The sequence below is a fragment of the Anabrus simplex genome, chromosome 1 (genome assembly GCF_040414725.1).
Source record: "Anabrus simplex isolate iqAnaSimp1 chromosome 1, ASM4041472v1, whole genome shotgun sequence".
NCBI classification, from domain to species: domain Eukaryota; kingdom Metazoa; phylum Arthropoda; class Insecta; order Orthoptera; family Tettigoniidae; genus Anabrus; species Anabrus simplex.
The window spans coordinates 441,242,160-441,461,261 of record NC_090265.1 but is presented as its reverse complement, the minus strand read 5'-3'; the positions used below and the strand labels follow the sequence as shown (position 1 = coordinate 441,461,261).

General features: G+C 38.5%; 1 protein-coding gene across 2 annotated transcripts; it reads right to left on the bottom strand.

The window, feature by feature from the left end:
• Window positions 1–5,889: 5,889 nt before the first annotated feature.
• Zip102B (Zinc/iron regulated transporter-related protein 102B) lies at window positions 5,890–172,861 on the bottom strand. Of its 2 annotated transcripts, XR_010858473.2 has the most exons (8): window positions 172,682–172,861; window positions 172,479–172,590; window positions 153,115–153,267; window positions 118,374–118,436; window positions 87,105–87,190; window positions 60,016–60,150; window positions 35,742–36,059; window positions 5,890–7,527 (listed from the first exon to the last, which is right to left on the bottom strand). XR_010858473.2 is itself a non-coding variant. In XM_067135183.2 (7 exons), the coding sequence occupies exons 1-7, from the start codon at window positions 172,775–172,777 to the stop codon at window positions 35,814–35,816; spliced, it is 891 nt and encodes a 296-aa protein (XP_066991284.2). In that variant the 5' UTR covers window positions 172,778–172,861; the 3' UTR covers window positions 35,020–35,813. The 2 variants fall into 2 exon arrangements, 1 of the variants encoding a protein (XP_066991284.2); XM_067135183.2 differs by lacking the exon at window positions 5,890–7,527 and having other exon boundaries at window positions 35,020–36,059.
• Window positions 172,862–219,102: the final 46,241 nt, after the last annotated feature.

The window sequence follows — 219,102 nt, the reverse complement described above, 5'->3', positions numbered from 1 at the left end:
CAAAATTTCCACAAAGCATTCTCTCCATCTTTCTAGCTGTTCCTTTTGTGTGACAGTAATCTCTCATCTTTAGCTTTCACTGGTTTGTCAGATATACATACATACATACATACATATCTTTATTACCCACCCTAGAATACACCATCGGCTTTACAGGTAATAAAGACAGACAGAGCGAAACCCAAAAACAAAAAGAACAAACAAACAAACACTAGGCACTACATCTCTCCTAAAACTACTTAGCTAAATTATATACCTCTAAATCTACTCAGTGTCCTCCCACACGCACGCGGATAGCTGGCAAACGTGCAGGAAGCACCGCACTACAAATTACCCTATTTCCCTATTCCCCTATTCCTACCAACCACCTAAAAAAAAAAAAAAAAAAAAAAATTATATAGTAGACCGGTCTCTGCGTCAGCCCTGGTATGGAATACATGCCCACCAACCCGTTGATCGCAGGGACCAGCCTCGCCACGTGAGAACTGATCTTATTTCTCACCTACACCTGCTGACAATGTATTCCTTACCTACCATGTGTGCCAAGCCAGCTTGGCGGAAACCAGACCCATCACATGGCTTGTCACACACTTCCGCTATATACGTCACACCTTCTCTGTTCATTGTCAGCTCACTACCTTCCCTCTTCTTTTTCTTTTCTTGCCGTGCAGACATGCTAAAGCCTAGCTTCTTTGGGTTGGGTCAAGCCCCAACCCCTCCCTCTTCCCTTAATACGCCACCTTCTCCTCTCTCGCACTATTCCCGCCCACTACATCTCACCTTCTTGAACTTAAGACTTAAACATCAACAATTTTTTTTTTTTTTTTTTTTTTTTTTCACTTACACACAAACAGACAGTTTCCATTCCAAGTCCATCAGTTCACTCAGTCTTCACAATCTATAACACCACACTTGCCTCAAACTGTTAGACTTAATTTTTATACTTCCAACATTTTCTCCTTAACTACTGTCCCCCTTAATCTATCTAAATTACTATTACACATTAAACTTAATACATAAACATCAAGAATCCCTCAATTTTATACCCTTCATCAAGGCATCTACACGATTTTTTTTTTTTTTAACCTACTTTCATAATTTCCATACTGCCAACATTTTTTCCTTAACTACATTCCCACTTAATCTATCTCAATTCTATCACATATACCTTCTTTATACTTCCTCCTCACAAACAATCCTTTTTTTTTTTTTTTCACTCCTCATTTACACACCAACAGACAGTACTCCATTCCAAGTCCATTAGTTCACTCAGTCAACTCGCTTTTTTTTTTTTACTAAGCTTTACACTACCCTCAAACCTACTCAACCTCCCCTTTTCTCAACGCTTACCTAATTTTCTCAGGCTTTCCCTTTGCCCCAGGCGGATCACCTTTCCACAGGGCAAGGTGCTCTCCCCCTTTCCCCTAACACTACAGCCCCCTCTTCTGATATCATGATTACCATGATACCCTTCCCGCATTTGCTCAGGGCGGATATCCATTCCTCTGAGCAGAATGCCTTCCCCCTTTCTCCCTCAGCACGAACCACATTATCTGCACAACCCCTATTACTCCCTCAATTTCTTTATAAATATAGCTCTGGCCACATTTAAGAATTTCGTTATATTCGTTCCTTTCTCCCACTCTCTACATAACCAAGATGTTATCTTATAGCTTTCCCCTACCATATGCAGCTCCTTCTTACTTAGTAGTTTGATCTTTATCTCCGCCAAAGGTCGGCATTGATTAAAAATATGCAGGTCCTCCCACTTCTCTCCACATAACACACATCTATCCCTATTCTCACTACCTACCCATCCCCTATTCCTCGGAACACCCAATAACCACCAATACAAACCTCTCTTATCCCTTCTACCCTCAAACTCCGTTTTCGGGTTTATTACTTCCACCAATTTATTTAATACTGATAAAGAGACTCTCTCTACATTCCCCTATTAAGCTCTGTCTTTCAATATCTAGTAGTCTTCCCTTTATCCTTTCCCATACCCATTTATTCCTACCATCCCCCCAGACCTCTCCATATACCCCCAATCCAATCTTTTGTAACCATTTTTTGCACTTATTCACCCAGTAACCTTCATTCGTCATACCTTTCTGAAAATTAAACGTTTCTTGTACTAACGCCCCACCCTTCCCTTCCTCCAATCTAATCCAGTACTTGAACACCCTCTTAGCTATTTCAACCTCTATCGATTCTTTACAGACTAATCTGGCCCCGGCATTGGCTGTACAATTCGGTAGGTCCATCATGATCTTGCTAAATTTCGCCACCACCTGGTTTAGTTCACTCCTGTCTTCCTCCATTCCCCATACTTCAACCCCAAATAGCATTTTGCCCATTACCAGTGATTTAAACACCGTTTTCTGAATTTTGTATTTAACTTCTGGAAATTTCTTTTCTAATACCCCTACTACCGCAAGCGCTCCTCTTCCTTTAAGTTTTGCCTTCTTAAACTGATTTTTCCAAGAAGCATTCTTACTAATTCCACCTAGGTACTCCATTTTTCCCCCTGGTTTAATTTCTTCCTGCTCCAGCCTCCAAACTTCCTTATTCTTTCTCCCACCCCTTTTCCTACACACCAATATCTGAGTCTTTCTTACATTTACTCTGAGAGACCATTTCCTAGTATATTCAACTACCTTGTCCAACCCTTTTTGCAAGCCATTTTCCGTCAAAGCCAAAATCAATAGGTCATCCGCGAATAGCAACCCCGGCACCTCCATTTTCCCTACCCAAGGGCAATGCCATGCGTCTCCACCATGACCCTCTAAAATATTATTTATAAATAATATAAATAATATCGGGGATAGCTTACATCCCTGTATCAGCCCGCTTTTCGATTCAAAACACTTACTCAACCTTCCATCCTGCAATTTAATCATCACAAACACTTCCTCATAAATAGTTTCAATTGCCACCCTCATTTTTTTCGACATTCCAACCTCTCCTAATCTCAAAAATAGCGCCTCCCTACTGACCGTATCAAAGGCTTTTTCTAAGTCAATCGCTGCTATAAATAATTTACGCCCTGCTATCCTCACATACTTTGTAATCAAAGTGTCCAGAATCCAAACATTATCAACTGTATTACATCCTTTCCTAAATCCATTTTGGAACTCAGATATCCTACCGTACTGTTCCGCCCAATTTGTTATCCTATTCGCCAAAACCCCTGTGTACACCTTTGACAGCGAGTCTAGGAGTGTAATTCCTCTATAGTTGTTTGGATCACTACTAGCTCCTTTATTTTTATAAATAGGGCATAATACCCCCATCCTCCATTCTCTAGGAAATTTCCCCGTTTCCAGCAACCTATTAAAGAATTTCACAATCCCTCTCAACATCGGTTCATTTGCCCCTACCTCTTTCCATACACTATTGGAAATACCATTCACACCTCCTGCGGCCTTGGGTCTAGCATTTTTTAATACTGTAATTACCTCCTGCCTTGTTATCTCCCCATCCAATATTGTAATGCCTACTTCCAGTTCCCTTCCAATTTGTGACTTGTCTATTTCTCTACCCAATTTCCTCTCCCCTTCTAAAAGCCTTTTAAAATGCCTAACCCACTCGTTTTCTCCTATTTTATCCCCCTTCCCCTCCGGTTTCGTTCTTCTGATCTTGTTTATTGACTCCCAAATCCTCTCAAATTTCTTCTCTCTACAATATATATTTATTTTTTCAGCTTCCGCCTCCTTCCATCCTCTTTTCTTCTCATTCAATACCTCTTTATATTCCCTTCTCAATTTACAATATTCCTTCCTTTTTTCTTGCATACCCTCTTTCCTAAACTCCGCTAGGGCTCTCATTACAACCTCACGTTTTCTCCTACAGTCTTCATCAAACCATCCATTCATTTTATTCTTTTTTCCCCTCTACCCTTCTCCTCACTTTCTTCCCCACCCTCCACACAGGGAGTTCAATTAATTTTAACACGTTATCCATATCATTCCCTTCTACCGCCCTTTCAATTCCTACCCTTAATATATCTCCCTCCTCTTTCAAATGCCGCCTTAATTTCTCTTTAGTATTATCATCCCATACATACTTCCATCCTCCATTCCTATACCTCTCATTACTTTCCTCCATCTTTCCCTTCTCATCAGCAACCAAAGTTCTCAATTTTATTTTGATAGGCATATGTTCTGTCAACCCATATTCTAACACCTCAAAACTTATTATTCTCCTTAACGCTATCTCTGAGCTTATTCCTATGTCCACCACACACCCTCCATTTGTTGTAATATACGTCAAATCACCCACACTATCCCCCTTCATCCACCCATTTAAAATAAATAAATGTTCTAGAGCACATAACTCTAATAACCTTTCTCCATAACTATTTACAACATTATCCTTACTCTTCCTTTGCAGTATCTCGTCTACTTTTACTTCTTTCCCGTATACCGGTACTCTATTGCTCACTCTCGCATTCCAATCCCCCAATAAAATCATCCCATCTTCTACATACATTCCTTTAATTGTGTTTATTTCTTCAATCAGTTCGTCAAAAAAATGTTTATTTGCATACACTGAATCGCTCGGATGGTTATAAAGCAGTGCCAGACAAATTGCTTCCGCTGCCCCCTTCCCCATTTTTACTCTCAACCACACTACCCCTTCTACCCTAGTCTGTAACGTCTCCACTCATTCAGCTATCTCATTTCTTATTAAAACTACTATGCCCCCTGGGTTTCGGCCCCTCTTCCCTATTTTTTTCCTTAACACGTTAACTACTCTATAACCGTCCCATGTAATTTCAACCCCCTTCCCTAACCACGTCTGTACTAGAGCAATAATCTCAAAATCTTTCACTAAATCCACAATTTCCTTATTCCCTAATTTCCCCATCAACCCCTCAATATTCAGCATCCCTATCACCATATCTAGTTATTTATTTCCTCCCCCTCCCTCCCTATACTTCTGCATTTCACCACTTCCCCCCTTACTTCTCGTGATTCTTCCTTTTGGCTCCACCCCATCCCTCTCTTTCTTCTCACCCCCATCCTTCCCCTTTTCCGTGCCAGAGCCTTTTTTCCCACCCCATAGATCTTTTAAACTTAAGGATCTCGCCTTATTTAACGCCTGCTTTCTCTCCAGGTTTATTTCTGCATTATTCCTATTTGGGGAGGTTAAGTCACTACCCTGACTCCTTTCCCTTCCCGTCACCTCTTCACTACCTGTATCCACTTCACTTCGGTCTAGTGTCCTACTTGTTGATTCACTCCTTCCTGGGCTGTTCTATTGTCAGATATAGAAAACTTTCCTGTTAATCTCTTGGTAATGTGGTAAAGGGTCCTGCTAACATTGTTTTGTGCTACCGTCTCTGCTTGTGTTGCAAGATTATTGATAAATGCTCGTTTGTCATGTTGAAATCTCCTCTTCACTATTTTGTTAAGTTGATTGAAGTCTGTTCTAACTTGTATCAATCACAAGGACAAGAAAAATGGGACACACTGCAAATCATTCACTTCCATCTGTACCTGAGAATGTGATTGACATTTCTCCCCCACTAACCCTGGGGGAAAAAAAGAATATAACAGCTTCAACGATTAAATGTTCATTTCTTGATATTTTTAAACTCCATTGAAATTGAAATTGTATTCCGGATCCAAATGGTCACCCTCATTGGAGGACGGATGATTTATTTCTTTAATAAATCTCTCTCTCTCTAACACCCAACAGGTACTTACCAATCAAGGCCCATTTCAAAAACACCCAGAAGAAAAGGAGAAAGATTGCTTGCTTCGGCATTGAACCACTCAGATAACGAAAGAAAACTCATGTTTCAATCAAATAAAATTTTAATTGAAGAACGAAAAACTTAATTATGAAACCCAAAATGAACATCGTCCCATCTAAGAAAATAATAAGTAACAGAAAATAACACAGATTGAAGAAATAGTACGGATTGAAAATATTAACTTAATAACAGAAAATTACACGGATTGAAAACACTAAGTCCATTACAAGAAATAATATGGGCCCCTTACTAAACTTATTTAAATAGATTAAAATAAAAGTTTTTAAACCTTGGAAAAAACCAGTGAAAATTATTGACAAGGTGAGGCTTCACAGGAGCATAGAATTCTAGCCCAGTTAATAAATAAAATAAATCACGAGGGCTCAAATAATTTCAAAAATTGAAATTACAAACGAAAACAGGGAAGAAACAGAAACTGAGACTTTGAAAGGAGCAGGGAAGTGTTTCGCCAGAAACCAAAATTCATAAATAAATGTAGGTCGCACAACCAACCAGGCTACCATTACACACAAAAAACAACTGTTTCCATAGCAATGAATACACACGCCAGCAAATGACAAATCATGAGCCAAGGCCACAACAAAGGTCAGAAACATAAGATAATCAACAGAAAATCAATCCACCCAAAGCATAAAATACTAGAAAATAGAGGAAGGATGGATTTAAAGAACAAATAACCAAAAGGTCCTAGAATTATATGCCTCTGCAGAACCTCACATAGCTTGAACCACTGTGTATGAAAAACATTTAGAATTTACATGATCAATTTAAGTTCTTTAACGGGTGAAAAATGATTGCTAGAAAAATTAAGATATTCTCCATTTCATAGCATTTACATGTCTATCAATTGGGTATTTTCTTGAAGTAATCACACGACCTTCGGTATTACCTTTTTAAAATAAAATTATTACTTTCACAAGCTCCACGTGAAGAGAGTTAATTTCAAGACACTTATCACACAAATTTTCTTGTAGTTCCATAATCACAGGATATAAACTGGCAAATGCTGAAGTCACTTACTTGGGTGAACCAGACACTCAGCCATGATGAGTCAGATCCTCAAATACTTACATATGAGTTCGGTTTCCCAGGTCACAATTAACTCAAAAACATTTTTCTAGTAGGACAATGCAGAAGAAAAGAACAAGACGAGTTTAAAACCCGTATTTCAAGACCCTCATCCAGGATCTATACTCCAATATGAAGCCAACACCTTGAGAGTCCAACAAACACAACCGCACGTCATGACTTCCACTCGCATTGTGTCCTCACTAAAAATGGCGAGGCTCACTCCTCCAGGATGTGGCTGCGCTCCCATTGGTTGAAGAGCAGTGGGGGAGGGGCGACTTATTTGGGTAGCTAGCGGAAGATCGCAGCACTTATCAGAAGGGAAATGAAACAGTCCACACAATACTAGTATGCAAGAATCCAATGAGATTGCCTAGAGTCCACAATAAGAAATATAAAGTTCGATGAGTATCTCAGTCACTTACTAGTACGAGGGAAACCACACACCTAGGCGTATTAAATGATAAAAATTCCTACGGCGAGATTTCCAATTCAAAATAGGTTCTCCGGGGAGGTTTTTCTAAAAATTCCATTACTCCATAACAGTCAAGAAATGGATACTATCCAAATAGCTTAAAAGGGAAAATTCCTTAACATCCTTGAAAACTAATACATACAGTACATCTAGATCTACACTCTTTTCCCACATGCCTTACAATAGAGTCCGCCATGACCTGAAATGACAAAAACAACGTATTATTTAACAAATAATAAAAATCAGCTCCCATCTACAAACTAACAAATTCCCTACAACACGATCTACACAAGCAACGTCATTCCCTCCAACCGCCTCCACTTCTCCTTCATTGTCGGTTCCCCTTGTCAGCAATAGCTTAAGGCAAACACAAGTTCGCACTCATTTAGACGATCACTTTACTTAATAGTGTCAACATCGACGGCTTGTTGACGGAACACGAGTCTGTCAATTAATTTTAGTTTGTTTTTCATCTCCTGTTTTCTCTTTTCTTTTTTAGACCCAATTTCAACAAGAGCTAATTTATAAATTTCTACTTTTAAATATCAGGTTCTGTATTGACATCAATGAAAAAAATACTTTATATTTTATAAGAACGCAAGATCGCACAGATTACATCTTTTAGTACCTTTCAACTGTCAGTCAGGCTAGAATCTGTTCATTATATATGTGTGTCTCTTCAGTGAATTTTTGACGAAGTTTTAATCTGAGAACATTTCAAACAAACTAACAACTATACCGTTCTACAGAGTGATGTATCTACTTGTAACTTGTACAAGAAACATTTTAATTTGTATATCCTGTTTTTAATGTGTCATTGCCATGTAATTAAAATATGATGACCACAAGAAGGCCGAAGCATGTTCTAGTTTAGGCATGACTTTTTAAATTATTGATTAGTAGATATTAAGTATTGAAGAGGTGGAACTTTCATGAAAGTTCTTCTCAAGATCAATTTTTGAATATCTACTTAATTCCTGTGTAATACTCTACCATGGTTCACTTTCCTCTACACTCTTTTCCCACATGCCTTACAATAGAGTCCGCCATGACCTGAACCTCAACCTCACCCACCTCCATATCCCATCCCATTCCTTTCTGGTCTCCCTTATCTTTCCTAATGGCTGCAGAACTTTCTACCCCCACCCTTTCCTCCTTCTCGTGAGCTTATTCCACCTCCTCCTTCCTATCCTCTACTCAATGTTGTCTTTCCTCTTACTCGTCCCCTCTTCTGTAACACTTGCTTGTTCCCTTCTCTCTGCATTTCTACCAGCAGTGACTCATACACATTCAACTTATAATTTATTTATTTTTTTTGCTATTGCTTAAATGTCTCCAAACAAGGGCCGAGGCAGACAGGGATTTGTACGTAGATGAAAGAAACAGAGCAAAACAAATAGTTGTTGATTCCAAAAAGAAGTCATGGGAAGATTTTGGTAATAACCTGGAAAGGCTAGGTCAAGCAGCAGGGAAACCTTTCTGGACAGTAATAAAGAATCTTAGGAAGGGAGGGGAAAAAGGAAATGAACAGTGTTTTGAGTAATTCAGGTGAACTCGTAATAGATCCCAGGGAATCACTGGAGAGGTGGAGGGAATATTTTGAACATCTTCTCAATGTAAAAGGAAATCATCCTGGTAGTGTTGGAAACAGCCAAGCTCATAGGGAGGAGGAAAATGATGTTGGTGACATTATGCTTGAGGAAGTGGTAGGATGGTAAGAAAACTCTATTGTCATAAGGCAGCAGGAATAGATGAAATTAGACCTGAAATGGTGAAGTATAGTGGGAAGGCAGGGATGAAATGGCTTCATAGAGTAGTAAAATTAGCATGGAGTGTTGGTAAGGTACCTTCAGAGTGGACAAAAGCAGTAATTGCACCTATCTATAAGCAAGGAAACAGGAAGGATTGCAACAATTATCGAGGTATCTCATTGACTAGTATACCAGGCAAAGTATTCACTGGCATCTTGGAAGGGAGGGTGCGATCAATCGTTGAGAGGAAGTTGGATGAAAACCAGTGTGGTTTCAGACCACAGAGAGGCTGTCAGGATCAGATTTTCAGTATGCGCCAGGTAATTGAAAAATGCTATGAGAGGAATAGGCAGTTGTGTTTATGTTTCGTAGATCTAGAGAAAGCATATGACAGGGTACTGAGGGAAAAGATGTTCACTATACTGGGGGACTATGGAATTAAAGGTAGATTATTAAAATTAATCAAAGGCATTTATGTTGACAATTGGGTTTCAGTGAGAATTGATGGTAGAATGAGTTCTTGGTTCAGGGTACTTACAGGGGTTAGAAAAGGCTGTAATCTTTCACCTTTGCTGTTCATAGTTTACATGGATCATCTGCTGAAAGGTATAAAATGGCAGGGAGGGATTCAGTTAGGTGGAAATGTAGTAAGCAGTTTGGCCTATGCTGACGACTTGGTCTTAATGGCAGACTGTGCCGAAAGCCTGCTGTCTAATATCTTGGAACTTGAAAATAGGTGCAATGAGTATGGTATGAAAATTAGCCTCTCGAAGACTAAATTGATGTCAGTAGATAAGAAATTCAACAGAATTGAATGTCAGATTGGTGATACAAAGCTAGAACAGGTCGATAATTTCAAGTATTTAGGTTGTGTGTTCTCCCAGGATGGTAATATAGTAAGCGAGATTGAATCAAGGTGTAGTAAAGCTAATGCAGTGAGCTCGCAGTTGCGATCAGCAGTATTCTGTAAGAAGGAAGTCAGCTCCCAGACGAAACTATCTTTACATCGGTCTGTTTTCAGACCAACATTGCTTTAGGGGAGTGAAAGCTGGGCGGACTCAGGATATCTTATTCATAAGTTAGAAGTAACAGACATGAAAGTAGCAAGAATGATTGCTGGTACAAACAGGTGGGAACAATGGCAGGAGGGTACTCGGAATGAGGAGATAAGGGCTAATTTAGGAATGAACTCTATGGATGAAGCTGTACGCATAAACCGGCTTCGGTGGTGGGGTCATATGAGACGAATGGAGGAGGATAGGTTACCTAGGAGAATAATGGACTCTGCTATGGAGGGTAAGAGAAGTAGAGGTAGACCAAGACAACGATGGTTCGACTCGGTTTCTAACGATTTAAAGATAAGAGGTATGGAACTAAATGAGGCCACAACACTAGTTGCAAATAGAGGATTGTGGCGCCGTTTAGTAAATTCTCAGTGGCTTGCAGACTGAACGCTGAAAGGCACAACAGTCTATAATGGTAATGTATGTATGTTGCTATTTGCTTTATGTTGCACCGACACAGATATGTCTTATGGCGACGATGGGACAGGAAAGGCTTAGGAATGGGAAGGAAGCGGCCGTGGCCTTAATTAAGGTACAGCCCCAGCATTTGCCTGGTGTGAAAATAGGGAACAACGGAAAACCATCTTAAGGGCTGCCGACAGTGGGGATTGAACCCACACTATCTCCCGGATGTGAGCTCACAGCTGCGCCCCCAACTCGCCTGTTGTCATTGTTTTGATCCCATATTGGCATTAACTCAACTAAGGTTGAAAGAAGAAACCCACCTTCCAATACTTAATGTTGTTGTTGTTGGTTTTTTTTTTTTTTACATTGCACCGACACAGATAGGTCTTATGGCGACGGGGGGACAGGATAGGGCTAGGAGTGGGAAGAAAGCGGCCGTGGCCTTAAGTAAGGTACAGCCCCAGCATTTGCCTGGTGTGAAAATGGGAAACCACGGAAAACCATTTTCAGGGCTGACTTAATGTTTTTATACCTAGTCCATGAAATTACAAACATAATTCAGCTGTAAGTCTAACTACTTAATTAAAAGGTTAGTACATGTTTTGTTCTGAAAGTATGGAAAATCTTCAGCTAAAAATTGCAAATGCAAAAATTAGCACTTATAATTAAAAACAGTGATGTTAAAAATGAGGTTAGAAGGTTAGAAATTTTTATGTATTGCTAAAACACACAAAATATGTCTATATTCATGTCCATGAGAAAATATACATGCATGAGTAAGACTTGTTTGTACAAAATGATCTTTCTTCAAAAAGTAAGCTGGAACTATTACTATTGTTTCCTTATAACTTGAAACTGTCACTGGTGGACTTAAAATTTGAGGAAATTTTTAAGTTTTTTTTTTACGAGGACTGGGGAAACTCTTGAGAAACCAAAGTTGAAGTTTACACAGGACCTAACTTCAGCTATTGTTTCTCAAGGAGTTTCCCAGGTCCTCGTAAAAAAAAAAAAATTCTTCAAATTTTAAGTCCATCAATGTCATGTTATGAAAAGATTTTATATAAAGTTACAACAGTAATAGCTCCAACTTACTTTTTGAAAAAAGATCACTTTGTACAGACACGTCTAAGTAATGGATGTAGATTTTCTCATGGACCTGAGCACCAACATATTTTGTGTGTTTTAGCATAACATATAAACATTTCCAACCTCATTCTTACCATCAGTGTTTTTAATTGTAAGTGCTAATTTTCATATATGCATTTTTTAACTGAATGTGTTCCATACTTTAGGAACGAAACATGTACTAACCTTTTAATTTAGTTGTTAAGACTTTAAGCTGGATAATCATAAGTATGAAGTCTACGGCCAGTTCACCTGTAGTGAACGCCTCTCATTATTTAACCAGAAAATACAAGACCAAAAACATCAAATGGGCTCACTTTCAACAGGGTGCTAAAACAAGTTTACTTAGAATATCAAAAGAAATAGAATTCTGAAATACCGCGGAAAAACTAGAAAAAGCTACAGACGAAATAACTCATGCCATAATAAAAATTTCTGAAGCAAATCTAGCAAAAATCTCTCAGAAACCTCCTAAAAATTTCTGGTGGAACGAAGAGCTAACAGTCATGAGTAAACGCGTTCTTGCTTGTCACAGACGTTACAAACGAAGTCGTTGTCCTCTTCTCCGACAGCGATACGAAGAAATATATCTGGTAGTTAAGGAAGAGTACAAGAATTTGATAATAAGAAGGAAATCAGAAAAATGGAAAGAATTCTGCTCACTGCATACGAAATGTAATCCTTGGGGAGTTGTTTACAAATTAACAAGAAAACCTGAAAACTTGAATAATACTATTTGCTCAATTGAATCAGACACCGGTTTTACAAAATCATTCTCCGACACTGCTGATGTTCTTATCAACTCTTTCTTCTCCGAAGAAGATGACGATACAGAAACGCAAAAGGCCATTAGATTATTTTGCTCTCTCCCTCCTAATACTGCAGATGATGTGCTTTTCACCCGCTAAGAAGTTGAACGAATAATACTCTCACAAAATGACAAGAAAGCACCAGGCTGGGATGGACTATCAGCAAACATTATAAAAAATATCCACTTGTATTTTCCTTCCCTGTTTGTCACCCTTTTTAATAAGTGCTTGGTGTTCAGCTTCTTCCCTACATCTTGGAAAATTGCAATTGTTAAAATAATCCCTAAAGGCATTATTTCAAGAATGTTTACTGCCAAATCTTTCAGACCTATTTGCCTCCTTCCAGTTCTGGGGAAGATTTTTGAGAAGTTAATAATCGATCGGGTCATGTACCACTTATATAGCAACAATCATTTAAGTCAATGCCAGTACGGATTTACTCCACAAAAATCGACAGAAGATGCTGTTCTTAGTGTAGTAGAATGGGCTGAGACCGTTTTCTCCATGCAAGAAGTAGCTATCCTAACATCACTGGATATCTCCAGTGCATTCGATAATGCCTGGTGGCCAAAAGTTCTAACTCAATTGAAAAAAAAGCTCTGTCCCAAAAATTTATATAAATTAATACAATCTTATTTCCAAAATCGGAAAGTTAAACTTCAAGTCGGATCAGCAGTTTCTTCATAGATCCTGAAAAGGGGTTGCCCACAAGGATCTAGTTGTAGTCCTGGTTTTTGGAACATTTTATACGATGACCTAACTTTACGTCTTCCGGTTGGTTGTAAAGTTATGGCCTACGCTGATGACGCCCTTCTTTTAATTAAAGCAGATAATGTGCAGGATCTGAGAGTAAGAGCAAATTTGTCTCTTGACATTTTTTTTACATGGGGTTGTGATAATAAATTACAATTTAATCCCCAGAAAACGAAGACCATGCTTGTTACAAGGAGAAGGAAACTAAGAAAGCCTAAAATTAAAATGAATGGACAAAATATCACTATGGAAAATCATATTCTTTATCTAGGAGTTGTACTTGACAAGAAGTTAACCTTCAGGGCCCATTTCAACAAACTACAACAGAAAGGCAGTAAGTTTATGCAAGGTTTAGCTATTGCCTGCAGACCTTCTTGGGGACTAAATTCATAGGTACTAAGAATTATTTATGATACAGCGTTTGTACCTCTGATATTGTAGTGTGTTTCTTCTTTTCGAATTACACTTGAGAAGAAATGGGCTCAGCATAAATTGATGCAAATTCAGAGAGGATTTGCCCTTCGTATTTACCGTGCTTACCGCACCACCTCTACTGATGCAGCTCTTCTTATTGCAGGCATTGAGCCACTATTTCTGACAGCGATAGCAAAAGCTGAACTCACTTTTTTGAAGAAAAACGAAGTGTCACCTATGCCCATTCTGAATACCACTCTAGAGCAACCTTGACATTTTCTACAGGCTGATTACCCAAGTCTCTTCAAAAACTTTATTTATGAAAATTGTTCAATTACCCATGACTGCTTTATTTACACAGATGGATCTCACATATCAAGCACAGATAAACAGGACAGAGTTGGATGTGCCTTCGTTGTTCATGAAAACGATTCTGAGGTGTTCTCATCCCAGTACGAACTCTCTTCCACATGCTCTATTTTCCAGGCTGAACTGTGGGCGATTAAGTCTGCGATCGAATGGTGCAAATCTAACAATAAGAAATGTCAGTTATTAAGTGATTTGCAAGCTGCGCTGAATGCGATAAATAATAAATATAATCTGAATCCAATAGCTGTAGCTTTAGAACCACAAGTCAACAAAGTCTGCACATCTGTTTTGACTGGATTCACGGCCATTGTGGAATGTTTGGAAATGAGAAAGCTGATCTTCTGGCGAAAGCAGCGGCTGCATCTAATTTGGAAATTTCTTATGACAAAACGTCACCTAGCTATGCTAAAAAAATCATAAAGAAGCACGTAATCCATCAATGGAACAACATTTGGACTTCGTCCACTAGAGGCCAAGTCACCAGAGAAATATTCTTCCCTGATGTTTTCAACCGCCTGCAAAGTAACGTGTTGGTGCCAAGCTTTGAAATCACTCAATTTTTGACTGGTCACGGCAAATTTGGTTATTATTTTCATCGATTCAGAATCAATCGTCCTGATGGCTACGTGTGTGCTTGTGGATCCTCACAAACCGTGGACCACCTACTATTTGAATGTGCTGCATTTGAAAGAAGAAGGCATGACGTGAACTCTCATTTGAATTATTGCAACATTGCATTATCAAAACCCCTGTACCATTTGTTTAAGAAGCCGTGCAGTTACAAATATTTTATTAACTTCATCCACTCCATTTTCCATCGATTAGATACATGAATTCATTTTCATTGTAAAAGTGAATATGTATTTTAACTACAACCCTGGTATACTATGTAAAATAGGGTTCCAAACTGCTTTGGATATTTAATAATAATGTGTGTATTCATGAACTAGCTATAAAAACATTAAGTATTGGAAGTTCGGATTCTTTCAACCTTAGTTCATACAGATTCCTCACAATACCTCTCCCCCTGACTAGATCGCTTAGCCCTCAATTTCCTTCCACTTGAAACATTAGCCCACCTGTCTTCCACAACTTTTCTCCTTTCCTCTTGTCTACATACCATACCTTGTACATTGTTTGAGAAAGACCTACTTTCATTCTTGTTCTCCATTAGAAGAATAAAATGCAATCAATTATTGGGATTATTGTTAGGCACTAGACAGTTTTAATTTCTGCTCGTAGGAGGATTCATCTGTCTACATGTTAATATTGATGCTTTCACGGCCTGTAAATGTTTCACCTTGTTCTCTTGACACAGCATAAGCCCAAAAGCCTGCATCATGTCTACAATCTGTCTACATAATTAGTTTAAGCTATATTTCTGTAGTTGAGAGCTCAGTTCAGCCAAGCAGTACATACCACATGGCAAACAATGTGGATAGGGACAGGTTCTAAAAAACCTTTTGAGAGAGCTATCCACGTTTGGATACTGTGTTTGTCTCTAAAAATATCAGGATCCATCTTATAATTCCAATCACTGGTTATCAGTGTTGTCTAGTTCTTCTACACTTTGTCATTCCTCATTCTTCAATCTTCTCATTTATAGGCATTATGCTGTTCTTGGACTTTCATCATACTCTATTCACATTTACTATCTGACCTCTCTTGCTCAACTCTTGTTCCTCTCAATACCCAACAAAGTTAGATTTGAACGTTCTAGGAAGTTTTATTTGGAGATTATTTAAAAAAAACTTTTAATAAGAAGCGCTTCAAACATTCAAGGTGGGAATTGTTAATTCCGGTACCTGCCACGAGTTCAATGAGGAATATGACTGGTTCAAACCCCTACCATACAGACATACAGCACTTACAAGCTATAATAATTTTAGGAGCAATATTAGAATGCATATATTTTGGCACAGAAATTGACATAAAATGTTAATTTACAGTGGTTAGTTCTGAGCAAAGAAATATTTTGTTGGAGATAACAGTTCTAAGAATGGATCAAATTTCAAAATTCAGTACCTGTCACTTTTGACAATGACAATGAAAGAGCTCCTCTCCTCGGGTTAATGGCATGAGCGCAGGAAGAGCCGAGAACAGCTGACTTCTAACAGTTTGTGGTCTAAATACTAGATGGCGATATGCAGAGTTAAGGTGCAAGCAAAGCCACAGCAATGTACCTGGCTGAGTATATTATGTTTACACAATATACTCATACAGTTTGTTCGTCGTTCATTGTTTATGCTGTATTCCTAAAAAAGCCTTTATGTTGACCTAGAGTATTTCTGTGTGTACAGGTAGTAGTCAAAGGAGTATTTAGTTATCACTGTCGAAGTAACCACCTATAACTGATTGAAATTAATAATTAAATATATTTACTTAGCACATGGTGTTTGTACACAAAATAACTTATTTTGTTTCCTCAACAAAATTTAGTGCACTGAACAGAACTAGGCACAATAAAATTGTTAAAAGTTTAAATTCCGGGCAAGTTGGCCGTGCGGTTAGGAACGTGTGGCTGTGAGCTTGCATCCGGGAGATAGTGGGTTCGAATCCCACTGCCAGCAGCCCTGAAGATGGTTTTCCGTGGTTTCCCATTTTCACACCAGGCAAATGCTAGGGCGTACCTTAATTAAGGCCACGGCCGCTTTCTTCCAACTCCTAGGCCTTTCCTATCCCATCATCACCATAAGACCTATCTGTGTCTGTGCGACGTAAAGCCACTAGCAAAAAAAAGTTTAAATCTGTTTAGATACGCACCCCTTCACTAGTTGTAACCAAGAGCCATGCAAGCAGCCGCTAGGCTGTACCTTCTGTCAGAGTGCATACCCTGCTCCTTTATCTGGAATGCTGCTCATTGTGCCAAATTGAGCCCACCTTTGGACTAGACCGTCAGCATTCATCAGCGACCAATCATCACTTGTGCCTTAAGTTTAGTCTTAATTTTTCAACTAAGATTTTTATAGAGGTTTGAAACTGTAGCTTTCTTATAGGGTTGTCATCAGTATAGATTTCCGAGACAAAATTACTGAAAAACGATAAAAAGTCATGTTCAATTGTATAAGATTAATTAATATTAAATAAAAGTTAATATTCTTGCAGCCATTCAATACTATTACAATACTTCTTATTTATTTTGGTTTAAAGAGTGAAGAGAATACTGAAACTTTTGAATCATTTTTAAAATAGACTAATTACAGTAACTTCAAAGAAATTTAAATTTACAAGTTCAATTCCCATCTGAACTTTGAAGAACATCTCGAAATTGAAGCAATTTACAAATCTCAATTTTAGTATAGAAGGTGAGAGAGAAACTTCTATATAAATAAAATAAAGTTTTATCTGTACTTTGATCAGAATTCTAAAAACTTGGTTATTTGTGTATTGGCAATGTCAAGAATAAGATGCCGCACAAATGGATTTGGCCCTGTTTTACAGTGAATGTATTCACTAATGCATGTTTCTGTGGTCATTTGTAATGTGGTGTGTTACATGAATATATATGAAGAGGAATGTGTTAGAACAAACACACAAGTCATAGGAATTAACCAAACATGATTAAAATCCCCAACCTGCCGGGAATCGAGCCCAGAGCCCTCTGAATTAAGGGCTTCAATGTTGACATTCAGCTAACAAGCCAGACAATAAGTAGGAAATATATTTTCCATCATGTCTGTACTTACACACATCCTGAGAAAATGACTAAACAGAATTTAGTGAAAATCTGTATTTAACATCAGGGGGATAAATCTCTATTTATGCTGGACTAGCAAGATACCCGTGCTTCGCTACGGTATTATACTGAAATTTAGAATTGAATGCTTATTGTTTTATATATAATCCTCCGAAATTCACGATCTGACCTGTTTTCTGAGAGAATACACCAAAATTCGCGATCTGTCTCGTTTTCTAAAAGATTACGGCAAGTTTCCTCCCATTTTTCAATCTTTCTTTCCAGCAATCGATTTTGTACTTCCTGGGCTAGGTCCAGGTATTCCACCCGGTCAGTTGGGTCCCTAAATCTTTACCATCTTTTCCTATAAGTATTTTTAATATGGATAAAATCCTTGAGGAGATCCAGCGTGGTGTCGTCTTGAGTGCCTTGGCGATACTGAACCCGCGGCCGGACTGTATTCTTAGTCATTACCCGTCCAGGACCCGTTTCCAACACGGACCGCACATTTGACGATGGTCCAGAACATTATTATTATTATTATTATTATTATTATTAGATGTTCCCGACCCCACAGCAAGATGCAAGACCGCTACTTGGTGGTAAACTACATCTGCTGCCATTCTTGACAATGTGACCAGCACACCATTGTCGCGCATAGGCAAGTGTGCGGGATTTGTGGCGATACGAATGACATACTTCCGTGCATTATTGACCTTATTATAGAGGTGAACAATAGAGGTCAATCTCATTCCTATCGTTTATTTCAAATGTGTTTAAATTTTTATTTATATGCCAGGAGAATCTACTGTAATCTAAGAAGGTTCTCCAAAGGAAAAGATGGCTCTTGAAAACGAACCCAAGAAAGATTAAAAATGATCCGTTTATGATTAGAATAAGTACATCGAAAATCTACAGCCTGTTTCCAGTCATTCGATAGGGTCAGGAATGGAATGAATAAAGCCCCATCTAGCGGCGACAATAGGAATTATGCCAGCTGCCGAAGCACTCCTCTGGTGCAATGATCGATGAATGACAAATTAAATGAAATCTTGGACAGTGTTGCTGGAATGAATGACGACGGAAAACCGGAGGAACCGGAGAAAAACCTGTCCCGCCTCCGTTTTGTCCAGCACGAATGTCACATGGAGTGACCGGGATTTGAACCACAGAACCTAGCTGTGAGAGGCCGGCACGCTGCCGCCTGAGCAATGGAGGATCCTTATAAGTACATTATGAACAGTAAAATCAATTGGACTCACCTCCTTTTACACCCCACCGCCGTTAAGTTTATTTACCCACCTCCCAAAAAATATTTAAAAGAAGGCGTGTTTCTTTATGTTTAAAGGAGATTCTAAACCCCAATGTTCACATCTATTACCTTCAGTTTTGAGATATAAGTATCCCCATAAAAATAATTAACTTTTTTTCACTTCCTTTCACACTCCTCCCCCCCCCCCCCCAAGTGAATTTTCCGGCAAAAAAAACTTGTTTCTTTAATAGTAAAGGATCTTCTAAATAGCAATTATCATGACGAACTTCTTCAGTTTTTGTGTGTCCTAATGAAAGGAATTCAACTCCTTTTCATCCCCCCCCCCTCCGCCAAGATGGTTTCCCCCCAAAATGTGTTTTTGTTTTTAAAGGAGATCCAAATACCAATTTTCACATCCATAACAACTTTAGTTTTTATTAGATGTATGTATTCTCATACATTTAAGTCAATTTTTCAATTCTTTCACCCCTCCCCCCTCATTGGATTTTCCGAGAATACATGTTTCTTTACTTTTAAAGCAGATTCCAAATATCAAATTTTACGTCTGTAAAATCTTCATTTTTGAGATATCAGTAGCCTAATTAAAAGAATTCAACACCATTTTCAGTCACTTTTACCCCTCCACCCAAGTGGTATTTCCGAAAACTAAAAATAAACGTTTCTTGATTTTTAAGAGATAAAAAAATAACATTTTTCACTTCTGTAACATGTTAAGTGTTTTGGGATATACTGTAGAAATTCTCATTTTAAAATTTCATCCCTTCTTAGTTCCCCTTAAGTGGAGTTTCCAAAAACAAATCACCTATGTTTCTTTACATTTACAGGACATTCCAAACACACACTTTTTACCTCTGTAACATTTTACGTTTCACAGATATTCTGTAAATATATTCTTTCAAAAAATTCACCCAAATTTGTCACTCCTGTTTAACCGCCATTAATTGGATTTTACAAAAACAAAAAAAAAGAGTGTCTCTTTATTTTTAAAGGAGATCCTACATACAAATTTTCAGTTCTGTAATATCTTCAGTTTCTGAGATATATGTATCCTCATTAAAGGCATTCAACCCATTTTTTACCCCTTTTCACCCCTCCTAATGGGATTTTCCGAAAACAAAAAAATACGTGTTTCTTTATTTTTAAATACCAATACCAATTTTTACATCTATAAAAGTTTTGAGGTATAGATACACTCATTTTAAAAATTCACCCCCTTTTCACCCCCCCCCCCATTAACTGGATTTTCCAAAAACAAAAAAATACGTGTCTCTCTATTTTTAAAGGAGATCCTACATACAAATTTTCAGTTCTGTAATATTTTCAGGTTCTGAAATATAAGTAGCGTCATTAAAGGCATTCAACCCCTTTTTCACCCTTCCTATTGGGATTTTCAGAAAACAAAAAAAATACGTGTTGCTTTATTTTTAATGAAGATTCTAAATATAAATTTTTACATCTGTAAACTTCAAAAGTTTTGAGATATAGATGCACTCATTTTAAAAATTCACCCCCCTTTTCACCCTCCCATTAATTGGACTTTCCAAAAACAAAAAATTACTTGTTATTTTTAAGAGAGATCAAAAGTACCAATTTTCAGGTCTGTAATATTTTCAGGTTCTGAAATATAAATAGCCTTATTAAAGGCATTCAACCCCTTTTTCACCCGTTTCCACCCTTCCTATTGGGATTTTCCAAAAACAAAAAAATACGTGTTTATTTTTAAAGGAGATTCTAAATACCAATGTTTACATCTATAAACTTTAAAAGTTTTGAGATATAGGTACACTCATTTTAAAAATTCACCCCCATTAATTGGATTTTCAAAAAAAAAAAAAAAAAAAAAAAAAGTTTCTTTATTTTTGAAGGAGATCCCAAACACCAATTTTCAGGTCTGTAATATCTTCAGAGATATAAGTATCCTCATTAAAGGCATTCAACCCATTTTTCACCCCTCTTATTGGGATTTTCCAAAAACAAAAAAAATGTGTGTTTATTTTTAATGAAGATTCTAAATACCAACTTTTACATCTGTAAACTTCAAAAGTTTTGAGATATAGATGCACTCATTTTAAAAATTCACCCCCCTTTTCACCCTCCCATTAATTGGATTTTCCAAAAACAAAATGTGTGTGTATTTTTAAGAGAGATCAAAAGTACCAATTTTCAGGTCTGTAGTATCTTTAGTTTCTGAGATAATTACCAGTATCCTGATTAAAGGCATTCAACCCCTTTTTCACCCCTCCTATTGGGATTTTCCGAAAACAAAAAAATATGTGTTTCCTTATTTTTAAAGATGATTCTAAATACCAATTTTTACAACTGTAAACTTTTAAAGTTTTGAGATATAGATACACTCATTTTAAAATTTCACCCCCCGTTTTCACCCCCTTAGCGACGGTTTATCCAAAAATCCTCTCTTAGCGAGCACGTACATCTTAATATAAATGTATCCCCAAAGTTTCATTTCTTTATGTCCAGTAGTTTGGGCTCGGCGATGATGAATCAGTCAGTCAGTCAGGACAAGTTATTTTATATATATAAATGACACAGTAGTTTATGGGAAGGTCTAAAAGATATCTCCATTATTACTGGTCCTATTGATCAATACTACACAACAAAAGTTGTAGAACATTACATTTCCAATCATGCCCAGTACAAATTCATCCTACGATGAATAACAGAAATATTTATGATTCTTTCTTTCTTCCTGAATCGTGAATGTTAATCTCATCAAAGAATCCTTTGTAACGAGAGGAAGAATAGTAAATTCTGATCTTCCATGCCTTAACACAATGTTTATCATAGTGAAAAGGTTACCGCCCCGATACTTAATGTATTGTACACTGAGCGGCACGAAAAATCAACACTCAATAAAGGATGTGTAATTATTGTGTAAATATCTATTTAATCAAAGTGAAGCATTTCAACCAATTTTTTAAGACGGGGTATGTTACTAGCATTGCTTTGCAAGCAAACAATGAAGTGTTGATTGTTTATTGCACTAGCCTCAATTGATTTTTCCCGTGCAAACTGGAAAACACATCGCTGGATGTGAGCCAATAATGTTTTCCTGCTCTTGTAGTACTTGTTGTACCTTTAATTGTTCCCCTTTCAATCACATGTGTTTATAGGATCTTTTTGTGATTGTCTTAATCAGCTTTCTGAAGTAAACATGCCGTTAAGCTCTGAACAACCTGCAAAAGCTGTTGCTTTGGTAGAAGATGGTCTTAGCATGCATTGTGTTGCAAAAGTGTTGAGGACTACTCCTTCCACGATTTTCAGAACCGTACAAAGGTACAGGGAAACTGGAGGCTTTGCAAGGAGACCAGGATCAGGCCTGAGAAGAGCAACATCAGAGAGAGATGACCACTTCTTACAACTTCAAGTTCTCCGCAACCGTCACACTACCACCGTTGAAGCACAAAACTGACTCCACCAAGTTCGAAGGGTCAATATTAGTGAGAAAACCGTTTGAAGAAGATTGAAAGAAGCCAATCCTAAGTCCAAAAGTCCTGCTACAGGTCCGTAACTCAGAGAGCATCGCACAGCTCAACTGTTTTGCAAGAGAACATCTTGGCTGGACAGTACAACAACGGAATCAAGTATTGTTCATCGATGAGTCGCAATTTGGCCTCCAATCACTTGACAGAAGAGAGTATCTGGAGAAGGCCAAGGGTAAGGTATTCCCCTTGCACATTCTCATTCAGCATGCCTTTTCAGGGTGGTTCTGTGATGGTGTGGGCAGGAATCAATACAGCTGCAAGGACGGATTTGGTCTTCGTGGAGAATGGGAGTCTTACCACACATCGTTATGTGGGGGAAATCCTTCTGGAGCATGTTATGCCTTTCGCTCCATTTACTGGTGATTATTTTACACTAATGCAGCACGCCCACATGTTGCGAGAATTGTGCAAGAGTTTTGGATGAAACAGGGATTCGTGCTATGGCTTGGCCTGCTCAAAGCCCTACGGAATGCCCTGCTGGAAGAATGGGAGACGATTCCTCAACAGGACATTACCGCAACCGCATTAATCAGGAGCACGCCTGAAAGGTTGAATGCTGCCATTGGTGCAAGAGGTGGCAATACACGCTTTTGAAGATGCGAACAGAGGTCCCCGAGATAGTCTCCAAGATCTGTGAAGTGAAAGTGTGAAGTGTATAACATCAAAACAGAAGTGCATTACTTTCGTGAGCTTACTCAATATTTCCTTGAAATGTGCATCTCTAGCTTAATTTGTTCAATTTGTTTATAATAGTGTTTTCTTTTCATTCTTAGACACTTAGATGGGACTGTACCACAATATTCTATCATAAGATAGTGCATTAGTGTCATAAAAGTGTCAAATTTAAAATAAAATTCAGTTTTGAAAGAAACTGAAGTGTTGCGTTTTTCATGCTGCTCAGTGTATGTTCTAAAGCAGGCCATGAGCAAACATCTTTACAATGCATGATTTACGGGAAATACCTCGCTGAGTGGAACAACCACTGTGAATATTGGCAGAAAGGAGCTGAGAAATTAAATAACATTCTTTTTTATCTTTTCATTCATCTGGATCATATATATTCTCAACACACTTGAGTGTCCCAACTTCTATTAAAGAATCATCAGATATTTCAAGTATTTGGGTAACTTCTTTTTGAAGTGTGTAAAGCAATAAATTTGTTAAAAATGTTTCTACATTTGCATACAGTCCTACTACCTTTTATTGAATGCATATTCAAGGTAAAGCAAAATATTTAGAACAATGAAGGAAACTAACTGAAACAGAAAAAAAGATGCACGCATTTTTACATTCCATTTTCTGAAGGTAGTACAGTACATTTGTTTTTTGCTTGTGGTTTTACGTTGCACTGACACAGATAGGTCTTATGGCGAAGATGGGATAGGAAAGGCCTACGAGTTGGAAGCGGCCGTGGCCTTAATTAAGGTACAGCCCCAGCACTTGCCTGGTGTGAAAATGGTAAACCATGGAAAACCATCTTCAGGGCTGCCAACAGTGGGATTCGAACCCACTATCTCCCGGATGCAAGCTCACTCACAGCCACGCGCTCCTAACCGCACGGCCAACTCGCCCGGTTGTACAGTACATTACCTTCAGTAAGTACAAACTGAACTAGATGATGACAATGATGGTGGTGACGATATACCCAGTTCTGCTTTCAATAAAAGTTGGCAACGTAAATATCTCAACAAATATGTACTATTAATTTAAAACAACTTGACATTTTATTATTTTCTTCTTTCAGATACAATTATTTTTAAAAAAATTCTGGACAGAATCTTACGAAAACCAAAATTTATTTCCATCAAACAGAACCATTCACTATAAAATTCTGTATATACAAAACATTTAAAAACTGATATTCCTTTTTCATATAGACCACACACACTGCACATATACTGTACTTTACATACATAACATTCAACATACAACTCTGAGAGCAAGTGGAAAGTGAGTGCAGAAGATAAATGCATTGCTGGATTTATTTCACATAATTTCATGATATGACAGGATGCCTTACCTAATCTCACAGACTTCACCGACACAGAGTTTACTGAAATGATAAACTGACATTGCAATTCAATTTTGTTCTGATCATAAATGTACAATAAACAACTCAGAGATGATGGGACTAAACACTAAAATATGGTATTACATTTAAGTTCCTCAAAATAGGAAAAATATTCAATACAATGATATATGCCAATAAATATTGCTGCTTGGGAAATATTCTGAAAATAAACTGATCACTGAAAAAAAAAAAAAGAAGTGGATCACTTAGAAATTAGCTTTTCTCATGAAATAAACATATTTTATAAAGCGATTGTATCTCTGTTGTATATAAAATGAAGTTTAGGAAAGACTAAACTAAAATTAATTTGTATTTACCTATGTATTCAATGAAAATATCTGTTTTGATCAAAGTTCCATATCAAAATTAACATCCAATTAAAAGAAAAGAAAAATCAGAACATTACAAACACAATTATACAATTACACAATACATTATAGGTTCTGGATGGTGTAATCTATGTTGTTACCCTCATAGTACTGAAAGGACCCATCAGGATATTGAGACACCATCTACTTTTCACCTCATTAATGCACCCACTGCATCGCAAACCACAGATATAATTTTTGGAATAAATAAAGATAGATAGATAGATTGATAAATAGATAGATAGATAAATACATTTTACATTAATAAACAAATAAATACGCAAGTCCTTAAAAGCCCAAAGCATGGTTAGATCTCCCAAAAGCTCAGCTGTCAAACAGTCTAGCATCACTCGTTAGGTGAACAAGGGAAATGGGTGAAATAGTTTCCTGTTGTTTTCCTTGCAGAGTCAGCTGGAGCAATTACATATCAGTCTGTCAAGCCCACAGAAATGTTCATATCAACCGACCCAACAAGTGACTCTTTCACACCATTCGTAACAGGGACTGGCTGCATAAAGAATGGTATTTAAGTATTAGCATTGCAGGTAGCTCAGTCACTTGCACACTGCCAAAACCAAGGGTGATATAGAGACAAGTCAATGAAAGTAATAAACTTGTTCTAGCTCACACCAGACCTAGAACACTAAGTACCATGTCTCACTAGAAATGGCTTTGGGCTTATAAATAAATTAATATGGTCACTTCCATTACTGTTGCAACTTTTTTGCATGTTGCTGTAACGGTTCAAATCCCGTTACAAGATAATATGTATATTATTATTATTATTATTATTATTATTATGTCCGTATTATTATTTTATCTGTGAGATTACTATTATTTTGTTATAATTCTTATTCAATTCAATTTTACAATGCTTGTCGCTTGCAGGATTGTACTTAGATGTATGCATATATACGTGTGTGTAAAATAACACTCAATACATGTACAGTGAGAATTGTTATATATCAGATGTTGGATATGACGTTATATTTTGCACTACTGGCGATTCTGCCAAGTCATCGCCACGTCATGGCTACGTCATCGTATTTAGTTAGCACTGAGCTCACTTTCTTTGAGAAACCCAGCGAGCCGGCGGCGGTTTCACAACTATATGTAATATTTGCCGCGTTGTGGGAGTATGTCATTGTTATTTCTGGAGATTATGTAGCTGTGTCAACCAACGTCTATAAAAGGTGGGTGCATATTGTAGCGTCAGTCATTATTTAAACGGAAGCTGAACAGTGAAGAAGTCTACTAGATGAAGAGGCCTCAGTCGGTCAGTCAACGAGTGTGAACGAGAGATGGAGAAGACTCAGTGAGCCATTAATTATTGGTCATTGAGAGAGTGAGGACAAAGTTGGTCACTCACTTAGTTGAAGACACGGACGCAAGGGCTTACCATGGAGTCAGAGAGGGCTACCACCTGCCATGAGGTAATACCATATTGACTTACAAAGAAGTCAGATGATATGGAGAAGAAGCAGTCACAAGGATGTATCACCAAGTTAGGCGTGACACATCTACAGTAAACACCAGATCAAAGGAATACGTCGTAATTACACTAAAAGTGTTGAAGGTACAGTCAAGTGAATCAGTGAGGGGAAATATTTCGTATAAATTGTTAAATGTTGCATTATAAATTTTGCTATTTGTTTTATGTTGCACTGACAAATATTATGGTGACTATGAGATAGGACAGGGCTAGTACTGGGGAGAAAATGACCATGGCCTTAATTAAGGAACAGCTCCAGCATTACCTCTATGTTGCAAGATATTCAGCACACAGGATACCATCTGTTGGGTTATTCAGATGACTGTTCCAGCACCCCAAAGGACAGATTGTGGTAAATTGGGGTTCTGCCAATGGCTTGTACAATGATGCAGTAACAATCCATTATTGACAGCAAATACTTTGTTCATGGATGAGACAGGGTTCACAAAAGATGGTATTGTGAATTTCCATAATCAACTTGTGTGAGCTGTTGAAAATCTTTATGCAGTTGAAGAAGCAAGGCATCAGCAGCACCCATTATCAATCAACAGATGGGCAGGTATTCATGATCAACAGATTAATAGGACACACAGCATGAAAAGAGCTGGTTATGACTTTCTAGTAAACATAGTGTGTATCTTTCTGGAGATGTCATGCCAGCAAAGGCTACAGATATGGTTCAAACACAACGGTGCACAGGCCCATTTTGTCCGTGATATGTCTGAACACGTAACGCTGACATTTCAGGAATTCTGGATTGATCAAGGAGACCTCACACCCAGGTCCGTTCATTCTCCAGACCCAAATCCCTTACGCTTTCAGGAATGGGGAGACATGAAGTTCTTGGTACATGCAAACCCCATCAGAATGGTGCAGAAACTCCAAAAACGCTTGTCAAGACATTTATGGCCAGCCAGACATGTTTTAAAGAGAGCGTGCATTTCCCTACATCGTAGGGCAGAACGATGCATTATCATGAATGAAGCACATTGTGCACTTCCTATAAAAAGTGTTCATATCTTCATATAACTATAATGCCCGAAGGAGTCGTTCTGACTCCTCACAACTTTTATTCATTTTAATGGTTTGACAGAAACTTAAGTAAATTGACAGTCGTGAAATTTCAAAGACTTTTTTTTCCTTTCAAATTTACCTTCAATGCCCAAGAGAGTTATTTTGACTGCTCATATGCAGTGTTAATTTCGTGAGGCCAGTCTTCCTATTATCTTTTCTTATTCAGACATCATCTAGTATTTCTCCTAATACTGCTAGGCGTAAGTTTTTGACTCCGAGTTGTATCAGCCTGCAAAAGCCGCTCCTTTCCCCTATATTTCCTTCTTACAGCATGCAGTTTTGGTATCCTGTTGTTTCATACGAAAGTACTCACTAGCAAGTGTAGGATAGACTTCCTGATGCAAGCAAGGTGCAGTGTCCTACACACGGGCAATTTTACAAGACTTTCTGAAGGATTCCTCAGAGTGCAGTATGGATGAAGATTATGATTCACACAATTATTTTGTCACACTGGATGGTGGATGGTAGCCATAGATTTCTTTATAAGGGGAAAAGTTCAGAAAATAATTCTTGGAGACTTTCCCTGAAGAAGTTATCCGGAGAGGTTGCTTATCCTTTCATTACGCCTAGAAAAGAATGTAATTATTTTAACCATAATGGTCAACTAATTAGGTCCGGATTGACTTCAACTTAATCATAGATTTATATATTTAACATATTTAATCCACTTTGTCAATACATTTCATTTCATTGTCACTAACATTTGCACATATTTTAAGAAACTTCAATTGCTCTCTTATTCAGCAGTATAAATTACCAAAATATTCTTGGACTTTTTACATACCGGTATATGTACCACAAATCCCTAACCTTGCCCCATTTACATAATTTTAGATATGGTATCCATAAAACTATTGAAATTATTTTGATTAAATTATCAAAAACTTTAACTGTTTCTCTTTATGAGATCAAACATCCACTCGATTCTTGTATTCTCATTAACCTTACAAAGTTTATAAAGAAATAAAATATGTCAAAATGTTAAAAACTAAAAGTTTTCTTGTCACAACCATTTATTTACCGACTTACAACTTAATTAAAATCCAATATTAAAATTCATAAACAAAAATATATAATAAAATAGTTAAATGACTTAGTATTTACAGTATATAATTCAATAAAGGTGTGTCGAAAACATTAATTAATAATGGCTCTTTCTGTCTTGAACAATCTCCTTTACTTTCTAGTCCTCGATCTCTCTATGGATCAAACTGATATGCAGAAAGAATACGTCAGCTGGAAATTGCATTCCTTGCAAAAAGTCATTATGCGGTCCATGTACAGCTAAAGTACAATGAAAATGCAAGAAACGTGGACAAGATAAGGAGTACAAATAACTATGAAACAAATTCTTTAAATAAGCATAAAGCAATACTATTTGGTTATATATTTGAATTTTGTTGAGGACACTAAATTAATATCTGAAAGTGCAGTATTACTTAAGGTGGCACTGTTCTGAAGATTGTGCGATTTTATTGTAAAACTTGTGATCCCAAATTTACCTATATTAAAAATAAATTAATACAGCAATAGAAATTCTTGTATACTGAAAAAAAAAAGTCCAATATTTCGAGTTCTCACAAAAGAGAGCACACAGGAAAATACCAGTAATGATATGTTACAAAATTAACTAAACATCGTTAAAGTAACAAATGTACATTAAGAGCTGCATAAAAATACCATATTTTATTTAGTAATTATTCACGATTAAAAATGACTCCATGCGGATCTCCGAGTGTGGTCGCTCTTGCCACGTATTCTAGTGATATACATGTGTTATAAGACCCAAGTTTATTACATATTTGTAACACCTCTCAAAATATTACAGACTTCTATTTTAACACCCTGAATGTAACCTGATTGAGCTCATCAGATTCTTAAGTCAATTGCATCCTACTGCACATATCTTGGATGGCTGCCTGAGATTAACTTAACAAATATGAAAGACTGAAACAGATGGGCTGCATGACAGCAAGATTAACAAAACTGTTGAAAAATGCAGCAATGCTTCTGCCAGATTTAAGACTAAAACGATGCTTACCAATGCTGCGTTACATGGTGCAATTAAATTAAATTTATTAAGAGCCTATGACACAGCAAATATTTTTTATAAAGCAGTGAGCTTATCTGACCCTGTAGAAACTGTTCAGTTTGCAACAAATCAAGACCTTAAAAAAAAGTTCCAATCTGAGCAAGAGTGGAATTATCATAGGTATGAAAAATTTGCAAAGGATGATGAAAATCAAATTGAACAGTGGAGTAAATGTGGACATTATTTCAATGTTAACCAGGATGACCGTGAATTATGATCATTTTGCACAATGCATTCTTGAATTTTTATGGATACCACATGCAAATTGCTGCATTATTTAATTTTTACTGATACCTCAAGCGAATTGAAAAATGCAGTGTGCAAAATCAGCATAATTCTTAGTTATCCTAGTTGACTGTGAACATCTTTCCTAGTTTTTTCAAATAGGCATCAAGGTCTTATGGCACACACTGTAAATCTTTTTCTACAGATTTATTTTTAAAATTAAGATGTCCTTTTTTTCAGCTATCTTCTAATATATGAATATATACGTAATTTTTGAATTGAAAGTATTCTGATACTAAATTGTTTTTTAAAAACATTGATTTTCCTATTTTACAACACCACTTTTTGAGTTCTCAAGTCACTGAAAATTTCCAATATCCACTATTAGATACTACTTATAATTGTACATTTTGGAGAGTATTATTCCACATGTACACATATATTACTCTTTCTCGATCTCATCATTCTTGCTTAAAACAATGAACAGTCTGTTTCCAGGAAGAAAAATATTTCATACATCTTGGTGTTGCTTGATTTATTTTTTCAACACCAGAAGGCTTACACCGTTGATCTTTGCCTCCGGTGCTACAGTGAAAGTCCAGCCTGAGAGATTTTTCTCTCTTTGCTTTTCTCTTTGTTTTGCTCTTCCTTGTACTTTGATTTTTCATCACTCAATCACAATTGCATAGCCACAACATTTATTCATTAATTTTAACCAATTTAAAAGTAAAAACAAAATTAGTGTAAAAATAATCGAAGTATAGGATGGTGTCTTGAAAAAATATTTAATCAAATACCAAGAAATAACTTCACTGGCCTAGTGAGCAAATCCTAATTTCTTTTAACTTCCTTCATTGACGATCATACAGAAAATATATATGCAGCAATGAATCGAATTATAGGTGTTGCCACCTGTAGTGAATGCTATACTTATGCATGTGTTATTTACTGTAGATGCATCAAGAATTCACAGGTTTACAGAAATTGTAAATTAAACTATAATACAGGGAGTGTGTTTAATATGCAAACAAGCCAGACATTCAACTATAGATTGGAATATAAGTAAATTACAAATAAGCAATCAGATTATTTTTAAGGGCAAAGTTCATAATTATTATACATATCCCATTTTCTGAGCATAATATATGGAATTTAAATTATATCTAAATAGAAAGAAAGAAAGAAAGAAAGAAAGAAAGAAAGAAAGAAAGAAAGAAACATTCCTGAAAAATGCAATTAATTATGATACAGTATGTGCATTAGCTGGGTGAAACAAGATGAGCTCAGCCTGCCACTACAGTGTGATCTCCTTCCTTTCTCTGTAATATTTGGAAGATCTTAATTAAATGAATAAACAAACAGTTTCTATTTTAAGAAAGCTATGCACAATTTGAAAATAATATTGCTTGCCCACCAACTGTTAAAGTTGAAAAATATCTTTGTATTATACTCCAACGAAGTCCACAGGACAACAATTATGTTTCTCCAAATCCAAGATGTTGTTTTCCCCTCAGAATTTCATGGTGAAAAATCTAGGGTCCTCTTGCATTCATGACCAAACAGTACTGAGCACCACTGGCAGCCACCATGGCAACCACGTTGCTTTCCTTCACCCATAACTAAAGCCAACGTTTGGCGTTGGTGTAAAGACAAAGATCACTAAAATAATGCACTCTCTACAAGATATTCAGTTGCCCACAACAAGGATGCTTTAACCCATTCGTGTCACATGACTAGCTGTGGACGTGTGCAGTGTTTTGGCGCAGGAATCAAATAACAAGCTCAGCTCGCAATGGCGCAATTCCTTGCTTATCTTCGTATATTAGATTTCCTTGGCAATATAATTTCTAACACACATTGTAGGGAACTAGAGGCATGTACTGTTGGTAAACAATGCTGTCTGTATTCTGTGTGACACTGGAATTGTTGAATAACAGTTTATTTTCATCATTATTCAGCACGCAGTAGAAGTGGTTTTGCAGTAATGTCGACAGATTGAAAACACTTATGGACATTGTTTTAGATGGTGATTATGGCAATAATGATGTTTTGGAAAATAAATCAGAGTTCTAGGATAGTGATGGCAACAGTGAAAGTTACTGAAGTGAGCAGAATATTGAAGTGAGAGAGAAAGGTTCTTCCACACATGCATGGCCGGTGACACAAAAGAACCATAGTGATATACGAAATTGGAGGGAAAAAATGATAATCTTGCTATATGTATACATTTCGTGGATACAGCGGTGTTTTGGAAATACTTACAATAAATGTATAGTTTCCCCACTGTCTGAAATTGCAATGTTTTTAGAGTATACGGATCCACTCTTTTTGACATTATTTCAAATGAAATGAAGAATGGGTAAGACATAACCTTCAATGGCATGAATGCAAAATTTGAGTGAATTATCTGCATTAGTTTTTATTTCATGCACATTTTTGTGTGACAGGTACACACCAACTACGGGCGGGCAAATAAAATCTGATTTCACAGTCAGCAATGCGGCCATTTATTGTGACTTGAATGGGTTAAAGAAGTCGAAGATAAAATTGTTGGGTATGTGTGCGAGAAATGCAAGGAGATAACAGCCATAACATGAGATGTGATACAAATGCAGTATCAGATGCTTGAAATGAAAATGATTATGGACGCAGGTAGAATTTACATGACATTTATGTTTGTGTATATTTTGTTCCTCAAACTAAATTTGTAATTTGTTATAAGATTATGATTTTACAAAGCACTTTTTAAGCCTGATTTAATTTTTTGATAGAAAAAGTGGGGGTTGTCCTGCATTCAGGGTCACCTTGGATTCAGAGAAATGTGGTAAATATGACAAGACATTCAAACATTGGTTGCAATTGCGGTGTCTTGAAAACCAGTAAGAGAATTAAAGAACTGATATTAACTCTACAAATAATTTCACCATATAATCAGTTGTAGCTGTAACTACTAAATTGTTAACCCAATAATAAATGCACAAATTCAAGATTAGAAGCTGCAAGGTGGTACCTTTGTTGATTACAGGAAGGTCTATGACTCCATGGACAAACAAACCCTTATTAAATTCTTGAGAAACTAGTACGAGACAACCACCCCAAGACTCATTCTACAAACTCTGACACACATTCTGAGGTTAAATTCAGAGGCAAGATCTTGGAAAACAGGGGTCAGATAAACTGATGGACTTTCCTCACTCTTCTTCAAGTTAGAAAAGTTGAGAGAATGGCACAAAGAACTGGTCAATTTGGGTGTCAAGAGTAGAGTCTACCTGGGTCACAAGAGAGAAGAGCTGAAAGAAGATTGTCTGGCTCCAAAGGCCACAGGAGAAAACCAAGTATTTTACAAACATCAAAGAGGCTAGTGGGAGATGTGAGTGTGATATCAAGTGAGTAGAGAAATTTAAGTACCTTGGGGACTGGATTAAACCTAACTTGTCAGAGAAAGAAGTCCTCTCCATAAGTTAACAAACTGGAATTGGTCTATAGAATGACTCAAAACACCTACAAGTTATGCCTGTCATGTAATCTGAAGCTGAAACACTACACAACAGTCATCTGTCCAGAAGCCCTGAATAACATGGAGTGTCTATCACTAAAGAGAAAGAAAAGGCTTGATTAAGAAACTGGAATTCAGAGAGAGAATTCTTAGGAAGTTCCTAGGTCCGGTACTGTAAGGTGAGGAATATCGGAGACGTCACTATGTTACAGCTCTACTCCCAAGCAGACAAGCTTTCTCACTGTGCCAGGAAAAGGAGGGTAGGCTTTCTATGGTCATACAACACGACTGTCTTCCAACAGACTGACCTAATGCCTGTTCACCTTCTGGTGAAACAAGAAAGTCTGTAACACCTGGCTGACGGAGACTGAGGACATAAGAAATGGGGCTGACAGACTTACAAAACAGACAGATCCAGACGAAAGTCCAGGTTTTTCAGTAAAAACCACTGAAGAAGATAGGTACCTCCTGGTTGAAAGAAAGAATGGAGATACAATGGGAGAAGATGTGACAATATTTGGTAAAGATCAAAGTCTAATAGTTGAAGTATGGTCTCAAATAGACCTATCAGAAGAAGTAGTAGTACAGATTCAATAATTACAATGCTAGGGCTTTGATAAACTGTTTAAGTCACTTCATAACTTATACACAGTTAAATACATTACAAATTAAGGTATATAAGGTCACAGATTTTTGAAAAAAATGTATGCTCTTTTGATCTGTTTACTGCACACAAATCCCCAGCAAATTCCTGCCAGCATCATCATGTCAATGTATACAGTTTTCAGCTACTGAATTGACTATTATTTAAAGATGGATGTTACTGTAAGCTTCATCTACTTAAATGATCAAATATAATTCCAGAATTTGTTCCAACAATATGTGCTAGCAGTTTCAACCAAATGTTCCCTATACTGTAGAATCTCCAGACTCTCCAACTCTCTTTTACTGTCATATCTTAAAGAGTAATAATGAGACAACCAACATCACCACCAAATAACATGAAAACATTTGTTTAAAACTAAAATATAAATTTCTTAAAATATTATTAGGAATAAAATATCACTTCCTATGTAAATTCTGTAATAAAGTAAAATTTTAGTCATTTGTAAAATAATGTCAATATGGCAATCAAGTTTATCTTCCACATTTAAGAAGTAAGAGAAATGTGACTTGACAAAAACCTCAACAACTGAGGATAGGGCATTAATTTAATATTCAACATACAAATTTTTATAGAAAGGAACTCTCTCACAATCTTCTAAGCACACTATTTTACAGGATGTTTGTCACTACAAGCACTCACTTTCCAAGCTCACCACACTTATATACACTGACAGTCTTGATATGAACATGATCTACTGCTTCAAGTTTCCACCCACACCACTTTATAGTTTGTATCACCATTTACCTCACAGTTACTATCTTACTTTCTGCAACAAAGATCAAACTTAAAATAAACATCACTGAAAGACAGGAAATACAATAACTCTAAAAAGAGACTAACACATGTAAATATATGTACGGTCCTGGTCTGTTAATATCCATCTATTCTTTTCTGAAATTACCACTATTATCGGTAAATGGCGGCATCAATATCAAGCATTGGGGAGGGGAAGAAATCCCATATAAGAGTAGGAATTGTGGATTTTATAGGTTGATATAAGCTACTTAGGTAAATGAGATAACAGAACATTTCTTTCCTTCATCAATACCAATATTCAAGCTTAAGCTCTCTTTTACTTACTTCCACAATAACTACACGTATTAAAATTCCAATAATACATACAATGAAATGAAGTACTTCAGTTTACGACATATCGCAAAATGCCTTAAGAAGTCTCTTTTGATTCCTAAAATTTGAAAATAATGAGCTAATACTTCTATCATCATCATTATTGTTCATAAAAATGTTCAGTAAAGATTTCTGTTTCACAACAAATATGATTAGTAGAGATAAGGAAATATCTGCTTCAGGAAATCAATATCAAAATCTAAGAAATTTCATGTGAATAATTTTTTTAACATTTTTCTTCATAAAAAATTGTATTTCTTTCTCAATGCTTGATAAGTCATCCTACAATAAAATGTACAACACCTTAAGTACATTTTGTAGAGTTATCAAATAAAACTCATTACAAAATATGGAGAGACTGGACCATTAAGAATAAGCAGGCCAACACCTTACTTTAGATCAAAACGGCATATATCATAAGTTTAAAAATAGTCATTATGAATCATGTAGCACTGAAACAAGGTAAAAGTTGTTTTATCACTAAAACCTTTATCCTCTGCAAATGCTATCTACTGAAGTTTCTTTCCTTAATTAACAAACTTGAAAGTTGGGGAGGAGTTCCACAAACTCCTATCAATACTTATTTTAACTGACTGACTGACGAACTGAGTGGGGCATTAACATCTACATTATCAGCCTCCTCCATAGTAGCACTCACCATTCTATGAGGTACCAGCAATATTCTGGGTAGAAACCTTAAAGCAGTCATTTAGCATAACATTCAGACAACTCAATGATGGTGCCCAACAGTCAATAAGAGAGGAAGCAGAGTTCCGAGTATCAAGGAAAAGAGTTCACAGGGTCGAAGTCCCTTACGCTCTGCAACATCCCCACTCAAGGGTGCACCGTGACTGTGTCCGATCCTCGAGGTCAACTCTGGCAGAACATGGACAGTAGCAACGTACAAAAAAGTGCCCGCACTAAACAACATTGCAATTCCAGTTGCATTGATTGTAGATAAAGTCTCCTTCCCTTCCTGTAAACAGAACAATACTACTTTTACTACCTAGGAAGTGCTGAAGCAAACTAAAGAGAACAGCAACTGAAACACAGTCATTACATTAATAACAGCTCTTTACACACAGTGAAGTGAAATGCATTAATCAGTAGTTCTACTCAAATGTCAACGTCATCAGCACTTTGTGCACGCTGATGGCTCTGTAACGAGGCGGAGGAGCTGGTAGGGGTTAGGGCACTCTTGTCCTTGGGGTGGGAAACTACCTCTAAGGTGGATGAACCAATTATGGTCAAAGGCATAGAAAGTCCTCAACGGCAAACTGGGCATACGAACACTCAATAATAACTGTAATGGCCGGGAAGGCAGATGCAGGCTGCAGCAGACTTTGATCCTCTAGTCATTGTAGTATCTATACCACTGGGTAAGGATGCGAGTCTGTCTAGGATCGTGTGACTGTTGATGTGCAGCACATTCCCACGTTAAAAGATATCATGCACAGGCGTCTCCCGAAGATTCATACCAGTGTAAGAAGTCCTGTGGCAATCAGGAAGTTGGACGGGGGCAGGATTGTGTAGTCTGGAAGCTCCTAGTGACAAACCGGCAAGTACACGACACGTGTGTGATCGCAGCCTTACTTGAGTAATTATCTGCAGCAGGCTTTTTGCTCGCTATGTCATGCTGATCATGAATAGTTGTGTTAGCCTTGAGCAGACCCCTTGGCAATATTCCACAGGAGTAGGCTATGTGGCGACACCCTCTTCCTACATCATCATCATCATCATCATCATCATCATCATCATCATCATCTTCTTCCTCCTCCTACTCTTGCTCAAACAGGTCTCACAGGTTATCCATAAATCGTGCTTCGCATAACACTCTATGGACTGTTTCATCGCGAGCACCATTTTGTGTTGCATTCACCTGGTCACTAAACACGTCTGCTCCTCTCACTCACTCACACAAGTCCTGCAGCGATTGGGGAGTTGCGACAAGGACAGGACTGGGTAGTCTGGAAACTCCTAGTGACAAACCGGCATGTAGGCGATGAGTGTGTGATCGTCATCTTATTTGAGGAGAGGCTGTAAAGCAATTCGTGTGCTGCATTCGTGACTGAACTGGCCTATTCAGGATCCACTCTGCTCACCCCAAATGGGGAGGGGGGCTGAAAAATGTGCCTAGTCAGCCTAAATGCAACCCTACTGGGAAGCCGTGCCCAGAAGGAACACCAAATGCAGTCGAAAGAAGCTACATACAAATTTTGGAATTTGGAACATACGCACTCTAATGGACTATGAAACAGATAATCGACCAGAATGAAAAACTGCAATCCCTCATCCCTCTGCCCCACCATAGCCGTACTCCCCAGCTTTAGCTCCTCCTCTTTCCTCTTCCCCTCCTCTCACTCTCCCTTTCTCTCCGCTACTCAGCCTCCATTATTGCTCTCTACATTACCCCAGCTCCTCTCCTTTCAACAACTGTGCCATCACGCTGCTCAAGGTGAGTTCGCCGCTTTTCCCTTATCTTTCTTTGGCTATGTATATTTAAATTCATGCCTAATTTGGCTTGAAATCTTTTTGTTAGGTCTCCACGTTTCCATACTGAACTGGGAATCGTGACGTTGATTCTAATTATGATCTTCACAGGACCACATTGTTGGCTTCAATACCACCTGAATTAAGCCTGTTAATTACCGCAACTTAAGAGAACAAGGTTTATTCTTTCCACTGATAACATATGTTACCATATGATCTATGTACCTCAAGCTGGACTATTCTCTTGTTTATCAAGACTCAACAACTGGGATACCTTCTCAAAATTTTTATATTTTACAGTCAGACGCACCTCATCATTTCAACTGGTTATAATCTAACAGTGACTTTAAAGGTGCTGTCATGTGTTTTAGATGGTCATACACACCATACCCTCATAATTTTAAAGTTACATTTAAAATTTGCCTTAGTAGGTGCATTTAAGTCTTGTATATAGATACACCTTATGTTCGACAAGCCTCAAGCTGGACTATTTTCTCGTGTATCATACCTTAACAATTGTGTTACCTTCTCTGATTTGCTTTCATTGTTTTAACTTGTTACAATTTAACTTTTAACATTAGTCCTTGTATTTGCTGTCATGTGTTTTATATTTTAACTAGTCATAGTTTAACATTTGTCTTGTAGGTGCTATCATGTGTTATATATTGCTATTTGATAAGTTGTATTTTGCTCAATTGATTCGTTGGCTGATGACGACGTGCAATGAGCATCAAAACTAGTACCAATCTTCTTTGAACGTTATGTGATATACGCTCACATCAATAAATATTCATTGTATTGAAAAGGTGGACCTTTAACCATTTTCATTTTACTGTAAACTGCAATTGTGTCCCGTGAACTGAGAAGCTCCTAGTGACAAACAGACATGTACGTGACAAGTGTGATCACAGTCTTACTTGAGTAATTATCTGCATCTAAAGTTTAAAACTTCATGGCCGTTCCGTATTGAACTGAGAATCACAAAAGTAATTTAATATAATGGAATCCACCTTTTCAATACATACAAAACTGTTGCACATAAATTATATTACAACATTTTTATTATTATAAAGGTACCGTTTCGACATGTTTTCAATGTCATCATCAGCCTTGCGTAAAACCAAGCAAGAGAATAAATTCACATATAGCAACAATACACACATACTAGGTAAAACTCTTATAATGACACATTTAAAATAGTTCATATAAAATATCTGAGGGTTGCTACGCGTTGGTGGCGTAATAGTCTTGTATTGTTTCGGTACATGAGTTGAGGCACTTTCTGTAAAGTTGTGCTTTGGTATGATAAAACTTTATGAACAAGTTAAAATCTTGAAAAGTATCTTATTCATAGAGAAATACAGCACTGAAGAATAATCTGAACACTGTTGGTGGCATGGTCTTCTTTGATATATCACTTAACTTGACACCTAATTTTCTAAGAAGCAATAAAAAGAAACATCGGACTTCACCTCAAACCATCAAAACTCAAAACAAAACAAACAAAATATGGTTAAGAGACGAAATTAAATTCTTGTACAGGAAGAAATATTTTTTGAATCAGAAATTATACGACACTCACCTCGCAGCGACTAAACTACTTTCAAACGCACAATGGACACTATTCTATCAAGAAGTACAGAACAAATTATTCTACGAACTAGCCAAAAAACAGTCAAATTTGGAGAATAAACTCAACAGGCTAAAAAACTGCCAACTACATAACCAACAAACTAGAAACTCCAATACTAACACGTTCGATCGTACGCAGTTTCATCCAGCTGTTGTAAATCTATCTAACACGCCCTTAAGTGAAAGTGAACACTTAACTTTATCAAAGGACCGAAACACAACTGGCCAAACTTGAACAGCCTCAACATAGCCGCTACTATGATCACAGAATCAGAGCTAGCCATCAGCAAAATGCCGGAAGACACGCAAAATGAGGTTAGAACCGATGTTAAAAGGAAACTGACTGATATCCTCCACAATTTAACCAACCCCGCAAATAACCTCAATAATAAAGAAAAAATTGCTGAACAAAAGCGCATATACGCCCTCAAGAAGAAAATTAAAGACAACGAACTCATCGTAACCAAAGCTGACAAAGGCAATGCAACAGTTATCATGGATAAAAAAGTATATATTGAAAAAACAAAAAACTTTTTCACAGACAGCTCATTTTCCATAATCAAAAAAGACCCCACCCAAAAAATTCAAAAAACTACTTAAACAAACTCTTAAAAACACTTCATTTTTATTTACCGAACAGGAAAAATCCACACTCATACATATGAACCCAGGACTCCCCACTGCTAAAGCTCTTCCCAAAATTCATAAAACCGGAATTCCCATCCGGCCAATTATCAACTATAGACCGAGCCCCTTATACAGAATATCACAATTCATCCAATGTTTCTTAAGAAAAAATTATCAATTCTTATCCAAAAAGAATATTAAAAACACATCTGAGCTAGTAGAAAAATTAAACAAGTTCAATTTGCAACCGGATCACTCCATCCACTCTTTCGATATTGTAAACATGTACCCAAGCATACAAGTATCAAAATTAATTCCGATAATTATAAACAATTTAAACAAAAACAGCCACTTAAGCAAACTAGAGATACAAGACTTTATCACAATATTAAAACTTATCATCGACAATAACTTCTTCACTTTTGACAATGTCATATATCAACAAAATGGTTTGGCAATGGGGTCACCGGCCTCAGGTATCTTAGCAGAAATATACCTGGACTTCCTCGAATACACCAAAATTGACAACGAATTCGAAAACATTCTCTTTTGGGCCAGATATGTCGACGATGTCTTTGTAATCATGAATGAGAAATCAATTAACGCACCCACCACCCTCTTAAGACTCAACAATATTGATCCTCATATCAAATTCACACTAGAATCCGAATCAAATCAAAAAATCAACTTTCTAGATTTAACCATCACTAGAAACTCAGATTCTTTCAGTTATAAAATTTTCAGAAAACCCACTCAAACAGCCTCCACCATTCGCCAAGATTCAGTGCACCCCCAGTCCCACAAACGAGCCACATACAACAGCCTAGTTCACCGAGCCTTCAGCATACCTATGTCCAATAAAGATCTAAAAAACAAACTCAACACAATCCGCGGAATCGCAAAATTCAACGGCTTCAGCAATCATTTTATAGAAAGGATAATCAATAAACACAAACATCGCCCAAAAACTACCCTCAAAAAAGAAATAACCAAACCTCTAACATTTTCCACCTTCACGTTCAACAATGATATCTACAAGTTAACCAACATCTTTAAGAAACAAGACGTTAAAATAGCCTTCAAAACCAACAATAAGAACATGAATGTTTTATACAATACTTCACACATCAACAAGACCAGCAGTTTTTTAAAATCAGGAGTTTATAGGATCAAATGTACCACCTGTAAAAAAACCTACATCGGGCAAACCGGGAGAAACTTCATTATCAGATACCACGAGCACACTAACGCAATAAAATACAAGTTTTCAGCCATCGGCCAACACATGCAAGATTATAACCATAATTTCACCAATATTGAACAAGACATGGACATCCTCGTATTAGCAAACAAGGGCCCTTTACTGAACATAATGGAAAATTACTACATACACCTAGACCAATACTTTAATGCCAGTCACAATCTCAATGAAATCTCAGAGAAACCCAACATACTCTTCGATCTATTTATCACTTTCCTCAGAAACAATAATGCAGCCAATCTAAACTCAATCCTAAATTTAATCAAAGGTACTTTTCCAAGACAATTACACTTTCTCCCACACCCTTCAGCCCCACCTTAAGCCCTCTTCCTAAGCCATATTTCATTTCAATACAAGAACTTACTGATTTCCATGATTATAATTTTTACAACACCCCATTTATACTTTATTCTTTGTTAAAAACCTCTTAGTATGTATATTCCTTGTATTATTAACTATTACCATAACATCTCATTTCACTTGTTATTCTTTAAAATAACAATGTCTTAGGATTTCGCCACAAATGATCTTTGCTCCAATACGGCTGATGATGACCCCTAGATGGGTCGAAACTAGTACCGTATAATTTGTAATTTTGTGAATATATTGTAGTATTGAAAAGGTAGAAACGTTTACGTTATTATTATTATTACTTATATATTATGGTCTTCTTATCTTAAAGTTTTACTATGTGCGTCGGAAGGTGGTTTTTAGTGTACATGTAGGTCCTAGAGGTAGTACTAGTAGTTCTATCGTCTAGTATTACCAAAGTATCATCGACGTATCTAGACCAAAATAGAATATTAGGAAAAGTGTCATCGTTGTCAATTATTGTATGTTCTAAGAAATCTAGATATATTTCTGTTAAGATCCTCGAAGCCGGTGACCCCATTGCCAGTCCATCCTGTTGATATATGATGCTGTTAAAGATAAAGAAGTTATTATTGACTAGCAGAAGTACCCGTTCTTCGTACGGGTTATCAGAAACTGGCTTTAGTTACTCATACTATCGGCGTGACTGACTTCATTAGATATTTATATCACTGGTGTATTTACTTAAGTATGTAGAAATTATTTGTCATGTTTGGAATTATAGTGTGTCGTCTTCTTTTCTTATGGGGCCTCTAAATATTAGTTCCTAATTAGCGTCGACCTCTAAGATCTTTTGCTACCATGTTTTTCCTTCACTCCTACCTAGATATACCTGCTCCCTTCACAAAGCTGCAGGTTTAGTGTAAGTATACCTCCGCTAGATAGTACCACAAATATAAATATTATTGAATGTATTTGTTTGATCCGACATAACTATTACAAATGATCAAGGAAATACGCGATGCATAAAAGAAACTACTATAATTATCGAGAATTATAATTCTCAGGGCTTGTCAGTCATGTCGCACATCATATAATGAATCTGAGTATAAATGTTTCATGGTTATAATGAACGTAAAAGTGGACCAAAATATCGGCACTAATAACATCAGTGATCCTACTACTCCATGATTGATAGAAAATAGTTTAAACTATAGGTAACAGACTCCGCAAAATGCTGAAACCTAAGCCAGTACGTAAAAACGGAGGTCCGTCGGCAACCGCTGGTCGCTGTACTACGGAGATCTCTGGGGCTATTATTTTTATACTTCACTCCCTGTCCATCCCCGCCCAAAGGAGTGCTATGAGCGTCTTACACAACAATTTATATTTTCCAGATAGTAAGTCATATATGTATCAATTTTGGTTGGCAGCTATGCCCAAACGTACATGCAAAATCTAGCTGATATAGAATCCTGGAGCTGACGTTGCCATGGTTACGGCCGTTCGTTTATTTATCCGATTCCTAGAGCAGGGGTAGTGTGGTTCCAATATCTCCATAATGGTTGGTTTTAGGGCCTTATAACATGGTTTTCGGGCCCAAAGGGTTTACCGAGTTTTGTTCTTTGCGTCAAGGGGCTTAAAATGAGCTTTGTCTCGTCCTTGTACGACAAATTCGATTTCGCCTAGTTTACCCTATTATTTTAATATTTTTATATCTCCCCCCGTCGCCCCCCGCTCGACTTGTTTTGAAAATAAAATACAGCCCATATTACTCACTGGAAATGTAGCTTTCTATAGGTGTAATTTTTAAAATAGGTTCAATAGTTTTTGAGTCTATCCGTTACAAACAAATATACAAATTTTTCCTCTATATTAGTATAGAAGTATAGATTACATCTCGCGCGGTTACCATCAGGAAAGGCATCCAGCCGTAAAACAGGGTCAAATCCACATTTGCGACACAGTTCGCACCCGCAATCCCACAGGTGTGGGTAAAGCGATAGAAGAAGAAGAAGATACTCATTTTAAAAATTCACCCGCTTTCTTATTCTTTTCATCCCCTTAAGCGGATTTTCCAAAAAGAGTGTGTTCATTTTAAAGGTGATTCCAAGTACCAATTTTAAAGTCTGTAACATCTTCATTTTTTGAGATATATGTATCCTCGTATAAATAATTCAACTCCTTCCTCACTTCTTTTCACCCCCCCCCCCCCCCCTTAAGTGGATTATCTGAAAACGAATATTTGTGATCTTTTATTTTTAAAGGGGATTCCAAATATCAATTTTCATGTCTGTAACATGTTAGGTTTTTGTGATTTATTGTAGATAATTTCGCTGCTGTAGAATTCTGGAGCTGACGTTGCCATGGTTACGGCAGTTCATTACTTTATCCGATTCCTAGAGCAGGGGTAATGTGGTGCCAATATCTCCGTAACGGTTGGTTTTAGGGCCTTAAAACAGGGTTTTCGGGCCCTTAGGGCTTATCGAGTTTTGTTCTTTGCGTCAAGAGGATTAAATTCAGCTTTGTCTCGTCCTTATACGACAAATTCAATATTTTGCCTATATTAGCCTATTATTTTTATATCTCTCCCCCCCCGTGCCCCCCACCTCGAATTGTTTTGAAAATAAAATACAGCCCATGTTACTTACTGGCAATGTAGCTTTCTATAGGTGAAGTAATTTTTAAAATCGGTTCAGTAGTTTTTGAGCCTATTCGTTACAAACAAATAAATTTTTCCTCTTTAATATTAGTATAGATTATTGATTACTAATTTCAGGCCCTTCATGAAGTATTGGATCTCAAGTTTGCTTAGGGAACTGTGTGTATTTAGATTTCTTTCAATGATGGAACTAATTTTTTGGTGTTAATACTTGGATAGATATTAGTAATGTCGAACGAGTGGATGGAATAATGGGGTTGTATTTCAAAGTTATCTAATTTCTTGACCAGCTCTATAGTGTTTTTTACAGATTTATTTGACAAAAATCTGTAGTTGTTCTTTAAGAATATCTGAATGAACTGAGAAAGTTTATGAAGTGGGCTAGGCCTATAGTTAATAACTGGGCAGATTGGGTCACCGGCCTTGTGGATCTTAGGGAATGCTTTGGCAGTGAGCAGACCCGGATTCATGTTGTAAAGTTTTGCTTTTTCCTGATCAGTGAAAAGAAACTAGGAGTTTTTTAGGGTTTGTTTTAAATGACGTTGGATTTGCTGGGTAGGATCTTTCTTCACTATAGAAAGGGAACCATTATTTAAAAAGTCTTTTGTTTTATTTATGTACTAGTCTTTGTCCATAATGATGGTCATGTTCCCTTTGTCCACTTTAGTGATGATGAGGCTATTATCCTTGACTTTCTTTTTAAGCTTAAGGATCTGTTCCCATTCAACGCAAATTCACAGACGTGGAGCGCATGCATGATACATGCAATAGTAATATTGAGCAGAATGCGAAAACGAATTCGAGGCTTGATATCACTCAACAAATTATGGAGGATATGTTAAAAGAGGAAGAACAACTGGAAATCGCCAGGGGCCTGTTGAAAAGTATTCTTGCAATTCGGCAGAAAAATATGAAGATGGAAATTCAGTAAGGTTTAAAGAAATTGGAGGAAGCCCTAGATGCGGGATCTATGCACAGAAAAGCTTGGAAAGCAACTACAGCATTAATGCAAAAGGATTTTTCCATTCAAGAGAGGGTAGAACAGAGCACCATAAACAGAAACGTAGAACAGGATAAATGGGAAGTAGCGTTATCCAAGCAGAAGAAGAAGAAGAAGAAGAAGAAGAAGAAGAAGAAGAAGAAAAAGAAGAGAGAACAGAGGCAGAAGACAGATGAAGATGAAGGTACTCAACCTGAACCAGTACCGGTATCCGAAACTATTAAAAAGAACGAGCAACGGAAACGTTCAACTATAAGAAGCCGCTACTTATTAAACCTATGAATGGCAAGACTTTTGCAGATGTTGTGAAGGATACCCGCAGCAAGGTGAAGCCGGAAGACAGTGGCGCTGGTATTAGATCGATCAGGAAAACTATATCTGGAGCGGTCCTTCTTGAATTTAATAAGGCCACGGAAAAGGAGAACAGAAAATTTTAATAAATCACTTAAAGGTGCTCTAGGACATGATGGTGAAGTGAAGGTTTTGACGCGTAGAACTACATTGGAAATTCGGGATATGGACAGTGCCACCACCATTTCCGACGTAGAGGAAGCTGTAAGACGAGAATTAGAAAATCTTCATCAAGAATTGAAGGTCTCAATCACAAATCCGATCAGCAGGGGACAAAAACTCGCCATTGTGGAGATAGAAGATAGCGAGGCACGAAAGCTGTTAGACATAGGCAAAATTAAAGTAGGCTGGCTATACTGCAGAGTAAGACGGTGGGCTGTAGTTCCTGATGTCTGTCATATGGGCATCAAGCACGAAACTGTAAAGGACTGGACAGAAGTAACCCTGTTTTAAGTGCGGGGAAGCTGGTCACAAGGCAGTAGGATGCAAAACGAATCCACGATGCATAATTTGCACAGATATGGGCGTTGAAGAGTCAAAACGACATCATGCTCTTGGCTCAGGCAAGTGTATTGTGTTTCGTGAAGCACTAGAAAAGGCCAAAAAGCAGTGGTGAATGGTACAGATCCTCCAAGCCAATATACATAGGAGTCTAACTGCCAATGATTTATTGACGCAGATGACCTATGAGATAGGAGCAGACATCTTGATTCTTAGTGAACAATATCAAGACAGAGATCAACCAGGCTGGTTTTCAGACAATCTAGGGACAGCTGCGATATGGGTACCAGACCTTGGAAAATATTCAGTTATAAATCAAGGATGCGGGGATGGGTTTGTCTGGGTCCAAGTTGAGAAGGTAATTTTTGTCAGCTGTTATTTTACCCCGAATGAGGCTATTTCTGACTTCCAGATAAAACTAGATGGGCTTGAAGATACTCTGCAAGGGATGAACACTAACCTAGTTGTTGCTGGTGATTTTAATGCTCAAGCAGTTGAATGGAACATGCCTCAAACAGATTCTAGAGGGTGGCGTACAATGGAGATGGCCGCCAGATTGGAATTAATGGTTATCAACGCATCAATGACCAGAATCAAACAACGGAGAGGCAAGCGTCCAGCATATTGGTGGAATGAAGAAATTGCGTAAGCTGAGGAAACAATGCCTGTGACTCAGACGAAGGACACAAAGAGCACGACATAACGATGAAGCTCTCTCAGTAGAGTATAAGACTATGAAGAAAAGACTGCAAAATACAATTAAAAAGAGTAAAGCCAACAAGTGGTGGGAAATGTCTCAGAAAGTGGATGAAAATCCATGGGGATTAGGGTATAAAATCGTTATGAAGAAATTCGGGATGCTACCCAGCCCTATCACGGATCCACGCACCATGGAAGAAATAGTACACACACAACATTCCCTGATCATGCAGGGAAGATTGATGATGAGGCTGAGAAAGAACTAGATAATGTACCACCTTTTACAACTGAAGAATTGATAACAGCAATTAATTCTCTTAGAAATAAGAAAGCCCCTGGACCAGATGGTATTCCAGCGGAAGTACTAAAGGTGGCAGTCGAATTATGTCCTCAACTGCTGTTGAGAATGTATAATCATTGTTTGAAAGTGGGAATTTTTAGCTTTTGTTGGAAGATAGCTAGATTGGTTCTGATCAGTAAAGGGAAAACTGGGGGTTACAGACCTCTATGTATGCTGGACACTGCCGGGAAAGGTTTAGAGAAGCTACTACAACCGAGAAAACTAGCAGCAGTCCGATTAGCTGGCGACCTATCTGACCAACAACATGGATTTCGCAGAGGTCACTCAACGCTAGATGCTGTAAAGGAAGTGGTGAAGACAGCAGAACGAGCTAAAATGGGTAATCATTACTCTAGAAAGGCTGACGCTTCTTGTGACTCTAGATGCTATAAATGCTTTCAACTCGGCAAGATGGAGAGATATTTTGGAAGCTCTACAAGAAACTTTCAAGCTACCAAAATATCTCATGTATATACTGCGAGACTATTTGAAAGACCGTACATTGTTATACAACATGGAAGATGGTCAGAGAAGAAAACGGCCCACAGCTGGTGCAGCGCAAAGCTCAATTCTTGGATCACACCTTTGGAATATCATATATGATGGTTTGTTACGGCTGGAGATGCCAGAAGATGTAAAACTTGTGGGTTATGCTGATGATGTGGCTGCTCTGATAGTAACCCGTAACCTAGAGCTGACTCAATTTAAATTGAATCAGGTGATGCGACATCTTAAAGAATGGATGATAAATCACAAGTTAGAACCTGCAGATCATAAAATGGAAATTGTCCTCCTGACGAGGAAAAGGATTAATACTGTTGTACCGATGCAGATCGGGCAGATAGCCATCAAAACAACTAGGAGCACAAAATATCTTTGTGTAACGCTTGATACTAAGCTTACATATTGAGACCACATCCAACGGGTAACAGATAAGGCAGCGAAAACCATGACTGCACAGAGTAGACTCATAGGAAATATCAAGGGGCCGAAATCTAGTAAAATGCGGCTTCTCATGTCAGCTGTCCAATCGAAGCTGAAGAAATTAAAGAGGTAATTAACAATCTGATAAAATAATAAAGCTAGTGGAGAAGACTATAACAGCTGAACTTTTGAAATGGTCTCAATCAAAAATCGTTGAAGAGCTGCAGTTAATCTTTGAAGATATTTGGAGAACAGAGAAGATTCCAGAAGAATGGAAAGTGGCTCTAATACACTCAATGCATAAAAAAGGGGACTAACAAACGGTTGATAACTATAGAAGCAGCTCTCTTTTTCAAATTGCATCCAAGGTATTATCAAAAATATTGCCGAGTAGAGTAGAACCATCACTTGACAAGCAACTGGGTAAGTATCAAGCTAGATTTTGAAAAGGTAGATCTTGTTCAGAACAAATATTTAACTTAAAATCCATAATTCGCCATAGGATATTGAATTCATGATGATGATGATGATTGTTTAAAGGAGCCTAACATCTAGGTCATCGGCCCCTAATGATACGAAATGGAATGACAAATTAAAAATCCAAAATTCTCCAGTGACCAGAATTCAAAACATGAGGACGAAGAATGAATGGTGGAGATGAATTTAAAACAACAAGTGGACGCGACCCGCAATGCCTTACATTCACAGAAACTGACGTAAAACAATAGTATTACTGACCAAGGGACTGCTGCTATAGCATAACAATGAATCAATGATGCTTGCAGTCTAAAGGGGGTCCAAAATCCAAGTTATCGGCCCCTCATAACTGTACTTATCGCTAGGAAAGTAGAACCATGGTATTTGTCATGTTGCGGTACTAATCAAAAGTAGCAGAGACTCGCGGTATTCCACACATTATGGTACTACTCACAGGTTATGAAATTCGACATATACTACAGACCTATGGTTTTTCTCACATTTCGGAGCCATTTACAGACAACGCAACCCTACGGCGTTCATCACATAAGAGTACTAACCACAGGGACCTGCACTATCCCGTGGTGTTCCTCATATACTGGGTACTAATCATAGGCACAGCAGAACCATGGTAGCTATCATCCCATGGTCCTGCTCATATGGTGGTACTAATTAAAGGTGTACAAATTGTACTTCAGGCTTGCCTGCCCCAAGCTGCTCTGCAACAAGCAAAGCAGCTTAGCTTGAGCGTCAGCGAAGCAAGAGTGCACGCGTACTGAGCGCGCTAGTCATAGCAAACCAAAACCTGGGTTTCTCTAAGCCTGACAGGTTGCCTGGGAACCGTTCGGACTGCCGGACTTGACAAGAGTGAACGTGAAGTTTGCTATCGATGCGACGTGAATGTGTCGTTATATGTTAGTGTAGCTACGTTTTGCGTCCAGTGCAGCTCTGTTGTAGTTAGAAAAATCAACAAATCAATCGTAAAGGAAGTCGAAGGAAAAAGAAGTGGTGAATTTATTCTAGTAGTAAAGCAGGGCTTAAGTCTATTATGGGAAAAATTTTCACGTGTTTATGAACAGGTATCAAATAAGCCAGTAGGTTACTCGCAATGCAATTTTTGCAAAAAGCTACTCAGCACCCATTCAGGGACCTCAAGTATGTTGCGACATGTCTGCAAATTTGATCCAAATTTTCCACAGTCTGAAAATATTTTGAAAGAGGACAAGGACTTGGTGACTGATAAGTGCGTGGAAATGTGCGCCAAGGACTTGAGACCGTTTACAACTATTGAGGGTGAAGGAGTTTAAAATTTAGGGCAACTGCTGATAGAAATGGGCAAAAAGTATGGCTCAGTGGATATAAAAAATGTTATACTCTCTCGAGTCACAGTTGCTAGGAAGGTACAAACTTTCGCGGACAAAGTGCGCAGTAAAACGCTTCCTGATATAGTACGTGCTATTAAATTTTGTATCTGTGCGTGTACCACTGACCTGTGGACAGATGAGCACAAGGGTGTGCACTATATGTCTGTCACAATGCACTATATAAATACAGATTGATCTCTCAATAAGTATGTATTAATGTGTTCGGCCTTCCCTGACTGTCTAGAAACTGGTGAAACTATTCGCAGATCGAAGATGGAAGATCGTTTGAAAGGACATGGCGTTTCTCATGAAGATATTTGCAAAATTACATTTGTAACAGGCCAGGGAAGCAATATTGTTAAGGCTCTCAGCATATACAAGCATCTTCCACGCATGGCTCATATTTCGGTATTAATACGGTCTTGAAGCATGTTCTGAGTGAACCCTTTTTGAAAGAAAGTGTTCCTAATGTGTTAGCTGTTATCCATTCAGTGAAATCTCCAGTTTCGTACTTTAGAAGATGAAGCCTATGTGTGAGGTTACAATCATCTTCGAAACCATATGTTTCCACTCGATGGAACAGTTATTTTGGTATGCTGCAATCAGTTCACTCCCAGATAGATGCTGTGAGAACTATTTTAGAGAAGGAGGATGCCTCTGATAAAATGCTCAGTTATGATCAGGACATTACTGGCCTGCTTATAACATTTCTTAGGCCATTTAAGGAAGCCACAATAGATCTTGAGGGTGATGAGGAGCCGACTTTACATCTGGTCCTTCCATGGTTTTATGCCTTAAAAACCCATTGTACTCCACAGGATGACGAACAGCTACTATTTCATCTTTTAAATTTTAATGTGAGTCTCCTGATATTCAAATGTAAAAATGTTTTCATACTAAACGAATTTTCATAACTTGAAGCTTTTGAAACAAACTGGTGGTGTCTTCCTGGAGCAGAAAATGGAAGTCACTATGTTACACAAAATTGCAACACTTTTGGTGCCTAAATATCGCACATTAAAGAAACTAAATGCAGGAGAACAAATGTCTGTTTTCGAGGCAGCTCGACAAATGTGTGCTGAAGGTAAGGTTCTCTGGTTATTTCTTCATTATTATTATTATTATTATTATTATTATTATACCTATGCAAATTAGATATTCTTAATATTCTGTTATTAGCATAAAATATCAATAACTTGGGCAGATATATTTTCAGAGCAGGTACCCAAACAAAATAGACAATAAGTCCCATCTCCTTCAAATGAAGAAAATTCAGTGCAACGTAAGAAAACAAAATTTGACGATTGGACAGAAAATTCGCCAATGATACATGATGAGGTCAGTAGGCACTTGCAAGAAAGGTTTATTAGTGACGAAAATATACTACGGTGGTGGAAAAATAATTCGCCTGTGTAGCGAGTCTCTCCAGCGAGAGGGTCTTCAGCTGTTCGGGAAATTTAATCAGCGAAAAACGTTCCCGCCTTCATGCACAAAGACGTAATGACCTCATAGGGCCGGTTTAATCAACATGGGTTAAACCTTAACCCCGAGTTACACAGTTTTAACTCTGAGTTTGACTGTTCATTCCGTTTCATCAAGGAGGGTTATTTTTAACTATAGATTAAGACCGGAGTTAAGTTAACCCCTCCTTTCACCTGGGTTAAACTGTTTATTCGAGGTTAAAAGCAAAATGGCGACCGTAAATCATGCATTTGATGCAGAGTTGCTTTATTTAGATTTGTTAAACGATGTTCCTAACAGAAATAGGCCTGTAATAAGAAGGAAAGACTTTGAAAATCTATCTGAGGAACAATTTCTGAAGAGATAGACTTCAAAAACCGTCATCAGTAAATTCGTCAATGAAGTTCGCGAGAGGTTAGAATACACAGCTGATCGAAACAAACTTGGGCGTGCGAACTAAACTAGAAACTACATTGACCGTAATAGTAGCAACAGCGGTATTACACAATATTACTGTGGAGACCCGAGATGAACTTCCCCACAGGATTTGACTCTGCATCAGTATCTCACAGGAAGGAGAAGGAATAGGAATGTTGGAATTGAGAATGACATCATTCTTCACATTGATAACGACAGCACTACAGTGGCATTTGGGAATGCAACTGCACAACACCACTTCAATAGTACACCTATGAACAATATACTGTGTATTACGTAGTCGTTATACAGAAATGCACTTTGAAATTAAACTGTATATTCACTTTCGTGTGTGTTATTGCTGTGAAGGTGTGCCAACTTTCAAAACACAACTCTTGGCACAGAGAAGCTAAAATTTTTATAGAACTGTTTTAGTTGTTTCGTAGATCGCACTGTAACGTGGGCAATATTATTAAATTCCCCTGTTATTCTTTCCCATGTATTCTCCTTTTCTTTTAATTTTATACCGTCAATCTTCTTGCATTCTGTAATACTTCGGTACTCGGTGGCTAATTCAATAAGTAATGATTTTTCTAAAGCAGAAAAATTCGTGACACTATTTCTCTTCTGCACTTCTTCCATTTTTCGTTCAAGATCACGAAAGAATAATATCTACCACGGATCCGAGGAAGAAAACGAAATACCGCGCAAGAAATGAACAAAAGAACCACGCAAGAAGTGTGTTCATAATTTCTGATTTTTAGTCACTGCCTCCTTGATTATTAGGGCAGCTGTTTCCTGCGAGGGTTAACGCGGTGTTAGTTAACCCTCTGTCGAAATAGCTTGGTGAAACGTGTGACTTGTAAGAATGAGTTAAAATATTAACCCTAAGTTAACAAACCCAGGGTTAGAGTATATTTAACCCACGTTGATGAAACCGGGCCATAGTAATACACACAAGCGATAATGTGTCCATGCATTAAATATTGGTATGCATTGTGCACAGTATGAGGCGACCACAAACTAAGAGAGCAAGTGGTAAAATTACACTTCTAAACTGATTAATTGTATAGTTATTTCTTTTGGTTTTGTGGGGAAGGGGTTCCTAAATTATTAAATGTATTTAAAAAAGTTACCTATAAAATTATTTTTCTAAATATATTTACGACCTGTACCTACATTATGTATATCTTTGTTTCTAATTTTCTCGAATAATAAATAATGCATTATATTTATGGTCATAGTTCCATCAACAGTCATTATGTTTATTTAAATATTCAAATATTTTGTTCAAAGAACCTACTTTTTATTAAGTAACTATGTTTGACAGAGAGAAATATTATTTGTTAATTAGTTACAAAAGACCTCTGAATTACGAAATACATTTAAACACAACTTTGTAATGATTAACATAATACTAAATAACCATATAAAATAATATTTGTGTTGACGAATCCTATATAAATTCTGGCATGTAACAACCCCTTTCCTGCCTGCATTCACGTGAGTCTCATATCAACACAATGAACGAGCAAACATCAATTAACACAGCAGGAAGAAGAAAGCAAGCAAGCTAACCTGTAGCCCGCCCAAGTTGGGCTGAGCTTGACCTGGTCAGGGGTGCAACAGCCTGCCTGTACTGTTGTTTACGTGCGGCTAGCTTGCTTGCCTGGAGAGCAGGCAAGCATGGGCAAGTTAAATGCGGAGTTTGTACACCTCTAGTACTAATCACAGGTATTCAAAAAGCCGACCGCACGATGCTCCTGTGTGCTACTAATCACAAACCTATTTGGTACCTAATATAGTGGTACTATGCGCAAGTAAAAGCGACCCATGATGTTCTCCGCGTGGTGGTACTAATCACAAGTAGTTTCATGGTTGCAAGAAATTCATCCCTTGGTCGCCCCTTTTAGTCGCCTCTTACGACAGGCAGGGGATACCGTGAGTGTATTTTTCGTCTGCGTCCCCCACCCACAGGGGGTTGTGTGTTTGGTCCGCAAGAGGTATTTTATTTCCCTCAAGTCCGCCGGCAAGCCGGTTAGGACCCCCCTATCCGCCACCTGGGACGCGCCACATGTATCACCTCTCCCCCTGCTACACCAGCGTAGTAGGTTCGTGGATATTGAATTCAAAAGACATTGTTATGACTTTTGTAGATTTTAAAAAGGCCTTTGACTCGGTTGGTAGAGAAACCATAAATAAAACAATTCATGAATTTGGAGTGGAAACTAAATTGGCAAACCCAATACATGAAACACTTAATGACACAATTTCAAAGGTGAAATTTATGGGTGAGATATCAAAACTTATTATGATAAATACAGCGGTAAGACAAGGTGATGGTCTGTCACCCCTTCTATTCAACTGTGTTCTAGAGAAAATGGTAAGAATTTGGAATGTAAAGCTTAAAAAACATAACATTTTGACAGTAACTTTGGGGAGAAAAATAAAGGCATTGAAATAAATTGCATAGCATTTGCAGACGCTTTTGCTATATTACCAGAAAACTTAACAAGTGCAACAACACAAATCAATCTCTTGGAAGAAATAGCCAACAAGACAGGTTTGAGAATCACTGCAGAAAAAACAAATTTATTACAAACATCAAGAACGCTCCAAAATTTTTGGCAGCAGATATTGGTCCAGTGGAAAGAGTAACAAAATTCAAATTTCTGGTAGAAATAATTCAAGAAAATGGTTTAGACAAATCTGCAGTAGATGAAAAGGTACACAAGATGGAAAGAGGATATGGTATCACCAAGTATTTTTATAACAAAAAGTATCTATCTAAAAATCTTAAGGCACTACACTACAGTAGTGGAACCAGAATGCCTATATGCAAGTGAATGCCTGGTAATAAACTAAAGATTAGATAAAATTCAGGTACTCGAAAGGAGAATCATGAGAAAAATCTTAGGCCCTGTGAAAACAACAGAAGTATGGAAATTAAGATCTAACTGGTGAAATATACAGGAACATACAAAACATAACAGAAACCATAAGAAAAAAGGAGATTGCAATTTTTTGGACATATTTACAGAATGGATGATTCCAGATTAACAATAAGGATTTTCAAGTACCTTTTGGACAAAAAATCAACAACTAGCTGGGTTCAAGAAGTAAAGAAAGATTTAGAAAGAAATAATATAAAAGAAGAAACTACGAACAGAGAGATTTTTAGAAAGAGGGTAGTAAGTATGGAAGGATTCTGAGGAAGTCTGAACAAGAAACTTGGTGTGAAGTGGTCCGAGGACAGAAAGAAACAGCATAGTGAAAGGATGAAAGAATATTGGAAGGAACAGAACAGAAAACAACAAAGTATGAAGAACTGAATTGAAACTGGCATGTGGTCCTTGGAAGGCCTTATCAGAAAGAAGAAATTTTTAAAAAATGTATAAATAATCCCATAATGAAATTAAATATGCTATATCCAGTCATTATCTGAAGAAGGAGAATCTTCACTAACGGTAGTTCAATGGTTATGTCTCCAGCGAGGTCAGCTACCTTAACCTATAGCTGCAGTGCTGTTACACCAACTAGACATTTCCATCTTGTGGCACCAATCGCTGCTTAGGAATCACGCAGAGAGAGCAGACTAAAGAATATCTCCAGCCTCATTCACTGTTTTAGTTCCTGTGTTGTAAGTTGTGCTATGGGTTACATTTGTGTCTGTGGTAATAGTTGTACTGTGAGTTACAGCAGAATACGTTCATTATGGCTGCTAAACATAAGAATCTGATTCTTCAACAAAAGAACATCAGTGATGTTGAAAGGGATAGCCAAGTACCTTTGTCTCAGATGGCAAAAAATTATGACCCTCTACACTGTTTGGCATCATGAAACAGAAGGAAGCAATTCTGTCCTCGGAAGTGGAGTGCGGTTCTGGGGCAAAAATACGGAAGAATATTTGTTCTTCGCAGAACGAGGAACCTGAAAACATTTTAATGAAATGGTTTGAGGGGAAAAAGGAGTGAGAACGCTCCAACTGATGGGAACATACTTAAACAAAAAGCTTGAGAAGTCGCACTTAAGCTGGGTTTGGTCTATTTCCATGCTTCTAATGGCCAGCTTGATCGTTTTAAAAACAGCACAATCTTTCATTCCAAAACCTGTGTGGCGAGAGAGTGGAAGTTAACGACGATACAGTTGTGTACCGGAAAAAGAATATGGTACCTCGACTTCTTGAAGGATACAATGCTACGGATATTTCTAACGCCAATGAAATGGGAGTGTTTTACAATTTGCTTTCCTCCAAGACATATGCTGTTCGCGGAGAAAAATGCCCCGAAAGCAAGAAAAGTAATGAAAGACCGACAGTGTTACTATGTATTAACAGTGACGAGAATGATAAATTACCCCCACTAATAATTGGAAAATTTAAGAATCCAAGATGCTTCAAGAAAGCCCTCCCATGTAAATATGATGTTAACAAAAGTGCAAGGATGACAATGGAGATATTTCTAAAATGTTTATAAAGCTTGGATGCTAAGATGGGATCGACAGGAAATAAAATAGTGCTTGTGATGGATGTCCAGCTCATCCTTCCGATACATTTTTCCTGCGGAATATCAAAGTGGTTTTCTTTCCTCCTAACTGCACCAGTCACTTGCAGCCTTTGGACCTTGGCATTATTATGTGAAAGTGAAGAACAGGAAGGCCCTAGTTCAAAGAGCTACTTCTTTCCTCGAAAGAAATTAAACGAAATTGAATACACTCCAAGCTATGCATAAATTTGTAGCAGCATGGCAACTAGTCACAACGGACACTATTCAAAACTGCTTTGGCCATCCAGGTTTTTGTGCCATTTCAGAAGTTTTTAATGAAGATGACACTACTGATGACATTAGGGAAGATTGGGGGGGAGGGGGGGGGGGGGGTTGTATCAAAGGAATCTAGTGCCACAACATTCGAAGAATTTGTTACTTGTGATGATATCCTAACCTCAGCAACAGAGATGAATGTTGGAGACCTTTGTGATGATACAAGAAGAAGACGAAGACGAAGAAGAAGAAGAAGAAACTTTTGGGGCAGCAGTGGCAGGACTGGATATTGTCAGCCAGTACTTCTCCTCCTTCAACGTTGATGAAGACCTCAAACAGTCTCAACCAAACTGACAGAAAACTTCTTTCTGTGGGACGCCTGGGCAAGAGGAAGCAAACTACTGTACTGGACTATTTCAAACAGTGAAGGTTAATACGCTTAGTCTCACTGTTTTCATGGTCTACTTTTCACAAATCACTTTAAATCATTTTAGGCCTCTGTTCCTTAAATTTAAAATTGCAAGTCAGCAGTACCTATTTCTCTTTTCCTTGCTGCAGGTTGTTCCCAATGGTCCACTAAGGAATTTTTTTCATCTGCTGTTTTGTAAATATTTTCTGTTATTCTTGTGTTCATTTCAGTTTTTAGTATTAATATGTTCATTTATTATTTCTTGACATTACATTAGTTAAAGACAAATGTATTATTATTTCTTGGGATATATAGCCTATTTTCTATGAACCCCCTTTTTTAAGGAAGAAATATCAAATCCTCCTGAGATTATTCAAGTGATATGGAACCCTGCAGTAACCGACCTGCCTTGGCAGGGGTAGGAGTGATCACCCAATGCTTTTTCTGGCTGGTGTGCTTCACGATCACAATGGCTTCCCTTTGTAGTCAGGTGTGATAAAGACACTGTAGTTGATAGTACCTTGGTTCTGCTGCCTGCTAGCGGCGAGTGTTTGACGACTGATCACTTACCTGTATTTCCCAGCTAGCTGTGTCAGTGGAGCTCCTTCAGTTGAGTGACAATGCTGCGTTTCCTTGTTCCTATGTACATACTATATGACCACAGCTGCATGGGGGCTTGTAGAGACAGTGGTGTATGGATGGTGCTTATCTTTAGCAGACCTTTCTAATTCCCCCTCCCCCTCCTTTTTGTCAGCCTATATATGGATTTTACTCCACGGTATTCTAGTGGCCTCCCTGTTCTGTCAGTTATTTTCCCAATACACGGCAGAAAGGCTTTAGCTGCTGGCCGTTCGTCTTATTTCTCCCTGGTTGCTGGATGCCTGGGATGGAGTACTTGCTGTATATCTTTATGGTTGTACTGTTTGTTAGCTCATAGGGCCCTACTGAGGTGACTGAGCTCCTTGTTTAAATGTCATGGAGCGACCCTGACCATCACCATGGACACACAGAAGTGCAGCACACTGCAGCCTGCGCTGTATATTGAAGCGGAATTGTGATACCGCACCATTCCATTGATAGCTTCATAGCAGTCGAAGACAGCGGAACAACTGAAACTGGTTTCAATAAATTAATTGTTTAACATTTAATCATTGAATTTCAATACGGTCAAAATGAAAGTAATCACTTGTAAACAACTGAAAATGCCGAAACCAGTTTCCAGTGAAACGTCAGGATTACTATACATTCTTGGATCATGGCCTACAAGCCTGAAAAAGACAAGTATATACGAGGATTGGGGTAAAAGTCACGGCAACTACTTTTTTTCCTGTAGAAATATGAACGGATCATAAACGTATATATGTCGTGTGGAAGTTCTGAAGGTAACGCAGCGAGGGCTGTGAAATCAGTCGGTGAGTGTCGTGCGAGATGGAAGTACTCCGTGTTGAGCAGCGCGCTTACATCAAAATAGCCGTTCTCCGAGGGAGAAATGCGATGGAATGTTACAGTGAATTAGTGGAAGCCCTTGGGAATAATGCCCTACCATAACGTACAGTAGCATGGTGGGTACGAAAGTTTCAGCAAGGACGTGTGTGTCAACCAGTGATGAGCAACGTTCGGGACGACCCGTCAGTGTGCGGACCAGCATGGCACGTGCCGTCATCGAGCAGCTCCTGGAAGAAGACGGACGATGGACGCTACTGGAGTAAGAGAGGGCAAGTAGCATCGAGAAACGCACCGCCGACAGAATATTGCGTAATGAACTGCAACTGCGCAAAATCGCATCGCGGTGGGTACCACATGCACTGACGGAAGTTCAAAGGTGGGTGCGCTACGCAATATGCTCCGACCATCTTGTACGCTGGCAACAGGACAGCGATCAATTCTTGTCATGAATAACCGCCATCGATGAATTTTGGTCCAGGGATACGAACAAGAACTGAAACGTCAGTCCGCGGAGTGGCGACATGCTGGATCACCAAGGAGGCACAAGGTCTGTCAGAATCCTTCCCCAGTCAAATTGATGGTGATAATCGCGTATGACGTCAGGGGTGTCACTGTTTGCCACTCTGTTTCACATGGCAGTACAGTGACCGCACAGTAGTACAGGGACTTCCTGGTGCGACAGGTACGACGTGGCATTCGCAAGAAATGTCTGGATCTTGTGGACAATGCAATAATCCTGCACGCCAATGCAAAACCACATAAAGCAGAGTGTGTAGAGCATCTACTGCAACGTTGGGGATGGGAAGAATTGTAGCACCCACCGTACTCTCCTGACATTTCGCCCTGTGACTTTGACCTCATTGAAAAGATTAAGGAACTACTACGTGGTAGGCGGTTTGCAACACGAGAGGACATTGCTTACGCTGTGCGCCAACAGGTGACCCGATTCACACATGGTGCAGCAAATGCTGAGGCAGATGGTATTCAGCGCCTTGCACATCACTGGCAGCGTGTGGTGTCAGTAGCAGGGGACTACTTTGAGGGTCTTTAGGCCCAGGTTTGTCATGTCAACTTTATTTGTACTGTGTTGTCATTCTTTTGCATTGGGAAGGCCATATTGCCCTGTATACTACCGTAATAAATTAGTGTGTTACAATATTTCAGTGCCATTCATTGTCCACACATGTAGTTAACACCTTGTCCTTTCGTCTGTATGTGTCACATTTTCCAACCGGACTGGTATCTTCAAGAAAAAAAATAGTTGCCATGACTTTTGCCCCAACCCTCGTACCATAGTTTTCAGGCTGATTCCCTACCTTGCAACTGCTCTCATATATGTAACAGACTAATGATTTTGTCATCTGAAACAAATACTTCCCTGCACAATATATTCAAGAGCATATTAATAATTTGGTTAAAATACTAATTTCCTTCAGAGTTTACTACATTAACTTTGTTAGTGGAGTAATTTCCTATAGTTGAAGATGAATGGCAAGGTCTATTTTGGGTGAATAGAAACTGGAGCTAGAGAATGGGAGGCAAATACTGGACCAATATATAGAAATTTGCAAAATACATGTTACACATCTCTTCCTATCATCAAATTAACACAATTCTTAAACTATGCATCCACTTATGTAAGATGTTTGGAAATTTCTGTAGCACTGGCTTAAATGAGATTAACTCTAAACAACTGCACCTCATAAAATAATACCTGTTATTTGCAAAGGAACATGCAAAATTTCAATATAGAAAAGAATGATAACACTGATCAAACAAAATTCTGGGAATGTTCTTACCTGACCAATACAGAAGTATGTGACAAGGGCAAGAAGTGGGGCTGAGACTGAAAATGCCATCAACTGGCGCCTGATGCTATTCCGATCCAATCCCTCGTGCATGAGGAATGTCACCAGACCAAAAGCTGCAGGAGCCTTTAAAAATGAAAAGGAGTACTTCTTTAAAAGGGAAAAGCATTTCAAAAGGAAGAATAATATTACAAATGTTTTAAAGAGAGAAAATATTTCCTTGTTTTTCTTTCTGATAAGCCAACTTGATTTCCTCCCCCATGGCAGAAAACATCCTACCATTAATTATTATCCATTAGAAACCATCAGTCTTATTGAAACTTCTTTTAAGACTGCCGATTCCATATTCTAAAACCACAAAGAGAAATCCACATAAACAACACAGAAACACTTGGGCTTCGCTAGAGAACAGTCTTAACTTTGGTACATGGAAGTACTGTGGGTCACTGTCACTTTCGATTTCAAAGGGGAATTTTGAGTTCAAGTCACTTTACCACAATAAATCTGTCTAACTCCATGAGTCTAGATATTTTAATCTTAACCCTTAGCACTCGCGTAGCAGGCCATGCCCGACAACGAGAATATCCTGCGTAGATCCTATGTCGGGCAATGCCCGACATGATTTTCTTCCCTATATAACTCCTTTGTCGGATAACACATGCATGAATTACAGGTACAGTAAGCTACTGCCATCTTTCGACGACAATTTCAAACCATGTATAGCTATAATCTCTCTGAAATCAGGCTCTGTGGGCATTCTTTGAAGACCACGCAAGTTTGAGAAAATTATGCTAAATGGCAGTGCTGGTACCTCTACTAATGGCTGGAGGGAATACCGTGCCACGGACTTGAACTTCAAAAAAACCCCATTCACAGGTACATCAGGTTATAAAACCGCAAGGGACTAAACCTAAGAGTGAACTTGACCTTTTCCAATTATTCATGACTGATGAGTTATTGTAGGAAATTGTGCGCGAGACTAACCGGTATGCTAGTGTAACCATTCAAAAGGTTTACACCCCTCAGACGTGTCTATTTGGAGGTTGTGGACAGATGTTACTCTTCCTGAATTCAAAGCATTTGTAAGCATAATCCTAAATATGGCAATGGACAGTAAACCTGAATTAAAACGCGAGACTGTTTTTCTGCAATACTTGTAGGAAAAAGCCTGGATTACATCCCAGTGAGTGCTTTGAGAAGATTCATACAATGCACAATTATACTTACATCATATTTATTTCGTTTGCTTTAGTTGATTTTTATAAATATGCAGTCCATATGTTGGTGCTGTCTCTTATCCCTTTGCGAGCAGATTCTTAAATGGAGCTGGAGAGGCAGGAGTGTTCAGAAAAAAAGGAGGGCTAGAGGTTAAACTGTTAATTCCCTTGATTCAGAGAATGGGCGATTCTGCTGCCCCCAGCATTGCTGCAACTCACGCACTTTACACAACGCTATCCTCCATCATATCAAAAAGCAGTTTCCCATATATAGGGTTGCCTGACATCTGTATTGTGTATGTACAGTTTGTATTTTAAGGGCAGTATCCACGTACGTATCGTGTTAAGTAATTAACGTTATGGACATGCTTATTGGAACTTAAATTTTCTATGAATAAACTACTGTAGTCAGTTTATGTCTCTAAAAGGCATATCAACATTTATTGCATTTCAAGATGTATTTGGACATTGATTTTGTTTCATTCTGCTCGCATAAGGCTTTCCTCTGCATCTGGTGTTCCTCTACTCTAGTATCATTTGTGAGCGGCTCATCTGTTGTGGCTTCTGAGGGACGCATGTGACTTATTGTGGGCTCTCATGCCATCTGATAATGAAAAAGCTTACTCGTCCCTAGTATGAGATAGCACGAACACTACCGCTAGAGTGCATGTAATTCGCCCGTTTCAAATGTTCCTGTATACGCTTTCTTGAAGTGGTGATTGTCTGTCGTTGGACTCTGTGGAGAGTAAACATGTCTAGTAATGTCTCGGCCGCCGACTGTAAAAATGAAGCTCAGACCGGCAGGAGTTGGTTAAGACTTGCTCTAACATCCCTGTGAGGGATAGTGTTAACAAAAATGTAGGATCTACACAATTATCTTATGTAAAATTAATATTTGTTTATAAGCAGTGTGGTTTGCCGGTGCATGTGGGCTGCACATTTTTCCTGTGATTGTTGCAAAATTATGATTTTGTGTTCCTCTCTCTGTGACGCTGTTTGAGCGCCAATCTGTTGGATTTAAAATTTCTATGTGAATTAATGTGGGCTGAGATTCGAAATTTATTCCACTTACCTAAATTTTTGGTTTCTGCCTTATTCTCTTTTTGCTTGTTTATCCTTGATTTCCTTGAATTATTTGTTTTGAGCTTGGGTTTAACTATTATTTTATACATGTATATTTTTGGGAGATGCTATTCATCGCCCTCGTACATTTTGTTTTTTATCTTTTCTTCCTTCACCGTTTAGGTTTTGTTCATTATTAATTCCTTATTTTGGGACCATAACTTGCCTCGTTTTGTTTACATGAACTCTGTAATCACCAGCTGCTGCTTCTTAAGATTATTATTATTATTATTATTATTATTATTAATTTCTCTAGGATGCTAAAACTTTATCTTCAATAATGTTTAATTAACTAATTTTTATTATTGTTATCATTCAAGACATAATTACTGTGAATATTTCAAAATAATATTCTTTAATCTACTGGGGGATCTTAACTATTAAACATTGTCATTCTACATTATATTTTTAACACACATTAGTACTAGTACAACTCTGAGAAGGGGGATATTTTCTTTAATAAGTGTAATTACATGGGGATTTACCGTGGTTCTAGTGCAGTGCTTCACGTGTGTAATTTCTTTCTTTGATCTTGCATTGTTGTGATTCCCACTCTCCATGTTGCTTGCATGCGTGGTTCTCGGTTTAGTTCCCTGAATTTTTTTTCTCTCGTGGGGACGCTGATTTGTTTTTGTTTTTCTTGGGCATTATTGGTGTTAATGCTCAGTGATATGGATGGATTGCTGAGTTTGGTACTTGGATAAATACTATTCATTTCTGCATCCATGTGATATTATGTGCCTGTTTATTGATCTTTCTAATTTATATTTTGTGTGTTTGTTTTATTGATCTGTGATTGATCTTTCTTGGTCGGTTTTCTTGAGTTTATTTTCAGGGTAGTCCTTACCCTCTTATTTTATTGTGCTGTTTCATTTGATCTATGTTTAACATTATTTTTCTCGTGTGTTTATCCCTCCACTGGGAACTACGATAAATTTTTACGTTGATTCACCCAAGATAATATTTTTTTGGAGACTTAAAATAATGAAATCACCATAATATTCTTTAAACAAATTAATCCTTGATTACTGTGATTTGAACTTAGTATGTTAGTGCACCAATTTTTTATTTACTAAACCTTTATTCATCAAATTTTACTTACCTACTTCATTAAACACATTTCATTTACTGAATTATTCCTCATATTCCCACAAAATTAAAATTCTTGTATACATAATTCTAAATTAATTATTAATTTTAATTTTAAAATGTACATGTGTATCATTCAGTAATTAACTCTTGCATTTCCCCGGTGGCCCTGTTCCTTTTTTTATGTGGGTGTGTTTCAGCTCTCTTCCCAATGGAATCTTTTCTTGCTGGATAAGTTTATTTTTGGGTTTGGTACATGTTCTCATATTCTGTTTGTTTACCCTCTCCGTCCTTTCTCGTAATCCCTATGGCATTTGGTGAGCATAGCGCCATGGCTGAAGTTTGGGGTTACGATGCAATCGTACTTTGTAAAAATGACGGTTGAAAGGCCACAACTCTGTGTTTTGTATATCACTATCATTATCAGCCATATTCAATCGTTTTTACGATGTGGCCTCTAAGTCCGAAGCAAGGTAGGTTTTCATGAGGTCTCTCCATCTGGGACGGTCCTCAGCGATGTTCTGCCAATTGATCCCAGTAATCTTCCGGATGTCTTTATCCCATCTGTCCGGTGGTCTTCCCCTTGGTCTGAGATGATCTTTCGGACACCACTCAAGCACAAGCTTTGTCCACCTACCATCAGTTCTCCGAGCAACATGGCCTGCCCACTGCCATTTTAGGGTAAATACCCTTTCTAAAATGTCACTGACCTTTGTGACTGACCTGATGTAATCTGCTCTCTTCCTGTCTTTCTTCATCAAGCCTAGCATGAACCGTTCCATAGCTCTTTGGGTTGTTCTGAGTTTTTGCTTAACAAACTCGCTCAATGTCCAGGTTTCACAACCTTAAGTCAGTACGGGGAGAACACTCTGGTCAATGACTATCTTCTTTAGGTGGGGTGGCATGTTGGATTTGAAGATTGAAGAATTTCTTCCGTAGGCTTGCCATCCTAGTTTGATACGTCGGAAGATTTCCGGTCTTAAGTCCCCTTTCATGTTTACAAGTTGCCCAAGATAGACAAATTCATTGACCTGTTGTAATGTGGTGTTTCCCACATGCAGCTTTCCTGCTGGGGCCCATTTGTTAAGCATCACTTTGGTTTTAGAAAGGTTCATAGATAGTCCCACTTTTTGACAGGCTGAGACAAGATCTTGTATTAGAGTTTGTAGTTCATCGATGTCGTTGGCCAAAAGTGTAATGTCGTCTACAAACCTTAAATTGTTCAGCCTTTTCCCCATTGATTTTGATTCCTGTGCTTTGCCAGTTGATTTTTGACATGGCCATTTCTAATACGGCTGAGAACAGCTTGGGAGATATGAAGTCCCCTTGCTTAACACCTCTTTGAATGGGAAAATCCGTGGTTGGCACATTGATGTTCACGAAGGCTGAAGAGGTTTCGTAGATATGCTGGAGAACTCTTATGTAGGCAGCATCGACGCCGTGTTCAGCTAAGGCTTGCATAACAGCAGCGTGGCTCACCGAGTCAAAAGCCTTTTCGAAGTCCACAAAGGCTAGACAGAGCGGCATTTGATATTCATTACTTCTGCTGATAACTTCACGAAGGGTGAGTATATGGTCGATTGTTCCAAAACCTCGGCGGAAACCTGCTTGTTCAATTGGTTGGGCAAAATCAAGCGTTGAACTGATTCTATTTGTCAGTACCTTGGTGTAAACCTTGTAAAGGACAGAAAGCAAGCTAATAGGACGATAGTTTCTGATGTCATGTATGTTCCCTTTTTTGTGCAGGAGAATTATCATTGCTCTGTTCCAAGATGGAGGGATGAATGCATTGTGTAGACAAGACGTGAATATTTTTGCCAAATGGCTTAAAGTTTCATCACCAGCAAGTTTGAGAAAGCTAACTGAAAGGTTATCGCTACCTGCGACTGATTCTTTTTTCATACTGTTTATAGCATGTCTGATCTCAGATGGGAGAACTTCCGGGACTTGGGAAATGTTGGATAAGTCAGGCAAGGACAGGTTATCATCAGCCTTCTCGTACAACTTGCTATAAAAGTTCCTGATGAACTCAAGAAGTTCTTCCCTATCAGTAATTCGTCCATTGTCCCCATCTAATGCAATTAATTGCTTCTTCCCGATCTGTAGCTTCCTTTTAGCAGATTTCAAACTTGTTTTTCCAGATAAGCAAGTTCTCAGAGTATCTTCGTTGAATTTCTTTAAGTCGGCTTTAATTCTCTTTCTTATGGTTTTGCACAGCTCAGAGTACTGTATTTTGTCACAGTCAGACTGAATTTTCATTTCTCTCCTCCTCTTTAGCAGGTTCCTGGTATCGTCACTGAGTTTCTTATCACAAGTGTTATACTTTTTCAACCCTCCAATTACTTCAGCCGTATCCATTAGCATTTTTGCCAGATTTTCACCAGTTGTGTCATGTAGGCTTTGTTGAAGGGCTTGATGGAATTTCTCTTTATTTTCTTCTAGATGTTTAAGATTTATTTGTTTCTTTTTCTCCTGCACTAGTTTAAGTCGATGTTCCCTAGTGTTTAACTCTGCTCTAGCCCTTACTAGTCGGTGGTCACTACCAGTATTGAATCTGTTGAGGACTGATACATCTTTAATAATTTGAGGGATGTTACAGAGGACAAAATCGATCTCATTGGTGAATTCAAAATTGGGACTTCTCCATGTCCATTTATGCCCTGGGTGTTTCTTAAAGAATGTGTTCATTATACGCATGTTGGTGTACTCGGCAAACTGGACCAATCTCTCCCCTCTCTCATTTCTCTCGTCTATCCCATAGTTTCCAATAACAGTTTCACCAGTCTTACAGGTTCCAACCTTCGCATTGAAGTCACCCATTACTATTTGAAAGTGACGGTCACTCCCCTTCTCACAGGTTTCATGTAGACTCTCATAAAAGAATTCTAACTCCTCGTCTGAGTGGCTTGATGTGAGCGCATACGCTTGCACAATGTGCATTTCGTATCTCTTCGAGAGTTTTAGAACTAATCGCGCAATTCTACTTGAAGTACCTTCTAATACAGAGATCTTGTTTACGAGATGTCGGTTGATTAGGAATCCTACTCCATTAAGCCCTCCTTCTGGTTCACCACAGTAATAGAATAAATTACCAGAATTCAAAGGTAACACCCTTCTCCTTTACGGCGTACTTCAGATAGACCGATTACGCTCCAGTTGATCTTTCCAAGTTCATCTTCGAGCTCTTCTAATCTGTCATTGCTTAATAGAGAACGACAGTTGTTCGTGCAGAGCTGGTAGGTTTGGATTTTTCCTGTGGTTGTTTCTCTTTCACGGGACATCAAAGTAGCACCCACCCGGAGATCCGATTGTGGGGCTATTTTACCGCCGGAATGTAGGAATTTCACCTTAATGTCACTCATTGTCTTTTGACTTAAAGGATGTGAAGCATAATCACCACGCCTGCTTCATTGACGGATTGGTGATCCTCCCGCACTGATAGGCTCGCCGACCCAGCTTCCCGCTGGGATTGGTTACTCGAACCTTCCGCTGGGTTGCTCAGCTTAACGGGGACACCTCTTGTAGGTTATGTGCTTGGAGTTGGAGTGTGAGAGGCTAGAGGACTCAAACTTGCCGAGTCCTTATGTTATTGTTGCAAGATGGATTACAACGACGCATCATACTCTACTAGTCTGTACTGTCGAGGCTTTAAAAAGGGAAAAGTAGTGCGTGTTACGCTATAATTATTGCTATTGTAGATATATACATAGAGAAGATGTGGTGGGACTGGGTTGGAGAAGAAGAGGACATACTTTTTAAGAATAAAGTTGCAGAGCCTGAGGATTTACAGTGTCTGTTTTTTTGGGATACATCAGGATACAGGAGAGAGGTCAAAAAGATTACTTAGTTTCAATTTCAGTTACTGGATGGCATCATAATATGCACTATGAAGACTGTCACAATGTTTTTAACATGAAAGTACATAATTTTTTAATTTTGTTCTACTTTGGCAAATATTGAGATATTCTGTAAAACAGTATTCTAATAACTTTGCAATGTGTTCACTATGCCTCTTGTCTTTGCTTCGCTACCCAAGCTACGCCAGGCCAAAGCGTATTTATAATAATTGGTGTGTGTGTGTGTGTGCTTGCGCGCGCGCGTGTGTGTAGATAAGGTTTCTTCTTGTTGTTGGTTGTCAAAGAGGAGATATGTCTTCTCAACTGAGTTAGAAAAGGAATATACAATTCTAAAGAGAAATAAAAATAATGAAAGTGGGAACGAAGATGAGGTTATCCGCACCGTTTGAAATTCACAATTTTCAATTGCATTTGGTGGCCATAGAAACATTAATAAGCCCATGGGAACTCGGAAGCAGTGCACAGCTGTTAAAAGCTTATAGTGTAAGCAAGTCGGTGGATATACTTTTTAAGAATAAAGTTACAGAACCTGAGGATTTACAGTGAAATTCATGCCATAAACCTTAAATTATTTGATGAAGTAGTGATTGTCAATCTTGTGCTGAACATGCAAGTGGCTACAAACATAATTAATTTGGAGAGAATTTAGATATTATTTACTGTCTTCCAGGTACTTCATAGCCATACCTCACAAGTAATAATAATAATAATAATAATAATAATAATAATAATAATAATAATAATAATAATAATAATAATAATAATAATAATAATTCAAGCTCGATATTGGCATCATTTACCCATGGGTTAAAGAATACTGTTTTCAAGTTATATCAGTCTATTACACTTGTGTCAAGGTCAGTAGGGTATTGCACCCCCCTGGCCGCAATGCATGCCCTTACGTGCTTCGGAATGGTCTCAAACAGTCTTTGGATCCTCTCCTGAGGCAAGTTCTTCCACAGTTGTTGCAGCTGTCTCTCCAGATATTGCAGGTTAGTACTGGAATGGAGTCCCTTTCCAATGCATCCCACACATGTTCAATGATGGAGAGGTCCGGGGATCTTGCTGGCCACTGGAGGACCTCAACATGCCCTAGGCAGTCCATAGACACAAGTGCTGTGTGTGGACATGCATCATCTTGTTGGAACACTGTCTCACGGTGCTGAGCTATAAGGGGTAGGACGTGCCGACGCAGAATGTCAGCGACATATCGCTATGTCGTCAAAGCCTGTCGAAGCACTATTAGAGGTGACCTGAATGTATACCCTATGGCTCCCCACAACATGCCAGGGATTATGCCTGTGTCTCTTTCCACAATATGGGCAGGATCTGCCCTGTGCCCTCAATGCCGCCAAACCCACACACGATGGTCATCGGAGGTTATGGAGAAGCCGGACTCATCACTGAAAATGATGCAATGCCAGTCATCTTCTGTCCATGCATCCCGGGCAAGGCACCACTCCAAACGCAGGCGCTGGAGTTCTGGTGTCAATGGCAACCAGCGCATGAGGCAGTAGGACCCCAATCTGGCGGATGCGAGTCAACGAGACACTGTGCGGAACCTCGCAGGATGTTGTAGAGTCTCCAGTACATGTTCGCGAATAGCAGGTGATGAAGTTATGGGATCCCGCAATGCTTGGCGCACCATACGATGGACCTCCCTCGGGGTGGTGTTCTTGATTGACCTCAACCTGCACAACAGGATTAGGTGCCCTCATGTACCCATTGAGTCCAATATCAGGCCACTGGGACATCTAAATGGCCCACATGCCTGGCAATTACACGATATGACCGACCAGCCTCGTGCGGTCCCACCATGTGGCCTCTATCAAATAATGTCAATTGGTGGATAGGCTGTCTAACGAGTCTGTGAGGCATCACGGGTGCTTCGTACTGTACGTAGTCCTCTTAGCATGTCTTGCTTAACTGTCTGACTCACAGCAGTTGACTGGTAGAAACTTAAACAGGATGGTGTCATCACGAATGCACTCTGGTGGGCGTTTTACACATTACAGATCCTTGTAATCATTTACTCACACATCAATGGTGTACATGTATACCGAAATGGGATAATACTGGACCACTCCTTCTGGGTGCTTAACGTTTTTTGTCAGGCAGCGTGGATTCCAGATGAATAATGGTCGTGTGAACAGTCATAACTCTAGCTACTGGTGTGCAGAAAATCCTAATGGTGTTTATGAAATCCCTTATTATGTCTGGCTCCATGGCTAAATGGTTAGCATGCTGGCCTTTGGTCAAAGGGGTCCCGGGTTTGATTCCCGGCAGGGTCGGGAATTTTAACCATAATTGGTTAATTCCGCTGGCTCGGGGGCTGGGTGTATGTGTCGTCTTCATCATCATTTCATCATCACGACGCAAAGGTCGCCTACGGGCGTCAAATCAAGAAACCTGCATCTGGCGAGCCGAAGTCCTTGGACACATCCCGGCACTAAAAGCCATACGCCTTTTCATTTGATGTCCTTCATTATGATAGGAAGATTGGTGTTTGGTGTGCTGTTTTAGTGCAAGACGAATAATTGGGCTAAGATGACATTTTGACACCGTTCTTTCATCCAACTGAGGTGAATTCAGAATACTCGTATGCAGATTTCTAGGATTTCATCTAAGAAAGAAAAAAAACTCTTTTTAAAGCAGGTACATTCATTAGAAGTATGTTGATGTAAAAGTAGAACTTGAATCTTAATTGATACAATGAGTGGTAAAATAAATTTATCAAATTAGCCTACCAATGTAAAATATACAGGGTCTCTCTTATAAACTCAGACCGAATGCACGGTGCTCATACTCTGCACTACAGCAACTGCCTCAGTCGAACCTATGTTGTGTGCGGCCACCTTGCTTTAAGAGTGTATACAATCTTATATAAAATCTTACCTTATAAAAGATATTGTGTCATCCTTCCTGGGTTATACAGGCATTGTATCTGGTAACCACATTCTGGCTGATACAAGTGAGTTCTACCACAGTAATGTTTCTGATTTCCTGCGTAATGTTTTCGTTCAGTTCCTCCAATGTGTGAAGATATGTTCAATACATTTTTTCTTTCAGTTTACCCCACAAGTAAAAATCCCACACCATTAAATCTGGAGAACAAGAGGGAAATAGTCCAGCACTGACCACTATGTCTGCAAACACTTGTGAGATTGTAAGAAGGGAATCTTCTGCTGTATGAGCAGGGGCTGAATCTTGTTGAAACCAACCATGCTATTTTCTTCTTCCGTTAACTGATGGAAGAATGGCATCAAAATGTCATCTTGGTACCTCTATGCATTTACTGTCTAAAAAAAAAAAGGCCCAATTATTCATCTTGCATTAACAGCACACCAAACACCAATCTTCCTATCATAACGAGGGACTTCATGAACACCATTAGCATTTTCTGCACACCAATAGTGAGAGTTATGACTGTTCACACAACTATTAACATGAAACTAGAACTTTTACATACAAAAATACGGTGTTGCAATGATAACTGTCTCACCAGGTTAACAGCTGAGATTCAGACTGGTGACTCATGCCTGTCAGGTTGAACATGTGCAGGCTGCTTGCAAGGTCAAGAACTATGCGCGCACCTCCCATACCAGAGCTACCGTAGTGCAGAGTACAAACACCGTGCGTTCAGTCTGGGTTTATATGAGAGATCCTGTATTATTGTTATGAAATTAGTTTTAAATTCGCTGGTTGTCTCTTCATGTATAGCATTGTTACAACGTTAATTAGATAGTAATAAACCATTTATGATTTTCCTAAAAACAATTTGCCAGAATTTGGGAAATATAAACATGACCACACGTTGGGTCCAGAATTCTGGAAACCCTACCCATACATGGAGGGTTTACCTCACAAGAGCCACATTAGGCTAGCAATAGCCAGATATCATCATCATCATCATCATCATCATCATCCTTGCTCTTCTTTACTTCTCTTAATATGTTACAAAAGGGGCCAACAGTGAGAAACTTTTCATCATGTTTTTATCTTCATTTTTACAATTTGCTGTATTTCACACCAATAAAGTAAAATAATAATAATTAAAATATATAATAATATACAGTATCCTCATAATAACTCTGAGTCTTCTATGTGCCAATAACTGACTTCAATTTTACATAACGTCAACTCTGAACAGCTATGGCACAAGTTGTATGCATTTCTTCCTTAAAATTTTCGTCAGACAATGAGGCAATGAAGGCTCTGTGAATTAAGCTAAGAAAAGGCCGCTCTTTTCTTGGCTCCAGGATGAAGCGAATAATATTTAATGTTGTTAACAGTCTGTGTAGGTTTCTTGAATATGTCGAATAACCTATCTGCATTGGCAATCTTAAGGCCTTACCACAGTTCGATCAATGACTAAGCTTTTCAAGTGGAATTAATTGCAAGTTGCCACTATGTTGTTTTATTGATACAGTACATTTCTGAAATCACTACCTTTTTTAAAAAACATTCACTTTCACTTTTTATTTCTCTTAATTTTTTCATAGAAGTTCTATTTAGATCTATTCAGAATATCGTTTAAAACACTGCAGTCAGCATTTTTCTTCAGGGTTCTTCTACAATCCACACTATCAATTTTGTTAATTAAAGTCAACAACTGTCAATACGTATCACAATGAAATTTGTAATGATCCACACCATCAAAGATATCAAAGAGTGAAAATAGATTTCCTAATTTATAAGATGAATAATACCAGTACCAAAGTTAATTTTCTGCAGGTAGCTGCTAAAATCATCAAACGCTCCCCAAAAAACATTCTAACGGCTACCCGAAGACACACCCAATAGCACGCTGTACTCTGCCCTAAGATATAAAAGGCACAGTCTTTTCAGAGTTACATAGGAAGCTCATCTCCAGAAAATTTGTGCATGTAATATTCTTTGCAGAACTAGAAACATCTGTATTTAAAAAATACACAATCTAACAAGTGAATCTACACGCTGTTTACAGGTTCTTAACATTACCTACAGTAGTAGAGATAATGATCTCTATAATCCATGGAAAAACCGCCCTGAACTCAGGAATCAGGAACTAGCAGCACAGTACTCCTTACACCAGACTGAACTCTGTGTGGAGTGTTATGACGAATATCCCTCTCCCAACAATGGATTTGTAATCACGGACTATCATACAGTGAATGGCGAGAAACGGGAAAACGGGATGGCCTAGGGAGCGGTGATAAGGGAACAGGGAAGTGGAAATCAAGTAGGGATGACATAAAATGGTTAGTGTTGAACTGTAGAAGTACTGTAAAGAAAGGAATAGAATTAAGTAAATTAATAGATATATATTTACCAGATATTGTAATAGGAGTTGAATCATGGCTGAGAAATGATATAATGTAAGCAGAAATTTTCTCACAGAACTGGAGTGGGTATCGTAGAGATAGGATAGGAATGGTGGGAGGGGGAGTATTCATTCTCGTGAAAGAATAATTTGTAAGCTACGAAAAAGTTAAAGATGAGAAACATGAAATTCTAGGTGTAAGGCTCATTTCTAAAGATAGCAGGCAACTTGATATATTTGAAGTGTATAGACCGGGAAAGGGTAACACTGACATGGATTCAGAATTATTTGATAAAATAATCAGCTATGTGGGAAAGGATATGGAAAGGAATGTGATTGTAGCGGGAGATCTGAATTTACCAGATGTCAATTGGGAAGGAAATGCGAACGACAGGAAGCATGACTAACAAATGGCAAATACGTTAATATGGGAAGGACAGGTGATTCAGAAAGTGATGGAACCAACCAGAGGGAAAAATATCCTGGTTGTGGTGCTGGTAAAACCAGATGAACTCTATAGAGAAACTGAAGTAATAGATGGTATTAGTGATCATGAAGCTGTTTTTGTTGTAGTTAAAAATAAATGTGATAGAAAGGAAGGTCTTAAAAGAAGGACTATTAGGCAGTACCATATGGTTGATAAAGCAGGTATGAGGCAGTTTCTAAAAAGTAACTATGATCAGTGGAAAACGGCAAATAAAAATTTAAACAGACTCTCGGATGGTTTTAAAGCAACTGCTGAGGAATGTGAAAACAGGTTTGTACCTTTAAGGGTGGTAAGGAATGGTAAAGACCCACCTTATTATAATAGAAAAATAAAGAGACTAAGAAGGATGTACAGACTGGAAAGAAATAGAGTTAGAAATGGTTATGGAAGTAAGGAGAGATTGAAGGAAGTTACTAGGAAATTGAATCTAGCAAAGATGTCAGCTAAGTTAACATAACGGCAAGCATAATTGGCGCTCATACAAAATTTAGTGAAAAATGGAAGGGTACGTATAGGTATTTTAAGGCAGAAACAGGTTCCAAGAAGGACATTCCAGGAATAATTAATGAACAAGGGGAGTGTGTATGTGAGGATCTTCAAAAGGCAGAAGTATTCAGTCAGCAGTATGTAAAGACTGTTGGTTACAAGGATAATGTCCAAATAGAGGAGGAGACTAAGGCTAAAGAAGTATTAAAATTTACATATGATAATGACATTTACAATAAGATACAAAAGTTGAAAACTAGAAAAGCAGCTGGAATTGATAACATTTCTGGGGATAAACTAAAGACAATGGGTTGGGATATAGTACCATATCTGAAGTACTTACTTGATTATTGTTTGGTCGGAGGAGCTATACCAGATGAATGAAGAGTTGCTATAGTAGCCCCTGTGTATAAAGGAAAGGGTGATAGACATAAAGCTGAAAATTACAGGCCAGTAAGTTTGACATGCATTGTATGTAAGTTTGGGAAGGCATTCTTTCTGATTATATTAGACATGTTTGTGAAATTAATAACTGGTTCGATAGAAGGCAGCTCGGTTTTAGCAAAGGTTATTCCACTGAAGCTCAACTTGTAGGATTCCAGCATGATATAGCAGATATCTTGGATTAGGAGGTGAAATGGACTGTATCGCGATTGACCTGTCTAAAGTATTTGATGGGGTGGAACATAGACTACTGGCAAAAATGAGTGCGATTGGACTAAACAAAAGAGTGAATGAATGGGTTGGTATGATCTCAGAGAATTAGAGTAGACAAAGCTTTATCTGACCCTGTAATAATTAAGAGGGGAATTCCTCAAGGCAGTATTATTGGACCTTTATGTTTTCTTATATATATATCAATGATATGAGTAAAGAAGTGGAATCAGGGGTAAGGCTTTTTGCGGATGATGTTATTCTCTATAGAGTAATAAATACGTTACAAGGTTGTGAGCAACTGCAACGTGACCTCAAAAATGTTGTGAAATGGACAGCAGGAAATGGTATGTTGATAAACGGGGTTAAAAGTCAGGTTGTGAGTTTCACAAATAGGAAAAGTCCTCTCAGTTTTAATTACTGTGTTGATGGGGTGAAAGTTCCTTTTGGGGATCATTGTAAGTATCTAAGTGTTAATATAAGGAAAGGTCTTCACTGAGGTAATCACATAAATGAGATTGTAAATAAAGGGTACAGATCTCTGCACATGGTTATGAGGGTGGTTAGGGCTTGTAGAAAGGATGTAAAGGAGAGGGCATATAAGTCTCTGGTAAGACCCCAACTAGAGTATGGTTCCAGTGTATGGGACCCTCACCAGGATTACCCGATTCAAGAACTGGAAAAAATCCAAAGAAAAGCAGCTCGATTTGTTCTGGGTGATTTCTGACAAAAGAGTAGTGTTACAAAAATGTTGCAAAGTTTGGGCTGGGAAGAACTGAGAGAAAGAAGAAGAGCTGCTCGACTGAGTGGTATGTAATACCAATATAAATGGTCCGTTATTGGACATTATAAATTTCCAGCTAACTCATTCCTGGTTGCCAGCGTTTCGCCCCCATGTGCTAGGTTGGGCTTTTCAGTTTGTACCTAGCACACCTACCAAGACGCATGGCAAGTGCATAGCGTGGAGGCCACTGCGTAGGCTACTTGAAGCCACCGGCAGTGCCACTGCACTATGAGAGACTGTCTCACTACCAAAAATTGATGCCTGCTTGGCCATCAGGTGATATATATGTTGATTCCCATAGGGAATCTGAAATATTTGTCCCGAATGAGTAAATTTATAATACCAATATAAATGGGGATCAACATACATATATATATCAACATATATATCATCTGATGGCCAAGCAGGCATCAATTTTTGGTAGTGAGACAAAGTCTCTCATAGTGCATTGGTACTGCCGGTGGCTTCAAGTAGCCTATGCAGTGGCCTCCACAGTATGCACCTGCCATGCGTCTTGGTAGGTGTGCTAGGAACCAACTGACGAGCTCAACCTAGCACACGGGGGTGAAACCCTGGCAACCAGGAATGAGTTAGCTGGAAAATTTATTATGTCCAATAACGGATCATTTATATTGGTATTATAAATTTACTCATTCGGGACAAATATTTCAGATTCCCTATGGGGATCAACATATATATCATAAGTGGTATGTTCCGAGCTGTCAGCGGAGAGATGGCGTGGAATGACATTAGTAGATGAATAAGTTTGAGTGGCGTTTATAAAAGTAGGAAAGATCACAATATGAAGATAAAGTTGGAATTCAAGAGAACAAACTGGGGCAAATATTCATTTATAGGAAGGGGAGTTAGGGATTGGAATCTTACCGAGGGAGATGTTCAATAAATTTCCAATTTCTTTGAAATCATTTAGGAAAAGGCTTGGAAAACAACAGATAGGGAATCTGCCACCTGGGCGACTGTCCTAAATGCTTATCAGTATTGATTGAGATGAAATCAAAATGACATGAACAATTTTTGCTGTACAGACTATTCCAGGCAGGATCCAAGACAGTAACCTCTGTTGCAGATGTGTCAGGGAGAGAAGTATTGACACACATTCTAGGTTCATGGCCCTATGGTGAAGTAATGAGGAACTTGCATCACCATAAAATAAGTTGATTGCAGAAGAGCTCTGAAAGAACAACTAACATACATGAAGATGTTCATGGTATATCCTTGACTGGCAACATGTAGTGAATCAACATGATAACCTACAGAAATAACAAGGAAGGGTTCATTATTGATCCTACTGTGTGATTCAAGCACCATACAGGGGAGCTGGAAGAAGTATATCTCAAGAAAAAGAACATCCATGAGCTGACAATGGCTTTCTACAAGCAGAAGTACCAGCTTGACAAAATCAAAGGTATTGGATTGATGTTTGGAGCATGTGGTACCATTCCAGATTTATAAAACATACAATTTTTCCCCCTTAAAAGAATATGACGTGTTACTTTGTCAGTTTGGCAACCTGTTCATACGGGAAGTTGATGTCATCAATAATTGAACAAAAATAGACTTATCAATTCTCTGCTCCAGCAAGCCAGGTGTGCCTCCTCCAGTTCGTCCTGTCCATCTACAGCTGATGTTCTACTTTTTGCTGCCAATTTTTACATCAGGTTTGGTAAGGTCTTTGAAAATTTGCTTTTTGCAAGAATCACGAGGCCTCTCCCTGGGCCTCTTATCAACATCATTCCTCTCATAGTATGCTCTTGGGGTTTATTTGGAGCCATCCTTCCTGTATTTCCATATGATTGTAATCTGCTTAATTCTAAGGTTTTCAAAAGACTCTTGTCCAATCCAAGTTGTTGCTGGATATTCTCATTCCTTATTTTGTCTCTCTTTGTCTTATGAAGACAAGAATGGAGAAATTTCATTTCATTGGTCTGTGGGCAGGTCCAGTTAAAGTTGCTGTTTTCAGTTCATATGTTAGAACTGGTACAAGATGTGTTTGTATAGTATGACCTTTGAAGCTTGGGGAAATGTGTCATTGCTAAGTAGTTGACAAATGGAGTGGTAGAATTTTGATGCAGCTGGTATCTACTGCCTATTTCTTGGTTTATGGTATTAGAAGAAGAAGAAGAAGAAGAAGAAGAAACAAAGCTCCCTAAGTATTTGAAGTTATTAATTAATATCTACTTCTTCATTTTGCACTCACAGGTACACTGCTTCAGAATTTCAACTCCTCACCAAACCAACTGTTTTAGTTTGGTTGATGAACAGTCCCATTCTTTCAAGTTCTTCTTGCCAACGATATAATTTCTATTTCCCGTATGTCTTTCTCTTCAGGATGGTGGTGATTGGATTGTAACAATAGTTGAAACAGAAAGAGAAGTAATTTCAACCCTTTGAACAATGACGATCTAGTAAATTGGGGCGAGTTATTGTGCAGTAAATATCACAATCCTGTTTATCCTTTATAAATCAATCAAGTAAGTTAATTACAACTTATAAAACAATGGAAAGAAGTTAATGGTGACATAAAACAAAAGAAGCATTAAAAATGATTTTCAGTGGGAACTGTGCCCTTTGGTGATGTCGTTCGGGAATCAATCATGGAATCACTTCCCCTCAAGACAATTTGCAGTTCTTCAATTCTCGGTCTTGCTAGTCCCGAATGTTGTACACACCGTATTTCGGTTTGGACAAGGCCTTTGTCAAGATATCAGCTGGCATGTCTCCAGATGCAACAGGCTCCAAATTCATGGCTCCAGACTGAACAATTTCTGTAACAAAGTGATGGCAAACATCAATGTGGCTTGTTCGTACATGATAAACAGGATTTGTGGTTAGTTTCTGAGCACTGAAATTGTCGTCGTACAATGTCATCTCCTTAACAGCAGCTGCCCCAAACTGTTTCAAAAATGTCAAAGATGGACAAGTTCTTTGGTGGTATCACTGAGCGTCATATACTCTGCCTCATTGATTGGCACAGCTGCTGTGCATTATTTCCTGGAATCCCATGTAACAGGACCATCATTTGTAATAAAGACGTATCCAGTAAATGAATATCTGTCGTCAATCCATAATCAGCATCCACATAGCCCGCTATTGATACTTTCCAAAGCTGTAACCGATCTGCAAGTCTAAGGTTCCCTTTACATAGGGCAAGACCCTCTTTATATAGAGTGAAGTCCTGTTCACAGTTGAAACATAACCATAGAAGTTTTGATTTTTTTCTTACTAGTTGATTTTAGCACGTTAAATTGGCCTTCTTGTAATTCTGCACATGATAAATGGTGCCATCTTTGGCATGGTCCATCGCAGGTCACGGCTGTTTTGTTTTCTTCTACCCTCTTGTCGCATACAGAGCAGAAATCAATCCTTTTGTCTGCCACACCAGTTGTCAGAGCCTGCTGACTTTTTCTCTGACATGGTTGATTCTATTTTTTTATTCCTTGGACTGGAGTAATGAATAGGAATAAAACGAGAATTGATTCTACGTGTCCGTGCAGTTATTCTGCTAAGCTTAATTTCCTATAGTCACGCTCGATTTCAAGAACCAGTGAATTATTTATTCTTTGAAAGATTCAGCGATATTATTCGATAACGAGACCTTTCCTGCAGCCAATATGGCGTCTTCTAATGGATCGGACAATGGTTATATTTCTATATATAAAAAATAAAGAGTTTTGTCTGTACATTGCTCAGAATTTGACAAAAATAGTATTTCTGTATCGGTCATATCCAGAGTAACAAGAAATTGCACTTTTTACTTTTCCGTAATTTCTGTCTGTCTGTCTATCTGTACACACATCACTAGAAAATGGCTAAAGAGAATTTAATAAAAATCGGTATGCAAAGTCGGGTAATAAGTCGCTACAATCTAAGCCGTAAATAATTTTATTCACGCTGACAGAAATGGTAGTTTAGGGGAAGGCCTAAAATTTAATTTTCAAATATTTATATTATTCGTGGTCGTATCGATAAATACTACATAACCAAATTTATATATAATTAAATTTCCGACCATTTATGTCATACATTTTGAGCGTTCCGGCTATGATAACACAGATATTCATGATTTTGTGTTTTTGTTACTAAGTCCATATCGACGCCGAGCCCCGACAAAATGGGTAAACAGAATTTAATGAAAATCGGTATATAGAGTCGGGGAATAAGAAACTACAGTCTAAGCTATGGACAATTTTATTCAACCTGGATGAAATTGTAGTTTAGGGAAAGGCGCCTAAAAATTAATTTTTAAATACCTATATTTTTGGTCCTATCGAAAAGTACTACATAACAAAAGTTACAGAGAATACAATTTCCGATCATCTATGTTTTATTCAGTTTTACCGCACCGAATATGATGAGTGGTATTTCCGAATCGGAAGAAAACAAAATGTGAAGGCCTACAATATCGAAAGCGCATAATATTGATCAACAATAACGTTACATTGACCATTGTTTGTTGTGATGTTATTTGTCTCTGATGCTGCCACTCAACTCCGATAGATGGGATTACTGCTGCGTACCGAGTATAATAGTCTGACTGAATATTGGCGGTAAATAGCAGGGGAGTTAGAAAACTTTCTTCTTTAGCATGCCATTCCTCTGGTTCATACATTTTCTGATGCAGCTGGTACGTAACACACTGATTCTTCATAGTATTCCAGTTATTCGATCCTTATTCTGACACTGTTTTGAATGAGCAGTATGTATACTTAAGACAGAGGCTGGCTTAGTAGTAGTAGTAGTAGTAGTAGTAGTAGTAGTAGTAGTATGGCCTGGTCTAGAATAACAATTTAGGCTTATTCCAAATGATAGCACCACAATTCACTAAATAACTCCAAATTCAACCCTGAAAAGAGCCGTTTCCTAAGAAAAGCTTCTTCCTCTTCACTTTTATTAAATTCTACATTAATTTTATTCCAAATTAACAGTGAAGAGGGGGTTTCACCTCTGCCTTGGAGGAGAAATTTGCCTCCAAGTCAGATAGATTTTTCCGCCACCAGTGTAGAGAATTGATATTTTCCGACTCATCGGGTACTCATAGGAAACAGATTAGTAAAAGGGCATAGTTTTTGCCCTGGGAGTCTCCACTATTTGACCCTCTCCCCGCCGAAGAAAGACGAAGAGTGTTCACGAAATACGTCTGTCTGCGGCTTGGTCATTCCAGCTTTGGAACTTTGGACTGTTAGATCGGCAGCGTACTACTGTCTCAAGTATTATTACAATATTATAAGTCCACCTGTTCAATACAATACAATATGATCCACTATTTCATATGGTCAAATATTTTTATACATAATACATAAAAGTCAAAGGTACATGTTTCACCCTCCTTACGGGCATCATCAGCCTATATCAATCTTAAAATAATACATATACTTATAAATTATAGGTTAAAATGTTGAAAAATGGTTTCGTAAAACATTATACAATAACATCTAAAACAACGATAATGCACCAAAGTATGTTAAAAGAGAGTGAAATTAACAGTTTTGAAGATTAAAACGTGATTAAACATGAAACTTTGAGAGTCTAAAACTAAAATGGATCCATATTTTTATAATATCATTAAGACTGTGAAGGCCTTGAGTATAAATACTATCATCAAAGGGGGATGTTTCTTCAATTCCCAAGTTGAATCCAAGGTGGTAAAATCACTTTCAGTTATTTAAAACGGAAGTGTGAATGTAATAAACAAGTTTAAAATGTATATGATTGGGAGATCTGAAAGTCGAGAAGAAAATGGAACTTCAATAGAGGCGTTGTTTGTGATAAAACGTATGTCAAAGCTAGCGGAGTTCGGAAATTATGGTAGTCGAATGGATCTAAAAGATAGTCAAGTTGATATATAATTCCGTTGAAACATTTGTTGGAAGAAATGCTGTAACAACCTGACGTACTTAATACGCTCCGTACGAAAAATCCTGAACATTTCTTCCAACAAATGTTTCAACGGAATTATATATCAACTTGACTATCTTTTAGATCCATTCGACTACCATAATTTCCGAACTCCGCTAGCTTTGACATACGTTTTATTACAAGCAACGCCTCTATTGAAGTTCCATTTTCTTCTCGACTTTCAGATCTCCCAATCATATACATTTTAAACTTGTTTATTACATTCACACTTCCGTTTTAAATAACTGAAAGTGATTTTACCACCTTGGATTCAACTTGGGAATTGAAGAAACATCCCCCTTTGATGATTGTATTTATACTCAAGGCCTTCACAGTCTTAATGATATTATAAAAATATGGATCCATTTTAGTTTTAGACTCTCAAAGTTTCATGTTTAATCACGTTTTAATCTTCAAAACTGTTAATTTCACTCTCTTTTTAACATACTTTGGTGCATTATCGTTGTTTTAGATGTTATTGTATAATGTTTTACGAAACCATTTTTCAACATTTTAACCTATAATTTATAAGTATATGTATTATTTTAAGATTGATATAGGCTGATGATGCCCGTTAGGAGGGTGAAACATGTACCTTTGACTTTTATGTATTATGTATAAAAATATTTGACCATATGAAATAGTGGATCATATTGTATTGTATTGAACAGGTGGACTTATAATATTGTAATAATACTTGAGACATACGTCAACTTCAATACGGAACCAAAATGAGAATAGTTACTTGTAGCGTACTACTGTTCGTTAAAAGTGAGAAAATGTGTGGTGTTTGATTTGATCGAGTATTACATGTGAAAGCACTGTTTTAAACGTGCCATTCCTACTGACATCATTGTAATGTATGTTCATTTCAGTTGGGAAAACCACTAAAACAGTCTCTCTGAGGATATAAAAAGGCACGTGGAAAGTGAATGTCTACCATTATAATGAAAACTCCCCAACCTGATTATGACTGATGGTATGCAAGTGGGCCTAACATTACAGTGAAAATTACCTAACTCAGTCTTCATATGGGAAAAGATGTTTGGTGCCTTCCCCGTCGCGTTTCTAGGGTAACATTAAGAGCTATGTAATTTAATACAATCTTGTTCACAACGTGTACACTAGAATTCCATAGCGAAGCACGGGTACATCAGCTAGTCTTTCTATAAACTGATGCTTTTTGTTTTAAGGGGCCTAACATCGAAGGTCATCAGCATTTTTATAAATTATCTCTTGCTTTACTAATTACTAAAATTAGCACATGCCACTGAGAACCAGCACTTTACATACAGAAACCACTTATTGCACAAAACAAGGAGAGCCTTATTCACTATACAATCATTGGTAAACATGCCCCGTATTTGCATATGCGTATACTCGTTTCACTTTTTTTGCGTGCAGGAATGTGCAAGAAAATTGATGAAATGGCAAAAAATCTTTCTAAACTAACAAGCCAACACCTTTCAAAGGACAATAGATCAGCGGACTTTACGAAACTAGAAGATTACCAACAACAACAAAAACACATCCTCCGCAAAACAACCATGCGAAACGGCAACACAAGCAACTATCGAAGACACGGATGGTGCATGTGATCAGAATCTGAAATCTATAAATCAAAGTTTGGAGACTAACGACAAAGAAAGCATTGACATGCCGAGATATACAGAGGTAGTATATAAAAAACAACAAAGACGCTCTCAACAGACAATCGTGGGAACTTCAACGTCAACAGACAACTTACTTCAAGAAGCAGAGAAAAACGCATGGCTCTACATTGGTAAACTAGCCAAAGAAACCACAAGTGAAAATGTTATAAACTTCTTTAAATAGAAGGGAATCAAAGATAATGTTTGTGAGGATCTGAACTCGCAGACCTTGGTCTTGTGGCACCATTCGCAACAAAGCGAGTTACATTTTGAACGTCGTCCGAGTCATTTGATTCGTCTGGAACAACTTCACTTTCACTCTCAGGATCACTTTCACTGTTCTCTTCATCAGTATGAACCACTCATGATCATCAAATAAAGAAGATACCTCATCATCAATCTCCATTTCTAAAACTGTCGAAATACACGCACAATCAAGCCGATCTACTTTTCGTTTAGAAGCCATGCTTCGGTTCATAAATGGCTGTGCGGGAACTTCGTGCAAGGTGCCAAAACAAATACATTTCACGAAGCTGTGACAATTCTAAAAAACAATACATAGCGTGATCTCGTGGAAAACATATCGACTAATGCGATAGATTCCATGGCAACGCCATATGCCTTCACACTCAAGATAAATACGTGATAAATTTTACGATCGACTAATGCCGCCATACCCACTGTAAAAGCCCAGCGCGAAAATGTCTGAAGACATCATACCCAGTTAAGGGGTTAAATGGCATCTATTATTTTAATAGGCTGATCAAAAATGGCACCTTCTTGTTGAATCATGTCTTTAACTATCATGGTTGTGGAATGTATGCATTCCAATAGTACACTTACTTTTACACACGAGATTGCATCGCCGTATATCAAACATATGGTCTATTTGACCACGACAATTATATATTACACTGAACACATACGCAAATCCTGGGTTTACCTAACAAATAATATTCAAAGTAAAATCAACCAACGCTGGTATCGAACTCATAACCATAAAACACTTTGGGAATAATAAAACATGTAAACACATTACATAGAAAACTATCAAACATATATCACACAATACATCTTGAAGAAATGGCTTAATCAAGCCATAGTATCAGGTTAAACTCATGGTTCCAACATGAGTCGAACTCAAGTTCTTCAGCTTCCGAGGTAAAAAATCTTAAACTCCTATCACGAGCTAATTTAATGCATAACTGGGAAGGAGTCCATCCTTCGCAAAATCATAAAATTATCCACGTTACTCATAACGTATCATTAGAATGGGATCGATACTGCACTGGCAAATGAAAGGAAGCTTGGTGGTGGACATTAAGATTGTAGGAAACAACACAATCTCCCCTCAGACCCTGCAAATCCTTACGTCGTAAATCCGTCAATGTATGACAATAGCTGTGTGTCCAGGTCTGCGGCTACAAAAACATACTGTACTCCTTATTTCTTTTTTTCTTTCTTTCTTTCTTTTTCCTTTATATCATCTTGGCTCGTTCTCAAGAACGCATTCATTTGAGAGCCATCACTTCTTATTATTCATTATCTGGCTATATATTCAGCCTAATTCAATACTTCACAACAGCCATAATTATTATAATCCTTTATCATTCCAACATCTCAAACGTCTCACAAGATTCACCTTCCCATATCATACCACTGCATCTCAAATCTGTTCTATTAATTTACACAGAAGACTCCATTCTTACAGGTTATTTAACTAATTGAATTCTTCTCGCATATCTATATAATTCACATATTACCTCGGTTTGGACATCTTCAATGATCATTTATCATCATATAGGATTTATAAATACCTGAATCACCTTGAAGCAAACACAGTCTATATTCAAATTACTATGAAAATCTGGACCAGACAGTAACATCACGAAGAAATCATAAATTTAGCTAAAGCGCTATTCTTCTCAAAATAAGTGCTTCATATGCACTAAGAATTTATGGGATCTGTTTACTAATTTATGCAAATAAGCCTGCTAAATATCAATGATTATTCTTGAATCACCTAAAAACCCTAATTAAAATAAGAAATAATCTTTTCCCAGTCACACGCGTTTAGTGTTCCCTACATTTAATATTATTAATTATAACATTTTAATATTTGCAAAATAAAAATTGCTACTGGCATGCAAATCTCGTAGTTTAATATATTCAAATTAAATGTACTTATCGAATGCTGGGTATGGTTTGCTGTCATCTCGAGGTACAATTGAGATTTTACACCACGATGAGTGGTCTTCTCTTTGATAGTCCTTGGTTCCTCTTCATCCTAACACGATCCATGTCTCGAACTGTGGTCTTCTTAGTGGAGTCTCTAGACATCCCCTGTAGAAATGACTGCAGGCACTTAGGCACATTTCTTGTAGGCTCCAGTCCTCGGGTTTCGACGATCACTCACGAACATACAGGCAAAAATGGGAAATCAGTTACTAAACACTGTTTATGTGCTTTCAAAGAATCTACTGGTGATAAGATCCACTAATAACTTTAAATAGATTAATGCAAATAGTGGCAAGTTTGTATAAATCACTATTAATTTCCCCATTAATCACACAGCCTATCACCACGAGTGTCCATGAAGTATGCAAACGCTAATTTTATCAGGAAAATTCTTTAATTTTACTGAACGTCACTCACTCTTAAATGCTTTAGATCGGTCACCATTAATTACTGAACGTAATTAGCTGTCTCACTACCTCTAAACAACCTGATGCGTTTGCCCTTTCACTAATGATTGCATCATGAGCCGCAACTGACTGTCGTTAATATTTAAAAGATTAAATGTTGATATAAGACTTCTATTCATCACCACTGTACATTATCTTGTACCACATGGCTTATTTCGCGATATTTTACATCGCACTGATGTGGTTTTTTTTCCTTGACACAACACTTCATACTCCGATATCCAAGTTCACTCCTCACGTGTGAGTACTGCGGCTACACAAATTACAATGGGATACTGTATCTAAGTCCAGGTTCTACTTATAGCATCTGGACTGAGTGGTCAGGGGGGAGCTCCGGTAAACAAAATCTTTCAGTGATGTGAAAGCAATCAAATTATAGCTCGTGACCCCTACTTTCTACTGATCTCATTAAAAACTAAAACGATCAGTGGGTCATTCACAATCTCAAAAGCGTCCTTTTAAAAATTCACGCGTCATGGTTCATCACGCAAGACCTCCCACTTTTTTCCACACATTGTCAGATTTCAGCAGTCATCTTTAATCTGCATACTACTGTATGACAGGCATCATTACCGATCCACTACTAAAGTATTGCATTTATATGCATCAACAATTAGCATTAAATACATCGGTTAAAATGGGACATGACTCATATTTTCCAGAAATTATCTCAGATGAAGGTATTCTTCCTCTTCCTCCTTTTAGTTAATTATGGTGAAGTGGCACCAATGAATGCGGTGTTGAATTAGTAAAGGACATTTATTTCTTGGGGGTTAACACACCTTGAATCAAGGTGAATCAGACCACTCTCCAACAACCTACATTTCACACGTAGCGTCATCTCTCCTTCTCGCTCACATGAAGAGAGAGCGCGATTTCAAGGTCCAGCAGTAATGCGCTATCCTTTTCTCGATACAGCGCAGAAAACTGCTCCCTTCGGGCTGGCGTATCGCAAATCACATCCCGGTTCGGCATGTAGACTGCTAATTACGACATTATATGTCGCAGAATGTTGCGGAAAACGGCATATATGATTGACTAAACCTCCTAACATGCCTATGGCATGGTGATGAACGGTTACAATACAAAGACATCATAAGGGAAGCAAAAGAAATCTTCCAGGCAAAAGAGAGAAAAATGATAGAAGATGCAAAACAAAAATGGTACAAGATAGGATCACCAAAACAACCACATTTCCCAAGAAACATCCCGCTGGAAATGTGGGAGCGGCATTTTAAAAGCGTTCTACAAGCATACGAAACGCGACCTGATCTGAGGGACGAAGATTACTCGACAATTAGCTATGAACCTTTCACTGTGGAAGAGGCAGAACGAGCGATAAATACGACGAAAAACCAAAAGGTTTGTGGACCAGATGAAATATATTATGAAAATCTCAAAAGTACCGCAGAATCATTGTAGCTACACTCATATGTCATGATCTCTTGTTTTTTTTATCTAAATCCTGTACACTATACAAAGCTAGAAACTTCAAAATCACCAAACTTGTGACTGTCGCCATAAACACAAGTTTTCTACACTCAAAACATTCTCTTGCCAATTTGAATGTTCTGACAAATATCTTCTGAAACAATGAGACCATCTCCTTTACTATCAATCTTATGAACATTTCCAACTTTAGGCAGTGACATATTGATCACTGATCAGTGATACAAAAGGCTGAACAGCAAATACTATAGTAGTTGCTATGTTAGAAGGGAAGCCACGAAGACATTGCATAACACTCAATGTTCAGTATTTGGGACATAAGAGGACAAGGAGAAAGATGTGCATTACAGTCAGACTCACCTTATGTAGCATAATAGCAAGGAAGACAATCATCTCCACGTCCGCATGAGCTGTAGTAGCTGCAGCACCCAGAGCGACGCCATCAGCTGATCACAGGACAAAACAGTTGTAAGGTAATGCTAGAGGCAGTCATAAAATGGAATTCACTATATAAACTACATGAGATATACAGAAGATGAATAATTAAAGAGATGATTTAAAAATATAGAGATAGAAGAGGTGACTAATTCAAACGAAACATTGAAATATACCTACTATAACAAAGACATCTACAATAAAATACAAAAGTTAAAAACAGGGAAAGCAGCTGGAATTGATAAGATTTCTGGGGATATACTAAAGACAATGGGTTGGGATATAGTACCATGTCTGAAGTACTTATCTGATTACTGTTTGCATGAAGGAACTATATCAAATGAATGGAGAGTTGCTATAGTAGCCCCTGTGTATAAAGGAAAGGGTGATAAAGCTGAAAATTACAGGCAAGTCAGTTTGACATGTGTTATATGTAAGCTTTGGGAAAGTATTATTTATATTATTATTATTATTATTATTATTATTATTATTATTATTATTATTATTATTATTATTATTATTATTATTATTATGAGACATGTTTGCAAAATTAATAACTGGTTCAATAGAAGGCAGTTTGGATTTAGGAAAGATTATTCCACTGAAGTTCAACTTGTAGGAATCAAGCAAGATTCGGGACATCGAATGGACTGTGTCGCGATTGCCCTGCACCTCTTACCCACAGATTCGACTAAACGCCTGCATTCGTTGCTGCTGATCGCATACCAGGCTCGCTGGATTTCTTCCCAAAGTTTATCTAAAGATGTAGCTTTTGAGCAGTCAATTCTCTCGTCTACGATCTCCCATAAGTTCTCAATGGGTGATGCGTCAGGGGATCGAGGTGGCCACTCTAATACTTCGATATGGTAATCTTGAAAAAACTGCCTTATGATCCTTGCAGTATGCTTTGGATCGTTATCGTGCTGAAATTTCCATTTCAGCGGCATTTCCTCTTCAGCATAAGGCAGCATCACATTTGCCAAAATGTCTTTGTACATTTCTGTGTTCATTATGCCGTTGATACAGTGTATTGGACCAATACCGTACCATGAAAAACATCCCCATACCTAATACTTCCGCCACCATATTTCACAGTTTTTAAAGTGTACTTGGGATTAAATTCCTGGTTTGGTGGGCGGCGCGCATAGACTTTTCCGTCTGAGGCAAACCTAATATAGTTGGATTCATTGGAGCAAAGGATGTTCCTCCACCAAATATTAGGTTTTTGTTCATTTCTCTGGGCGAAGGCCAACCTTTTCTGAACATTAGCTTTTGAAACATGTGGCTTCTGTCTCGCAATGCGCCCATTCAATTTTGCGGATCTCAGTCGTCTTTGAATCGTTGAGGTTGATGGTTTAACATCATATTTGTCGCTAAACAAAATGGCTTTCAATCGTGGTGTTGACAAAAATGGGTCTTTCTTTACTTCCCTAGTGATGAGTCTGTCTACGCGAGGAGTAGTTACACGAGGTCGCCCCCTGTTCTCCAGCTGCGGCTTTGTTTATTTTGCCAGTCTAATGGTGTTGTGACTCGTTTTCGCGAAACGTGTAAATCTTTGGTTATTTGATTCATTGACATTCCACTTTTTAACATCCGGAACATTACTATACGCTCATCACTTGTATGCTTTTTCTGCCCATCTAGAAGAATGTAAACAAAACCAAACGTCAATTTACATACAAAATAATATTGAGTGGAGGTTTGTTGACATAATATCGCTAGCCCCCAAAACAACTGCAAAACAAATTTGAACGGGACTTCTGTAAAACGGCTCTATTATTTTGACCCATAAGATTCTTACCTTTATGCCTCTTTTCGCACGTCTAGCTCAAACGCTTCCTTTTGCACGACTACAGATAGCAGCGACGTCTTCCCTGATGTTTTCTAAAAGGGACTGACAACAGGGCACTCATGGAGATTTTGCGAACTAATAGATATCCTAGTTCTTAATCCCGTCAATAGAGGTGGCTCTATTATTGTGACTGCCACTGTATATCTGTACATTTTCCATCGTATGAGCCACGAGACATACGTCGTCGGCATAAGCGGGAGATATCAAAGATGTTTTTGTCAGACCTGACACTCAAAACAATCTTATCATTACAGTTTTGAAGTGTATCATTTATCTCAGTTGTAAGTATAATGTAAAGAGTGTAGGGGCCACAAAACATCCTTGCTCGATGCCACTAGTAACTTTGAACTAGTCTGTGAAGCTGCTATCATGCTTAATTCAGGCCATCATGAAACTGATGCATGATGTTAATAAACTTCCCTGGATACCTTCTCAAGAATCAACCATAGCACAGTCCTTAGTATTCAATCAAATGCTTTCTCTAAATCAGGGCCTCTCAGGGTGCATGCGCGTGGTGCATGCACTGTGCACGGTGCAAAAGACGACTTCGCTTGGTTGACCAGAGTGCAGACCCCCCACTCCTCTCTCCCTACACCTGTCTCCCCGTTCGGCCTGTCTCCGCGTTCCTCACCTTCACTGCTGTTTCTCCCCTACTGCGAAATGTTTACGTGTGGTGAGCGGAGACGCACAGTTGTATGGGACAAGGTTACCAGTGTTATTAAAAAAATTAAAAAAGTGAATTAGAAATACACATACATGTTTGAGAGGAATGTAAACATAATTTTAAAAAATGCAGAACCTGTAACCAAAATGAAAATGCTACAGTACTGGAACAAACCTCATTTGTGGATATAGAATGCTCTTCTTCAAGCTGTTTCAACTTCCTTAATTCTTTCTCTCTGACGTCTCCTATGATTTCACAATAATTTTCCGAATGTAGTCTGTTGTAGTGTCTTTCAATAGACGATTTTCTTACGCACGTAATTATCGTCCCACAGAATAAGCATTTGGCGTTATCGTCACGACAAACAAACAAACAAAAAATACGAAAGTTCCCAGTTCGATTGAAATGGACTTTCGGAAGTCTTTGCTTTCTTCGAAAAGGGTTGCTCCATTATTATGTTGTAGTCGTGCGCTTATCTATTTCACTGATAAACACGTCGTCTACCATCAAACGCTTCGTCGCTCTCAGCACACTACACCATCCGAGTCAAGCCGAGTTGAGGCGAAGCGTACCGATGCACAGTGCACAGAGCCTATGCACCTCGCTCTGCACGCGTGAGAGTTTGGGCGTTTGAGAGGCCCTGCTCTAAATTGACAAAGGACATGTAGAGGTCACGGTGTTGTTTAAGACTTTCCTTCTACAGCTGCTTGACAACAAATATAACATTAACAATGTCATCTTATTTAATTTAAGAATTCCATCTTGTGTCTGTATTGAACTGAAAATAACAGAGAAGTAAATTTAAAAGGTCCACCTTTTCAATACAAAATATGTTATGCAGATTACAACATTTTACTTGGTACTAGTTTTGACGCTGATATGAGTAATCTTCAGCCAATCTTGGGAAAAGGCATTATATGTATATACATTTAAAAATACACAACCTCATAGGGCCTGTTATGTGACATGCATGCTGAGAGGAATGCCAGTTCTTTCCTCTGAACTGTGAAATTTCCTTGTGGATTTTGTTGTAACACGACTTCCACCTCAGACTTGACAATCTCGATTATCTGAATGCAAGTGACTGTTCACAAGTTTTTCAAGATTGATTTTGATCCTTTACAGAGGATTTCTTACGTAATTCAACCATCACATACTAGTAAAAAACGACAATTTTTTATCTAATGAAAAAATGTGTTACTCAAGGTCGAACCCAGGACTCCCAAGGTTTTAACTTGAACAATATAGCACAACATGATCTTTTTAAAGTGTTCACAGTGTTGAATAGTGACTATCAGGATTTTAACTCGTAATTACAAGAAGTTTTATATTTCATTTTAAGTGCAACTTGCATTATTTTAACTATGTTTCAAGTGTAATGTTATAATGAGTTGTGTATTTTTAAATGTTTATACATATGTATTACAATGCCTTTTCCCAAGATTGGCTGAAGATGACTCATATCAGCGTCGAAACTAGTACCAAGTAAAATGTTGTAATCTGCGCAACATATTTTGTATTGAAAAGGTGGACCTGCATGAGCGTGGATTTATTCTTGGCGAGTGTCTGTCCCACTTTGTCACCTTATCTTTCCCTATATAAACATTGCCACTAAACATGAAATTCTCATTTACCTCCAACATATGTTATTCGCCAGCTACAGATTGCTCTACAGGTACGGTTTCATCAGAACATTCTTCCGTTTCGGACTGTTCGGTATCCACTTTATGCTCACTTGTTCACTTTCACAGTCCAAGTCACTGGTTAGAAAACCCTTGAGCCGATCACTAGGAATTTCAACAAACCAAGCTAAAATGTCACGACTTGAAGCCATCATCACGCACTAATTATCCAACACATTAATACAATAAGTTGCAAAGAACTGTTTCAACTATGAAACAACATTCAACAGTAGCGAAACTATCACACACACAGAAATTAGCGCCAACATGACTGGTCGCACGTGAAGCAAAATGCTCACCGTTCACGGTCGCTGATAATTCCTCCCTCTCTGACCCCTCTGAAGGCCACAGATGTGCGTTTCAATACATCCGTCCTTCTCTCAAAACTGCAGTGCGAAGGTACATCAAGGCTCAAGTTCGACACTACATGCTGTATAAAAGAGCAGATGATTTTCAATGACCGTGAGCATTTTGGTCATATAGCGACCACTGGCAGGTTAATAGTAACCGAGATTGGAGTGAATTAATATAAGCAAGATCAGTGCTTTGTATACTTGGAATCAAAACCTTGGCAAAATGCTCAGCCCATCGTGCGAGAACATCATGAGGCTCACCTGAGTCTATATGCTCTACTTTATGAATATATCAGAGCAGCAAGCTTCTGCCTTGGTCCGAAAACAGTTCTTAAGCTTTCATAAAAGCTTCCCAAATGGTGTGTATCAGCCAAATGTTGAGTTCAACTATACATATACATACAGAACGATAATGCAACTGCCTATCGCTCCCAGGCTGTGGCTGATTGGTTTGATGAACACTCCACAAATATGAGGATGCTTGCCAGGTTCCGAAGGTCAACCGACCTCAGTCCAATTGAACTCATCTGGGATTCTGTCAAGAGCAATGTGCATGCTAGACCCTGCTCTGACCAATCTCGGGAAAACGACAGGAGTCCACGAGTCCACTGTTGGATGCGCTAGCGAGTGGTTGGCTGTTACAAGAGCTCTGTATTATCTTTGAGATAAAGTAGTTAATAGTTGTAGAAATTTAGGAAATTGTGTGTGTGTGAGAGAGAGAGAGAGAGAGAGAGACATTTAGTTCAACAAACATTGACGTTTAGTGTTTTAGTGTTTGTAGTAACTGCGATTAGTGGTATTTATTTACAATTTTCACACTGAGTAGTTCCGTAGGCATTCGCTAGATTACAAGCTGTATTTAGGACTGTGTGAAAGAAGAAATATCCCTTTCTTCTTAATATTATTATTAAAATATCAGAAGGTTTGTTGATAAAATACTTACAAAGACGGGATATTAAAAAGAGTCGTAACTTGAGCAGCGGTTATATTAGTGCAGGTAATTGACAGGGTATTTCAAATAGCAGTTCAACAGTTCCACCTATCACAAAGGGAATAACTTCTTTAAATAATGCGATACTGTTGTAAATTTTCTTTAAAGAAAGGATTTCAACAGAATATACAGTATTTCATTGGCAAAGTAGTTAACAGTTGTTGTATTGTTATTGATTATTGTCGCTCTTCGTATTCAAATATTGCATTGTTGGCTACAGTGAACAAAGGGTGTAGTGTATGAAGAAAATATAAATAAAAATCAGCTGATTCTGGTATTCCAATCATTTATAGTTCTGATTAGATAGTTAAAGTATCCGTACTTTATATTTCACACCCTCGATTTTTCAGTATTTATAAGCAGTTCGCTAACAATAATCAAGTTCCTATATACCAACAATTGCAATTCAAGTCCCTGGCATAGTTTTGACAGAAGTATTTTTGAGAAATTATTGGTAGACGGCCTCATATTTTTCAGCATTTAAGGACACTTATTCTCCGTCCCGTGGAGTAGGGAAAATAATAGTAATCCACCATCTGTAATAAACACATATGACCACATTTCACTTGAGAATTGTAGTGTAGATACGGTATATTCGATAGCATCTTGCCTGTTATATTCGTGTCTTTCTTTGTGTACGTAACTCTTTGGATACTTTAGCATTTAAACAAATGGCAGGTTTCATTTCTATTACAGCATAGTAGGATAAAGTAGTACTATTATTAATCTGTCTATGTGTTTAACTTTGTTAGTAATCCTCAAGTAGTTCTTGGGAATTTCTAACTTTAAACCTAATTGGAATTTTCATTTCTATTTGTGCTTAGTAATAACCTATTGTAATTAGGATACACCTGAACGTAGTTTAAAAATTATTGTAGTGTATTGCAGTAACTTATTAGAAATTAGAGAGCTAATTCTATTATTTTGAGCAGTCTTGCGAATTTCTGTGTGGTTCATGGTGTGGGTTACTGTAGTCACGTCCTAGTTCGTGAACCATGGGCAACGGCTGAGTGACTTAGTAAGTGGTCCTGAAGGTCGGGATACCAGTTGCTATGGAATGGGAGTGGGCATCTCGGACATATTCTGAGTCATGGCCCTCCTTGTGCTCAGGCGGCTAGGACTATACAATCCACCAGTGGTCCATAACCCGTAAGGAGAGATCTTCACTTGGACTATGTGTAAGTAGGGTAGCATCCTGCTTCATGAATTTACTGAGCTCAAAACATTTTAAGCAAGCCTCGGATCTATGGGAGTAATGGAGTCCCACTCCCATTTGACAGGCGAGGGACTCCTTGGAAACAACTTGGCGAACAAAATGGAATTCAATGGGGAGCTATCAATATTAATGGGGCTTATGGAAGAAAGAAGGTAGAACTGGCTGTCAGCAAAGAGGATGAATCTGGATATGCTAGGAGTAAGTGATATTCGGGTAAGGGGAGATAACTAAGAAGAGATACTTGACGGGTATTAGAAAGGGAAGGGCAGAGTATGGGGTAGGGCTGTTTATCAGGAATACCATTGCATGCAACATAGTTTCTGTTAGGCACGTAAATGAGCGAATGATGTGGGTAGATTTGGCAGTTGGAGGAATTAGGAGGAGAACTGTCTCAGTGTATTAACAATGTGAGCGTGCAGATGAGGATGAAATTGATAAGTTTTATGAAGCATTGAGTGACATCGTTGTCACGGTCAACAACAAGGATAGAATAGTGCTAATGGGCGATTTCAATGCGAGAGTTGGAAATAGAACTGAAGGATATGAAAGGGAGATTGGTAAATGTGGGGAACATATGGAAGCTAAGGGGAATGGGAAGCGTTTGCTGGACTTCTGTGCTAGTATGGGTTTAGCAGTTACAAATACATTCTTTAAACATAAGGCTATTCACCGCTACACATGGGAGGCTAGAGGTACCAGATCCATAATAGACTATATATTAACCGACTTTGAATTCAGGAAATCTGTTAGGAATGTACAAGTTTTCTGAACTAAGTATCTCTAGGCCTAGGGTAGAGAAAGTGAAATCTGTCTGCAAACGAATAAGGGTAGAAAATCTCCAGCACGAGCAAATTAGACAGAAGTACATTGATACGATTGGTGAGTAGTTTCAAACAGTAGACAGTAAGCAGGTACAGGATATAGAAAGAGAATGAGTGGCATACAGGAATGCTGCAGTAGAAACAGCAAGGGAATGCCTAGGAACAACTGTGTGGCGAACATCTTGGTGGAATGATGAAGTGAGAGCAGCTTGTAAACGTAAAAAGAATGCTTATCAGGAATGGCTCCAAACAAGGGCTGAGGCAGACAGGGATTTGTACGTACATGAATGAAACAGAGCAAAACAAATAGTTGTTGAATCCAAAAAATCGTGGGAAGATTTTGGTAATAACCTGGAAAGGCTAGGTCAAGCAACAGGGAAACCTTTCTGGACAGTAACAAAGAATCTTAGGAAGGGAGGGGAAAAAGGAAATGAACAATGTTTTGAGTAATTCAGGTGAACTCATAATAGATCCCAGGGAATCACTGGAGAAGTGGAGGGAATATTTTGAACATCTTCTCAATGTAAAAGGAAATCTTCCTGGTGGTGTTGCAAACAGCCAAGCTTATGGGGAGGAGGTGGTGATGATGATGATGATGATGCTTGTTTTAAGGGGCCGAACATCTAGGTCATCGGCCCCTGATGGTACGAAATGAGACAAAATGCAAAGACAATATAAAAATCCAAAACCCTCCACTGACCAGAATTCAAAGCGTGAGAACGAAAAATGAACGGATGGATATGAAGTTAAAACAATCAGTGGAGCCGACCCGCAATGCCTCAGTCTCAGAAACTGATGGAGAACAATAGTAATACTGACCAAGGGACTGCTTCTAGAGCTCAAGACTGAATCGATGATGCTTGCAAGCTAAAGGGGTCCAAAATATAGGTTATCGGCCTCTTATAATGGTACTTCTTGCTTGAAAATAGAACCATGGTATTTGACATAGTGCGGTACTAATCAAAAGTATTGTAGACTCGCGGTATTCCACACATTATGGTACTACTCACAGGTAATGAAATTCGCACAGGTAATACAGACCTATGTGGTTTCACACATAGCGGCGCCATTTACAGGCAACGCAAACCTATGGTTTTCATCAGTGTGTACTAACCACAGGGACTCGTACTATCCCGTGGTGTTCCATATACAGTGGTTACTAATCATAGGCAAGCCAGAACCCTGGTGTCGCTCATATAGTGCTACTAATCACAGGCACCGTAAAAGCCTGACCGCACGGTGCTCCTGATTGCTACTAATCACAAACCTATTTGGTACCTAACGTAGTAATATGCGCAAGTAACAGCGACCCATGGTGTTCCCCGCGTGGTGGTACTAATCACAAGTAGTTTCATGGTTCTAATCCAATCATCCCTTGGTCGCCCCTTACGACAGGCAGGGGATACCATGGGTGTATTCTTTGTCTGCGTCCCCCACCCACAGGGGGTATGGGGAGGAGGAAAAGGATGTTGGTGAAAATACACTTGATGAAGTGGAAAGGATGGTAAATAAATTCCATTGTCATAAAGCAGCAGGAATAGATGAAATTAGAACTGAAATAGTGAAGTATAGTGGGAAGGCAGGGATGAAATGGCTTCATAGAGTAGTAAGATTAGCATGGAGTATTGGTAAGGAACCTTCAGATTGGACAAAAGCAGTAATTGCACCTATCTATAAGCAAGGGAACAGGAAGGATTGCAACAACTATCGAGGTATCTTATTGATTAGTATACCAGGCAAAGTATTCACTGGCATCTTGCCAGGGAGGGTGCGATCAGTAGTTGAGAGGAAGTTGGATGAAAACCAGTATGATTTCAGACCAGAGAGGGGCTGTCAGGATCAGATTTTCAGCATGCGGCAGGTAATTGAAAAATGCTACGAGAGGAATAGGCAGTTGTGTTTATGTTTTGTAGATCTAGAGAAAGCATATGACAGGGTACCGAGGGAAAAGATGTTTGCCATACTGGGGGACTATGGAATTAAAGGTAGATTATTAAAATCAATCAAAGGCACTTATGTTGACAATTGGGCTTCAGTGAGAACTGATGGTAGAATGAGTTCTTGGTTCAGGGTACTTACAGGGGTTAGACAAGGCTGTAATCTTTCACCTTTGTTGTCCGTAGTTTACATGGATCATCTGCTGAAAGGTATAAATTGTCAGGGAGGGATTCAGTTAGGTGGAAATGTAGTAAGCAGTCTCTGACCTATGCTGACGACTTGGTCTTGATGACAGACTGCGCCGAAAGCATGCAGTGTAATATCTCGGAACTTGAAAATAGGTGCGATTAGTATGGTATGAAAATTAGCCTTTCGAAGACAAAATTGATGTCAGTAGGTAAGAAATTCAACAGAAATGAATGTCAGATTGGTGATACAAAGCTACAACAGGTAGATAATTTCAAGTATTCAGGTTGTATGTTCTTTTTTTTTTTTGCCTACTTTATTTACGTCGCACCGACACAGATAGGTCTCATGGCGACGATGGGACAGGAAAGGGCTAGGAGTGGGAAGGAAGCAGCCGTGGCCTTAATTAAGGTACAGCCCCAGCATTTGCCTGGTGTGAAAATGGGAAACCACGGAAAACCATTTTCAGGGCTGCCGACAGTGGGGTTCGAACCTACTATCTCCCGAATACTGGATACTGGCCGCACTTAAGCGACTGCAGCTATCGAGCTCGGTGGTTGTATGTTCTCCCAGGATGGTAATATAGTAAGCGAGATTGAATCAAGGTGTAGTAAAACTAATGCTGTGAGCTCGCAGTTGCGATCAACAGAATTCTGTAAGAAGGAAGTCAGCTCCCAGACGAAACTATCTTTACATCGGTCTGTTTTCAGACCAACTTTGCTTTACGGGAGTGAAAGCTGGGTGGACTCAGGATATCTTATTCATAAGTAAGAAGTAACAGACGTGAAAGTAGCGAGAATAATTTCTGGTACAAACAGGTGGAAATCATGGCAGGAGGGTACTCGAAATGAGGAAATAAAGGCTAATTTAGGAATGAACTCTATGGACGAAGCTGTACGCATAAACTGGCTTCGGTGGTGGGGTCACGCGAGGCAAATGGAGGAGGATAGGTTACCTAGGAGAATAATGGACTCTGCTATGGAGGGTATGAGAAGTACAGGGAAACTGAAACGACGATGGTTAGACTCAGTTTCTAATGATTTAAAGATAACAGGTATAGAACTAAATAAGAGGATTGTGGCGACATTTATTAAATTCACAGAGGCTTGCAGACTGAACGCTGAAAGGCATAACAGTCTGTAATGATAATGTATATAATGTATGTATGTATGTCCATTTCTGTTTGTGCTTAGTAATAACCTGTTGTAATTAGGATATGTCTGAACATAGTTTAAAATTATTGTAGTGTATTGCAGTATCTGAACGTAGTTTAAAATTATTGTAGTGTATTATAGTATCTTATTAGAAATTAGAGTTTATTCTATTACTGTGAAATAGATTGCAGGCTAAGGGCTCCATTCAGGATCAGAATTCAAGACAGGTGTCTGTGAGAAATCGGTACAAGTCACTGCAGGTATAGAACAACAGAAGGAAGATGAGGAACAAGTAACTCTTGTTGAGAAGTGTGGAAGTAGGAGGAAGAGAAAAGGTAGAAAAGGGAGATGTGGAGTAGAGGATTGGATAAGACAGGTGGAACAGGGTCATGGGATGGAGAAGAGGGAAGCAGCTTCTGCAGCTGTCAGGAAAGATAGGACTGACCAGGAGGGGAGGGGATCAAATGAGGTGGGTAGGGTTGAGGCTCTGGTCATGGGGGATTCCATGGTAAGACATGTGGGGAAAGTGTGTGAAGAAAAGAGAACCAGGGTACAGTGTTATCCAGGAATTAGGTTGAGGCAGATGCTGAGGAAAGTAGTAGAGAAGGAGGGAAAGCAGAAGGTGGTAGTGTTTCATGCTGGTATTAACAACATAAGACAAGCAGGTATTAGTACCAACATAGTTAGGAATGTGTGGGATCTGCTAAATGCAGCATGGGTGAAGTTAAAGGAAGCGGAGATTGTTATCAGTGGAATACTGTGTAGGAGGGATACTGACTGGAAGGTGATTGGGGATTTAAATGAGACTATGAAGTGGGTATGTGGGAAACTGGGAGTGAGATTTCTAGATCCTAATGGGTGGGTAGGAGATAGGGATCTGCGCTCAGATGGCCTTCACTTAAACCGCAGTGGTACATATAAGTTAGCCGGGCTGAGTGGCTCAGAGAGTTGAGGCCCTGGTCTTCTGACCCAACTTGCCAGGTTCGATCCCGGCTCAGTCCAATGGTATTTGAAGATGCTCAAATACGTCAGCCTCGTGTTGGTAGATTTACGGGCACGTAAAAGAACTCCTGCGGGACTAAATTCCGGCAGCGTCTCCGAAAACCGTAAAAGAGTATTTAGTGGGACATAAAGCAAATAACATTATTATTATTATTATTACATATAAGTTAGGAAATTTGTTTAGAAAGGTTACAGACAGGTACATTCAGGGAAACGGGGTGGGCTAGGGAACAGTGATAAGGGTACAGGAAAATGGAAGTCAAGCAGGGATGACATAAAAATGTTAGTGCTGAACTGCAGAAGTATTGTAAAGAAAGGAATAGAATTAATTTAATATATACTGTATATACTTACCAGATATTGTAATATGAGTATAATCATGGCCGAGAAATGATATAATGAATGTAGAAATTTTCTCACGGAACTGGAGTGTGTATCGTAGAGATAGGATAGGAGTGGTAGGAGAGGGAGTATTCATTCTAGTGAAAGAATTTGTAAGCTACGAAAAAGTTACAGATGACAAACATGAAATTCTAGGTGTAAGGCTCATCTCTAAATAGCCAAATTGATGTCTTTGGAGTGTACAGACTGGGAAAGGGTAGTGCTGACATTGATTCAGAATTATTTGATAAGGTAATCATCTATGTGGTAAACAATACAGAAAGGAACGCAATTGTAGCGGGTGATCTCAATTTACCAAATGTTGATTGGGAAGGTAATGCGAATGACAGGAAGCATGACCAACAAATGGCAAAAAGATAATATGGGAAGGGCATCTGATTCAGAAAGTGATGGAACCAACTAGTGGGAAGAATATTCTGGATGTGGTGCTGGTAAAACCAGATTAGTTCTATAGAGAAACCGAAGTAATAGAAGGTATTAGTGTACACAAAGCTGTTTTTGTGGAAGTTAAAAATAAATGTGAAAGAAAGGAAGGTATAAAAATTAGGACTATTAGGCAGTACCATATGGCTGATAAAACAGGCACGAGGGTAAAAGTAACTATGATCGGTGAAAAACGGTAAATAAAAATGTAAACAGACTCTGGGATGGGTTTAAAGCAATTGTTGAGAAATGTGAAAATAGGTTTGTACCTTTAAAGGTAATAAGGAATGGTAAAGATCCACTATATTACAACAGAGAAGTAAAGAGACTAAGAAGGAGGTGCAGGTTGGAAAGAAATAGCTGTGGAAATAAGAAATTGAAGAAAGTTACTAGGAAATTGAATCTAGCAAAGATGTCAGCTAAGGGTAACATAACGGCAAGCATAATTGGCGCTCATACAAAATTTAGTGAAAAATGGAAGGGTATGTATAGGTACTTGCAGGCAGAAACAGGTTCCAGGAAGGACATTCCAGGAATAATTAATGAACAAGGGGAGTGTGTATGCGAGGATCTTCAAAAGGCAGAAGTATTCAGTCAGCAGTATGTAAAGATTGTTGGTTACAAGGATAATGTCCAGATAGAGGAGGTGACTAATACTAAAGAAGTATTAAAATTTACCTATGACAACGACATTTACTGTAAAATACAAAAGTTTAAAACTAGGAAAACAGATGGAATTGATAAGGTTTTGGGGTATATATTAAAGACAATGGGTTGGGATATAGTACCATATCTGAAGTACTTATTATTGTTTGCATGAAGGAGCTATACCGAATGAATGGAGAGTTGCTATAGTAGCCCCTGTGCATAAAGACAAAGCTGAAAATTCAAGGCCAGTAAGTTTGACATGCATTGCATGCAATCTTTGGGAAAGCATTCTTTCTGATTATATTAGACATGTTTGCACAATTGATAGAAGGCAGTTTGGTGGTTAGGAAAGGTTATTCCACTGAAGCACAACTTGTAGGATTCCAGCAAGATATAACAGATATCCTGGATTAAGGAGGTCAAATTGACTGTATTGTTATTGACATATCTAAGGCATCTGATAGGGTAGATCATGGGAGACTACTGACATAAATGAGTGCAACTGGACTTGACAAGAGAGTTACTGAATGGGTGGCTATATTTCTAGAAAATAGAACTCAAGAGAATTAGAGTAGCTGAAGTTTTATCTGCCCCTGTAATAATTAAGTGGGGAATTCCTCAAGGCAATATTATTGGAACTTTATGTTTTCTTATATGTATATCAATGATATGTTTAAAGGTGTGGAATCAGAGGTACAGATAAGGCTTTTTGAAGATGATTTTATTCTGTACAGAGTAAGAAATAAGTTACAAGATTGTGAGCAACTGCAAAATGACCTTGATAATGTTGTGAGAAACAAATAGATAAACAAAGGGGTTAAAAGTCAGGTTGTGACGTTCACAAATAGGAAAAGTCCTCTCAGTTTTAATTACTGCATTGATGGGGTGAAAGTTCCCTTTGGGGATCATTGTAAGTACCTACATGTTAATATGAGGAAAGATTTTCATTGGGGTAATCACATAATATGATTGTAAATAAAGGGTACAGATCTCTGCACGTGTTTATGAGGGTTTTTAGGGGTTTTAGTAAGGATGTAAAGGAGAGGGCATATGTCTCTGGTAAGACCCCAACTAGAGTATGGTTCTAGTGTATGGGACCCTCACCAGGATTACTTGATTCAAGAACTGGAAAAAATCCAAAGAAAGCAGCTTGATTTGTTCTGGGTGATTTCCGACAAAAGAGTAGCGTTACAAAAATGTTGCAAAGTTTGGGCTGGGAAGACTTGGGAGAAAGGAGACAAGCTGCTTGACTAAGTGGTATGTCTCAGTTTTCAAAAGGAGTATATTTATTACCCCACCTATGCAATATAATTATTACCACATTATGTGGTTAAATAAACATAGGAATTCTAAATTTTAAGGGGCATGTTTTGCCCTTCTTTTATTGGGGATCATCAGCCTTATTTAATCTTAAAACAAGCATTGTTTAGAGGACATTGGCATTTATGGTTTATAAAAATTAAACTGTGATTTCTTAAGGTAATAACACTAAGGTATAGTAGTTATAAAATATGATGTTGAAACATAACATATACAACACATGTTAAAATCATTGTAAACAAATTTAAAATCTTTGTCCAAAAGAAAATTTGTGTCATAAAATTCTAAAAACAGTACATGTCTGACACCGAAGTGGATCCTCTTCGTAGGAGTAGGAACTCCAGACAGACCAACGCTGCTAATGCATTAAGATAGACAGTTACGGCAAATGATATAACCACGTTCTTTTCCTCTTTCTAGAGGGACTACACTTTCACGTGACAGTCAAACATACCTGTCAAATACTCTGATATACTCGTCTCAAAAGCAGCTTCAATCAGCACATCAACGTCTTTTTGCATTGGTTATATTACGATAATTTTTGGATCAATCAAATTAATAAGATAATTTAAAACATTCGCCTTTTCTCCTGGCCAATGTTTTTTGCGCCAGTGCGCAAAAAAATAAAATTCAACCTCAATGTTTCAACCATTCTAGTCTATTGAAGACTTGTGTTGACAACTGCCCCAAGCAAGTATATGCTCGAATTCTCTTATGAAGAGGATCCACTTCAGTGTCAGACATGTGCCGTTTTTTGGAATTTTATATGACACAAATTTCCTTTTGGACAAAGATTTTAAATTTGTTTACAATGGGCCGATTACAGAAATGACTAGTTTTAAACCTTAGACATCGTCTACCTAAACAACATCTAGCAAGATATAGCAGATATCTTGGATTCTGGAGGTCAAATGGACTGTATCGCGATTGACCTGTCTAAAGCATTTGATAGGGTGGATCATGGGAGACTACTGGCAAAAATGAGTGCAATTGGACTAGACAAAAGAGTGACTGAATGGGTTGCTATATTTCTAGAAAACAGATCTCAGAGAATTAGAGTAGGTGAAGCTTTATCTGACCCTGTAAAAATTAAGAGGGGAATTCCTCAAGGCAGTATTATCGGACCTTTATGTTTTCTTATATATGAATCAGTCATTTAAGAAAGGGCACATGTCCAAATTATCGTTTTTTCTTTTCAGATTAACATTCTTTTCATCCTGGCGCACCTTGTCACAAAAGAAAGGTCACTTATCCAGCCAGTAACATGCTGATATTTAAGGTTCATTTGGGTGTTGTTTGGAAGTCATGTAAGAAAGGGCACATGTCCCTGGATATGTGCCCTTTCTTGAGTGACTTCTTTGCTTACCGGAAGGAACATCTGCCTGTTCTTTGGTCAAACAGCTGAGTGCACCTTCTCTTATTTACTAACTTTGATGACCAAGATTATGGCCTCGGTTAATGCAGTTTCTGAGTGTTCTGGTAGCAGTAAAAAGCGAAAGAATGGTGTAAGAAATGTGCAAGGTTACAAATGTAATGTGATAAAGCAAGCGAGGATTAGCAGTAGTGAATATGTCAACTACTCAGGACGAGTGATCGCAGCTCGCACAAGAGGCCAATCTTGCAGGTAATTATAACCTCACATTTTGTGTCTTGTTTTATATCAAGTTAATACTGAACTACATTTATTTTTACAACACTTTAATACTTAAGGCTACTTTGCTTGTTGATATTACTGTATTTGTAAGGTTCTAATCACAACTGATGTGCAAAAATTATCTGTTAATTACCACAGTTGATCAATATAAAGCCTAACTTAATGTTTATGTGCCCATTGGCTTGGCCTGTGTCTCTTTGTAAAAGAAGATTTTTCAGGTGTTCCAAGAAGTGTTTTGAGACAATGGGTGAAAATGAGCAGATGAATATAATAAAACGTTACAGTGAACTGAACAGTAAGGATGAACAAGACATATGTTTATCGAGTCTTCTTCAAAATGAGCATATAAAACGTAGAAAACCTACCTGCAACCCCAAAATTAGTAAGCCACATTCTGGAGTGTTCAAGTACAATGTCTTAGTCAATGCACAGCGGGTGCAAGTTTGCAAGGTGGCTTTTATGTGATTCTTTGGTGGTGTCAGTGCCAAACACCTGTGGAGGCTCCAGAGTTTACTTCTTCAGGGGAAATCTCCACAAGATATGGGAGGAAAAGGAAATAAAAACAGAGCTCATAGTGAAGATTCGGTGCGAGTGCTTCATGATCATATAGCGTCATTCCCCGTAACGTCTTCACATTATTCATCATGAGAGTACAGATTTCGTTCATCCGATTTAAGCTGCCAGAAGATGTATGACCTTTTCAAGGAGAAATACCCTACTACCAATATAACGTACAAGTACTATGTTTAGTACTTCAAACAGAATTTTGACCTGTCATTTGGCCCGCCTCAAATTGACACATGCATTAAGTGTGAGGAGCTGATCATGAAAATCAAGAGTCCTTTCCTGAATTTAAATGCCGGGAAGGCAGCTGAGGCTGAACTAGAAGTGCATAAACGCAGGAGCAAGAAGTATTTTTCAGTAATGAAGAAAACTGCATTAGAATGCAAGAGTAATCCAGAAATACTAGGACTGTGTTTTTATTATTGTCAGAACCTTCCCCTGCCAAAAATACCAGTACAGGACATATTCTACATGCGACAGCTTTGGGTGAACACGTTTGGTGTTCAAAATATGCAAACAAATTTGTCAGTGCTTTATGTATACCACGAAGGTAAAGCTTGTAAAGGTGCCAATGAAGCGTATAGTTTTTTGTTAGACTATATCCAAACATGTGTACCAAAGAGTGTAAAAGAACTTTGACTGTTCTCTGATGGCGCTGTAGGGCAGAATAAAAATCATACAGTGATCCGATTATGTGCAGGACTTCTTGATATGAAGCGATTTGAAACCATTCACCATTACTTCCCTATGCGAGGGCACTCATTCAATACCTGTCAGAGATTTTGCTATCATTAAACGAGCTGTTTAAAAAAACTGATCGAATTTATGATGTGAGGCAATATTGTGAAATTATCTTACGGGCACCTAAACGTCATGACAAGTTCACCATCATTCTGGTACAGGCGAGCGATATTCTTAACTTTACTGCATGGTGGTCAAAATTTTATAAGAGGGGAGGGTTGTTAGATGAATCTCGAGCAAGAGTAGTGTCTACCAACTTGAAAATTTGTTTCCAGTCAGCCTCATTCATGCACTTTCTTTACTCTGCGAATGATCCGGGAACTGTACGGACAAAACAGTTCATCAATGGCCTTATTGAACACACCTTCCGTTTGCATCTAGACAGCAACGTTCACCTTCCTAACGAACTAGCCTACGAAGAACCAATTCCTATTGACAGGAATAAGATGAATGACCTAAAGCGTCTAGAAGTGCACATTCCGGGGGAGTACAAAGACTTTTTCAACGAGATACTTGCATGACCAACTGTTCATGTGACTGACGATGATTGAGATTAACTGTCATCATTCAAATGTTTATTATTGTAGAACGACGACACAGTGTGTCCAAGTTATCTGAATAAACAAAGTGTTTTTGCTCCAAAACTGATTTTCATTCAGCCGTCATTTTAGAAAGGGCATATATCCATTTTTTAAATCTGCCAATTACCATACGGTCCTTCATCTTTATTCCATATTTTATAACGTAACCTATCCACAACCGTTAACACTAACGGACGAAATACCTACATCTAACGTAACTAGCAAGACTGGCTTTTAAATCAGTTTTTTGCTCCTCCTGAAAAGTTGCATTTCTGGACATGTGCCCTTTCTTAAATGACTGATTCATATATAAATATAAGTAAAGGAGGGGAATCGGAGGTAAGGCTTTTTGCGGATGATGTTATTCTCTATAGAGTGATAAATAAGTTACAAGATTGTGAGCAACTGCAACGTGACCTCGAAAATGTTGAGAGATGGACAGCAGGCAATGGTATGTTGATAAACGGGGTTAAAAGTCAGGTTGTGAGTTTCACAAATAGGAAAAGTCCTCTCAGTTTTAATTACTGCGTTGATGGGGTGAAAGTTCCTTTTGGGGATCATTGTAAGTATCTGGGTGTTAATATACGGAAAGATCTTCATTGGGGTAATCTCACAAATGGGATTGTAAATAAAGGGTACAGATCTCTGCACATGGTTATGAGGGTGTTTAGGGGTTGTAGTAAGGATGTAAAGGAGAGTGCATGTAAGTCTCTGGTAAGACCCCAACTAGAGTATGGTTCCAGTGTATGGGACCCTCACCAGGATTACCTGATTCAAGAACTGGAAAAAATCCAAAGAAAGGCAGCTCGATTTGTTCTGGGGGATTTCCGACAAAAGAGTAGCGTTACAAAAATGTTGCAATGTTTGGGTTGGGAAGAATTGAGAGAAAGAAGAAGAGCTGCTCGACTAAGTGGTATGTTACATGTAATAAATATCATTTTTGGTCCGTATTGATGATATTAGATTGAAATAATAACATTAAGTTATTTATTAGACCACCTAATCAATACAAAATCGTCTTGGATGATTTACATAAATTTGTTAGCTAATAGTGGGACATGTTTCGCCTTCTCTGAAGGCATCATCAGCCATAGTCTTAACCTTAAATTAAAAATAAGCGTCTAAATAACATGTAGTGATGAAATGAATTTTAAAATCTTGAAGAGATTTGAAGTAAAATAACATTAAAAATAACAATGATGGTTTGAAAATACAATGTGATGAGATACAATAGTGGAAGTATTAACAAAATTAACCTTAGAAGGCTGCTAAAATAAGTACAATGGAATAAAACAGATTGTTAAACAACAATTTTAATTTAAGGTTAAGACTATGGCTGATGATGCCTTCAGAGAAGGCGAAACATGTCCCACTATTAGCTAACAAATTTATGTAAATCATCCAAGACGATTTTGTATTGATTAGGTGGTCTAATAAATAACTTAATGTTATTATTTCAATCTAAGTGGTATGTTCCGAGCTGTCAGCGGAGAAATGGCGTGGAATGACATTAGTAGACGAATAAGTTTGAATGGCGTTTATAAAAGTAGGAAAGATCACAATATGAAGATAAAGTTGGAATTCAAGAGGACAAACTGGGGCAAATATTCATTTATAGGAAGGGGAGTTAGGGATTGGAATAACTTACCAAGGGAGATGTTCAATAAATTTCCAATTTCTTTGAAATCATTTAGGAAAAGGCTAGGAAAGCAACAGATAGGGAATCTGCCACCTGGGCGACTGCCCTAAATGCAGATCAGTATTGATTGATTGATCTAAATCGAGCACGATCTTCCATTGCATAAACAATGTTCAGTCAATATTTAACTAGACATCGCTTAAAGTTTCAGTTTTGATTTGAAAATGGAGACAGAAGTATCTTTCATGCAACTCTTGCTTGTCACAACCAATGAAATTCGTCGGTGCGCGCGCCGAACGCCAGTCAACTGTTTGTCTTCCTACACATTACTCGAATATGGCTGAACATGACTTGCCCACATATAAGAGTATCGCTTTCGGTGGAAATTAAATCTCATAATATTGTTGACACTAAAGCGACACGCTACCGTACGGGGAAGTGTAGCTTTCATTATAGCGTTGTTATAGTGAGCGTAACCTACTCGAATACGGTAGCTTCGATGAAGGGAAGATGAAGCAATTGTAATGTGTAACCGAGTGTGTTGTACGGGCCATATAGATGCAGCTAGCATTCTGGAGATCATAGGTTCAAAACGCACCATCGGCAGCTGTGAAGACTGTTTTCTGTAGTTTCCCTATTTTTACACCAGGCAAATACTAGGGCTGTTATTATGGCCACGGCTCTTCTTCCCCAGTCCTCTTTAAACAATAATCACCACGATCACCACCACTTGCCTTTTCCTATCTGACAGTTGCCGAAAACGTAATACGATTATATACATAATAACCCCATACAACCTACTTTTCAGTTTTCACTATTTTGTTTGTTTACTTGGCAGTAAATATAAGTGAATCCCTCCCGGTTGATGTATGTGACAGCCCTCTGACTATCGGAACACGTAATTCTTATATGCATGTAGTCGAAGTGACCTATAATTCCATGAAAATTACCCCATGTATATAATAAAATATATCAGTTGCCAAGAATTGTATTCAAGTTGACAGTTACCGGACTGTCACTTTGTCAGTCTCAAGAAAGAAGTCTCTCGGAAAAGTGAAACCTTATTTTAAAATCTATCTCCCTGTGCATGTCAAACAAATTACTGCAATTTAGCAGCGGGCGATCCACAGAGGCCGTCGGACTAACCTTTCTTCCTGGAATTGTCTCAACATAATACAAATTACATATTTCATGGTCCATAACCTCTGTGATTCACTTCTCTCATTTGAGGTTAAACAGTGCTCTCGGCAGCATTTAAACATGACCGGTTGAACATCGGTTTTAGAGTGTGAGTGATAAATAATGTGTCTGCAATGCAGCAGCCATACTTAGGCATTGTTTAACCGTACACATTGTCTAAATACCGTTTCTGCAATCGGCCCATAATGATTTTAACATGTGTTGTATATGTTATGTCTCAACATCATATTTTATAACTACTATTCCTTAGTGTTATTACCTTAAGAAATCACAGTTCAATTCTTATAAATTATAAATGTCAATGTCATCTCAACAATGCTTGTTTCAAGATTAAATAAGGCTGATGATGCCCAATAAAAGATGGGCGAAACATGTCCCGTTAAAATTCAGAATTTCTATGTTTATTTAACCACATAACGTGGTATTAATTGTATTGAATAGGTGGGGTAATAAATATACTCCTTTTGTAAACTAAGTGAGATCGCTGTTTTCAATATGGAACAAAAATGAGAGTGATGGTTTGTAAGTGGTATGTTCCGAGCTGTCAGTGGAGAGATGGCGTGGAATGACATCAGTAGACAAATAAGTTTGAGTGGTGTCTTTAAAAGTAGGAAAGATCATAATATGAAGATAAAGTTGGAATTCACGAGGACAAATTGAGGCAAATATTTGTTTATAGGAAGGGAAATTAGGGAATGGAATAACTTACTAAGGGAGATGGTCAATAAATTTCCAATTTCTTTGAAATCATTTAAGAAAAGGTTAGGAAAACAACAGAAAGGGAATATGCAACCTGGGCAACTGCCCTAAATGCAGATCAGTAGTGAATGAGTGAGTGATGGGAGGCTGTGCAGCAGTCATGGGTCAGTATTGCTCCACAACACTTCCAGTACTTTGTGGAGTCCATGCCATGCTGCATCACCGCCATACTCAGGGCCGCACAGAGTGATACAACGCTTCTAGCCAGCATCTCTAATTCAATTACTCATCAATGTATTTCACTACAAGGAAGAGAACAAGGGTATGCGTGAGGCGAGTCTCAATTTTTCTCCTTTTTAATTTCTTTTCTGTATGTTTATTCATTCCTAATTCTGGCTATCACTTCCAGATTTGCTTCTTTGCCCGAGGTCCTAAGTCAACTTACGGACATCATATGACAAGGAGATCATAACCATAATTTTGTTATCATATGTATTTTAATGCTAAAATTATTCCTGCAACATTGACTTTGTCTGGTAAGCATATGTTTTAGTTATCACATAATCTGTTTAATTTTTATTTGGCTGAAGATGGCCATTAAGTGGCTGAAACTAGTCCCAAGACTGATGTAATATTTACTTGATATATTGCATTGCCAGTTATTTCTTATAATTGCACTTCAATACAGAACAAAAATGAAATTTATGGGTTATAATTCACAAATCTAACAAAGGCAGGGAGAAGGTATGGGAAACCATCGTCAAAAAGAGACTGGGTACATGAACTGTAGAAATGGAGCAAGCAATGTACAACAACTGTGTCAGCAGCGTACAGACTCCATTCGAAAAGACAGAATGCTTTGGAAATGAAACTGGACCAAGAGGGGAGTGTGCTCGCTTTTTTTTTTCCTAATGGTTACGGATGAAATAGTTAAGGAGACAGAGAAAGCATATGGGAATAGGGAGATGAAGTTATTACTATCTGCAGACGATATTGTGGTCTGAGGAATGAACAGCAGGGAAGAACAAGAACAGCTTGATGCAATGACCAAGAAAATTTAAAAATATATGGTATGAAAATCAGTGCAGAGAAAAGCAATATCATGGTTATATCAAGAGGAGAAAGATAAGGGAAAGGCATTGTGAAAATTGGTGGTCAAGTCCTTGAAATTGTTGACAGTTTCAATCACCCACGGAATGAATTAATGCAGAATACAACACTAGACGTGGAGATTAGCAAGACGGTGCAGCAGGGCAATGCGTTCTACCAAAGTGTAAGAAACATCGTCTGGAGTAAGTACCAAGGAAGTGTGAAGAGAATGTACGAAATGTATTATACACCCATATTGACCTATGCAGCTAAGACCTGGACAATGACAAGTAAGGATAAGCATAGAATTCAAGCCAGAGAAATCAAATACCTAAGAAGGAAATAGGAAAGACAAATTGAGAAATAAAGATGCGAGAAAGGAGGTCGGAATGGAAAAGCTAAATAAGAGGTGGGCGTGGCCTTAATTAAGGTACATCCCCAGGATTTGCCTGGTGTGAAAAAGGGAAACCACAGAAAACCATCTTCAGGGCTGCCGACAGTGGGGTTCGAACCCACTATCTCTCGAATACTGAATACTGATAAGAATAAACTAAAATGGTTTGGGCATGTAAAGACGATGGAGGAGGAACGAATACCATAACATGATGGAGAGGAAGTTCGAGGGAAGTAGAGTGAGGGGGAGACCCAGAACAAAGGTGGATCGGGCCAATAAAGAAGAACCACGCCAGACTGGGACAAAATTATGGAAGAATGGTGAAAGAATAGAGGAAGGTGGGAAGTGCCATAAATGCCCTGACCCAGCAGGAGCTGGATAAGGGGAAAGGAGGAGGATTATATGTGCAAGCATTCCATTGATATTTCGTGGATATTTATCATGTTTAAAATTAACTTTTAGGACTTTAAGACAATGGACAGATTTCAGCTAATTCAGTACAATCATGCTTCTTTTGTCAACTAATAAATTTTCAGGTTAGGTAAGTTTTTTGCAGCATGCTAAAACTGATGTCAAAATTTTCACAAGAATTGAATTGAGTTCTTATGACTATATAAGTAGATCTTCTGTGGAATGTACGTTTCTTATCACCTGGTAACAGTAATTACACATTCAAAGCAAGATTTTGGAATTTCTTAATGAAAACAATCTTGACTATGAATATCAATTCATTGTACAAGGACAGTTTTGTCATTATACTGTATTAGTAGACCGTAAAATTCCTTGGATTTCTTCTCCCTTAAAGCCAGGCCTGTGCAGACATTGCCTTTTCCATGTACACCTTACCTCTCTATGTCTAATTTTGCTGTCAGTTCTTTAGGTATACCGTTTGAATTGCATCTGAAGAGTCCAATAAAAATGTGCCTTCACTGTGAAGGTAATTAGGTATAACTGAATACAAATTATTGTATCTGATTGATAACCTTGTTGTTAAAAGATATACATTTATCTCTAATATTTTGTTCACTTGTAATAGTTTCTGCTCCTTTACAGCAAATATTCATACAATAGTATGGAACTGAATAGCAAAAAACTCCAAATTTGATACCCAACCTCCACGTTGTTGAACCCATACAACCAGTTAGTTTTTGTACAAATCCAGTGGAAATTCTATCGAGAGAGAGAGAGCATATATTAATGAACAACAGTCCGTATCATGTTGATCAATATTATCAGCTTGTGACATTGCAGGCATTTCGCCGAGGTCAAAGGAGTTGTTCATATCCACCTCCATTCATAACTACCTATTTTCTTTCATGCTTTATGGTTATGTTAATTATTTTCCTGATCAATATTACTAAAAATAACAACAATCATACAGACTCAGCTACCGTACACAAACATTTTAATTTGACGCCACCTGGCTTCTTGCTCGTCAATTTTTTAAGTTCCTTTTCACTCTAGACCTACTGGACGACAGAGTAAACCGGATCTCTCTTGCGAGTTTATGGCTAAGTTTTTAATGATCTTTTGGGGGGGTAAACACCAAATGTGTTACCAGAGATCTTTTACATGCCAACATTGTACGAGATGGAGTGTTGAATAGACTTTATTACGCACTTCAAAAATCAGACTATCTCTGCCAGTTTTAAACCCACTATCTTGGGATCCGAAGACACACTACCACTGAGCCACAGAGGGATAGATTTACATATCTTACAAAATCAATCATGACAACAACGATCATCCCCACCATTTAACTAGTTACCATGGAGACTAAACAATATTTCCGTATCAGCAATGTTCAGTGTTGGAGGACTTTGCACTGAAATCTAAATTTGTGAATATCTCTGTTATTATAACCCATCAGGTAAAACTGAGCGAGACACAAGTAATCGGTTATTGCAGTGTCTGTAAAGTTTGTTATATGCACGTTTGAGATAGAACAAGTATTTCCGAAGTTGGTGTTTTTTTTTTTTTTTTTAATTTTTTTTTTTTACAACTGGCTTATGTTGCACCGACGTCTTACCCAATTTTATGGCAACAATGGGATAGGAAAGGCCTAGGAGGGGAAAGAATGCGGCCATGGCGTTAAAGTACAGCTATCTTCAGGGCTGCCGATAGTGGGGTTCGAACCCACTATCTCCCATATGCAAGCTCACAACTGTGCGCCCCTAACCGCGGGGCTAACCTGGCTGGTTCGAAGATATTTGGAAATTTGCAAAAAACTCCATTGTTGTTGTTATTATTATTATTATTATTATTATTATTGATACTTATTTGTTGTGCTTGTTTAAAGGGGCTGAACATCTAGGTCATCAGCCCTATTATTATTATTATTATTATTATTATTATTATTACATCCATTCAGGAAGGCGCGACTTGTGCTGGTAACATAATAGGCTGACTTGGCCTAAGCAAGGAGTCACCCTCTTGATTATGAAACTATAGTTAAATTTATCTATAAATATTTACAACAGAAATAATTACAACAAATACATTTATACAATAAATATGCACAGATTATTATTATTATTATTATTATTATTATTATTATTATTATTATTATTATTATTATTATTAACAAGGAAAAGTGTATAAAAAACAAAAAGATCAGAAATTATATTTTTTACAACATTTATTATGTATAGCTTTTCAAATACAGCCAATAATATTGGAGAATTTTTATTTCCCACTTTGGTCCCCTTAATATTGCTAGCCAATGTATCCTATCAAATAATATATAGACTAATGCAATCTCAAGATATCCCTGAACATAAATACAGAGTTTCAAGAAATTCTGTCAAGCCGTAATGTTCACCCAACTAATCAGACGGACATTGAACTGAACTCATTTTTTGTCTTTTCTACACCTAATACGAAATAAAAATGAAGTATGAGGCAAAGGTTTAAAATGTGTAGACAAAACTATGATTTTATTTATACAAATATACAGTACAGCAATAATCAAGTATGATTCTTAGTACCTATCAAGATTTCATCAACTGATATTAGCTGATAAGGGTTTACTGAAAAATGAAAACCTACAACCTGTTTTCCAGTCTTTGACCGGGTCAGGGATGTAACGAATGAACCATATAGGCTATTATTACAATGGGTTCACCACTCCCAAGGTGATATTAATGACTGATAAATGCTATGAAATGATAATGGAGAGTGTTGCTGGAATGAAAGATGACAGGGAAAACCGGAGTACCCGGAGAAAAACCTGTCCCGCCTCCGCTTTGTCCAGCACAAATCTCACGTGGAGTGACCGGGATTTGAACTACTGTATCCAGCAGTGAGAGGCCGACGCACTGCTGTCTGAGCCACGGAGGCTCATAAGGGTTTACTAATGGTTGAAATTTGTCCACTAAATGAAAGAAGCTAAGTAATTCACAATGAAATGACACTACAGTTCCTTCTCAATGCTCGCTTCCACCTAGTGGAATCGAACTAAACCGAACAGCCGAAATTTCCACTCGACCACTCACATCTAGCAACAGATTCAAACAGGATTCAAACAGAATTCTACCGGAAACTACAGGCTTGCAGGTCTGACAGAAGGTGTGGAAGAGGTAGAGCGTTATTACGAGAGATCAGAGAAGTTTCTGGGAGCATGAAATTAAGAGACGAAGGGAGATTATTTGCACTTATTTGTATGTTTACTGTGCGGTGGAACTAGGTCCAGGCGGTACATCAGAGTTGCTGCACTGCTATTCACTGCTACACATGGGAGGGCAGGGACACCAGATCCATAACAGACTATATCTTAACCAACATTGAATTCAGGAATTCTGTTAGGAATGTGCTGGATTTTAGGGGATTTTTCAATGATACGGGCCACTATCTGATCTGTAGTTAGTTAAGTATCTCTAGGCCTAGGATACAGAAAATGAAATCTGTCTGCAGATGATGAAAAACCACAGCCTGTTTCCAGTCATTCGACAGAGTCAGGAATGGAATGAATGAAACCCCATCTAGCAGCGAGAATAGGAATTGTGCCTTGTGCCGGCTGCCAAAGCCTGTCGCACTCCTCTGGGGCAATTATTAATGAATGACAGATGAAATTATATTGGAGAGTGTTGCTGGAATGAAAGATGACAAGGAAAACAGGAGTACCTGGAGAAAAACCTGTCCTGCCTCCGCTTTGTCCAGCACAAATCTCACATGGAGTGGCCAGGATTTGAACCATGGAACCCAGTGGTGAGAGGCTGGCGCGCTGCCGCCTGAGCCACGGAGGCAGATGATATTGTGCCGAAAGCCTGCAGTGTAATATCTTGGAACTTGAAAATAGGTGCAATGGGAATGGTATGAAAAGGTTGGAGTCAGAAGGCCACCGCCTCAATTGTCTGCGTCACTCTGTCTGGCAGGTATAGAACTAAAAGAGGCCACAAAACTAGTTATAAATAGAGGACTGTGGTGGCGGTTAGTAAATTCCCAGAAGCTTGCAGACTGAACACTAAAAACCTTAGCAGTCTATAATGAAGATATATGTACTATGTATAATAAGAACCGGGTTTCTGAAATTTTGAATCGAGCGAGTTGGCCGCGCAGTTAAGGGCGTGCAGTTGTGAACCCCACTGTCAGCCGCCATGAAGCTGGGTTCCAGTAGTTTCCCATTTTCTCACACCAAGCAAATTCTGGGGCTGTTCTTTAGTTAAGGCCATGGTTGCTTCCTTCCTAGTCCTGCTATATCCCATCATCACTATAAGGCCAGTCTGTGTTGGTGTGGTGTAAAACTTAAATAACCGAATCAAAGTACAGGATTAAACTTCGCTTACATTTTGCCCGATAGGAGGACTATTTCCTCATCCTTCATTATTCCATCAGCATATGGACAGTGTGTGACATTCATTCGTCAACGTATTTTATAATGTTGGGTGCCAGTGTCTGTTTAACTACAGATCCTTGAACATCAAGGATGCACAGAGCTACATAGCAGTCACGGTGCTTTTTATAAATGAAGGTTTTGAAGTATTAGTTCTGGGAATGTAAATGGGGCACTGAAAAAATTATCTAGGATTAGTTAAGAATGTGAGTGACGAGATGGTGAAAAGGACAGTGGGAGAGAAGAAAGCAAGATGAAGATATTGTGCTGCTATTGATGTTTTTACCAAGGTGAGGCTAGCGGCTGCAAGAGGCAGCAGGTATGGTGATTGTTCTTCCCAAAAGTTGTATTATGTTACATTTATATCCTAATACTCCAACCTAATATGTTACTGCAATGTAACGGATACACAGGAACATGATACTGAAAAGTAACCATTTGTCCCATCCCTAGCCAAATACCATGTCCCCAAATCTTGTTGCAAATGTCTGATTATCTGGACACCTATCTCTTTTAGGAGCCCAGCTGCTATGCCATTTGGGCCAAGGGCCTTACCCAATAACAAAGTCAAAATAATGCCATACCACTCTGATTCCTTTGATATAACAAATATGTATGCCAACAGTCCAGCAATAGAGACGATTAACCTCAACAAACTTAATTTAAATAGTCACAGTAATCTTAACAGGATGGAAATAGAGCAATTTCTGAACATTTTAGAATTTGTTCTTAAAAAATAATTGTTTACATTTAATAAAATCATATTCCAACAAAAGGGACTCCCTATGGGTTCCCCACTTCTGGAAACCTCACTGAAAATTTCGTAGACTATTTGGAGCAGTCTAAAAGAATCAATCAATCATTGGTCAAGATATGGAAATGATGATTTTACCATCATCGACGAATGTGTCACCAATAGTAATAATGTACTTGAACAACTTAAGTGTTCAAAACCCCCAAATTAAATTCAACCTCGAATCTGAGTTTTAAAAAATCCATTAATTATTTAGATCTTAAAATCACTACAAGCAACCACTCTCAAACTCAATATATAAAGCAAACCTTCTCAAACAATTAATGTGATTAGAAAAGATTCCTTCCAGCTCAATACGCATAAGATTGCAACTTTTTATAGCATGGTTCACAGAGCAATCAATATCCCCCTCTCAGATAATTATGGAAAAGAAATTTACACTATATACACTATCACTGTTAACAATGGCTTAAGCAAAAATTATTCTGACAAGATAAACAAGATAAACAAAATAAAATAAAATAAAATAAAATAAAACTGTTAGTATACTAATTAACCCTCTACTGCAAATTGTTGCTGTTAGGCAACAAATAACTTTTCACCTGTATAAATGGATAAATCTTGTAGACAGAGGTAGTTTTATGGCAGACCTTCAACTGTGCAGTCAATTAAACACATATCCCAGTGATGCCTTGTTTTTTCCTGCATAACATAAGACAAAACAGCCCTACAACCAAAGGTACTCCTTCCACCCCGTCAACATCCAAGCGTACCAATCACCGTTTATTTTACGTGGGCCCTCCCCATCACATTACCACAGGCTTCAGGAGTACCTCTGGCTCAACCTCAAAGACATTACCGACCTACGGTCGTGCAAGCTGTACTTGCGCCTTGCAGTTCGTACCCATGGCCAGTAGGTAGTAATGTTCGGTCTTTGAATGTTAAAAGCTTTTATAGCATGGTTCATAGAGCAATCAATATCCCCCTCTCAGATAATTATAGAAAAGAAATTTACACTATATACACTATCGCTATTAACAATGGCTTAAGCAAAATTTATTCTGACAAGATAAACAAAATTTAAAATAAAACTGTTAGTATACTAATTAAAAAACCCAAGACTAAAAAAAAAATTTCACTTACAACAGCAAGTCATATCACAAATATTTTAAAAATCAAAAATTTTACACTGCTTTCAAAACTTCTAATAATAATAATAATAATAATAATAATAATAATAATAATAATAATAATAATAATAATTCTAAACTGTTTTACAATACACTTACTGTGTATCACTCTCACTGGAAGGTGCAGATATTGTAAATTCTGTAAATATTAATGATTAGGATAATAATAATAATAATAATAATAATAATAATAATAATAATAATAATAATAATAATAATAATAATAATAATAATAATAATAATAATTGTAGGATGAATTGACTTATACTGTGGACTCAGAATAATTAAAGTCTAAGGAATGTAGATGTGACTGCATGGCAGATTAAATTTTACTGAAGTTAATTCAAGGAATTATGTTGAGTTTTGGAAATATTATTATATGAAATTACACATTGTTACATCTTTATGAAGTCAACAGTAACAGTAATATGACCTTATAGGTTTGGAATACTTGGTTGAGTGTCAGACGAATGTTAGGTTGGGAGAGATCACTCTCGCATAATTTAAATAATCCAGGACACTACGTCAATTATTGTTATTTTATTTAGATTTCAGTAATCCCTACAACTGACATTATTATGCAGCAGAGAGGAGGAAAGCAAGAATTTCAATTAGAATTGGCTAACAATATGTAAAAGTGAGATTTATAAAATTTTGACAGACTTTTATGAAGCTACAATATATCATCACAATGCGAATTTAGTGATTTTTTAAATTTAATTTAATAAATGTCAATCTTTTGTTTTAATGAGAGAGTAATTTGCCAAATGCCTGTCCACACCCCTTTTTAAATTAAAAATGCCTCTGATAAGTACTAAGCCTCCACACACGAACAGTCCACGATGGAATTTCTTGTGTTTGCCGGCTGAGGAACCCGGAAAAAGGGGGCAGTACGTATGATTAGATATGGAATGTAACAGTTACATAGAGATGAATAGGTTAGCTTAGGATAAGGTGAAATGGAATGCTGCATAATGTTATTGCATGGACAGAAAATAGCCACAGCTACTGCCTCTACCATAATTAAATTCAACTTTCAGCATACTTAAAATTACAAAAACACTTTGGGAAGAATTTGGTGACATTAGAATACCTATGCAGTACAATGAGTGATTTCACTCCTTTGCGAAATATATCTGATCTTTTTCAGTGTATATCTAAGGCCAATAAAATTTTATGAGACTGATGTATAAGTATACAGCATACCTGCAGCATGGACAATTAGTCCCAGCGTAGCAGTGTAATTCCTTTCCAATCCTCCCTCCAGATCTGGAAAGAAAAAAGAAAAATGACCAAAGTTAAGATGCAACAATTTTAACACAATATAGGAGACAAGGAAAAACATAAGCTGGTGTTTCATATACTGATGAGCAACAGAATTAGATACACCTAGCTAGTTGTGCATAGCACCCCTTTCACCCTGATGATGGTGGCAATGTGACATAATAAAGATTCCACAAGATACCAGAAGCTTGGAAAGTCATATTGTTCCACGGGTGGGCATGATCTGACAGCAGGTTGTCAGATGTACCACGGGTCCCATTTCAGCCTATCCTATCTTTGCCATAAGACCTATCTGTGTCGATGCGACATAAAGCAAATTTCACTCCCCATACAGTGATACAACTAGCTCTGTCCTGAACTGTACCCTGTTACAAGAGAATCCATTGCCTCAAGTGCTTGACGACGACCCTGTACCCAGCCATCAACATGTACAAATGGGTCAATATGTTCATTGTTTGTGAGTGTGAGTGTATACCTCAATACAAACTGCTTAAAAACTTTACATAAGATTTTCCATTTTCTGGACAATTTGTTATGAGAATCTTTCTCTGTGCTTCGAGAGCTCAACGGTGCTGTTCCTGTGGCAATGTTATTCTTTGTGACCTGTGGTGTGAGTAGTGGTACCCAAGTGGACTTCTATACCTCACTGCGAGGTGGTGGTCCTGTATGGTAAAGCAGTTCACATTTCGTAGTTATCCAGCATTGAATTTGCAAGTAATATGTTGTTCAGAGACTTGTCTATCCACTCTTACCATACAAGTCAGTCAACAGTGACCGCTGCCAACAACATGTTGTACCGAGCTTGATAGCTGCAGTCGCTTAAGTGTGGCCAGTATCCAGTAATCAAGAGATAGTGGGTTCGAATCCCACTGTCGGCAGCCCTGAAGGTGGTTTTCCGTGGTTTCCCATTTTCACACCAGGCAAATGCTGGGGCTGTACCTTAATTAAGGCCACGGCCGTTTCCTTCCCACTCCTAGACCTCTCCTATCCCATCGTTGCCATAAGACTTATCTGTGTCGGCGCGACGTAAAACAAATAGAAAAAAAAAATTAAATGTTGTACTCCATGGCAGCTGAACCTAGCGATGGTGGTTTTGCCCAAATCTAGGTATTCATGGTACAAGGCTAGTAGAGGACGGGTTGCCTCGTTTCCATAAGGCCTGAAGATACAGTTGCAAGTTATGAATCTCATTCCGTATTGACGGTTATCACTTTACAAAAGAAAATATTTATAAAATCCTCCTATCAATACAATTCAAGTCATCTGTTAGATGAAGCAAAGTCTATACATGTTTCAGCCTAATCTCAAGGCCATCTTCAGTAGTAAAACAATTATTACATAATATACAAACAAATTAAAAAACGTAATGATGTGAAGTGACAGTGATCATGATAAGTGAGTTAAAAACACATTGAGGTGCAAAGTCCTCTCGTCTAATAGATCTTGCTGGCTGTTAAATAAAACATTATGCTGAGGAGTGTAGTGAGACCGTCAATACTACGAATAAAACGTGTAACATCTGTAATGAGAAAAAAGGAATATATGAGTGGATGAAGAACAAGTTAAAAATGATGTACGAAAAGAAAACTCATATGACTTACTTGTAACTAAAAGTTGTCGTCTCGAATGGAGATGACCTTGTCGGTCTCAAGTCACATTGACAACTAAGCCTGTGTGTGGCTTACTGTGTATCTGTGTCGATGTGGTTGGGAGGGGTAATGGAGGGGGAGGGGCAGGGGCAGGGAGGGAGGGACGTTGTGATTCGCGGAAGGAGGGTGTTGATGGAAGGGCGGGTCTTGTTCTAGAATGTCTGTAGTGAAACTCTTTTTTATTAATGAACTGTTCGCAGATGAGCGGGACAAAGGTTTCCAATAAAATATTTTTCTTTTCGTTGATTTCATTTAAGTTATAGACGGGATTGTTATATTGGTCGATATCTATATATATATATATATATATATTCTCTAGTATATTAAGTAAGGGACCTTTCTGTTCGTAATGCAGGATCTTTAAATCTTGATCAATTGTTGTGTATTTATGATTTTTCTCTCTACAATGTTCGCTCATGGCTGAGTAGCGATTATACTTTAGGGCTTAAAGTATAGATAAGAAATGTGTTTTTCCACCATTCAATACACAATTTATTTTAATATATTAAGCTAGTACCGGTTTCGGCCCTTTAACGGCCATCATCAGCTAGTACATGTTTTGTTTAGCCATTAGACAATACACAAGTTGTTATATTAGGCATCCGGATGTCTAATGGGGGATGGAAATGTATATAATAACATATATTTAAAATATCAGTGGTTAGGGTAAAAAGTTACAAATAGAGTATGAGTATGTAAAACATATTAAAAACACACAGGCCACAATATACAACATTTAAAAAGTTTCAACACATTAAAATGGTGCGTATGGGTAGACACTTGTTAAAATCTTCAGTTCATGCTATGTAGATTCCATTCTTCTGTCCTCTGTGCAGTTACTTCTAAGTTATGTTGATTATATTGCGTAAGGTAATCTTCAAGGACATTTTGAAACTAGTGTATGTCTTATTGATGTGGGCCTTTGTCGTGATGAAATTTTGTTGTGTTATATATCCCAACTTGTGATATGCTATGGCAGGTTTCAATATAGCAAACAGCAGGTCTCGAGCTTGTATTTAGAAGTGGTCGGTGGTAACACCTCTCTCGTCTATGTTTGTTCTTGTAGTCTGTAAAGATAAAGTGATGTGAGTATGCCGGTAGTGTGTGTATGAAGGAATGCCTAGTGTGTGTATGGATAGAGTACTTACTATGGTTGTTGTGGAGGTCTTGTGCCGATGTGTTTGAAGGCTTGTTGTGTTCTGCTGCGAGTGCGTCTGGGGCTCATATTAGCTGTGGAGGGGAATGTAGGTGGAGGGGAAGAAGGAGTGGCTGTTGGAGAAGTAGGGGCGGGGTCAGGCTTGTGATTCGTTGGTTTGTTAGAGCGTGTGTTTACTATTTTGAGATAATCATTCTTTAATGTCGGAATGGCTTTGTCAAAAATGATGCTGGTTTTTTCATTAATATCATTAATGTTATGATTGGGGTTGGCGTATTGGTCTAAAGAAATGTAGAAATCTTCGGTTATGTTGAGCAGGGGGCCCTTGGAGTTTATATTAAGTATCGTCATGTCGTTATTGATGTTTGTGAAACTATGCTTGGATTCTTCTACATGTTGGCCTATTGATGAGAAATGGTTATGTTTTACTGCATTTATATGTTCATTGTAGCGGATGGTGAAGTTTCTGCCTGTACGTCCTATGTAACTTATGTCACAGTTGTTACATTTGATACGGTAGACACCTGATTGGTTGTATTTATTGTTATTATTGACTGTTTTAGTGTTATGTATAATGTTGGTACTATTGTGTGTGGTTTTGAATACTGTTTTAATGTTGTGCTTCTTGAAAATATTAGTTATAGTATATATGTGGGTGTTGTTGAAGGTAAATAGGGCATAGTCTTTTTTGGGTTTGGCTGTTTTTGCTAATTTAGTTTTAGGTTGTGATTTTATTTTGTGAATGATTTTGTTAACCATTTCTTTGCTGTATCCGTTGTGTTTAGCTATGTCGTGGATTAACTTCAATTCATTATTTTGGTCTTCTGTTGTCATTGGGATGTTAAAGGCTCTATAAATCATACTATAATAGGCTGCTCTTTTATGTGTATTGGGATGAATGGAGTCATTTTTTATGGTATTTGAGGTGTGTGTGGGTTTCCTGTAGATCTTGTAAGATAGGTGGTTGTCGTGTCTGGTTATTGTTAAGTCTAGGTAATTTAGTGTACGGTTGTTTTCGGTTTCTTTGGTGAATTTAATTTGGGGATCTAGAGTGTTAAGCTTGTCTAGTATAGTTTGTGCGTCAGTGGATCTATTATCTAACACTACGAAGACATCGTCAACAAATCTGCACCAAAAATGTATGTTATCTATTTCTTTGATTGACGTGTGTTCTAAGTTATCTATATATATTTCTGCTAATATTCCGGAGGCAGGAGACCCCATAGGTAGGCCTTGTTGCTGATAAATGGTATCGTGAAATCTGAAATAGTTATTGTTTATGGCGAATTCAAGTAAGTTTATGAATTCGTTTATTTCTAAGGTGCTCAAGTTGCTATTGTTTTTTAGGTTAGATTCTATTATTTTGATTGTTTGTTTAACAGGAATGTTAGGGTACATATTTATTATGTCAAATGAAGCAAGGGTATGGTGTTGTTCGATCTTTAGCTCTTTGGTTCTGTTGCAGAAATCTATTGAGTTTAGTATTGTTTTGTTTGCTAAAAATGTATAGTGCTTTTTTAAAAATTTTTGGATGAATTGCGATAATTTGTAGGTTGGACTGGCTCTATAGTTTATAATAGGTCTCATAGGTACGTCTTCTTTATGTATTTTTGGGTAGGCTTTCGCAGTCGGTAATTGGGGGTTCATTGTTATGAGTTTAGCAGATTCAGTTTCGGTGAGAAGAAAATGTGTGTTTTTAAGTAAAATTTTTAAGTTCCTTTGTATGTTGTTGGTTGGATCTCGGCGTTTAATGGAAAAAGTATTATCTTGGAAACATTTTTTAGTCTTTGCTATGTATTCATTTTTATCCATAATGACCGTAGTGTTGCCTTTGTCGGCCTTCGTTACTAGTAGATTGTTTTGTTTTTATTTTATTTTTAAGTTTGTTTAAGTTCGATCTATTGGTAGTATTCGTGTTTGGGTTATTATTGTGGATGCTATTGATGTATTGCGGAATCTTTCTACTGATTTCGTGTCTTACTTCGTCTCGTATGTCATATGGGATCTTTTGTAAAGCAAAATAATAATATACTTTAGGGCATTAAGATGTTCGGAGTATCTTACATTGAAACTGCGGCCTGTCTTTCAACGCATATTGGGCAAACAGGCCGCAGTTTCAATGTAAGATACTCCGAACATCTTAATGCCCTAAAGTATAATCGCTACTCAGCCATGAGCAAACATTGTAGAGAGAAAAATCATAAATACACAACAATTGATCAAGATTTAAAGATCCTGCATTACGAACAGAAAGGTCCCTTACTTAATATAGAATATATATATAGATATCGACCAATATAACAATCTCGTCTATAACTTAAATGAAATCAACGAAAAGAAAAATATTTTATTGGAAACCTTTGTCCCGCTCATCTGCGAACAGTTCATTAATAAAAAAGAGTTTCACTACCGACATTCTAGAACAAGACCCGCCCTTCCATCAACACCCTCCTTCCGCGAATCACAACGTCCCTCCCTCCCTGCCCCTGCCCCTCCCCCTCCATTACCCCTCCCAACCACATCGACACAGATACACAGTAAGCCACACACAGGCTTAGTTGTCAATGTGACTTGAGACCGACAAGGTCATCTCCATTCGAGACGACAACTTTTAGTTACAAGTAAGTCATATGAGTTTTCTTTTCGTACATCATTTTTAACTTGTTCTTCATCCACTCATATATTCCTTTTTTCTCATTACAGATGTTACACGTTTTATTCGTAGTATTGACGGTCTCACTACACTCCTCAGCATAATGTTTTATTTAACAGCCAGCAAGATCTATTAGACGAGAGGACTTTGCACCTCAATGTGTTTTTAACTCACTTATCATGATCACTGTCACTTCACATCATTACGTTTTTTAATTTGTTTGTATATTATGTAATCATTGTTTTACTACTGAAGATGGCCTTGAGATTAGGCTGAAACATGTATAGACTTTGCTTCATCTAACAGATGACTTGAATTGTATTGATAGGAGGATTTTATAAATATTTTCTTTTGTAAACTGAAGATATAGCGCTGCATTGCTGTGTGACATCACCACCAGACTATGGCTGGGAGGCAGAGCAGAAAGCTGAAGTGACAGTAAAGGCAACTGCAACAACTAACTATAACTGATTATATATTTAAGTCACCATAGTAATTATTGCTATAAATGCATGAAATGGAAGTGCCAAATATACGTTGACAAATATAAAATCACTAGCTGAAGACAACCCGCTTCGTTGTTTTTGTTTGTACATCTGTGCAGTTTTCTCTAGATAATACAGAAGACGTGTATTAACAGACGACTCTTTTTCTGTTTCTTTTATTTTTATTCTTTTTGGGGTACATAAGTATCTTACATACGGATCAAAATACATTTTATGTCTTGTTGTCTAGCGCATGCACAAACAGATGTTCTGCTCGACCGACATGCAAGAAAGCAACATAGAGCTGACCATGTGAGGAACAAGAATCTTTCAAATTAATTTCACAATAGCGGAACATTTGTCCCTGAGCCTTATCGATAGTCATACTATAAGCTAATCTCACTGGAAAGTGTAATAGTTTGAAGCAAAATGACAAATCATTTTGAGATCAATGGAATTTTTGGTTTGAAAACAGATTTTCCTTTTTCTTTGCTGGTTAGGATTACGGCCTCAATGATATCGTTAAGGAGCTGTTTCAACCATAATCATGTGCCATTACATAATATTGGTGATTACAAACTATCCACTTGATGTCTGTATCAATATGACAATTCTAAGAATCCAAGAATTAGTTAGCCACCTAATCATTAGTGATTTTATAATGATTTTATAAAATTGCCAAAGGCAAATAAAGGTATCGATTAGGTGGCTAAATAATTCTTTAATCCCTAATTTTGCAAGTATGAATGCAAGAATGCTTCCATCTTACATAACACTAAATCTGTCAATGAAAACAACAAATACAGCCACTGAGGAGTGTACCACATGAAATGCAACGATTGTGAAGCCAGCTACATCGGACGTACCGGCAGATGCTTTTCCATTCGCTACAGCGAACACGTCAATGCCACTAAATATAACCGCTTTTCATCCATAGGGCAACATGTCGAAGAACACAAGCATAAGTTCACTAATATCGAGAACGATATGGAAATTTTAAATATGAACCCCACAGGCCCATTGCTCAACATAATGGAAGAGTTTTATATCAATATGGACCAATACGCTAATCCCAACATCAACTTAAATGAAATCACAGATAAAACCAACATCCTCTTCAACACAGCCATTCCCATTCTAAAAGACACATATTTAAAAAGAATCAGCAGACACAAACCCACACAAAACCCAAAAGACACAACCCACTCCACCCCACCCCCTCCAGAAGGTGCTTCCCCCTCCCCCCCACCTCTCAATCTGGACACTACAACAGCCACACGACACACACGCAACAAGGTGCAGCACACTCCCGACTACACTTGAAGACATATCCAGCCCACATGTAAGTAACACACACTCTATAGCACACAAACCATTTAGCAGGCACTCTCTATCAGTTATTCTAATTCCTACTTCCATTTAGCAGGCACTCTCTATCAGTTATTCTAATCCCACTTCCTTTTCCTTTCTCAGATTTTTGAATTTACCTGAGCACAAATGCAAGTGTGAAGAGGGGAACCCTATCAACCTTTCTTTAATTTCAAAATTTCATCCATAGCATGACATGCCTCAACAAGGAACCTGGAAACTAGTATTTATCAGCAACATCATACACTAAGAATGAACAAGCTACAGAACCTCAGTCGATTACGCTCCCCGTAAAATTGCGGCCCAACAAATCACCTTGATTGTGTATTCATAACGGTTGGTCTCAGTGCCGACATGCTGCATAGATGTTTCAACTTGACACCGAAACCTCTGTGATCCTCTGTTCTATAGGAACTGTATTTTCAACCTCTGTTATACAATTTTTGGAGTGTGTGGCATTCAAGGGACTCCAGCAAGCCAAAGCCCTTTATTGCACCATATGTATATATGCATATTGTTTGACGTAATGTTGGCAACAGCACAGATTTTTGAATGGAACTCCAACGAGTCTAAGCCCCATATTGTACCAAATGTATATATCTTAATAGTAATATTATATTAGAATAAGGCATTCTTGTTAAATTAGTTTTAGTACTGTTTTATGTACAATCGCTATTAAGCAGGTTCACCAACAGCTGATGATGACCTTTTTACAAGACGAAACCGGTACGGTTTTAATGTAGATAACTTTAAACGTTTTGTAATAAAGTATTGATTAGGTGGAAATCTCATTCTTCATACTTGCATTCTTAATTCATCAATACGGACAATGAAGCTGATAGATTATAGTATCCCTAATTTTGGTGAGTGAAGATTTTTGTAACGGTATGAATGGCGATCAAATTTTTAGCTTCAATATATGAGACCGGGTGAGTTGGCCATGCGGTTTGGGGTGCACAACTGTCGGCAGGCCTGAAGACCTGAAGATGATTTTCAACGGTTCCCCATTTTCACACCAACTGCACCTTAATTAGGGCCACCGCCGCTTCCTTCCCACTCCTAGGCCTTTCCTATCCCGTCGTCGCCATAAGACCTATCTATGTTGGTGCGACATATAGCAAATTCTAAAAAAAAATTAAGAAATATGCAAAGGCATACCATGCAAATTTAATAAATTTAAAAATTCTGTTGGAAAGTTCACACTTTCATCTTGGTCCATCATTGTGTGAATTGATATATATTTTTTCCACCCCCAGTATCATTCTGTCTCCTCTCATTTATTTGTTGTACTATATCATTCCTTTTAGCTAAAATAGTGCACACAGACAACCATTCTTTATTTTTCTTTATCTTTCTATAAATGTATACACTTTTTCGATAAGTTGTTGTTCCGTTTCTACCATGTTGCATAAGTCTTCTGTTAAAATATGTAAGGGATAGATACCATTTCCAATTTTTAAAAGTTTTTGGCAAATGCTTGTGCTCTTGGATTTCCTGTTATTAATGTGCGCATATTTTCTCTTAAAACATTTTCAACGCAATTCCAGAACATTAATCACTTTAAACAAGTGTTTATATCTGCTAGTGCGGATTTTGGAATTGCAGTCAAGTCTTCCAAATATTCTGTAATGTTTTATCTAGTGCTTCAAATGATTTTCTATGGGCATTCGTCCCATATAATGATTTTGCATTGCATTAAAAGCTGATCACGTGCCGATTATCTTGTAATATTACAGACTGGATACTCTTGTTTCACTACATTTATTGTTAATTTTAAAGCAGAATGCACCGTTTTCCTGCCTTCCAATAACGTGGTTGCAATTCCAGATGATGCTAATGTGATTTGCTTTTTCACTTGAATTTTAACGAAAACCAAGTTGATAAACGATTTTTCAGTGCCGCTGGTTCGTTAATTCCTTCTTTACCTGTTTCAATACAATTCAATACAATTTATGGTCCTATCATATACAATCTGTTGTGTTTGTGTTAACTTTGGTTCATTTTCTCTGATATAGCGATGCAATTCTTCTTAGTTGTAACAGTTCATAATGTAAAACAAGTGCTAAAAGGTTTCCACCTATTCAATACTATTTATTGTAACCTAAAAAAAGTGACATATATTTGAAACCAGTTTCGGTCTTGCCTGAGACCATCATTAGTTAAAATTCATTAAAGTTAAGGCAAGACATGAATTATAACAAACAAAATTGAACGTGTGGTGTTGATATTCGGTGCAAGACAAGTAAAGAGCTGAATGATAAACACTCATCACGATCACACGTCTTCTGTAAGTTCTCAAAAAGTTTTCTTCCAATTTGAAGAATTCACTTCACAAAAGACCACGTTAAACACTTACAATATTAGCACTTGAAGAATCTTCCTGAATTCAGTTAGGCTGAAACAAGTGTGAAAAGAATAATGTTGATGGGAAAATGTTGAGATGTTCATTCGTTTTCAATATGGATCATTGAAAAAGTTGAAAGAACAAAAGGAAAGAAATAAAATAGAGCTGAGATGTAGAAGGGAGAAGGAAGAGAAGGAGGTATAGTGTAGCCTAAGGTGGGGCTGAGGGATGTGGAATGGTGGGTGATTGCTGGAGGAAATTTGGAGAAAAATAAAAAAGGGGCTTTAGAGTACTTAATTTACTTTTATTGTAAATAGGGGGGGGAACATGGAAGGAGCCTCACCGAAGAGTGCTAGATAAGGCATTCGGGCGTTCCCTGGGCAACGGTGGTACACCGGCTGATTCTTCCACGAAGGCGCTGCTACACAGCAACAAGCAGATGATAGCAAGTACTATGAACAGTCCTTTTCAGGACCAACCAGAACACTTGTCGATCAGACTTGGTAACAATCTCCGCATTTGTCACTTAAATATCGAATCCATATCACCACCAAAGAGTCAGTATCTGTCTCGCCTTATGCTGGAGAACAACGTGGATTTGATAGCACTACAGGAAACACATACCAGTGACAGTGAAGATCTCTACAGAAGAGGAAAAAAATAGGTGGTTACAATCTCGCTGGGGCAATCAATGATGAACGTTATGGGATCGCAACTTACATCAGATCCCAGTTAACTGATTTTAAAGTTGTTTATGAAGACAACTCAACAGATATCTCTGTCCTGGCAGTGGAAATCTCAGGCATTACTGTTGTGAATATCTATAAACCACCAGCAGTCAGTTGGTCCAGCCGTTCATTAGAAGTTTTTGATCACCCTGTTTTGTACATCGGAGATTTCAATAGTCACAGCCCAGCATGGGGATACGAATTTGAAGATGGCAATGGGTCCAACCTAAATAACTGGATTGAAGCAAACTCCCTACAACTCGTCCACAATGCTAAACATCCTGGCACATTTCATTCTGGCAGATGGCTAAAGGATTATTCTCCTGACCTGTGCATAGTGTCACAGTCAACTCCTGAGAATCAACACATGGTACAACGAAAGGTCATCAGTTCCTTTCCTCACAGTCAACACAAACCAGTTATTATTTACTATGGGACTGAGATCCCTCTTGTGTCTTCAGTACAACCTCGTTGGAATTTTTGACTAGCAAAGTGGGATAAATTTGCAGAAGGACTTGATAACACTGTACAGTGAATACGACCAGTTCCTGAATATTACAATAGATTTGTCAACGCCATAAAAGGTAATGCTAGGAAGTTCATTCCCCGGGGATATCGCAAGACGTATATACCAGGATGGTCAGAAGAATGTAATCAGCTCTACACCGAATATCAGAACTCTCCTAATAAAACAACAGCTGATGAGTTGCTAAGGGCTCTAAATAAATCTAGGAGAGAGAAGTGGCACAGAACTACAGCAGAGATGGACTTCACACACTCTAGTCGTAAAGCCTGGAACCTCATAAGAAAACTTGGTAGTGACCCTACAATGAAACGCAGAAGTTTGCCAATGAACCCAAACACCATTGCCTCCAGACTGACACAAATCTCTAGAGCGAAGATGGACAAGGTACACGCAAGGAGTGTCAAGAAGCAACTAAGAACGAGAAGATCACAGATGACATTCCATCCGGAGTATTCCTGTGACTTCAGTACTGAAGAACTGGACAAGGCTCTATCCAAAATAAAGATAAATAAAGCTGCTGGTCTGGATGAAAGGCTATAGGCCCTGGTACAAAACAATGGCTAGTCAACTTATTCAATGAAATTCTACGAACTGGTAAATTACCTAAGTTGTTAAAACAAGCCAAAGTAATTGCAGTCCTGAAACCAGGAAAGGAAGGAACTGATGCTTCACATTATCGGCCAATTTCACTCCTTAGCGTAATCTACAAGATGCTTGAAAAAATGATACTTAACCGTATCCAGGAAGCAATAGAAAGAGTCATCCCAGTTGAGCAAGGGGGTTTCAGAAAGAATCGTAGTTGTTGCGATCAGGTGTTAACGCTGACAACAGAGATCGAAGCAGGATTCCAGAAAAGACTGAAGACTGCTGCAGCTTTTGTCGACCTTACATCAGCCTATGACACGGTCTGGAGGAAGGGACTGTTGCTCAAGTTTGTTCAAGTCGTCCCTTGTCAAAAGCTAGCATGCTTACTAAACAACATGTTATCCAACCGTCGACTTGCTGTATTTCTGAATGGTGAAAGAAGCAGGTGGAGATCTCTAAATAATGGTTTACCCCAAGGGTCAGTTTTATCTCCCTTTCTATTCAATCTTTACATACATCCATGACCTGCCAAGAACAACTTCAAAGAAGATACAGTTTGCAGATGATCTAGCTTTAATTACTCAGAGTACGGATTTGGCACACTGTGAGGATGTACTTACAGAGGACCTAGCTATCATGTGCGACTATCTTCACAAATGGAGACTTCAACCAAATCCTAGTAAAACGGAAGTAACAGCATTCCACTTGCATAACATGAAAGCTAATCGGAAGCTACATGTGCTTTTTAACGGAACAGAAGTCTCCCACAACTTCTTCCCAAAATATCTGGGTGTCACACCGGATCGGTCCTTGTCGTTCAAACAGCCTTGCTCGAATCTGTCAAAGAAGCTGAGTACAAGAGTAAATCTACTGCATAAACTAGCGGGCAGCAACTGGGGTGCAGATGCAAACACTCTTCGCACTGCTTCACTTTGTCTAGTATACTCGGCTGGTGAGTACTCCTGTGTGGGAGAACAGCGTACATTCGAGCAAGACTGACGTACAGCTCAATGAAACCATGAGAGTTGTTACTGGTACAGTGAGGTCCACTCCTACTCATATTGTTACTTGGGTAGTAAAATAACGACGTAGCTCACGACGACGCCAAAAATGTAAGGTCACAACTTAAATACACACTAGGGAAGTTGACTCACACTAACGTCTTTGTAGTGAACGTGCCCCAGAGGCATGATTTGAGTAGAGACTCGTGTGTGAACATTGAAATGGACAAGGTCAATGCAGATAATGTTAAAATTGCTATTTCAGCAGTTGTGTGACATGTGGAGCCTTGGCACTTTAGGACACCCTGTGCGCATACAATTTGCGCAGGGTGGGAACGTAGTTACTATGCTGCGGGATCTCTGTATGAGTGGATTAATTTTTTCATTGTCTGGAGCAGGGATTCACCGCCTGCATGTGTAACAGTGTTAGTGTTGTTGTGTTCTCTGCTTTATTAGTGTTCATTCATTGTTTGGTAGACCATGGACTTCGAGAAAGAGCAACAAACTATCCACTTCATTGCCGTATCGATAATGTAATCTCATCAATATAAGAAAATATTTCCATCTAATCGATACCTTTCTTTTATTTTGCCTTTGGCAATTTATAAAATCATTAAGAATAACAGGACATGTTTCGATCACTTTGCAATCATCATCAGTTGCATACACAAAAGCTTAGATGACACCAAAGACATTTTAGCTCATAGACAGTATTTTAAATTCATTTTTACGTTTAACATCCCTGTAACAACCATACCCCCCCCCCACATTGCACACTACCTCTACCTCCCCCCCCTCCAATCCATACATCCTTTACTAACATTTGTTTTCAAGTCAACAAAGATTTAACTACGCGATTGCTTTATGCTGTTTTAACTAAGCTTTTGTGTATGCAGCTGATGATGATCGCAAAGCAATCGAAACAAGTCCTGTTATTCTTAATGATTTTATAAATTGCCAAAGGCAAAATAAAAGAAAGGTATCAATTAGGTGGAATTATTGTTTTATGTTGATTAGAAAAAGCAACAACGCATAAAAGAACTTTTTCATGCCATGGAAACGACATGCAGATTAACGGAAGCCTACTTGCAGTAAAAATCACAATGGTGGGGAAACACCACCAATGCGTGTAACGATGTCACAGTTTATGCCAGACCACCAGCAAGAAAATTAGATAAGACTTATATAGTTTCTCTCTTATACTGTAATTAACAGCAAAAATAGAGTAGGACCAATATAAAACAATGATAACACTGTGACATTTATCAAGAAAAGATAAGACAAAGCTTCTAAAAGAACATGAAATTAACATTTTATATAAGGTGAGGGAATCCCCACTACCCATGTAACTTCGTTATAATTTTTGCACGTGTGACCAAGTGTTAATGTGCAATATGCAACAACTTTCAAAGACAAAAACTCTACAACTTAGCATTGTTACATAATCTTCCATCTAACAGCTATATAACATAATAATTAAACTCTCTGTAAAATATAAAGTTGCTGTGGTAAATATAATATACAAGTTACAGATTTTCAAACTTTGAAATTCAGTCACCTCATTTCAAGTTTTTTGTGATATTCATCAGTTTTCTCTTGTACCCTTCAATTATTATCATCAGGCCATGAAAAATGTTTTTTTTTTTTAAATCTAGGAGCCAGGTAATTTTTCTAGTACTCACAAAGCTAAAATACTGGCGTCTAGCCTTCTGAAAAATAAAACATGGCACGGTAGTAATAGCAATAGGCCACAGGCATTGTGATTTTATACACTACAACAGCTTACCACAAAATGTGAAGACAGCACAGGACTCTGAACTAAATAAGGCCTGTCACTCTGTTTACACATTTATGAAACGAGCCAATTGTTGCATACTTAAATTTTGATACTGGTCAAAGAAACTTGTAAATTGCAAAATCAAATAGCAAAGTGAATACTGTCGTCAACATCAAATTTTACATTTCCTTTGTATATTAGTCTGACATATTTAAGGATTAATAACTTTAAGCCTAAACATTATCTACTTATCTAAAAAATATGATAAGAAACAACCCATACTTACAACACATCCTTATCATACCTTTTGTGTCCATGCACATGCCTAGGAGCTTTGTATGCTGTCAACGTGCAGACATAAATTCCATGAGAGTACGTTCTATCTCACTTTACCATAACAGCTCTGTTAAAATCAATTTAATAGCAAAAGAGATTCTATTTTGATAGTAAAGGAGAATCGCAGGATTATATTTGTGTCATTTACATAAGTATATTAGAGTTATTTCTATTTCTATCACCACCTCCACTACCTTTTCCTTCATTTTTTTCAATCCTTATTGAATGACGACCTGGTGCCCGGGATTTGTAATGCCTTTTATTATTATTATTATTATTATTATTATTATACAGCTCTGTGTCTCATTCACCAACCATTTTTTTCCTCTGTGGGTTGGGGAGGTAGAATGACATCCTTAGCATCTCCTGACTGTGTAAGAGGCATCTAAAAGGGGCCCCAGGGGCTCTTAGATTATTTAAGAAAAAACTAGATACACAACTGATAGGCAATCTGCCACCTAACTGGCTGTTCTAAATGCACATCAGTAGTGACTGATTGATTTAAGTGCAGGTTGGCAACAACAGGGCCCTTAGCCGAGTCCTGACATTGCTTCTACTCGCTTGTGCCAGGTTCCTCACTTTCGTCTATCCTAACTGACCTTCCTTAGCCAACTATTGTTTATTTCCGATCCTGAAGGTATTTGGTTTCTGAGGCCTAGGGAGTCTTTAAATTTCATGCCTTTTGTGGCTCTTATCTTTCTATGGCTGATACCTTCATTTTTTAAAGTGTCAGATATCTTCAATATTTCCCTCTGATTAGTATCAAGAGGATGGTTGCCCATTTGTACTTCCTCATCATCATCATCATCAGTGTTGCCAACTCCATTAATCTGGAGTGTTTCTGATGTCACTTAGCGACAAAATTTCAAAGACAGTGACTAGAAACTTTGCCATTTAGCTAAAATTCTGGCAAATTTTAATTTATGACTACATAAATTTGGTGAGCCAAGTAGTCAATATTACCATTGCGCTTTGTGTAATCGTGAGATGCAATATATTAATCTATGCATTTTTAAGTACTGTATATGACTCGGGCTGATGACCTTAGATGTTAGGCCCTTTAAACAACAAGCAAGCATCAGTATATGACTCATTCACATGTGCGGATCATGAGTTTGTACTATTTTTGGAAGGCTTATCCAAGACCAAACCTCCCTCCTACACACTTCCTGTAATGGAATGGAGATAAGGTAATTTTGATTTCCCTGTGACGAGATTGATGAGTTGATGACAACATTTAGATCATTTTTCATTTGATTATTTTGAAAGCATTCACTACTCAATTTCCTTGTTCATTTGAATGGAGTTTCCAATGAATAGTGGGAAAACAATTGAATAATCAAATAAAATGATATAATTGAATATACTATTATTCTGTATTTGATTATGCCATCACTAATGCAAACACTCATCACACTACTTCACTTTCTTTGGTGTGCGGGAAAATAATGTGCATTCAACAAAGACTGATATGCAGCTCAATGAAGCCATGAGAGTTGTTAGTGGTACAGTGAGGTCCCCACCTATTCAGCAGCTGCCTGTTCTAACAAACGTTGTTCTTCCAGATCTGATGAGAAAAGCAGCAAAATCCCAGTTGCTCAAGAAGATCCTAGCACACAGAAACTCAATCATATACAATGCCATACAGCTGCCAGGGATGCAGTTAAAATCCCAGAACCCATGCTCTTGAAACATTCTGTGTAATAGCACAAAGGAGACAGAGTTGGGAACAATGTCTATCCACCTATGCCTTACTAATCAAGGACCCAATGAAGAAAGTGCCAGGTTTCTATCTTCCTCAACATGAGTGGTAGAAACTTAACCAGATTAGAACACACCACAGCAGGTGTCAATATATAAGTAAAATGTGGGAACATCATGAATGTGCTGCACATGAATGTGGTGCTCAGAGGCAGACACTGCTTCATATTATAATTCTCAATATGCGATTTTTCTTTTATTCTTATGAAAGAAAAATATCACACGAGAACACATTTACTTCTTTGTATAACAACTTTATTGTCACTACGATACATACACTGTTCTCTTCAATCGTCCTTTTTTTTTTCTATCTTCACAATTGCAATCTTTTTTATTCCCTGAAAAACAATCGCTCTTTTTTTAAACAATCTACGAAGAATATATACATGTTTCACACCTATGACCTATTGGTGATGTTTCTTGGCGCTATATTGGAAGTCTGTGTGTTAATACGTCCATTGCTATGTTGCAAGTCTTTAAAAATCCTGTCCACTGGTACCTCATTCATCGTAAAATGAGCATGCTAATATATAAGCAAGATAAGTAGATAGATAGATAGATAAGTATATGGACGTTATACATCCAGGGACACAAAACAATATATTAACAGAATTTATAGATCACCGTAACTCCTATTATTTTATCTATTATATTAAGTACGATTATTGAAGGTTTTACCACAATTAGGATATCGGACCTACAACAATTATCCCCCCTAAAAACTTCAATATCTATCCTGGACCTTCCTCTCTCTAGGTCTTAAATTATATCTAGGTGTCCTGATATCTATGTCTTCATCTCTCTTATCCTCCAAGGTAAGTATCGGTGTGTGTTGATCCTCACTGGAGTGCGCATTCTTCTTGGGCCCCTTAGAGAGTGTCCACTCTACGGGCTCTCCGCCTTCTTGTAAGGGTCGAGGTAACTGCTTCAATTCCAACGCATACACCTTCATCGGCGGTGTAGTTTTCAGGAGATACACACCATTTCCCAACTTTTTATCCACCTCGAAAGGTCTGAGCCACTTTGGAGCCATCCCAGCGTGAAACTTGGGAAGCTTGTTGCTAAGGGGATGGTTTCGACGAACAACTAGTGTTCCAGGTCTGAAGTGCCTTTCCTCCGGTGCACCGTTGTTCTCGGCTTCTCTCCTTGAACGCACTTCGGCTTGGCGGTGTGCCTATTGAATCTACTGCTGGTTCTGTACATGCCATGTATCAGGATCCTTCGGTTCCTCTCTTTGTCCATGGATGAAGTTCCAGTCGCCAATTCTCTTGATTGGATGTCCAAGGAAAAATTCTGCAGGTGAGAAACCAGTGACGCAATTAACCCGCTGATTGCCAGAAGGGACTATGTAGGTGTTGGTCCCACTTGGTATGTTCTCTGCCGAACAAGTGAATCCGAAACATCTTTAGCTCCTGGTTTTTCCGTTCTGTGGGATTCACCTGTGGATGGTAGATCGGTGTCATCCAGTGTTCAATTCTCCACTCCGACAAAGTCTGCATCTACTGCCTCGACGTGAATTGACTGCCATTGTCCGTGAGTAGACATTGAGGATACCCATACTGACTGAAGTCTTCCATCGGTAAGAGTTGTACAATATGCCCCAATGTAGCTTCGGGGATGGCGAATGCTTCCACCCATCTGATGAATAGATCAGTCACCACGAAGATCCCCGTTTTTCCCCGAGAAGTCCTAGGGTAGGGTTCCATACGATCAAGGGCGAGGACCTCCCATGGTTGATGTGGTCGGCGTCCTCTCATGCTGGAACTCGCCTTCTGGTTGTTTGCCTAAGTGCAAGCACAGATTGCACAGGCTTGAACATAGTTCTTGATTTCCTGACGCATGTGTACCCAAAGAAATGTTGCCGAATCAAAGAATAGTTTCCTCTTGACCAGGATGACCGGCTTCTGGATTAACATGGTATTTATTCAAAATCCTCGCGGTTTGTGACTTCGGAATGATGATGACGACTGGAGAAGATCCAGACAAGTATGCCATCTTCGAGTCGGAAGTTCTTGTAGCACATCTTAAACTGAACTGGGACAGATCGACAATTAGTGCTGCATTTGCCGATCCAGGATGCCATTATGTTACAGGGCATGTCCTCAGTCTGCCATTTCCTTATTAAATTTAAATCGATCTCATTATTTCATCGCGAGATAGCACGGAGCACAGGGTCAGTTTGAGACCTCTTAGTTGGCCCAGGAATCTCTCTCTCTCTAATAAATTTGTGGCCAATTTCTGTCCGTTCTAAGGATTTCTTGATAGACTGTCCGCAGCTTGATTGGTTACACCAGGAACATGACAAATTTCGAAGTAAAAATCATCAAGGATCAAGGCCAATTGCATCAGTTTGGACTTAGCTCCAGAAACTTGGTTCAACAACTGAAGTGAAGAGTTGTCTGTAAAGAGTCTGAATTTCCTTCCTTTTAGATAACCTCTGAACTTTTTGACAGCCCATACAACTGCTAATGCCTCCTTCTCAGCTGTACAATAGTTTCTCTCGGGAGCAAAAAGATTCCTACCGACATACTCAATTATATCCTTGCTGCCTCCTCCTCCTCTCTCGTGAAACAGTACAGCCCCAAGACCAATGTCACTCGCATCTGTCTGCAAGCAGAACTCCTGGCTTGTATCCCGATAAGCTAGACTTGGAGCGTCACAAATAGATCTTTTTAGCTTCTGGAAGGCTGTTTCTTCCCTATGGGTCCAAATAAATGGTATGTTTTTATTGAGGAGGTCAGTTAGTAGACCAGCTTTCGTTTCAAACTGTGGTAGAAAGCTACTGTACCACCCACAGTGGCCAAAAATTCGACGTAAATGGCATTTCTTACGAGGCCTTTCCTGTTCCTGAACGGCCCTATTCTTCTCAGTTTGTCTCTCCAAGCCCTTGTTCGTCAATATATGACCTAGGTACTCAACTGAGTTAGATGCGAACTGACACTTCTTGATTTGGCAGATAAGTCCATGAATCATCAACCTCTCTAAATTTCTAGATAGGTGTTCCAAATGGTCCGAAAACGTCTTGCTATACACGAGGATGTTGTCCAGATAGACCTGGCAGAATTCTCCTGAGTATCTGGACAAGACTTCGTCCATCAGATGCATAAAGGTGGCTGGAGCATTCGTAAGACCAAATGGCATGACTCAATTGACAGAGTCCTCTTGGGTTGGAAAAAGCAGTCATCGGTCGAGACTCTTCTTCGAGTTCTACTCGCCAGTAGTCAGAATTCAAATCAGAGCTTTATCAGATGGCAAAGATCCAGCATGGGATAGGCATCTGATATAGTCTTGTTGTTTACCTGACGTAAGTCCCCACAGTCAGTAATCACCATTTTTCTTCTTAGGTAGTACTATTGGAGAAGCTCATCTTGATACTGAAGGTTCAATCAATCCTTGGTTCTCCATTTCCTTGACTTTTTTTTCTATACATTTTATTTATCTGGGTTAAGTGGGTAGGGCCTTTGTTTAACTCAGGCATTATCCTAACAAATTATTTTATGTTTTACCGTTGCGGTAAATCCGATTCTATCAGTAATGACCTCGGGAAACTTATTCAGCAACTTCTCAAGGTCTTCCTTCACTTCCACCCTCAACAGTCCTCTTTTTAGTTCGGTCAATACATTGGTTTCTAAAGTTTCCGATTCAAAGGCTTTATTTTCAACCCATGCCAACCTAATTCTGTTTCTATTACCAAAGAATATTTCATTGGCTGTATAATCTATCACTACCCCATATTTAACTAAGAAGTCGTATCCCAATCAGGTATCAATTGAAAAAAGGTACAACCCTCAATCTGATAATGCATGTGATGAGTTGCCCCCCGACTGTTGCCACCTTAGCAGGACGAATAGGTTTTAATAATTTTGCCACATTCATGCTTTACAAACAAGTGTGAAGCTTGAGTGTCAAGGAGAGCGATTGAAGGCTTATCAATCGTCAAGTTAATAGCTGGGTGGGGTGGATTAGGTTCATCACTACAGATTTGACCAATATGTTTACCTTCTAGCCAGGTGTCATGTATCTGGGGCTGCTTCATTCTTCCGGAACCCTCCTTACCCCAACTCGTACGGTCCCGAGCTAGTTTTCCGGGCATTGGCCTTTAAAATGCCTGGTCTGCCCACATTGGTAGCATTTCCGGGGTTCCTCTGCTGTTGAGGTTGAAGTTTTTTAGGTATGGTAACTTGTTTCTTCGTCTAATTTTGCTACGATGTGACAGAGCTCTTCAAAGGTTTTTGGTTGTGCCACCTTAACAAGCGATCGAACCTTATGTGGCAGTTCAATTATATAAGGGACGCTCGTATCAATATTTTCCCTTTCGTGCACTGTCTTAAAGAGCGGGAGTTATTTAATTACGAAAGCTCCTACTCTCATTCCACTGAGTTGAGCTTCAGTTAGGAACTTTCTTTGCACCGAAGTCTGGACAGACTCCGAGTCAAATCTCTGTACGAATTCTTAAATTCCTCCCAGTCAAGGTTGAGCCCTTTAATGTTCTGCCACCAAGTCCCTGCCAACGCTTTTAGCTGCTGGCTGACAATTTGCACATATATTTCCATAGGTATATTTGTCCTACCCAGTAGAGACTCTGATGTCTTTAGAAATGCTTTAGGATACTCCGAGTCTCCCATTAAATTCCAGTAGGATGTCTTTGATTGCTCTGGGATCGACTGGTATCCCAAGGTGGAGGTCCATACTTCTGCTAGGTTGACCACTGCCTACAGAATTTTTTTCCTCCAAGGTTAAATTTTTTCTATTAACCTTGGATGCAAACATCGTAAATTTCTAGCCTACTTCGGTTTCAAAACTGTTGGATTCCCACTCAATTTCTCCAAACTTCTCCTCGACTTTGTTTTACAAGGTGTGCATATCACTTACTACGGGTAAACCCCGTTATATGCGGATTCGTTATCCGCGATTTCGCATATACGCGATTTTGGTTTGAAGTCTATTGCTGCCATCTGTTAAGAGTACGTGGAAGCTGCAATGCCTTAAGGTGGGTACACACATGCATGCCGAACTCTACATACCGTACACTACGTCGCGCGCCAAGGTTAAACGCGGCAAGCGTATATCTACGCGCATCTTCTGTCGTTTTTATCGAGACGTGAATCGTCAGCTCCGGTCAGTAGAGCTGTGAAGTTGCACTTGACAGGTTTCGTATTTAAAACGCCGGGTAAAAGGGAAGAAAGTGCGCCAGTCGAAGGAAAGAAGCGTGTACCAAAGTCGTATTCGTTAGAAACAAAGTTATAATTTTTGGATCGCTATGAGAAAGGTGAGCGTATTGTTGACATTCAGCGTGCTTTGGGACTTTGTGAATCCAATGTGAGAACTATTCGTGACCGTGCGGAATCAATTCAAAAGACTGCTCAATCTTCTACTAACTTACGTGTGACTAGTGTGTCCAAATCTCGCTCGGAAGCGATGGAATGCATGGATTGTATTGAGCATCACAACTAAACACATGCCTCTCTCTGGAGCTGTCATTCAAGCTAAAGCCAAGAGCTTGTATGCAGAGTTTAGTTTATTATTGTGTGTTTCAGTGTTACATTTTTAAGTGTATAAAATTCGCATTAAAATGCGTTTCAGAGACATGATAATGGTTATTTTTTTGTAAAAAATACTACGAATTTCTGCTATTTAAAACTTAATATGTGAGTAAACGGAAACCTAACCCTATATTTTACATATAAAATGACTCTCGATTTACGCAAATTCGGTATGCGCGGCAATTCCGCGGAACGTAACTATTGCGTATAACGAGGTCTAGCTGTACTTTATCTACATCTAATTCTACGCTGCTGATTTTCTCATTAATTTTTGAAATATCTTCTTTCAGATCTTTGACCCAGAAATTGATTTGGCCCTTTATTTCTTGAGACTGGGCCTTGGTTTTCCCATCAAGTTTTTCAGATTGGGTTTAGATGTTTTTAGATGGGGCTCGATCAAAGTAGTTGTGCAAGAATAATGCTTATCCAGACGTTGGTTTCCTTCTCCGAGGTGACTTTGAAGTCGAAACTGCCTGGGTTCTCCTCGTTTTCTATCAAATCCTAGAGCAGCCTCTCTTGTAACTCCGCCTTGCTTCCAGTCATCGGTAAACCTCGGGATGCCAGGATGCCAGCACCTTCCGTACAATCACCACGATCATCTCATCAATCTTCTTCACTGAGTTTCAAAAGTCCTGTCGCGGTCGCCAATTTATCGTTCTCAATATGCGATTTTTCTTTTATTCTTACGAAAGAAAAATATCACACGAGAACACGTTTACTTCTTTGAATAACAACTTTATTGTCACTACGATACATATACTGTTCTCTTCAATCGTCCTGTTTTTTCTATCCTCGGACTTGCAATTTTTTTTATTCCCTAAAAAAAATTTGCTCCTTTTTTAAAAAAATCTGCAAAGAATAAATACACGTTTCACACCAATGACCTATTGGTGATGTTTCTTGGTGCCATATTCGAAGACTGTGTGTTAATACATCCATTGCTATGTCACAAGTCTTTAAAAATCCTGTCCACCAGCACCTTATTCATCATAAACTGAGCATGATAATATATAAGCAGGGTAAGTATATGGACGTTATGCATCCAGGGAAACAAAACATTAATAATTAACACAATTTATAGATCATCATAACTCCTATTATTTTATGTATTATATTAAATATGATTATTGAAGATTTTACCATAATTAGGATATCAGACCTACGACAATATTGCTGAGAACTGGATTAGAGGCTCTGCATAAAATGACACCAAAGTGCAGTGGACTGGTTGCCGAAGCTGTACATTCGAGATTAATTATTTCTGTATTATACATTTTACCTTATTTGTGTATGTATATTTATTTTTTATTTTTTTTTAATTTTTTAGTTAACACAGGACTACTTTAGTCAGGTTTATGGAGGTTTTTCTTCTTTTTGTCAGCCCAATACTGTTTGATCCTTACTGAACGTAATTTTCTTTCTGCTTCTGAAATTACTCTTTCTATTCTCTGCTTGTTGATTTTCATCTGCAGTCTAGTGTATTTATCTTGCAACATCGTGAGTGTATTTGTTTTCTATTTTATATCTTCTATTGTAATAATGCAACTCTCTCATGTCTAAGTTCTGTGATCCATTGAATATTATTCTTACTCTCACCTTTCCATAATTTTTCTACTGATTCTATTTTGTGGTGACCATATTAGATGTCATAAGAATGATATGCATTTCTTTTTCATTGTACTAGTCACAGGTTCTATTTCTTTATAAACTGTTTCAATGGAAGCTGGTCTCCAGACTCCTTTTACTTGATAATTTTTATTTAAACAGGTTCTCATTATTCTCCTTTCTAACTTGAGTACCGTACTCTATCTATTGCAACTGTGATTGTTGTTTTGAATAATGTTACACATGAATATGTAATTTGTGGCTGGGTGACTGTTTTGCAGTGTTTTAATTTGGTTGCTATTGAGAGAGACTTATTATATGTATTCTTGGTAACATGCTGTGCTGTAACCAGTTTATCTATTCTATTTTGCCATGCTGGTTTCACGTTCATGTTATATGTGATTATTTCACCTAATTAAATTTTTCTACAATTTTTATTTCTTGGTCTCCCAGCTTAATTTTGTTTGTAAGCGGAAGCTGAGTTAGCTTAATTTCTGTTTTTTTTTTTAAATGAAATTTTCAAACCAATATTTTGAGCTATTTCCTGTAAAGATTTTATTTGTTGTTTTGTTTCCTGAATATCATTGGCCAGAAGAGCTAGATCATCAGCAAATCCTAGACAGTTCAAATGTATGTTATCCTTCTGGGTTACAATTTTTATATTTTTTGTCGTTCTTCTACCATTCCCTCATAAAGCACTCTAGTGCAAAGGCAAAAAGAAGAGGTGACAATCTGTCTCCCTGTCTTAAACCAGTTATTACCAAGAATGGTTCAGAATGTTCTCCTCTGAACTCAATTTTAGAAACTGTAATAGTTAGATTAAGTTCAATCAATTTGATTAGCACTAGGTGAAGTCTGAAATGTCTTAAAATTTTTAATAGTGATGGTCTGTGGATGGAGTCGTAAGCTTTCTTGAAATCTATAAACATTACTGAAAGGGGGTTGTTTCGTTTTCTGTAATATGCCATGACTAGCTTCAAAGTTATTTTTTGTTCAGAGCAGCTTCTCCAAGGTCTGAAGCTTTGTTGGTATTCATCTGATTATATAGTATCTTAGAGAAAATCTTATACATGCAGTCAAGGATGGAAATACCTCTATAGTTATCTGGATTACTTCTTTCACCTTTCTTATGAATTGGATTAATTACAGCAGTTGTCCACTGCTCTGAGAATTTTTCTGATATACAAATCTTTTGTAATATCATATGCAGGGATGTCTTGAGTCTCATTGCTGGCGTATTTCCACATCTCTGCAAAAACCTGGTCTTCTCCACACGCTTCGTAGTTCATTTCCTTGAGCACTGTTTCAACTTATTTTGCTGTAGGTGGGTTTATATTTTCTGCATATCAATAAGAGCTTTTCAGGTTCATCATTCAAGAGCTTCTTAAATGCTTCTGCCATGATTTCTGCATTTTCCTTATTGTTATGCGCTATTTTCAATCTTCATTTTTCAACAATAATGTGGGAGGGTTGTATTTTGGCAATTGTTTTCCAATGGCTTTATCATAATCTGTAGCATTGGTTCTGTAATAATTTTCCTCAATACAGTTTATTAAATCTTTGATATTTTCTCTTAATTCTTCTAATAGTTTGGGTGAATTCTTTTCTGACATACTTGAGGTTAGTGGTGTTTTCTTTTGTTTTGTGGACTTGAAATTTCAACCAAGCTTCATGTCTTTCTTCATGCATTCTATCTCAATCATAGATCCACCAGGCATTTAATGGAGCTAGATTGTCTGCATTCTGTTCAAGAATTGGTATTAGGTCATCTAAATTGTCTGTTAGTCTTGTAGTTCCTGTTCTTTGCCGATACTGGGCATTATGGATTAACTAATGAGGGTCGAATGTCATTTTCTCTACAACTCTATTGTATCCTTTTCTTCTTAATGGAGTAAATTTAATCCTCCTAATCATCCATTCCCTTTTCCAGATTCTCTCTGGGTAGGGTAATGTACCAACACTGATCTTTACACCACTTCTCTTCTAGTACTTTATTGCTATCAACCCCTCTATTTGCAATACTGTCCACAACAGAGCCCCCATCTCATTCTAGGCCGACCCCTAGGCCTCTTTGCAGTCTCTGTATCCACGAATGTTCTCTTTGGTATTCTCTCTCCTGGCATTCTCATCATGTGTCCAAACCATTTTAGTTTTGCAATATGAATCTCTTCTTGAAGTTTACACACTCCCACGCTTCTCCGTATTTCCTCATTTCGTATTCTATCTCCTCTTGTGTATGCTCCCCAAGGACCTCATTTCAGCTCTTGTATCTTACTTTGGTTCCACTTAGTCAACGTCCAGGCTGCTGATGCATAGGTCAGTACAGGTTTGTAATAGGATGAGTATAAAACCTTCTTGCACTTCATTGGCACATCTTTGTTCTGTACAATGTCCCTCGCACACTGGTAGAAACTTGCAGACTGCTGTATTCTTAAAGCAATTTCTCCATCCAAATTTCCATTTGTGGCATCATGCAGCCCAAATATTTAAAAATGTTCACTACTTCAAGAGGTTCATTTCCTATTTTTATCACTCCCCCGGATTTTCTGTTACCTCTCGTCATGATCAAAGTCTTGCTTTTTACAGTACTAATCTTCATTACAAAATTTCTTATCCCCTCATTCCATAAATAAACTTGTGTCTGTACTTCCTCTTCATTATCTCCCCAAACTACAATGTCATCAGCAAAGAGCATAGACTTTACTTTCTCGCCCATCATCTTCTCCTTGATATTACATAGAATTATATCGATGATAATGAAGAGTAAGGGAGACAATACACTTCCCTGTCTTAAGCCTGTCTCAACTCTGAACCATTCAGTTGGACCCACAACACAGCTTTTGCAATTTTGATACAATGCTATAACCATCTGCATTGCTCCATTATCAACCTGTGCCTCTGCCAATGTTTTCCATACCAAATTCCATGGGACACTGTCATATGCCTTTTCAATATCTAGAAACGTTACTACCATGTCCCTTCCATATTCCCAATTCCTTTCCATCATTTGACGCAATGTAAATATTGGGACAAATGTGGACCTTCCTCTTCTAAATCTGTACTGGTGTTTTGCAAATTTTCCTTCTACTCATTCATTTATCCAAGATTCAACTAATGAGGTATGAGTGTCGCTCCTCTGTTAGTTTCACATTGTTTCCAGTCTCCTTTCTTGAAAAATGGTATAATGACCCCTTTCGTCCACTCTTTTGGAACATTCTTTTCTCTCCATATCACTCTGAAGAGTATACAACCACTGTAGTCCAATTGCTCCTGCTGGTATTATCATTTCTATGGTGACCTCGTCAATTCCAGCTGCCTTGCCTCGTTTCATTCTTTTAGTGGCCCACTCAATCTCTGCCATGAAAACCTCGTTTTTCCTTATCTTCCATCTGTACTATATCTGGTCCTTTGATTTCTCCTTGTACCGAGGTATTTTGCACATTGTAAAGCTGTTCAAAGTATTTTCCCCACCTCTGCAATATATCCTGCTTCTGTGTCATCACTTCCTCCTGTTCATTTTTAATGACGTTAGTACCTTCAGCTGGGTTGTTATTCTTTTTTACCCACTGGAGTAAGATCTTTTTGCTTCAGGTTGTAACTTCTTGAAGAGATTCAGTGAATTTGTGCCAGCATTTCTTTCTCCCTTCTTGAACCACCTTGGAGCACTCCTTCTTGCAGTGTCTGTATTCTGTTTTGCATTCTGTTGTTGTTCTGTTTCTCAGCCATCTTTTCCAAGCTTGTTTCTTCCGTTTAACTGTATATCTTACCCTGTCATTCCACCAGAGCGGTTTTCGATCTTTCTTCCTTCCTGATACTCATCCACAGGTCTTTCCTGCAGACTCCACCATGACTGTTTTAAAGTACGGCCATTCTTCTTCAACCCTTCCGATTTCTTCCTTAGGTATACTTGTTTTAATGTGTGTATGGAACCATTTATTTCCTTTTTTCAGCAATTTCCACACCCTTAGCTTTCTCTGACTAACCTCAGTCATCTTTTGTATCTTTCCCCATCTTTAACTTAGCTATCACAACTCTGATCTCCTTCAAAAGATTCACTTGGGAGGGCTGTTATATCTACCAACATTTTCCTCTTACATTTCTCGACCAAAATGTAATCTATCAGAGTTGTGATTTTGTTATCCCAACTCTATCTTCTGTTTTTCTTTCAAAAACCAAGTGTTACTAATGATCAGATCATTTTTTCTACAAAAGTCTACCAAATTATCTCCAGCATTGCTTCTCTTCCCATATCCAAATGGTTCCATAATCTCTTCATCATCTTTTCTGACCTACTTGGGCATTCACGTCTCCTATGATCACAACTCGTTTGTCCTGTATACGGCCTTTCAGATATTCAAGGTATTCCTCTAGATCCGTATCTGCATTTCCTGTTTGTGCAGCATACCCTTGAATTATATCTGTAACACCAGTTCCAAGTCTCAATCTGACCTTAATCAACCTGTCATTTATGTTTTCCACCAATTCTAGGTATTCCATTAGGTCTTTCCTAATTATGACACCTACACCATTTTTGGCTTATCTTCTGCCACTATAGTATAAGGTGTATCCTTTCTTTAGTTACCTCTCACTTTTTCCTTTCCATTTGGTCTCACTGATTCCCAGCAATTCTATGTCTTTTTCAACCATAAAATCTACAATTTCATCCACTTTCCCCGTTAGTGTCACTACATTAATGTATTTGGTTGCTAGTCGCCCATTTGTCACATTTCTCCCAGCATCACAAGAACTGCATGTCGCTTGTGGGGAACGCCCTAGCATTTTCTGAGGCTTCAGTATACTTATCATACAGGCTTTCATTACGATGGGTTCGCCACTCCCAAAGGCAATGGAGTAAATTTAATCTTGATTTTAATTAAATAATGATCTGAACCAGTGTCCGTTCCTCTTAGAACTTTGACATTGTGGATTTCCTTGTGGATGAATTTGTCTATTGCACCTTGCGGGGGTACATTATTGGTATCGTGCCTTTACTCACATCTACCTCAAATACTCCGGCCAATAATCCATTATCTCAGGTTGGGCGGTCAAATAAATGTACTGAATCCCCATAATCATCAAGTCATCATGCAGATGGGAATGAGACATGGGTGCATCATCCTAACTCTGCAACCTGATAATATAAATATCCAGACTTGACCTATCATTCGAATATTTCATCCCATCCGACATAAGTACTCCTTCGCCTCCACCTACTTTTACTCATTCAATCAAATACCACTTACTTTTCATGTTTTGATGTCAGCCATATATATCAATTCGGTACACGATACCTATCAGGGATAAAGATTGTGATAAACAAAAAAATCCTTTTTCTTTTTAACGTGGACTCAACTAAGGAAAATGTACAGCTTCTTTTCTAAGTTCATTCGCAAACCATCTCCGCTCAACTGTAGTCAATAACTAAGAATAACCTTGGACTCATTCACTGTTCAACATGTACGTATTCCTACAAAAACCTCTTCAAATTATGAAGTGAATAAATATATAACAAGAATTCCAATCAAAATCTTTATCACCTAGTTTATTGAAAAAAAAATTTAAAAATAAATGATTGTACTTGGAATGAAGTTACAAAATTATTTACATGTCCAATCGTATTCAGTGAATTCCGATCCCTAATTAAAATATAGTAGATATTTCTTTAAATATTATTTACATTGTCATTGAAAAATATTATTATTTATCATTTAAGTATCTTTCAAATATCATTTAGAATTGATGGATCATCTTGAAGAATTATTTAAATACTAGTAAATATCAAGAATGTCAATTTCATATCATTCAAATGTCATTTAGAGTCTTTGAAACATCTTGAAAAACTATTAAAATATCTTCAAAATATTACTTAAATATCAGTTAACTGTCCTTGATTTTCTCAAGATATCGGTTAAATATCTTTGGTTTTGGTTTTCTCAAGTTGTTTTTTTAACATAAGCAACATGAGCGAGTTCCACTTAACATGGCTTAAAATTGCCATTCACTAACATAACGAAAATCAACTTAAAGGTAAGTATTATGTCTACTAAGTAAACTTATTTATTCATAATATTCCTTGTAAATGTGTAGGATTTTGTGTGTCAACAAGCAAGTCATTCTCATGGTATTGATATACCTTGATTCAAAAACAATCATCAATCCGCAAAAAATTTCGAAGAAAATTGTATATGACGGTTACCTATTTACGGACGGTAGTTATCTAAATTATGAAGACATTTCCTACTTCCAATCATGACTTTGACAGGAAATCAACTTGGAGATAGCCTAACATGTAAAATTCCTTTAGGAAAATATTAAGTTTCAACCATAAATGCGTTACTTCTAGGATATAATCTCGATGATCATACACCATAAACAGCCTGAAGGTTAAATAAGCTCATACAGTCGTATTCATATTCCATTTAACCCAACATGATACGCTACCGTATATCTCACATGGCAAGAATAACAACTTTAACCTAACATCAGCATTACGCTTCATAAATATCACCAATTACTCATATAAACTCGTATTTCGCCGTATGCGCACCATACCTAACATAATCCCTCCTACTTTATATATTTCCATATATCCGACCAGTATTCTTGCCCACAATATCATCATGTCATTGACCATATCAACAATTTCATTCACTTAATCATTCGTTGCTCTACGAGTAGCGCAATGTACGTCTACTCCATTAAACATAATGTAATAGCATGTTATAGGATTACGATATTAAATAACACAAACAATTATACATCTCCTGTAATAAAGGCATGTATTAAAATCTCAGGCTTTGTTACTCACGTTTGGTGACGATTAAACGTTATGTCATGTTCCTATGTCCTAGAGTACGATCTTACTTCTTTCTACATTGCATTATGGTTGATTTGCACTATGAAATATATATCTCCATCACAACGTTGAAAATACTGATTTTCAAAGCTTTCTTCAAGCGAACAAACATTCCTATACATGGAGTAGAAATTTGTGTTATCAAAGACTACCTAGATCCATATTCGCACATGATTATATGGATTATTTTTCAGACACTATCCATGGAGTTTATATCTCGAAGACCACGACATTGACCTAGCTGTACACATATTTCAACTTAAACACACACTATTATTAATTCAAATCTAATAATTTAACTACGTAAAATAGCTACATGGAACTTCACTTATCTTGCTTTTGCTAACCCGCTGGGTTGGATTTCATCCTGGAACTTCTTCTTTGGCCAGCATCTCGCGTTCAAGTGCACGTCATTACTGGTTACTGGACTTGGGCCTCGGGCGTGCAGTACGGCTAGTCAGGGTACCTCCAGATTGCGATCCCATTTTCTTGATTTACTCTGCCATGGAATCTCCGATGATTACATGCGTCAAAAACATAATGAAGGACGGCATTAGATGCATACTTCAATTAGGAACTGAATACTCTTGGGTATATTCTCTATCTCCCTAGCAAATAATTTTTGAAGATACAATATTTTATACGGTAATTGAAATGTTTTCTGCTTATCATTAACTTTAAAATTGCTAGCTGGCGACCTCTAACATTTATATAAGGGCTTCTGATCAACAGTTTCAAGCTTGACTTGGCGACTTCTACTGAGTGATGTGTCCTTCCTTCCTTACTCTTCTTTCATGTCCAATATTTCCCATTCGTATTTGAGATTTTGCAAAATTTTCTTTACGTTTCATATATAGTCGTAATTGTATTAATAGCAATTCTCTTCTCCAACTATAATCTCTTCTCTTCTTGTATTGAATCTTGTCTGATATTTCGTTCCGATGTTGACTTCTCCTTTTAAGTGAATGTCTTTTCAGCTCGGGATAATACAATTTTTTTTTTTTTTACTCACGGCTGCATGGATTCTTTAGGTCTGATGGTCATAATTGTACTTCACGGCTCATTTGATTCGTTATGTCGGCATATTTTCCTTGTAATATACTCTTTTATCATATAATTTTCATCATTCTACTGCGATGCATGGCAAATGTCAGCGATGTAACTGCCGTTCATGACGCAAACTGGGCAATGAAATGGTACACCATACATGGTCTAGCTGCCATTCCCCTTTTGTCCAATCAGGATGTTCCCAAGTTTTAAGTCTGTGTGGTTTTCTTTTAAAATATGTAGATTTGGAGATTAGTCCATGGGTTCTGCAAATTACTACGGGGAGTACAGAAAGAGTGCGAGATGCTGAATCAGGTAATAAGCAAGTTTTGTAAAATTATAATGGGGTTACCAAATTGTACAGCAAACTGTGGAGTAAGATTAATATGTAAAGAAAGTATTCTAGTAGATATTCTTAAGAGAATTTTGTAATATTTGTTAAGATTGAAAAGAAGAGAGGGTAGCAAGCTTCTGCAGATTGCATATTAATATTGGAGAGAAAATATTCAGGGAGAGTACTGGCTAACTAAAGTTAAAAGTATACTAGACAGGTTGGGATTCAGAAGTTATTGGGAGAAGGACCTCGAGAGGTTGCAGGTATCAACAATTAAACTAATTATTATATGACTTTGGGATATTCAAAGACAGTGGTTGGTATCCGAATGTAGAAGCAGGGCAACTCTCTCAGAGTTCAATTGGATAAGGCAGAGTATGAGCATAAATATTCTGAATGTAAATAGAAGAGAAACCTGAGGTTTGATATATTGAATGATGGGAATTTATAAGAATAAGGGATGTATTATGGGGAAGGATACAGTAAGGTGTCTTTTGTGGTGAACAAAGAGGAGAATTTCACATGTTGAAATCTTGTAAAAAAATCCTAGCAGTTAGAAGGAAATTCCTGAATAGCAAAGAACATATAAGTGAGGATGAGAATGACTATAGAATTATTGGGATGATAAGCAAAGAATGGTTTAAGCCTAGTAAACTCAGTAAGTTATTAATTGTAATTAGAAATTTATATAGAAGAAATTTACAAGATCCCGTAATGCAGGTAGAGCAGATTATGGATAGATGTTAGAGTTATTAATTGGTTAGTTAAGAATCTGTCGATAGTGGTAATTAGTATAGTATTAGTATCATTGTATTGTCGTTGTTGTGAGTACTCCATAATGTAATTATTGTTAAATTGCATGTAATGGGTCAGGGTCCAATGGATGGAATGTTTCTTCCTCAGCTTCTGGTGTTCCAAAGCTGTAAGATGAGAACATTCAGTCATTCATTACCCTATCCATTCATTCATTCAGTTATTTATTCAATAATGTGGGCTCTCTCCGCAGTTACTGGTTATTACAGTAATCACAGGGAATCACAGTCCAAGGATAGGAAATCAAAACCTTGAGATTTGCCGATGATATTGTTATTTTATCTGAGACTGTAGAAGATCTCGAGAAGCTGCTGAATGGTATGGACGAAGTCTTGGGTAAGGAGTACAAGATGAAAATAAATAAGTCCAAAAAAAAAGTAATGGAATGCAGTCGAACGAAGACAGGTGATGCAGGAAATATTAAATTAGGAAATGAAGTCTTAAAGGAAGTATATGAATATTGTTTCTTGGGTAGTAAAATAACTAATGATGGCAGAAGTAAGGAGGACATAAAATGCAGATTAGCTCAAGCAAGGAAGAGCTTTCTTAAGAAAAGAAATTTGCTTACTTCAAACATTAATATAGGAATTAGAAAGATGTTTTTGAAGACTTTCATGTGGAGCGTGGCATTGTATGGAAGTGAAACATGGACGATAACTAGCTCAGAAAGAAAGAGAATAGAAGCTTTTTTAAATGTGGTGTTACAGAAGAATGCTGAAGGCGAGATGGATAGATCGAATCACAAATGAAGAGATCCTGAATCGAATTGGTGAGAGGAGATCGATTTGGCTAAATTTGACGAGAAGAAGAGATAGAATGATAGGACACATCTTAAGACACCCAGGACTTGTTCAGTTGGTTTTTGAAGGAAGTGTAGGTGGTAAGAACGGTAGGGGTAGACCAAGGTATGAATATGACAAGCAGATTAGAGCAGACGTAGGATGTGGTAGTTACATAGAAATGAAAAGGTTAGCACAGGATAGGGTGGCATGGAGAGCTGCATCAAACTAGTCTATGGACTGATGTCAAACAACAACATAACATGGTATGGCCATGTCAGAAGGATGGAAACGAAGAGGACTGCTCTAATGGAAGACCAAGAGATAGGCCAAGGAGAAGATTGATAAAGTGGAGAAAGGAGTGAAGAGTTGTTGTGCTGAGAGTATTCCGAGAGGAGTGGTAGAAGAACAAACAGATTCATTGCCCTACCTGACAGAGTCAAATAAAGGGAGCATGAAAAGAAGATGCATGGTACCTGTAATTTTAAGTGTAATCCAAATTACAGAGAGTATCATTTCTTCATTTCAATAATATTACATGCACAGTATAGTTAACAAGCCAAAGACAATGCAAAATCATGGACAGTATTCAAGTTTTAACATAAGTGAATAATACTAAAGAAGTGTTTCAAAGCAAGCAGAATACTGGAATGAAATGACTGATTGACTGAAAAAATATTGCATTTCTGTTGGATGATATTCATGACAACATACTGTAGCTCAAGCAAACCATGTGATTAAAAAAAGAGAATGAAAAAAGATGATGATTCAAGTTATCAAATGTTAATCAGAAAGCAAAAAAGATCACAATCAAATTATAAGATGCCTTTAATCTAATCAATGACATATGTCAAAGATGAGATGTTCTGATTCAATCAACTGAAGTGCACGTGTGATGAATTTAAGATCATAAGTGACATGAACAAGAATGGAGTTTTCTTTGGTATTCAATTATGAAAATCCACAGCCTGTTTCCAGTCATTCGACCAGGTCAGGAATGGAACGAATGAAGCCCCCAGCTAGCGGGGAGGATAGGAACTGTGCGGCTGCTGAAACCTGTCACACTCCTCTGGGGCAATCATTAACGAATGACAGATGAAATGGTAATGGAGAGTGTTGTTGGAATAAAAGATGACAGGGAAAACCTGAGTACCTGTAGAAAAACCTTCCCCGCCTCCGCTTTGTCCAGCAGAAATCTCACATGAAGTGACCGGGATTTGAACCACAGAACCCAGCAGTGAGAAGCCGGCACACTGCCGCCTGAACCACGGAGGCTCGGTGGTATTCAACTACTTAACATTAAAAAAATACACATACCTCTTGCCCTGGAAGCTGAGCATTGATCTACAAGCAACATGAACACAAATCCGAGAACCAATGATATTCCTATAACGGAATGTGCCTCTGAACGATGATCTTCACCATGACTAACTGCAGCGCTCACACCATTCGTAATTTCTGGGGACTGAACTGAAAAAAAAGAGAGAGAAAAATAATCAGAAGTAAAACTGGATGGATGATAAGACTTACTGCTCGTGGTGACTAACTTGTACTGTTCTGTAATTCCATAAAAATTCAGTTCACTTTACATAGCAAGTAGCTAATGATAAACTACATACAAACTTTCTTAAAGTCATTGCAACCACTTGCACTGTCCTCTTAAATGAACTTAAACTCTAAGAATTGGCTGATAGAGTGGAAATACTCCTCTGTTTCCCATTACTTTAATTACAAAATTTAACTGAGATATATTGTTTATTAGTTAACAAATGCTGTTAGATCATTGGAGAAAAACTTACTAAGGATCAGCTGTAGGAAGACAAAATATATGTTTTGCAACTCCACAATGCCCAAGTTGTTTGGCCCAAAAAACAATGTCTTCACAGCCAGCGAATCACTGATGACGACAAACGTATCTCAGCTCTGTCATCACCAATGGTGCCATGATCCATATCAAGTATCATATCATGTTAGCTGGATGTCCGACTCGTTGACTGAACGGTCAGCGTACTGGCCTTCGGTTCAGAGGGTCCCGGGTTCGATTCCCGGCTGGGTCGGGGATTTTAACCTTAAGTGGTTAATTCCAATGGCACGGGGGCTGGGTGTATGTGCTGTCTTCATCATCATTTCATCCTCATCACGACGCGCAGGTCACCTACGGGTGTCGAATAGAAAGACCTGCACCTGGCGAGCCGAACTTGTCTTCGGACACTCCCGGCACTAAAAGCCATACGCCATTTCATTTTTTTCATTTCATTTCAGCTGGATGAAATGAAGATTGCTGACAGGTCAAGTATTTTGTGCAACAAATCAACACCAGATCTCAATTCTCAAATTCTGGAGTATACAAATTGACTTGCACCCACTGCCCGGCTAGTTAGGTCGGGCAGACAGGATGCAGCTTCTCTATATGCTATTTAGAATATCTTAACGCCAAAAAATACAGTAGATTCTCAGCCATGAATAGTTACATGTCTGAATGTAACAGAGATGCCAACTTTCAAGAAAGGCAATTAGTAATGCAGCTGTAAGGGCACCATGGGGCAACCCGCCCCAAGATCTCAGTAACTTACATATCACTGAAATATCAATGAACAACATACATTTCAACCAGATGTAACATATTCAAAGGCTGGCATATAAACATTAAATCTGTTAGCTTTCCCTCAACTGTAGAAGCCAAAGTTTTAACTAGCGTTTCCGTTCTTGTTATCGCACAACCGTACTTTGAAGCTATTTTCGAATCGGAAAACATTTTCTTGAACAAACATCCCAGATGGTCACTGCAGGTTAAATGCAAGTTGTGTTCAACAAGAAAAGTCGTAAACAACAACTTCACGTTTGTTACCAAGCTTTCATCTTCGGAAGATTTAGCAAAAATGGTTAAATTCTTATTTGTGTCCCTCAGCTTGACTGTATCCGTATGTATTTCGCTAGCCATGTGTTTACGACAGTCGTCCCATCCACCATACGCAACTGAAAAATCGCTATTACACACACTACAAAACACGTGTGAAGGAGATTGAGGAACGCAGTAAACAGGGCCATCTTTCGAGTATTCCTCCCTAAATTTTTGAACTATTTTTGAATCCTTACTAGCGTCCCTAGTCACGGCAACGTCACCACACGTATTTTTCTGCACAAGAAATCGCTTCATTGTTTATTTCAAACTTTTCGCAATTCATAACACATGATTAGCATATCCTAGAAGAGCAATATTACGTAAATTTGGCAACAAAAAATTGCAATAAATAATTCTTCAACAGTCACACACACAGTATTCACAATGAAACGGAGTTTGTCAACACTTTTCTGCCAAAACAAAGACAAAAGAACTCAAATACTTGCATGGAAGACTGATCATGTGACATCTCTGCAAGATATACCACTTCACAGGTGGCTATTTTTCTGGTACTGGAAGCACACATTGCGTTTGGCGCGTGAAAATTCGAAATATCCTTAAACGAGGGACAGGAAAGGGCAGAGGTATAAATGTTTACTGACAAATCTGAAAAGAATATTCTGAGAATTCAAGCTGTAATGGCATTCCTTGTGTATCCTTTTGAACACCTCACACACTTAGATTTTTAAATCAACAAAATATCGTAATTTGTGGTGTGTCATTTTTAAAGGCGTAATTATGATGGGTGATTCGTAATTATTACGACTGAATCGTAATAGTTGGTGTTACGGAGTTATCCGTGGTAGTTAGAGGTGAAAGAAGGTGCTGGGATGAATAGGTCTCAACTTACGAAATTAAAATTAATTTAAAATTTAACAAAGGTTATATTTTCTTTTCGAGATCAAGAAATAACAAGTATAACAGGAACACAGTTGTATATCAACAAGTTAAGAATGTACAATTACAGTCTATTAATGTATTTTGGGCTTCGAGCCCCAGATTCACAATCCCTGAGCAATGAGCTCAACTTTACTTATGAAGAAAGTTCAACAAAGGGGCAGAAAACCCCAATCATGCCAAGGGGCACTAGCTCCCAATTACCAGTTAAGCCTGCTCGAGGCACACACAAACCAAATTTAAGAAAGAGCAGCCCGCTCTCAAAGTTCAAGCCAATGCAACGGCCACACCAAACTCGACTTTCAAGCTGCCTTCCAGGCACACAAGAACAGGGGTAAAAACACCCAACCTACTGAGGCCTATTAAGTAAAGAAATAGGATAATTACATGGCTCCCAAAATACCAACATGAGTGGAGGCGTAACTTGCACTCCTAATATACCTTTTTTTTAAAACCTATTTGGCTCTAGGCCGCTTATGCAAGGGCTAATCCCATACTACGGAGGTGACACGATAGGAAAACTTTATTACATTATGAAATGAAGAAAAACGGTTGTGAAAACGTAGTCGCCACAAAAACAATATGAGAGGGAGCTCGAGAGGGTTAGGCACTCTCTATCCCGATTTGTAGTTAAAGAGACGGAATTTTATACCAAGCGTCTTTTACATTTTAAAGGAACGTTACATGATAAAAGTTTCGAACCTGCCCCGAGGGTTAAACTGCTGAGCTAGCAAGCCAAGAAGTTATTAAAAGGCCATTACCTGATGGATGAACTGCCGCCCGAAGAAAGAGGCGCTTCCCGCCCCCTGCTACATAATCACACAAAGAAAGATGTTACTGAAGTGGCCAGGAGACAAGAAAATCAGCAGTTTATATATCCTCGCGGAAAATTAGAGACGTTTCATGAATGAGAACCCACACCCCCCTCAACTTTATTGGCTAGGGTCAAGCAACATATCCATATCGGAGAAGACACACATTATTGGTTAAAAATTAATTAAAGAAATTCGGGATTGGCTAAATTCAAAACAAGCGGAAAGAGAAGGGTTATACTGTCAACCCCAAAAAAATGACAAAGAAATTTAACAAAGAACAAACTTATGAACACAAAATTTCTCAAAAAACAGTTCCTTCACTTTGCACCAGGGTGCACAATTGTAGTTCTTCAGTAGTGCCATCTAGAAGAGAATGTTCACACTTCTGACTACAGAGAAAACAAATATAAATCGAAAAAGACACGGTTCAGAACTCTTCAAAATTTACAATAGCGACATCTTCTGAGAAACTTTAGAATTAACATGGTTGTTAAAGTTCAGGCTTCCTCCAGTAGAGGAGTTTCAACTGGCGCAATGTTTGAATTAGCGGCGTGGAGGTGTACCGCCCGGTACAGTTGGCATCTCTGCTATAATCATTCATTCTTCGACATTGAACAAGATCTTTCCATCCTAAAAATAATTAATAAAGGCACTCTCCTTAACATATATGAAAATATTTTTATTAACATCAACCAAAGAAGTAACCCTAACAACAGCCAAAATGAAATCGCTGAAACTTATAACATTCTCTTCAAGGAAATGATAAAACTTTTTTTTAGAATACAAACTATTTTAATGCTTTTAATTCTTCCACTCCCCTCTACTTGACCCCCTACTACCACTCCTTCCTTCAAACCCGCTCTGGAACATGCTGCTCCTAGGATACACAACAGCAAGCAGCAGTCCCACACAGGACTGCACAAGAGCTGGCTGGACAAGAGAGAGAGAAAAACAAGGCGGAGAAGTAAGTACTCAGATGCCATAAAAACTCATTAATCTTAGATTTTGCACAAGTCTTTTACCTTTTTTCCTTTTAGAATATTCCACATACCAACAACATATGGACCACATGATCTGTCCGGCTTCACAACCAGTAAATTGGAACATTCCACCTAGGGAAAACAAGTCCTGTTCAACCAAATACATAAGCACTCAAGCATCCACAAACTTGAGATGACATTAACCTATTTCAAGTTATTATTTCCACTTATAGAACACAATGATCTTCACATCAACATTGTATCTTGAGAATTAAAAAATGAAACTTTTATCACCTAATAATTTGTTCCTATGACACAAAACATTTTAACAACATGAAGTGTTTTTTAAGTGTGTTCACAAACGATAGACTCAGTCATTTTGACTCTTAAACAATTTAAGGATAAGTCTTTGTTTTTAGCGTTACCAAGAATATCATGTGTTTCCTATTATAATTTTTTTTTTTGGCAAGTTGCTTTACATCGCACCGACACAGATAGGTCTTATGGCGACGATGGGATAGGAAAGGCCTAGGAATAGGAAGGAAGCGGCCGTGGCCTTAATTAAGGTACAGCCCCGGCATTTGCCTGGTGTGAAAATGGGAAACCACAGAAAACTATCTTCAGGGCTGCCGACAGTGGGGCTCGAACCCACTATCTCCCGATTACTGGATACTGGCCGCACTTAAACAACTGCAGCTATCGAGCTCGGTAAATTATTTTTAGGCTGAAGATGTCTCACATGGAAGAGATGAAACATGACCCTTTTTAAAATATAAAATAAAAATAACAACATCGTAGAGTATTGTAAAGGTGGAGTTTCACAATAATTACTAATAATTACTAATCTTGTTGAAGATGACAATACGGATTAATTATGAAATTTGTTTATTGTGGTCACTCAATACCTGTTTTGGGTTACGACAGGAATTCACAAATGCAAAATATGTCAATTTGAAAATTTGGATAATTCAAACTCATTTAAATTCCCCATCAAGTTTTTCTTTAAATCAGTCACAAAACTATGGTTTGAGTCAAATCCTAAAAAGGAAGTATTTGGACAATTCAATGTCTATTCTGGACATTTCAGCATTATGAGTATAAAGTGCACTCATCTCACTCTTTATAATAATTATTTTTAAAAACATTCGAATACTATAATGAACACAGAAAAAGCTGTATGTTCAGTGCTAAGTCATAACAACAGTGCTGTGGGCCAAGCTGATAATGTGGTCCATCACCATTTCTCTACCCAGTTTACTGAGCAAGTTGGCCACACGGTTAGGGTCGCGCAGCTGTGAGCTTGCATATAGAAGCTAGTGGGTTCAAACCCCACTATTGCCAGCCCTGAAGATGGTTTTCCGTGGTTTCCCATTTTCACACTAGGCAATCCCACACATATAGTGGAATGTATAGTTAAAGCTGCTGCATTCTAGTGGGCGAGTGCAGAAGTACTTAACAGACTTCGTGATCTTCATTTAAAAATACTCAAAAAAACAGAAAAGCATATACACGAGGGAATACAAAAAAAAAAGAACAAAAAAGAAAAGAATGAAGAATTGAGCAATTCGACAAAAAATGATTCATTACGGTATCACAAAATCTTTGTCATAAGTCTGTACAGAGTTCTGCTCCACATTCAACAGACACTATGCATGAACTGAATAACTGAATGGCTACATGAATGAATTGATGAGTGAGTGTGTGACTGAATTGTATTCATGCATGCATGAATGAATAAACACTTCTCTTCCACTCACAGATAACCACCAACTGAGAAGAGAGCATTCCTAATTGAATGAGTCGATGGATGAATGCATGGATGGATTTAAGAATGAATGCATAAATGGATGAATTAAATGCACTCGGCCTATAGCTACGAACCACCAGCAGCTACGGAGAGACTATCCCATTCAGAGTGAATGAATGGCATTCATGCATGCATGAAAAGCAAAGGAAACTCTTCACACCCAGTAACGGATAACCAGTAACTGCGGAGAGAGCCCACATTATTGAATAAATAACTGAATGAATGAATGGATAGGGTAATGAATGACTGAATGTTCTCATCTTACAGCTTTGGAACACCAGCAGCTGAGGAAGAAACATTCCATCCATTGGACCCTGACCCATTACATGCAATTTAACAATAATTACATTATGGAGTACTCACAACAACGACAATACAATGATACTAATACTATACTAATTACCACTATTGACAGATTCTTAACTAACCAATTAATAACTCTAACGTCTATCCATAATCTGCTCTACCTGCATGACAGGATCTTGTAAATTTCTTCTATATAAATTTCTAATTACAATTAATAACTTACTGAGTTTACTAGGCTTAAACCATTCTTTGCTTATCATCCCAATAATTCTATAGTCATTCTCATCCTCACTTCTTATATGTTCTTTGCTATTCAAGAATTTCTTTCTAACTGCTAGGATTTCTTTACAAGATTTCAACATGTGAAATTCTCCTCTTTGTTCACCACAAAAGACACCTTACAGTATCCTTCCCCCTAATACATCCTTTATTCTTATAAATTCCCATCATTCAATATATCAAACCTCAGGTTTCTCTTCTATTTACATTCAGAATATTTATGCTCATACTCTGCCTTATCCAATTGAACCCTGAGAGAGAGTTGCCCTGCTTCTACATTTGGATACCAACCACTGTCTTTGAATATCCCAAAGTCATATAATAATTAGTTTACTCGTTGATACCTTCAACCTCTCGAGGTCCTCTCCCAATAACTTCTGAATCCCAACCTGTCTAGGATACTTTTAACTTTAGTTAGCACAGTACTCTCCCTGAATATTTTCTCTCCAATATTAATATGCAATCTGCAGAAGCTTGCTACCCTCTCTTCTTTTCAATTTTAACAAATATTACAAAATTCTCTTAAGAATATCTACTTGAATACTTTCTTTACATATTAATCTTACTCCACAGTTTGCTGTACAATTTGGTAACCCCATTATAATTTTACAAAACTTGCTTATTACCTGATTCAGCATCTCGCACTCTTTCTGTACTCCCCATAGTTTAGTTCCATATAACATTCAATTTTTCACTACAGCTTGCAGAACATTTTTCTGAATCTTATTATCTATATTTGGAAATTTATTTTCAAGAATTCGAATTATTGATAATGATACAAGACCTTTCCATTTTGCCTGTTTTATCTGGTGGACTGTAGAACCTCCGTGGTTCAGGCGGCAGCGTGCCAGCCTCTCACCGCTGGGTTCTGTGGTTCAAATCTCGGTCATTCCATGTGAGATTTGTGCTGGGCAAAGCGGAGGCAGGACAGACTTTTCTCCGGGTACTCTGGTTTTCCACGTCATATTTCATTCCAGCAACACACTCCAGTATCATTTTATTTGTCATTAATTTATCAATGCCCCGGGAGTGCGATGGGCTTCGGCAGCTGGTACAATTTCTATCCTATCCGCTAAATGGGGCTTCATTCATTCCATTCCCGACCCGGTCAAATGGCTGGAAACAGGCTGAGGATTTTCACTTCATCTGGTGGACCCATTTTCAAGCACTGTAATCTATTTGTGACCTCCACTTGACATCCAATTATCATCTGTTGTTCATTCTTCGCACACTTACAGCCCTTTTTACAAATCAGAACTTTCGTCTTGGAGATGTTAATTTTTAATGATCTTTTTTTTTTTTTTGAAAACTCTGCCACAGCTTTAATACTCTTTTGCATGCATCTGGCCATTAACAACAGCAGGACATCGTCTGCAAAAATTAGGCCTGGTATTTCATGATTTACCAAAACTGGACTGGTCCACTTATCTCCATGTCCACTTAACATATCATTGATAAATAACAAAAATAAAATAGCAGATAGGTTAAACCCTTGTTTCAAACCCAATTTAGATTCTTTTTGATCACAATACTGCATTGCACCACTCCTTAGATCACCTCAATCGCTTTTATCATCCTTTTTGACACCCCTAATAGGCGTAATTTCGTGACCAATGGGTCTCTGCTGTGTCAAAGACCTTTTCAAAATCTATAGCCGTTATATAGTTTTCCTGCTTTCTGTTTTGTATATTTATCTATTATTGTTTTTACACTCATAATGTTATCTACTGTTCTACCTTTCCTGAAACCGCTCTGTATTTCGAGAGGATGGAAAATTCTTCCACCCATTTCATCAGTCTACCTGCTAAACTTCCTGTATATAATTTACTTAGGGAGTTCAATATTGTTATGCCTCTGTAGTTACTTAGATTACTTCTCTCCCCACGCTTTTTGTAAATTGGACATATTAGACCTATCTGCCATGACTTAGGAAGTTCCGAAGAATCAAATATCTTAGTGAACAATTTTACTAATATTTCCAGCATTTGTTGACTTTTGACTGCTTCTTTCCAAAACTCATTTGCTATACCACTTAAACCCCTGTTTTCCTACATCTGGGCTTTCTTATCATTTCTAAAATCTCATATTCTAATATTTCTTCATCTAAGCAGGGAATATGTACCTCCAAACCCCTCGAGATATCCATAAATGTTCTACTGTTTATCCAAGTATCATGACCTCCTAACAATTTATGAAAATAATCAACTCAAACTCCATTAGCAATTACAACATTAGCATAACCTCTACTTATTTTGTTATTTCTATTCCATACCTTATCACTATGATTATTTTTACAATCTATGTTTATTAGTTTTGTTTGCTCCTGTTGCCATATCCTCTTTTGTTCAACTAATAAGTAATAACACTTTGTATTCTTTTCTTAGTTTACAATACTGAGCACGAACGTCAGGCTCACCCTCTTTCCTGAATGCTTTTAGGGCTCTAATCACCTCCAATTTCTTAGTTTTACACATTTCACTATACCATCCTTTTCCCTTATCTTTATTACTATTCTGCTTTCTTTTCACGTGAGCTATGGTCTTAAAGGGTTTCTCTACTAGTTCTATCGCTAGGTCCACATTACTACTCAATAACGCTACCTCTTTTCCACTCTTAATTATCTGAAATTCTTCTCTTAAATATGACTATTCTTTTTGGGGTATTCTTGCACCACTTATATTTATTCATTATTCTATTATTATCTTTTTTTTCTTACAATATTACATTTCTCCTGCACCTTCCCATACACCCTTAAGGTAACAGATACCGGAGAATGATGTGATTCGGGGGAGGGAGTGGGGGTGGAAAGTCAGGTTGTAAGTTTCACAAAGGGAAGTTTTCTGAGTTTTAATTACTGTGTTGATGGGATGACAGCAACTCGCAGGGATCACTGTAAATACTTAGGTGTTGATATAAGGGAAGATCTTCTTCATTGGGGTGTCACAAAAAATGGGATAGTAAATAAGGGTTACAGATATGTTCATATGGTTATGAAAGTATTTAGGGGTTGTAGTAAGGATGTAAAGGAGAGGGCACATAAGTCACTGGTAAGACCCCAAGTAGAGTACGAGTGTAGTGTATGGGTCTGTCACCAGGATAACTTGATACAAGAAATGAAAAAGATACAGAGGAAAGCAGCACAACTTGTTCTGGGAAGACTTGGAAGTAAGGAGATGAGCTGCTCGACGAAGTGGAGTGTTTTGAGCTGTTAATAGTGAGACGGCTTGGAATGACATTAGTAGACGAATAAGCTTGAGTGAGGATTTTAAGAGTAGGATGATGATAGCCCCAAATGCACATCAACGGTGACTGATTGATCACTGCTTATACTGCACAACCTCAATTTTCATTCACTTCTCATTCAATCATTACCATGCGTAAGATTTTTACCAGAGTTAATAATAATTAATTAATGTTATTTGTTTTACGTCCCACTAACTACTCTTTTACGGTTTTCGGAGATGCCGAGGTGCCAAAATTTAGTCCCACAGGAGTTCTTTTACGTGCCAGTAAGTCTACCGACACGAGGCTGGCGTATTTGAGCACCTTCAAATACCACCGGACTGAGCCAGGATCGAACCTGCCAAGTTGGGGTCAGAAGGCCAGCGCCTTAACCGTCTGAGCCACTCAGCCCGGCTTTACCAGAGTTGGGTGCACGAATGCTATAATTACAACCTTCAAACTACAGTCGTCGCTTCTGACCCACAGCTTGCGCTTAACCTCAATTTACATTCACATTAGTTCAACCTTATTTTCACACAGAATATATTTAAGAATATTAAAAAGAATCATTCGGGAAGCCTCTGCGGCTCAGGCGGCAGCACGCCAGCCTATCACTGTTGTGTTCTGCGGTTCAAATCCCAGTCGCTCCATGTGAGATTTGTGCTGCACAAAGCAGAGGCGGGACAGGTTTTCCTCCGGGTACTCCGGTTTTCCCTGTCATATGTCATTCCAGCAACACTATCCACAATATCATTTCATCTGTCAGTCAATCATTGCCCCAGAGGAGTGCGACAGGCTTCGGCAGCTGGCACAATTCCTATACTTCGCCGCTAGATGGGGCTTCATTCATTCCATTCCTGATCCGGTCAAATGACTTGAAACAGGCTGTGGATTTTCAATTTCAATAAAGAGAGTCCTTCGGGGAAGGGAAAGCAGAAAACACTTGACAATTACATCAGCAATGCTGTACGCTCTCCCACTTTTAATTCTTCTACACAAAAAAACTTTTTCGGAAAGGCTGCTAGATTCCTGGGTATCATAAAACATTTTTTTTTTACAAATCTAACCATGCAGAATGGGTACCAAAGCACCACCAAAGAGACTAATAATGTTCTTTTTTACATCCCGCTAACTATTTTTACGGTTTTCGGAGACGTAGGGGCGACAGAATTTAGTCCCGCAGGAGTTCTTTTACATGCCAATAAATCTGCTGACATGAGGCTGACGTATTTGAGCACCTTCAAGCCACCAGACTGAGCCAGGATCAAACCTGCCAAATTGGGGTGAGAAGGCCAGCACCTCAACCGTCTGAGCCACTCAGCCCAGCACCCACCAATGGACTACAAGCAATAAAACAATAATAAAGCAAACTGATATTAAGTTGTTGCATTTTATATGTTTTTGAACAATGGGCAGCAGGTAATAAATAAGATGAGTATATGTGAGCGAACTGATTTTAACCATAGATATTTTTTAGAGAAATCGAAAGATTTAAACCATCTGGCACAAGATCAATTACTGCAGCACTTTTTTTCAGTGCAGACATCTAGGCACAATTGCACTGTCGTTTGTTTCTTTCATGGTGGGCATGACGAAGTGGTGCCCAAGGCTTCCAACTTTTGAACTAATGAAACTAGTGATACATTTTAGGTGAAAGTATGCCGGCTAGTGACAAAGCCATTGGTCTGGATAGGTTTGGTCTGGCTGGTAACAAAACTATTGGTCTGGATTGGTTAGGTCCAGCTAGTGACAAAACCACTGTTCTGGACTGGTTAGTGACAAAACCATCGGACTGTGATCAAGCAAAAGGGGTCTGGGGGCATAGGTACCCAGGTTAGGGCCGCTTTAGGCCTCTAGCATTCCGTAGGATGATTACAGTTTACATTAGTTGTATTTTTATTGTGCGTGGGCTGGTAGCAGAACGTATTTGCCTTGACTGCTGGGAATGATGTCATATCTCATTACCTATTTCACAGCCAATGGAAATGCTAGTGCGTGCTTCAGCAATAGAGAATGGTGTGTGTGCTAAATTAAATTAGGTTATAAAAGTTACTTCTGGGACTGGTGGGTATGTCCCTGGCTGCGGCAGTAAACACATCCCTCATCTACAAGTTATTCCACATACGATATATACTAATTCAAATCCATTATAACGCTGTAAAACTTAGGCTGCATTTGCTGAACTTCTACCAAATCATAGATTTTTATTATAAAATCAACTGATTTAAATCACTCTGATTCAAATCATTATAATAGGTTTATTGCAGCTAATAGCCATTAATCAAAACAAGTTATACCGAAAATGAAAGGTTATTCACTACAGAAATCCTTAAGAGACACCTGTCTCCTATTACACCACTCAGCGTGATATAATTCACATTTCAGTCCACATAGTTCACAGATGCACTCTTAAGTTGGCTCGTGAAACGTTTTAGTTTTACACACTTGAAACTGGAATCCATGTACTGAGAAATGAGTTATATGTCGAAGATCATAGTCGGGTGCTTTCCATTCTGAAGATGTCATGGCTTCAGTTGCGTAGAACTCGCACCATATTTCTTTCTTCTTGGCTTGTAGCTCTGTTAACAGGTCTTGATAGGCAGCAGTGGATGGTAGGTGCATCTGTAGTCTTATGTCCTCTGTATAAAAGGATTCCCTGGCTAATTCATAAGTTAGCCTGGATGGGGCATATCATAACAAACACAAATTCTTCAGAAAAGTTTCCTTTGTTTTCTCAATTTCAAATTTTTTTTATATATATATATATATATATATATTTTTTTTTTTTAGTGAGATAGGGCCAAATAAGTTGTATCCCATAGGTTGCAATGGGGCTTATTTTACTAAACATCTTCATACCCGTGTCAATAGACAGTCTTCATAGAAGTCTGATATCGCTCATCACAATTACAGCTGCTGTCGCCCTCTTTATTACAAGTTTCATGAAGAAGGTTCCGAAAGTCTGAAAGGTTACCCGAAGACAGCTGAAATCATTTACTATTTTTAGGGAGACTTGTTCATAGGATAGCTGATCTGTGGCAGCAACTCTGCCACCCCTTCTGAATATCATCTTATCATGTGAACCAATTTGTCCATGTTTAACTGCAATTTGTTTCTTTTTGCTCAGGATACCAGTAGTTCCCAGCATTTCTGTAAGTCTTCTAAACTGGAAGATCCAAGTGCCATGTCATCTGTATAGATAAGTAGAGAGATTTGCCCTTCAAATCCCTTCAGTATTTCCACGACGTCTGCAGTAATCGGGTTGAATAAGAGCGGACTAATTGAGTCACCCTGTAGAACACCTCTCGTCTGGGTGATTGAAGATTGTCTCTTACAATGACTGTATTATCCTGCAAGATGTTTGCCAATATGTTTGTTAGATAATTTCCTTCACCTAACATTTGCTCAAGTTTATCAATAAGAATCCGATGATCCAATAGGTCAAAAGACTTCTTACTCTATAAAAGTGACATGGTACTTGCCTCCTTTATGTCTCAGAGCCTCTCCGATGTCTCCCAGTAAGTTCTGTATCGCGTGTAAAGTTAATCTGCCTTTCCTGAACCCGTATTGTTGATCGGGGATGATGTTAGTTGTTAGCGAGGTGATCTATTTAAATCATTGCACCCTGCTTCATACCCATGACAATGACCACACACTCCCCTACAAGTAATACAAGACTGATTCATATTTCAAAATACTGTAATTTATGCTGGACAGCTGATAATCAAGTTTTACAATCATTTACTATTTATAAATCTGGAAGAAATTATCCTACAAAGTATTAAGAGCCTCTTGCCACTTTTGATGCCCATCCAGCAGGTAAATGCAATTAAGGTCAATTTCATAGGATTGTTGTTCTGTACTCTACACTGTTTTCTTTACAGGTTGTATTTACTGGTTTTTATTCTGTGCAAGTTGGTAATGGAATGTGTTTCTTGTGACTGCTGGAAATGACATCATATCGAATTATATATCAGCCACTGGCAATGTTAGTAGCTGCTCAAGTAATGGAGAATGGTTATGGTTATAAAAGTAAATGTACTTCCCGTGGCAGGCTGGTGGGTCCCTGGCTATTGTAATGAACACATCTCTCCTATAAAAGGAATTCCACATAAGATTTGCATCATTTCAACTGCCTCGTAATGTTACTGATCTTATAATATTAAAAAATGTATGAATAATATTTCCTCTGTTAAGAAAGTCTACAACTCGGCCATTCCCTTAAGAGCTGATAATCTTGTTGCTTTGTCCCTTAAAATACTGTAATAATTACTACCAACACCTCAACAAAGACATTCAAAACTAGATTGTTTACCACAATCTGACTGGAAATGTTCCCAGTAACCTACCCCTAATGTATAAATGGTTGTTGGTAAATCCATGGTACTCCATTGCCGAGTGCACTGAAGAGGACTTGAGCGGTCTACACTAACTTGGGGTGTTAATTATTAGGTTTCTATATCTTCAGAAGAAGAGATTTGCTTAAATACAATAATTTAATCAAATTTATTTATTTATTTATTTATTTATATATGCTCAATATAACTGGATTTATCAATGATAACTTTTTTTTTTTTTTTTTTCCCCTGATTTAATTTGAATGGCCACAACGCACTGAACTGGATGAGAGTCGTCTGCCAGATGTTACCTGGATTCAAATCAAGATGGACCGACAAGAGCATGTCTGGACGACAGCATCACCACACTGCCAATGGACTTTTCTTTTTTTATAATATTATAATTAATTTGTTGTTACTTGCATATCTATCAGTTTACTTGAGTGTAATTTTGAAGTTTTCACCGAGCATACATTTATATTGATACACAAGTGTATCCATAGGCATGCAAGATATTTTGAGGTGCATATAGTGTTATTATTGGAGCAAGTTCATTTGGTTTATAGGGAGAATATCTGTACCTGTTATATTAATGTATTATGACAAAGGTTATTGCACTTGTTTAACTCCAAATAAAGGATTCAATGATTCCAGAAAAGTTTACACTGAATGGTTTAAGTTACTAGCAGTTGTAAAAAATTTTTTTTGCATATTGTTGCCTGTAGGCATAGCATTCCACGTATGACTAGTACAGAAGAGAAGTTTGTAGTTTATTATAATTTACTTTATGTTGCACCAACACAGATAGGTCTTATGGCAATGATTGGATAGGAAATGCCCAGGAGTGGGAAGGAAGTGGCACCCTAATTAAGGTACAGCCCCAACATTTGCCTGGTGTGAAAATGGGAAACCACGGAAAACCACCTTCAGGACTGCCGACAGTAGGCTCAAACCCACTATCTCCCGGATGCAAGCTCACGGCTGCACGTCCCTAACAACACGGCCAACTCGCCCCGTAGTTTGTAGTTTTACATGACCACTATATCATGATCATAACAGGACCTCCAGTTCTTTGTGGAATCAAAACCACAGACAATGACTATTTTTCTGAAAAATTCCACGTGTATTGACCACGAGAGTGTCTCTATTCCCTTGGCCCATGATTTGCATACACAGTCAACCTCCAAACTCTCAAAAACGTATTCCTGAATACCAATTTTATATTCTTGTCGAGCTGAATACCGGACCTGTGAAGATTACAAGATTATTTGTGCATCTTCAGAATGGTGTGTTAATGAAGCTATGTAATATAGAGAGAGACTTTCATAGGTGGTTAAATGAAGAAGTTATATCATGTTCAAGATCATGCTTTCACATCTCTACACAGTATTTAAAATACAACTCTTCTCAGAAGAACTCTTAAGGTTTCACCTTACTCTTTCCTGCCTGCTGGCTCTTTAGAAATGTGTGCGCGTGCGTTTTTGTATTCAGGTATCATTCAAGACAAATATTTTCGCACTGCAAGTTATGTGGTTAAGCTCATTTTTAATATGCATAACAATACACCACAAATACTGGCACAGTCAACCTCCAAACTCTCAAAAACGTATTCCTGAATACCAATTTTATATTCTTGTCGAGCTGAATACCGGACATGCATTTGTTTCTACATTCGGCCCTGTTTTCATCTCCTCGTAAGATGTGTATTGTTTAATGTAACACCTTGTGTAAAAATTGGGTTAAATGAAGGAGTTATATCATGTTCATAATCTTGCTTTCACGTCTCTGCACAATATTTAAAATGAAATTTACCGTTGGTCTTTATAGCTATTGTTGAAAGTGAAAGAGAATTCCCTGTTGTATATGTTTATCAGGAACTCAAGGGAGACTTCATTAGCTAGTTGGAACATAGAAAAAATGATGAACTCTTCTCAGAAGAACTCTTAAGGTTTCACTTTACTTTTTCCTGCCTGCTGGCTCTTCGGAATTGTATGCGCGTGTGTTTTGTATTCAGGAATCATTCAAGACGAATATTTTCGCACTGCAAGTTGTGTGGTTAAGCTTATTTTTAATATGTACAACTTTTGCTCTCTCAACGATGCATGTGTTTCTACATTCGTCCCTGTTTTTATCTCCTCGTGAGATATATTATTTAATGTAACACCTTGTGTAAAAAATGGGTTTAATGAAAGGAGTTACATCACGTTCAAGATCATGCTTTCACGTCTTTGAAAAATGAAATTTACCGTTGGTCTTTATAGCTATTGTTGAGAGTGAAGGAGAATTTCCTGTTGTGTATGTTTATCAGGAACTCAAGGGAGACTTCATTATTTAATCGGAACATAGAAAAATGATGAACTCTTCTCAGAAGAACTCTTAAGGTTTCACTTTACTTTGTCCTGCCTGCTGGCTCTTCAGAAATGTGTGCGCGTGTGTTTTATACTCAGGAATCATTCAAGAAGAATATTTTCGCACTGCAAGATGTGTGGTTAAGGTTATTTTTAACATGTATAACTTTTGTTTTCTCAACGATTCATTTGTTTCTATATTCATCCATGTTTTTATCTCCTTGCAAGATTTGTATTGTTTAATGTAACACCTTGTGTAATATGAATGCCTACACACTGGCCTATTTTCCCATTTTTTGGCTGATGATGACGCCAACACAGCGTCGAAACTAGTCCCAAGTGCAAATACATGTTATAAATAAACTATAACATTTTTGTATTGAAAAGGTGGACCCTTTCTAGTTTTTCCTATCTTCCATTCTCAGTTCAATACGGACCAAAAATGAAACTCTTATGTTTAAATATGGACTGATGACTCAAACAACATCTCTCAAAAAGTAATCTGCAGTAGTCTTAGGGTCTTGCCTCCATATTCTATCATCTGTACCCAAGTGTTATATGTCATTCCTTCAGTAAACAGCTCACCTCGGGTCCTCAATCTATTATTACTTGTTTTACGTCGCACCGACACAGATAGGTCATATGGCAATGAAGGGATAGGAATGTGAGGGAAGCAGCCGTGGCCTCTGTTACGGTGCAGCCCCAGCATTTGCCTGGTGTGAAAATGGGAAACCACAGAAAACCATATTCAGGGGTGCCAACAGTGGCATCTGAATCCACTATCTTCCAAATGCAAGCTCACAGCTGCGCAACCCTAACCACACGGCCACTTACTCAGTCAGATTCTCACTTTTTAGGAGCCTAGGCCGTTCACATGCAGTTCATCACAAGCAAAGTAGGACTGCATGTTCAGCACTCCATTACCACATAAACCAAATAAAAATGCTTACACAGACAACCTATCTCAGTCCTTTTACCTGCCATATTTAAACATTCTTCCATGGCCATACACACAAATGGAAGGTTCTAGGACAATTCATATGGTGAGGTGTCATATAGTTCACAGGTCACATGCTTGAAACCCGTAAGGTAAAAGCGGTGGTGGTAGTGGAGGTGGAGGTGATTATTGTTTTAAGAGGAAATACAACTTAGCAACCATCCTTTATGAACACTAATCAGGAGGAAAAAATCTAATGGATCAGACACTTTGAACAGTGAAAGAAAGCCAAAGAAATACAAGGGCCGCAAAGGGTGTGAAAATGAAACACTGTTTACAACTCAGAAACCTAATAAGGAAGGTTGGATAGGATAGATGAAAGTGAGGAGCCTGGCACAAGTAAGTAGAAGCAATACTAGACTCAGCTAAGGGCCCTGTGGTCGCCAACCCAATCTTCCCAAATTAAGAGCCTCTGGAGCACATTTTATAACAGGCGGGCATAAGTGGATGTTATTCTACTGCCCCCACTGGGGGGAAATCCGTAAGATAAAGGTAACCTGCATCAACAGTGACTGAATCAAATACCGTACCACATTGAGCTCCAATTTTTTAGCACTGAAACAACATTTGGGGGCGACTTTCTCTTTCATTCGAAAATATCTAAAAACGAAACAATTATCTGCAGTGATCCGTAAAATGTGCAGAACTACCTTATGTATACCAAACACAGTCAAGTTATAACAGATCCAGGGTTCAGTTTTCACGATATTTGATATACTAACTATAGCTGATGCTTGCTACAAAAATCAGTGCTTAAGTGACATCACATCCAGTGGATATCTAACCTTGTATGTGCATGCTCAAGCTCCTAGCAATTCTTCAACACTGTAATAAGTTTGGGTGCATAGTAAAGAACACCGTTGTGACCTCAAATATGTGAACTGTGGAGCCACACGTTTTTGAAGAGAGTTAATATTGTAAATTTTGCCTCTCAGAAGCTATATCTATTCATTGAACAATGAATGTATATCCATTAAATCAAAGTTCTCTGAACCAAAGAACATCAGTGGGGTAACTGCTGATCCCATGGTCTAGGGGTAGTGAGCCTACGTATTACCTGGAGTCCCTGGATTCATTTTTACTCAGGTCAGGAATTTATACAAGGATCTGACTTTTGGTTTGAAGTCCGCTCAACCGACATGAGAATAATTGATGAGCTATCTGAGATAGAGGCTCTAATTTAGAAAGCCAAGAGGATTCGTTGCACTGACCATGCAGCATCTCATAGGCTGTAGGCCTCTGAGCTGAGCACCAGTCTTTTGGTAGGCCAAGATGCAGGAGCATCATAAGGTTGATTTGTTTGCTGTACTTTGTAATTGTGGATGATTCACAGTATTTCTCTTCATTACAGATGTCCTTTTTAAGTTTTTTAACAGTATTTGAACATGAAACAATCAGATTGAATAGTCAATCCACTGTCTTTAACTCAAAGTTCTGCATACCCATATGACCACCACATTTAAGGAGTGACAATTTTATGGGTATACCACTTTCACTTCCAACACTGAGTAAATGTCAAATTATTATCAAATACAATTTATTAAAACTACAGATCAATGTTCTATAGAAAGTTTAATTTATTAAATATCTCAATTAAATGAGAATTTAAAACTTATTTATAAAGCTATCGTGGATGTTGTTCTATTCACTTCTACGGGTATCAAAATGAAACTCTCGAAATAGAGTTTCCAACTCTCCCCGCTGACGAAGAAAAACCAAATACCTTCCACACAGCAACATTAGAATAGACCGTACGCCTAGCTTACGATATGTACAACCAAATAAACCTACCATGATTGTCAACAGCTGAATCTAACGAGCGTACTCCTTCTGGTATGATGACTGCTAGAGCTGTGCCAACAAGCAGCCCTGCTCCAAACACAGAGAACTGCTGAAGTTTTTCCTGAAAATGTTAATAATGGATCAACATAATCCACCCGCTCGGGTTAGTATAGGTTATAATCACCCTCCCAGAAAATAGGGTTATATTTTACCTCTGACATTGACATTATTAATGGGATAGAGCCAGCCATGTAACTCCCCACTAGCATCACAAATACTAGGAGTATTAACACTACTGTCTCCTCCATAATTCTGATATAGATGACAGCTGCAACAACCACAGGCGACGCAAACAACCTCCTCGCTAACGACCATACTTTGACAACGTAGCCATACCCACCAAACTAGTGATGGGAAGTGATTTTCAAACCTGCTACTAAATCACTGCTAGTGTGAAATCACAGTTCAACCTGCTAGCGGGTTGGCCACACTAGCAGGTCTTAACTGCGATTATGATGTTTCGCAGGCGGCAGCGCTGCGCTGCGAGAAATCCTTAAACTAACGTGATCAACCGACGTAAAACGCACAGCAAGGCCAATAATAGCAGTCGGTAGCAGTTAAGAAAGCAGCAGCAGATAACCTAATCAAGTACCGGCAGCGCTGCGCTGCGAGAAATCCTTAAACTAACGTGATCAACCAGCGTGAAACGCGCAGCAAGGCCAATACTAGCAGCCAATAGCAGTTAACAGACTAGCAGTTAAGAAAGCAGTAGCAACTAATCTAAATCAGTAATCACAGCATCACACTCACAAGTCGAAGTCTAACTGTGACCCACACCTGATCAACCAGCGTGAAACGCGCAGCAAGGCCAATAGTAGCAGCCAGTAGCAGTTAGCGGACTAGCAGTTAAGAAAGCAGTAGCAACTAATCTAATCAGTAATCACAGCATCACACTCACAAGTCCAAGTCTAACTGTGACCCATACCTGATCAACCAGCGTGAAACGCACAGCAAGGCCAATAGCAGCCAGTAGCAGTTAGCGGACTAGCAGTTAAGAAAGCAGTAGCAACTAATCTAATCAGTAATCACAGCATCACACTCACAAGTCCAAGTCTAAACTGTGACCCACACCACAGTCGCAGTTGCGGCTGCGCTGTGATTGTAAACATTTATTGTCGACATTGTCATACGATCACAGAAAGGGAAAGTAATTAGAATCTGCGGCCGTGAAAGCCATCTTGCCCATTTTTGAAAGGAGCTATTGTCGTGTTGTGGGATTTATAACCTCCCAACCTGTGATTTATTTTAGTCTTCTCATTATATAATTCATTTTATTGGGTTGTGACTTGTGGTTGTAGGTCTAAAAGTGAAAAATTGTGATGGTAGCAGTTGAGTTGACTAAGTATTTTGATCAGTGATTTATGACGTTGTAGGCATAATATTTTGCCTACTGTGTTTTGTTTTTACACTATTGTACAGTAGTATAAGTATTCGGTACTAAAATTAGTGGTATTGCTAACAAGAGAAGTAGCAGCAGGCGAACACTGAGTGAGTTTTGGGCATTTTATCAGAATAATCTTTTCCTCCTCCTGTCTGACTCCTTGGCTGAGTGGTCAGCGTTGAGGCCTTCGGTTCAGAGGGGTCCCGGGTTCGATTCCCAGCCGGTCGAGGATTTTAATCGCGTCATATTAATTCTTCTTGTATCTGTGAGATAGTGGGTTCGAACCCCACTGTCGGTAGCCCTGAAGATGGTTTTCCGTGGTTTCCCATTTTCACACCAGGAAAATGCTGGGACTGTACCTCAATTAAGGCCACGGCCGTTTCCTTCCCACTCCTAGGCCTTTCCTGTCCCATCGTCGCCATAAGACCTATCTGTGTCGGTGCGACGTAAAGCAAATAGCAACAAAAATTATTCTAGCTCGGGGCTGGGTGTTTGTGTTTGTCCCAACACTTTCCTCTTCATTTTCACAAAACACACTACACTACCAACCACTACAGAAACACGCAAATTACATCTTTCCATATAGAGTTGCGTCGGGAAGGGCATCCGGCCGTAAAACAGGGCAAAATCCACATGTGCTACGCAGTTCGCACCCACAATCCCACAGGTGTGGGAAAAGTGTCAGAAGAAGAAGAAGAAGCCATTTTCTCCTCCTCACTGCCTGATTTTCTTCCTTAATGAGTAGCTCTATAATTCCAATATAATTATACCAATGATTTTGATAAAAGACAATTGGTTAACCTTCAAATCTATAAGAGTTTTTTCTGTACATTGCTCAGAATTCAAAAAGGATGGTATTTCTGTATCAGTCATGTCCACAGTAACACGGAAATGCACTTTTTAATTTTCCGTAATGTCTGTCTGTATTACAGCATCACACTCAAAGGTCTAACTGTGATCCACACCAAAGTCGCAGTTGCATGTATATACACGCATCACGAGAAAACCGCTGAAGAGAATTTAATGAAAATCGGTATGCAAAGTCGGGGAATAAGTAGCTACAATCTAGGCCATAAATCATTTTATTCACGCTGAGTGAAATGGTAGTTTGCGGAAAGGCCTAACATTTAATTCTCATATATTTATGTTATTAGTGGTCGTATCTTAATGGAAATCGGTAAGTCGGGGAATAAGTCATTATAATCTAGGCTATAAATAATTGTATTCATGCTGAGAATAATGGTAGTTTAGGGAAAGGCCTAAAATTCAATTCTCAAATATTTATTAGTGGTCCTGTCTTAATGAAAATCGGTATGCAAAATCGGGGAATATATTGCTATAATCGAGGCCATAACTAATTTTACTCACGCTGAGTGAAATGGTAGTTTAGGGGAAGGCCTACAATTTAATTCTCAAATATTTATGTTAATAGTGGTCGTATCGATAAATACTGCATAACTAAAGTTACATAGTGTTAAATTTCCGATCATGTATGTCTTGTATATTGTTACCGTACCGGTTATGATCACAGATATATTCATGAATTTGGATTTTTGTTACTAAGTCCATATCAGCGCCGAGTCACGAGAAAAATAGGTAAACAGAATTTAATGAAAATCGGCATGTAAAGTCGGAGAATAAGGAACTACAGTCTACGCTATAAATAATTTTATAAGCCGCCCTAATAGGCTATAGCAGAGTGGAAAAAAACCAACTAAATGTGAAGGGCTACAATATAGAAAGCTCATAAAATTGATCAACAATAACATTACATAGAACATTGTTTGTTGTGACGTGCTTTGTGTCTTCTGTTGCCACCCATCTCCGATAGTTAGGATTGCTACTGCGTACCGAGTATTTTTTTAAAAATTTGTTTTACGTCGCAACGAAACAGATAGGTCTTACGGCGACGATGGGATATGAAAGAGCTAGGAGTGTGAAGGAAGCGTTCTTGGCCTTAATTAAGGTACAGCCCCAGCATTCGTCTGGTGTGAAAATGGGAAACCACGGAATACCATCTTCAGGGCTGCCGATAGTAGAGTTCGAATCCACTATCTCCCGGATGCAAACTCACAACTGCGCACTCCTAACCACACGGCCAACTCGCCCGGTCATACCGAGTGTAACAGCCTACCTGAATATTGGCGGGAAGTAACTGGGGAGTTATTTAACTTTCTTCTTTAGCATGCTATTCCTCTGGTTCATAAATTTTCTGATGCTACTGGTACATAACACACTGGTTCATCATAGCATTCGAGCTGTTCAATCCCTACTTTGAGGCACTGACTCGAATGAGCAGTGTGCATATTTAACGGAAAGTTGGTAGAGAATCTTCACGGATGTCTACGGCCTGGTCATTCCAGCTCTGGAACTTTGGACTGTTAGATCGGCACCTTAGTACTGTTCGTTAAAAGTGAGAAAATCTGCAGTTTTTAATTTGATCGAGTATTTTATACGATAATGTTGCTTTTAATCGCTACATTCCTACTGACTATTTTGTAATGACCTATGTTGACTTCTGTTAGGAAAACCACAAATTCAGTCTTTCTGAAAATCCCGTAGGGAATCACGGGCACATCAACTAGCAATTATAAATAAAATAGTCCTTGTTGATTCGTACGGTGGCGTACTTTTTGAAAAAAGGTAATGTATATAACTGTTTAAAATATGATTCTGAAAATGAGTATTTGTTTTCAGCGTTAGCGCGAGTTCGCCCGTGTACTGAATGCTGCACGACATCGTACTCCTCGGTACTCCTGTAGGCCGCAGAGTGATGACGGTCATATTTCGAGTGGCCTTGTATCCTAGGTGGCGTTGGCTGAATCACAGTTAATCACAGTTAAAAATCACTGCTACTTCAAAATAGCAATCACAGTTTGACCTGTGAGTGTAAAATCACTGCTAGTCACACCACTACACCAAACCATATGAGTCTTCTTCTTCTTGCATTTGGTTGGGCTTTGTTTTAACTCCGTACCCAGTAACCACACGAGGCGGTGTGAACAGGACGGCTGCGATCATGCGACATCTTGCGGTGAACTTTTTTTGCCTTCTGCTGCGTAGAGGGGCGTGTCTTAGAACCACGTGATCAAGTAAGTTGCCAACATGGCGGTTGGCGGAGGTTCTTGTTCGGTTCATGTTGTTTTGTGCAAGTTTTGTGTATGTCCGTTGCTGCAAGATCATATATATTTTAACATTCAATACATATACATTCAATGAGTAATTTTGTTGACGAGAAAGTTACCTTTATATGTGTAACATTATTTCTTTATAAATGTGTGAATTTATGGTGTAGGTAAAATTTCGTTATCGTTCGAGCGGGATAAACTTTTCAGAAGCGTGTGCAAGATTTGGTGCTTGAAAGGTATAGTAAATGTGATACATGTTTGTTGTTTCTGATGAGATATCTCTTAGCACTCGTGCACGCTTATCTGTGCATTATGCTGTAAATTCCGATGAATTACTGTTTCAGATAATGCTGCAATGTAGCATGCCTCGTCACTGGCGTGAAAGGGTGCAAGTCCAATTACACCCCAGGAGAAGCGTCTGTTTCTTGAAAACGTATCGACAATATCCGACCTGTGTCAAGCAAGAAACGTTCCCTGCGAGTCAAGGAACTTTATTCGAAGTGACATCAATAACTTACGACACATGACAATTTTGAATCAGCTACAGCATTTCTAGCAGTGAGAAATGCCGAGAAAGAGGAGCAGACGGAAGGAGACAAGCAAGAAGGTCAAATCAAAATTCGAATCCATAAACAGGCCCTACAGTGCATTTGTGACAAAGCATTTGCCATTACATCTAACACTTCCACGCTTCATGAACTAATGGCGTCAGCTAAGGACTGCATTCAGAAAAACATGATTAGAAAGAAGTGAACACAAGTTTCTTTATTTCATCTGTGGAGGAAAGCTTAGTGTTGTGAAGTACTGTGTATCTATTGAGTGTTGTGGTGGAAAAAAGTTTGGAGTTGTGTAATAATAAAGCGCAGTAATAATAATTAACAAATCAGTGTACTAAAGTACTACGTATATCAGTCTGGATAACCAAGTGTCATGCGTAGGCAAATGTAGGTAAGCTCTAAATAATACTTAACATTTCTGTACACTGTACCATTTCTTGTGTAGCAGTGGTCACGATTGGTGTTTTTAGGAAAAACATCAGAACGCCGTAAGCTTTGCCGGCTTCTAGTATCCCGCATGACACTACCATTGGTCTGGATAGGTTAGGGTAGGTTAGTGACAAAACAATTGGTTTGGATAGGTTAATGACAAAACCATTGGTTTGGATAGATTAGGGTAGGTTAATGGCAAAACCATTGGTCTGGATATAGTTCTGTTACTTTTAGCAAATATGGCAGCCCTGTACTTGCACACAATGCGAGCTCTGTCAGAGACCACACGAAGCTTGTCGGCGAATATGAACACATCGCAAACATTGGCCAGTAAATAGGAACACAGCACATGGTCGCATTCAGCTGATGTACACAGTCTCGAATTTGGTAAAGCTTCCGTACCCGGTGTGCGAAAGTGAGGTTAGACATCCAACATGGTGTGACACGGGCGCCGTCACGTAACATTCGGGAGGCTTGCCAACTTACGCATTCTTAGTGACAAGACCAGAGCTTGGCCTGGATTTTCAAAGGTTAGAGCTGCTAAATTACAATTTTTTTCTTGCTGTGCGGGCAGTATGCGCCATGACCATAGTTACGAGCCTCTCTAAGGGAGTAAGGGGGCCACTGTTCTCATGACAGAGCTTGGCCTGGATTTGCAAAGATAGGTTAGAGCTGCTAAATTACATTTTTTTTCTTGTCGTGCGGGCAGTATGCGCCACGGCCATAGTTAAGAGCCTCTCGAAGTGAGTGTGTTCTCATGACAGAGCTTGGTCTGGATTTGCAAAGATAGGTTACAGCGAGTTAGGAATTCATGGTTCTCTTACTTTTAGCGAATATAGCAGCCCTGTACTTGCACACGATGCGAGCTCTGACGGAGACATTAGAAAGCTTGTCCGGCGAATAGGAACTCTTCGCGAACATTAGCTGGCCAATAGGAACACAAGCACATGGTCGCTGTCATCTCATTTACACAGTTTGTTTTAATTCCTCTATTAAAGTAACAATACTTTTTGGAGCGGGATGGTGGGTTTCTGGCAAGCATGAAGGAAGGATCTCTCCTTTCTGCTACTTAAGGTATCGTTGCACATCATTCTTATGATTTTTACCATCCCTAAGTCTGCACACCGGGTACGGAAGCGGCACCTCGAATTTCATTCTGCTATGTAAGTAAGAATACAGGGCCTTTTTTTGGCTCGCTCAGCTAAAGTTCAGAACAGGTTACATTTTCCAGCGCACGCATCTAGGTGCGATTGCACTGTCATTTGTTTCTCTCGCTCGCCTCTCGCGAAGGGCTTGATCGTGCGGTGGACAGAGCTGTCAACTGTTCATATAAAGAACTAGTCCTAGCGCAGCGGCGCTACTTTTGAATTTACGAATCTCGTGACAAAGCCATTGGTCTGGATGAAGCAAAGGGGGTCTGGGGGTCTGCAGGTTAGAAGCCGCGAAGCGGCCGTAGGCCTCTAGTATCCCGCGTGACAAAGCCATTGGTCTGGATTGGTTAGACCATAGGTCAGTGACAAAGCCATTGGTCTGGACTGGTTAGACCATTGGTCTGGATCAAGCAAAGGAGGTCTGGGATGTAAGCCCCTAGGTCAGAAGCCACGAAGCGGCCCTAGGCCTCTAGTATCTCGCGTGACACCTCCATTGGTCTGGGCAGTTGCGTATTTCTTGTGCATGGGTTGGTAACGGAATTCATTTTCTTCATTGCTACGAGTGACATCATATCCCATTGTGATCGAAATGCTGGAACGTAGTTAGGCGATGGACTATGGTGCGTGATAAGTTGTATTAGGTTATAAAAGCAAAATTACTTTTGGGGGACCGCATATGGGTTCTTAACTGCCGCAGTGAACACATCTCTCCTCTACAAGGTATTCCACTTAAGATTTCCAACATATTACATCCTTATCATGCTATAAAAGTAATGTAACCCTTACTGAATTTCTACCATCATCATTGATGTCCCACTCCAATCGCCCGGGTGTGTTTAACAAGTCTCCTCCACTCCTTTCTGACCTTCCATTTTTACTGCTCCATTACTTCCGCTACATCCAATCCAGCTTCTCTAATGTCCTTCCAAATCTGATCCTACCACCTTCTTCTCGGTCTTCCAACTGGTCTCTTTCCCTTAACTTCTCTTTCCAATTCCCTTCTCGCTACTCGTTCCTTTCTCATTCTTTTTACATGTCCGAAACATCTCAGTCTTGCTTTCTGTATGTTCTGTACTAACGGTTGTATAATATCGAAAACTAAGTCCGAATATTCGCTACTGCGCATGCGCAACTAATTTCTTTATTTAACATTTAACTGTGGACAAGAAAAATCATTGTGACGTCAAAGGTATGTCACACCACCCCCTGTACCCAGGCTATGTAGTACACCTGCAAGAATATGACGTAAGTAAGGGCCGCAAACTCTTCCTCGTGGAAGGAAGGGGGCGTCACACCTGCGGTGGTTATACACATATGCGTGGCTCGTAATGGATTATTGAAAAAATACATAACCATGGCGAATAAAAACTGTGAAATTTTTAAGTACAAATGAAATCATATGATTTAATTTTTCATCACTAAACAGTTAAGTATTAGTGTTAGGGGTTGAAGGCAATCGCCAAGTGGTTATGTTCCTTAGGTTGGTACTTCTTATGTGCATATGTAGATCGAAGATGGACGAGCGGTTACTTGCAGCAATTGCCACGTGGTCGTGATAGTTGTGCCAATACTGTCAATTTGAATTAGCATATTTAATTAATGGCACTTATATGCACACTGTATGGTATTATGTAATTAAGGAATGATTCGTATATTCAAGGTGGATTTATGTACGTTTTAGGCGTTTAATTGCATATCAAAGTGAGATGAAAGTAATCTCGATTGCTTTCAAATTAATGCTGGCCTGCTTTGTAGACGATGTCAGCAGTACTTGCAATGGATACCTAAGTAACCTTCTGTGAGTACCATTTGAACACACTACTTTTGCTCAAGCTGTATCAAAGCAATGTCTGATGTTTTCTTCCTTTGTTTTTAATTTCCAGTATTTAATGGTTCGTTGTAATTTTTATGGTGAATTTATATCATCAGCACGCATCATGTGATGTGGAGTGATAGTTTTCTGCTGTAACTCATGGTGTGCATAGTTTGTTCTTTTATGTAAATTTAAATGTCAGATGTTGACTCATGATGTCATAGTTTCATCATGGCCACCGTGGCAAGACAGTCTTAGTGCTTGAAAAATATTTGCATTTAATAATTACTTAGATTTTTTTTTGGGACATGGCAGAATTCGCCATTTAGGTTTAAAAATTCTGAGACCGGAATTGGAGATAGTCGGCTTATCTACCAGACCCAAGCAAAGTTTGGGTGCTACAGGCAGTTAAGTGGCAATAACTACCATATATCATTCTTGTAGTTCATTGAGAGTGAGAGGAAACTCAGGTTTAAGTCTGTAGAGCTGTTAGCAGGCAAGAATGGAAATGTTTCATTAACAACACCATGCTGTGATGAATCATAGAGCTCTGTGGACGTTACACTATTCGATTCACTTTTGAAATCAGAATTTTCAATACCATGCATACCTGAAGAAGTACTTCCAATTTTAAGTTACATTGCAGGGTATGTAGTCAGGCATGAAGTACGACAAAATTATGAATTATGTGTTTCATGGCTGCGAAGAAAGAGAACTGTGGATGTTGAAACACCATCTGAGTTCAAATTAATTGAGGCATTAGATAGAGGTATGCTTATGTTACACTCAGAACTGTCTCTAATTATTGCAATTTGTGTTGTATGGTTTGTAATGCAGATCATAGTTGACAATTATATGGGCAAATTTTTAGCTTGCATGAATCAGATGGTACTTCTGAAGAAATTGACTTCACAGATACTGACCAACTATCTGAAAGATTGCAATACTAGAATGGTAACAGATTCTGAAGAATCTTCTTTGTGGTCCTGCAAAGTGCCATAAAACTTGTAAATATTAGTAACCGTGGTTGTAAAATAATGTTGAATAATTTTTGAAAAAAAGATGTAATGCTGACAGAAACATTTTAAGATATTTAAAACCGGTTAATAGGGGGTGTGGGGGTGGCAATCCTAAATAAATGTACTTTTATTTTCAAATTTTATATGACCCTGGCCCAATTTTATATGGAATGGCCGTGTTTGAACTTAGATTGTAAATAAATATATGTACAGCAAATACCATTGTTTTATTTCAATTATTTTCAGTGTTAAGGAGTTGGGAAGTAAATTCAGTGTCATAATATTTTTTGGTTCATATTGTCATGAAATTAAAATATGAGTTTCATATCTAATCTTCTAATATATTTCAAACTTGCTGAGTATGATTTTGGTTCTCAACTCTGCTTTGTTTTGGCACACCTTTCTCCTGCATTATTAATGTTTTTCAAAAATGAGTGTTCACAGTAATTACTTTCCATTTTCAAAAACAATCATTTATTAGGCCTACCTTCTCCAAACCTCCCACTCCTCTCTCAGGGACATCATCTGTAGTGCACTCAACTTAAATGAACAAATACAGCAGAAGAATATTATTTCACGTTGTGAGCATTCCTTCAGTAGAACCGAAGAGAGAAATAGGACAGTGGAAAACTAGGGTAAGTTGGTAAGTTTTTTTATGCAGTAACAAGGGAGTGTACTGTATGAAATGATTTTAATTAAGTAATCTAATTAGTATATTACTAAAAAAATATAATTTCCTATCACAAAGAATTGCATTAATTATTCCATTAAAATAAAAATGTCTAGAGATACCTTTCAGTCCTCAAATTAAGCTGTTTATTTCCCCTGCACTTTTCACGATTCCTTTTTTTTTTCAGTCGCTTGCAGTTTGTAATGTTGCTGGTCGTGTAAGATGCAGAGATTGTCACAGTGTATGAATACTTGTAAAATAAATAAAAATGGTAGGTTATTCATATGACCAGATGCAAGGATCATTCGTATAAGCGCAGTTGTTCGGCAAAGAATGGATGGGTCATGTGCACGCCCGGGCCTGTCTTTCTTGTTGGCCTTGGCCATCATGAATTCTAATGCTGAAGACGTCACACACACATACCCAGACTCAAAACCATCGGAATTAGCCAGCAAAGGTTAAAATTCTTGACCTGGCAGGAATCGAACCTTGGACTCTTTGGATCAAGGCCAGCACGCTAACAATTTTGACTGGACATTCACTGAAATCAGCCCAATGTATAGAAACATGTAAATTTAAGCTAGATGTATAGTAGCCTATTTAATAACATTCATTGAAATACAGTAATCACACTGCAGAAAAATACCCTCTGGAGTTGGGGGGCAGAATAACACTCATGGTATCTCGTGCCTGTCGTAAGAGGCCGCTAAAAGGGGCGCCAGTGGTTTTTAAGTTGGGAGTGGGTTGGCGACCATGGGCCTCTTAGCCGAATCCTGACATTGCTTCCATTCACTTGTGCCAGGCTCCTCATTTTTGTCTATTGTATCCGACTTCCCTTGGTCAACTCTTGTTCCTTTCCAACCCCGATGGTATTAGGTTGCGAGGAGTAGGAAATCTTACATTTTCACATCCTTCGTGGACCTTGTCTTTCTTTGGCCGATACCTTCATTTTTCGAAGTGTAGGTCCCCTTCCATTTTGTGCTAATAGAGGATAGTTGCCCAGTTGTTCTTCCTTGTAAAACAATAATCACAACCACCACCTATGCAGAGAAATGTCAATGTAAGCTATCTGTGCAGTATTTAATGTAAGCTGTCCCAAAAGAAGTAAGATAGTGAATATGACAAACGATACAAGTAAACGTGCGTTTAAGTGATAAACTTCCTATCTTTCAGCCATTAGGAAACCAATGATACCCCTTTATAAGAAATCTGAGAACGATACTTCAGAAGATAAGAATAGGTACAACAACGTAAAACAAATATACAGGAGGGAAATTAAATTGGCAAAAGTTATGAGCAATGAAAACCATATTAGAAACGCTAAACGTGTAAAGCTGCTTGGGAAATTATAAATAAGGAAATAGACAGGAATGTAAGAAAGGAACCAGTTCCCATTGCACCAGATTTTTTAAATTACAAGTTGCTTTATGTCGCACTGACACAGATAGGTCTTATGGCAACGATGGGACAGGGAAGGGCTAGGAGTGGGAAGGAATCGGCTGTGACCTTAAGTAAGGTACAGCCCCAGTACTTGCCTGTTGTGAAAATAGGAAACCACTAAAAACCATCCAATAATGGGGTTCGAACCCACTACCGCCGGAATGCTGGATACTGACCGTACTTAAATGACTGCAGTTGGTGAAACCAGATGTCCTTAATCATTTTTTTGTGAACTCAGTATGAAATATTGCCAATCCTGGTAATCATTCTATAGAGCGACAAGACTGAACCTACAACTATGCCTACAGTCAAAGGACTGATGAGGTCATTTAACTGACAAATCAAAGTTCACATGGGAAGAATTGACACTGCGTGATATTAAAAAAATAGTTACAGAACTTAGTTATTCCAAAACAGAAGATTATTATGGTGTGTCCAACTCCCTTTTCAAATAAACTGATTTAATAGTGCTATTATAATAATTCCGTGTGGCTATTTCTAGCCGAGTGCAGCCCTTGTAAGACAGACCACCCGATCAGGGTGGGCGGCATCTGCCATGTGTAGGTAACTGTGTGTTATTGTGATGGAGGATAGTGTTGTGTGTGAGTTGCAGGGAGTAGTCCAAAGGTCAGTGTATTCATGACTTTCTGAGTACTTATCAGGCAAGTCTGTACTCTATGCAGATGACATTTTTCTAATTCTTTATCTTCTGTTTTGAGAGTAAAGTAGTTACTCAAAACAGGGTGAGGTACCAGGAGTCATTGGCACGGGGAAAAGGGAATAAATTGATCTTAAAATGCAACAAAACTCTTACTTTCCTATCCTCTTCTTAAATGACTGCAAAGAAATTGAATATCTCCCTTGGTAAGTTATTCCAATCCCAAACTTCCCTTCCAATAAACAAATATTTACCCCAATTTGTCCTCCTGAATTCCAACTTTACCTTCATATTGTGATCTTTCCTACTTTTAAAGACACCACTCAAAATTATTCGTCCACCAATGTCATTGTACGCAAATATCTCCACTGACAGCCCGGACACACCACCCAGTTGAATACGTAGTCTTCCTTCTCCCAAGTCCTCCCAGCCCAAACTTTGCAGCATTTTTGTAACGCTTCTCTTTTGTCAAATGGCTCCAAACAAGGGCCGAGGCAGATAGGGAGTTGTATGTAGTTGTATGTAGATGAAAGAAACAGAGCGAAACAAATAATTGTTGAATCCAAAAAAGAAGTCATGGGAAGATTTTGGTAACAACCTGGAAAGGCTAGGTCAAGCAGCAGGGAAACCTTTCTGGACAGTAATAAAGAATCTTAGGAAGGGAGGGAAAAAGGAAATGAACAGTGTTTTGAGTAATTCAGGTGAACTCATAATAGATCCCAGGGAATCACTGGAGAGGTGGAGGGAATATTTTGAACATCTTCTCAATGTAAAAGGAAATCATCCTGGTGGTGTTGTGAACAGCGAAGCCCAAGGGGAGGAGGAAAATGATGTTGGTGAGATTATGCTTGAGGAAGTGGAAAGGATGGTAAATAAACTCCATTGTCATAAAGCAGCAGGAATAGATGAAATTAGACCTGAAATGGTGAAGTACAGTGGGAAGGCAGGGATGAAATGGCTTCATAGAGTAGTAAAATTAGCGTGGAGTGGTGGTAAGATACCTTCAGATTGGGCAAAAGCAGTAATTGCACCTATCTATAAGCAAGGGAACAGGAAGGATTGCAACAACTATCGAGGTATCTCACTGATTAGTATATCAGGCAAAGTATTCACTGGCATCTTGGAAGGGAGGGTGCGATCAGTCGTTGAAAGGAAGTTGGATGAAAACCAGTGTGGTTTCAGACCACAGAGAGGCTGTCAGGATCAGATTTTCAGTATGCGCCAGGTAATTAAAAAATGCTACGAGAGGAATAGGCAGTTGTGTTAATGTTTCGTAGATCTAGAGAAAGCATATGACAGGGTACCGAGGGAAAAGATGTTCGCCATACTGGGGGACTATGGAATTAAAGGCAGATTATTAAAAGCCATCAAAGGCATTTATGTTGACAATTGGGCTTCAGTGAGAATTGATGGCAGAATGAGTTCTTGGTTCAGGGTACTTACAGGGGTTAGACAAGGCTGTAATCTTTCACCTTTCCTGTTTGTAGTTTACATGGATCATCTGCTGAAAGGTATAAAATGGCAGGGAGGGATTCAATTAGGTGGAAATGTAGTAAGCAGTCTGGCCTATGTTGACGACTTGGTCTTAATGGCAGATTGTGCCGAAAGCCTACAGTCTAATATCGTGGAACTTGAAAATAGGTGCAATGAGTATGGTATGAAAATTAGCCTCTCGAAGACTAAATTGATGTCAGTAGGTAAGAAATTCAACAGAATTGAATGTCAGATTGGTGATACAAAGCTAGAACAGGTTGATAATTTCAAGTATTTAGGTTGTGTGTTCTCCCAGGATGGTAATATAGTAAGTGAGATTGAATCAAGGTGCCGTAAAGCTAATGCAGTGAGCTCGCAGCTGCGATCGACTGTATTCTGTAAGAAGGAAGTCAGCTCCCAGACGAAACTATCTTTACATCGGTCTGTTTTCAGACCAACTTTGCTTTACGGGAGCGAAAGCTGGGTGGACTCAGGATATCTTATTCATAAGTTAGAAGTAACAGACATGAAAGTAGCAAGAATGATTGCTGGTAAAAACAGGTGGGAACAATGGCAGGAGGGCACTCGGAATGAAGAAATAAAGGCTAATTTAGGAATGAACTCGATAGATGAAGCTATACGCATAAACCGGCTTCGGTGGTGGGGTATGTGAGGCGAATGGAGGAGGATAGGTTACCTAGGAGAATAATGGACTCTGCTATGGAGGGTAAGAGAAGTAGAGGTAGACCAAGACGACGATGGTTAGACTCGGTTTCTAACGATTTAAAGATAAGAGGTATAGAACTAAATGAGGCCACAACACTAGTTGCAAATGGAGGATTGTGGCGACGTTTAGTAAATTCACAGAGGCTTGCAGACTGAACGCTGAAAGGCATAACAGTCTATAATGATAATGTATGTATGTATGTTCTCTTTTGTCAGAAATCGACAAGTACAAATCAAGCTGCTTTTCTTTTGTTTTTTCCAGGTCTTGAATCAAGTAGTCCTGGTGAGGGTCCTATAAACTGGAACCATATTCTAGTCGCTGTCTTACCAGAGACTTATATGCCCTCTCTTTTACATCCTTATTAGAACTGCTAAAACCCTCATAACCATGTGCAGAAATCTGTACCCTTTATTTAAACTTTGCAGCATTTTTGTAACGCTTCTCTTTTGTCAGAAATCGCCTTGGATGTTTTGCTGATAAAACCAGATGAGCTCTATAGGGAAACTGAAGTAATAGATGGTATTAGTGATCATGAAGCTGTTTTTGTGGTAGTTAAAAATAAATGTGATAGAAAGGAAGGTCTTAAAAGTAGGACTGTTAGGCAGTACCATATGGCTGATAAAGCAGGCATGAGGCAGTTTCTAAAAATTAACTATGATCGGTGGAAAACGGTAAATAAAAATGTAAACAGACTCTGGGATGGGTTTAAAGAAATTGTTGAGGAATGCAAAAACAGGTTTGTACTATTAAGGGTGGTAAGGAATGGTAAAGACCCACCTTATTACAATAGAGAAATAAAGAGACTAAGAAGGAGGTGCAGACTGGAAAGAAATAGTTAGAAATGGCTGTGGAAGTAAGGAGAAATTGAAGGAACTTACTAGAAAATTGAATCTAGGAAAGAAGGCAGCTAAGGATAACATGATGGCAAGCATAATTGGCAGTCATACAAATTTTAGTGAAAAATGGATGGGTATGTATAGGTATTTTACGGCAGAAACAGGTTCCAAGAAGGACATTCCAGGAATAATTAATGAACAAGGGGAGTGTGTATGTGAGGATCTTCAAAAGGCAGAAGTATTCAGTCAGCAGTATGTAAAGATTGTTGGTTACAAGAATAATGTCGAGATAGAGGAGGAGACTAAGGCCAAAGAAGTAATAAAATTTACATAAGATAACAATGACATTTATAATAAGATATAAAAGTTGAAAACTAGAAAAGCAGCTGGAATTGATCAGATTTCTGGGGATATACTAAAGACAATGGGTTGGGATATAGTACCATATCTGAAGTACTTATTTGATTACTGTTTGGTCGGAGGAGATGAATGGAGAGTTGATATAGTAGCCCCTGTGTATAAAGGAAATGGTGATAGACATAAAGCTGAAAATTACAGGCCAGTAAGTTTGACATGCATTGTATGTAAGCTTTGGGAAGGCATTCTTTCTGATTATATTAGACATGTTTGTGAAATTAATAACTGGTTCGATAGAAGGCAATTCGGTTTTAGGAAAGGTTATTCCACTGAAGCTCAACTTGTAGGATTCCAGCAAGATATAGCAGATATCTTGGATTCTGGAGGTCAAATGGACTGTATCGCAATTGACCTGTCTAAAGCATTTGATAGGGTGGATCATGGGAGACTACTGGCAAAAATGAGTGCAATTGGACTAGACAAAAGAGTGACTGAATGGGTTGCTATATTTCTAGAAAATAGATCTCAGAGAATTAGAGTAGGTGAAGCTTTATCTGACCCTGTAATAATTAAGAGGGGAATTCCTCAAGGCAGTATAATCGGACCCTTATGTTTTCTTATATATATAAATGATATGAGTAAAGGAGTGGAATCGGAGGTAAGACTTTTTGCGGATGATGTTATTCTCTATAGAGTGATAAATAAGTTACAAGATTGTGAGCAACTGCAACGTGACCTCGATAATGTTGTGAGATGGACAGCAGGCAATGGTATGTTGATAAACGGGGTTAAAAGTCAGGCTGTGAGTTTCACAAATAGGAAAAGTCCTCTCAGTTTTAATTACTGCATTGATGGGGTGAAAGTTCCTTTTGGGGATCATTGTAAGTATCTAGATGTTAATATAAGGAAAAATCTTCATTGGGGTAATCACATAAATGGGATTGTAAATAAAGGGTACAGATCTCTGCACATGGTTATGAGGGTGTTTAGGGGTTGTAGTAAGGATGTAAAGGAGAGTGCATATAAGTCTCTGGTAAGACCCCAACTAGAGTATGGTTCCAGTGTATGGGACCCTCACCAGGATTACCTGATTGAAGAACGGGAAAAAATCCAAAGAAAAGCAGCTCGATTTGTTCTGGATGATTTCCGACAAAAGAGTAGCATTACAAAAATGTTGCAAAGTCTGGGCTGGGAAGAATTGGGAGAAAGAAGACGAGCTGCTTGACTAAGTGGTATGTTCCGAGCTGTCAGCGGAGAGATGGCTTGGAATGACATTAGTAGATGAATAAGTTTGAATGGCGTTTATAAAAGTAGGAAAGATCACAATATGAAGATAAAGTTGGAATTCAAGAGGACAAACTGGGGCAAATATTCATTTATAGGAAGGGGAGTTAGGGATTGGAATAACTTACCAAGGGAGATGTTCAATAAATTTCCAATTTCTTTGAAATCATTTAGGAAAAGGCTAGGAAAGCAGCAGATAGGGAATCTCCACCTGGGCGACTGCCCTAAATGCAGATCAGTATTGATTGATTGACAGTACAAATCAAGCTGCTTTCCTTTTGTTTTTTCAGGTCTTGAATCAAGTAGTCCTGGTGAGGGTCCTATAAACTGGAAATACATTCTAGATGGTGTCTTACCAGAGACTTATATGCCCTCTCCTTTACATCCTTATTAGAACTGCTAAAACCCTCATAACCATGTGCAGAAATCTGTACCCTTTATTTACAATCCCATTTATGTGATTACCCCAATGAAGATCTGTCCTTACATCAACACCTAGGTACCATACTTACAACGATCCCCAAAAGGAACTTGCACCCCATCAATGCAGTAATCGAAACTGAGAGTAATTTTCCTATTTGTGAAACTCTCAACCTTACATTCAACCCCATTTATCATCATACCATTGCCTGATATCCATCTCACAACATCGAGGTCATTTTGCAGTTGCTCACAATCTTGTAACTTATTTATTACTCTACACAGAATATCATCATCCACAAAAAGCCTTATCTCTGATGCCACTTCCTTACTCATATCATATATATATGTATTTATACAAATGAACTGATGCGACTGGAAGGGTACCACACAAAAATGACCAGTAACACAGTTTGTTAATTTGTACTGCTTACTTTGGTCTTCAAGGTGGTACAGAATCTCTACTGTCTACTAACATCCCAACAATTGGCCTATTCTTTGTAGCATTTCGGACACACTACATAGCCACAGGTCTTGCACTTGGCACACTCCTTACAAGTCTTCCAGTCTTTCTTTGAAGAGCAAACTCAACTCAAATTTACTTTCTGATGCACTTGTATCTTCAGTATAACCAGACATCTGCTGTAAAAGTTGCTCATCATCAAAATTGCCCACCATAACACAAAACCAACCAAGACCATTTAACAAAAATTATTACACTTCAAAGATGACCAGATGACTGTTATTTATAGCAGACAGTGTACGAGAATGAGCTGAACACAATTACACCTCAAAGCTAACTGAAGAGTGGGGGAGCAGATTGTGGTCCAGCTCCAGGCTTCCAACTGCTGATACAGGAAACTGAAATTTTTTGTTTCTCGGGTCTTAAAGCCATCAGCAGATGAAAATCATATTTTAGGAGTTATAATAACTGTCGTCCTCTCCTAAAATTCACGTCTACAGCACGAACAATAAAGTAGGATAATTCCATGGGGCTCAGGATGTCTTTACATGGCAAAAGAAAGGTACAATGTACACTATTTAATGACAATTTCTTTTAATATTCACTGAAATCAAGGCATTAATTGAAATCACCACACTGTACAGGAAGTTGTCAATGTAGGCAGTACCGATACATACAGTATTTAATAACACTCATTGAAATCAACACATTGATATCACACTGTACAGGAAATTGTCAATGCAGTCTTTATGTACATTATTTAATAACACTCATTGAAATCAACACACTGAGATCACTATCCCTGTGGGTGGTAGAATAACACACGAGATATTCCCTGCCTGCCATAAGAGGTGACTAAAAGGGGCCTCAGTGGCTCTTAACTCGGGAGCCTGAGCTGGCAAACACGGGGCTCTCAACTGGGTTCTGGCGCTGCTTCCACTTAATTGTGCTGGGCTACTAACTTTTATCTATCCTATCCGACCTCCCTTGGTCAACTCTTGTTCTTTTCCGACCCGACATTATTAGAGCATATAACAAATTCCAACTTGCATGTTTGGGAAGTGCCACCACTTTAAAATCTTACAATTTTCTCAGATTACAATAACATTCATTTATTTTAAAACATTACTTGGTACATGTTTCGTTTTGCATGGAAAACATCTTCAGCTGTGATCTTGAACGACAGTTAAAAATATATACAAAAACACAAGTAACATAGGTGAAACACAATACAATAGTGTTAACCAAAAAAAAACAGTAATTATACAGTTTCAGGTGTTTTTCAGACTTAATTGTCAAAAATTCTCTGCTATGAGTAGTCACATGAATGAGTCCGGACATACATATACCTCAATTGAACAAGATCTGGAGGTAATAAAAAGAGTGAAGAAAGGGTCCCTCATGAATATAAAATGGAGAACCTATTCATTACCCTCGACAAGTTCTATAATAATCACAATCTGAACAAAAACATAGAAAATAGGAATCCTTTATTTGATTCAATACCTCCCTTATTAAACCTACTCAGCATCAATAACAAAACAGGCTACAGAATGAAGAACTTTTCCCCACCTAGAAGGACCATTTCCCATCCACCTCCTTTTGCACCTGCTGTTCCCCCTCCCTCCACCAAGCATGCAAGCACAAACAGATGCAACACTAGAGACCCGGTGTGAGTCAGCCATGAGGGGTGTCAGGTGGTCAGTGAACTTGAGGCCTCAGTAAACATGACAGCTGAACCACTTTTGTTATCAAGCTTTAAAATTAGTTCTTTCCGCATTTCAATGCAACCACATCACAAACAGTTGCTTTACATCTTGAACACAATTAGTCCATTTCACCTAGCAAGGAAATTTCCATTAACATCAAGTGTTGAATGTTACAAAAACTTGTTGCATAGCTGTACACTACTGTTTTAATTATTTATTAAGAAGTTTGAAGACCTCTTTATCTTAGGATAATGGCTTTTCATGAATAACACATTCTTTATATATAAATATATTGTGTTATTGTGTATATTTTAACTGTCATTCAAGATCACAGCTGAAGATGTTTTCCATGGAAAACGAAATGTGTACCAACTAACCTTTAAAAATGAATGTTATTGTAATCAAAGAAAATAGAGGCCTCAGTAAATGACAGCTGATTCACTTTTTCTATCTAGTGGTGGCTATTTGCTTTACGTCGCACCGACACAGATATGTCTTATGGCGACGATGGGATAGGAAAGACCTAGGAAGTGGAAGGAAGCGGCCGTGGCCTTAATTAAGGTACAGCCCCGGCATTTGCCTGGTGTGAAAATGGGAAACCACGGAAAACCATCTTCAGGGCTGCCGACAGTGGGGCTCGAACCCACTATCTCCCAATTACTGGATACTGGCCGCACTTAAGCGACTGCAGCTATCGAGCTCGACAATCTGGTGGTAGAACCTCCCAAACATACAAGTTGAAATTTGTTATTATATATAACTCCACCACGGATCAAGTTGAAATTTATTACCTGTAAGAATGGTATTAGAGCACTCAAGGCCAAGGGTGATTTCATTTTCATGCCCTTCGTGGCCCTTGCCTTTCTTTGGCCGATACCTTCATTTTTTGAAGTGTCGGATCCCTTCCATTTTTTCCCTCTGATTAGTGTTATTTAGAGGATGGCTGCCTACTTGTACTTCCTCTTAAAACAATTATCACAGCCTGAGATCCCTACACTGAACAGTGGTGACACGTGACGTTTTGAAAAGTGTTACCACACTCCTCCTTGACAGTATATTAGTGCTCGCGCCTTCTTTCTGTAAGCTGTACTCTATTCTGGACCTTCCAAACTGAATCATATCGGCAAGCGTTGATGTGTGCTTGAGACACCTCACGGCATATCTTTAAAACTCTGAAACTATATAAATTCTCAATAGCGTCGTTTTCCCAAGCATTCATTCCTGAGGAAAATGGAACTCGCAGCCAAAAATACAGTTTATTCATTTTTGCATAACCAAATAACCAGTGCAGATTTCTGTACCACGAGTCATGAAAATATCGTACTGTTCTTTTTGATTCCTTGATTAAATTCTTAAGAGAAGGCGTGGGTCTTAACTTTTTCAATTATGTTTTCCTTTACCTTCAAAGTTTCCTAAGGAAATTGGTGTGTTCATTACACTTTCTATTATACATGAGCATTCTGGGCCCACCAACACATTTCTTTTCGAGGTGGAAGTGACAGCACTCATTTTAACATTTAATAAGTTGTGCAGTACTATATGCTATCTTTACCTAAGACAAATTAAATATAAATTAACACTAACAAGAAAAGTCACATCATATTATAATAGAAAACAATAATAAGACAAATTATAACAGTGCACTTTTGAGCAAGGCAGAAAGAATGGACAGAACCAACCAACTTTGTAAGTGTTCGTTACCACTTTGCATTGTGGTAACATAATGAGAGAACGTACGAGCACGGCCGACTTGGTACGAGGGTACCTCTCAGTGTCAGAGAGAGAAGGGCTTTGCTTGGTGTAATAATACTCACCGAGCTGTTAGAAGAGATTCAACGTGTATCCACTGCTTGGAGTTGGTAACAGTCTCTTTCTCAGCTTTGATGTTGGCTATCTACTGTAATACAGTTCTCGCAACACGTTCCGGCAAAGAAATAAATATATTAAATATTAATATTAAAGAGTACTATATTTTTATATTTTCAAACTGTTACCAGTGGTAAGAGTGGATACTAGCACGCTTCGCCACTGGAAAAATGTCAATGTGGGCTGTACGTAGAACATTAAACACCAAGGTATCAATCAGTTTATTCATTTCATCGCTTCCCAGAACTTAGGTTCCGCTTTCAAGACAGGAGAGACTTGGTTAACAAAACTTTGGGGTCTTCTATAAAGCCATTAACCTGATGAGACTAGCAGGCACTATTGACGTCCGAAACGGGGGAGGAGCTTACGGTCAGTTGTTTCCAATATGGCGGCGAGATAGTGACGGGAAGTAAACATGACAGTGATCGGGTGTGCGTCTATAGGATTTATTAAGTATTCAAAATGTCTTTGGTGTCGTATACGCAACTGTTGAGAGTTGTCGGAGATTTCACGCGTCCATTGGTGGAAGGGGAAGAAATATTCAAGCGTAATTACTTGATATGTGTAGGTAAAAAGTTTGAAACCGAAGATGAAACTGGTGTTGTAGCGTTGTGTTTACAATCATCCCACATCGATTCAAAACCGCACAAAGTTAATGTTGTCTTGAACAAGGGGGTGAAAATGTGAAGTGCAACTGTACATGTAAAGCGGGTTTGAGAAATGTTACCGTTGACACGCTGATTCACCTTAACAGTTAAGCTACTGTAATTTTCCACTATTAGAGGTTATGGAGTAATTTCTTATTGATTTGGTCCATGCCAAAGCATTAGCCAGGTGACGGGGGAGTTACCTGTTTTGTAAACTGTAATCTTGGGGAAGAAAGAAAATAATAATTCTACTAAGTAAATGTTGTAAAGCAAATAAATCCTAGGCTTTATGCAGGCTTGTGTTGGAACAGCCCACATAAACTTAATGTTCTTCCATTTTTACCATCAGCACAAAATTTAGAACTTAGAACCGAAAATAATAAGTATAAAAATTATAACTACCTACAGAATATGCAGACCAAAGTTGGAAAATTATAATTTAAGAGTACTATAACCTCTACAGTCACAGCTGTTTGGGGTTGAAGAATACTTGGTTTGTCCAATTCTACCAAATAATTAGGTTATGGCTTCTAATTTAAGATGACCGGGCGAGTTGGCCGTGCGGTTAGGATCGTGAAGCTGTGAGCTCGCATCCGGGAGATAGTGGGTTCGAACCCCACTGTCGGCAGCCCTGAATGTGGTTTTCCGTGGTTTCCCATTTTCACACCAGGCAAATGCTGGGGCTGTACCTTAATTAAGGCCACGGCCGCTTCCTTCCCATTCCTAGACCTTTCCTTTCCCATCGTCGCCATAAGACCTATCTGTGGCGGTGTGACGTAAAACAAATAGCAAGAAAAGTTAATTTATTATTTTCTTTCATTGTTAGAAGTATGTTATAGGCATTTTTAATGCAGCGCTTAATTACTACCAGTTAAAGATATTACTCACATGTAGATAGTTAATTTACTGTCTGCTGTTACACATATGAAGAAGTTTACAAAGAGCGGATTACATTCTATGTGCGGCACAGAAGTATTAGGCTACAAGTTTATCAGTATTTTTGATGTAGCTAAATCTTTGTGAATACAAATTGGAGACAATAAGTATCAATGAGTACAATAAACAGTACCGACACCTACGCTGTGGAAAGAAGTCGTCTTCACAAGAATTCAGACTGCACACTGTCATATATCGCGTAACGCGTTTTCCAATTGACAGCGCGGAAACCTATCTTTCTCTCTGAACTTTTTGTACAGGAAAGTAGTGAACAGATTTCGCATCCGTTTTATACGATTTGCAACCGTATACAGAGCAGTACCTCCTCAAATTTGACAATTTTCTTTCTGTTTCCATCACGACGTCAATGCTTCGCCATGTAAATAAATCTCACCAGTCACTATGTTGCAGCTTCAACATTCTACCGCGTGGCTGCGCCATCCAACTTTTCTGACGTCAATAGGGATGTACACAAGACACACTCAACATCACCTATAATACATATGTGAAACGTATAATTAAATATGTAAAGGAGGTAATAGTCACAGGAAATAAAACATGTTTACAACAATTTGAAAGAATACAATCAAATGCCTTAAGATTAACATCAGGAGCAGTTAAAACAACAACAATCACAGCACTATGCTATATACAAATAACCCACCAATACAAAGATTAATACAAAATAAAAAAAATGCAATAAACTTAGTTAAAATGGAAGCTTCATGAAAAGCAAACTGGATACCCAGAATACAACACAATGAATGATTAAAAAAGCAAGAAACACCTATAACTGCTAGTAGAAATATTTTAAAAGCACTAAGTATACACTACCATTTGAAATTGAAACCACCCCTGAACCAATAAGCCTATTGGACTACACCTCAATACAAACCAACCTACCTCTCCCTGATAATCTCAAAAAGAGAGATAGTATTGTCAGTAATGCTGAGAAGATGAGCACTTCGTATGCTAAACGAAGAACATCCTGAAGATCAGTGGTTAAGAAGCTAGGCTGTCCTTTGTTAGGTACTCCCAGATAATCTCTAATGCATATGTCATGACGGGGGAGATCTTGATGTGGAATAAGGCTATTGCTGTCTCTATAGATAATTGCCGAAGAACTTTGATATAATTCATTGCTGAGGCTGCTTTGTCTCTGATGTGTTTGGTAGATAATCACAAATAAAACCCTTGAAAAATGGAAGAAAGGAACTACCCAACTTACTACAATGAAGAAATAAAAAAAATGACCTGTGGTACAAAAGAAGCAGTGGTGATCTTCAGCTTAGAAACAGGACATAATTGCTTAGCTGCACATCTAGCTACAATCAAAATATACCAGATGGAAAAGTGTACCATCTGCAAAATTACTGGATGGACCCAAACCAACAAAAACAAGGCAACTTACCAGCCCTATACTGGACAGCCAGAAACAAGATGAAACAAGAATCTGTTGTTCCCTAATAGATCTGTACATTATTACTTAAAGCCATAGGTTACAAGACATCAATTGAAATCAACACACTGTACAGAAAACCATCAATGTATGCTACAAGTACAGTAATTAACAATTTTTATCATCACACAGTACAAAAAAATGTCGATGTAAGCTATATGTACAGCACTTAATAATATTCATTCAAAGATTTTTTGTCTTTTGCAATACATATGATCTGAGTCATCATCAGGCCCACTAAGAAGATTCTTAATGGCCTGCTTTTCCACTAGACTGGGTTTACTTACAGCACTTTCATGGTTACGTTTCAGTCTCTTTTTAGTACCTTCAAAGCGAATTTGCCTATTTACAGTTTTATTTGATGGTTCCCTGTTTGATACTGGTGTAGCAGACTGACACAAACCAATTGCCACATCTAGAGCTCTTTCTAATTTCAGTGCATGTTCAGCATCAAGTTTGGTATTTGATACGTATGCTAGTAAATGGTTCAACTTTGATTTAATCCTGTCATTGGAGTCATGCATTTGACTATTGTGTAGTGCAATTAGCTTGTGATCATGTTGCTCAGTTTCATTTCGGCTTACAATTGTAGTGTTCAAACCCTTAGGTGTATTTCTTACAGCACCCAACATGCTGCAAACGCTATGTATATGTTTACACAAATTACATCTTATGTAATAATCACTGCACTCACAGATAAACATATGGACACATACTCTACAGTCTTTGCATACAAGTTCACAACCTTCACTACATACATCGTTCAACAACTTCACAGTGTAATACTGGTTACTCCTCTCAGACTTCACATCCCATACATTTTCATCCTTTGCCACAATGTTATCTTGTGTAATCAACATACCCCTTCTATGCCTATCATTAATTTCTTTTAATCTATAGGTCTGCTTACCTTTTATTTTCTTCCTCAAACGGTCAAATAACTTATCTCGCACTAATTTCATCAATGCACCAACACATTTGTCCACTCGTTTTGCTTTTTTTCCTTCCAAATAAACATATTTCAATGTTTTATGCATGGATTCAAGATACATGTTCGTATTAATCCCTAGTCCTCTACGATAACAGTATGCCCAACACTCTGGCCTTCCAGCATAATATTCTTGGAAATATTCCCCAAACAATTTGGTGTTTTCTGTAGAAAGCAACTCATTTAACAAAGAATCCAATACTTTACAAAATTCATCTTCATCAGTTGTCTCCATTACCATTCTTATACTTTTATATACAAGAACTTTCAGAGTTTGATCCCCTTGTACCTTTTTGAGCTGCTTACGCCAGTTCCTATCGACATGCCAAATACACAGCAGGCGGTGTTCAGGACGTTCCATTACATTAGTCCAAGCATTGTAAAACTCAGGAGCATCATCTGACATAAACACTTCACATGTTATTGACCCTACCTTACTTTTTAGCACATTAAAGAAATGTGTAAGAGTATTGGTATCAACACGATTTGAAAGCAAAAATGCCACTGGTATTCCTTCACCATATTCATCAACAACCAAAAGTGATGTTAACTGAAAATCATACTGATTGGTACCATGAGTGGAATCAATACAAATCTTCTTGTTACCAAATTGCTTCAGTAGTGACTCTTGAGCAGATGTCATTATTATCAGAACAAAATCATCATCTTGGAACATTTCAGACTCACTCACCATTCCTTGTGGTTTATAGAATAAAACAGGAGAACAGTCAGTAAACTTGGACATCTGCTGAACCCACAAATCTACACTTACAGCATCATTTTTATGAAATTGAGATTCACTTTTTAACAAAAATTATTTCTCAATATTCCTAAGATCTTGTCGACTAAGGAGATGGATTCTTTCCACGGACTGTTCCATGTTTATGCTGCCTCTTACATCATCCAAGATTCTATTGAAAGATATGCCCTGTTGAATTTTACCTGAAATTATAGAAATAGGCCAATATTAATACTAATTTCACATTCATCAATAGTAATATGCAGCATGCTTCCCCTATATATATATATATATATATAAACTTACCTGCTATTTCAGCTCTTTCTGCCTTGGAAAGATTTAAGTATGTTAGTGAACATTCATGACCAATGTGTGGTGTGAATAATGTGGCTTCAAATAATTCGCTATCAGTATGTTCTCTCAGTTCAAGTGTTGAAGGACAGCATGAACCCATTTTCACCAGACCCTGGCTTCTCTGTGCTTTTCTTGAATTAGGCATTTCTTTACTTGAACCTGAACGGTGGCAAATGAAATATGACCTTTTATTTTCATTTGATTGTTTTATACCCGTCACTTTCACATAAGAGCATTGCATTTCCTTTTCCTTCGCATCCTTCCATGAAAGAAAATCTGTAAGAAAAAAATATAGCCTACATTAGTGTGCTTGTTTAATAAAATATGGGAAAAACATTAGTGCGCTTGTTTAAGGAAATATGGAAAAACAGGCTTTCTAATTAGTCTGTTATTGTACTGTGTACTTACCGGCTAAGGAACTGAATACTTTTGTTTCCTTGAAAATGTTTTTATTATGCGTTTCAACATAATGGTCTCGTAATCCTTCGTATGTTTTCTGATACGAATCGCACAATGAACAACTCAATTTCTTTTCATCTGAAACATTAGGTTCTACTTTATGAATGTTTCGCAGATGAGCAAATAAATTCTTTCTTACTGTGAACTGTTTGTCACAATATTCACATGTTCTTTCCATTATCACAATGAAAAACAGTTATCTAAAATTTGAAAATAATCTCACTGCAAAATAGCTTTCAAGACACACAACCCTTGACCGTGAACTACTTGTCGCACTCAATAATCACAAGGAAAAGCAGTTGTCTAAAATCGTAATCGTAAAGAATCACAATGCAACAATGGCTTTCAAGAGACACATCGAAGCGGTAGGACAGGACGGAAAACATGAACTTCCGCCATATTGGAAACTTACTTGATCACGTGGTTCTAAGACACGCCCCTCTACGCAGCTGAAGGCAAAAAAAGTTTACCGCTAGATGTCGCATGATCGCAGCCGTCCTGTCCACACCGCCTCGTCAGTAACCACACCGTTTAGTATTGCATTTGTTTGTGTTGATTTAATATCCTTAGGTTGGCAATCTTGGGAAGAACCAAATGAATCTTCTCTTATAAATACCTTGATATCAGTCGAAGAGTAAATGGGAAAAGACAAAAGAATATCCCATACAACGATACCAACGAGCTTAAAAGAGAACTATAGACCGGCCACCATGTCTGGTTGTTGCCTACGATATATACAAGGCCGGGACATAGCTACTAATTTTTCGCTGAAAAAGCGGCCCGCCGTCTTCAAGGTTTGGCTGCTAGATGTCAGGTTTCCGTTCTGTTCTTGGCGGACTTTAACATTGTGATATGCGGCGTAATTGTGATGCTATGTTGATTTTGTGCAATTTATTGTGAATATTGTATCCGTCGGTGAGTGTCTGTGAGGTTGAGAAGAAGGTGAACTGTTGTGTAACTCTCTGTATTTCGGATGACACTAAAAAAGCATGAAAATTGACGTTCCATAGTATCCCTTCCGAGTGCGGTTTAAGGGAGAAATGGAAGCAAATTATTTCTACGCAAGGTGATATAGTAGGATATCCTTAGGTACCTAGCAATTCTTCTCATAAAACAGATTTCAGTAAGCACATCAATTAAACTTCCTTCTGTTTTCATTGCGTATCCTGTTCACAAACAGGAAAATATCAAACTCAGGAAGCGTCCAGCTCCCAAAAATGATGTATTGCCATCAAAATTTAGTAAAAGTTCCGATTCAGATAACGTCAGCCACAAACGAGAAAGGAGTAAAAGTCTCGTTTCTATATCAATGAAAGTCTACGAGTACCTCTGTTAAATCCAAAAAATATTTGTGCCCATTTACATCTCGTAGACAGCTTTCAAAATGGCGCCGAGTGAAGGTATGGCATGTCTGATCTATAAGATGCAAAGAATAGGTATCTAATGCGATCTTACATGAAGGCCATACACGTCACGGAACTGTAATATATTGAAGGCACTACGGACAGTGGACTGTCAAATGAATTTCTTTTTACAAAAAAAAGAATAGAAGACTACGGATTGTTAAAAAAACTCCATCTTAAAAATTTTCATCGGAGGGTGAAGACGCAATTAGAGACCGCGCTAAGTAATTTGAAGAAGACGGAAAAATTTAGTAGAAGTACTTGAGAAAAAGGGATCGTCGTAGAAAAGAAACGACGTAATTCACCAGCCGACGAAAGAAAGCCGATAAAAAATATAAAATAGGCAAGATACGACGAAATACGCGTGGGAGGATCTCGACAGCAACTGAGCTACATTCCACAACGAAGAAGTAAGTGAAACTTAGGAGAAAGATTCTCATACGGGAAGAAGACTATCTGAATTTAGTTTCAAGAGAAGAAGAACATTTTTTTTCGACATTTGCGGGAAGCAACCGATATAGATATATATATACGCAGAACTTAAACCCGACGAAATTAAATTAACCTCTGAGAGCAGCAAAAGAAATAATAATTGAGGAATTATTATCGTCGAATGGAACATTCCATGGCTATTTACTGCTCTGAAATCTGCATTTTTGTTGCTAACAGAAGTAGCATGATGATGGCTTGCTAAATACGCATGATGGACCGAGCTGGAGGAGCAGTACATCCTTACCGGAAGACCAACCCACGATGAGGAAGGCAATGGGAAACCAGACCAGTAACCCATGATGAGGAAGGCAATGGGAAACCAGACCACCAAGCCATGATGAGGAAGGCAATGGGAAACCAGTTGACCAACCCATGATGAGGAGGCCGAGGACTTACCAGGCGACCAACCCATGACCTGAATGCAGACTACATCCGAGTGGAGGCGGAACAGTTGGACCAGATGTAACGATAAGCGAGCTAAGTCATTTACATGATTTAATTACATAGTTTTTGGTTCGCATACAGAGGTGCTTTTGGCATGTGCCGATCAGTTGGTTATAGAAACCGTGGAATTTAAAGTGCAAGTGAATAATGACAGTGATGTGTGAGAAATTTAAGTCCATAGTAATACGATTAAGCAGTGTAGAATAAGATTCCTGTATGTTATATATGTCCATGACCGCATTTTGGTCAGAATAACTCGTGAGTAACTACAAGTGGAAAGAAGTGTCTTTAATAACAGCTGATAGTAATGACACATTGTGGAATTGCAATGAATTTATATTTGTTATTCTATATGTCTACGTCACGTTGGTATGCGCGGTGGTAATGAATGCATAGAATCACGTACTCTTTGCTTCGCAAGAAGTGCATTGAACTCAGCTTTAGGATTATTATAAATAGCGATATTGAAATGCGTTTATGAGAAAGGAATTGTGGCATTTTGACATGGTAAAGTGAAGATAATCGCGACATGTTATGGAGGCTATGATAGTTAAGATGTTAAGTGAATGTGGAAATCTGGTTGCAATAGTGGTAACTCGACGAAGTATGTTGTTGTATATGAAATGCGAAGATTTATTAATGTATTACGTAGAGGCCAAGGAGTGCCTGCAGCTTAGGATATGCCATGCCACACTTATTATAGGGAAGGAATTATGTGAAAGGATACAGGTACGTGAAATTGACCACACCGCGGAGATGAGCTAAACCAAGGTATGGATGGAATTCAATGAAGTAGAATTGAATTCATGGCGGGATTATATGTCAATTGTAGATGCTTTGTTCCAATTACGAGTATATTATCATATGTTTTATGACGATGATCTTGACCAAATGCATTCAGGATACCCATAAAAGCGGTGATATATTCCCATGTACAAATACGTATTATTTACATTACGACTGCGCATAAGAATTCAGTAACTTCCCTAAACGAGAAATGTTATGGAATATACCAGAGAGAGGGTATATTGAGCCTCAAATACGTGTGTATGTCGACCAAAAACTTATGTTGAAGTTAGATAGATAGCTTATTTATCCTGAAACGGAGTTTGTTGGAATTTACATTATTTCAATGAGTAATGGTTAGGGAAATGATAGGCTAGGAGCCAGATTTAACAGGCACTAGGGGAAATGCCGTAGTCCGTAAATCGTTAGGCATGCACAACATTGAAGAAAGAACAAATAAATGAGTTCAGATTTATGATTTGCAACGTATAATTTAAATATTATTCATAATTCAAATATAATTGAGATATATAGTTCGAAGTTATAATTCAGAATTATTTTCAAGCTTAGATCTATTTGTTGATCTTACATTCACTTCAGATTAACTGTTCGTCTACTCAGATCTACTTAGCTTAGGTTTATAATGAAACTGAGCAATCCTAAAAACATAATGATATTGGTGTCGTCTCAAGGACTTGATTTCAAGGAGGACCGTAGGAATCCAGTTATTAATTGTAAATATTTGTATCCGATTTTGAATTCATGACGGAACTGATGTACATTAACTTAACGTTATATTTATTTTCTTTTTCTACGAGCCAGCGCTGACTCTGAACTTTACTTGTAAATAATACCAGACAAAAATACTACCCAAATCAGATTACATTTTCATAGGGAATCTGTTTATTCAATAAATACTATTAGTGTGCTTTTCTATAATTTGGTGTGTTATGAATTCTTTCGTCTTGACTTAGTTGATAAGATATGCGAACTAACGAATGGGTATTTACTCAATTTGAATATATTGAGTTCTCACGTCGTTGGTACCTTAGTTCGGAGAAATAATTAATTGATATTATGTCTATATCAAACGACCGCAGATAAGTTTACCGTGGATCGCCATTCTCTTCGACCTCGCGTAAAGCGAAACCTAGTGTAAAATCTCCAGATTTTACTTGACAATCGGATACCCTGAGAAGAAATTGAGCTGTTGGGAAAAATGTCCAGTCAACGACTGTGTCCCAATGCGAATGAGAAAATTAAATAACAGATTACAGAAAATAATCTATAAATTGAGAAGTAGGTTACGGGAAGTGAAATCAGAGAAAAATTACGGTATCTGAACTTGACCAAAAAGCAAACCAAATTGAAAAGCATGTTAAAATTGGTCATTTAAGAGCTTTATTCCTGTTAGAACGAATTTAATTTTCTTCATCCGTTTACCCTCCAGGGTCGATTTTTCCCTCGGACTCAGCACCTACCGCCTCAAGGGTAGTGTCCTGGAGCACCAGACTTTGGGTCGGGGGGTACAGGTGGGGAGGATGACCAGTACCTCGCACAGGCAGCCTCACCTGCTCTGCTGAACAGGGGCCTTGTGGGGGGATGGGAAGAGTGGAAAGGACAGGCAGGGAAGAAGAAAGGAAGCGGCTGTAGCCTTAAGTTAGTTACTATCCTGGCATTTGCCCGGAGGAGAAGTGGGAAACCATGGATAACCACTTCGAGGATGGCTGAGGTGGGAATCGAACCCACCTCTACTCAGTTGAACTCCCGAGGCTGAGTGGACCAAGTTCCAGCCCTCGTACCACTTTTCAAATTTCGTGGCAGAGCCGTGAATCGAACCCGGACCTCCGGGGGTGACAGCTAATCACACTAACCACTACACCACAGAGGCGAACACAAATATAATTTTACGGGAAGAAAAAAGAGAAATATGGTGAAACGACGCTAAATATTTGCGTAACGGGCATAACATCGCTCACCAAACAGCGGCTTCAATGCGAATGTCAAAATATCAGATGTGCGGAGGAAAAGATTGGATCGCTGATAATTGGGGAAAGGACGATTAAACCCAAGGTTATTTATGACCGCAATCTCGATCCGCTTATCGGATACTCTGAGGCACAATTAAAGTAGTCGGTAAGATGTGACAAACTCGCTATAAGATTTCTCTGCTTCTTACGTGGATTACTTATTTCGTTTAAGAATATTGGAAGAAATACGTTGTAGAAAATAAGTCAAACAATTGCTCTTGGTCTATCTTTGATCTCATATCTGTTTGCTGCCTCATGAAATGACTAGTTTTAGTGAATATTTATAGTTTTTCGTATTCGAACGTGTTGCAATGAGTGGGCGAGATAGATCAGTAAAGAGAACTCTAGCGGCACTTGCCGGATTATCTCGAGCACGAGTTTAGTGTGCTGTATTTCCCGGCCTTGTGTATCTCGTAGGCAACGGTCTGGTACATTGCTCTGGCTGGTGCCTAAGACGAAATAGCGACCACATACTATAAACGCCTTCCAATTACGGTTAATTCTGGTTATGGTGTGGTGCTTATCATGGATTATTACACAGAATCGGATCAATTAATTGCATAAATTAAGAGAAAAGCGCACAACGTGCATAGATGTTCTGCACATAGCAATTTAATCACTACAAAGTTGTGTAGAGAAATACGTCTCTGGTGACACCATTGTGCATGATACCGATCACACTGTTTATCGCACTGTTCACATACACACGATACTTCGCCCGGAGTGTGGAAAACGTCTTTTTGCATACGAGATGGTGGAACCCGTGCACTGCCAATCGTGTCAGCGTGTGGCGCAGATCGTAGTCTGCACATTTCCAGTCTATAGACGACATTGCTTCTGTCGAGTAGAATTCCAGCCATATCTATTTTTTCTTGTTCTGAAGTTCTTCTAAGAGTTCCTGATATGCCTTTGTGGATGGTAGGGGCATTTTTTGTCTTAATTGTTCTATGAAGAAAGGTTCTCCGACGAGCTCGTATGTTAGTCCAGAGGGAGTGAATTTCGATACACGTAATAGTCTCTTAGGATATGTTTCCTTGATCTGCTCGATGTCTTTGAGATCCGACTTGGTGAGATGTGTCCGTATTATTTCTAGTCCGTAAGTCACTATGGTCAATATCTTGGTGTTGAAGATCTTTATGGCAGTGGGTACAGAGAGTCTTCGCAGGAGTTGGATGTCACTAATGGCCATTATGGCTGCAGTTGCTCTATTCCTGATGTGCTTAGTATAGGTAGTTCCAGTGATCTGTAGTGACATTCCGAGATAGTTAAATTCCTTTGCTATTTTAATTGGTACTGGCTTGGAGAGAAGAAGAGTTGGTCTTTGGCCGTTATTTTCCTTTCCTTCCTAAATATCATTTGTGACTGCCTTTGGTCATTGATCTCTAGCTTATTATTCTCTGCCCATAATGTTAGGCGATACATACATTCCTGTAGTAACTGGAGGTTTGATGAACCTAATGCCATGTCGTCTGCGTACGCGTAGAAAGTGACCTGTTCCTTTAGATTTCCGAAGCACTGGACAACGTCTGATGTTGCACGATTGAACAGTAGGGGACTGGATGGGTCCCCTGCAGAATTCCATTGGTCTGTGGTATCCGGGACGAAGTTTGGATGTTGTATTTGATGATAAGCTCGTTTAGTTGTAATATGTTGTCCATGATGTTCGTTAGATAGTTGCCTTCCCCGATCCTACGTGTAAGCTTATCGATGATTATCTTGCGGTCCAATAGGTCGAAGGCCATCTTATAGTCGATGAATATGACGTGAAGTTTCCCTCTGTGATGCCTAAGTGCTGCCTTTATATCATCCATTAAGTTAATTACTGCATGAAGTGTCGATCTGCCTATCCTAAATCCAAATTGCTAATCCGGTATTTGTCCACTGTTTCCTTTTCTAATCTTGCAGATAGGATTCTGGTGAATACCTTGAACAGTGTGTTCTCCAACGCAATTCCTCTGTAGGAGTTCGGGTGGTCGAGGCTACCTTTACCTTTGTGTAAGAGTTTTAGCGTTGCGGTCCTCCAGTTGCTCGGTACTTTGCCTATTTCTAGGCACTTGTAGAATAAGGCTGTCCACAATTCCCCTAGGTGTGGCAGGGCTTCCTTCAGATGCTCGTTAAAGATTTCGTCTGGTCCGGCAGCTTTATGGCCTTCTAGTTCCATGACCGTATTTGTTACCTCATCTGATGTGATGCATGGGAAGTCTGAAGTCAGAGTAGAGTGGATTGTCCTTGGGGTTGATTGCCTGTTATAGATCTGTTGAAAGTGTGATTTCCGTGTTCCCATTGTGATAGTTTGGGAGAAATTTGGTGACGTAGGTTTCAAACCTGAAAAGTGATTTCCTGATAACTTCTCTAATCATCTCTTCCCTTCTTCTTCTACCCAGGTTGCTCTCTTCTCCTTGAGTAGGTTTTTGTAGACGCGTCTGTGAATGCTGTAGGTCTGTAAGTCTATTTCAGTTTTGGAGGTCCAATAACTGTTAACTTTTGTCATAACAGTTCACGTCGAACCAAGGCTGTGACTTCCGTTTGCTCCCTGAACCGCGGGCTTGGGCGTCTTTTATATAACTGTCCAGTTTCAATGCTGTGCTGTCTACCTCTCCCTGTTTTATGTGATCAAGAATGTGATCTTTCGATGATGGTGATTTTTCGGCTAGGATGCTGGTATTCAGTGTTCACTTTATTGTTACTCTCTTCTGATCTCTGATGTTTGGTAGAGGCTCATCTATTGCGACCTGAGCATATACAGATACATGTTTACTTAGGGCGTACACGTCTGCATTTGCGAGTACTGAAGTCGGTGCTTCTGATGTAGGTGCTGACAAATAACAAGTCTATTGTACTAGTGGCATAGTGACATGCATAGGTCGGAGTGTGTGGCTTGTTCAATAGGATAAAACCTTCTGCTTCTAGGAATTCTAGAACTATTTTGCTTTTCATGTCCTCTTTGTCCGAGCGACAGTTAAAATCGCCTGCTAGTACGGTGGCATCTCTGTAACTGATGAGCCTTAATGTGTTTCCCAGGCACTCAATCATATCCTGTGCTGTATGCTGAGATTGGAAATAGGCAGCAGTAATGTTCAATCTTCGGGCCTTCATTGCGAGCAGATTCGGCGTTCTTGGATAGCATGATGCGGTGATAGCCACGGTTTGATTAGACAAGAGATGCCTCCACTTAGACGTCGGCGTTCTCCCTGGCTTGCGAGGTTGCGACTGTTGTAGTAATGTTCTACGATGATGTGATTTGTCAAGAAAGTCTCAGATAGGATCACAATATACGTCTTGAATAAATCTCGAGGGCGTATGTTCAGGATGGATTTTAGACCCACCATGTTCCAGAACATTACGTCTATTCTCTGAGTTTTCTTAGGCTTCGAGCTCTGTTCCTTGATAGTGTGACCGTTCACAGCGTCACGTATGGTATGTCATGATACCCAGGAGATGAAATATGCTGTTTTCCCCGTCATTCTAGGTAAAAACTGTCCAAGTTAGGATTTTCCCACCCGTTCCGGGAAACTAATGCCAGTACTCTGACTCGCGCGACCCAACTCTAGTTGTCGGTAATTATCAGCGAGGCAGTGCAGGAGCGCTTGTACTTGAAGTTTTCTCAGTCCAACTGCGAGCGAGAAGAAAAGAGATGCGTTATCACACGACTGAGAATCTAGGTCACTAGTAGAGCTCATGGAGGACATCCAACGTAAGAACTAACATTATAGGGTATTTCCCTCATCCATTCACACTGCCAACTCGCCGAATTCAATTATTATTATTATAATTATTATCAATCGCAAAATACTCAACGGAGAGTCACGTGCAAACAGTCATTCGAATCAGGGAATTATAAAGCCGAGAAGTACTCTACATAATTGAAAGAACTGTAATTACGCCGTAACAAGGGTGCGCCTTAATGGTTACCAGATGTTGGGTCTCAACTTTGGTAGCTAGCTCAAGGATTTCCCTGGCGCTTTTCATCATCCACCGACAGAGACCAAAGGACACTTTTAAGATTGCTTGAGAATCAACGAAGCTATTTTAATTAGATTCACTCAGTGGAAATGGGAGTACAGGAGCTACAATTTGATGCCCCGTTCGTTACACTCCGTTACGTATTACCGGATTACATTTCGAGAAAGGGGTGTGTCTTTGCCCTCTGTCAGCTTCATGGTATCTTGCCTATATAGTTCAGAGCTGCAGAACAGACACTACCCGTTCATTTTCAGTGCGACATCAGTTCATTATCAGTTCGTCGTGATTTGTGTGTGAGTCCTATGTAAAGAAATCATTTTAAATGTGAACAGTATAATACAGTGAATGATTAAAGTCTGTGAATGTATGTGGAAGTAACCACAATCAGATTATATGCCCGTACAGTGTGTCGCTAACCAATATAGTAGAAACGGTACGAAATCGTGATGATCTCTGTCCGTGTGACGAAGAGGTAGTGCATCGAGCCTCATATATGCTTAAACTAATGCGGCTCAATCAACATAAGTAGTCACGCGTTTAACTAGGCTAAGTGCCTGGAGCAAGTGTATCAGAGACGAACGTTAAATATTTAGGAAAGTGAATGAGCGGCTCGTTTTCGGCATGTATAAGGGCAGTGCCTCGTCAGACCAATCCCTAACGCAGTAGAGAACTCGATTTACATATGACTAAGTGCAGTGGAGTGTGTCTGACTTATTGTTATGCAATACGAGAATGTAAACACAATAATAGCGTGTCCAGTGACAGGTCTAAGTGAACCAGTGAATTTCAGGAGCTAGAGTAGCTGTCAATAAGAAGGATAGGTGGATGAGGAGGGAATAATGTCGGGCTTCAGAGACATAACCGTCATTAGGCTGGGGTGCTTTTGTCACTGAGCAGATGCAACCATATATTTAATCTGTGATGCGTGATATAAACTAACGCATTCACATGAAATAACTTCCCCTCATTTACATAAGGAGTACACAAGAACGTCGGACTGAAAGAGATATCTAGCTGTCTGCCGGAATTACGCCCTGTGTAGCAGAGAGAACGAGACATCTAGCTGCCTGCCAGAATTCCGCCTGGTATAGCAGAATCATCTGGAACTTCGTACGAAATCAACCCATCATGTTCGTGACTCGTCAGTTGGTCACCAAAGTGCTTCACTTCGCTGAGGACAACATGAAGGCCGAGTAAATTCATGGGTGTGTCCGCCTGTAAAGTTGTGTTCGTGGTTCCTGAAGGATGAGTACATTTTCAATTACTAGTATCTTTGAACGCCGTATCCTAGTGTAAATACAAAGTAAATTTGCATGTAGACGTAACGTAGATCGCCAATATGCTATTTCAGTGGGATTACAACATTTTATTTGATGGGTTTTATAGGAGATGCTTCTTCATGGTTGGGGAACCACACTTCATTTCTGTTTATTTACAAGGGATTATAGTGCATGACGTAGGTTTAAGAACCTTAGATTAACTAAGTGCGAATTGTCGTAAAATAATACGGCGTAAATATTCTATATAAATGACTCAGATCATCACCGATTCACTAGCTCACAGGATTCATCACAAGTTTCTCAATATGTTGATTGGACGCTTCGCATAATGATAAAAGAAAACCCTATTTAGAATTTAAGACGTCGGAGACAACGAACGAGACATGGGAATGGAATATGGATTGTGTACCTATTTAGATCGGAAGTGCTTAAGATAACTTGACCCATGTCGTAGAATCATCTGCCAGGTGGCTTGTTTTCAGCGTGTCGAGGGGTATCCAGGCTATAGTTAAGACTGGTATTGAGAAATGTAAATGAAGCTCCTTTCGGGTAAAATTGATTCGCGCAAGGCATAGTCCGCGCTGCAGATAAAATAATCAAGGTCGGAAGTAGATACAAGGTGTAATAAGTTGAGATAATCCGCCAGGAAAAGAATAATGTATTTCGCTGTGCGGAGACAGATTTAAAAGAGCCCACAGATACGACCCTTTGTATTTCGAAAGTGAAGCAGGCCACAGTGAGCCTTATTAAGGGTACCCGGCGATTGGACTTAGACAGGTCGACCGCCCGCCCTGTCTATGAAGGTTATAGGAGATTTATCTGTCGTGTATCCCTCAAAGCAATGATTCCAAGTTACCATTTATCATTAGCACCGTTGATTAAGCTACAGTGTCCTGCGATGACCGATCCTACCAAATTCTTCTTTAACTATTTAAAAAGTATCGGGTTACAGATTAGCATATTCATGTCTCAGGAGACCCAGTTTCGCTCCTTGGATACAGTGAAAGTTTGTCTTCACTGGTACTACCAGCAGATGGGTTGAACCTCCTGCAACTTCATCTAGTGCATTTAAAGTGCATATGTCTGTATATTTAATGCAGGAAGTGCAAATTGTATATTCATGAGATATTGGATGTTGAAGTCGTTCCATGTTTTTTTACATAGTGTTGCAACGTTGTACATAATGTCATGTTGGTGTATTTGCTGGAATCCTAATGAAACAAGCGTGTGTATTATATTGCATATTCAGCAATGATTAATTTAGGGAAAGAACGTGATACGCACGTCCAATATTTGGAAATGTAGTCATAAAAACATACAATTTACTTCAGTTCATCCGATGTTAGGGTATCGTAGCTTGGTATAATTTGAATATATTGATTCTCTAAAGGTAAACAGAATTATAGCAGGGTATGCACACACTATTTAAGGGTGCGTAATAGTGAAAGGCATTGCGCAATGTGCGAAATGTAAGTGTATAAATGTAAATGATTCAAGAGGAAACGCCTCTTTAAGTTTGAAATAGTGTAGATAACTCATGAGGAAACGCCTCTTTAAGTTTTAAATAATTAAACGCCGAAGGAGGATAGAGAGAGACTAACGAACATTCACGACGTCAAGATCACTCTAAATATTATTTGTAAAGTGTACTGTATGGGATATCCATGTGAATAAGATGTGTTTCACTAGCATAGTAAAGTTATTGTACAAGATATAGTTTATCTTCTCATTAGTAATGACTAGTATTCCTCTCATAATTAATATTCCCCTACTATAGAGATTATTAGAAGATTATCGCCCCATCGAACGATCCATTAAGACCCGTAATGCTACACGGGCTCAGCTAGCGTACTAGGTGTTCTAGAAGCGGAGATGAGACTTCGATACTAGGCTGAGTTCGAAGCTCATCGGTGCTCCATCCCAAAATCATGTTTATAAGCTACAGTAATTCGTTTATGTACTGAAGACTTGAACAGGTACAACAGGATATATTCGTTCTTGCACGAGAGAAACGAAGAGGCCTGATGAGGACGCCTTTAGGCCAGAATTCTGGTTTCTCGGCAAATTCTCGCACCTGTAATGGAATGCCTAAATTAATATGCCTTATTGGTTCCATTGCTTATCAACTCTTCACACGACGGACTATCCGGCGTTATGATTTCTTAATCAGGAAGTTCTTTATTTTTCTTCTGTCGCGCTTTGTGACAGGCGCCCAATATACAGCCAGGCCCTCCTCCCGCCTGCTTGAATTAAATCGCCTTCAGCGGTTCCCGATCCTATTATCGCGCGGGAGCTGTTGCGCATTTTGTAGGACACGACTCTATAACCTTCATTCGCTTCCTCATCCCGCGTGGTTTTAATATTTACTGCGGTTAGTTCTTTGTCAGTTTAGTTGTATCCCTCTTCACGTCCGCCGTCTGTTTTGGTTTCTGTTATTTCTGTTGCATTTTCCACTGTTCGTCTTCGTGCTGTTGGTCCTTCCCTTTGACGTTGGGTTTTTCCATAATTGATTTCTGTGATTTATCTCGTCTGCCGAACCGCGGTTGGATCCGTGCTGTTGTTGGGAGTTTTTGATGACTGATCCTCAAGCATTGTGTATGTTTAGCCTTCTTTCAACTTACTTAGGGTCTCAGCCATCATGTCTAGCTTCTTTTCCAGATCCACCTTTAGGGACACTATCTCTTTCTGCATTGATTTTCCTGCCTTGTATAGTAGGAAGTCCTGTTTGCAGCCGCTTCACAACCAGATTAACTTTGATTCATTTTTCCTGGTTGCTTTCAGGGCATTGAATTGTCCCTGTTGCAACTCTGCGCAAGTTAAGTGGTGCCATCTCTGGCACGCTTCGTCACGCGACACCGATGTCTCATCTTCCACTATCTTCTCACAATTAGGGCAAACGTCGAGTTTCTCAACGTATTCCTTGCCTGACTACATTTCGTGCTGCACGTTCGTGCTTGCTTCGGGCATGATATCTAGAAGGCAGTGGAATTTATCATGTAACAAACGTGTTGTTTTTAAGACGTTCCTTGTATTCACACTCCGTATACTGCATTTCACTCATATATTCACTGCACTACCGCTTAACATTCCACACTCTTGCACTATACATTAACAGGATCGCTACTTATTTCCTCTATAATCACTCGTTCTATCGCCACTATCACTGACACTGACCGTTACAGCTACTTTTCCCAGCGCATATCAGTTTCTGGACATAAATGGTGCCGTCTATATTTGCAGCATACTACTGCGCATTCCGTAGATGCAGCTGAAAGGGAAGTTTTTTTAAGTAAAGAGAACATTTTTTGTGAGATTAGCATCGTTTATGTTGCCTCGATGATACTGTTTGTAAAACAATCCAGCATGTATACAGTAGGCATGCTTTTTTCTTGCACGTTTCCTTTGAAAGATAAAGGAACTGACGAAACAATAGGAAACAATATGAAACGTGGTACATGGTACCTATCTTACAAAAGTTGCAGTCCACCCGCGAGTTGTAGGACGTGAGGTGCTGATAGCGAATTAATAGTGCGTGCGAGCGAAATACAAGAATGGGAATATCGTTAGAAGAATACAGGTGCGCTATAGGGAGACGCATTGCAAGATAAAAATCAAATAAGGCCTAAATTCAAGGTGTCAACAGTCCCCTTAAAGGCCCAGTAAAGCCACGAAAACCAAATTTTTATCTTTTAATCTATTCAGTTCGATTTCATATAGAAGAGTGGAATGACGAGATCTGAATTTTAAAATCTCCATTAGATCACGAGGTATGAAGATCCTAAGTTTTAGGTGGGGGACAGCGTGACGTCACTGTAGTCTTACGACAGGATATCGCGTACTACTTCTGTCTGCCTAATAAAAGTTTCTCAATGTCAGCACATTGTTTGGAATGTATAATCATGTCCAAATGAGTGAAGCATTATCAATTTGAAGCAAGCTGCACAACAATTCGACTAGAAACGAACCATCGGCATCTGTTACTTCAGTAAGACAGTAAAACACCCAGTGGCGGTGGGCCCTTAGGGGCTCCGGGGCACGCGCCGTGTCAAGTTTTTGCACTCAGAATTTCAATAAATAATTTATAATTTAGTTGGGCTACAGCCGAACAACAGAATTATTACTACAAATCTTATCACGACAAAATGTTATATTCTTAACTGGATTACGGATTTTGGTAGGTATTTAAACCCACCATGTCTTTAAGCACGAAGAGAGGATACCTTTTGCATTTAAAGAGACACGCTGTTGCTGTCAGCGCGACAATGACTGCAGGAGACTTGGCGAGGAGAGTGGCAGGCGAACTGTGGAGCTCTGGGCACTAGACCGTCTTGTGCCCAAACAAGGCGCCTGCGCATTAGAACACAGTATTTGAAGATGGTGAAATCCACGACAGCTGTGAGCTTGTGTGGGTGGCGGGCGATGAGGAGGGCTTCTGGTTGGGCACACAGAGACTCTTGAGGCCTTCTGCAGCGCATGCGCATAGAACACAAAAGAGATCACGAGAAATAACCAGGCTTTACAAACATCGGTGTAGCCAATTTACCAATTCTGTAACTAAAGTAAATCTAATCATATTTTAGCCATTTTTATTTAAAAATGGGTTCATATCGCTCCTGCAGGGGTTTAGTTGTTTTCAGATGTTTGAATTATTAAAATAAGTTATCTTGCATGAGGTTACCGTGTTTCTATATCTGATAAATATCAGATAACCAAGTGACCATTAATTAGCAACACTAACATTTTGTTCCGGCACTTACACGCGTTCTCTTTTGGTCGAGGCGCTACTGACAAGTTAGTTACAATAACACTGGTTGTGACGTGAATTCTCTTCAGTGTTATATTTTGTGTATTTGTGTGCTTGTTTATTTCAAAATGAATAAAGTTAGTGAGTTAATTGGAAAGCAATTAAATTTTGAGACCAGAGTTCGTGCCAAGAGTTTAGGACCACCGCGAACTGATATGATTATTGTGCATCAGACGGAAGGAAAAAACAGGAATTTCAACAGAAAATGTAATAGTAGTATGTATGCTAAAGCGAAATGATTATGTGGATGCGAAGAGATAAATTCATTTTTTGCTTTCCTTGCATTCTATTCGGTGGTGACGATGCGTGGAGCACAACAGGTGTCAAAGATTTAAAGCATTTGAACGAAAAACTGAAAAAACACAGTGAATCGAAAAAACATTTCAACAACGAAATGGATCTCGCACTTCTATGTGAGCTGGACATAAGGATGCAACTTGATAGTGGGTACAGACTTTCACTTCGTAAGCAGCATGAACAAATCGACAAAAATAGATATATTTTATCTCGTCTGATTGATTGTGTGAAATTCTGCTGTGTGTTTTAACTTGCGCTCCGCGGCCATGATGAATCAACCGATTCAAACAATCCTGGAATATTTTGCGGTTTAGTTGACTTTGTAGCTAGCTTGGATATCGCAATGAAAGAACAATTAGAAAATGTAACAGTTTTTAAGGTTACGTCGAAGACGGTACAGAACGATATACTAGATGCTATGCTCGAAGTATGTCATACTTTTATAATGAAATAAATTAGTGTTGCTAATTATTTAGCCATCCAAGCAGATGAAACAAGCGACAGTGCAACTAAAATGCAGGTGGTGCTGCTTATATTTCGCTATGACAAAATACGTGAGCGGTTTTGGGGTTTCTTTCTGGCATCCAATCATGCAGCTGAAGGAATAAGCTCTGTGATTTTTACTGAACTAAGTAAGTTGGGTATTGAAAAATCCCTGAAAAACTAATTTGACAAACATTTGATGGGGCTAGTGTAATGAGCGGTGCGCAGACTGGTGTACAAGCACGTATAAAGGAAGTATATAATGAAGCTAATTTTTTCATTGTTATGCACATGTAGGATATTTGATTATGCAGAAAGCCACGTCCGATATAAAAGAAGGGAAGATATTTTTCAGTGATATTCAGGGAATTTACTCCTTTTTCAATCACTCTAGTAAACGCACCGAAATACTAGATACAGTTTTAATGCGCCGTTTGCCAAAAGCAGCTCCATTGCGTTGGAACTTTCAGACCCGCATCGTCAATACAGTGTTTGAAAACAGAGACGTCCTGATTGAATGCTTCCAAACAACATGCGAAATAGAGACAGATCGAGACTTTGTAGGACAAACTTCTGGAGTTATCAGATTACCGAAAGGCGGTGGTTGTGATTATTGTTTTAAGAGGATGTACAACTAGGCAACCATCCTCTATATAACACTAATCAGAGTGAAAAATGGAAGGGATCCGACACTTCGAAAAATGAAGATATCGGTCAAAGAAAGACAAGGGCCACGAAGGGCGTGAAAATGAAAGACTCCCTAGCCCTCGCAAACCTAATAGCGTCGGGGTAGGAAAAGAGAAAGAATTGACCAAGAGCGGTCGGATAGGATAGATGGAAGTGAGGAGCCTGGCATAAGTAAGTGGAAACAATGCCAGGACTCAGCTGAGGGCCCCGTGGTCGCCAACCCAGGCCCCAAAGTTCAGGGCCCCTTTTAGTCGCCTCTTACGACAGGCAGGGGATACCGTGGTTGTTATTCTACCGCCCCCAAACACAGGGGGACTGATTATTGAAAGACGCTGACTTCATATAGTGGCTGAATTTCTTCAATAGAATGATGCCTCATTTTGATATACTGTTCTCCCAAATTCAGATGAGTATTGACCCTGTCTTGTTATCTGAATTCCTAGCGAACTTTGTTCGTAACATCAGAAGGATTCGCTCTGATTTAGAGGAAACTGGTGACTACGAAAGTACAGTTCCTCCTAAGCGGCAGCGAACTTTCCAGCAACGAAAACGAATCGCTGCTTTGGAAACATGTGATACAATTTCACTACATGCAGAAGGAAGATTTCGTTTCACAGGCCATTTAGCTGCTGCCAACCTTTTTCGGGTATCAAGTTTTGGAGAATTTTGTACTCGCTTTCCGGGAGAAGATTTCGCGTCAACCGTAAAAACGTACCCGAAAGGAAACAAAGCCAGGCTCAGGACCGAACTTGAAGTGTTATATTCCAGGATAGACGTGCGTGCGGCGGATGGTACTGCGGTGCTTTTGCAACTTGTCCTGCTCAACAATATGCAAGACACGTTCAACGAATGCGTTTGGTTACTGAGCATCATTGTTACAATCCCGATGTCGCCAGTGGAAAGTGAAAGGTGTTTCTCCACTCTAAATCGAATAAAGACCTTCTTGAGGAATACGATGAGCCAAGACAGACTAACGGCCCTGGAGATGCTTTCAATTGAAAATAAAACAATACGTTCGATTCCAGACTTCAACCAGCGAGTTATCGAAGTATTTGCTCAAGCAAATGATCGAAGAATGGACTTCGTCTATAAATAAGAAGGTTAGTGTATTCATTATTACTTGACTTGTAGGGGAACAGGTTATACATGAAATGTGGATCAGCTTATCCCTGGCCATTTATCTCAGTGAAATAACACTTGACCGGAAATGGAGAGGTCACGGGTTCGTGTCCCGGTTCCTTTGACCCCACCTTTCACTCTCTTTTTTCTTGGTGTTAATGTCTAACTGGCACCAACTGTAAACAGGATGAGCTGATCTACAAGTCAGTTGTTACAGTTGTTAGTGTATTTATTCACATGCGCATTAGTGTTATAATTTGCAACCGATACCTTAAGTTTCTACTTGACTGTCCATATTATTATATTTGTGCCCCGCCGGATAATTTGGCCACGGGCCGCCACTGGATACACCGACTGGTGTAAGTGAGAACATTGTGAAACGTCATATACATGGCGCCTTGTTATACTTGCCTTTCGCTTATTGTTATCTTAATGACATCCTGATAACATCATCATCATCATCATCATCATCATCATCATCAGAGGAAGAATATATGGTCCACTTAAAACAAATTTTCGAAAGCCTAGATGAACATCACCTTGATATCAATGTAGGAAAGTGCATTTTTGGTGAAATGGAAATTTCCTTTCTGGGTTACCTTGTGTCAAACCGAGGAGTTTCACCTCTAGCGGGCAGAGTACAGGTCATCAAAGATTTCTCACGTCCTACAACAGTATCAGAAATCTGATGATTTTTGAGACTTGTGAATTTCTACCGACGCTCTTTACCACACCCTGCAGAAAATCAACAACCCTTATTTGACCTTTGCAAAAACGCGAAGAAGAAGGATAACCGTCCAATTTCGTAAAATCACTTAGCAGATGCATCGTTCACCAAGTTGAAAGAAGAACTAAATAATGCAGCCCTGCTTGCGCACCCATCCCCTGATCTGCCCTCAATCTTAATGTTTGATGCTTCGGACTATGCCATAGGAGCCTCACTAGAGAAGCTGAGGGGGCACGCACCAGAAACACTAGCATTCTCTACAAAGACTCCCACAGACACGCAATGCATTTTTAGCACTTACAATCGTGAATTGTTAGCTGCATATTCTGCTATGAAACAATTCAGATATCTGCTAGAGGGCAGACAGTTCACAATATTATCAGACCACAAACCATAATCGCTTGCTTTCAAACAACGCTTGGACAAAGAAACGCCTAGACAACAGAGAAACCCTTGATTTTATTCCACAGATTACCACGGATATTAGATATCTCCCAGACAGAGAGAATATCCCTGCTGATACATGCTCTAGGATTACAGATAATACGTAATCAACAAGATATAGTTAAGTCACAACAGAACGATACAGAATTGCAATGTCTTAAAAAAACAAAATAGTTCAGTAAAATTCACCACCATGGTTTTATCTGATGGATCTAAGTTGGTTCTACAGGGAAAATTTGACCTTACATCCCGCCATCCCACAGAGAAAAGGTTTTCCACGCATTGCATGACTTAGCTCACCCCGGCATCAAAGGAACATTGAATTTAATACGACAGCGCTTTGTTTAGCCTCCTATGAAACAATGTGTAAAACCGTGGCCTAGAACGTGCATTCCTTGTCAAAGAGCAAAAGTTTTCAAACATACAAATGGCGCTATCGGAACATTCACTCAAGTCAGTGATTGTTTCTCTCACATTCATGTGGACATACAGTAGTAGGACCACTACCTTGTTCTCAAGGCTTCGCATATCTACTTACGATGATAGACAGATTCACACGTTGGCTGGAAGCAGTACTAATAAAGGACTTTACTGCAGAATCTGTTGCTAGAACTCTCTTGTCATCACAGATTGAACGTTTCGGTGTCC

Coding starts and splice junctions, on each gene's coding strand:
- Zip102B (XM_067135183.2), bottom strand. CDS start 172,777: ATGGAGGAGACAGTAGTGTTAATACTCCTAGTATTTGTGATGCTAGTG. Junction 87,191..118,373: donor ACTAATTGTCCATGCTGCAG/GTATGCTGTATA, acceptor TCCTGTGATCAG/CTGATGGCGTCGCTCTGGGT. Junction 60,151..87,104: donor TTGCTATTATGCTACATAAG/GTGAGTCTGACT, acceptor TCATTTTTAAAG/GCTCCTGCAGCTTTTGGTCT.